The following is a 243,793-nucleotide window of genomic DNA, read 5'->3' as shown; positions in this document are numbered from 1 at the left end:
ATCCGGTTATCCTTGAACTGGGATGGATGGGCAGGATGAGTCCTGAGTCATTTACATTTATTAGGCCTGACTCCTGAAAGCAAAGTCTATGACATGTCCTGCAAGAATGCTCTCTGGCAGGCTGGTAAAATGGAGGAATATTGGAGCGGGGGGCCGAGGGATGTGCTTTGTGATTCTGGCTGCCCTGGCTGTAACAGGTGTCAGAACTTGTACACAAGTGAGGCAAGAGGGTGAGGGGGCTGAGGTGGTGAGGGGTGAGATGGTTAGGAGTTGAACGGGTGAAGGCGTAAGCGGTTGAGGTGGCGAGGGGGTAAAGGTTGAGGTGCTGAGGGGGTAAAGGTTTGAGGTTGATAATGGGTAAGGGGCTGAGGTGGTGAGGGGTTGAGGTGGTGAGGGGTTAATGTGGGGAAGGGGTGAGGGGTTGATGTAGGGAGGGGGTGAGCTGGTGAAGGGTTGTGGTGCTGAGGGGCCTATTGAGGGGGTGAGATTTTGAGGTGATGAGGGGCTGAGTGGGTGAGAGGGTAAGGGATTGTGTGGTTCAGGGGTGAAGTTTGAGTTGGTGAAGGGTTGAGGTGGCGTGGGGATGAGGGATTTAGCTGGTGAAAGGGTGAGGGATTGATGCGGTAAGGGGGTTGAGGTGGTGAAGTGGTGAGGGATTGAGGTGGTAAGGGGCTGTGGGTTGTGGTGACCGGTTGAGGTGCTGAGGGGTTGAGGTGGTGAGAAGGGTGAGAGGCTGAGGGAGTGATGGATTGAGATGGCGAGAGGTTGAGATGGTGAGTTGTTGAGGGGGTGAGGGTCATGATTGGTTGATTTGGTGAGGGAGTAAGGGTTGAGATGCTGAGGGAGTGAGGGGTTCAGCTGTTGAGCTGGTGAGGTCATAGGATCATAGGGCAATACAGCACAGAAACAGGCCCTTCGGCCCAACCAGTCCATGCTGACCATGGTAGCCTCCCAGCAAGTCTCAATATCCCTCTAATCCTTTCCCATCCATGTACTGTCTGTGTGGAGTTTGCACATTCTCCTCGTGTCTGCGTGGCTTTCCTCCGGGTGCTCCGGTTTCCTCCCACAGTCCAAAGATGTGTGGGTTAGGTTGATTGGCTATGCTAAAAATTGCCCCTTAGTGTCCTGGGATGTGTAGATTAGAGGGATTAGCGGGTAAAATATGTAGGGATATGGGGGTAGGGCCTGGGTGGGATTGTGGTCGGTGCAGACTCGATGGGCCGAATGGCCTCTTTCTGTACTGTAGGGAATCTGTGATACTTCTCCAAATGCTTTTGAAATGTTGCTATTATACCTTCCTCAACCACTTTCTCTGGCAACTCATTCCATATTCCATATCGGGGTATTGAGTTTAAAAATTGGCAAGTCATGTTGCAGCTTTATAGAACTTTAGTTAAGGCAGCACTTGGAATATAGTGTTCAATTCTGGTCACCACACTAACAGAAGAATGTGGAGGCTTTGGAGAGGGTACAGAAAAGATTTACCAGGATGTTGCCTGGTATGGAGGGCATTAGCTATGAGGAGAGGTTGGAGAAACTTGGTTTGTTCTCACTGGAGGTTGAGGGGACTCCTGATAGAAGTCTACAAGATTATGAGGGTCATGGACAGAGTGGATAGTCAGAAGCTTTTTCCCAGGGTGGAAGAGTCAATCACTAGGGGGCACAGGTTTAAGATGCGAGGTGCAAGGTTTAAAGGAGATGTACGAGGCAGAATTTTTACATAGAGAGGAGTGGGTGCCTGGAACTCGTTGCCGGGGGAGGTAGTGGAAGCGGATACGCTAGTGACTTTTAAGGGGCGTCTTGACAAGTACATGAATAGAATGGGATAGAGGGATATGGTTCCCGGAAGGGTAGGGGGTTTTAGTTAAGTCGGGCAGCATGGTTGGTGCAGTCTTGGAGGGTTGAAGGGCCTGTTCCTGTGTTGTAATTTTCTTTGTTCTTTGTTCTTTATATGCACCACTCTCTATGAAGAAGTTGCTCCTCAGGTCCTTTTAAATCTTTCCCCTCTACCTTAAACCTATGCGCTCTGGTAGACTGTGTATGGAACCAAAAGAGATGGGGGAGATACTAAATGGGTTTTTTTTGCATCCGTATTTACTGAGGAAACAGGCATGGAGTCTACGGAAATAGGGCAAACTGGTAGGGAGGTCATGGAACCTTTACAGATTAAAGGGGAGGAGGTGCTCGCTGTCTTGAGGCAAATCAGAGTGGATAAATCCCCAGGACCGGACAGGGTATTCCCACAGACCTTGAGGGAAGCTAGTGTTGAACTTGCAGGGGCCCTGGCAGACATATTTAAAATGTCAGTATTCACGGGGGAGGTGCCGGATGATTGGAGGGTGGCTCATGTTGTTCCGTTGTTTAAAAAAGGTTCCAAAAGAAATCCGGGAAATTATAGGCCAGTAAGTTTGACGTCGGTGGTGGGCAAGTTATTGGAAGGTGTGATAAGGGATAGGATCTACAAATATTTGTATAGACAGGGACTTATTAGGGAGAGTCAACATGGCTTTGTGCGTGGTAGGTCATGTTTGACCAATCTATTAGAGTTTTTCGAGGAGGTTACCAGGAAAGTGGATGAAGGGAAGGCGGTGGATGTTGTCTACCTGGATTTCAGCAAGGCCTTTGACAAGGTCCCTCATGGGAGGTTAGTTAGGAAGGTTCAGTCGCTAGGTATACATGGGGAGGTAGTAAATTGGATTAGACACTGGCTCAATGGAAGAACGATGTGGAGATGCCGGCGTTGGACTGGGGTAAACACAGTAAGAAGTTTAACAACACCAGGTTAAAGTCCAACAGGTTTATTTGGTAGCAAAACCCACACAAGCTTGATAAGGCAATGGAAGAAGCCAGAGAGTGGTTGTGGAGGATTGCTTCTGAGTGGAGGCCTGTGACTAGTGGTGTGCCGCAGGGATCAGTGTTGGGTCCATTGTTGTTTGTCATCTATATCAATGATCTGGATGATAATGTGGTAAATTGGATCAGCAAGTTTGCTGATGATACAAAGATTGGAGGTATAGTGGACAGTGAGGAAGGTTTTCAAAGCTTGCAGAGGGATTTGGACCAACGAGAAAAATGGGCTAAAAAATGGCAAATGGAATTTAACGCAGACAAATGTGAGATATTGCACATTGGAAGGACAAACCAAAGTAGAACGTACAGGGTAAATGGTAGGACTCTGAAGAGTGCAGTTGAACAGAGGGATCTAGGGGGCGGCACGGTAGCACAGTGGTTAGCACTGCTGCTTCACAGCTCCAGGGTCCCGGGTTCGATTCCCGGCTCGGGTCACTGTCTGTGAGGAGTTTGCACATTCTCCTCGTGTCTGCGTGGGTTTCCTCCGGGTGCTCCGGTTTCCTCCCACAGTCCAAAGATGTGCGGGTTAGGTTGATTGGCCAGGTTAAAAATTGCCCCTTAGAGTCCTGAGATGCATAGGTTAGAGGGATTAGCGGGTAAAATATGTGGGGGTAGGGCCTGGGTGGGATTGTGGTCGGTGCAGACTCGATGGGCCGAATGGCCTCCTTCTGCACTGTAGGGTTTCTATGATTTCTATGATCTGGGAATATAGGTACAGAATTCCCTAAAAGTGACGTCACAGGTGGATAGGGTCGTAAAGAGTGCCTTTGGTACATTGGCCTTTATAAATCGGAGTATCGAGTATAAAAGTTGGAGTGTTATGGTAAGGTTATATAAGGCATTGGTGAGGCCGAATTTGGAGCATTGTGTACAGTTTTGGTCACCTAGTTACAGGAAGGATGTAAATAAGGTTGAAAGAGTGCAGAGAAGGTTCACAAGGATGTTGCCGGGACTTGAGAAGCTGAGTTACAGAGAGAGATTGAATAGGTTGGGACTTTATTCCCTGCAGCGTAGAAGATTGAGGGGAGATTTGATAGAGGTATATAAGATTTTGATGGGTATAGATAGAGTGAATGCAAGCAGGCTTTTTCCGCTGAGGCCAGGGGAGAAAAAACCAGAGGGCATGGGTTAAGGGTGAAAGGAGAAAAGTTTAAAGGGAATATTAGGGGGGGGCTTCTTCACGCAGAGCGTGGTGGGAGTGTGGAATGAGCTGCCGGATAAAGTGGTAAATGCGGGGTCACTTTTAACATTTAAGAAAAACTTGGACGGGTTCATGGATGAGAGGGGTGTGGAGGGATATGGTCCAAGTGCAAGTCAGTGGGACGAGGCAAAAAATGATTCAGCACAGACAAGAAGGGCCAAAAGGCCTGTTTCTGAGCTGTAGTTTTCTATGGTTTCTATGGGCGACACGGTAGCACAGTGGTTAGCACTGCTGCTTCACAGCTCCAGGGACCTGGGTTCGATTCCCGGCTTGGGTCACTGTCTGTGTGGAGTTTGCACATTCTCCTCGTGTCTGCGTGGGTTTCCTCCGGGTGCTCCAGTTTCCTCCCACAGTCCAAAGATGTGCGGGTTAGGTTGATTGGCCAAGCTAAAATTGCCCTTAGTGTCCTGGGATGCGCAGGTTAGAGGGATTAGGGGGTAAATATGTAGGGATATTGGGGTAGGGCCTGGGTGGGATTGTGGTCGGTGCAGACTCGATGGGCCGAATGGCCTCTTTCTGCACTGTAGGGTTTCTAAGATTCTAAGGTTTCTCTAGTTTTCAATTCCCCTTCGCTGGTAAAAAGACAATGTGCATTCATCCTATCTATGCTCCTCATGATTTTATACACCTCAATAAGGTCACCCCCTCATTCTCCTACGTTCCAAGGAATAAAGCCCTAACCTGGCCAACCGCTCCCTATAACTCAGGCCCACTAATCGAACAATGAATCATACCTACCCCTGAGGCACACCACTATTTACAGGCCTCCAGACCAAGAAACAAACATCGACCATCATCCTCTGTTGCCTACCATAGAGCCAATTTTGAATCCAATTTGCTAGGTCTCCCAGAATCCCATGCGAATTAGCCTTCTAGACTAGCCTGCCATGCAGGACCTTGTCAAAGGCCTTGCTAAAGTCCATATAAACAACATCTACTGCCCACCGTCATCCATCCTGGATCCCTAAGTTGCCAGCCTTTCCCATCACCCTAAGAGGAACATACTGCCCCTGGACTCTTGATATCACACTTTTAAAAGCCTCCCATTTGCCAGTCGTTCCTTTCCCTTCAAACTGACTCACCCAATCAACCTCTGCTGGATGTGTGGGTTAGATTGATTGGCCGTGCTAAATTGCCCTTTAGTGTCAAGGAGATTAGCAGGGTTAAAGCAAATTACTGCGGATGCTGGAATCTGAAACCAAAAAAGAAAATGCTGGGAAATCTCGGCACGTCTGACAGCATTTGCAAGGAGAGAAAAGAGCTGACGTTTCGAGTCCAGTTGACCCTTTGTCAAAGCTTTGTCAAAGATTACCAGGGTAAATATGCGTGGGTTACAGGGATAGGGCCTGGGGGTGGGATTGTTATCGGTGCAGGCTCAATGGGCCAAAATGGCCTCTTTCTACACTGTGGGGATTCTATGAGATCCTGCCTAATTCCCCCAAAATTGGCCTTGCTCCAGTTTAGGACCTTAACCTGTGGACACATCCTATCTTTATCCATAACTATTTTAAAACTAATAGTGTTATGGTCACTGGACCCAAAGTGCTCCCCGACTGATACTTCAGTCACTTGTCCTATCTTGTTTCCTAAGAGGAAGTCCAGTATTGCACCCTCCCGAATAGGGCCCTCTACATATTGATTCAGGAAACTTTCTTGGATACATTTAATAAATTCCATCCCATACAGGCCCTTTGCACTCTGGGTGGCCCAGTTAATACTTGGGAAATTAAAATCTCCCACTAATACTACCCTATTATACTTACAAATATCCTCAATCTCCCCACACATCTGCTCCTGGTAAGGGTTGAGATGGTGAGGGGATGAGTTTTGAGGTAGTAAGGAGTTGAGAGGTTGAGGGGGTAAGATAGTGAGGTGGGGACTGTCCCCTGTGCTGTGCCCATCCTGTGACATGTCATAAACTACTTCACTCTGGATGGCACAGTGGCACAGTGGTTAGCACTGCTGCCTCACAGCGCCAGGGACCCAGGTTCAATTCCGGCCTTGGTCACTATTTGCGTAGAGATTGCACATTCTCCCTGCGTCTGCGTGGGTTTCCTCCAGGTGCTCCAGTTTCTTCCCACAGTCCAAAGACATGAGGGTTAGGTTAATTGGCCATATTAAATTGACCCCCGTGCCAGGGGGATTAACAGTGTAAATATGTGGGGTTACGGGAATAGGGCCTGGGTGGGATTGTGGTCGGTATAGATACAATGGGCCAAATGGCCTCCTTCTGTATCTAGGGATTCTATTCTATGATTCAGAGTGTCCACTGGGCTAAGGAGGAGTTAAAATCAAACGGTTTCTATAATGGGTGGTTGGAGCACAACAGGAAGTAAAATTTTTTTTAAAGTTTATTTATTAGTTACAAGTAGGCTTACATTAACACTGCAATGAAGTTACTGTGAAAATCCCCTAGTCGCCACACTCTGGCACCTGTTCAGGTACACTGAGGGAGAATTTAGCATGACTAATTCACCTAACCAGCACGTCTTTCCAACTGTGAGAGGAAATGGAGTACCCGGAGGAAACCCATGCAGACACATTGAGAACGTATAGACTCTGCACAGACAGTGACCCAAGCTGGGAATTGAACCCGGGTCCCTGGCACTGTGAGGCAGCCGTGCTAACCACTGTGTCACCATGCTGCCTCAGGAGGGTCAAACTGTGGGTGAGGAAACTCTGAAAGCATTTTCCACCTCTCCCACTCCCATCTTGTTGCTGTACCTTAGTCACTGAGTAATCCCCTTCATCTTTCATTGCTCCTTCCACTGAAGATTTGAAACCTTCATTCATCCCCATAAAGCAACCCACATTGTGGAGATTGTCCATTCCTGCTGCGCCATAAACAACTGAGTGTGCCTATCACCCTCACAGTGGCAGTGGTATCAGGAGACCATGCAGGAAGTGGGATATCTGCCTCTGGGACAATTCGGAAAAAATTTATTTTTTGATGGACATCCTCTAATGAAGCTCCTCTTATGATTGGAGCAGCCAGTACATTCTTGTGGGTGGGTGCAATGTGATGTGATCCATGCTCTTTACATGCTGGTCCACGTGGCCATAGAAAGTGTCCAGAAGAGGTTTACTAGGATATTGCCTAATCATCCTGGTCCAGAAGCTCTCACTGCTGGGAGTCAATCCAGAAGCATGTCAAAGGTTCAAAACATTGTTTCAGGAAATCTATCCCCTTGCATAAGTCACCATTAAAACACTCCAGAACCTGATGGCTCACAGACCGATATCTAGTGTCGGAAGCTTTGGTCTAATTGATCCCAGAATTCGGACAACAGAGCCGTGAACATTCATCCTAATATATGGAAATGATTCCCAAAGTGATGAAGGTGTCATTGATAACGCTATCAACTGGTACTTACGCAGCAAAAATATGCTTACCCATGCTCAGTTTGGATTTCTCCATGACTACCTAACTCCTAACCTCATTACAGCCTTGGGTTCAAACATGGACAAAACATCTAAATTCCAGAGGTGAAGTGAGAGTGACTGCTCTTGACATCAAGGCAGCATTTGACCGCGTGTGGCATCAAGGAGCCTCAGCAAAATTGAAGTCAGTGAGAATCAGAAAAACTCTGTTGGTTGGATACGTGGCACAAAGGAAGATCATTGTGGTTGTTGGGGATCAGTTTCAGGACCTCACTGCAGGAGTTCTTTAGGGTAGTGTGCTAGACCTAACCATCTTTAGCTGTTTCACCAATAACTATCAAAGAACATAGAACAGTACAGCACAGGAACAGGCCCTTCGGCCCATGATGTTGTGCCAAACATGACGCCAAATTAAACTAATCCTTTCTGCCTGGCCTTGGTCCATATCCCTCCATTCCTTGCATATTCATGTAATTATCTAAACGCCCCTTAAACACCCCTTTCGTATTTGCCTCCACCCCTACCCCTGACAGCACGTTCCAGACACCTACCACTCTCTTTGTAAAAAAATTTGCCCCTCACATCTCCTTTGAACTTTCCCCCTCTCATTATTAGACATTTCAACTCTTGGAAAAAGCTTCTGACTGTCAATCCTATCTATGCCTCTCATAATTTTGTAAACTTTTATCAGGTCTCCCCTCAGCCTCCGCCGCTCTAGAGAAAATAACCCGTTTGTCCAGCCTCCTCTTATAGCTCATACCCTCTAATCCAGGTAACATCCTAGTAAACCTCTTCTGCACCCTCTCTAAATCCTCCACACCCTTCCTGTAATGTTGCAACCAGAATTGAACACAATACTTTAACTGAGGCCTAACCAAAGTTTTACAAAGCTGCAATGTCAGGAAGGTATACAGTAAATGGTAGAGCGCTTAAAAATATTAGCATACAGAGGGATCTAGGTGTGCAGATCCACAATTTCCTGAAGGTGGCAACTCAGGTGGTCAAGAAGGCGGAAGGCATGCTGGCCTTCATTGGTTGGGGCACTGAGAATAGGAATTGGAAAATTATGTTGCAGTTGTATAATACTTTGGTTAGGCCGCATTTGTAGTATTGTGTACAATTCTGGTTGCCACATTACCAGAAGGATATTGATGCATTGGAAAAGGTGCACAAGAGATTTACCAGGATGTTGCCTAGTTTGGAGGATATGGACTATGAAAAAAGGTTGAACTAACTTGGATTGTTTTCATAGGAGCGTTGGAGCTTAAGGGCAGGCCTGATAGAGGTTTACAAGATTATGACAGGCTCGGATAGAGTGGATAGTCAGAGTCTTTTCGCCAGGGTAGAAGAGTCAATTAAGAACAAAGAACAAACAAAATTACAGCACAGGAACAGGCTCTTCGACCCTCCAAGCCTCCATCAACCATGCTGCCTGACTTAACTAAAACCCCCTACCCTTCCGGGGACCATATCCCTCTATTCTCATCCTATTCATGTACTTGTCAAAATGCCCCTTAAAAGTCACTACCGTATCCGCTTCCACTACCTCCCCCGGCAACGAGTTCCAGGCACCCACTACTTTCTGTGTAAAAAATCTGCCTCGTACATCTCCTTTAAACCTTGCCCCTCGCACCTTAAACCTGTGCCCCCTAGTAATTGACCCTTCCACCCTGGGAAAAAGCTTCTGACTAGCCACTCTGTCCATGCGTCTCATAATCTTGTAGACTTCTATCAGGTTGCCCCTCAACCTCCATCGTTCCAGTGAGAACAAACCAAGTTTCTCCAACCTCCCCTCAAAGCTAATGCCCTCCATGCCAGGCAACATCCTGGTAAATCTTTTCTGTACCCTCTCCAAAGCCTCCACATCCTTCTGGTAGTGTGGTGACCAGAATTGAACACTATATTCCAAGTGCGGCCTAACTAAGGTTCCATAAAGCTGCAACATGACTTGCCAATTTTTAAACTCAATACCCCCGGCCGATGAAGGCAAGCATGCCGTATGCCTTCTTGACTACCTTCTCCACCTGCAATGCCACTTTCAGTGACCTGTGCACCTGTACACCCAGATCCCTTTGCCTATCAATACTCTTAAGGGTTCTGCCATTTACTGTATATTTCTTATCTGTATTAGACCTTCCTCACATTACCTCACATTTGTCCAGATTAAACTCCATCTGCCATCTCTCTGCCCAAGTCTCCAACTGATCTATATCCTGCTGTATCCTCTGGTGGTCCTCATCGCTATCTGCAAATTCACCAACCTTTGTGTCGTCCGCAAACGTACTCATCAATCCAGTTACATTTTCCTCCAAATCGTTTATATATATTATAAACAGCAAAGGTCCCAGCACTGATCCCTGAGGAACACCACTTGTCACAGAAATGCACCCTTCCACTGCTACCCTCTGTCTTCTTGAACAGTAAAGGAATTAAGGGTTATGGGTTAAGGGTTGCTCCTAATTACTCGGGGGCATAGGTAGTGAGAGGGGGAAAGTTTAAAAGAGATGTAAGGGGCAGGTTTTCCCACAGACAGTGGTGAAGGCCGGGAACACGCTGCCAGAGGAGGTGGTGGAAGCAGATTCTATAACAATGTTCAAGAGGCATCTAGATAGATACATGAATAGACAGGGAATAGAGGGATATGGACCATGCAGAGGCAAGAAAATATTAGATTAGAGAGGCATCTGTGGGCTTGGTGGGCCGAAGGGCCCGTTCCTGTGCTGTACTGTTCTTTGTGACATTCTGACTCTTGTACTCAAAGCTCTGACGAATAAAGGCACCATAGACCTTCTTTACCTTCCCATCCACTTGTTCCATCATAAAGTAATAAGAACATAAGAACTTGGAGCAGGAGTAGGCCATCTGGCCCCTCGAGCCTGCTCCGCCATTCAATAAGATCATGGCTGATCTTTTTGTGGACTCAGCTCCACTTACCCACCCGCTCACCATAACCCTTAATTCCTTTACTGTTCAAAAATTTATCTATCCTTGCCTTAAAAACATTCAAGGAGGCAGCCTCAACTGCTTCACTGGGCAGGGAATTCCACAGATTCACAACCCTTTGTGTGAAGAAGTTCCTCCTCAACCCAGTCCTAAATCTGCTTCCCTTTATTTTGAGGCTATGCCCCCTAGTTCTAGTTCACCCGCCAGTGGAAACAACTTCCCTGCTTCTATCTTATCTATTCCCTTCATAATCTTATATGTTTCTATAAGATCTCCCCCTCATTCTTCTGAATTCCAATGAGTATAGCCCCAGTCTACTCAGTCTCTCCTCATAAGCCAACCCTCTCAACTCCAGAATCAACCTAATGAATCTCCTCTGCACTCCCTCCAGTGCCAGTATATCCTTTCTCAAGTAAGGAGACCAAAACTGTACACAGTACTCCAGGTGTGGCCTCACCAGCACCTTGTACAGCTGCAACATAACCTTGCCAGGGCCAAGACAGTTCTGTATCCATCTTGCCAGTTCTCCTCTGATGCCTTATGACTTTCGACACCATCCAGGCCAAAACAGCCTGTTTGATTATCACCCCATTCATTTCTTTAAATTTTCGTCTCTCCTGTACCAATGCACAGTGGCAGCCATGTGTACCATCTACAAGATGCACTGCAAGAACTCAGCAAGGTTCCTTAGGTAGCATCTTTCAAACCCACGACCTTTATAACCTGCATGGACAAGGACAGACTCATGGGAACACTGCAGCCTGAAATCGTATCTCCAATCCATCCTAATTGGAAATATATCGCTGTTCCTTCCTGGAACTCCCTCACTAACAGTGCATGGACTGCAGCGGTTCAAGAAGGCAGCCCACCACCACCTTCTCGAGGGCAAATAGGGATGGGCAATAAATGCTGGTCTAGCCATAAATGAATAAATAATAAGCTCACTATCTTAACTGCAACAAGGATTTGTTATGTTATGACACGGTAGCACGGTAGCACAGTGGTTAGCACTGCTGCTTCACAGCTCCAGGGTCCCGGGTTCGATTCCCGGCTCGGGTCACTGTCTGTGTGGAGTTTGCACATTCTCCTCGTGTCTGCGTGGGTTTCCTCCGGGTGCTCCGGTTTCCTCCCACAGGCCAAAAGATGTGCGGGTTAGGTTGATTGGCCAGGTTAAAAATTGCCCCTTAGAGTCCTGGGATGCGTAGGTTAGAGGGATTAGCGGGTGAATGTGTGGGGATAGGGCCTGGGTGGGATTGTGGTCGGTGCAGACTCGATGGGCCGAATGGCCTCCTTCTGCACTGTAGGGTTTCTATTCTATGAAACAGGAAATCGATTCCAGAAAACCAACCCCAGCCCCAAAACAAAGTCACATTCCAATTTCACACAGACAGTTATGGGGGGCGGGGTGTGTGCAAGGGGGTGTGGAGGGTGGGGAGCGGGGTGTGTGCAAGGGGGTGTGGAGGGTGGGGGGGGAGGGTGCGTGTGAAGGGAGTGCGGAGGTGGGTGCAAGTTGGGGGTTTGGAGGGTGGGTGCGAGTGGGTGCAGAGGCAGTGGGTGGTGGTGGATGTGAGGAGAGTGTGGAGGATGGGTGGGGGTGATGGAAAAAGGGGTGCAGAGGCGGGAGTGGGGTGCCAGGGGCTGCAGAGGAGAGTGCGGAGGGGGGTGATAGGTTGGGTGGGTGGGTGGGAGGGGGCTGTGGAGAGTGGGTGCAAGGGGGCTGTGGAGGGTGGGTGCAAGGGGGTGCAGAGGGTGGGTGCAAGGGGGAGAGTGGGTAGGGGTGTGAGGAGGGTGTGGAGGGTGGGTAGGGGTGTGAGTGGAGTGCGGTGAGTGGGTAGGGGTGCGGAGAGTGGGTAGGAGTGTGGAGGGTGGGTGTGGCGGGCGGGTGGGTGGGGTGCAAGGGGGCTATGGGAGGGGTGTGCAAGGAAGGAGATGTTGGACTTGTGCACTGGACAGTTTTGTTCACAATCTCAGGAAACAGCGAATTCTGATTGCAACACACAGGATATCAGAGATGAGGCTCGACAGGAACCTGAGTGTTTTTTCAAACTGGTTGTTGATCTTTGAACTTTTGTTTATTCAGCCTGTTCACTAAAATTCAGATGCAAGAGGTTTAGCAGAAACAAACCATGGCGAGTCTTTTCTGGGTCATATATCTTTTCTTGTTTTATAATCCTACAGGAGCTGAAAATTCAGGTACCGTCTTTCTGTCAACTGCTTTGTGTTGAAAGATTCTCAAATTCAAAACTATGCTTACCGAAGGTGCAAAGATTCAAAGTTTGTTATCTTAATAAGGCGAGGCGGTTCATCCCCTCAGTAAGGTTGCAGTCAATTGACACGTAAAACAATAATTATTTTGATGACTGAATTAAATAGGGTACAGCTGCCAAATACCCACTAACTGTTCTTTTAGTGTTTCGTTCAAGCTGAGGTTTCTGATTTAGGAAATCAGCCCCCAGAACAAAGCAGCTCAGTTTCATTCAATGTCATAGTCATAGCATTGAGGTCATTTCTGTTGCAATAATTGGTATCGGTTCATCATTTTACAAAGCTTCATTCTCCTAAATCCTGCCCCGTTTGCCCGTTAGTCACCCATTTCATATAATCCGATTGCCCATTTATTTCTCTTCCCATCATATAAACAGTCCCCTCACACCCCCAGTCATGACTGTTTTCTCTCCCACTCCCTCTGCTTTCTCTTCAATCAGTAAATGAATCTGTGCTAAGCATCTGAGCAGCAAATCCAATGTAGGATTTTGCTGAGGTTTTACTGAAGGGTCCATCAACCCCAAATGGGAGTTAGAAGTTCACATCACTGAATGTGATTTTCACCAAATTGGCCAGTTCATGGCTGGGTGATAGGCTCGCAGTCAAGGTCAGGAAGGCTGGGATGGGGGGTGGGGGAGGATAGGCCCATGCTTCAATTGGCCATAGATATGCCCATCATTCTGCAGGTCAGAGGCCCATGATTCTATAGGTCGGAGATAGGCCCATGATTCTATAGGTCAAGGATAGATAAAGTCATAGAGGTTTACAGCATGGAAACAGGTCCTTCGGCCCAACTTGTCCATGCCGCCCTTTCTTTTTTAAACCCCTAAGCTAATCCCAATTGCCTGCATTTGGCCCATATCCCCCTCTACCCACTGTACCCATGTAACTATCTAAATGCTTTTTAAAAGACAATATTGTACCCGCCTCCACTACTACCTCTGGCAGCTTGTTCCAGATACTCACCACCCTCTATGTGAAAAAATTGCCCCTTTGGACACTTTTGTATCTCTCCCCTCTCACCTTAAACCTATGCCCTCTAGTTTTAGACTCCCCTACCTTTGGGATTCTATGATTCTAAAGGTCAGCGATAGGCTTATGATTCTATAGGTCAGGGATGGGCTTGCGATTCTATAGGTCAGGGATAGGCCCATCATTTTATATGTCAGAGATAGGCCCATGATTCTATAGGTCAGGGATAGGCCCATGATTCTATAGGTCAGGGATAGGCCTCTGATTCTACAGGTCACTAATAGGCCCATGGTTCTATAGGTCAGGGATAGGCCTACCATTCTATAAGTCAAGGATGAGCTCGTTATTCGATAGGTCAGGGATAGGTCCGTGATTATATAGGTCGGGTAGGCCCAGGATTCTATAGGTCAGGGATAAGCTAAAGATTCCAAAGGTCAGGGACAGAGCCGTGATTCTATAGGTCAGCGATAGGCTCATGAATCTATAGGTCAGGGAAGGACTCATGATTCCATAGAATCATAGAATCCCTACAGTACAGAAAGAGACCATTCGGCCCATCGTGTCTGTACCAACAACTATCCTACCCAGGCCCTATTCCCGCAACCCCATGCATTTACCCTGCTAATCCCCCTGACACTAGGATCAATTTAGCATGGCCAATCAACCTAACCCACACACCTTTGGATAGGTCAGTGATAAGTCCATGATTCTATAAGGCAAGGATAGGCCTGTGAGATAGGCCCATGATTCTATAGGTCAGGGATAAGCCTGTGATTCTATAGGTCAGGGATAGACCCGTGATTCTATAGGTCAGGGATACACCTGTGATTCTATAGGTCGGGGATATGCCCATGATTCTATAGCACAGTAAGAAATCTCACAACACCAGGTTGAAGTCCAACAGGTTTATTTGGTAGCAAATACCATAAGCTTTCGGAGCGCTGCCCCTTCGTCAGATGGAGTGAAAATCTGTTCTCCAACAGTGCACAGAGACACAACATCAAGTTACAGAATACTAATTAGAATGCAAATCTCTACAGCCAGCCAGGTCTTAAAGGTACAGATAATGTGGGTGGAGGGAAGATTAAACACAGGTTAAAGAGATGTGTATTGTCTCCAGACAGAACAGCTAGTAAGATTCTGCAAGATCAGGAGGCAAGCTGTGGGGGTTACTGATAATGTGACAAAAATCCAACATCCCGGTTTAGGCCGTCCTCATGTGTGCGGAACTTGGCTATCAGTTTCTGCTCAGCGACTCTGCGCTGTCGTGTGTCGTGAAGGCCGCCTTGGAGAACGCTTACCTGAAGATCCAAGGCTGAATGCCCGTGACTGCTGAAGTGCTCCCCCACAGGAAGAGAACAGTCTTGCCTGGTGATTGTCGAGCGGTGTTCATTCATCCGTTGTCGTAGCGTCTGCATGGTTTCCCCAATGGAATTCCATTGTATTCTGTAACTTGATGTTGTGTCTCTGTGCACTAGGAGAACAGATTTTCACTCCATCTGACGAAGGGGCAGCACTCCGAAAGCTTATGGTATTTGCTACCAAATAAACCTGTTGGACTTTAACCTGGTGTTGTGAGACTTCTTACTGTGCTTACCCCAGTCCAACGCCGGCATCTCCACATCATGATTCTATAGGTCAGGGATATGCACATGGTTCTACAGGTCAGAGATAGGCCCATGCTTCTGTAGATCACTGATAGCCCATGCTTCTGTAGGTCACTGATGGGCCTATCAGTGACCTATAGAATCATGGGCCTATAGTAACCTATAGAAGCATGGGCCTATGATTCTATAGGTCAGGGATGTCCAAAGATGTGCGGGTTAGGTTGATTGGCCAGGTTAAAAAAAAATTGCCCCTTAGAGTCCTGTGATGCGTAGGTTAGTGGGATTAGTGGGTAAATATGTGGGGGTAGGGCCTGGGTGGGATTGTGGTCGGTGCAGACTCGATGGGCCGAATGGCCTCCTTCTGCACTGTCGGGTTTCTATGATTTCTATGTTCCCATTATCCTATAGGTCAAGGATAAGCATATAATTTTATAGGTCAGGGATACACTGATGATTCTGTAGGTTAGGGATAGGCCTTTGATTCTATTGGGTGGGGATAGGCCCATGATTCCATAGGTCACTGATAGGCCCATGATTCTATTGGTCAGGGATAGGCCCATGATTCTATAGGTCAGGGATAGGCCCATGATTCTATACAACATAGAACATAGAACAGTACAGCACAGTACAGGCCGTTCGGCCCTCGATGTTGTGCCGAGCTTTGTCCGAAACCAAGATCAAGCTATCCCACTCCCTATCATTCTGGTGTGCTCCATGTGCCTATGTAATAACTGCTTGAAAGTTCCTAAAGTGTCCGACTCCACTATCACAGCAGGCAGTCCATTCCATACCCCAACCACTCTCTGAGTAAAGAACCTACCTCGGACATCCCTCCTATTTCTCCCACCATGAATCTTATAGTTATGCGCTCTAGTAACAGCTACATCCACCTGAGGAAATAGTCTCTGAACGTCCACTCTATCTATCCCCCTCATCATCTTATAAACCTCTATTAAGTCACCTCTCATCCTCCTCGGCTCTAAAGAGAAAAGCCCTAGCTCCCTCAACCTTTCCTCATAAGACCTACCCTCCAAACCAGGCAGCATCCTGGTAAATCTCCTCTGCACTCTCTCCAACGCTTCCACATCCTTTTTATAGTGAGGTGACCAGAACTGCACACAATATTCCAAATGTGGTCTCACCAAGGTCCTGTACAGTTGCAGCATAACCCCACGGCTCTTAAACTCAAACCCCCTGTTAATAAACGATAACACACTTCTTCACGGCTCTATCCACTTGAGTGGCAACCTTCAGAGATCTGTGGATATGAACCCCAAGATCTCTCTGTTCCTCCACATTCCTCAGAACCCTGCCGTTGACCCTGTAATCCGCATTCAAATTTGTCCTACCAAAATGAATCACCTCGCACTTATCAGGGTTAAACTCCATCTGCCATTTTTCGGCCCAGCTCTGCATCCTATCAATGTCTCTTTGCAGCCTACAACAGCCCTCCACCTCATCCACTACTCCACCAATCTTGGTGTCATCAGCAAATTTACTGACCCACTCTTCAGCCCCCTCCTCCAAGTCATTGATAAAAATCACAAATAGCAGAGGACCTAGCACTGATCCCTGTGGTACACCGCTGGTAACTGGTCTCCAGTCTGAAAATTTTCCATCCACCACCCTCTGTCTTCTATGAGATAGCCAGTTACTTATCCAATCGGCCAAATTTCCCTCTATCCCACACCTCCTTACTTTCTTCATGAGCCTACCATGGGGAACCTTATCAAACACCTTACTAAAATCCATGTACATGACATCAACTGCTCTACCTTCATCTACACACTTAGAACCATAGGACCATAGAAAATTACAGCTCAGAAACAGGCCTTTTGGCCCTTCTTGTCTGTGCCGAACCATTTTATGCCTAGTCCCACTGACCTGCACTTGGACCATATCCCTCCACACCCCTCTCATCCATGAACCCGTCCAAGTTTTTCTTAAATGTTAAAAGTGACCCCGCATTTACCACTTTATCCGGCAGCTCATTCCACACTCCCACCACTCTCTGCGTGAAGAAGCCCCCCCTAATATTCCCTCTAAACTTTTCTCCTTTCACCCTTAACCCATGCCCTCTGGTTTTTTTCTCCCCTAGCCTCAGCGGAAAAAGCCTGCTTGCATTCACTCTATCTATACCCATCAAAATCTTATACACCTCTATCAAATCTCCCCTCATTCTTCTACGCTCCAGGGAATAAAGTCCCAACCTATTCAATCTCTCTCTGTAACTCAGCTTCTCAAGTCCCGGCAACATCCTTGTGAACTTTCTCTGCACTCTTTCAATCTTATTTACATCCTTCCTGTAACTAGGTGACCAAAACTGTACACAATACTCCAAATTCAGCCTCACCAATGCCTTATATAACCTTACCATAACACTCCAACTTTTATACTCGATACTCCGATTTATAAAGGCCAATGTACCAAAGGCACTCTTTACGACCCTATCCACCTGTGACGTCACTTTTAGGGAACTCTGTACCTGTATTCCCAGATCCCTCTGTTCAACTGCACTCTTCAGAGTCCTACCATTTACCCTGTATGTTCTTCTTTGTTTTGTCCTTCCAAAGTGCAATATCTCACATATCTCAATATCCGCGGCACACCACTAGTCACAGGCCTCCACTCAGAGAAGCAATCCTCCACAACCACTCTCTGGCTTCTTCCATTGAGCCAATGTCTTATCCAATTTACTACCTCCCCATGTATACCTAGCGACTGAACCTTCTTAACTAACCTCCCATGAGGGACCTTGTCAAAGGCCTTGCTGAAATCCAGGTAGACAACATCCACCGCCTTCCCTTCATCCACTTTCCTGGTAACCTCCTCGAAAAACTCTAATAGATTGGTCAAACATGACCTACCACGCACAAAGCCATGTTGACTCTCCCTAATAAGTCCCTGTCTGTACAAATATTTGTAGATCCTATCCCTTATCACACCTTCCAATAACTTGCCCACCACCGACGTCAAACTTACTGGCCTATAATTTCCCGGATTTCTTTTGGAACCTTCTTTAAACAACAGAACAACGTGAGCCACCCTCCAATCATCCGGCACCTCCCCCGTGAATACTGACATTTTAAATATGTCTGCCAGGGCCCCTGCAAGTTCAACACTAGCTTGCCTCAAGGTCTGTGGGAATATCCTGTCCGGTCCAGGGGCTTTATCCACTCTGATTTGCCTCAAGACAGCGAGCACCTCCTCCCCTTTAATCTGTAAAGGTTCCATGGCCTCCCTACCAGTTTGCCCTATTTCCGTAAACTCCATGCCCGTTTCCTCAGTAAATACGGATGCAAAAAAACCATTTAGTATCTCCCCCATTTCTTTTGGTTCCATACACAGTGTACCACTCTGGTCTTCAAGAGGACCAATTTTATCCCTCGCTATCCTTTTGCTCCTAACATACCTATAGAAGCTCTTTGGATTTTCCTTCACTCTGTCTGCCAAAGCAACCTCATGTCTTCTTTTAGCCCTCCTGATTTCCCTCTTAAGTTACCTCTTAAGTTACCTCTTCAAAGAATTCAATCATATTTGTGAGGCAAGACTTACCCTTCACGAATCCGTGTTGACTATCCCGGATTAAGCTGCATCTTTCCAAATGGTCATAAATCCTATCCCTCAGGACCTTTTCCATTAACTTACTGACCACCGAAGTAAGACTAACCGGCCTATAATTACCAGGGTCATTCCTATTTCCTTTTTTGAACAGAGGAACAACATTTGCCACTCTCCAGTCCTCTGGCACCATCCCTGTGGACAGTGAGGACCCAAAGATCAAAGCCAAAAGCTCTGCAATCACATCCCTTGCCTCCCAAAGAATCCTAGGATATATCCCATCTGGCCCAGGGGACTTATCGACCCTCAGGTTTTTCAAAATTGCGAATACATCTTCCCTCAGAACATCCACCTTCTCCAGCCTATCAGCTTGTATCACACTCTCATCCTCAAAAACATGGCCCCACTCCTTGGTGAACACTGAAGAAAAGGTCAGAGATAGGTCAGAGATAAGCCCATGAGTCAGCCCGGGTAGGTTTCAGATAGCCCTTTTGTTTATCATTGATTTCTTCCAATTTAGTGTTTCTGACCAATGAAAATGCTAACAGCATCTTAACACGCCAGAGACGTGCCAACAGCTTCTGGGAAGAAGTGAAAGAAGGTAATGTGGAGAGGGAATGCATTGAAGAAAGGTGTTCATATGAAGAAGTCAGAGAAATCTATGAAAATGATCAGGCAACTGTAAGTACAAAGCTTTGTTTTAGTTTTGATATGTTGCTCCATTTCTGAGCACTGTCACATTTTTCTATTGCATCCTTTGAATGGAACAAGATGAGAAATATTAACTGTCATAGATTGAGGGTGACTCGATGTGGCTTGAATCAGCAATAGGCTTTATTGCAAATAAATGTATTATCTCAAAATTTGCAAATGATACAAAATTGGGTGGGAAGGTGAGCTGTGAGGAGGATGCACAGATGCTTCAGCGTGATTTGGACAGGCTGTGAGTGGGCATATGCATGGCGGATGCAGTATAATGTGGATAAAACTGTGTGCAGTTTTAGTGTCCTTATCTGAGGAAGTATATCCTTGCTATAGAGGGAGTACAGCGAAGGCTTACTAGGCTGATTCCTGGGATAGCATCTCTGTCATATGAGGAGAGACTAGGTTGGTTCGGAGTGTATTCACTGGAGTTTAGAAGAGTGAGAGAGGATCTCATAGAAACTTATAAAATTCCAACAGGGTTAGACAGGGTAGATTCAGAAAGTGTCCCCAATGGTGGGGGAGTCCAGGACTAGGGATCATAGTTTGAGGATAAGGGGTAAACCTTTTAGAACTGAGGTGAGGAGAAATGTCTTCACCCAGAGGCTGGTGAATGTGTGGAATTCACTACCACAGAATGTAGTTGAGGCCAAAACATTGTCTGATTTCAAGAAAAAATTAGATCATAGAAAGAATCATAGAAACCCTCCAGTACAGAAAGAGGCCATTCGGCCCATCGAGTCTGCACCAACCACAATCCCACCCAGGCCCTACCCCCATATATTTACCTGCTAATCCCTCTAACCTACGCATCTCAGGACACTAAGGGCAATTTTTAGCATGGCCAATCAACCTAACCCACACATCTTTGGACTGTGGGAGGAAACCGACGCAGACACAAGGAGAATGTGCAAACTCCACACAGACAGTAACCCAAGCCGGGAATCGAACCCAGGTCCCTGGAGCTGTGAAGCAGCAGTGCTAACCACTGTGCCACCGTGCCGCCGTAGCTCTTGGACCTAAAGGGATCAAGGGATAGGGGGGGGGAAGGAGGAATCAGGTTCTGATTTTGATGATCAGCCATGATCAAAATGAATGGTGGAGCAGGCTTGAAATGCTGAATGACCTACTCCTGCTTCTATTTTCTATGTTTCTATGAGGAATAATATAGAGTCATGGAGTCATAGAAGTTTACAGCATGGAAACAGGCCCTTCAGCCCAACTTGTCCATGCCACCCTTTTTTAAAAACTTTTCATTTGCCTTCTTAATTACCGGCTGCACCTGCAAACCAACTCTTTGAGATTCCTGCACAAGGACACCCAGGTCCCTCTGCACAGCAGCATGCTGCGATTTTTTACCATTTAAATAATAGTCCATTTTGCTGTTATTCCTACCAAAATGGATGACCTCACATTTACCAACATTGCACCCCACCTGCCAGACCCTCGCCCACTCACTTACACTATCTATATCTCTTTCCAGACTTTCAGTGTCCTCTGCACACTTTGCTCTGCCACTATTCTTAGTGACATCTGCGAATTTTGACACACTGCACTTAGTCCCCAACTCCAAATCATCTATGTAAATCGTAAACAATTGTGGTCCCAACACTGATCCCTGAGGCACACCGCTAGTCACTGATCGTCAACCAGATCAGTGTGTATTTACCCCCACTCTTTGCTTTCTGTTAGTTAACCAATCCTCTATCCATGCTGATACATTACCCATAACACCGTGCACCTTTATCTTATGTAGCAGTCTTTGGTGCAGCACCTTGTCAACTGCCTTCTGAAAATCCAGATACACCACATCCACAGGTTCCTCCATTGTCCATTGCACATGTAAGATAAGATCACCCCTCAGCCTTCTACGCTCCAGAGAAAAAGGTCCCAGTCTATCCAACCTCTCCTTATAACTCAAATCATCAAATCATCAAGTCCCAGTAGCAAAGATGTGCGGGTTAGGTTGATTGGCCATGCTAAAAATTGCCCCTTAGTGTCCTGGGATGCGTAGGTTAGAGGGATTAGTGAGTAAATATGTAGGGATATGGGGGTAGGGCCCGGGTGGGATTGTGGTCGGTGCAGACTCGATGGGCCGAATGGCCTCTCTCTGCACTGTAGGGTTTCTATGATTTCTATGATCCCAGTAAATCTTTTCTGTACTCTTTCTAGGTTAATAATATCCTTTCTATAATAGGGTGACCAGAACTGTACACAGTATTCCAAGTGTGGCCTTACCAATGTCTTGTACAACTTCAATAAGACGTCTCAATGTATTAAATGTTCTGACCAATGAAACCAAGCACGTTGAATGCCTTCTTCACCACTCTGTCCACTTGTGACTCCACTTTCAAGGAGCTATGAACATGACCCCTAGATCTCTTTGTTCTGTAACTCTCCCCAGCGCCCTACCATTAACTGAGTAAGTCCTGCCCTTGGTTCAACCTACCAAATGCATCACCTCGCATTTATCTAAATTAAATTCCATCTGCCATTCGTCAGCCCACTGTCCCAATTGATCAAGATCCCGTTGCAATCGGAGATAACTTTCTTCACTGTCCACTATGCCAGCAATCTTGGTGTCATCTGCAAACTTACTAACCATGCCTCCTATATTCTCATCCAAATCATTAATAGAAATGACAAATAACAGTGGACCCAACACTGATCCCTGAGGCACACCACTGGTCACAGGCCCCCAGTTTGAAAAACAACCCTCTACAACCACCCTTTGTCTTCTGTCATCAAGATGTGGACATGCTGGTGTTGGACTGGGGTAAGCACAGTAAGAAGTCTCACAACACCAGGTTAAAGTCCAACTTTAACCTGGACTGGTTGGGCTTTAACCCGGTGTTGTGAGACTTCTTTCTGTCATCAAGCCAATTTTGTATCCATTTAGCTACCTCACGCTGGATCCCGTGAGATTGAACCTTATGCAACAACTTACCATGTGGTACCTTGTCAAAGACCTTGCTAAAGTCCATGTAGGCAACATCAACTGCACTGCCCTCATCTCCCTTCTTGGTCTTCTAGGGAGGATGGGACCTGTACAAGAAAGACCTGAACTGGAGGGGCACCAACATCCTGGCTGGGAGGTTTGCTAGTGTGGTTTGGGTGGGTTTAAACTAATGTGGCGGGGAGTGGGGATCAGAACAATAGGTCAGCAAGCGTAGAGACTGGGGACAAGCATGGGGCCAAGACAAGGCTACCTAAGAGGATGAGCAATCTGGGGGAGGATGAACTCAGTGGGCCTGGAGGTCTGGAGTGCATCTGCTTCAATGCAAGGAGCGTAACGGGCAAGACAGATGAACTTAATGCATGTGCGGAACTTGGATGTGGTTGCAGTGACAGAGACTTGGTTAAAAGAAGGACCGGACTGGCAGCTGAATATTCCGGGGTATAAGTGTTTTAGGTGAGACAGAGGAGGGGCTAGAAGAGGTGGGAGACTAGCAATACTGGTTAGGGAGCATATTGCAGCGGTACAGAGGGTGGACAATTTGGAAGGATCATGTAACGAGACACTGTGGGTAGAGCTCAGTAACAGGAAGGGCGCAGTCACTATGCTTGGGGGTATACTACAGGCCTCCCAACAGCCCACAGGAAGTTGAGGAACGGATATGTAAGGAGATTCTGGACAGGTGTAGAAAAAATAGGGTTGTTGTAGTGGGAGACTTTAATTTCCCTCATATAGACTGGAAATCCCTTAGGGCTGGGGGTCCGGACGGGGAGGAATTTGTAAAATGTGTCCAGGAAGGTTCTTTGGAACAATATGTTGATAGTCCAACTAGAGAGGGGGCTATACTGGACCTAGTACTGGGGAATGAGCCCGGTCAGGTCATCAAAGTTTCAGTGGGGGAACATGTGGCGAACAGTGACCACAATTCTGTAAACTTTCTGATAGTCATGGAAAAAGATGAGTGTTGTCCTATGGGTAAGGTGCTGAATTACGGGAAGGCTAACTACAGCCGGATTAGGCAGGATTTGGTGGCTGATGATTGGGAGAGGCTGTTCGAGGGTAAATCCACATCTGGCATCTGGAAGTCTCTTAAGGAGTAGTTGATAGGAGTGAAGGACAGGCATGTGCCTGTAAAAAGGAAGGGCAGGAACAGTAGGATTCGAGAGCCATGGATAATCAGAGAAATTGTGGGTCTAATCAAAAAGAAAAAAGAGGCATACATAAGGTCCGGGCAGCTGAAAACAGATGGAGCACTGGAGGAATACAGAGAAAGTAGAAAAGAGCTCAAACAGGGAGTCAGAAGGGCAATGATGCGCTATTCAGACACGAGGCTTGAAGCTCAGTAAATGAAAGGCTTTTATTTACTGTTAACGAATCTACCAGAACTTATATACACTATCCCAGACTGAAGAGGTCCCGGCCAGAGCAGGGACTCTTATACCTCTCCCAGGAGGCGGAGCTTGACTGGGATGTGCCACAACACTACAGTACAAAGGTGTAACAACCCCACCCTAACCCAACAGCAACAATAGCACAACCCAACAGTAACATATGTACATCCTTGTAGTCCTGGCCAGCCCTGGCTCAGTACTATCCAGTGGGAACCAACGATGGTTCACCACATTCACCCCTCCTTTGAGAACAAAGGCCGGCGGGGTACAAAAAAACAGAATAAAGTGTCAGCAGTCTATAAGTTCAGACGGTCAGGGGGACCGCACCGTCGTTGTGACCTCCTCAATACCGGCGGTGACACCGGAGTAGGCACTTGCGGTGGCGTTCTCCCCAAAGCGGCGTCCAGCTGTTCTTCCACGGACTCACAGGCCGGTTGACCCTGAGGTGATGGTAGTCCAGGGGATCCTGACACGCCCTGCGGTGGCGACCATCTTCTGGGCTCAGCCAAGCTGTACATGGGAGTAAAATGGTTAAGCAATGGTCCCGATGCTGCCCGCGCCGTGTCCGGGGAAGAAACAAGAGATAAAGGGTTTGTTACAGGGGGTATGGGAGCGACAGGGGTTGCTACGTCCCCTGCTGGCGCCAGGTCTCGGATCGAGATCGTGTCCTCTCGCCCGTCAGGGTATGCCACATAGGCATACTGAGGGTTGACGTGGAGGAGATGGACCTGTTCAACCAACGGGTCGGACTTGCGGGCCCTTACATGTCGCCGCAGGAGGACGGGTCCTGAGTACGTCAACCAAGACGGTAATGAGGTCCCAGAGGAAGACTTCCGAGGGAATGAGAACATCCTCTCGTGGGGAGTAGCATTGGTTGCCGTACAGGAGGGAGCGAATAGAATGGAGCGCATCAGGGAGCACCTCTTGCCAACGGGAGACTGGAAGACCTTTTGACTTCAACGCCAGTAAGACAGCCTTCCAGACTGTAGCATTCTCGCGTTCCACCTGTCCATTACCCCTAGGGTTGTAGCTCGTGGTCCTACTAGAGGCAATCCCGTATGAGAGCAGGAATTGCCTCAAGTCATCGCTCATGAACGACGAGCCCCTGTCGCTATGGATGTAGCTGGGGTACCCGAACAGGGTAAAGAGATCACGGAATGCCTTGATAACCGTGGCAGCGGATGTATCAGAGCAGGGAATAACAAAAGGGAACCGAGAGTACTCGTCAATGATGTTGAGGAAGTACACATTCCGATCTGTTGAGGGAAGGGGGCCCTTAAAATCGACACTCAGTCTCTCGAAGGGACGAGTGGCCTTGACTAAATGTGCCCGGTCAGGTCGGTAAAAGTGCGGTTTGCATTCTGCGCAAACCCGACAGCTCCTTATTACTGACCTGACGTCCTCCACCGAGTAAGGCAGGTTGCGGGCTTTTATAAAGTGGTAGAGCCGAGTGACCCCAGGATGGCACAGGTCATTATGGAGGGCGTGCAAACGGTCCTCCTGTATATTAGCGCATGTTCCACGCGAGAGGGCATCCGAGGGCTCATTGAGTTTCCCTGGACGATACATGATGTCGTAGTTATAGGTGGAGAGTTCAATTCTCCACCGCAAGATCTTGTCATTCTTGATCTTGCCCCTCTGCGTGTTGTTAAACATGAACGCCACGGACCGCTGGTCCGTGATCAGAGTGAACCGTTTTCCTGCCACGTAATGGCGCCAGTGCCTGACGGCCTCCACAATGGCCTGGGCCTCCTTTTCCACCGCTGAATGCCGAATTTCGGGGCCTTGGTGGGTGCGGGAAATAAATGCGACGGGCCTGCCCGCCTGGTTAAGTGTGGCAGCCAGGGCGAAATCAGATGCATCGTTCTCCACCTGAAAGGGGATGGACTCGTCGACAGCGTGCATCGTAGCTTTCGCGATGTCGGCTTTCAATTTATCGAAGGCCAATCTGGCCTCTGGCGTTAAGGGAAAAGTCGTGGACTTAATGAGCGGACGGGCTTTATCTGCATAGTTGGGAACCCACTGCGCATAATAAGAGAAGAAGCCTAAGCATCTTCTCAGTGCTTTTGCACTAGCAGGTAAGGGAAGTTCAGAAAGGGGGCGCATACGGTCTGGATCAGGGCCAATGACCCCGTTTTCCACCACGTATCCTAGGATGGCTAATCGGCGCGTACGAAACACACACTTCTCCCTGTTGTAGGTCAAGTTCAGGCGAGATGCAGTGTGTGAGAAGTTCAGGAGGTTTGTGTCGTGGTCCTGCTGGTCATGGCCGCAGATGGTGACATTATCCAGGTACGGGAAGGTAGCCCGCAGCCCGTTCTGGTCCACCATTCGGTCCATAGCACGCTGGAAGACCGAGACCCCATTGGTGACACCAAAGAGAACCCTGAGAAAGTGATACAAGCGACCATCCGCCTCAAAAGCCGTGTATTGTCGGTCCTCTGGGCGAATGGGGAGTTGGTGGTAGGCAGAGTTGAGGTCTATGGTGGAGAACACCCGGTACTGCGCAATCTGATTGACCATATCAGATATGCGCGGGAGGGGATACGCGCAATCTGATTGACCATATCAGATATGCGCGGGAGGGGATACGCATCCAGCTGCGTATATCGGTTAATGGTCTGACTAGTCAATGACCATCCGGGGTTTGTTCCCGCTCTTGACCACCACGACCTGCGCTCTCCACGGACTAGCACTGGGTTGTATGATCCTTTCTTTGAGGAGCCGCTGAACCTCAGATCTAATGAAGATCCGATCCTCAGTGCTGTAACGCCTACTTTTAGTGATGATGGGCTTGCAGCCTGGCACAAGATTCTGGAACAAGGAGGGTGTGGTGATCTTCAGCGTCGAGAGGCTGCAGGCTGTTTACCCACTGCGTTGGGCAATTTGGAGGCTGCTGCTGTTTACCCACTGCCAGTGAAGGGAGTGGCCCACCGTACTGTAGGATTACACTCCTCAAGTGGACCCTGAAGTTTAGTCCGAGAAATATTGGCGCGCAAAGATACGGCAACACAAGGAGCTTGAAACGCTCGTAAACTGTGCCTTGCACCTTCAAGGTTACCACGCAATTCCCTAGCACGGCAACAGACCGGGACCTTGATGCCATAGAGATTGTCTGTTTGGCAGGTTGAATCTGGAGTCCACACCGCTTCACAGTGTCTGGGTGGATAAAGCTCTCAGTGCTCCCGCTGTCAAACAGACAATAAATCACGTGGTTATTTACCTGGATATTCATCATAGATTTGTCAAGTCTATGAGGCTTGGCCTGGTCCAGGATGATCGACGCCACCGTTGGTTCATGAGCGCCACTGCAGGCAGCTGAAGTCGATGAGGAGGACCCCTGCTGGTCGTTCGTGGTCAGTGTCGACCAACATGGCTGCCCCCATGAATCGCACGTGGGTGAGGGCGCCAAACTCAGCGACCCCTGGTGGTCATACTCCTCCGACTCCGTCGACCGTAATGGCGTCGTCCTGGTCTCGCACGTGGACGAACCTCGCGACGACTTCGACGACGACGACCCGAGTTCTGAAGAATCGCAGGCCGTTCCTGGGTTTAGATCGGCACACTTTTGAATAATGCCCTTTTTTACCGCATGCGGTGCACAACACAGCTTCAGCGGGACACTTTTGCCGAGTATGCTTCGCTCCTCCACAGAAATAGCACCGCGGGCCGCCCGGGGCTGCTGCCGTTGTCTGGCCCGAGTGTGAGCACGCCATTACACAGCATTTCGAACCCGAGGGACTAGGAGGGATTTGCGACTGCTCCTGCCACGTTGTCTCCACATGATCCTCCGGATATAATACCAAGCTTTTGGAGGCCGACTCGAGCATCTCTGCTAACTCGATGGCCTGGATAAGATTAAGGTTACCCTTCTCCAACAGTTTAAGTCGAATGTACGACGATCCGACCCCGGCCACAAACGCATCTCGGGCAAGGTCGTTCATGCTCTGCTCAGCCGACACAGCTTTGCAGTCACAGCCCCTGGCTAGCTGTAGGAGCTCGTTCGCATATTCCTCCATCGTTTCGCCAGACTGCAGTCGTCGAGTGGCTAGGAGGTAACGAGCGTGTATCTCATTCGGTGGTTTGGTATAACGCTTCTTTAGAAGCTCGAGGGCCTTAGGATAATCAGTGGCTGCACGGATCGCGAGGTAGACAGTGTCGCTTACCCTCGCATGGAGGACCCGGAGTCTGTCATCATCTGTGGTGACCGCTGTGGAGGCTGCCAGGTAGTCTTCGAAACACTTCAGCCAGTGGTCGAAGGTGTTAGAAGCGCCCACCGCACGTGGATCTAGCGTAAGGCGTTCCAGCTTCAGAATTTGCTCCATACTCTCTCTTTTTTTTCTCGACGAGAGTTTAACGACAGTAAATAAAATTGATGCGCTATTCAGACACGAGGCTTGAAGCTCAGTAAATGAAAGGCTTTTATTTACTGTTAACGAAGCTACCAGAACTTATATACACTATCCCAGACTGAAGGGGTCCCGGCCAGAGCAGGGACTCTTATACCTCTCCCAGGAGGCGGAGCCCGACTGGGATGTGCCACAACACTACAGTACAAGGTGTAACAACCCCACCCTAACCCAACAGCAACAATAGCACAACCCAACAGTAACATATGTACATCCTTGTAGTACTGGCCAGCCCCTGGCTCAGCACTATCCAGTGGGAACCAACAATGGTTCACCACAGGCAAAAAGGGGTCACAAAATGTCCTTGGCAGACAGGATTAAGGAGAATCCCAAGGCATTTTATACATACATTAGGAACAAGAGGGTTGTCAGAGAAAGAGTCGGACCTCTCAAGAACAAAGGAGGGGAATTATGCTTAGAACCCAAGGAAGTAGGTAAGATCCTAAATGAATACTTTGCATCAGTATTCACAAAGGAGAGGGGCATGTTGATTGGTAGTGTCTCAGAGGGATGTGTGGACCCGTTAGAACAAATCGCAATTACAAGGGAGGAAGTGTTAGGTGTTTTAGGCAGCATTAAGGTAGACAAATCCCCAGGGCCAGATGGCATCTGTCCAAGATTACTGAGAGAGACAAGAGGTGAAATTGCTGGGCCTCTAACAGAAATCTTTGTTTCTTCATTGGACACAGGTGAGGTCCCAGAGGATTGGAGGATAGCAAATGTGGTCCTGTTATTTAAGAAGGGTAGCAAGGATAACCCGGGTAATTATAGGCCAGTGAGCTTGACGTCTGTGGTAGGGAAATTGTTGGAGAAGATTCTTAGAGATTCTATACACATTTAGAACTGAATAGTCTCATTAGCGATAGACAACATGGTTTTGTACGAGGGAGGTCATGCCTCACAAATTTGGTTGAGTTTTTTGAGGAGGTAACAAAAATGATTGACGAGGGAAGGGCCGTGGATGTCGTCTATATGGATTTTAGTAAAGCATTTGACAAGGTCCCTCATGGCAGGCTGGTGCAAAAGGTTAAATCTCACGGGATCAAAGGTGAACTAGCTCGATGGGTACAGAACTGGCTTGGCCATAGAAGACAGAGGGTAGCAATGGAGGGATCTTTTTCTGATTGGAGGTCTGTGACTAGTGGTGTTCATGATGTGGAGATGCCGGCGTTGGACTGGGGTAAACACAGTAAGAAGTTTGGACTTTAACCTGGTGTTGTTAAACTTCTTACTAGTGGTGTTCCGCAGGGCTCTGTCCTGGGACCTCTGCTGTTTGTGATCGATATAAATGATTTGGAAGAAGATGTAGCTGGTCTGATTAGTAAGTTTGCGGATGACACAAAGATTGCTGGAGTTGCGGATAGTGATGAACATTGTCAGAGAATACAGCAGGATATAGATAGGCTGGAAAATTGGGCGGAGAAATGGCAGATGGAATTTAATCCAGATAAATGCGAAGTGATGCATTTTGGTAGATCTAATGCAGGGGGGAGCTATACAATAAATGGCAGAACCATCAGGAGTATAGACACACAGAGGGATCTGGGTGTGCAAGTCCACAGATCCTTAAAGGTGGCAGCACAGGTGGAAAAGGTGGTGAAGAAGGCATATGGCACGCTTGCCTTTATTGGACGGGGCATAGAGTATAAAAATTGGCATATGATGTTGCAGTTATATAGAACGTTGGTTAGGCCACATTGGGAGTACTGCGTCCAGTTCTGGTCGCCCCACTATCAGAAGGACGTGGCGGCTTTGGAGAGAGTGCAGAAAAGGTTTACCAGGATTTGCCTGGTATGGAGGGTATTAGCTATGAGGTGAGATCAAGTAAACGAGGGTTATTCTCCCTGGAAAGACGGAATTTATAAAATTATGAAGGGCATAGATAGGGTGAACAGTTCGAAGCTTTTTCCCAGGTCAGAAATGACAAACACGAGGGGTCACAAGTTCAAGGTAAGGGGGGCAAGGTTCAATACAGATCTGCGGGGGACGAATTTTACACAGAGGGTGGTGGAGGCCTGGAATGCACTAACAAGCAAGGTGGTTGAGGCAGACACGCTAGGATCATTTAAGACTTATTTAGATAGCCACATGAACAGACCGGGAATAGAGGGATAGAACAAAGAACAAAGAACAGTACCGGAAACAGGCCCTTTGGCCCTCCAAGCCTGTGCCGCTCCTTGGTCCAACTAGACCAATCGTTTGTATCCCTCCATTCCCAGGCTGCTCATGTGACTATCCAGGTAAGTCTGAAACGATGTCAGCGTGTCTGCCTCCACCACCCTACTTGGCAACACATTCCAGGCCCCCACCACCCTCTGTGTAAAAAACATCCCTCTAATATCTGAGTTCTACTTCGCCCCTCTCACCTTGAGCCCGTGACCCCTCGTGATCGTCAATTCTGATCTGGGAAAAAGCTTCCCACCGTTCACCCTATCTATCCCCTTCATAATCTTGTACACCTCTATTAGATCTCCCCTCATTCTCCGTCTTTCCAGGGAGAACAAGCCCAGTTTACCCAATCTCTCCTCATAGCTAAGAAAATTATCCTGGTAAACCTTCTCTGCACTCTCTCTAACGCCTCCACGTCCTTCTGGTAGTGCGGCAACCAGAACTGGACGCAGTACTCCAAATGTGGCCTAACCAGCGTTCTATACAGCTGCATCATCAGACTCCAGCTTTTATACTCTATACCCCGTCCTATAAAGGCAAGCATACCATATGCCTTCTTCACCACCTTCTCCACCTGTGTTGCCACCTTCAAGGATTTGTGGACTTGCACACCTCGGTCCCTCTGTGTTTCTATACTGTTGGTGGCTCTGCCATTTATTGTAACACTCCTCCCTACATTATTTCTTCTAAAATGCATCACTTCGCATTTATCCCGATTAAATTCCATCTGCCACCTCTCCGCCCAATTTTCCAGCCTGCTGTATTGTCCGACAATGTTCATTGCTATCCACAAGTCCAGCCATCGTCGTGTCATCCCCAAACTTGCTGATAACACCAGTTACACCTTCTTCCAAATCATTTATATATATCACAAATAGCAGAGGTCCCGATACAGAGCCCTGCGGAACACCACTGGTCACAGACAAGACAATGTCACAAACAAATGGATGGTCTCGTTAGGAACACATGATCGGTGTCGGCTTGGAGGGCCAAAAGGCCTGTTCCTGTGCTGTATTGTTCTTTGTTCTTTGTTACCCCTTCAAAAAACTCAATCAAATTTGTGAGACATGATTTTCCACTCACAAAGCCATGCTGGCTGTCTCTAATCAGTCCTTGCGTCTCTAAATGCCTGTAGATCCTGTCCCTCAAAATACCTTCCAACAACTTACCCACCACAGAATTGAGGCTCACTGGCCTGTACATAGAACATAGAACAGTACAGCACAGTACAGGCTCTTCGGCCCTCGATGTTGTGCCGAGCTTTGTCCGAAACCAAGATCAAGCTATCCCACTCCCTATCATCCTGGTGTGCTCCATGTGCCTATCCAACAACCGCTTGAAAGTTCCTAAAGTGTCCGACTCCACTATCACTGCAGGCAGTCCATTCCACACCCCAACCACTCTCTGAGTAAAGAACCTACCTCTGACATCCCTCCTATATCTCCCACCATGAACCTTATAGTTATGCCCTCTCGTAACAGCTACATTCACCCGAGGAAATAATCTCTGAATGTCCACTCTATCTATCCCCCTCATCATCTTATAAACCTCTATTAAGTCGCCTCTCATCCTCCTCTGCTCTGAAGAGAAAAGCCCTAGCTCCCTCAACCTTTCCTCAAAAGACCTACCCCCCAAACCAGGCAGCATCCCGATAAATCGCCTCTGCACTCTCTCCAATGCTTCCACATCCTTCTTATAGTGAGGTGACCAGAACTGCACACAATATTCCAAATGTGGTCTCACCAAGGTCCTGTACAGAAGCAGCATAACCCCACGGCTCTTAAACTCAAACCCCCTGTTAATAAACGCTAACACACTATAGTCCTTCTTCACGGCTCTATCCACTTGAGTGGCAACCTTCAGAGATCTGTGGATATGAACCCCAAGATCTCTCTGTTCCTCCACATTCCTCAGAACCCTACCTTTGACCCTGTAATCCGCATTCAAATTTGTTCTACCAAAATGAATCACCTCGCACTTAACATAGAAACATAGAAATATAGAAAACTACAGCACAGAACAGGCCCTTCGGCCCACAAGTTGTGCCGAACATATCCCTACCTTCTAGGCCTACCTATAACCCTCCATCCTATTAAGTCCCATGTACTCATCCAGGAGTCTCTTAAAAGACCCTATTGAGTTTGCCTCCACCACCACTGACGGCAGCCGATTCCACTCGCCCACCACCCTTTGTGTGAAAAACTTCCCCCTAACATTTCCCCTGTACCTACACCCCAGCACCTTAAACCTGTGTCCTCTCATAGCAGACATTTCCACCCTGGGAAAAAGCCTCTGAGAGTCCACCCGATCTATGCCTCTCAACATCTTATATACCTCTATTAGGTCTCCTCTCATCCTACGTCTCTCCAAGGAGAAAAGCCCGAGCTCCCTCAGCCTATCCTCATAAGCCATGCCACTCAATCCAGGCAACATCCTTGTAAATCTCCTCTGCACCCTTTCAATCTTTTCCACATCCTTCCTGTAATGAGACGACCAGAACTGAGCACAGTACTCCAAGTGGGGTCTGACGAGGGTCTTATATAGCTGCATCATTATTCCCAGACTCCTAAACTCAATCCCTTGATTGATAAAGGCCAGCACACCATGCGCCTTCTTAACCACCTCCTCCACCTGCGGGGCTGATTTTAGAGTCCTATGGACCCAGACCCCAAGGTCCTTCTGATCCTCTACAGTACTAAGAGTCTTTCCCTTTATATTGTACTCCTTCATCCCATTTGACCTGCCAAAATGGACCACTTATCAGTGTTAAACTCCATCTGTCATTTTTCGGCCCAGCTCTGCATCCTATCAATGTCTCTTTGCAGCCTACAACAGCCCTCCACCTCATCCACTATTCCACCAATCTTGGTGTCATCAGCAAATTTACTGACACACCCTTCAGCCCTCTCCTCCAAGTCATTGATAAAAATCACAAATCGCAGAGGACCCAGCACTGATCCCTGTGGTACACCGCTGGTAACTGGTCTCCAGTCTGAAAATTTTCCATCCACCACCACCCTCTGCCTTCTATGAGATAGCCAGTTACTTATCCAATCGGCCAAATTTCCCTCTATCCCACACCTCCTTACTTTCTTCATGAGCCTACCATGGGGAACCTGATCAAACGCCTCATCAAACGTCCATGTATACGACATCAACTGATTTACCTTCATCGACACACTTAGTTACCTCCTCAAAGAATTCAATCAAATTTGTGAGGCAAGACTTACCCTTCACGAATCCGTGCTGACTATCACAGATTAAGCTGCATCTTTCCAAATGGTCATAAATCCTATCCCTCAGGACCTTTTCCATTAACTTACCGACCACCGAAGTAAGACTAACCGGCCTATAATTACCAGGGTCATTCCTATTTCCTTTCTTGAACAGGGGATCAACATTCGCCACTCTCCAGTCCTCTGGCACAATCCCTGTGGAAAGTGAGGACCCATAGATCAAAGCCAAAAGCTCTACAATCTCATCCCTTGCCTCCCAAAGAATCCTAGGATATATCCCATCTGGCCCAGGGAACTTATCAACCCTCAGGTTTTTCAAAATTGCTAATACACCTTCCCTCAGAACATCTCCCTCCTCCAGCCTATCAGCCTGTATCCCACTCTCATCCTCAAAAACATGGTCCCTCTCCTTGGTGAACACTGAAGAAAAGTATTCACTCATCACCTCTCCTATCTCTTCTGACTTCATGCACAAGTTCCCACAACAATCCTTGACCGGCCCTAACCTCACCCTGGTCATTCTTTTATTTCTCACATAAGAGTAAAAAGCCTTGGGGTTTTCCTTGATCCGACCCGCCAAGGACTTCTCATGCCCCCTCCTAGGTCTCCTAAGCCCTTTTTTTAGCTCATTCCTTGCTACCTTGTAACCCTGAAGCGACCCAACTGAACCTTGTTTTCTCATCCTTAGATATGCTTCCTTTTTCCTCTTGACAAGACATTCAACCTCTTTTGTGAACCATGGTTCCCTCACTCGGCCATTTCCTCCCTGCCTGACAGGGACATGCCTATCAAGGACACGCAGTATTTGTTCCTTGAACAAGCTCCACTTTTCATTTGTGCCTTTCCCTGACAGTTTCTGTTCCCATCTTATGCTCCCTAATTCTTGCCTAATCGCATCATAATTACCCCTCCCCCAATTATAAACCTTGCCCTGCTGTAAGGCCCTATCCCTCTCCATTGCAATAATGAAAGACACCGAATTGTGGTCACTATCTCCAAAGTGCTCTCCCACAACCAAATCTGACACTTGGCCCAGTCCATTACCCAGTACCAAGTCCAATGTGGCCCCACCTCTTGTCGGCCTATCCACATATTGTGTCAGGAAACTCTCCTGCACACACTGCACAAAAACTGCCCCATCCGAACTATTCGACCTATAAAGGTTCCAATCAATATTTGGAAAGTTAATGTCACCCATGACAACTACCCTGTGACCTCCACACCTATCCATAATCTGCTTTGCAATTTCTTCCTCCACATCTCTATTACTATTTGGGGGCCAAGAGAAAACCCCCAACAACGTGACCGCTCCTTTCCTATTTCTAACTTCAGCCCATATTACCTCAGTTGGCAGATCCCCCTCGAACTGCCTTTCGGCAGCCGTTAAACTATCCTTGATTAACAATGCTACTCCTCCACCTCTTTTACCACCTTCCCTACTCTTACTGAAACATCTATACCCCGGGACTTCCAACAACCATTCCTGTCCCTGGTCTAACCATGTCTCCGTAATGGCCACAACATCGTAGTCCCAAGTACCAATCCACACTCCAAGTTCACCTACCTTATTCCGGATGCTCCTTACATTGAAGTAGACACACTTCAACCCACCTTCCTGTCTGCCGGTACGCTCCTGCGACCTTGATACCCTCCTCAGTACCTCACTACACTCAACACTGGCTTCTGGACTACAGCTCATTTTCCCATCCCCCTGACAAATTAGTTTAAACTCCCCCGAAGAGCCGTAGCAAATTTCCCTCCCAGGATATTGGTGACCCTCTGGTTCAGGTGCAAACCGTCCTGTTTGTACAGGTCCCACCTTTCCCAGAATGTGCTCCAATTATCCATGAAACTGAAACCCTCCCTCCTACACCATCCCTGCAGCCACGTGTTTATCTGCACTCTCTCCCTGTTCCTCAACTCGCTATCACGTGGCACCGGCAACAAACCAGAGATAACAACACGGTTTGTCCTGGCTCTCAGCTTCCACCCTAGCTCCCTAAATTCCTGTTTTAAATCCCCGTCCCTTCTCTTACCTATTTCGTTGGTACCGATGTGTACCACGACTTGTGACTGTTCCCCTCCCCCTTAAGGATCCTGAAAACACAGTCCGAGACGTCACGGACCCTGGCACCCGGGAGGCAACATACCATCCGTGAGTCTCTTTCGGTGCCACAGAACCTCCTATCTATCCCTCTAACTATCTAGTCCCCAATAACTATTGCTCTCCTGTTCTCCCCCCTTCCCTTCTGAGCCACAGGGACGGACTCAGTGCTGGAGATCTGGTCACCGTGGCTACTACTGGTAGGTCGTCCCCCTCAACAGTATCCAAAGCGGTATATTTGTTGCTGAGGGGAACGACCACAGGGGATCCCTGCACTGACTGCTTCCTCCCAGTCCCTCTCACCGTCACCCATCTATCTTCATTCTTCGGAGTAACTACATCCCTGAAGCTTCTATGACCACCTCTGCCTCCCGAATGATCCAAAGTTCATCCAGCTCCAGCTCCAGATCCCTAACACGGTCTTCAAGGAGCTGGAATTGGGTGCACTTCCTGCAGGTGTACTCAGCTGGGACACTACTGGTGTCCCTCACCTCAAACATCCTACAGGAGGAACATTGCACTGCCTGCACTGACATCCCTGCTAACTTCCCTTAATAACAAACGAAAGAGAGAGAAAAAAAGCTTACCTGCTCTCACTCTGAGTCCTTTTTTTTTAGGTTAGGGGAGGGGGGAGGGTGGGAGACTCTAAACTGAGATTAAACCCAATCAATCTGAGATTAAACCCAAACAACTGAGATTAAACCCAAACAAACTGAGATTAAACCCAAACTGAGATTAAATCCAAATAACTGAGATTAAATCCGAACAAACTGAGATTAAACCCAAACAACTGAGATTAAACCCAAACAAACTGAGATTAAATCCAAACAACTGAGATTAAACCCAAACAAACTGAGATTAAATCCAAACAACTGCGATTAAACCCAAACAAACTGAGATTAAACCCAAACAAACTGAGATTAAATCCAAACAACTGAGATTAAACCCAAACAAACTGTGAGTAAATCCAAACAACTAATTAGTTTGTAGCTCCCAGGCTCTTCCCTGCAGCCCTTTTTAAACAAAGGCACCACATTTGCCACCCTTCAATCTTCAGGCACCTCACCTGTGACTATCGATGATTCAAAATATCTCTGCTGGAGGACCCGCAATTTCCTCCTTAGCTTCCCACAATGTCCTGGGATACACTTCATCAGGTCCCGGGGATTTATCTACCTTGATGCGCTTTAAGACTTCCAGCACCTCCTCTGTAATATGTACACTCTTCAAGATATCACTATTTATTTCCCCAAGTTCCCTAACATCCATGCTTTTCTCAACAATAAATACTGATGAGAAATATTCACTTAGGATCTCACCCATCTCTTCTGGATCCGCACATAGATGACCTTGTTGATCCTTAAGAGGCCCTACTCTCTCCGTATGTACAACAAGGTCAGACTAAAATACAATGTGACTGCTCTACTCAATTCCCTGGTTCTAGCTGCCAGTCCCTCCTCGTCCTGTGGTCTGGGCCCTCCTGCTGATTGGCTCAGCCTTGCTCTGGGATGATCCATAGAGTCCTCGCCAATCACGTGACCTTCAGGAAACGCATCCCACTACCCCCCTATTAAACGGCCACACTACTACACTCCTTCCCCTAAAATCCAAATTACACCTCTAGAGGAATGAAGAACAGGATTAGTAAGGTGAACAGTAGGCTCTAGAATCATAGAATCATAGAACCATACAGTGCAGAAGAGGCCCTTTGGTCCATCGATTCTGCACCGACACATTAGAAACACCTGAACTCCCACTTAATCCCATCTGCCAGCACTTAGCCCATCGCCCTGAATGTTATGATGTGCCAAGTGCTCATCCAGATACATTTTAAATGATGCGAGGCAACCCACCTCTACCACCCTCCCAGACAGCACATTACAGACCGTCACCACTCTCTGGGTAAAAAGGTTTTTCCTCACATCCCCCCAAAGCTCCTACCCCTCACCTTGAACCTATGTCCCCTCATGACTGATCCTTCAACTAAGGGGAACAGCCATTCCCTATCCACCCTTTCCATGTCTCTTCTAATTGTGTTTACCTCAATCAGGTCGCCCCTCAGTCTTCTCTGCTCAAACGAAAACAACACAAGCTTATGCAACCTTTCTTCGTAACTTAAATGTTCCACCCCAGGCAGCATCCTGGTGAATCTCCTCTGCACCCCCTCCAGTGTAATCACATCCATCCAATAATGTGGTGACCAGAACTGCACACAGTACTCCAGCTGTGGCCTCACCAAAGTTCTATACAACTCAAAAATGACTTTGTTGCTTTTGTAATCTATGCCTCAATCGGTAAAGGCATGTATCTCATATGCCTTTTTCACCACCCTACTAAAATGCTCTTCCACCTTCAGAGATCTGTGGACAAACACGCCAAGGTCCTTTGTTACACAGAATTTCTTGTCAAATTACACCTTCCAAAGTGTATCACCTCACACTTTTCAGGGTTAAATTCCGTCTGCCACTTATCTGCCCATTTGACCATTCTGTCCATATCTTCTTGTAACGCAAGACACACAGCCTCATTGTTAACCACCCGTCCAATCTTCGTGTAATCCGCAAACCTACTAATCCTACCCCCCAATGTCGTTTATATAAATGAAAAATAATAGGGGGCCCAACACAGATCCCTGTGGTACGCCATTGGACACTGGCTTCCGGTCACGAAAGCAGCCTTCTGTCATCACCCTCTGTCTCCTATAACTGAGTCAATTTTGAATCCACTTTATCAAATTGTCCTGTATCCCATTTGAATTTACCTTCTTTACAAGTCTCCCGTGTGGGACCTTGTCAAAGGCTTTGCTGAAATCCGTATAAACTACATCGACTGCACTTGTCTACACACCTGGTCAACGCCTCAAAAATTCAATCAAACTTGTTAGGCATGACCTCCCTCTGATGACACCATGCTGACTATAGAACATAGAACATAGAACAGTACAGCACAGAACAGGCCCTTCGGCCCACGATGTTGTGCCGAACTTTGTCAGAAACCCAAATCAAGCTATTTCCTCCCTATCATCCCAAAGTACTCCATGTGCCTATCCAATAGCTTCTTAAATGTTCCTAAAGTTTCTGACTCCACTATCACTGCAGGCAGTCCATTCCACACCCCAACCACTCTCTGAGTAAAAAACCTACCCCGGACATCCTTCCTATATCTCCCACCATGAACCCTATAGTTATGCCCCCTAGTTACCACTCCATTCACCCGAGGAAGTAGTCTTTGAACATTCACTCTATCTATCCCCCTCATCATCTTATAAACCTCTATCAAGTCTCCTCTCAACCTCCTCCGCTCCAAAGAGAAAAGCCCAAGTTCCCTCAACCTTTCCTCATAAGACTACCCTCCAAACCAGGCAGCATCCTGGTAAATCTCCTTTGCACTCTTTCCAGTGTCTCCACATCCTTCTTATAGTGAGGTGACCAATATTCCAAATGTGGTCTCACCAAGGTCCTGTACAGTTGCAGCATAACCCCACGGCTCTTAAACTCAAACCCCCTGTTAATGAACGCCAACACACTATAGGCCTTCTTCACGGCTCTATCCATTTGAGTGGCAACCTTCAGAGATCTATGGATATGAACCCCAAGATCTCTCTGTACCTCCACATTCTTCAGAACCCTACCTTTGACCCTGTAATCCACATTTAAATCTGTCCTACCAAAATGAATCACCTCGCATTTGTCAGGGTTAAACTCCATTTGCCATTTTTCAGCCCAGCTCTGCATCCTATCTATATCTCTTTGCAGCCTACATAAGCCCTCCACCTCATCCACTACTCCACCAATCTTGGTGTCATCAGCAAATTTACTGATCCACCCTTCAGCCCCCTCCTCCAAGTCATTTATAAAAATGACAAATAGCAGAGGACCAAGCACTGATCCCTGTGGCACTCCGCTGGTAACCGGTTTCCAGTTCGAAAATTTTCCATCCACCTCCACCCTCTGTCTTCTGTTAGGTAGCCAGTTACCTATCCAATCGGCCAAACTTCCCTCTATCCCACACATCCTTACTTTCTTCATAAGCCGACCATGGGGGACTTTATCAAACGCCTTACTAAAATCCATGTATATGACATCAACTGCACTACCTTCACCTACGTACTTAGTTACCTCCTCAAAAAATTCTATCAAATTTGTGAGGCAAGACTTGCCCTTCACAAATCCGTGCTGACTATCACAGATTAAGCTGCATCTTTCTAAATGGTCGTAAATCCTATCCCTGAGGACCTTTTCCATCAACTTACCGACCACCGAAGTAAGACTAACCGGCCTATAATTACCAGGGTCATTTCTATTCCCTTTCTTAAACAGAGGAACCACATTCGCCACTCTCCAGTCCTCTGGCACCACCCCCGTGGACAGTGAGGACGCAAAGATCAATGCCAAAGGCTCTGCTATCTCATCCCTTGCCTCTCAAAGACTCCTAGGATATATTTCATCAGGCCCAGGGGACTTATCAACTTTCAGTTTCTTCAAAATTGCTAGTACATCTTCCCTCCGAACATCTACTTCCTCCAGCCTATCAGCCTGTGACACCCTCTCTTCCTCAAAAACATGGCCCCTCTCCTTGGTGGACACTGAAGAAAAGTATTTATTCATCACCTCTCCTATCTCTTCTGACTCCATGCACAAATTTCCACTGCCGTCCTTGACCGGCCCCAACCTCACCCTGGTCATTCTTTTATTCCTCACATAAGAGTAAAAAGCCTTGGGGTTTTCCTTGATCCGACCCGCCAAGGACTTTTCATGCCCCCTCCTAGCTCTCCTAAGCCCCTTTTTCAGCCCATTTCTTGCTAACTTGTAACCCTCCATCGAGCCAACTGAACCTTGTTTTCTCAACCTTACATACGCTTCCTTCTTCCTCTTGACATGACATTCCACCTCTTTTGTGAACCATGGTTCCCTCACTCGGCCTTTTTGTCTCTGCCTGGCAGGGACATACCTATCAGGGACATGCAGTATTTGTTCCTTGAAAAAGTTCCACTTTTCATTAGTGCCTTTCCCTGACAATTTTTGTTCCCATCTTATGCTTCCTAATTCCCGCCTGATTGCATCATAATTACCTCTCCCCCAATTGTAAACTATGCCCTGCCGCATGGCCCTCTCCCTCTCCATTGCAATAACAAAAGACACCGAATTGTGGTCACTATCTCCAAAGTGCTCTCCCACAACCAAATCCAACACTTGGCCCGGTTCTTGTCGGCTTATCCACATATTGTGTCAGGAACCCCTCCTGCACACACTGCACAAAAACTGCCCCATCCGAACTATCCGAACTATCTCTTACCAGCAGTGCTGGTAAGAGATTAATTGGATTAATTGAATTGTTTATTTATTTAATTAGTCAGCTAGTGTGTGTATTTTTTTTGGCCTTTACTTTAACAGCAGTTTTTCAAGTTTAAAGTGAAAACTAGAAGTGGGCAGCAAAGGAGTCTGGGAAGGGTTTTTATTTTAACTTTAAAAGTCAGTTACCTGGGTGGTTCCCCCTCAGTAGTAGTTTTTTTTTTTCTCTCGGGCCCCTAGCCCTATAAATTGGTGCAGAGGAGATACCCGATCCTCTACACTGGTAGAGGATCCCACCCTTCCATCCTCCTCTAACCTAATTATAAGTGTGGGGAAGTTTTTTGTTTTCTTTTTTTCTTGCTGGTAATGGCTTCAGGGATGGCAGTTCAGGCAGTATGCTGCATCTCCTGTGGGATGTATGTGGTGAGGAAATCCAGTAGTGTTTCAGGAGATTTTAGTTGTAAGAAGTGCATTAGATTGCAGCTTCTGGAGGAGCGTGTAAAGGAGCTGGAGGGGGAGGTAGAGGAACTCCGCATAATTCGGGAGGCGGAGGTGGAAGTTGATAGGAGTTATAGAGAAATAGTAACTCCTAGAAATGAGGCTTGGGTCAATGCCAGGAGGAGGGGTAAGAAGCAATCGGGAAGACAATCCCCTGGGGCGGTTCCCCTCCATAATAGGTTTTCGGTGCTGGAGGCTACAGTTGAGGAGGAATCAACTGAGCATAGAGAGCAGATCTCTGGGGGTGAGCCGAGTGAGAAAGCTCAGGTGGTTAGGGGCTGTAAAAGACTGGGCCTTGTGATTGGGGACTCCACAATTAAGGGGACAGATAGGAGGGTCGGAACTAAAGGTAGGGACTCAGGGTTGGTGTGTTGCCTACCAGGGGCTGGGGTCCGGGATGTGTCTGACAGGGTATTCAGGACTCTTAGGGGGGAGGGAGATAAACCACAAGTTATTGTACATGTGGGGACACACGACATAGGGAGGATAGGGGAAGGGGATATTAGGCAGGGATTTATGGAGTTGGGGTGGAAACTAAAGGCCAAGACTGACAGAGTGGTTATCTCTGGACTCTTGCCTGTACCACGGGATAGTTTAGAGAGGAATAGGGAGAGGGAAGGTTTGAATTCATGGCTGAGGGGATGGTGCAGGAGGGAGGGGTTCAGGTACTTAAGCAATTGGGGCTCGTACTGGGGAAGGTGTGACCTCTATGAGAAGGATGGTCTACACCTTAATCAGAAGGGGACCAATATCCTGGGGGGTAAATTTGCTAAGGCCATGCAGGGAGGTTTAAACTGATTCGGGGGGGGGAGGGATCCTGAGTAGTGGGGCTGAAAGTGAGGGATGCATGGATGGGGACTGCAATGCACGGCATTGCAGAGGTGGGGTGGAGCAGGGTTTGAAATGTGTATACTTCAATGCCAGGAGTATTCGCAATAAAGTGGGTGAACTTGCAGCGTGGATCAGTACCTGGGACTTCGATGTTGTGGCTATTTCAGAGACATGGATAGAGCAGGGGCAGGAATGGATGCTGCAGGTCCCGGGGTTCAAATGTTTTAGTCGAAGTAGGGAAGGAGGTAGAAGAGGGGGAGGGGTAGCATTATTGGTCAGAGATTGTATCACAGTGTCAGAGAGGAGGTTTGATGAGGACTTATCTGTTGAGGTAGTATGGGCGGAGATTAGAAATAGGAGAGGAGAGGTCACCCTGTTGGGAGTCTTTTATAGACCTCCTAAAAGTTCTAGAGAGGTTGAGGAAAGGATTGCGGAGTCAATCCTGCTTAGGAGTGAAAGTAATAGGGCAATTGTTATGGGGGATTTTAACTTGACTAATATTGACTGGAATTGTTATAGCTCTAGCTCGTTAGAGGGGTCAGTTTTTGTTCAAAGCGTGCAGGAAGGTTTTTTGACTCAGTATGTAGACAGGCCAACTAGAGGTGAGGCTATATTGGATCTGGTGCTGGGAAATGAGCCAGACCAGGTGCTAGACTTGGAAGTTGGTGTGCATTTTGGTGATAGTGACCACAATTCGGTTACGTTCACCTTAGTGATGGAAAGGGATAGGCATGAACCTCGGGCCAGTGGTTTTAGCTGGGGGAAGGGTAATTATGAGGCTATTAGGAGAGAATTAGGAAACATAGGTTGGACTAGGAGATTACAGGGACTGGGAACGTCCGACATGTGGAGTTTTTTCAAGGAGCAGCTACTGCGAGTCTGTGATAGGTATGTCCCTGTCAGGCAAGGAGGAATTGGTAGGGCTAGGGAACCGTGGTGCACCAAAAAAGTTTCTTTGTTGGTTAAAAAGAAAAAGGAGGCTTATGTTCGGATGAGACGTGAGCACTCGGGTAGTGCACTAGAAAGCTTTAGATTGGCTAAGAGGGAGTTGAAGAGCGAGCTTAGAAGGGCTAAAAGGGGACATGAGAAGACTTTGGCGGATAGGGTTAAAGTGAATCCTAAGGCGTTCTATAGGTATGTCAAGAACAGAAGGTTGGTTAGGGCAAGTTTAGGGCCAGTTATAGATGGCAGAGGGAAGTTATGTGTGGAACCGGAGGAGATTGGTGAAGCATTGAACCAATATTTCTCTTCGGTGTTCACGCAAGGGGACATGAATATAGCTGAGGAGGACACTGGGTTGCAAGGGAGTAGAATAGACAGTATTACAGTTGATAAGGAGGATGTGCAGGATATTCTGGAGGGTCTGAAAATAGATAAATCCCCATGTCCGGATGGGATTTATCCAAGGATTCTCTGGGAGGCAAGAGAAGTGATTGCAGAGCCTCTGGCTCTGATCTTCAGGTCGTCGTTGGCCTCTGGTATAGTACCAGAAGATTGGAGGTTAGCGAATGTTGTCCCATTGTTTAAGAAGGGGAACAGAGACTTCCCCGGGAATTATAGACCGGTGAGTCTCACTTCTGTTGTCGGCAAGATGTTGGAAAAAATTATAAGGGATAGGATTTATAGTTATTTGGAGAGTAATGAATTGATAGGTGATAGTCAGCATGGTTTTGTGGCAGGTAGGTCGTGCCTTACTAACCTTATTGAGTTTTTTGAGAAAGTGACCAAGGAGGTGGATGGGGGCAAGGCAGTGGACGTGGTATATATGGATTTTAGTAAGGCGTTTGATAAGGTTCACCATGGTAGGCTTCTGCAGAAAATGCAGATGTATGGGATTGGGGGTGATCTAGGAAATTGGATCAGGAATTGGCTAGCGGATAGGAAACAGAGGGTGGTGGTTGATAGTAAATATTCATCATGGAGTGCGGTTACAAGTGGTGTACCTCAGGGATCTGTTTTGGGGCCACTGCTGTTTGTAATATTTATTAATGATCTGGATGAGGGTATAGTTGGGTGGATTAGCAAATTTGCTGATGACACCAAAGTCGGTGGTGTGGTAGACAGTGAGGAAGGGTGTCGTAGTTTGCAGGAAGACTTAGACAGGTTGCAAAGTTGGGCCGAGAGGTGGCGGATGGAGTTTAATGCGGAGAAGTGTGAGGTAATTCACTTTGGTAGGAATAACAGATGTGTTGAGTATAGGGCTAACGGGAGGACTTTGAATAGTGTGGAGGAGCAGAGGGATCTAGGTGTATGTGTGCATAGATCCCTGAAAGTTGGGAATCAAGTAGATAAGGTTGTTAAGAAGGCATATGGTGTCTTGGCGTTTATTGGTAGGGGGATTGAATTTAGGAGTCGTAGCGTTATGTTGCAACTGTACACAACTCTGGTGCGGCCGCACTTGGAGTACTGTGTGCAGTTCTGGTCCCCACATTACAGGAAGGATGTGGAGGCTTTGGAGAGGGTGCAGAGGAGGTTTACCAGGATGTTGCCTGGTATGGAGGGGAGATCCTATGAGGAGAGGCTGAGGGATTTGGGATTGTTTTCGCTGGAAAGGCGGCGGCTAAGAGGGGATCTTATTGAAACATATAAGATGATTAGAGGTTTAGATAGGGTGGATAGTGATAGCCTTTTTCCTCTGATGGAGAAATCCAGCACGAGGGGGCATGGCTTTAAATTGAGGGGGGGTAGTTATAGAACCGATGTCAGGGGTAGGTTCTTTACCCAGAGGGTGGTGAGGGATTGGAATGCCCTGCCAGCATCAGTAGTAAATGCGCCTAGTTTGGGGGCGTTTAAGAGATCCGTAGATAGGTTCATGGACGAAAAGAAATTGGTTTAGGTTGGAGGGTCACAGTTTTTTTTTTTAACTGGTCGGTGCAACATCGTGGGCCGAAGGGCCTGTTCTGCGCTGTAATGTTCTATGTTCTATGTTCTATGTTCTATAAAGGCTCCAATCAATATTTGGAAAGTTAAAGTCCCCCATGACAACTACCCTGTCACCTCCACACCTATCCATAATCTGCTTAGCAATTTCTTGCTCCACATCTCTATTACTATTTGGGGGCCTATAGTGAACTCCTAACAACGTGACCGCTCCTTTCCTATTCCTAACCTCAGCCCATATTACCTCTGTAGGCAGATCCCCTTCGAAATGCCTTTCTGCAGCCGTTACACTCTCCTTGATTAACAGTGCCACTCCTCCACCTCTTTTACCAGATACCCTACACTTACTGAAACATCTATAGCCCGGAACTTCCAACAACCATTCCTGTCCTTGTTCTACCCATGTCTCCGTAATGGCCACAACATCGTAGTCCCAAGTGCCAATCCACACCCCAAGTTCACCTACCTTATTTCGGATGCTCCTTGCCTTGAAGTAGACACACTTCAACCCACCTTCTTGTCTACTGGTACCCACCTTTGACCATGATACCCTTCCCAGTACCTCACTACACTCACTGACCTCCAGACTACAACTCCTTTTCCCATCCCCCTGACAAATTAGTTTAAACCCCCCCGAAGAGCTGTAGCAAATTTCCCTCCCAGGATATTGGTGCCCCTCTGGTTCAGGTGCACCCCGTCCTGTTGGTACAGGTCCCACTTTCCCCAGAAAGTGTTCCAATTATCCACATAGCTGAAACCCTCCCTCCTACACCATCCCTGCATCCATGTGCTTAACTGCACTCTCTCCCTGATCCTCAACTCGCTATCTCGTGGCACCGGCAACATACCATACTATCTCTGATCAAGCTTTGCCTCTCCAGGTGGAGATAGATGCTCTCCTTCAGAAGTTTCTCCAATAGTTTCCTTACCACTGATGTGAGACTCACTGATCTATAGTTCTCTGGTTTATTTCTGGAACCCCTCTTAAATAGTGGAACCATATTAGCTGTTCTCCAGTTGTCTGGCACCTCCTCCGTGGCCAGAGAGAAATTGAAAATTTGGGTCAGAGCCCCTGCAATCTCCTCCCTTGCCTCCCACAGCAGCCTAGGGCACAATTCATCTGGACCTGGAGATTTATCCGCTTTTAAGGCTGCCAACACCTCCAATACCTCATCCTTCCCTAAGTCAATTTGCTTAAGAATCTCGCAGTCTGCCTGAATTCCATACCATCGTCCTCATTCTCTTGGATGAAGACTGATGTGAAGTATTCATTCAACACTCTACCAATGTGATGCGCGATTAATTCGCTCGGGAGGCTGGATCGTACCCGGGAAATAAAGGCTTTTATTAGCAATAAGAATGGAGCATACTGCTTAACAATACAATCCCAGACTAAAGGGTCACTAGGAAGTGCAGTGACCTTTATACTCCTATAGGAAGGCGGAGCCAACCGGAGTGTACCACAGAACAATACCAACAGGTGGAACACCCCAACCCTAACCCCAACAGTAACAAGAGTAACATATGTACAAGTACTCATAGAGATAACCATCTATGGTTCAGTACCCATAGTGGTAACCATCTATGGTTCACCACATTCAGCCCTCCTTTAAAAACAAAGGCCGGTGGGGCAAAAAAACAATACGAACTGTCCATATATTCACAAGTTCAGTCGTATCGGAGGGCCGCACCGTCTCTGCGACCTCCTCAACACTGGCGGTAGCGCCGGTTCTGGTAACCGTGATGACCCTCTCTCCAAGGCGGTGTCCAGTGACTCCTCCAGTTCCTCACGGACGGGTGGACCTCGAGGTGGCGACAATCTCCTGGACTCAGGCAAGCTGTACACGGGAGTAAGAGGATTAAGTGGTGGTCCCGATACTGCCCGCGCCGTGTCAGGAGGGGAGATAAAGGACAAGGGGTCCCTAACCAGGGGTGCGGGAGCGACGGGGGTTTCCAGGTCCCCTACAGGCGCCAGATCTCGGATAGAGACCGTGTCCTCTCGCCCGTCAGGATATGCTACATCGGCATATTGAGGGTTGGCGTGGAGGAGATGGACCTGTTCAACCAAAGGGTCGGACTTGCGGGTCCTAACATGCCGCCGCAGGAGGACAGGTCCTGAGTACGTCAACCAAGACGGCAGTGAGGTCCCAGAGGAAGACTTCCAAGGGAAGGTAAACATCCGCTCATGTGGGGTAGCGTTGGTTGCTGTACACAGGAGGGACCGGATTGAATGGAGCGCATCAGAAAGTACCTCTTGCCAACGGGAGACTGGAAGACCCCTAGACCTCAACGCCAGTAAGACAGCCTTCCAGACTGTAGCATTTTCTCTTTCGACCTGCCCGTTACCCCTGGGGTTGTAACTCGTAGTCCTACTTGAGGCAATCCTTAGAGAGCAGGTATTGCCTCAAGTCGTCGCTCATAAACAACGAACCCCTATCACTGTGGATATAGCTGGGGGAACCGAACAGGGTGAAAAGATCCCGCAAGGCTTTGATAACCGTGGCAGCGGTCATGTCTGAACAGGGAATGGCAAAAGGGAATCGGGAGTACTCGTCAACCATGTTGAGGAAGTACACATTCCGATCTGTCGAAGGAAGGGGCCCTTGAAATCAACACTCAGTCTTTCAAAAGGGCGAGTGGCCTTAATGAGGTGTGCCCTGTCAGGTCGGTAGAAGTGCGGCTTGCATTCAGCACATACCTGGCAGCTTCAAGTTATCGACCTGACATCCTCTACGGAGTAGGGCAGATTCCGGGCCTTTACAAAATGGAAGAGCCGAGTGATCCCCGGATGGCAGAGATCATTGTGGAGGGCCTGTAGCCGGTCCTCCTGCACACTGGCACATGTTCCATGTGACAGGGCATCTGAGGGCTCATTGAGCTTCCCCAGACGGTACATGATATCACAGTTGTAGGTGGAGAGTTCGATTCTCCACCTCAAGATTTCATAATTTTTGATCTTACCCCTTAACGTGTTGTTGAACATGAATGCCACGGACCGCTGGTCCGTGAGCAGGGTAAATCGTTTTCCAGCCAAGTAATGGCGCCAATACCGGATGGCCTCCACAATGGCCTGAGCCTCTTTTTCCACAGCGGCGTGCCGAATTTCAGGGCCTTGGAGGGTGCGAGAGAAAAAGGCGACGGGCCTGCCCGCCTGGTTAAGTGTGGCGGCCAGGGCGAAATCAGAATGCATCACTTTCCACCTGGAAGGGGATGGACTCATCGACAGCGTGCATCGTGGCTTTCGCGATGTCAGCTTTTATCCCTTCAAAGGCTAAGCGAGCCTCTGCTGCCAGGGGAAAAGAGGTAGACTTTATGAGCGGACGGGCTTTGTCCGCATAATTGGGAACCCACTGTGCGTAATACAAAAAGAAGCCTAAGCATCTTCTCAGTGCTTTGACGCTAGTGGGTAGGGGAAGTTCAAGGAGGGGACGCATACAATCTGGATCAGGGCCGAGGACCCCGTTTTCCACCACGAATCCGAGAATAGCTAGGCGGCGCTTGCTGAATACACACTTCTCCCTGTTATAGGTCAGATTCAGGCGAGACGCAGTGCGTAAAAACTTTAGGAGGTTGGCATCATGGTCCTGCTGGTCATGGCCGCAGATAGTGACGTTGTCCAGGTACGGGAAGGTAGCCCGTTTTGGTCCACCATTCGGTCCATTGCACGCTGGAAGACCGAGACCCCATTAGTGACGCCAAAAGGGACCCTTAAGAAGTGGTAGAGACGACCATCCGCCTCAAAGGCCATATATTTTCGGTCCTCTGGGCGAATGGGGAGTCTGATCTCCATGATTGGCCATCTGATTGACCATGTCAGATATGCGCGGGAGAGGGTACGCGTCCAGCTGCGTGTACCTATTAATGGTCTGGCTATAGTCTATGACCATCCGGGGCTTGTCTCCAGTCTTAACCACCACGACTTGTGCTCTCCATGGGCTAGTGCTAGGTTGAATGATCCCTTCCCTGAGGAGCCGCTGAACCTCAGATCGAATAAAGATCCGATCCTCAGCGCTGTAACGCCTGCTCTTAGTCGCGATGGGCTTGCAGCCTGGCACGAGATTTTCAAATAAAGACGGCGGGGTGATTCTGAGTGTCGAGAGACTGCACGTGGAGCGCGCTGGGCAATTTGGAGGCTGCTGTTCTCCCACTGAAAGTGGAGGGAGTGGCCCACCATACTGCAGGGTCACACTCCTCAGGTGGACCATAAAGTCTAGTCCCAGGAGTACCGGAGCGCAAAGGTGCGGTAACACGAGGAGCCTGAAGTTCTCATAAACTGTGCCCCGCACCGTTAGGTTTACCACGCAGCTCCCAAGAATGGTAACAGACCGGGACCTCGCGCCATAGAAATTGTCTGTCTGACAGTCTGTACTCGGAGACCGCACCGTTTCACGGTGTCTGGATGAATGAAACTCTCCGTGCTCCCGCTGTCAAACAGACAATGTATCAGGTGTCCGTTTACCTCTATGTCCATCATGGACTTGTCGAGTCTGTGAGGCTTGGCCTGGTCCAGGATGATTAACGCCACCGTTGAATCTTGAGTGCAACTGCAGGTAGCTGAGATGGTCGATGATTATGACCCCTGCTGGTCGTCTGCGGTCGGTGTCGACCAAAATGGCTGCGCCCATGGATCGCACGTGGTCGATGGCGTTGAAAGTGGCGGCACTCGCAGGTCGCATGTGTCTTGCATCGTCGTCCTCAGGAATGGCGGCGCTCATGAATCGCACGTGGTTGAAGACCTCGACGAAGCTGGAGACGAGGAGACAGATCCTGGAGAGTCACACGCAGCACTGCTTGGCTTCGAAGGTGGTTTCGCTCGGCACACTTTAGCATAGTGCCCTTTCTTCCCACACATGGAGCAAAATACCATTCTGGCCGGACATCGCTGACGAGGGTGCTTTGCCAATCCACAGAAATAGCACCATGGGCCACCCGGAGCTGCCGCCGCTGTCAGGTCCGAGGTTGAAAGCACGATCGTGCAGTTCCTAGGAGCCGCTGGGTAGAGTTGAGTCGGTGGCTGTACTTGCCACGATGTTCCCACGTGGTCGGTGGGGTAAGTTTCAAGACTTCTGGAGGCCGTTTCCATCGCATCAGCCAATTCCACCGTCTTAGCTCGGTCCAAGTTACCTTGCTCTCGCAGCCGCAGGCGAATATAGGATGAGCCGATTCCCGCCACAAACGCATCTCGGATCAGATCGTTAGTATATTGAGTAGCCGACACTGGCTTGCAATTGCAGGCTCTGGCTAGCTGCTGAAGTTCACGCAGGTACTGTGCTGTCGTTTCGCCGGGCTGCCGCAGTCGAGTGGCTAGTAGGTGCCGAGCATGAATCTCATTTGGCGGTTTATTGTACAGCTTCTTAAGTAGTTCGATGGCCCCTTTGTAGTCTTGGGCATCACGGATTGTTGCATACACAGTGTCGCTTACCCTTGCGTGGGGGACCCGCAATCTATCGGCGTCGTTTTGGACTGCTGTTGAGGCGTCGATATAATCCTGGAAACACTTCAACCAATGGTCGAAAGTGTTCGACGCTCCAGCGGCACGCGGATCTAAGGTAAGCCGATCGGGTTTTAACATTTGCTCCATTCTTGTTGCTAATAAAATTGATGCACGATTAATGCACTCGGGAGGCTGGATCGTACCCGGGAAATAAAGGCTTTTATTAGCAACAAGAATGGAGCTTACTGCTTAACAATACAATCCCAGACTAAAGGGTCACTAGGAAGTGCAGTGACCTTTATACTCCTATAGGAAGGCGGAGCCAACCAGAGTGTACCACAGAACAAACCAACAGGTGGAACACCCCAACCCTAACCCCAACAGTAACAAGAGTAACCTATGTCCAAGTACCCATAGAGATAACCATCTATGGTTCAGTACCCATAGTGGTAACCATCTATGGTTCACCACACAATGTCCTCTGGCTCCACCCACAGATTGCCCTATTGGTCCCTAATGGGCCTTACTCTTTCTCTGGTTATCCTCTTCCCATTGTGCCGCCGTGGGGCGGCACGGTAGCACAGTGGTTAGCACTGCTGTTTCACAGCTCCAGAGACCTGGGTTCGATTCCCGGCTTGGGTCACTGTCTGTGTGGAGTTTGCACATTCTCCTCGTGTCTGCGTGGGTTTCCTTCGGGTGCTCCAGTTTCCTCCTACAGTCTAAAGATGTGCGGGTTAGGTTGATTGGCCATGCTAAAATTGCCCCTTAGTGTCCTGAGATGCGTAGGTTAGAGGGATTAGTGGGTAAATGTGTAGGGATATGGGGGTAGGGCCTGGGTGGGATTGTGGTCGGTGCAGACCCGATGGGCCAGATGGCCTCTTTCTGCACTGTAGGGTTTCTATGATTGATATACTTGTAGGATATCTTGGAATATCTCCAGATAAAAAGGATAACAGGAAAAATCACTGGAAAACACATTAAAGGTTTAATCAGTCCAGAGACTTCCGGGCTCTGGTAGAGCACTTCAGTTCAGTGGTAGGCTCTTCCAAATTTAAAGGGCCAGATGAAAAGGGCAGATTCATTAATTCAGGATCAAGGGGTTCTTCAGCAGCTTCTACCTTTTCAGTCTCAATTGCTCTGGTCCCAGATTCTCCACTGAAATCCCAGTAACCAGACCTGGTATCCTTGAACTATCTGCTGGGGTCACCTGTGGATCTGCTGTGTTCATCACTGATCTCCTCTTTAGGTGGTCCACATTTTTCCTGATGTGGCAGCCTTGTACCTCTATGAAGTGGGAGACCAGTCCTGTTCTCTTCACTATTTCACCAGCCACTCATGCCAGCCCTGCTGCGAAATTTCTAACCAAGACTGCATCCTCCACTTTAAACACATTGATTTTCCTTCCTATATCATGATTTTCCTTCTGGGAGGTTTGCCTAGCCTCCACCCTCCCCACCAAATTTGGGAATATTACGTCCAATTGTGATAACACCTAATTGATCTCCCTGTGGGGCTTGTTGGATATGAGTTCCCTTGGTATGCCTGCCCTCCTGGAACTCATTACCTAAGCCCTTTATAAGCAGACACCGAGAACAGTCTGCAGAGCAATTGTCCAAGCTGGGACTTGTGTATATACAGCATTGATCAGTGACTTAATTTTGTATTTAACAATAAATACCATTTCTTTCCAGTCAGGCTTCCCGAGTTATTGCACCAATCTTGTTTGTAACCGAAGTCCCATCACTAACATGGCTGGCATAACTCCTGTGATCACATTTGGGTTGGTGTTATATGATAATAAGAAACTGGCAATGTGTAAAGGAAGAGGCTTGTTTAGCTGTTTTTTTTATTGAAAATTTAAATGTTTGTACTGCATTCTCCGCCAGCCTATTTGATGCTGGGTGGTAAGATGCTGACCTCACATGGCGAATGGATTTGAGAAATGTTTGGAATTCTTCCACCATGAATGATGTGCCATTGTCCAGCACAACCTCTCCTGGAATGTGAATAGCAAATATCTTCCTTAACTTGTCAATGGTGGCTGTGGCTGTCATGAACTTGACATCAACTGTACATCTACCACTTGTAACCACTTGGAGTGTGTATCTACTAGTATGAGAAACATATGATGCATAAACAGCCCAGCAAAATATATATGTAGCTTCGCCCAAGGTCGGCCTGGCCACTTCTATGAATGCAGATTTGCTAGTGGTGGTAAAGCCTGTAGAAGCTCGCAACCTGGGCATTCCAACCTTTCCATTTCCTTGTCAATGCCCAGCCACCACACAACTCCTGGCTAGGACCTTCATTCTATTTTGACCTGGATGAAAGAAATGCAATTCTTATAACAGAAGTTGTCTCCCCTGGGGTGAGACTATAACTGTCGCTCTTCCCCCACAGTAACATCCCATCTTCACAGGTTAGTTCCGAAATTCTGCTCGGGTAGGGTTTTAAGAAATCTGACTTACCATACTGCCTGCCACCCTTGCGTGACCATCTTTTTTACTTTCAACAATCCCTTTCTGTTCACAATTTTGTGTGTTTTGCTGAGACTGGCAAGGTGTCTACCAAATGCAAAGTTCGTAAAATCTCTTGAGGAACCAGCAGTAATGTTACTGTTTGTGGCAAAGGTAACTGGCTAAGTACACGTGATTTCTATATTCCAGGGTCTTGCTGTGAACAAAAGAGCCCATCTCTGCACACTTGCAGAGACAATTGGTGGCACCGGCTTATCTTCTCTGAATAGCCCTAACAATGGCTTGTGGTCTGAGACTATTGTAAAATGTCAGTCATAAATATACAAACAAGAACGAGCAAAGAACAGTACAGCACAGGAACAGGCCCTTCGGCCACTAAGCCTGCGCCGATACATGACGCCTTTCTAAATTAAAGACCTTCTGCCTCCATGTGGTCCATATCCCTCTATTTCCTGCCCATTTATGTATCTGTCAAGATGCCTCTTAAATGTTGCTATTGTATCTGCTTCTACCACTGCATTCCAGGCACTTACCACCCACTGTGTAAAAAAACTCGCCTGTCACATCTCCTTTAAATTTTTCCCCTTTTACCTTAAATCTATGCCCCCTCGTAATTGACATTTCTACCCTGGGAAAAAGACTCCGAATATCCATTCTTTCCATACCTCTCATAATTGTGTAAATTTCTATCAGATAGCCCCTCAGCTTCTGATGTTCAAATGAAAACAAACAAATGTTGTTCAATCTCTCCTCATAAAAAATACCCTCCAAACCAGGCAACATCCTGGTAAAACTTTTCTGTACCCTGTCTAAAGCCTCCACATCCTTATGTAGTGTGATACACAATATTCCAAATGTGGCCTAACTAAAGGAGTTTGACTGGGGCGGTACACCTTTCACACCGTAAAGCAGGTGTGCTAAAGCGAGCTCATGTATGACAAAAACCTCCTGTGGAGCAGAAGGGCAAAAGCTCGCTTGAACTTGGTTTTCAGTATGAATACAGACCAATACAGAGGGTCTCAAGATCCTTCTGACCTTTTGTCCAACATGACTTGCCAATTTTTATACTCTATGCCCCGACCAATGAAGGCGAGCATACCATACGCCTTCTTTATCCACTTGTGTTGCCACTTTCAGGGAATTGTGTACTTGTAGGCCTAGATCCCTCTGTATGTTAATGCTTCCAAGGGTTCTGCCATTTACTGTACACTTCCCCCCCCCTGCATTAGACCTTCCAAAATGCATTATCTCTGTGGTGAACCATCGTTGGTTACCACTGGGGGTTGTTATTATGTTACTGTTGGGCTAGGGTGTTGTTACTGTGGGGGTTGTACAATGTTGTTGGGTTAGGGTGTTTACCTGTTATAAGTGTTATCATGGCACATCCCGGTGGGGCCCCGCCTCCGGTGGCGAGGTATAAGACCCTCTGCTCCGGCAGGACCCCTTCAGTCTGAACTGGTGTATTCGTGTTAGCAGTTCCATTGTTACACAATAAAAGCCTTCAATATCGAAGCCTTGGTTCCACGTGCTTGATTGTCGCGCATCAATTTTATTGTGTAACAGAAAACTCTCAGCTGTACAAAAAAGAGTATGGAACAGATCTTAAAACCAGATCGTCTGGCGCTGGACCCACGTGCGGTCGGTGCCGCTAACACCTTCGACCACTGGTGGAAGTGTTTCGAAGACTACCTGGCTGCCTCTGTAGCTATCACTACAGACAGTGACAAACTCCAAGTCCTCCACGCAAGGGTAAGCGACACGATTTATCTCGCGATTCGTGCGGCTCCCACTTACCCGAGGGCAGTCGAGCTCCTGAAGAAACGATACACGAAACCACCCAACGAGATACACGCTCGTTACCTCCTCGCTACACGACGTCGGCAGTCGGGCGAAACCATGGAGGACTACGCCAACGAGCTCCTGCAGCTTGCCAGGGGTTGCGATTGTAAAGACGTATCAGCCGAACAATATATGTACGACCTCGCCCGAGACGCGTTCGTAGCAGGGGTAGGGTCCTCGTACATCAGGCTTAAATTGCTGGAAAAGGGGAACCTCGACTTGACCCAAGCAATGGAGATGGCTGAGATGCTGGAAGCGGCGTCGAAAAGCTTGGCGCTGTACCCCGAGGACCACGTGGAGTCAACGTGGCAGGAGCAAGCTCAGCTCCCTCCTCGCCCCGCTAACCCGCGCTCCCAGATCGATCCGACGACGGCGGCAGCTCCAGGTGGCCAGTGATGCTATTTTTGTGGTGGGGCCAAGCATCCACGGCAACAGTGTCCGGCAAGAACGGCAACCTGCAGCCAGTGCGGTAAAAAAGGCCACTACGGTAAAGTCTGCAGGTCGAAGTCTAAAAACGGCAGTGCAGCTTGTAACCCTCCTGAACGGAGACAATCTCCTTCGGCGTTGCAGTACCCACGAGGTCCGACCACGTGCGAACCCAGGACGGCGCCATCGTGGCTGACGGAGGAGGAGGAAGACCACCAGGAGTCGCTGCGTTTGGCGCCCTCGCCCACGTGCGATTCATGGGGGCGGCCATCATGGTCCACGACGACTAGGAGCGACCAGCAGGGGTCCTCAGCATCAACATCGGCGGCATGCAGTGACGCCCAGGGGCCAACGGTGGCGTCGATCTCCCTGGACCAGACTAAGCACCACAGGCTTGAGAATTCCATGATGGATATAAAGGTAAATGGTCGAACTGTGAATTGTCTGTTTGACAGTGGGAGCACCGAAAGTTTCATACACCCTGAAACTGCTAAAAGGTGTGGACTCCGGGTTCTCCCTGCCAAGCAGACAATTTCCATGGCATCACGGTCCCGGTCTGTACCGATCCAAGGACGATGTATGGTAACTCTTGAGGTACAGGGCACAATTTACGAGCAATACAGGCTCCTTGTGTTACCTCACCTTTGTGCGCCAATTCTCCTCGGACTAAATTTTATGGTCCACATGAAGAGTGTGATCCTACAGTACGGTGGGCCACTCCCTTCACTGGCAGTAGGGAATCAGCCGCAGCCTCCAAATTGCCCAAAGCGCCCCGCATGCAATCTTTCCACTCTGAAAATCACTACACCATCCCTCTTTAAGAATCTGGTACCAGGCTGCAAGCCCATCGCTACTAAAAGTAGGCGTTACAGCGCTGAGGACCGGATCTTTATTAGATCTGAGGTTCAGCGGCTCCTCAAGGAAGGGATCATACAGGCCAGTGCTAGTCCGTGGAGAGCGCAGGTCGTGGTAGTCAAAAGCGGGAACAAACCTCGGATGGTCATCGACTACAGTCAGACCATTAATCGTTATACGCAGCTGGATGCGTATCCTCTCCCGCGCATTTCTGATATGGTCAATCAGATTGCGCAGTACCGAGTGTTCTCTACCATAGACCTTAAGTCCGCCTACCATCAACTCCCCATCCGCCCAGAGGACCGACAATACACGGCTTTTGAGGCGGATGGTCGTCTATACCAATTCCTCAGGGTTCCATTTGGTGTCACCAATGGGGTCTCGGTCTTCCAGCGTGCTATGGACCGAATGGTGGACCAGAACGGGTTGCGGGCTACCTTCCCGTACCTGGATAACGTCACCATCTGTGGCCATGACCAGCAGGACCACGACACGAATCTCCAACACTTTCTGCGCACCGCATCTCGCCTGAACCTGACCTATAACAGGGAGAAGTGCGTATTCCGTACGCGCAGGTTAGCCATCCTCGGATACGTGGTGGAAAACGGGGTCATTGGCCCTGATCCAGACCGTATGCGCCCCCTTACTGAACTTCCCTTGCCCGCTAGCACGAAAGCACTGAGGAGATGCCTCGGGTTCTTTTCGTACTATGCGCAGTGGGTCCCCAACTACGCGGACAAAGCTCGTCCGCTCATCAAGTCCACGACCTTCCCACTTACGCCGGAGGCCCAATTGGCCTTCAAGGCTTTGAAAAGCGACATCTCGAAAGCCACGATGCACGCGGTGGATGAATCCATCCCTTTCCAGGTGGAGAGTGATGCATCTGATTTCGCCCTAGCCGCCACACTAAACCAGGCAGGCAGGCCCGTCGCGTTCTTTTCCCGCACCCTTCAAGGCCCAGAAATTCGGCACTCAGCGGTGGAGAAGGAGGCTCAGGCCATTGTGGAGGCAGTCAGACACTGGCGCCATTACCTGGCGGGGAAGCGGTTCACCCTGATCACGGATCAACGATCCGTGGCGTTTATGTTCAGCAACACGCAGAGGGGCAAGATCAAGAACGATAAGATCTTGCGGTGGAGAATTGAGCTCTCCACCTATAATTACGATATTATGTATCGTCCAGGGAAGCTCAATGAGCCCTCGGATGCCCTCTCGCGCGGAACATGCGCAATCATGCAGGAGGACCGCTTGAGGGCCCTCCACAATGATCTGTGTCATCCTGGAGTCACCAGACTCTACCATTTCGTCAAAGCCCGCAACCTGCCCTACTCGGTGGAGGATGTCAGGTCAGTGACGAGAAGCTGTCGGATTTGCGCAGAATGCAAACCACACTTTTATCGACCAGACCGGGCACAATTGGTCAAGGCCACTCGCCCTTTTGAGAGGCTGAGTGTGGATTTTAAGGGCCCCCTTCCCTCAACGGACCGGAACGTCTATTTCCTCAACATAATAGACGAATACTCCCGGTTCCCGTTTGTTGTCCCCTGTGCGGACACGTCGACTGCCACCGTCATCAAGGCATTCGGTGAGCTTTTTACCCTGTTCGGGTACCCCTGCTACATTCATAGCGACAGGGGCTCGTCGTTCATGAGCAACGACTTGAGGCAATTCCTGCTCTCATTCGGGATTGCCTCTAGTAGAACCACGAGCTACAACCCTAGGGGTAACGGACAGGTGGAAAGGGAGAATGCTACAGTCTGGAAGGCTGTCCTACTGGCACTGAAATCCAGGGGCCTTCCAGTCTCCTGTTGGCAGGAGGTCCTTCCAAATGCGCTCCATTCTATCCGCTCCCTCCTGTGTACGGCAACCAATGCTACTCCCCACGAGAGGATGTTCTCATTCCCTCGGAAGTCGTCCTCGGGGATCTCATTGCCAGCCTGGTTGACGTACCCAGGACCCGTCCTTCTGCGGCGACATGTGAGGGCTCGCAGGTCCGACCCCTTGGTCGAACCGGTCCAACTCCTCCACGCCAACCCTCAGTATGCCTATGTGGCATATCCTGACGGGCGAGAGGACACTGTCTCCATTAGAGACCTGGTGCCCGCAGGGGACGTAGCAACTCCTGTCGCTCCTATTCCCCCAGTCACGAATCCACTACTCCTCATTGCTTCCCCAGACGTGGCGCGGTCAGCACCGGGACCAGGGCATAACAGTTTTACTCCCATGTACAGCTTGCCTGAGACTCGGAGATCGGCGCCACCACCGAAGGTTCCAGGATCCCCTGCACCATCGCCTCACCAGGGCCAACCGGCCCGGGAGTCCTTGAGGGGACAGCCGGACGTTGTTTTGGAGAGAACGCCACCGCAAGCACCTGCTCCGGTTTCGCAACCGGTGTTGAGGAGATCACAGCGTCGGTGCGGTCCTCCAGACCGTCTGGACTTGTGAATTCTGTATATATGACCTGTTTTTCTTGCACCCCGCCGCCTTTTGTTTTTAAAGGAGGGGTGAATGTGGTGAACCATCGTTGGTTACCACTGGGGGTTGTTATTATGTTACTGTTGGGCTAGGGTGTTGTTACTGTGGGGGTTGTACAATGTTGTTGGGTTAGGGTGTTTACCTGTTATAAGTGTTATCATGGCACATCCCGGTGGGGCCCCGCCTCCGGTGGCGAGGTATAAGACCCTCTGCTCCGGCAGGACCCCTTCAGTCTGAACTGGTGTATTCGTGTTAGTAGTTCCATTGTTACACAATAAAAGCCTTCAATATCGAAGCCTTGGTTCCACGTGCTTGATTGTCGCGCATCAATCTCATATTTGTCCAGATTAAATTCCATCTGCCATTTCCCCGCCCAAGTCTCCAGCTTATCTATATCCTGCTGTATCCTCTGGCAATCCTCCTCACTATCTGCAGCTTCCCCAATTTTTGTGTCATCCACAAACTTACTAATCAGACCACCTGCATTCTCCTCCAAGTCATTTATATATATTACAAGCAACGGATGTTTGATTCCTATGGAACAACACTGGTCACAGATCTCCAGTTAGAAAAACAACCTTCCACCGCGACTCTATCTTCTATGACCAAGCCAGCTCTGTATCCATCTTACCAGCTCACCGCAGATCCCATGTGACTTCACATTCTGTATCATGTTCTGCCATGAGGGACCTTGTGTAAGTCCTTGCTAAAGTCCATGTAGACAACATCCACCACCCTGCCCTCATAATCATCTTTGTCACTTCCTCAAAAAACTCAATCAAGTTTGTGAGACTCAACCTCCCCACACAAAGTCATGCTGTCTATCACTAATTATCCATATTTTCCCAAATGTGAGTAATCCTGTCCCTAAGAATCTTCTCCAATAATTTCCCTACCACTGATGCAAGGCTCACTGGTCTGTAATTTCCCAGATCATCCCTGTTGCTATTCTTAAACAAAGAAACAACATTGGCTATTCTACAGTCCTCTGGGACCTCTCCTGTGACTAAAGAGGATACAGAAATTTCATACAAGGCCCCAGAAATTTCCCCCCTTGTCTCCCTCAGTATTCTGGAATCGATCCCATCAGGTCCAAAGGGCTTGTCTACCTTAATGCTTTTCAAAACACCCAACACCTTTTTAACATCGTGATCCGCGTTATCACACACGAGGCTTGATGCTCAGGAAATAAAGGCTTTTATTTGCTGTAACAAGGCAGCTACTAATTATATACACGATCCCAGACTGAGGGGTCCCAGACAGAGCAGAGACCTTTATACCTCTCCCAGGAGGCGGAGCCCGACTGGGATGTACCACAATAACTATAATACAAGGTGTAACAGCCCAACCCTAACCCCAACAGCAACAAGTAGAACAACCCATCCCTAACCCCAACAGCAACATATATACATACTTGTAGTACTGGCCAGACCCTGGCTCAGTACTATCTAGTGGGAACCAACGATGGTTCACCACACATCGACATGTCTTAGAATATCAACATACTTCTCTCTAGGCTCAACTTCCACCATGTCCTTCTCCTTTCTGAATACTGATACAAAGTATTCATTAAAGGACCTCACCCACTTCCTTCAGCCCCATGCATAAATTCCCTCTTTTGTCCTTAAGTGAACCTACCCTTTCCTTAGCTACCCACTTGCTCCTTATATAGAATCATAGAGGTTTACAGCATGGAAACAGGCCCTTCGGCCCAACTTATACATGCCGCCCTTTTTTTTAAAACCCCTAAACTAATCTCAATTGCCTGCATTTGGCCCATATCCCTCTATACCCACCGTACCCATGTAACTATCTAAATGCTTTTTAAAAGACAAAATTGTACCCGCTTCTACTACCACCTCTGGCAGCTTGTTCCAGACTCTCACCACCCTCTGTGTGAAATAATTTCCCCTCTGGACACTTTTGTATCTCTCCCCTCTCACCTTAAACCTATGCCCTCTAGTTTTAGACTCCCCTACCTTTTGGGAAAAATTCTATATACGTATAGAATGCCTTAGGATTTTCCATAATCCTGTTTGCTCTCTTAACTCCTGATGGAACTGACAGAATGTTTTGACCACATCTATGGCAGCCAAGCTTTGCTAGTCCATTTGGGTGTATTTTCTCTCTGTGTCAGGCAATGTTCTTAAAGCGAAAGCCTTTCTCTCTTTCTCACTTCCTCACTATCAGGCATCTGGTGGGACAAAACAGCTCCCACTCCATATGGTGAAACATTGCAGTTTACTATCAAGGGTTTATTTGGGTCAAAAGGCACCAACAAGGCAGATGACTGCAGAGCCTGTTTAACTTTTGTGAAAGCTTCCTTTTGTTCTTCTCTCTATTTGCATCTTTGGTTTTTTTATAAACAGTTGGTGAAGTGGGACTAAATTGGTAGAAACATTGTTTTAAAATCTGCCATCCCCAGGCGTAAATTCAGCTCAGATACATCTTTTGGCTGTGGGAGCTCCTTGATGGCATTTACCTTTTCTTCCAAGGCATGTAGCCCTTTTCAATTGACCCTGAATCCTAAGTAGGAAACTTCTAATTGAAGCAGAAAGTTCTCCCGTTTCAGCCTAGCACCTGCTTTACTAGCCCACAGCCCACGCTTGGGACTTATCTAGACAGCTATATGACCGGAGTGGGAATGGAGGGATACAAAAGAGTGGTCTAGTTTGGACCAGGGAGCGGCGCGGGCTAATTGTTCCTTGTTTCTCGTTTCAAGGCTTCATTCTATGATCATCTTGCTGGTGCCAGTACAGAGCGAGACTGCGGATAGTTGGGAACCTGTCTCGGGGGCAGGGAATTCATATGGTGTTCATGGAAGTGGAAATGACTAGGGTTGGGAAGCATTTTCCGATCAGGGCCATTGTGATCTCCTGGACTCGTTTCGATCGCCTCAGGGGGTCGGAGAGGAATTTCCCAGATTTTTTTTTTTCCCCATATTGGCCCTGGGGTTTTTCACTCTGGGTTTTCGCCTCTCCCTGGGGATCACATGGTCTGGAATAGGGGGGTGGGGGTGAGTTAATAGGTTGTAATGAACAAAGCATCGTAGCTGTGAGGGACAGCTCGGTGGATAGGATATTGGTATGTAGATAGGCTGGAAAATTGGGCGGGGATCCTGGATTCAGGATTCAATCCTGGACCGGGGAGCGGCGCGGGCTTGGAGGGCCGAAGGGCCTGTTCCTGTGCTGTATTGTTCTTTGTTCTTTGTTCTTTGGCCCACAGCCTTGAAAGTCATGAAAGTGCCAAGTGCTCATCCAGGTACAACCCACCTCCCAGGCACTGCATTCCAAACCATCACCCTTTGGATAAAAAGTTTTTCCTCGCCCCCCCCTTTAACCTTCTGCCCCTCACTTTGAACCTATGATCTTCGTGACTCATGATCTTGTACCCCTCAATCAGGTCACCCCTCCAGTCTTCTCTGCTCCAACAAAAACAACCCAATCTCTCTTCATAACTTAAATGTTCCATCCCGGTGTATCTCCTCTGCACCCCATCCAGTGATGACTGGATTCTTCAATAATGATATGTTCAATTTCTGAACCACCAAATCAAACTATACATAATTCTTTGGCTTTGTTCTTATTGTCGAATAATGTCATAGAAAATCAGTCTAAAGGCTTCATTTAGAACACACTTTACAGTTTAGAGCTTCACACTATAGGATGGATTTTGAGACAACAGAAAGGGTACAACACAGATGAGATAATATGATTAGAAATGAATTGTTCTAATGTTTTCATTATAATAGAGGGAATTGCAGAATGATTACATAAGAGATATAACCATAGAGCTGTAGAATCCCGACAGTGCAGAAGGAGACCAATAAGCCCATTGAGTTTGCACTGACTCTCCGAAAGAGCATCTTATCCAGGCCCACTCCTCCGCCGTATCCCCATAGCCCCGTACATTTCCCTATGCATCTTTGGACACTAAAGGGCAATTTAGCATGGTCAATCCACCTAACCTGTATATCTTTGGACTGTGAGATGAAACCAGGTCACCCGGAGAAAACCCATGCAGACAAAGAGAACATGCAGGAATTGAACCTGGTGCTGTGGGGCAGCAGTGCTAACCAATGTGCCAGCATGTCACACTTACTGATATACAAAACAAGGGTGGCATGGGACACAGTAGATAGAAACATAGGGTCGAATTTTAGAGTTGAGTCAGGGCATAACACACAGCCGCCAATGCTCAAACTCCCATTGCCATTTAACGCTCACTGAGTGTGATTGGTACTGGGCAGGACTTCCATCCGCCCTTGGAAGAAAGTCGCGTCAGTGTAAGCTGTCAGCCAATCAGCTTGGCGAACAGCTCACCAACCCTGCCAGGCACAGCGCTGCAGTGGCCAGAAGCACTTGGCCTAGGGAGTCACGGACAGCGTAAAAGCAAAAGAAAAATCATACGAAGTGGTGAGGATTAGTGGGAAGCCAGAGGATTCGGAAGCCTTTGAAAGCGAGCAGAGGACAACTAAAAAAAGTAATAAGGGGAGAGAAGATGAAATATGAGTATAAGCTAGCTAGTAATATAAAAGAAGATAGGAAAAGTTTTTTTCAATATATAAAAGGTAAGGGAGAGACAAAATAAGACATTGGATCACTAGAAAACGAGGCAGGAAAAGTAATAATAGGAAACAAAAAAATGGCAGAGGAACTGAATAGTTACTTTGCGTTAGTCTTCACAGTGGAAGACACCAGTGGGATGCCAGAGCTCCAGGAGAATCAGGGGGCACAGGTGAGTGTAGTGGCCATCACTAAGGAGAAGGTTCTGGGGAAATTGAAAGGTCTGAAGGTGGATAAGTCACCTGGACCGGATGGAATACACCCCAGGATTCTAAAAGAGGGCGGCACGGTAGCACAGTGGTTAGCACTGCTGCTTCACAGCTCCAGGGACCTGGGTTCGATTCCCGGCTTGGGTCACTGTCTGTGTGGAGTTTGCACATTCTCCCTGTGTCTGCGTGGGTTTCCTCCGGGTGCTCCGGTTTCCTCCCACAGTCCAAAGATGTGCGGGTTAGGTTGATTGGCCATGCTAAAATTGCCCTTAGTGTCCTGAGATGCGTAGGTTAGAGAGATTAGTGGGTAAATATGTAGGGATATGGGGGTAGGGCCTGGGTGGGATTGTAATCGGTGCAGACTCGATGGGCCGAATGGCCTCTTTCTGAACTGTAGAGTTTCTATGATTTCTATGAGATAGCTGAGGAAATTGTGGAGGCAGTGGTGGTGATCCTTCAGCAATCACTGGAGGCATGGAGGGTCCCAGAGGACTGGAAAGTAGCTCATGTAACATCGCTGTTTAAGAAGGGAGAGAGGCAGCAGATGGGGAATTATAGACTGGTTAGCCTGACTTCATTCATTGGCAAGAATTTAGAGTCCATTATTAAAGGTGAGCTCGCGGATTACTTGGAAGTGCGTGATAAAATAGGACTGAGTCAGCACAGCTTCGTCAAGGGGAGGTCATGTCTGACAAATCTGTTAGAGTTTCTGGGCGGCACGGTTAGCACTGCTGCTTCACAGCTCCAGGGACCTGGGTTCGATTCCCGGCTTGGGTCACTGTCTGTGTGGAGTTTGCACATTCTTCCTGTGTCTGCGTGGGTTTCCTCCGGATGCTCTGGTTTCCTCCCACAGTCCAAAGATGTGCATGTTAGGTTAATTGGCCATGCTAAATTGCCCCTTAGTGTCCCAGGATGCATAGGTTAGAAGGATTAGTGGATAAGGATATGGGGATTAGGGCCTGGGTGAGACTGTGGTCAGTGCAGACTCGATGGGCTGAATGGCCTCTTTCTGCACTGTAGGGTTTCTATGATTCTATGATTCTTTGAGGAGGTAATAAGGAAGTTAGATAAAGGAGAACCAGTGGACGTGATTTATTTAGATTTCCAAAAGGCCTTTGACAAGGTGCCACATAGGAGACTGTTAAATATGTTAAGAACCCATGGTCTGAATGGTATGATCCTGGCATGGATAGAGAATTGGCTTACTGGCAGAAGGCAGAGAGTGGGGATGGCAGCCGGTGACTAGTGGTGTGCCTCAGGGATCGGTGCTGGGACCACAACTTTTCACAATATACATTAACGATTTGAAAGAAGGAACTGGAGGCACTGGTACTAAGTTTGCAGTTGATACAAAGATATGTAAAGGGACAGGTAGTATTGAGGAAGCAGGGGGGCTGCAGAACGACTTGGACAGGCTAGGAGAGTGGGCAAAGAAGTGGCAGATGGAATATAATGTGGAAAAGTAGGAGGTTATGCACTTTGGAAGGAGGAATGGAGGCATAGACTATTTTCTAAATGGGGAAGTCAGAAACACAAAAGGACTTGGGAGTCCTTTTCAAGATTCTCTAAAGGTTCAGTCAGCAGTTCGGAAGGAAAATGCAATGTTCATGTTGAGAGGGCTAAAATACAAGAGCAGGGATGTGCTTCTGAGGCTGTATAAGGCTCTGGTCAGACCCCATTTGGAGTATTGTGAGCAGTGTCCCTGCTGATTACATCTGTGGGAAGTGCACCCATCTGCAGCTCCTCCAAAACCGTGTTAGGGAACTGGAGCTGGAGTTGGATGAACTTAGGATCATTAGGGACGCAGAGGTGGCCATAGACAGAAGCTTTAGGGATACAGTTACTCCGAGGAATGAAAACAGATGGGTGACGGTGAGAGGGGCTGGGAGGAAGCAGTCGGTGTGGGGATCCCCTGTGGTCGTTCCCCTTAGCAACAAGTATTCCGCTTTGGATACGGTTGAGGGGGATGACATACCAGTGGTGAGCCGCAGTGAGAGGATCTCCAGCACTGTGTCCGTCTCTGTGGCTCGGGAGGGTAAGGGGCAGAGCGGGAGGGCAATAGTTATTGGGGACTTGTTAGTTAGAGGGTTAGATAGGAGGTTCTGTGGCAGCAAAAGAGACTCACGGATGGTATGTTGCCTACCGGATGCCAGGGTCCGTGACATCTCAGACTGTGTTTTCCGGATTCTTAAGGGGGAGGGGAAACAGTCACAAGTCGTGGTACACATTGGTACCAACGACATAGGTAAGAGAAGGGACGGGGATTTAAAACAGGAATTTCGGGAGCTGGGCTGGAAGCTGAGAGCCAAGACAAAACATGTGGTCATCTCTGGTACGTTGCCGGTGCCACGTGATAGCGAGTTGAGGAACAGGGAGAGAGTGCAGTTAAACATGTGGTTGCAGGGATGGTGTAGGAGGGAGGGTTTCAGATACGTGGATAATTGGAACACATTCTGGGGAAGGTGGGACCTGTACAAACAGGACGGGGTGCACCTGAACCAGAGGGGCACCAATATCCTGGGAGGGAAATTTGATACGGCTCTTCAGGGGGGTTTAAACTAATTTGTCAGGGGAGTGGGAAAAGGAGTTGTAATCCAGAAGTCAGTGTTGAAAGTGGTGAGGTATTGGGGAAGGTATCAGGGTCAAGGGTGGGTACTGGTAGACAGGAAGGTGGGTTGAAGTGTGTCTATTTCAATGCAAGGAGCATCCGGAACAAGGTAGTTGAACTTGGGGTGTGGATTGCTACTTGGGACTACGATGTTGTGGCCATTACGGAGACGTGGGTAGAACAAGGACAGGAATGGTTGTTGGACGTTCCGGGGTATAGATGTGTCAGTAAGTGTAGGGAAGCTGGTAAAAGAGGTGGAGGAGTAGCATTGTTAATCAAGGATAGTTTAAGGCCTGCGGAAAGGCACTTCGAGGGGGATCTGCACACTGAGGTTAGAAATAGGAAAGGAGCAGTCATGTTGTTAGGAGTTTACTATAGGCCCCCAAATAGTAATAGAGATGTGGAGGAAGAAATTGCTAAGCAGATTAAGGATATGTGTGGGGGTCACAGGGTAGTTGTCATGGTGGACTTTAACTTTTCAAATATTGATTGGAACCTTTGTAGGTCAAATAGTTCGGATGGGGCAGTTTTTGTGCAGTGTGTGCAGGAAGGTTTCCTGACACAATATGTGGATAGGCCGACAAGAGGTGAGGCCACATTGGATTTGGTACTGGGAAATGAACCGGGCCAAGTGTTAGATTTGGTTGTGGGAGAGCACTTTGGAGATAGTGACCACAATTCGGTGTCTTTTGTTATTGCAATGGAGAGGGATAGGGCCGTACGGCAGGGCAAGGTTTACAATTGGGGGAGAGGTAATTATGATGCGATTAGGCAAGAATTAGGGGGCATAAGTTGGGAACAGAAACTGTCAGGGAAAGGCACTAATGAAAAGTGGAACTTTTTCAAGGAACAAATACTGGATGTCCTTGATAGGTATGTCCCTGTCAGGCAGGGAGGAAATGGCCGAGTGAGGGAACCATGGTTCACGAAAGAGGTGGAATATCTTGTGAAAAGGAAGAGGGAAGCTTATGTAGGGATGAGAAAACAAGGTTCAGATGGCTCGATTGAGGGTTACAAGTTAGCAAGGAACGAGCTGAAAAAGGGGCTTAGGAGAGCTAGGAGGGGACATGAGAAGTCCTTGGCGGGTCGGATCAAGGAGATCCCCAAGGCTTTTTGCTCTTATGTGAAGAATAAAAGAATGACCAGGGTGAGGTTAGGGCCGGTCAAGGACAGTAGTGGGAACTTGTGTATGGAGTCAGTAGAGACAGGCGAGGTGATGAATGAATACTTTTCTTCCGTGTTCACCGAGGAGAGGGGCCATGTTTTTGAGGAAGAGAAGGTGTTACAGGCTAATAGGCTGGAGGAAATAGATGTTCGGAGGGAGGATGTACTGGCAGTTTTGAATAAACTGAAGGTCGATAAGTCCCCTGGGCCTGATGAAATATATCCTAGGATTCTTTGGGAGGCAAGGGATGAGATTGCAGAGCCTTTGGCTTTGATCTTTGGGTCCTCGCTGTCCACGGGGATGGTGCCAGAGGACTGGAGAATGGCGAATGTTGTTCCTCTGTTTAAGAAAGGGAATAGAAATGACCCTGGTAATTATAGACCGGTTAGTCTTACTTCGGTGGTTGGTAAATTGATGGAAAAGGTCCTTAGGGATGGAATTTACGACCATTTAGAAAGATGCGGATTAATCCGGGATAGTCAGCACGGATTCGTGAAGGGCAAGTCGTGCCTCACAAATTTGATAGAATTTTTTGAGGAGGTAACTAAGTGTGTTGATGAAGGTAGGGCAGTTGATGTCATATACATGGATTTTAGTAAGGCGTTTGATAAGGTCCCCCATGGTTGGCTTATGATGAAAGTGAGGAGGTGTGGGATAGAGGGAAAGTTGGCAGATTGGATAGGCAACTGGCTGTCTGATCGAAGACAGAGGGTGGTGGTGGATGGAAAATTTTCGGATTGGAGGCAGGTTGCTAGCGGAGTGCCACAGGGATCAGTGCTTGGTCCTCTGCTCTTTGTGATTTTTATTAATGACTTAGAGGAGGGGGCTGAAGGGTGGATCAGTAAATTTGCTGATGACACCAAGATTGGTGGAGTAGTGGATGAGGTGGAGGGCTGTTGTAGGCTGCAAAGAGACATAGATAGGATGCAAAGCTGGGCTGAAAAATGGCAAATGGAGTTTAACCCTGATAAATGTGAGGTGATTCATTTTGGTAGGACTAATTTAAATGTGGATTACAGGGTCAAAGCCTGTGGAGGAACAGAGAGATCTTGGGGTCCATATCCACAGATCTCTAAAGGTTGCCAGTCAAGTGGATAGAGCTGTGAAGAAGGCCTATAGTGTGTTAGATGATGCAATCTCATAGGGAGTTTAAGAGCCGTGGGGTTATGCTGCAACTGTACAGGACCTTGGTGAGACCACATTTGGAATATTGTGTGCGGTTCTGGTCACCTCACTATAAGAAGGATGTGGAAGCGCTGGAAAGAGTGCAGAGGAGATTTACCAGGATGCTGCCTGGTTTGGAGGGTAGGTCTTGTGAGGAAAGGTTGAGGGAGCTCGGGCTGTTCTCTCTGGAGCGGAGGAGGCTGAGGGGAGACTTAATAGAGGTTTATAAAATGATGAAGGGGATAAATAGAGTGAACGATCAAAGACTATTTCCTCGGGTGGATGGAGCTATTACAAGGGGGCATAACTATAGGGTTCATGGTGGGAGATATAGGAAGGATATCAGAGGTAGGTTCTTTACGCAGAGAGTGGTTGGGGTGTGGAATGGACTGCCTGCAGTGATAGTGGAGTCAGACACTTTAGGAACATTTAAGCGGTTATTGGATAGGCACATGGAGCACACCAGGATGATAGGGAGTGGGATAGCTTGATCTTGGTTTCAGATAAAGCTCGGCACAACATCGTGGGCCGAAGGGCCTGTTCTGTGCTGTACTGTTCTATGTTCTATGATATCTCAGGAAGAATGTACAGGCCTTGGAAAGTACAGAGAAGGTTCACAAGAATAATCCCTGGAATGATGAGCTTGTCGTATGAGGAATGGTTGAGGACTCTGGGTCTGTACTCGTTGAAGTTTAGCAGGCTGAGAGGGGAATCTTATTGAAACTTACAGGATACTGCAAGGCCTGGATAGAGTAGACGTGGAGAAAATGTTTCCACTAGTAGGGAAAACTGGAACCAGAGGGCACAACCTCAGGCTAAAAAGACCATCCTTTAAAACAGTGATGAGGAATTTCTTCAGCCAGAGGGCTGGCTCGATGGGCTGAGTGGCCTAATTTTGCTCCTATGTCTTATGGTCTGATGGGACTGAAGGCCCGGGACATTTGAAAAGTTAAGTCCAGGAAGTCTGGGGGCAGGAAGATAAGGGTGTAAGCCGGGGGGTGGGGGGGGCCGGGGGGGGGGGGGGGGGGGGGGGGTGGGGGGGGGGCGTGGTGGTGGTTGGGGGGGTGTGTGTGAGAGGGTGTCCAGGAGCTTCAATGTCCCAAGGGGAGGGCGCCCCAAGTCTGAAGAGTCCTTCAGAATGAGGTGTCGCCACCACTCCAGGGAAACGTGTAAATGTCACTTTCTTGCTCAGCCCGCACCTTCCCCTGGCAGCCTCAAAAATGAGGCTGGGGGTAAGGCCATTGTGGTGAACCATCGTTGGTTCCCACTGGATAGTACTGAGCCAGGGTCTGGCCAGTACTACAAGGATGTACATATGTTACTGTTGGGTTGTGCTACTTGTTGCTGTTGGGGTTAGGGTGGGGTTGTTACACCTTTGTACTGTACTGTTGTGGTACAAAGGACAAAGAACAAAGAACAATACAGCACAGGAACAGGCCCTTCGGCCCTCCAAGCCCGCGCCGCTCCCTGGTCCAAACTAGACCATTCTTTTGTATCCCTCCATTCCCACTCCGTTCATATAGCTGTCTAGATAAGTCTTAAACGTTCCCAGTGTCCGCCTCCACCACCTTGCCTGGCAGCGCATTCCAGGCCCCCACCACCCTCTGTATAAAATATGCCCGTCTGATATCTGTGTTAAACCTCCCCCCCTTCACCTTGAACCTATGACCCCTCGTGAACGTCACCACCGACCTGGGGAAAAGCTTCCCACCGTTCACCCTATCTGTGCCTTTCATAATTTTATACACCTCTATTAAGTCTCCCCTCATCCTCCGTCTTTCCAGGGAGAACAACCCCAGTTTACCCAATCTCTCCTCATAACTAAGCCCCTCCATACCAGGTAACATCCTGATAAACCTCCTCTGTACTCTCTCCAAAGCCTCCACGTCCTTCTGGTAGTGTGGCACAGTATTCCAGATGCGGCCGAACCAACGTTCTATACATCTGCAACATCAGACCCCAACTTTTATACTCTATGCCCCGTCCTATAAAGGCAAGCATGCCATATGCCTTCTTCACCACCTTCTCCACCTGTGACGTCACCTTCAAGGATCTGTGGACTTGCACACCCAGGTCCCTCTGCGTATCTACACCCTTTATGGTTCTGCCATTTATCGTATAGCTCCTCCCTACATTATTTCTACCAAAATGCATCACTTCGCATTTATCAGGATTGAACTCCATCTGCCATTTCTTTGCCCAAATTTCCAGCCTATCTATATCCTTCTGTAGCTTCTGACAATGCTCCTCACTATCTGCAAGTCCTGCCAATTTTGTGTCGTCCGCAAACTTACTGATCCCAGTCGGGCTCCGCCTCCTGGGAGAGGTATAAAAGTCCCTGCTCTGGCTGGGACCCCTCAGTCTGGGATTGTGTATATAATTATTGGCTGCTTCATTACAGTAAATAAAAGCCTTTATTTCCCGAGCATCTAGCCTCGTGTTTGATAACGCGCATCAGCCATTAAGTAACCACTTAAGGACTTTAGCAAATGAATGGATGAGTTTCCCGTCTGAGGCCCTGCCCACCCAAGTGTGAATTGGTTTCTGGGTTTTGGCAGGTGGGTTCCCAGGGAGAATCTCGCTGATTCAATTTTATGCTCCCCCCGCCCCACCTCAGAACCCACCTTTGTGTGTTTTGTGTGTGTGTGTGTTGGGGGAGGGGGGGTGTGTAAAGTTCTGCCCAGAGGGGAAAGGTTCTACGTTCAACATTATTGTTCCAATTTTAAGATTGTTTAAGGCTCATAAAACTGAATGAGGAGGACAGAGACCCACATCAGAACTGCACAAGTATTTGGGACACTGCTCAGCTGATGGTGGTTTTTGGCTGGCCTTGCCTCAGAACTCATTTTTGACTTGGTTAGTAAAGTAATTGGTTAAATTTGAGGCCTGTGCACATGAGTGAGATTTTCCAGGCAGCAGGAGCTTGTGTTCTATTTTGTGTTCTATCTTGGCTGCCCAAAGTAGCTGCATCCCACTGTTAATTTCCATCTTGCAACCACACCCCAACCCCACCCCTATCTATTGATCGAATCTTCTGAACCCTTCCCTACCCTCAGCTCTTCCAGGACTGTCAGCAGCTCAGGGTGACATTGGAAAGGCCCCGGCAGTCATGCTATAGCTCACCTGATTTTTGGGATCCTGTCCAAAAATTGAGTTTGTTTTATGATCCACTCCCTGCGCTCTGGGCAAGGAGCAAATCGTGCTGGTTATGAATGATGCCGGGAAGCATGGGAAACTGTCAAATTTGACAAGGAATGGAATGGACAAAGGGAGGATGCCACACATCGTTTTTGATGTCATGGTCTTAGCATGGGATTACTCCTGACAAAGTCACAGTGCTATTTCTTAACCGAGCACACAACCTTTGAATGGTAATGCTTGCCCTGATGCATTCCTCTGAGGAGGTCTTGTGGCGCAGTGGGTAGCGTTCCTGCCTCTGAGCCAGTAGCTCCGGGCTCAAGTCCCACTCCAGGACTTGATGGCCAAGAAATTTGTGTTCACAGTGTGACCAAAACAGACTGAGTGTCCTTCCAACACATACCAATAGCAGCTGGTAAGAATAAGAGAGATTTCTGTTAGTCACGTGATGGAATGAAAATTGGAAGCACTATTCATAGCTCCAGGCTACAAATGAATGGAAAAGTGTGTGTTGCCACAGAAACTCAGACTCTGGGGGATGGCTGGACTGGATCAGTTTGGAGCCAGTAGCATGGGGTTCAATTCCTGCTGCTGCTCGGGTGGATTCAGGAGCTGCCTCCTTGGCCTACCTGTGATGGCGCTTGTGGCACTGTGGCTCACAAGAGGTCTCCCACTTCCTACCCATCCCACCAGACTCACTCCTATTTGATTCCCATTCCACTTCCCACCAATCTCATTCCTAATTCCCATTTCCCACAAATCTCTCAGCCATTCCCCGCCAACCTTATTCTCACCACTTCCACCTTTTACTGAACTCTCTCCAACTGCCAACTGGACTTGGAAAGACAAGTCAGAGAATCATAGATTCCCTACATTGCAGGAGGCCATTCAGCTAATCAAGTCTCACCAACTTTCCAACACAACATCCCACCCAGGCACTATTCCTGTAGCCCCATGTATCTACACCACTAATTCCCCTAATCTAGACCTCTTGGGACATTAAGGGGTAATTTAGCATGGCCAATTCACTTAACCAGCATATCTTTGTAGTGTGGGAGGAAACCGGAGCACCCGGAGGAAACGCACACATACACGGGGAGAAAGTGCAAACTCCACACAGTCACCCAAGGCCGGAATTGAACCCTGGCACTGTGAAGCAGCAGTGCTAACCACTGGAGAAAATCAGGCTGGTTTGGTAAATGATGCCAATCATATTACCATCCAGCTGGTGATTTAATGCCTTGTATACACTCACAATTTGCTGCCATCTTACACTTATCTGCCCAGTGTCCCACTGTGGTGAACTATCGTTGGTTCCCACTAGATAGTACTGAGCCAGGGTCTGGCCAGTACTACAAGTATGTATATATGTTGCTGTTGGGGTTAGGGATGGGTTGTTCTACTTGTTGCTGTTGGGGTTAGGGTTGGGCTGTTACACCTTGTATTATAGTTATTGTGGTACATCCCAGTCGGGCTCCGCCTCCTGGGAGAGGTATAAAGGTCACTGCTCTGGCTGGGACCCCTCAGTCTGGGATCATGTATATAATTAGTAGCTTCGTTGTAACAGCAAATAAAAGCCTTTATTTCCTGAGCATCTCAAGCCTCGTGTGTGATAACGCGCATCAATTTTATTTGCTGTTAAGTAAACTCTCGTCGGAAGAAAAAAAAACGATACAGAGAGTATGGAGCAGATACTGAAACCTGAACGTGTTACACTGGATCCACGTGCGGCGGGCGCCTCTAACACCTTCGACCACTGGTTGAAATGTTTTGAGGACTACCTGGCAGCCTCCGCAGCGGTCACCACAGATGATGACAGACTCCGGGTCCTCCATGCGAGGGTAAGCGACACCGTCTACCTCACGATCCGTGCAGCCACTGACTACACAAGGGCCCTCGAGCTTCTTAAGAAGCGTTACATTAAACCGCCCAACGAAATGCATGCTCGATACCTCTTAGCCACTCGACGACGGCAGCCCGGCGAAATGACGGAAGAATACGCGAACGAGCTCCTACAGCTAGCCAGGGGCTGTAACTGCAAAGCAGTGTCGGCAGATCAGAATATGAACGACCTCGCTCGAGATGCGTTTGTGGCGGGAATCGGATCATCTTACATCCGACTCAGACTACTGGAGAAAGGTCATCTTGACCTCACTAAGGCAATAGAACTAGCGGATATGTTGGAGACGGCCTCCAAAAGCCTAGTATTGTATTCTGAAGACCACGTGGAGACAACGTGGCAGGAGCAGTCGCTGATCCCTCCTCGTCCCTCGGGTTCGAAAAGCTGCGTAATGGCGTGCTCACACTCGGGCCAGACGACGGCAGCAGCTCCGGGCGGCCCGCGGTGTTACTTCTGTGGGGGAACGAAGCATACTCGGCAACGGTGTCCCGCTAAAGCTGTGTTGTGCTCCGCCTGCGGTAAGAAGGGGCACTATTCGAAAGTGTGCCGATCTAAACCTGCTTCTCGGAACAGCAGTGCGGCCTGCGATTCTTCGGAGCCCGATTCTTCGTCGTCGGCATCGTTGAGGGTTTCGTCCACGTGCGAGGCCAGGACGACGCCATTACGGTCGACGGAGTCGGAGAGGTGTGACCACCAGGGGTCGCTGAGTTTGGCGCCATCACCCACGTGCGACCTATGGGAGCGGCCATGTTGGTCGGCACTGACCGCGAACGACCAGCAGGGGTCATCCTCGTCAATCTCAGCTGCCTGCAGTGGCGCTCATGAACCAACGGTGGTGTCGATCATCCTGGACCAGGCCAAGCCTCATAGACTTGACAAGTCTATGATGGACATTCAGGTAAACGACCACTTGATTTATTGTCTGTTTGACAGCGGGAGCACTGAGAGTTTTATCCACCCAGACGCTGTGAAGCGGTGTGGACTCCGGATTCAACCTGTCAATCAGACAATTTCTATGGCATCAAGGTCCCGGTCTGTCACCGTGCTAGGGAGTTGTGTGGTAACTTTAACGGTGCAAGGCACAGTTTACGAGCGTTTCAAGCTCCTGGTGTTGCCGTATCTTTGCGCGCCAATACTTCTCGGACTAAACTTCATGGTCCACTTGAGGAGTGTAACCCTACAGTACGGTGGGCCACTCCCTTCGCTTTCAGTGGGAGAACAGCAGCCTCCAAATTGCCTGTAGCCTCTCGACGCTGAAGATTACCACACCCTCCCTGTTCCAGAATCTTGTGCCAGGCTGCAAGCCCATCGCGACTAAAAGTAGGCGTTACAGCACTGAGGATCGGATCTTCATTAGATCTGAAGTTCAGCGGCTCCTCAAGGAAAGGATCATACAACCCAGTGCTAGTCCGTGGAGAGCGCAGGTCGTGGTGGTCAAGAGCGGGAACAAACCCCGGATGGCCATTGACTACAGTCAGACCATTAACCGATATACGCAGCTGGATGCGTATCCCCTCCCGCGCATATCTGATATGGTCAATCAGATTGCGCAGTACCGGGTGTTCTCCACCATAGACCTCAAGTCTGCCTACCACCAACTCCCCATTCGCCCAGAGGACCGACAATACACGGCTTTTGAGGCGGATGGTCGCTTGTATCACTTTCTCAGGGTTCCCTTTGGTGTCACCAATGGGGTCTTCCAGCGTGCTATGGACCGAATGGTGGACCAGAACGGGCTGCGGGCTACCTTCCCGTACCTGGATAACGTCACCATCTGCGGCCATGACCAGCAGGACCACGACACAAATCTCCTGAATTTCCTACGCACTGCATCTCGCCTGAACCTGACCTACAACAGGGAGAAGTGTGTGTTTCGTACGCGCCGTTTAGCCATCCTCGGATACGTGTTGGAAAATGGGGTCATTGGCCCTGATCCAGACCGTATGCGTCCCCTCTTTGAACTTCCCCTGCCCACTAGTGCAAAAGCACTGAGAAGATGCTTAGGCTTCTTCTCTTATTATGCACAGCGGGTTCCCAATTATGCGGACAAAGCCCGTCCGCTCATCAAGTCCACTTCTTTTCCCCTAACACCAGAGGCCCGATTGGCCTTTGATAAACTAAAAGCCGACATCGCGAAAGCTACGATGCACGCTGTTGATGAGTCCATCCCCTTTCAGGTGGAGAGCGATGCATCTGATTTCGCCCTGGCCGCCACACTTAACCAGGCGGGCAGGCCCGTCGCCTTTTTTTCCTGCACCCTCCAAGGCCCCGAAATTCGGCATTCAGCGGTGGAAAAGGAGGCCCAGGCCATTGTGGAGGCCGTCAGGCACTGGCGCCATTACTTGGCGGGAAAATGGTTCACCCTGATCACGGACCAGCGGTCCGTGGCGTTCATGTTTAACAACACGCTGAGGGGCAAGATCAAGAACGACAAGATCTTGCGGTGGAGAATTGAACTCTCCACCTATAATTATGACATCGTGTATCGTCCAGGGAAACTCAATGAGCCCTCGGATGCCCTCTCGCGTGGAACATGCGCCAGTACACAGGAGGACCGTTTGCAGGCTCTCCATAATGACCTATGCCATCCTGGGGTCAATCGGCTCTACCACTTTATAAAAGCCCGCAATCTGCCCTGCTCGGTGGAGGATGTCAGGTCCATAACAAGAAGCTGTCGGGTATGCGCGGAATGCAAACCGCACTTTTACCGACCTGACCGGGCACATTTAGTCAAGGCCACTCGTCCCTTCGAGAGACTGAGTGTCGACTTTAAGGGCCCCCTTCCCTCAACTGATCGGAATGTGTACTTCCTCAACATCGTTGATGAGTACTCGAGATTCCCTTTTGTTATTCCCTGCTCTGACATCCGCTGCCACGGTTATCAAGGCATTCCGTGATCTTTTCACCCTGTTCGGGTACCCCAGCTACATTCACAGCGACAGGGGCTCGTCGTTCATGAGCGATGACTTGAGGCAATACCTGCTCTCATACGGGATTGCCTCTAGTAGAACCACGAGCTACAACCCTAGGGGTAACGGACAGGTGGAACGTGAGAATGCTAGTCTGGAAGGCTGTCTTACTGGCGTTGAAGTCAAAAAGCCTTCCAGTCTCCCGTTGGCAAGAGGTGCTCCCTGATGCACTCCATTCCATATGCTCACTCCTGTGTATGGAAACCAACGCTCCTCCCCATGAGAGGCTGTTTTCATTCCCTCGGAAGTCTTCCTCTGGGACCTCATTACCATCTTGGTTGACGTACTCAGGACCTGTCCTCCTGCGGCGACATGTTAGGGCCCGCAAGTCCGACCCGTTGGTAGAACAGGTCCATCTCCTCCACGCCAACCCTCAGTATGCCTATGTGGCATACCCTGACGGGCGAGAGGACACGGTCTCGATCCGAGACCTGGCGCCAGCAGGGGACGTCGAAACCCCTGTCGCTCCCATACCCCCTGTTACAACCCCATAACTCTTGTTTCCCCTCCGGACACGGCGCGGGCAGCATCGGGACCATTACTTAACCCTTTCACTCCCGTGTACAGCTTGCCTGAGTCCAGAGGATGGTCGCCACTTCAGGGCGTGTCGGAACTACTCAATGGATTACCATCACCTCGGGGTCAACCGGCCCGTGAGACTGTGGAGGAACAGTTGGACATCGCCTTGGGGAGAACGCCACCGCGAGTGCCTACTCCGGTGTCATCGCCGGTATAGAGGAGGTCACATCGACGGTGCGGTCCCCCTGACCGTCTGAACTTATAGACTGATGACAAATTATTCTGTTTTTTTTGTACCCCGCCGGCCTTTGTCTTCAAAGGAGGGGTGAATGTGGTGAACCATCGTTGGTTCCCACTAGATAGTACTGAGCCAGGTTCTGGCCAGTGCTACAAGTATGTATATATGTTGCTGTTGGGGTTAGGGATGGGTTGTTCTACTTGTTGCTGTTGGGGTTAGGGTTGGGCTGTTACACCTTGTATTATAGTTATTGTGGTACATCCCAGTCAGGCTCCGCCTCCTGGGAGAGCAGACATGGCGAGAACGTGCTCTGGCTGGGACCCCTCAGTCTGGGATCGTGTATATAATTAGTAGCTTCGTTGTAACAGCAAATAAAAGCCTTTATTTCCTGAGCATCTCAAGCCTCGTGTGTGATAACGCGCATCACCCACCCACAGAGCTCAGAGTCTCAACATTATTATCAATGTCATGTTTCATTGGTTTTTGATTTATCTTTCCTCCAGTAACACTGACAATGGATGGTATACCTGCTCACTTTGATGGAGCTGCGCAATCCTGTGGCACGATGATGCTGCTGTGACAGAACTGGTTTTTGTAAAATTACCGATTATGGCATTGGTGAATTTTCTGTTTCACTCTGTTTTCAATAACCCTTACATAGTCCGATGTGTGCTGATGTGGTCTTACCTTCTTGTTTCAGGATGAATACTGGAGTAAATATGTAGGTAAGTGATCATTTTGTTACATTCCTTTTGGTTTTAATTCCTCTGCATGAGTTACTACTTAGTTGCCGAGTCTCTTTGGGAATGATTGGCCATGAACATAGGAACTGGGATACATCATTCAGCCCATCGAACCTGTTCCACCATTCAATTAGACCATGGCCACTTTCCTGCACAATCTCCATATCCCTTGATGTAAGTAGTCTCCAGAAATCTACCAATTTCTGTCTTCAAAAGATTCACCATCCTCAAAGTGAAGAAATTCTTCCTCATAGAATAGAAAGAATAGAATAGAAACCCTACAGTGGAGAAAGAGGCCATTTGGCCCATCGAGTCTGCACCAACCACAATCCCACCCAGGCCCTACCCCCATATCCCTACGTATTTACCCGCTAACCCCTCTAACCTACACATCTCAGGACACTAAGGGCAATTTTAGCATGGCCAATCAACCTAACCTGCACATCTTTGGACTGTGGGAGGAAACCGGAGCACCCGGAGGAAACCCACGCAGACACGGGGAGAATGTGCAAACTCCACACAGTCAGTGACCCAAGCCGGGAATCGAACCCAGGTCCCTGGAGCTGTGAAGCAGCAGTGCTAATCATCTCAGTCTTAAATGGGTCCAGGGTCTACACTCACCAGCCTGGGGAAACGTCTGATCTACATCCTCCATTTCACACTCTGGAAGAAATTTGAAAGTTCCAATGAGATCATCACTCATTCATAGGATCATAGAATCCCTACAGTACAGAAGGCCATTTGGCCCATTGAGTCTGCACCGACTCTCTGACAGAGCATCCCACCCAGGCCCTATCCTCATAACCCAATGTATTTTCCCCGCTAGTCCACCGAATTTATACAGCTTTGGATACAAAGGGGAAATTTTGCATGGCCAATCCACCTAACCTGCACATCTTTGGACTGTGGGAAGAAACCAGAACACCCGAAGGAAACCCAAGCAGACATGGCGAGAACGTGCAAACTTCACACAATCACCCGAGGCTGGAATCGAATCCGGGTCCCTGATGCTGTGAGGCAACAGTGTTAATCACTGTGCTACTGTGCACCCTCCACTGTGCAGTCATAGAACAATAGTAAAGTTACAGCGCAGAATGAAGCCATTCGGCCAATCTTGTCCATGCCAGCCCGAGGACACCCAGGTGCACTTTCTAATCCCACCTTCCTGCACCCGGCCCATAGCGCTGTAGCTTACAGCATTTAAGGTGCAGATCCAGGTACTTTTAAAAAGAATTTAGGGTCTCTGCCTCCACCATCAACTCAGGTAGTGAATTCCAAACACCCATTACCCTCAGCATTAAAAAAATGTTTTCTTCATGTTCCCTCTACACCTTCTGCCACTTATCTTGAATCATGTCCCCTGGTTCTAGAATTTTTCATCAGGGGAAACAATTTTATCCTGCCCACTCTATCTCTTCCCCTCATAATTTTGTACCCCTCAATCAAATCACCCTTCAGCCTTCTTTGTTCCAAATGTTGTGAAATTAGTGTTTGTAAAATTATTTTAAAAATGCTAAGAGGTGTAAAATTACATGGTCTGTTAAAAAAGGTAATTGTTTTTGCTATGCTTAGAGAGTTAAAAGATGCAGGTGTATGCTGTACACAGACTGAAACATTGAATCGCGAGCCTAGGCAGTAGTGCTGCCAAGACAACAGGTTGTTTTCGAAGTTTGCCCAATCAGTTTAAACTAGGCATTTGAATAGTAGCAGCCTATCAGATTTGAATTTGATGTTTTGATAACCTGTAAACCAATCCTATTGTGGGGATTTTGGTATGTCATCGGGGATATAAGGACCAGCTCCAAGCTCCAGAGAGCCAGGCAGCCACTGACTCACCCAGAAACTGCATCTGCCACAGTTCATAGCTTGAGAGAGAGAGAGACATAGCCAACAACTGTCTCTAACAGTGTAACAGCCACATTTATGTCTTAAAAGAAAGCCTCATCTAAATCGTAAAGGTACCAACAGAAAATAGTGAAAACAGAAGATAAAAAGGCAAGATTTCGGAAGATAAAACCTGGTTATATTTTGAGAGTGACCAGAAATTCTATTTTGTTAATAAGTGGGAATTGTATTTATCTATAAAGCATTCCATTAGAATAGTGTTTTGTTTGGGTTGTTAATAGTTTAGTTAACCTGTTCATTGTTAGTTTGATGAATAAAGTGTTACTTATTGTCTTTACAGAGAATGTGTCAGGTAGTTATTTTGATTTAATCACTAAAAGTTACTGAAGTGCAGATTTTACCCCTTCTCACACACTCTTTAACAGATTATGAAAGGAGGTACTTCTCTTTGAGTGGTTGAGTGTTAGTTCTCAGAGAGGAGATCAACTTCCCCCTTCATAACACAAGGAAAATAACCCCAACCTATTCAATCTCTCCTCATAGCTACACATTTCTTGCCCTGGCAACATTCTTGTAAACCTCGTCTGCGCTCTCTCCAAAGCAATTGCGTCCTTCCTGTAATGTGGTGGCCAGAACTGCACAAAACACTCCAGTTGTGACCTCACCAGTGTTCTATACAATTCCAACATTATATCCTTACTTTTATGTTCTATACCTCTGCCAATGAAGGCCAGCATTCCATGTGCCTCCTTTACAACTTTGACTATTTGAATTGCTGCCTTTAGGGACCTGTGTACTTGTGTGCCCTTCAAAATTCTAGAGATTACAGGTCCATTGTCCTCAATGTCTCCTCATTAAACAATGCTGCCCTCCTGGGAATTAATCTAGTGAACATCCATTGGACTCCCTCAATGACAAGTATACTCTTCCTACCAACATCTCATCATTTAAGAAATACCCTGCCTTTCTGTTTTTATACCAAAGTGGATAACTTCACATTATATTCCATCTGCCCTGTTCTTATCCATTCACTTAGTCTGTCCATGCTTCCTTACATCCTCCTCACAACTCACATTCCCACCTAGTTTTGTTTCATCACTAAATTTGGAATTATTACATTTGGTCTCCACATCCACATCATTTATACAGATTGCGACCAGCTATGGGTGCAGGACTGATCCTTGTGAAACTCCACTAGTCACAGCCTGCTGTCCCGAGAATTACTCGTTTATCCCTGTTCTCTGTTTTCTGCCTGTTAACTAATTCTCAATCAATACCAATATATTCCTCCCAATGCTCTAATTTTGATAACAAACTTCCTGTGTGAGACCTTATCAAAAGCCTTCTGAAAATCTAAATGCACCACATCTACTGATTCTCCTTTATCTGCAAAATAATACAGCTGGAAAGTTCCAGCCTTTCTGTTTGTCTTCCTGGGGGGCGTCCTAAAAACTTCCCAGACTAGGCACTAGTTTGAACAAGGAACTGCAAGATGTTAATATTAGTTTTTTTTTAAAAAATGGTACTAGACAGATTAATGGGATTGAAAGTATAGAATCATAGAATCTCTACAGTGTAGAAGGAAGCCATTTGGCCCATCGAGTCTGCACAAACCACAACCCCACCCAGTCCCTATTCCCGTAACCCCACTTATTTACCCTGCTAATCCCCTGACACTGTGGTCAATTTAGCATGGCCAATCAACCAAACCCAAGCATCTTTGGACTGTGGGAGGAAACCGGAGCACCCGGAGGAAACCACGCAGACACGGGGAGAATGTGCAAACTCCACACTGACAGTGACCTGAGGCCAGAATTGAACCTGGGTCCCTGGCGCTGTGAGGCAGCAGTACTAACCACTGTGCCACCTCGCCTTTCAAAATTCTATAGACTCTGAAATGGTTCCTGCAGATTGAAAGGTGACAAATGTAACCCCCCTATTTAAAGAAAGGAAGAATAGAAAAAATGAGGAACATCAGTAGTAGGGAACATGCTAGAATCTATTATAAAGGATGAGATAACCGCATTTAGAAAATAATGCTAACATTGGGCAAAGTCAATAAATGTTTAAAAACATGAAGATTTCTTTGCTAATATCGACTCTGTGATTAATTCTCCTTTGAGTTTCTCATTTTATTTGATTGTTTTTTTTGATTTATTCAAAAATAGAAATTATCCATAGACAATCAGCATTAGTCCTCCAATTTCACCATTGTTAGTCATTCTGACGACTGCATGTAGTTTTAATGTAAGGAAGACAAAACCTACATTTCTACAGCACATTTCACAATGCCCAAATCACTTTACAGTCAATTAAATATTTCTGATTTTTAGTCACTGGTGTAATGTAGGAAATGCTATCAAATGGCAGACAGACTCAAGCGGCCAAATGGTTTACTCTTGCTCCTAATATGTATGTTTCTATGCCATTGGATGGAAGAGATGAGCTCGACTAGATGGCATTTGTCATCCATAATTATCTTGTGATTATCTTGTGGAATCGTATCTGCAGTTAAACATAGAAACATAGAAAACTACAGCATAAAAACAGGCCCTTCGGCCCCACAAGTTGTGCAGAACATATCCCTACCTTTTAGGCCTACCTATAACCCTCCATCCTATTAAGTCCCATGTACTCATCCAGGAGTCTCTTAAAAGACCCTATTGAGTTTGCCTCCACCACCACTGACGGCAGCCGATTCCACTCGCCCACCACCCTCTGTGTGAAAAACTTCCCCCTAACATTTCCCCTGTACCTACACCCCAGCACCTCAAACCTGTGTCCTCTCATAGCAGCCATTTCCACCCTGGGAAAAAGCCTCTGAGAGTCCACCCGATCTATGCCTCTCAACATCTTATATACCTCTATTAGGTATCCTCTCATCCTACGTCTCTCCAAGGAGAAAAGACCGAGCTCCCTCAGCCTATCCTCATAAGGCATGCCACTCAATCCAGGCAACATCCTTGTAAATCTCCTCTGCACCCTTTCAATCTTTTCCATATCCTTCCTGTAATGAGGCGACCAGAACTGAGCACCGTACTCCAAGTGGGGTCTGATGAGGGTCTTATATAGCTGCATCATTATCCCCGGACTCCGAAACTCAATCCCTCGATTGATAAAGGCCAGCACACCATACGCCTTCTTCACCACCTCCTCCACCTGCGGGGCCGATTTTAGACTCCTATGGACCCGGACCCCAAGGTCCTTCTGATCCTCTACCGTACTAAGAGTCTTTCCCTTTATATTGTACTCCTTCATGTTGTTTGCATGAAGGGCGGCACGGTAGCACAGAGGGCGGCACGGTAGCACAGTGGTTAGCACTGCTGCTTCACAGCTCCAGGGACCTGGGTTCGATTCCCGGCTTGGGTCACTGTCTGTGTGGAGTTTGCACATTCTCCTCGTGTCTGCGTGGGTTTCCTCCGGGTGCTCCGGTTTCCTCCCACAGTCCAAAGATGTGCGGGTTAGGTTGATTGGCCATGCTAAAAATTGCCCTTAGTGTCCTGAGATGTGTAGGTTAGAGGGATTAGTTGGTAAATATGGGGGTAGGGCCTGGGTGGGATTGTGGTCGGTGCAGACTCGATGGGCCGAATGGCCTCTTTCTGTACTGTAGGGTTTCTATGATTCTATGATTCATCCCATTTGACCTGCCAAATGGACCACTACGCATTTATCTGGGTTGAAGTCCATCTGCCACTTCTCCGCCCAGTCTTGCATCCTATCTATGTCCCTCTGTAACTTCTGACATCCCTCTAGACTATCCACAACCCCACCAACCTTCGTGTCGTCGGCAAACTTACCAACCCATCCCTCCACTTCCTCATCCAGGTCATTTATGAAAAAAACAAACAGCAAGGGTCCCAGAACAGATCCCTGGGGCACACCACTGGTGACCAACCTCCAATTAGAAAAAGACCCATCTATACACACTCTCTGCCTCCTTTGGGCAAACCAGTTCTGGATCCACAGGGCAGCAGCCCCTTGGATCCCATGCCCTCTCACTTTTTCGAGAAGCCTTGCATGGGGGACCTTATCGAATGCCTTGCTAAAATCCATATAAACCACATCTACCGCTTTCCCTTCATCAATGTGTTTAGTCACATTTTCGAAGAACTCCACCAGGCTCGTAAGGCATGATCTGCCTTTGACAAAACCATGCTGAGTATTCTTGAGCATACTAAACCTCTCCAAATGCTCATAAATCTTATCCCTCAGGATCTTCTCCATCAGCTTACCAACCACTGAGGTTAGACTCACCGGTGGGTAATTTCCTGGGCTATCCCTATTCCCCTTCTTGAAAATAGGAACGACATCCGCAATCCTCCAATCCTCCGGCACCTCTCCCTTCTCCATCGACAACACAAAGATCATCGCCAGAGGCTCTGCAATCTCTTCCCTCGTCTCCCACAGTAACCTGGGGTACATCCCATCCGGACCCGGCGACTTATCTATCTTGATGCCATTCAAAGATTCCAGCACAACCTCTTTGTAAAAGTCCACATACTCAATCTTTTCAGTCCATCGCAAGCCCACAGTACATCCACCCATGTCCTTCTCCTCTGTGAAAACCGAGGCAAAATACTCATTAAGCACCTCTGCCATTTCTACTGGTTCTGTACAGATTTTCCCGCCTTCACCTTTTATAGGCCCTATTCCTTCACGTCTCATCCTTTTGCTCTTCACATATTTATAGAACGCCTTAGGGTTTTCCTTAATTCTACCTGCCAAGGCCTTCTCGTGACCCCTTCTGGCTCTCCTAATTTCCTTCTTTAGTCCCTTCCTACAAGCCGTATACTCATCTAGATCCCTATCTTTGCTAAGCTCTCTAAACCTTTTGTACGCTTTCCTTTTCTTCTCGACTAGGTCCCGCACAGCTTTCGTGCACCACGGTTCCTTTAACCTACCAACTCCTTCCTGTCTGCTTGGAATCTGTTTATTTTGTTGCTAATGAAGTTTAACAGGTTTTGTGTGATGAAATTACCAGGTCAGGAGTTTGTGATGTGCTCACAGTGAATCACTAATCTGTTTTACACTACTCAGGGTTCTCAAGAGTATTTTCCATTGACTTAAATCTTGCTTTTTTGTCAAACTACCTATTATCCCACTCTATCTAGGCACTTTTATGAGTCATTTGAGGTGTTGAAATGTTGTAATAAAGTTGTGTTGAGAGTAGATATTGAGAATATTTGTAGTAAGAAGCAGCAATCATCAGAGTCTTCATATTTTCCAATTGAGAAAACACAGGTACCATTATGAATCATTCAGTCTTTGTGCTCTGGCCTCTTAAAGATTGTGTTTCACAGAGAAACATAAGGGTTCCAATGCTTCTCATTGATAGTGAAGCCCCATGTCATTCAATCATTCCACTTTGTTGCTCAGAAGTCATTTTATCTTTCTATCCTGTGAGATTACTGATAAAACAGAATCCAATTACACCCCCTGGCAGGCAGTGCCAAGGTGCCCCCTGGGCATGGGCACATTGCCCCTTAAGCAGTGCCAGGAGGCACAGGCTGGCACTGCCAGGGTATCCATGCTAAGGGGGGTAGTTACCCACACCGCCCGACCCCCTGGGGGACACCGATTGCCCCCCCTTTATTCCGGCAGGGTCTCTCACTAGTTCCCCGAAAGTGGGGAGCTACTCTAAACCCCGCCGAAATGAAGCACTCTTGGCGGGGTGGAAGATTCTATTGGGACCGGCAAGTTCCCGATAATGAAATGCAAAACACATTTAAACTACATTAAAAAAAGATTCAAATCACTTACCTGTCTTCCCGCCAGTTCCAACATGATCTGGACTCCGACTGGTCTGTGGCTCTGAGGGATGCGCATATGTTCCCGGCGCATGCACAAATCCGGAAAAATGCCGAAATGTGCATCTCAGCCCAACCCGCCAGAAAAGTTGGGGGTCGTGATGGGCGAATCGTCCCTGATATTTGTAACCAGATGCCAACAATATGTGCCACTGTATTTCGAGGACCTTTCTGAGATTGTTAAATTGCTTATTGAATCCTGAAAGGGGAAACAATATCATACACAATTGAGAGAAGGGTCAAAGTGGGGAATAATGGGCCTAGAGCCAGGAGAAACACTCGGGCCAGTGATTTCTCTCCTTGGCCTTGGCAACTATATAGAGTCACCAGAGATCTACAGCACAGAACAAGGCTCTTCCGACCATCGAGTCTCTGCCAGTCAAAGGCACACCATCCAACTATTCTACTCCCATTTTCAGCACTTGGCCCATAGCCTTGTATGCTTTGGTATCACAAGTGCTCATCTAAATACTGGTTTAATGTTCTGAGGCTCTTTGCCTCCACCATCCTTTCGGACAGTGAGTGTCGTGGTTCCCCAGGACGACAATTTATTCACATCAATTAAAACAGAGAGTCTGAGCAGCGATCTTCCAAGCAATAGACTTTATTTCTCAACACAAGAGATAAAGTCGGGAACGTCCGGAACACTCCAAAGAGCCCTTGGGCTTACAATCTTTTATGTACATTTCAGCCTCCTATCTCAAGATCCTTATCTCCCTTTTACAGCCTGTCCTTGGTTGTAATCTTACCCTACAGCCCTATCTTTCTTTGGCCACCATTAATTTTAGTTGACCCTTTATCTGTTTTCTTTGCATTTGGTCGTTCCCTGTTATATCTCTTCGTTTCTTAAACCATGGTGGTTATAACTCTTGCTCTTATCTGAACTTTTCTGTTTGTACAATAATCGTGGTTTTGTAAGCTAAGGCGAATGTGTTTAGAAGAAAAGACATCCCCCTGCTGATTTATGGTCCACTAATGTGTTTAGCAGAAAAGACATTCTCTCTGCTGGTTTATGGTCCACTATTAAGTTGAACCACCGAGCAGTCTTCCTTGTTTTCTTAAGTGACTATTGTCTGCTTTCCTTAATTAGTGATTGCTATATTACTTCTCTAGTTCCTCCACTTTGATCATATCAATTTCTGTCTTGAAGACGCTCAACGTCTCGGCCTCCACAGCCCTCTGTGGCAATGAATTCCACAGACCCACCACTCTCTGGCTGAAGAAATTTCTCCTCATCTCTGTTCTAAAGTGACTCCCTTTTATTCTAAGGCTGTGCCCCCGCGTCCTAGTCTCCCCTGTTAATGGAAACAACTTCCCTACGTCCATCCTATCTAAGCCGTTCATTATCTTGTAAGTTTCTATCAGATCTCCCCTCAACCTCCTAAACTCCAATGAATATAATCCCACGATCCTCAGACGTTCATCGTATGTCAGGCCTACCATTCCTGGGATCATCCGTGTGAATCTCCGCTGGACCCGCTCCAGTGCCAGTATGTCCTTCCTGAGGTGTGGGGCCCAAAATTGCTCACAGTACTCCAAATGGGGCCTAACCAGTGCTTTATAAAGCCTCAGAAGTACATCCCTGCTTTTGTATTCCAAGCCTCTTGAGATAAATGACAACATTACATTTGCTTTCTTAATTACGGACTCAACCTGCAAGTTTACCTTTAGAGAATCCTGGACTAGGACTCCCAAGTCCCTTTGCACTTTAGCATTATGAATTTTGTCACCGTTTAGAAAATAGTCCATGCCTCTATTCTTTTTTCCAAAGTGTACGACCTCGCACTTGCCCACGTTGAATTTCATCAGCCACTTCTTGGACCACTCTCCTAAACTGTCTAAATCTTTCTGCAGCCTCCCCACCTCCTCAATACTACCTGCCCCTCCACCTATCTTTGTATCATCGGCAAACTTGGCCAGAATGCTCCCAGTCCCGTCATCTAGATCGTTAATATATAAAGAGAACAGCTGTGGCCCCAACACTGAACCCTGCGGGACACCACTTGTCACCGGTTGCCATTCTGAGAAAGAACCTTTTATCCCAACTCTCTGCCTTCTGTCTGACAGCCAATCGTCAATCCATGTTAGTACCTTGCCTCGAATACCATGGGCCCTTATTTTACTCAGCAGTCTCCCGTGAGGCACCTTGTCAAAGGCCTTTTGGAAGTCAAGATAGATAACATCCATTGGCTCTCCTTGGTCTAACCTATTTGTTATCTCTTCAAAGAACTCTAACAGGTTTGTCAGGCACGACCTCCCCTTACTAAATCCATGCTGACTTGTCTTAATCCGACCCTGCACTTCCAAGAATTTAGAAATCTCATCCTTAACGACTACACTTGATTATATTAGGTCACACGAAGTTACTTTAGGTTACATATCCATTTTCACTACTTATCTAAATCTGCTTTATTATTTCACTAAAACCTATGAATCTGAATTCCATACTAAACTCATACAATATCCAGTACAATTTCCCTTACAAGTGAATCTGAATTTCATACTAAACTCATACAATATCCAGTACAATTTCCCTTACATGAGTTCCAAATTCCCAATTCCTTCTGGGTGAAACTATTTTCCTTGGTGAGACTACGCCTGGAGAGGATTGTGTGCAGTTTTTATCTCCTTACCTGAGGAAAGGTATATTCTCCAGAGAGAGTGTGAAAAAAGGTTTGCCAAACTAATTCCAGGGATGGAGGAATCGACCAATGAGGAAAGATTAAATAGACTGGGTCTTTATTCTCTGGGTTTAGAAGAATAAGAGTTGATCTTATTTAAATATAGACAATTCTTACAGGGCTCTACAGGGATGATGCAGGAAGGATGTTTCCCCTAGTTGGGGTGTCTAGAATCAGTGCACACAGTCTCAGAATAAGGGGCAGGTTGTTCAGGACTGTGAGAGGAATCATAGAGTCATAGAGGTTTACAGCATGGAAACAGGCCCTTCGGCCCAACTTATCCACGCCGCCCTTATTTTTTTTTTAAAACCCCGAAGCTAATCCCAATTGCCCGCATTTGGCCCATATCCCTCTTACCCATGTAACTGTTTAAATGCTTTTTAAAAAGAGGAAATTGCGGGTCCCCTAGCCGTGATATTTGAATCATCGATAGTCACGCGTGAGGTGCCTGAAGATTGGAGGATGGCAAATGTTGTGCCTTTATTTACAAAGGGCTGCAGGGAAATGCCTGGGAACTACAGGCCAGTGAGCCTCACATCTGTGATGGATAAGTTGTTGGAAGGCATTTTGAGAAACAGGATCTACAGATATTTAGAGACGCAAGGACTGATTAGGGAAAGTCAGCATGGCTTTGTGAGTGGAAAATCACGTGTCACAAATTTGATCGAGTTTTTTGAAGGGGTAACCAAGAAGATAAGATGAGGGCAGTGCAGTTGATGTTGTCTACATGGACTTTAGCAAGGCCTTTGACAAGGTACCGCATGGTAGGTTGTTGCATAAGGTTAAATCACACGGGATCCAGAGTGAGGTATCTAAATGGATACAAAATTGGCTTCTTGACAGAAGCGTGGTTGTGGAGAGTTGTTTTTCAAACTGGAGGCCTGTGACTAGTGGTGTGCCTCAGGGATCAGTGCTGGGTCCACTGTTATTTGTCATTTATATTAATGATTTGGATAAGAATATAGAAGGCATGGTTAGTAAGTTTGCAGATGACACCAAGATTGGTGGCATAATGGACAGTGAAGAAGGTTATCTCCAATTGCTTCGGGATCTTGATCAATTGGGCCAGTGGGCTGATGAATGGCAGATGGAGTTTAATTTAGACAAATGCGAGGTGATGCATTTTGGTAGATTGAACCAGGGCAGGACTTACTCAGTTAATGGTAGGGCACTGGGGAGAGTTACAGAACAAAGAGATCAAGGAGTACATGTTCATAGCTCCTTGAAAGTGAAGTCACAAGTGGACAGAGTGGTGAAGAAGGCATTCGGCATGCTTGGTTTAATCGGTCAGAACATTGAATGCAGGAGTTGGAACGTCTTGTTGAAGTTGTACAAGACATTGGTAAGGCCACACTTGGAATACTGTGTACAGTTCTGGACACCCTATAATAGAAAGGATATTATTAAACTAGAAAGAGTGCAGAAAAGATTTACTAGGATGCTAAACTTGATGGATTGAGTTATAAGGAGAGGCTGGATAGACTGGGACTTTTTTCTCTGGAACGTAGAAGGCTGAGGGGTGATCTTATAGAGGTCTATAAAATAATGAGGGGCACAGATCAACCAGATAGTCAATATCTTTTCCCAAACGTAGGGGAGTCTAAAACTAGAGGGCATAGGTTTAAGGTGAGAGGGGAGAGATACAAAAGTGTCCAGAGGGGCACTTTTTTCACACAGGGTGGTGAGTATCTGGAACAAGCTGCCAGAGGTAGTAGTAGAGGCGGATACAATTTTGTCTTTTAAAAAGCATTTAGATAGTTACATGGGTACGATGAGTATAGAGGGATATGGGCCAAATGCGGGCAATTGGGATTAGCTTAGGGGTTTTTTTTAAAAAAAGGGCGGCATGGACATGTTGGGCCGAAGGGCCTGTTTCCATGCTGCAAACCTCTATGACTCTTTGAAAAGACAAAATTGTACCCGCCTCTACTGCTACCTTTGACAGCTTGTTCCAGACACTCACCAGCCTCTGTGTGAAAAAATTGCCCTCTGGCCACTTTTGTATCTCTCCCCTCTCACCTTAAACCTATGCCCTCTAGTTTTAGACTCCCCTACCTTTGGGAAAAGATATTGACTATCTAGCTCGCCTGTGCCCCTCATTATTTGATAGACCTCTATAAGATCACCCCTCAGCCTTCTACGCTCCAGGGAAAAAAGTCCCAGTCTATCCAGCCTCTCCTTATAACTCAAACCATCAAGTCCCAGTAGCATCCTAGTAAATCTCTTCTGCACTCTTTCCAGTTTAATAATATCCTTTCTATAATAGAGTGACCAGGAGTGGGTGATAAGTCTTTGGAATTCTCTGCCCAGAGGCTGTGGGGACTCAGTCACTGAGTACGTTTGAGACTGAGATTGATAGATTTCTATATATTAAATTCATCAAGGGATAGTACAGGAAAATAGTGAAGTAGAAGCCATGATCACATTGAATGGCAGATTGGGCGCAAAGAGCTGAATGGCCTCCTCTGGCTCCAATTTGTTATGTTCTTATGTCTATGCTACAGGGAACGGGTAAGATTCTCTGGCCTCCCAGCTGCGTGTTTCCCACCAGTGGGACGTGGGCATGTTGTTTGCTAGTGGTGGGATTCTCTGGTCCCACCGCTGCCAATGGGAATTCCCATTGATGTCTCCCCACGCTGCGGGCGGGGGTGTGCAGCGAGCTGGAGAATTCTGGCCAACATCTTCACAAAACTCCAGGCAGTTTGTCAAACATGATTTCTCTTTCATGAAGCCATGGTGACTCTGCCCAATCATATCATTATTTTCCAAATGTTCAGTTATCACATCCTTTATAATAAAAACAGAAAATGCTGGAGAAACTCTGCAGGTCTGACATCAGCTGTGGAGAGAGAAGTAGAATTAATGGGGGTGATTCTCCCAAAAGTGCTGAATTGGTAAGAAAACTGGTGTAAATCACGACTGTTTTTTCAGTTCAACTTCAGACCTGAACTCCCACACTCTGTGCAGTGCAAAAGTCACAATTATGAATCTCAGTAAAAACCCGGGGTGAGGGGCCTATTCACACCAGAGTCTGACAGCTCCAGAACTCTGTGCATGCGCAGTGGTCCCGATCTGTCAGTTTCCCCGAACACTGGCCAACCCGGAACCCTCGCAGTGCTGTTCCTCCAGCCCCGACCGAGTTGCACAAGCATTCCCGGGCCAGTCCCGACCCCCCCCCCACGTCCAACTATTTCCCCCCACCCCTCCCTCCCCCCTAGTAGTGGAAATCCCCCCCACCCTGGTAGACCCCCCCATTGACTCCCCAGCAGACCATCCCCCCCCCCCCCACCTCTGGGAGGCAGACTCCCCCACCGGCAGACCCCCACCCCCCCCACCGGCAGACCACCTCCCCCAGCCTGTCCCGATCGCTGGTCTCCCTCCAGCTCCAACCATCCCAATGCAGAGTGGCAGAGGGACAGCCCACCCCTACTAGGCCCTGCGCACAATAGGCCCCACCCCTCAACAACACCCACAATAGGCCCCACCCCTCAACAACACCCACAATAGGCCTCACCCCATGCCCCACCCCTTGCCCCCTCGGGCAATGCCCCCTTGGCCCCACCCCCTTGGCACTGCCCAATGCCCGGTGCCCTCTTGGGCAGTGCCAGGGGGCACAGACTGGCACTGCCAGAATGCCCATGCCCAGGGGCACCACCCCCCTGCCGCCCAATCCCCTGGGGGGGGGCCCCGATTGCCCACCCCTTCACTCTGGCAGTGTCTCCTGCTAGTTCCCCGCAAGTGGGGAGCTACTCTAAACCCTGCCGGAGTTAAATACTCCTGGCGGGGTGGGAGATGCTATCGGCCTGGAGAATTCCATGCCGGGCCCAATAATGAGATTTTAAAATACATTTTAAAAACTATTTAAATGACTTCCCTCTCTTCCTGCCGGTTTCCAGTGCGGGCTGACTGCACCTGTTCTCTGGGTCTGGGAGACGTGGATGCATTCCCAACGCATGCAATCCCGATGTGCCAAAAAACGTGCTCGCCGGGATGGGAGAATCGCCCCAATGTTTCTCGTCCATGTGACTCTTCTGAAGAAAAGTTCCGGCACCCGTAGTATTTTGCTTTTATCACATCCTTTATAATACAGTTTACTATTCTTCCTACCACTGCCATCAAACTAAAGGTCTGTAGTTCTCCATTTTCTCTCTTCTGGGTAATATTTGCTACTTTCCAGTCTGTAGGAACCTTTCCAGAATCTATAGAATTTTGAAAGATAACCAACACATTCTTTATCTCAAACTCAAGGATGTAGCTCAGCTGCTTGAGGAATTTATCAGTATTCAATTTAATTATATTTTTGAGCACTAGCTCTTCATTAGTGCTACTTTCTTTCAATTCCTCATTCTCACAAGCCCATTGGTTCCCCAGTTATTCTGGGCCGTTCTCTGTATCTTCCTCCATGAAGACAGACACAAAGTAATTGTTTAGTTGCTCCACCATTTCTCTATTCACCATATAAATTCTCTGATCTCTGCCTGTAATGGACCCACATTTGGCCTTGCTAATCTTTTCTTTTTCACATCCTTAAAGAAGCTGTTACAGTTTGCCTTTATCTTACCTGTTAGTTTGCATTCATATTCTCTCTTTCTTTATCAGTTTCTTTGCCCTCCTTTTCTGGATTCTAAATTGTTCCCAATTCTCAGGCTTAACATTTTTTCTCACATTCTTATAAGTCAATTCCTTTGATTTAATGCAATAGTTAATTTCTTTTGTTTTGTTGACTCAGCTTTCTATTGGTTTTGGGGAATATTTATTTGTTGTAGACCATGTTCTATTTCTTTAAAAAACAGCCATTTCCTGTCTATCTCAATTATTGTAATGTATTTTCCCAAAACACTCCTACCCTGAGGGAATGTGAGAATCACTGAGGTGAATTTCACAAATGTTTTTCAGGTGAATGTTATATTGTTCTCTCTCACAGATGGGGATCAGTGTGAATCTAGTCCTTGCAGGCATGGTGGCTCCTGTCGTGATGGTGTTGGGCGGTATGAGTGCCTCTGCCAACAGGGCTACAAAGGCATCAACTGTGAAGTTGGTAAGCTCCATGAGAGAACTGTTCATAACCAATCATTGAAAGTGGATTTATTTGCATCAGGTAGATGTTAAGATTCGGAGGTGGAGAGGAGGGGTTTCTGGAGGAGAGAGCAGTGAGAGTGGGGTGGAATTTTGCAGCCTCACTCATCCTGAAACCGTAAAATCCCACCCGAGGTCAACAGACTTTCCCATTGTCCACCCTCACCTGCTCCAATTCCTCCGGTGGGTGGGGCGGTAAAATTTCTGTTGGGAGAGTGTGGGGTGGGGGGTGGGGGGGCGGGGTGCAGGTCTGCGAGGAAGGTGTCCTTGTCAAATCCAGAGGAACACTCTTCCTGCTCCTTCTGAACCCACACTGAAACTTAATGTCCCATTTAAAACTCACCTGGTCAGGCATCTCCTGAACCTTCGCAGGTTTGGCAGAGTGGAAAACGTTTCACAGCAACCAATATTAAGAGGATTCATCTTTACATATGATAGAATCCCTTCATTGCAGAAGGAGGCCATTCAGCCCATCGAGTCTGCACCTTACCCATGCCCTATCCCCATAACCTCACATATTTACCCCATTAATCCCCCTAAATTACACATCTTTAGACACTAAGGGACAATTTAGTATGGCCAATGTACCTAACCTACACTTCTTTGGACTGTGGACAAAGGGAGAATGTGCAAACTCCACACAGTCACTCAAGGCTGGAATTGAACCCGGGTCCATGACGCTGTGAGGCAGCAATGCTAACTACTGTGCCACTCTGCCGCTAGGATATGCCTGCAATTTTAACAGGTCACTTGATGAGATAAGGCTCCACGCAAGGAACTTATGGCAAGTAATGAATATATGGGAAAGCCATAGCGAAATGGGGCCTTGGTGTCGCTTCCTGCTGGGACTGGCTGGAAGTGAGCAGATCTGCAACAAAGTGAAAGCTCCAAAGTTAATGTGGGTGGGAGACCTGATTTTTGGATTAGTGAGTGAGTTTCCACCAGGATTTCACTCCCTCCCACCCTGCCCACAACCACCAACCCCAAAAATTAACCCAACCTGGAGTTAAATCTGTCTCGCTATATCTGCTTCATGATTCATGTTTGGTGCCTTTCAGAAATCCCAAAACTATGTAGTCTGGAAAACGGAGGCTGCCAGCATTATTGTCGGGTCCAGCGAGACCGTATCAAGTGTACCTGTGTAGACGGCTATGCACTTGGAATTGATGAAAAGTCATGTATTCCACAAGGTAGAAATGTAATATTTTATATGCAACCTTTTCTTAAACTTTGCCTAGTTACAACGTCCCTCATCGTGTTGGGGGAAGGGGATATGTCCCACCAGAACCAATCATGGAGCAATGATAGGAGGAGGACTAATCTACACAAAACTGAACAAGCTTGTGTTCTTCACAGTGACCCTGTGGAAACATATGATACTGAGGAGGTTATACAGGGTGAATACTCAGAGGATGTTTCCCCCTGCGAGGGAATCTAGATCCTGGGGACATGGTATGAGAATAAGAGGTCTCCGATTTGTGACTCGGATGAGGATCTCTCAAAAGGATCTTTAATGTTTGAATTCTCTCTCCCAGAGAGCAGTGGAGGCTGGGTCATTGACATTAGTCAAGGCTAAGTTAGACAGATACATGATCAACAGGGAAATCAAGAGTTATGGGAGGAGGAGAGCACAGCTGTACAGTCTACTCCTGCTCCTATTTGTTACGTTCCTATGTTCTTTACATGTTAACTTGACGCCTTAACTTATGAGGAAAGGTTAAACAGACAGGGCTTGTTTCCTCTGGAGTTTAGAAGACCGAGGGGTGACTTGATTGAAGTATATAAGATCCTGAATGGTTTTGACAAGGTGGATGTTGAAAGAATGCTTCCTCCTGTGGTGAGTCCGGAACCAGGAAGCACAGTTTTAAAATTAGGGATGATAGGACAGATGAGGAGAATTTTTTTTTTGTTGGAACTCAGAAGGCAAGGAAGATGGGGGTCATTGAATATTTTTAAGGCAGAGGTAGATAGTTTGTTGTTAGGTAAAGATATCAAAGGTTAACAGGGGTAGATGGTGTTCAGGTCAGAAACTTCAAAGTGTTTTATGGAGCCCGCCTGGATCATAGGTTTTGCCTCTTGAATTTGGCTAGGATAAGCATGATATGTTTCACTTCAGGTATGATTCAAATGACTCACTAGGGAGCTTTCATCAAACAAAGTTTATTTAAGAATGTAGTTAATATGTATAGCAAGAACCCTTATCAATTACAAACAAAACAACCACTATAATGTATAATCGATAACAAATATATCTAATGTCTATCAAACCAATCCTGTTGACAAAAGACCATTTTCACAGGTTTAACATAACAAAGACTAATGCTCATTTGATACTGGACTTGAGACCTTTGGATGAAGTCTGCAGTTTTCTGGATAGGCTCAGAACAGTTTGAAGTCAGAACAGCTTCCCAAAACACCAGGGACTCTAGGCAAGTCACCAACAATGACGAATGGCAGATGGAGTTTAATTCAGACGAATGCGAGGTAATGCATTTTGGTAGATTGAACCAGGGCAGGACTTACTCAGTTAATGGTAGGGCGTTGGGGAGAGCTACAGAACAAAGAGATCATAGGAATCATAGAAATCATAGAAACCCTACAGTACAGAAAGAGGCCATTCGGCCCATCGAGTCTGCACCGACCACAATCCCACCCAGGCCCTACCCCCATATCCCTACATATTTTACCCACTAATCCCTCTAATCTACACATCCCAGGACACTAAGGGGTAATTTTAGCATGGCCAATCAACCTAACCCGCACATCTTTGGACTGTGGGAGGAAACCGGAGCTCCCGGAGGAAACCCACGCAGACACGAGGAGAATGTGCAATCTCCACACAGATCTAGAGGTAAATGTTCATAGCTCCTTGAAAATAGAGTCACAGGTGGACAGAGTGGTGAAGAAGGCATTCGGCATGCTTGGTTTCATCGGTCAAGATGTGGAGTAAGGAATCAAGTTGTAACTTGGTTTCTGTGTCTCTGTGACCTGTTTGAGAGCACATTTTCACTCCATCTGACGAAGGAGCAGCGCTCCAAAAGCTAATGGTGTTTGCTACCAAATAAACCTGTTCGACTTTAACCTGGTGTTGTTAAAACTCTGACTGTGTTCATCGGACAGAACATTGAATACAGGAGTTGGGATGTCTTGTTAAAGTTGTACAAGACATTGGTAAGGCCACACTTGGAATATTGTGTGCAATTCTGGGCACCCTATTATAGAAAGGATATTATTAAACTAGGATGCTACCGGGACTTGACGGATTGAGTTATAAGGAGAGGCTGGATAGATTGGGACTTTTTTCTCTGGAGCATAGGAGGCTGAGGGGTGACCTTATAGAGGTCTATAAAATAATGAGGGGCACAGACAGGTTGGATAGTCAATACCTTTTCCCAAAGGTAGGGGAGTCTAAAACTAGAGGACATAGGTTTAAGCAGAGAGGGGAGAGATGCAAAAGTGTCCAGAGGGGCAATTGTTTCACACACAGGGTGGTGAGTGTCTGGAACAAGCTGCCAGAGGTAATAGTAGAGGCGGGTACAATTTTATCTTTTAAAAAGCCATTAGATAGTTCCATGGGTATGATGGGTATAGAGGGATATGGGCTAAATGCGGGCAATTGGGATTACCTTAGGGGTTTTTTTTAAAAAAAGGGCAGCATGGACAATTTGGGCCGAAGGGCCTGTTTCCATGCTGTAAACCTCTATGACTCTATGACTCTAACAGCTGATTCCTTCCTTCAGAAAGACAAGACCTTGGTTTCAGATGACTAGCAGAATTTCCAAAAGCAGGGAAGAGACTTCTTTTCAGTTTAATGCCCCTTCTAAAAGTAAAACTTAAACTGCAGCTCCAAACTGAAAATGAAAAAAAACTCATATCACCCAACATGCCAACCAGTTTTTTTTCCTAACAATGCAGAGACTTAAACATCCAATAAAAATAAACTAACCCCCGCTAAAACAGCAATAAAAGGACATCTCCAGTCAAATAATAACAGCAGCTAAGGCTGTGAGCTGAGAAACACTGACTATGAGGACTGCAGAGATCATGATTTATTTTTAAAAACTTCAAGGTACACTAACATCACAATGGGAATGTGGAATTCAACACAAACAGATCATTCAGCTCAAGGGGCCGAGTGGCCTACATTTGTTCCTACTCCATGTGTTCATATTAGCTCTCAATTTGCCTGTGAATTGGCAAAAAACAATCCTTTTTGTCATTCTCTGGCTCTGCTTTCAACAGGCTAACACAGCCTGTGAGTGTCTCTCACATGGAGAGACCATAATGTTAGACTCCAGTCATGCCATGGCCAAGCTCCAAGTTTGTCATCCGCTCCCTGATACAAGTATTTTACTGTGCTGTTACAAAGTTGGAGAAGTGTTACATCTGTTATTGTCTTCACCAAGGTTGATCTTTCCAAGCAAGATGTAAACTAATCTTCATACAATAAGATGGTTACTGTTGATCAATAACACAGGGACTTAACCTGTGCGCAAGCATCCCTGTGTGCCAGTGGACATAGCTCTGACCACAATTCCAAAAATCCTTCAAAATTATCATACTTCTGTTTTAATCCCTTCACGGGGCTCTATTTTACCATTGCTGGGCAGACTTGAATCTGGGAGTGTTTCAGATCCGACATTTAGACCCGTTCTCCGGCTCCTCCATACGCACTCTGCCTGCAAAAATATCAGTGATTTCGAATCGAGCTGCACAAGCCTGTGGGCGGGGCTTATCGTGCCTGAAACCCTGCAGCTCCGATCAGCGCCTCCAACTGCGCATGCGCAGAAACAAAATGATCGAATAACGCGCTCCTACCACTTTGCTCCTGGGCCGGATAATGCTTCCCCCTGGCCCCACAGACATTGCCCCACCCCGCACAACATTACTGAACCCCTTATCCTCTCACTTATCCGCCACCCAGAACAATCCCGGGCTCCTCCCCCCCCCCACTGATCTCAGGCAGAGTGTCAGCGGACCCCCCCTTCCCCACCCCCCACTGATCTCAGGCAGAGTGGCAGTGGGTCCCCCCCTTCCCCACCCCCCACTGATCTCAGGCAGAGTGGCAGCGGACCCCCCCTTCCCCGCCAATGATCTCAGGCAGAGAGATCCACACTCCCCCCCCCCACCCCCCCGCCCCCGCCCCCCCCATATAGACATCAGGCAGGGTGATCCCTCTCATCCCCACCCTGGACCCTCCTGCACAAGGCCTCCATCTCCCCCAGACTCTGATGGTTGTGTGACACCTCCCTCTCTCTCCCCTGTCCCCAGTATTGAGGCACTGATCCACCACCCCCATCCCCCCTCCCCATCAGCACACCTGCAAGTGCTCACTTGCCTTCCCCTCAATGCTAACAAGCAAACTGCATGTAACTTGCTGGAATGTTCTGCCAAACTGCCTGCAGCTGTTCTGCCCTAATGAGGGGCAGCTCCATTAAAAACACAAGAATGGACAGGCAGGAAGGCATTCCTGCACAAAATGTGTGCACGACCAGCCCCCTGATTTTCTGAGGGTGACCTGGGGAAGCTACTGGATGAAGCAGAGGTGAGGCGGGACACCCTCTTCCCCCCAGGACGACGCAGACCCAGAGGGGCTGATGGAAATGCGGCCTGGAAGGAAGTCACCGCTTCGGTCAGTGCCAGGGTATTGGCCCCCCTCAAACCAGGAAGCAGGGCCAGAAAAAAGTCAATGACCTTATCCGTGCAGCAAGGGTGAGTGCTGAATCTGATCTTGCATCTTCCCCCAGATCCTCCCATCCCCAGCACCCTGCATGCTTCCAGCTCCTGACCCTCAAGCACTTCCTTCCTATCCCCCCAAGAGCCCCACTGCGCTTGCCCTTTAAGGGCCACCACGTGATACTCTGCAGGAGTCACGCCATCATTTCTTTCATGGCTCCTTCAGTCTCCACAGGAGAAGACCGACCATAACAACTGTGAGAGGGTGAAGACAGGGGATGGTGGGCCAGACCTCCGGGTCCTCACCCTCTTTGAGGAGCGGGTGCTGGAGTTGCCAAGGGAAGGGGAGACACGGGCTGTCAGCGACAGCATGGTCGGGCTGCCATCAAGACATGAGCACCTGTCATTCCTCCACTCACTTTGAGGCAACTTCTTGGGGCCACAAGTTTCAGGTGCAAGGGGCAAGGTGTAAAGGAGATGTACGAGGCATGTTTATTTGCACAGAGAGAGTAGTAGGTGCCTGGAATTCGCTGCCAGGGGGATTCATGGATGCAGATATGATAGTGACCTTTAAGGGATATCTCTACAGCTATGAGAATGGGATGGGAATAGAGGCACATGGTCCCTGGAAGGGTAGGGGGTAACAGATCAGATGGGCAGCCTGGTCGCTACAGGCTTGGAGGGCCGAAGGGCCTGTTCCTGTGATATAATCTTTTTGGTGGTTTGTTCTATGTTCAATGGAGAAATACGAATCACGTGTTTGGCAGCCCGGATTCCTCTCCCTCCCTTGCACTTAACCTTGTGTCCTGTGTTGCAGGGACACATCTGGACACTCCGGGACTTTCTGGACCTCTGGCCCCTACTGCAGCTCCTGCCCATCCTGGTCAAGACAGCTCAAATGAGTCCTCGGAGGATATGGGTGAAGGACCTCAGAAGGTGACACAGTTTTGGTGTCGGCTTCCAACTCACAACTCACCATCCCAGATATTGACACGTCGGTGTGTCTAATTAGTGGTGAGGCTTCTGGGTCACTCTCTGGTGAGCATATCTGTTGGAGAAGGGAACGTCTGAGGCCTCTGGCATGCAGGGGCCTGCCAGAGGCGAGGACTCAGCTGGCCCCAGGCTACATGTTGGGCCTCTGAGATCACTTCTCCCTCAGCTGCTGGAGATGCAGCAACAGAGCCAGGGAATGCAGGAGGGGCTGTCGCCCACACTGGACCAACTGCGAGGCTGTTGGGAGGAGTTCCAAAGCTTTCAGGCGGACCAGCTTTCAGGTGGACCAGCCTGTCTTGCGTGCTTCCCAGGCCAACACTGCAAGGGTGGCGTCTGCAGTGGAAAGCTTGGGGCAGGGGATCCTCACCATGAGCGACAGGCTCCAAGTGATGGCTGAGTCACAGTAGGCCGCAGTTGAGGGACTGAACAGGCTTCTCAAGATTCTGCACCCCATGACTGAGAGGCTCAAGAACTTGCAGGAGACCCAGCGGGACAGTGCTGAGACACAGCAGGCTATGGCAGCAACCCTTGAGAACATGGCCCAGTCTCAGAGAGCCACAGCCAAGGGCTTGCAGAGCGCAGCCCAGTCTCAGAGGGCCACAGCTGTGAGGTTGCAAAGCGTGGCCCAGTCTCAGAGGGCACTTGCTGCGGTCATTGAGAGATGACTCAAGTGGCCATCGCAGAGGGCTCGACCACCATGGGTAGGACACAGGTGGTCTTCCAGGACTGGCAATGCCAGGTGATGCTGGAGCTTCTGGAGTTCAGGCGGTGGTAAAGGGGGAAGTGCAGCCCATTAATTCAATTTAAATGCATTCAAATGTATTTAAATGGCCGTCACACCCGTTTTGGGCACGGTCCTGATCACGGCCATTTTCGGGCCTTGGTAAAGGGCGAACCGGCACGGAGGCAAGCGCGGATCGCATTACTTGCCTCGCGCCCAAATTGACCAAGTTTCCGCGCCCAAAAACGGGCGCAACTTGATGGTAAAATTGGGCCCACGGTGTCACTCTTTCCCATTTCTATAACTTCCTCCTTTGCTTAGTTTCTCTGACTTTGGTCTCTTCCCCTCGCCCATCATCCTGATGCCTTCAGCCACTTATGCACACCATAGGAATAGACCACTCAGTTCATCAAGGCTGCCTCCCCCCGCCCCACCCACCACCTGCACCCCCGCTCCCCACTCAGCCCCCCGAGCCAGCAGGGGGAAGCTTGGTATGCTTGGGAGCTTGATTTGGTTGGAAGCCAAAATTCAGTTTCCAGATGGCAGAATGAGCTTTTTGAATTTTGTTCTTGGGTCCCTTGGTGAGTTCAAGGCAGGTCAAGCAGGGAGGCCCCTTCGTGTACATTATCATATCACACATGCTCATTAAAAAGCCACCCCACCGGAATTCAACTCCCCTCGAGTCAGACATTAGAATGTTTACAATGACGATTCTATAGAAGTGGGATACAACTCATGAGCTTGACTTCTTCCATGACATTGAAGGAAACAAATGCTGCTTTAGCTTTCTTAGGGACTGCTTACAAATCTTAGCCTCTTGCCTAAGATTGGGTGAAAAGACTCAAAATGAGAGGCAGTCGCAGGGTGGAGGGGGTAGAACAAAGAAGAAAGAACGGTACAGCACAGGAACAGGCCCTTCGGCCCTCCAAGCCTGCGCTGATCACATTTACCTATCTAAACCAACTGCTTATATCCCTCTATTCCTCATTTGTTTAAATGCCTATCAAGATAAGTCTTAAATGTGGCTAATGTAACTGCCTCAACCACCTCACTTGGCAGTGCATTCCAGGCCCCCACCAACTTCTGTGTAAAAAAAACTTCCCCCGCACATCTCCACTGAACCTTTCCCTCCTTCTCTTGAGCTTGTGCCCCCTTGTCATTGTCATTTCTGCCCTGGGAAAAAGCTTCCAACTGTTCACCATAACTATACCTTTCAATTTTATACGGTCGCCCCTCAGCTTCTGTCTTTCTTGGGAGAACAATCCCAGTTTATTCAATCTCTCCTCATAGCTAATACCCTCCATACCAGGCAACATCCTGGTAAACCTTTTCTGCACTCTCTCCAAAGCCTCCACGTCCTTCTGGTAGTGTAGTGACCAGAATTGGACACAGTATTCCAAATGAAATGAATATTTCTCATCAGTATTCACTATTGAGAAAAGTATGGATGTTAGGGAACTTGGGGAAATAAATAGTGATGTCTTGAGGTGTATACATATAACAGAGGAGATGGTGCTGGAAGTCATACAGCGGATCATGGTAGATAAATCCCCGGGACCTGATGAAGTGTACCCCAGGACATTGTGGGAGGCTAGGGAGGAAATTACAGGTCGCCTAGCAGAGATATTTGAATCATCAATAGTCACAGGTGAGGTGCCTGAAGATTGAGGGGTGGCAAATGTTGTGCCTTGGTTTAAGAAGGGCTGCAGAAAAAAACTGGGGAACGACAGGCCAGTGAGCCTCACATCTGTAGTAGGTACGTTGTTGGAAGGTATTTTGAGAGACAGGATCTACAGGCATTTAGAGATCCAAGGACTGATTAGGGACAGTCAGCATGACTTTGTGAGTGGAAAATCATGTCTCACAAATTTGATTGAGTTTTTTGAAGGGGTAACCAAGAAGGTAGATGAGGGCAGTGCAGTTGATGTTGTCTACATGGACTTGAGCAAGGCCTTTGGCAAGATACCACATGGTAGATTGTTGCATAAGGTTAAATCTCACGGGATCCAGGGTGAGGTAGCCAAATAGATACAAAATTGGCTTGATGACAGAAGACAGAGGGTGGTTGTAGAGGGTTGTTTTCAAACTGGAGGCCTGTGAGCAGTGGTGTGCCTCAGGGATTGGTGCTGGGTCCACTGTTATTTGTCATTTATATTAATGATTTGGATGAGAATGTAGTAGGCATGGTTAGTAAGATGACACCAAGATTGGTGGCATATCGGACAGTGAAGAAGGTTATCTAGGATTGCAATGGGATCTTGATCAATTGGGCCAGTGGGCTGATGAATGGCAGATGGAGTTTAATTTAGATAAATGTGAGGTGATGCATTTTGGTAGATCAAACCAGGGCAGGACTTATTCAGTTGATGGTAGGGCATTGGGAGAGTTATAGAACAAAGATCTTGGGGTACAGGTTCATAGTTCCTTGAAAGTGGAGTCACATGTGTACAGAGTGGTGAAGAAGGCATTCGGCATGTTTGGTTTCATTGGTCAGAACATTGAATACAGGCCTTGTTGAAGTTGCCCAAGACATTGGTAAGGCCACACTTGGAATACTGTGTACAGTTCTGGTCACCCTATTATAGAAAGGATATTATTAAACTAGAATGAGTGCAGAAAAGATTTACTAGGATGCTACTGGGATTTGATGGTTTGAGGTGTAAGGAGAGGCTGGATAGACTGGCACTTTTTTCTCTGGAGCGTAGGAGGCTGAGGGGCGATCTTATAGAGGTCTATAAAATAATGAGAGGCATAGATCAGCGAGATAGTCAATATATTTTCCCAAAGGTAGGGGAGTCTATAACTAGGTAGGTAGGACAGCTGAGGAACAGTGGAGGATTTTTAAGGAGATCCTTTTCAGTACTCAGCAACAATATATTCCGGTGATAAAGAAGGGTTGTAAGAAAAGGGATAACCAGCCGTGGATAACGAAGGAAATTAAGGAGAGTATTATATTAAAGACCGATGCGTACAGAGTGGCCAAAAATAGTGGAGAATCGGAAGATTGGGAAAACTTTAAGAGACAACAAAGAACGACTAAGAAAGTGATAAAGATAGGTTATGAAGCTAGGCTAGCTCTAAATATAAAAAATGATAGTAAAAGCTTTTACAAATATATAAAAAGGAATAGAGCGGCAAGAGTGAACGTTGGACCCTTGGAGGACGAGAGGGGGGATTTAATAGTGGGAAATGAGGAAATGGCTGAAACTTTAAATAAGTTTTTTGTGTCGGTCTTCACGGTGGAAGACACAAATAGTTTACCGAATATTAACGATAGAGGGTTGGTAGGAGGAGAGGTACTCAATACAATTAATGTTACCAGGGAGGCAGTGCTTGGTAGACTAACGGGACTGAAGGTGGACAAGTCCCCGGGCCCGGATGGAATGCATCCCAGGGTACTGAAAGAAATGTCAGAGGTAATAGCGGATGCGTTAGTGGTTATTTATCAAAATTCATTGGATTCTGGGGTCGTGCCGGCGGATTGGAAAATGGCTAATGTTACGCCGCTGTTTAAAAAAGGAAATAGAAAAAAGGCGGGTAACTACAGGCCGGTTAGCTTAACGTCTGTAGTTGGGAAAATGCTGGAATCCATCATTAAAGAAGAAATAGCAGGCCATCTGGATAAGAATGGTTCGATTAAGCAGACGCAGCATGGATTCATGAGGGGAAAGTCGTGCTTGATGAATTTGTTGGATTTTTATGAAGATGTGACTAGTGCGGTTGACGGAGGGGAACTGGTGGATGCGGTGTTTTTGGATTTCCAAAAGGCGTTTGATAAGGTGCCTCACAAAAGGTTGCTGAAGAAGATTGGGTCACACGGAGTTGGGGGTAGGGTGTTAGCGTGGATTGGCTATCCGACAGGAAGCAGAGAGTCGGAATAAATGGGTGCTTTTCTGGTTGGCAGATCGTAACTAGTGGCGTGCCGCAGGGATCGGTACTGGGGCCTCAACTATTTACCATTTATATAGACGATCTGGAGGAGGGGACTGAGTGTAGGGTAACATAGTTTGCAGACGACACAAAGATAAGTGGAAAAGTGAATTGTGTGGAGGGCATAGAAGGTCTGCAGAGAGATTTGGACAGGCTGAATGAGTGGGCGAGGATCTGGCAGATGGAGTATAACGTTAACAAATGCGAGGTTATTCACTTTGGAAGAAATAATAGCAAATTGGATTATTATCTAAATGGAAAGAAATTACAACATGCTGCTGTGCAGAGGGACCTGGGGGTCCTTGTGCATGAGACACAAAAACCCAGTCTGCAGGTGCAACAGGTGATCAAGAAGGCAAATGGGATGGTGGCCTATATCGCAAGGGGGATAGAATATAAAAGCAGAGATGTCTTGCTGCATCTGTACAGGGCATTAGTGAGGCCGCAGCTGGAATACTGTGTGCAGTATTGGTCCCCTTATTTGCGGAAGGATATATTGGCCTTGGAGGGAGTGCAGAGAAGGTTCACCAGGTTGATACCAGAGATGAGGGGTGTTGATTATGAGGAGAGACTGAGCAGATTGGGTTTGTACTCGTTGGAATTTAGAAGGCTGAGGGGGGATCTTATAGAGACCTATAAGATAATGAAGGGGCTGGATAGGGTAGAGGTGGAGAGATTCTTTCCACTTAGAAAGGAAACTAGAACTAGAGGGCACAGCCTCAAAATAAAGGGGGGTCGGTTTAGGACAGAGTTGAGGAGGAACTTCTTCTCTCAGAGGGTGGTGAATCTCTGGAATTCTCTGCCCACCGAAGTGGTGGAGGCTACCTTGTTGAATATGTTTAAATGACGGATAGATGGATTCCTGATTGGTAAGGGAATTAGGGGTTATAGGGATCAGGTGGGTAAGTGGAACTGATCCACTTCAGATCAGCCATGATCTTATTGAATGGCGGGGCAGGCTCGAGGGGCTAGATGGCCTATTCCTGCTCCTATTTCTTATGTTCTTATGTTCTTATTTCTTATGTTCTTACTAGAGGGCATAGATTTAAGGTGAGAGGGGAGAGATACAAAAGGGTCCAGAGGGGCAATTTTTTCCACACACAGGGCGGCGAGTGTCTGGAACAAGCTACCAGAGGTGGTAGTATAGGCGCGTACTTTAAAAAGCATTTAGACAGTTACATGGGTAGGATGTGTATAGAGGGATATGAGCCAAACGTGGGCAATCGGGGCTAGCTTAGGGGTTAAAAAAGGGGCAGCATGGACAAATTGGGCTGAAGGGCCTGTTTCCATGCTGTAAAAAACTCAACCACCTCACTTGGCAGTGCATTCCAGGCCCCCATCACCCCCTGTGTGAAAAAACCTCCCTCCTATATCTCCACTGAACCTTTCCCTCCTAATCTTGAGTTTGTGCTCCCTTGTAATTGTCATTTCTGCCCTGGGAAAAAGCTTCCAACCGTTCCAACTCTAATGTGGCCTAACCAACATTTTATACAACTGTAACATCATTTGCCAACTTTTATATTCGATGTCCTGTCCAATAAAGGCAAGCATGTGATATGCTTTCTTCGCCACCTTTTCCACCTGTGTTGCCACTTTTAAGGATCTGTGGACCTGTACTCCCAGATCTCTGTCTGTGGCTATGCTCCTGATTGTTCTGCCGCTTATTTTATAGCTCCCACCTGAATTGGATCTACCAAAATGCATCACCTCACATTTGTCCGGATTAAATTGCCATTTCTCTACCCAATTTTCCAGTCTATCTATATCCTGCTGTATTCTCTGACAATCTTCATCAGTACCCGCAACTCCGCCAATCTTAGTATCATCCGCAAACACGCTAATTAGACCAGCTACATTTTCTTCCAAGTCATGTATATATATTACAAACAGCAGAGGTCCCAGCACTGACCCCTGCAGAACACCACTAGTTACAGACCTCCATTCAGAAAAACACCCTTCCACCGCTACCCTCTCTCTTCTATGGTCAAGCCACTTCTGAATCCATCTAGTTAGTTCATCCCTGATCCCATGAGATTTAATTTTTTGCACCAGCCTCCCATGAGGGACCTTGTCGAATGCCTTACTAAAGTCCATGTAAACAACATCCACAGCCCTTCCCTCGTCAATCGTTTTTGTCACCTCCTCAAAAAACTCAATTAAATTCATGAGACGTGACCTCCCACATACAAAACCATGCTGTCTGTCGCGAACAATGAGTCCCAATCAGTCCCAATGAGTTCAGTTCCAAATGAATCTATTGCTAAGAATCTTCTCCAACAATTTCACTGTCACTCTATTGCTAAGAATCTTCTCCAACAATTTCACTGTCACTCACTGTCACTGTCAAGCTCATAGGCCTATAGTAATCCCAGTTATCCTTGCTACCTTTCTTAAATAACAGGTCAACATTGGCTATCCTCTAATCCTCTGGTACCTCAGCAGTGGCTAATAAAGAAACAAAGATTTCAGTTAGAGGCCCAGGAATTTCATCTCTTGTCTCCCTCAGATACTTGGGATAGATGCCACCTGGCCCTGGGGATTTGTCGACCTTAATGCTTTTTAATTAGATCGGGTGGAAGGAAGAGTGAGGCTGGACATGGGAGGTTAGCTGAGGAAGGAGGGGGGTAGGGTGGACAGAGGAGGCAGTTGCAGGGTGGAGGGGGAAGGATAGAAGAAGGAGTGAGGCTGGACGTGGGAGGTATACTGAGGGAAGAGGGAGTAGGGTGGACGGAGGAGTGAAGACTGGACATGGGAGATATACTGAGGGTGGAGGGGGGTAGGGTATCTGGGGAAGGAATACTGACAATCCAGGAGAGAGAGAGGGAGAGGGCCGGGGGGGGGGGGGGGGAGGGGGGGCGGTGGAGGTGAGAGGGCAGAGGTCCTGTGGCTGGGTGGGGGAGGAGGATTTCCAGGTTCTCGAGGGATCAGTGCTGTCAATGGTGTAGCTCTAGGGATTGAACGGAGGATACTGGGGAGCAGAGGGAACAGTCAGAATGGCTGGGGAAGGGGGGGGGCGGGGTGCAGGAAGTGGGATGTAGTCGGCTGTCAGGTCCAGGTTGGTGAGGGTTTTGAGGAGGGTCATGGAAGTTGGTGAAACAGATGGTGCAAACAACAGGAGTGGGCATTGGGGTAGCAATGGGGCTAGGCTCAAAGGGAGGGAAGGCATGTGAATGGTTTATATGCAAGGGTGAAGGGGAAGGTGCAAGAATGACAGAGGGGGAGAAATGGTGTTATTGGGTTGGTTAAGAGTGATGGGGGAAGTTGGTAAATGGTGGGGGTTGGTAAAAGGCTGTGGAGGAGTTTCAAATGTTATGAGCACCATTGAGAGTCTCACAAAGCAGTGACTGTAAAACTATGATCCTCCAAGTGGATGGAGGGTCTTTTCAGGTGGGTGTAGTTGAAAATCAGCATAATTGACTGACTAAAGGGATACCCTACTGATTATACAGAGAACAAAGAAAATAAGAGCACAGGAACAGGCCCCTCGACCTTCCAAGCCTGCACCGATCATGATGCCCGATCATGAACTAAAACCCCCCTCCCCATCTGGGGAACATACCCCTCTATTCCCATACCCATCCCATTCATGTATTTGTCAAGACGCCCCTTAAAAGTCACTATCGTATCTGCTTCCACTACCTCCCCCGGCAACGAGTTCCAGGCACCCATCACCCTCTGTGTAAAAAAAAAACCTGCCTCATATATCTCCTTTAAACCTTGCTCCTCGCACCTTAAACCTATGTCCCCTAGTAACTGACTGTTCCACCATGGAAAAAGCTTCTGACTATCCACTCTGTCCATGCCCCTCATAATCTTGTAGACTTCTATCAGGTCGCCTCTCAACCTCCATCATTCCAGTGAGAACAAACGAAGTTTCATAGCTAATGCCTTCCACACCAGGCAGCACCTGGTAAATCTTTTCTATATTCTCTCCAAAGCTTCCACATCCTTCTGGTAGTGTAGCAAATTGAACACTATATTCCAAGTGCAGCTTAACTAAGGTTCTATAGAGCTGCAACATGACATTATGAGTCAACTAGATGTCAAAGATGCTCAGGTGTGTTCTCTGGTCTATGGTGAAAGCCACATTGCACCAGGTTTGTTCCTGACTCGTGGGTTTCTTAACATTGAGATCCCAACAAGGTGAGAAGCTGCCATTCACCCTGTAGCTTTGCCATCGGCTGCAGTCAGAGAAAGAGCTGAATGGAGGGAGGTAGAACATAGAACAGTACAGCACAATACAGGCCGTTCGGCCCTCGATGTTGTGCCGAGCTTTGTTCGAAACCAAGATCAAGCCATCCCACTCCCTGTCATTCTGGTGTGCTCCGTGTGCCTATCCAATAACCACTTGAAAGTTCCGAAAGTGTCCGACTCCACTATCACAGCAGGCAGTCCATTCCACACCCCAACCACTCTCTGAGTAAAGAACCTACCTCGGACAGGTAGGTAGGTGGATGCCTTCAAGGAGCACGGCTGGTGCATGGCAGCCAAGTCCCAACTCCAAACCTCCATCCTCCCAGGTGAATGGTCATTGCTGACAAAGGCTCATGCGGTTAGTCTTTTGATGCTGCCAAGGCAATGGTCTCTCTATGGAGTATCCAGTGTCAGACAGATGGTTGTAGCACATGGTTCTCATCACCCAGGTCAAAGAGCAATGTATCCATGCGCAGTCATGTATGAACAGGAGCAACACCCAACACCGGTCTTCCAGAATGTCCGTCACCTGGAAGGGGTGTGAAGTGGATGCCATGTAAAGACAGAAGCCAGGAACTGGGTTTGCACAGGCTTGGTGGCTCTGGAATGGAGACAAACGTGTACAGAAAATGCTCACTACATTGATCACTTCAACTCGTTTACAGATCCACTAGGCCTAGATGATGCAAGGCTCTAGGAAATCCTACCTTTCTATTCCTCTCACCCAGATGTGGAAGAGGGCCTGGCACTCATTGGCACAGAGCCTGGAGGAGCAAGAAAAAAGATGATGATGACCAGGGACCGGTGTGACAGCATTGGTCAGAATCATAGAATCCCTGCGATGCAAAAGAGGCCATTCAGCCCATCAATTCTGCACCAACTCTCTGACAGAGTATCTTACCCAGATCCTCTTCCCACATTTCCCATGGGTAATCTATCTAACCTATGCATCTTGGGACACTAAGGGGCAATTTAGCATGGCCAATCCGCCTAACCAGCACACCTTTGGACTGTGGGAGGAAACCCATGCAGACATGGAGAGAACATATAAACTCCACACAGTCACCCGACGCCGGAATTGAACCCGGGTCCCACTGCGACCACAGGTTTCTTGCAGGCACTCCAGCTATCTACAGATGAGTGAAAGGTAATGCTGTAGGTGTGCCAGAATATTCTGGAATGTGGTTGCTCACATCCGCCAATTTCTCCAAGATGATCTGTGGCCATAAGGACTTGGAGACAATCTCATGTCCAGTGGTATTAAAACATCACCGCTGCATTAAATTTCTTTAGTAAGAGTTTTAACAACACCAGGTTAAAGTCCAACAGGTTTATTTGGTAGCAAATGCCATTAGATTTCGGAGCACTGCTCTTTCGTCAGATGGAGTGGAAATCTGCTCTGAGCTCTGCTCCATTCTGCCCCATCTGACGAAGGAGCAGCACTCCGAAAGCTAATGGCATTTGCTACCAAATAAACCTGTTGGACTTTAACCTAGTGTTGTTAAAACTCTTACTGTGTTTACCCCAGTCCAACGCCGGCATCTCCACATCATTAAATTGCTTTGTCAGGGGCTACATCCAGGCCATGAGCCCCGGGGATCTCAGCTCTGCAGCAACCTCCATCCAGGCCACCATGGCTATCTGGGGAAAACAGCACCTCTCAGCTTCCCTGGATGGCCTTGAGGGAATCTCCAAGAAGGTGTCACTGATCAGTGGGGCTGCACATTGTTTTTCTTTCCCCTTATGGTTGAAAACATCTTAAGTGCTTTGTAAACATTACATTTAGAAAAGTTAAACCTCAAAATATCCAACCTAACTGCAATGTTTATAAACATTGATTGACAGGTTGGATATTTTACCAGGTTTAACTCCCTCTTTTCTAACTGTAATGTTGACAAAGCACTTTGTATTCAATCGTGAAGGGAAAGTGAAACAAACAAGGTTCTTGCTAGTGCGTAAGCAACCCATGCCTGTCAATCAAACCACTTCAAAGGATGCAGACACCAAATCATAGAAACCCTACAGTACAGAAAGAGGCCATTCGGCCCATCGAGTCTGCACCGACCACAATCCCACCCAGGCCCCACCCCCATATCCCGACATATTTTACTCACTAATCCCTCTAACCTACGCATCTCAGGACACTAAGGGGCAATTTTTTAGCATGGCCAATCAACCTAACCTGCACATCTTTGGACTGTGGGAGGAAACAGAGATGTGCGGGTGAGGTTGATTGGCCATGCTAAAAAAAATTGCCCTTAGTGTTCTGAGATGCATAGGTTAGAGGGATTAGTGGGTAAATATGTTGGGATATAGGGGTAAGGCCTGGGTGGGTTTGTGGTCGGTGCAGACTCGATGGGCTGAATGGCCTCTTTCTGTACTGTAGGGTTTCTATGATTTCTATGAAACCAGAACACCTGGAGGAAACCCACGCAGACACGAGGAGAATGTGCAAACTCCACACAGACAGTGACCCAAGCCGGGAATCGAACCCAGGTCCCTGGAGCTGTGAAGCAGCAGTGCTACCACTGTGCTACCGTGCCATCCCAAATATTGACCTTCCAATGTTAAACGGGTACTCCCTAGTCAAACTGATCATCAATGCACTTCAAAAGGATTTCACAGCAGCTGTGGGGTGAGAGAGAAAGCAAGGGGATCTCCCAGGTAATCCTGAATAAGAGCACTTTAAAGAGGATGTTTAATACCTGGACCAATTCCTATTGTGAAATGGAGTGCTGCAGTGATTTTGAAGGCTTCCAGATGACATCCATGTCAAAGTGGATGTCAAAGTGACCAGGATACTTCAAAGGTTTTAGAGGAGAGAGGCAATAATGACTCTCTTACCCCAGAATGGCCTCAGAATTCACCATCCTGAAACTGAAACAACACGTTCTCCAGGGCAACGAGGACAAGTGCAGCCACTAGACCCCCATCCTGGGGAAGAGTCTTGAGGTCAAGACCTTTCCCCACCCAACCCCCAGGTCCCTGCCTTTGTAGCCTGGCAGCAGTACAGGGGCACATGGGCAAAGCACTTACCTTCCTGCTCCCCCTCAGAGTACAAGGACACCTGGTCAGACATGCCAGGGGACATTGCAAAGTTGACACAGGGGGCCCTGAGGGAGTGCCTGATGGAACCCCATCTGGAAATGTTTCTCTTGTGGGGAGAAGAGGGGATTTTGAGGCCTCTCGTTGGCAGGAGAGGGTTTTGGGTCACTGGTGTGGTTGGGGGTCGGGGATGTGATCCGTTCCTTCAGTGATGGGCAGAGCTTGCCCCTCTGTGCTGAGAGGTTACGAAACACTGCAATTTCCCACTGGCCAGAGCACTTAAGAGGCAAATGGGAGAATTGCACCCACTGTGTTTTTGGATGATGTCGCCGAGAGTCAGGATGCAGGTGAGAAATAGGAAGGGACCAAGGACAGATCCTTGGGGTCATCAGAGATAAGGGCATGGGAAGAGAAACCATTGTGAGTGATGCTCTGGGTAAGCTTAGACGGATAAAAATAGAGCCAAGTGCTCATAACAACTCAAGGCGTCTTTTTCTTTTTCTGCTTGTCCTTTTATCAATTTCCTTAAATTAATGTCTTAGTTACTGACCTTTCCACCCTTGGGAACAAGTTCTCTAGATCATTTCATCATTTTAAACTTCTGTATTAAAAAACCCTTTAACATTCTTTGCTCGAAGGAGAGCAATTAAAGTTTCTCTACTCTCTCCACAGAACTGAATTCCCTCGCCCCAAGAACCATTCAGGTCAATCTCTAGTGCATTTCTCTATACAAAACTTAAAGACTTTCCTAAAGTATATGCTGAAAACCTCCTACCTCGCCTGTGGCTGTGATTACCCAGTCCCGCTGCACTGAATGGAGTTTTGGTTGAGCGCCAAATTCTCCATTTTCGCTGGCAGCAGGGTAGGAATGAACGAGATTGGAGAATCCCTTCCGGTAGTGTCTAGAAAAGGAGTCAATGCTGTAACTCCGGCTAAAGAATGAGTGTATGATTGCCATAACTTCCTTGATTTTGATCTCTCTGGCCATTATCTTCTGCACTGTAAAAATGTTCAGGCATTGTGGGTGGCACGGTAGCACAGTGGTTAGCACTGCTGCTTCACAGCTCCAGGGACCTGGGTTCGATTCCCGGCTTGGGTCACTGTCTGTGTGGAGTTTGCACATTCTCTTCGTGTCTGTGTGGGTTTCCTCCGGGTGCTCCGGTTTCCTCCCACAGTCCCAAGATGTGCAGGTTAGGTTGATTGGCCATGCTAAAATTGCCCATAAGTGTCCTGAGATGTGTAGGTTAGAGGGATGAGTGGGTAGAATATGTAGGAATAGGGCCTGGGTGGAATTGTGGTCAGTGCAGACTCGATGGGCCTCTTTCTGCACTGTAGGGTATCTATCTATCTATCCATTGTGCTCATTTGAAGGTCTCGATTCCACTCACCTCTCAGTGTCACATTACAGGTGACAACCAAATAATAGGCCATTTCCAATCACGATCCAATTAAGGACAGCAAATGAGTGAAGGTGGGTCAAAGGGTGGTACGGGTGGTAGCCCCATTGGGGAAGGTGAAACGGTGCCACAAGATGGAGATCAGCTTCCAGTGGTCCAGAACAGTCAAGGGCATTAGTCTGCAGGAGAAACATGTCAAGGTGAAGATTTTCTGGAGGTGACAAGACATTGTGGAAGCAACCCAACAGGATCCTGCAGCATCAAAGTTGCCTCACATTGCTGGGAAGATTCCAGCCTATACTCCATTTATGTAGTCAAGGATCCCTTATGTTTTCTTGCCTTCTTTATTAACTCCTCCTGTCATCTTTAAAGATCTGTTCATGTGAACCCATGAATGTGTCAATGCTGAGAATACTGTGAGAGGCAAGGGAGGAAATTGCTGGGGCCTTGAGAGAAATCTCTATATCCTCACTGGTTGCAGGGGAGGTCATGATGTGGAGATGCCGACGTTGGACTGGGGTAAACACAGGAAGAAGTTTAACAACACCAGGTTAAAGTCCAACAGGTTTATTTGGTAGCAAAAGCCACACAAGCTTTCGGAGCCCCAAGCCCCTTTTTCAGGTGAGTGGGAATTCTGTTCAAAAACAGGGCATATAAAGACACAAACTCAATTTACATGAATAATAGTTGGAATGCGAATACTTACAGCTAATCAAGTCTTTAAGATACAAACAATGTGAGTGGAGAGAGCATCAAGACAGGCTAAAGAGATGTGTATTGTCTCCAGACAGAACAGCTAGTGAGATTCTACAAGCCCAGGAGGCAAGCTGTCGGGGTTACTGATAATGTGACATAAATCCAACATCCCGGTTTAGGCCATCCTCATGTGTGCGGAACTTGGCTATCAGTTTCTGCTCAGCGACTCTGCGCTGTCGTGTGTCGTGAAGGCCGCCTTGGAGAACGCTTACCCAAATATCAGAGGCCGAATGCCCGTGACCGCTGAAGTGCTCCCCAACAGGAAGAGAACAGTCTTGCCTGGTGATTGTCGAGTGGTGTTCATTCATCCGTTGTCGCAGCGTCTGCATGGTTTCCCCAATGTACCATGCCTCGGGACATCCTTTCCTGCAGCGTATCAGGTAGACAACATTGGCCGAGTTGCAAGAGTATGTACCGTGTACCTGGTGGATAGTGTTCTCATGTGAGATGATGGCATCTGTGTCGATGATCCGACACGTCTTGCAGAGGTTGCTGTGGCAGGGTTGTGTGGTGTCGTGGTCACTGTTCTCCTGAAGGCTGGGTAGTTTGCTGCAGACAATGGTCTGTTTGAGGTTGTGCGGTTGTTTGAAGGCAAGAAGTGGGGGTGTGGGGATGGCCTTGGCGAGATGTTCGTCTTCATCAATGACATGTTGAAGGCTCCGGAGGAGATGCCGTAGCTTCTCCGCTCCGGGGAAGTACTGGACGACGAAGGGTCATGGGCATTCGGCCTCTGATATTCGGGTAAGCGTTCTCCAAGGCGGCCTTCACGACACACGACGGCACAGAGTCGCTGAGCAGAAACTGATAGCCAAGTTCCGCACACATGAGGATGGCCTCAACCGGGATATTGGGTTCATGTCACACTATCTGTAATCCCCACAGCCTGCCTGGACCTGCAGAGTTTCACTGGCTGTCCTGTCTGGAGACAATACACATCTCTTTAGCCTGTCTTGATGCTCTCTCCACTCACATTGTTTACATAGAACAGTACAGTACAGAACAGGCCCTTCGGCCCACGATGTTTGTGTCTTAAAGACTTGATTAGCTGTAAGTATTCGCATTCCAACTATTATTCATGTAAATTGAGTTTGTGTCTTTATATGCCCTGTTTGTAAACAGAATTCCCATTCACCTGAAGAAGGGGCTTGGGGCTCCGAAAGCTTGTGTGGCTTTTGCTACCAAATAAACCTGTTGGACTTTAACCTGGTGTTGTTAAACTTCTTCCTATGCAGGGGAGGTCCCAGAGGATTGGAGAATAGCCAACGTTGTTCCTTTGTTTAAGAAGGGTAGCAAGGATAATCCAGGTAATTACAGGCCGGTGAGCCTTACATCAGTGGTAGGGAAATTATTGGAGAGGATTCTTCGAGACAGGGTTTACCCCCACTTGGAAATAAGTGGACGTATTAGTGAGAGGCAACATGGTTTTGCGAAGGGGAGGTCATGTCTCACTAACTTGATCGAGTTTTTCGAGGAAGTGACGAAGATGATTGATGAGGGTAGGGCAGTGGATGTTGTCTACATGGACTTCAGTGAGGCCTTTGACAAGGTCCCAAAGTGGTACAGAAGGTGAAGTTGCACGGGATCAGAGGTGAGCTGGCAAGATAGATACAGAACTGGCTCAATCATAGAAGACAGAGGGTAGCAGTGGAAGGGTGTGTTTCTGAATGGAGAACTTTGACAAGTGGTGTTCCTCAGGAATCAGTGCTGGAACCTTTGCTGTTTGTAATATATCTAAATGATTTGGAGGAAAATGTAACTGGTTTGATTCGTAAGTTTCCGGACGACACAAGGGTTGATGGATTTGCGATAGTGATGAGGACCGTCAGAGGATACAGATCAATTGGAGAAATGGCAGATGGAGTTTAATCCAGACAAATGTGAGGTAATGCATTTTGCAAGGTCAAATAAAGATAGGAAATATACAATAAATGGCAGAACCCTTGAGAGTATTGATAGGTAGAGGGATCTGGGTGTACAGATACACAGATCACTGAAAGTGGCAACGCAGGTGGAGAAGGTGGTCAAGAAGACATGCTTGTCTTCATCAGCCAGGGGATTGAGTTTAAAAATTGGCAAGTCATGTTGCAGCTTTATAGAACTTTAGTTAGGCCACACTTGGAATATAGTGTTCAATTCTGGTCGCCACACTACCAGAAGGATGTGGAGGCTTTGGAGAGGATATAGAAAAGATTTACCAGGATGTTGCCTGGTATGGAGGGCATTAGCTATGAGGAGAGATTGGAGAAACTTGGTTTGTTCTCACTGGAACGACGGAGGTTGAGGGGAGACCTGATAGAAGTCCACAAGATTATGAGAGGCATGGACAGAGTGGATAGTCAGAAGCTTTTTCCCAGGGTGGAAGAGTCAATTACTAGGGAGCACAGGTTTAAGGTGCGAGGGGCAAGGTTTAAAGGAAACGTACGTGGCAATTCGTTTTTCTTTACACAGAGGGTGGTGACCCTCGCTGGGAACTCGCTGCCAGGGGAGGTAGTGGATGCAAATACAAATTGTGACTTCTAACGGTCATCTGGACATGAATAGGATGGGAATAGAGGGATATGGTTCCCGGAAGGGCAGGAGGTTTTAGTTCAGTCGGGCAGCATGGTCGGTGCAGGCTTGGAGGACCGAAGGACCTGTTTCTGTGCTGTAATTTTCTTTGTCCTTTTTTCCTTTCAAGGGGAATTCTGTTTCTGAAGGCAATGGAGAATCTGACATTATTCCCCTTAAGAACACAGCAGATTTAATCAAGGTGTCCAAAATCATGGAAGGTTACCATAGATGTTTCATAGATAGAGAGAAAGTATTTACACTGGCAGGAGGCTCAATAACCAAAGCACGCTGATTTAATAAATTCAGGGAGCTTTGAGGAGAATGTTATCTTTATTCAGCGAGTTGACATAATGGAATGATTTGACTGATGATAAAATCAAATTCAGGAATAGATTGCAAAGTGGCATTGGATAAAAACAGAAAGATATGCAGGGCTTTCAAAGAGGCACAATAGACATGATGGGTCGGATTGATTGCTTCTTCACTATATAGCTCCCTAATGCCACACCTCCGGCTATAGTTCTCCTGTTAGTTAATCATTGTAAATTTAATATAGGTGAGAAGTAATGTCTCTGGGTCCAACTGCTCCAAGTGAATACACCAGATTATTTATAAATTGCTTGTGTTTGAATAGCCTGACAGCATTTTAATGAACATAGATACATTGTGTGTGTTTCTTTGAACAGTTCCTCATCCTTGTGGGATCGTTGTTAAGCGCCGAGTTCAAAGATCAGCTGATGAGCTTGATTTTGTGTCAATGAACAGCACGAAGACCACAGACCCAACCAACAGCACAACGCCAACCAACAGCATTGCACCAAACGATACCAACGCTCAAACTCGTGACTCTGAAGGTGGCACATCTGTGCCCAGAGAATCAGTTGTGAGGATCCTGGGTGGAAAAGATTGTCCCTTGGGCGAGTGTCCATGGCAGGTAGTCCCATTTGGAATACTACGTACAGGTTTTGTATCCTAATATTGGGAAAAAAAGTATAATTGCATTGATAGCAGTTCAGAGGAGATTCATTTGACTTATTCCTGGAACAAGGGGCTTACCTTATGAGGAAAGCGATGAACGGCACGGGAGATGGGCGGCACAGTAGCACAGTGGTTAGCACTGCTGCTTCACAGCTCCAGGGACCTGTATTCGATTCCCGGCTCGGGTCACTGTCTGTGTGGAGTTTGCACATTCTCCTCGTGTCTGCGTGGGTTTTTTTTTTTTTGTAAGAGGGAGGTCGTGCCTTACAAATTTGGTGGAGTTTTTTGAGGAAGTGACAAAAACGGTTGATGAAGGAAGGGCCGTGGATGTCGTCTATATGGATTTCAGTAAGGCATTTGACAAAGTCCCACATGGCAGGTTGGTTAAGAAGGTTAAGGCTCATGGGATACAAGGAGAAGTGGCTCGATGGGTGGAGAACTGGCTTGGCCATAGGAGACAGAGGGTAGTGGTCGAAGGGTCTTTTTCCGGCTGGAGGTCTGTGACCAGTGGTGTTCCGCAGGGCTCTGTACTGGGACCTCTGCTATTTGTGATATATATAAATGATTTGGAAGAAGGTGTAACTGGTGTAATCAGCAAGTTTGCGGATGACACAAAGATGGCTGGAATTGCGGATAGCGAAGAGCATTGTCGGGCAATACAGCAGGATATAGATAGGCTGGAAAATTGGGCGGAGAGGTGGCAGATGGAATTTAATCCGGATAAATGCGAAGTGATGCATTTTGGAAGAAATAATGTAGGGAGGAGTTATGCAATAAATGGCAGAGTCATCAGGAGTATAGAAACACAGAGGGACCTAGGTGTGCAAGTCCACAAATCCTTGAAGGTGGCAACACAGGTGGAGAAGGTGGTGAAGAAGGCATATGGTATGCTTGCCTTTATAGGACGGGGTATAGAGTATAAAAGCTGGAGTCTGATGATGCAGCTGTATAGAACGCTGGTTAGGCCGCATTTGGAGTACTGCGTCCAGTTCTGGTCGCCGCACTACCAGAAGGACGTGGAGGCATTGGAGAGAGTGCAGAGAAGGTTTACCAGGATGTTGCCTGGTATGGAGGGTCTTAGCTATGAGGAGAGATTGGGTAGACTGGGGTTGTTCTCCTTGGAAAGACGGAGAATGAGGGGAGATCTAATAGAGGTATACAAGATTATGAAGGGTATAGATAGGGTGAACAGTGGGAAGCTTTTTCCCAGGTCGGAGGTGACGATCACGAGGGGTCACGGGCTCAAGCTGAGAGGGGCGAAGTATAACTCAGACATCAGAGGGACGTTTTTTACACAGAGGGTGGTGGGGGCCTGGAATGCGCTGCCAAGTAGGGTGGTGGAGGCAGGCACGCTGACATTGTTTAAGACTTACCTGGATAGTCACATGAGCAGCCTGGGAATGGAGGGATACAAACGATTGGTCTAGTTGGACCAAGGAGCGGCACAGGCTTGGAGGGCCGAAGGCCTGTTTCCTGTGCTGTACTGTTCTTTGTTCTTTGTTCTTTGAAGGGGGGGAGGTTTAACACAGATATCAGAAGGACATATTTCACACAGAGGGTCGTGGGGGCCTGCCGGGCAAGGTGGTGGAGGCGGACACACTGGGAACGTTTAAGACTTATCTAGACAGCTATATGACCGGAGTGGGAATGGAGGGATACAAAAGAGTGGCCTAGTTTGGACCAGGGAGCGGCGCGGGCTAATTGTTCCTTGTTTCTCGTTTCAAGGCTTCATTCTATGATCATCTTGCTGGTGCCAGTACAGAGCGAGACTGCGGATAGTTGGGAACCTGTCTCGGGGGCAGGGAATTCATATGGTGTTCATGGAAGTGGAAATGACTAGGGTTGGGAAGCATTTTCCGATCAGGGCCATTGTGATCCCCTGGACTCGTTTCGATCGCCTCAGGGGGTCGGAGAGGAATTTCCCAGATTTTTTTTTTCCCCATATTGGCCCTGGGGTTTTTCACTCTGGGTTTTCGCCTCTCCCTGGGGATCACATGGTCTGGAATAGGGGGGTGGGGGTGAGTTAATAGGTTGTAATGAACAAAGCATCGTAGCTGTGAGGGACAGCTCAGTGGATAGGATATTGGTATGTAGATAGGCTGGAAAATTGGGCGGGGATCCTGGATTCAGGATTCAATCCTGGACCGGGGAGCGGCGCGGGCTTGGAGGGCCGAAGGGCCTGTTCCTGTGCTGTATTGTTCTTTGTTCTTTGTTCTTTGTTTCCTCCGGGTGCTCCGGTTTCCTCCCACAGTCCAAAGATGTGCGGGTTAGGTTGATTGGCCATGCTAAAACAAATTCTCCTTAGTGTCCTGAGATGCGTAGGTTAGAGGGATTAGTGGGTAAAATATGTAGGGATATGGGGGTAGGGCCTGGGTGGGATTGTGGTTGGTGCAGACTCGATGGGCCGAATGGCCTTTCTGTACAGTAGGGTTTCTATGAAAGGTTGAACAGGTTGGACCTATACCCATTAGAGTTTCAAAGAATGAGAGGTGACTTTATTTAAACATAAGATAGTGTGGGGATTTGATAGGGTGGATTCTGGAAGGATGCTTCCTCTTGTGAGACACACTAGAACCAGGGGACATATTTTAAAATTAAGATGTCCACTGTTTAAGATCTAGATGGGGAGAAATTTTTCACTCGTTAGTCTGTAGAATTTTCTTTCCCAGAAAGCAGTGGAGACGGCCTCATTGATTTATTTAAGACTGAGTTAGGACAGATTTCTGATTGATAAGGGAGTTATACAGCAAAGTGTACTCATGACACCAGACATAATCTTATTGAATGGCAAAGCAGACTCAAAGAGCTGAATCGTCAAAACCTGCTCCTAAATACATTGTTCCCATGTTCATCGGAAAACGTGATATTACTAGAAATTAGTTCCGAATGTGTTTTTCGTCCAACTACCACACTGAATTGTACATTCAAATCTTCAGCACAGAAACCTGCCCCCCAGGCTGCCCAGTCTTATTTCCACATCAGATCCTGAGTCTAATCCCATACTGCCACTCACCCTGCTCTCTTCAATATCCCACCCAGCTTAATCTAACTCTCCAAGACCCTTCTATATCCCACCTTGTCTAATCCCACTCAGTTACCCCATCACTCGCCACACCCTTTAATATCCCACCCAGTCTAATCCCACTCAGTTACCCCTCTTTCTCCACACCCTTTAATATTCCACTCAGTCTAATCTCACTCTCCCCCTCCTCCCCATACCCGTTAATATCCCACCCAACCTAATCCCACTATCCCTCACTCCCCATACCCTTCAATATTCTACCCAGTCTAATTTCACTTCATCCTTACCCTTCCACGGGCTTTAATATGTCTCAACTTCTCATCAACTCTCCCGCTCATTCCCCATAGCCTCTTGGATCTCCCACTCAATTAAATTCCACTCTCCCATTGCTGCCGAGCATCTTTAATATTCCTTTTTATTCAAGAACCAGTGAATTTCTTTTCAAATGATTGCCTTCAATAATGGTTTGAAACACCTAAATATTTCATCCTTGATGTGAGGACATTCTTTCAATGGGGCGACACGGTGGCACAGTGGTTAGCACTGTTGCCTCACAGCTCCAGGGACCTGGGTTCAATTCCCAGCTTGGGTCACTGTGTGTGGAGTTTGCACATTCTCCCGTGTCTGCGTGGGTTTCCTCCGGGTGCTCCGGTTTCCTCCCACAGTCCAAAGATGTGCAGATTAGGTGATTGGTTATGCTAAATTGCCCCTTAGAGACCTGGGATGTGTAGGTTAGAGGGATTAGTGGGGTAAATATGTGGAGTTACAGGGATAGGGCCTGGGTGGGATTGTAGTCGGTGCAGGCTCGATGGGCCGAATGGTCTCCTTCTGCACTGTAGGGATTCTATGACTTCTATGATGTGGGTGGGTCCTGTCAATTTTTTTCCTCATTATCTCATACTTGTTCCCTCTCATTCTGCTCATCGCAATGAGTAAAAGTAAACTATCACAGAAACATTACTCTTCATAATTTTACACACATTTCAGAAAATTCCTCACCATCTTGTGGGAAAAGTCCCAAATTCTGACAAACTTCTCAATGTCCAGTCCCTCATGTGGTTTTATCCAAGTGAATGTACTGTATTTTTTTTTGATTGATTTTATATCCTTCCTATAATATGATCAAAATTGTACACAATGTTTTCAACTGAGGCATCCATAATTTCTGTAGAATTTCTTAATTCTACCCATAAAGTCACCACTGCCTGTTTACCTCTCATTTTATCCTCTTTTCACAGAAATAATTTCATCCTTAATCTCTGAGGCAATTCATTGCAATTCATAATTTTCCCTCTTTCCCATACACTTTAGAAATTGATAGATTTTGTTGCCATTCCTATAGCCATGTCTCTGTAATAGCTGCCACGTCACACTCTCCAAGTTAAACTTGAACGTGCAATCCATTCACCTTGTTCCTTATATTCTACGTGTCTGCATAAAGAAAGCTTGTTAGTGCCAAACACCCCAATCTATTGTTCAGGTCCATTGCCTCACTCATGTTTCTTATTGATCTCGTTGGGATTAACTTTTAGATTCCCATGCTTCTGTAGAGTTCAAAGCATAATTCTAACTCTTATTCTACTTTCTTGCTTTTAATTTGTTTTATAAGTGTTATTAATATGACATTTTCCATCTGAGGACTATCACTGGCACCAAAGCCTCACCCACCCCCCTCCCCAAAGCCTCACCCCCCCCCCCCACCCCCCAAGCCTCACCCCCCAAACCCCTTTTCAAAATAAAATGTATTTATGAATAAAATTTAACTCATTTCTCATATCAACATTCACTGTCATGTCTATCTCTCTGATAAGTATCCCACCCAGTTCATTCCCACTCCATAGAACCATAGAACCATAGAAAATTACAGCTCAGAAACAGGCCTTTTGGCCCTTCTTGTCTGTGCCGAACCATTTTTTGCCTAGTCCCACTGACCTGCACTTGGACCATATCCCTCCACACCCCTCTCATCCATGAACCCGTCCAAGTTTTTCTTAAATGTTAAAAGCATTTACCACTTTATCCGGCAGCGCATTCCACACTCCCACCACTCTCTGCGTGAAGAAGCCCCCCCTAATATTCCCTTTAAACTTTTCTCCTTTCACCCTTAACCCATGCCCTCTGGTTTTTTTCTCCCCTAGCCTCAGCGGAAAAAGCCTGCTTGCATTCACTCTATCTATACCCATCACTCTCCCCCTCACTCCCTACATTCCTTAATATCCCACTCAGTAATTATTTAATATTTCTGTCATCACTTTGTGGTGTTATTCTGTCTATTCCTGAATGGTACAATTCCCATCACAGATTTCCCTCCCAGTAGTTTTCAGCCTCTGAATAAGAACCCCAGAGGTCAGCTAGTCCACAGGCAATGCCACCAGTTTCATACATTTTTATTTTAATTAATGAACGACGCCATCAGAGTTAGGGCAATTTCTAGCCATGAACAATACCACAGAAGGTTAGTTTTTTTGTGTGAACATTTCTATTGGGTTCAGCGAGTTTTCTGTCCATAAACAATGCCAGTGGTGATCATATTTACCAGGGGTAAGCCATGGGGTACAGGTCTCTGGTACAGAGTCTGTCCCTGTTTGACAAAGTCCCTCATGGCAGGTTGGTTAAGAAGGTTAAGGCGCATGGGATACAAGGAGAGGTGGCTAGATGGGTAGAACACTGGCTTGGCCACAGGAGACAGAGGGTAGCAGTCGAAGGGTCTTTTTCCGGCTGGAGGTCTGTGACCAGTGGTGTTCCGCAGGGCTCTGTACTGGGACCTCTGCTATTTGTGATATATATAAATGATTTGGAAGAAGGTGTAACTGGTGTTATCAGCAAGTTTGCGGATGACACGAAGATGGCTGGACTTGCGGATAGCAATGAACATTGTCGGACAATACAGCAGGCTATAGATAGGCTGGAAAATTGGGCGGAGAGGTGGCAGATGGAATTTAATCCAGATAAATGCAAAGTGATGCATTTTGGAAGAACTAATGTAGGGGGGAGTTATACAATAAATGGCAGAGCCATCAAGAGTATAGAAACACAGAGGGACCTAGTCCACAAATCCACAAATCCTTGAAGGTGGCAGCACAGGTGGAGAAGGTGGTGAAGAAGGCATATGGTATGCTTGCCTTTATAGGACGGGGTATAGAGTATAAAAGCTGGAGTCTGATGTTGCAGTTACATAGAACGCTGGTTAGGCCACATTTGGAGTACTGCGTCCAGTTCTGGTCGCTGCATTACCAGAAGGACGTGGAGGCTTTAGAGAGAGTGCAGAGAAGGTTTACCAGGATGTTGCCTCGTATGGAGGGTCTTAGCTATGAGGAGAGATTGGGTAAACTGGGCTTGTTCTCCCTGGAAAGACGGAGAATGAGGGGAAACCTAATAGAGGTGTACAAAATTATGAAGGGTATAGATAGGGTGAATAGTGGGAAGCTTTTTCACAGGTCAGAGGTGACGATCACGAGGGGTCACGGGCTCAAGGTGAGAGGGGCGAGGTATAACTCCGATATCAGAGGGACGTTTTTTACAGAGAGTGGTGGGGGCCTGGAATGCGCTGCCAAGTAGGGTGGTGGAGCCAGACACACTGGCATCGTTTAAGACTTACCTGGATAGTCACATGAGCAGCCTGGGAATGGAGGGATACAAACGAATGGTCTAGTTGGACCAAGGAGTGGCACAGGCTTGGAGGGCCGAACAGCCTGTTTCCTGTGCTGTACTGTTCTTTGTTCTTTTGCTCTTTGTTGCTCAGAAGGGAAGGGGGGGAGGAGTAGAGCATTAGTTATTGGGGACTCCATAGTTAGGGGACAGATAGGAGATTCTGTGGGAGCGAGAGAGACTCACGGTTGGTGAGTTGCCTCCCAGGTGCCAGAGTCCGTGATGTCTCGGATCGTGTTTTCGGGATCCTTAAAGGGGAAGGGGACCAGCCCCAAGTTGTGGTCCACATAGGTACCAATGACATAGGTAGGAAAAGAGATGGGGATGTAAGGCAGAAATTCAGGGAGTTAGGGTGGAAGCTTAGAGCTAGAACAAATAGAGTTGTTATCTCTGGTTTGTTACGCGCGCCACGTGCGAGCGAGGAGAGGAATAGGGAGAGAGAGCAGTTGAACACATGGCTACAGGAATGGTGCAAACTCAATTTACAAGATAATGGTTGGAATGCGAGTCTTTACAGGTAATCAAGCCTTAAAGGTACAAATAATGTGAATGTAAAGACTCACATTCCAACCATTATCTTGTAAATTGCGTTTGTGTCTGTATATGTCCTGTTTGTGAACACAACTCCTCACTCACCTGAAGAAGGAGCGACACTCCGAAAGCTTGTGCTACCAAATAAAGCTGTTGGACTTTAACCTGGTGTTGTGAGACTTCTTACTGTGCTTACCCAAGTCCAACACCTGCATCTCCACATCATTCCTCCCACAGTCCAAAGATGCGTAGGTTAGGGTTACCATGGTAAATTTGTGGGTTTATGGGGATTGGATGGAGGGGAGGGTCTGAGTGGGATGCTCTTTCAGAAAGTCGGTGCAGACTCGATGAGGCAAATTGTCTCTTCCTAAACTATAGGGATTCTATGGTTCTCACTCTATGAACATAGAACATAGAACATTACAGCGCAGTACAGGCCCTTCGGCCCTCGATGTTGCGCCGACCAGTGGTACCAATCTAAAGCCCCTCTAATCTACACTATTCCAATATCATCCATATGTTTATCCAATAACCACTTGAACGCTCTCAACGTTGACGAGTCCACCACTGCTGCAGGCAGGGCATTCCACGCCCTTACTACTCTCTGAGTAAACAACCTACCTCTGACATCTGTCCTATATCTATCACCCCTCAATTTAAAGCTATGTCCCCTCATGCTAGCCATCACCATCCAAGGAAAAAGGCTCTCACTGTCCACCCTATCTAATCCTATGATCATCTTGTATGCCTCTATTAAGTCACCTCTTAACCTTCTTCTCTCTAACGAAAACAACCTCAAGCCCCTCAGCCTTTCCTCATACGATTTTCCCACCATACCAGGCAACATCCTGGTAAATCTCCTCTGCACCCTTTCCAACACTTCCACATCTTTCCTATAATACGGCGACTAGAACTGTACGCAATACTCCAAATGCGGCCGCACCAGAGTTTTGTACAGTTGCAGCATGACCTCCTGGCTCTGAAACTCAATCCCTCTACCAATAAAAGCTAACACACTGTACGCCTTCTTAACAACCCTATCAACCTGGGTGCCAACGTTCAGGGATCTATGCACATGGACACCCAGATCCCTCTGTTCATCCACACTACCAAGTATCTTACCATTAGCCCAGTACTCTGTATTCCTGTTACTCCTTCCAAAGTGAATCACCTCACACTTTTCCGCATTAAACTCCATTTGCCACCTCTCAGCCCAGCTCTGCAGCTTATCTATGTCCCTCTGTAACCTGCCACTTCCCTCCGCACTGTCTACAACTCCACCGACTTTAGTGTCATCCGCAAATTTACTAATCCATCCTTCCACGCCCTCATCCAAGTCATTAATAAAAATGACAAACAGTAGTGTCCCCAAAACAGATCCTTGCGGTACACCACTAGTAACTGAACTCCAGGATGAATATTTCCCATCAACCACCACCCTTTGTTTTCTTACAGCTAGCCAATTCCTGATCCAAACCACTAAATCACTCTCAATCCCATGTGTCCGTATTTTCTGCAAAAGCTTACCATGGGGAACCTTATCAAATGTTTTGCTGAAATCCATATACACCACATCAACCGCTTTACCCTCATCCACCTCTTTGGTCACCTTCTCAAAGAACTCAATAAGGTTTGTGAGGCACGACCTACCCTTCAAAAACCGTGCTGACTATCCCTAATCAAATTATTCCTTTCTAGGTGATTATAAATCCTATATCTTATAATCCTTTCCAATACTTTGCCCACAACAGAAGTAAGGCTCACCGGTCTATAATTACCAGGATTGTCCCTACTCCATTCTTGAACAAGGGGACAACATTTGCTAACCTCCAGTCTTCTGGCACTGTTCCTGTAGACAATGACGACACAAAGATCAAAGCCAAAGGCTCTGCAATCTCCTCTCTAGCCTCCCAGGTAATCCTGGAATAAATCCCATCCGGCCATGGGGACTTATCTATATTTACCCTTTCCAGAATTGCTAACACCTTCTCCTTATGAACATCAATCCCATCCAGTCCAACAGCCTGCATCTCAGTACTCCCCTCAACAACACTGTCCCTGTCCAGTGTGAATACCGACAAAAAATATTCATTTAGTGCCTCTCCTATCTCTTCAGACTCCACGCACAACTTCCCACTACTGTCCTTGACTGGCCCTAATCTTACCCTAGTCATTCTTTTACTCCTGACATACCTATAGAAAGCTATATGAAGGTGATGAATTTAAAATTAATTACAGTATTATAGAATCCCTACAGTGCAGAAAAAGGCCATTCAGTCTGCACTGACTCTCTCTGAAAGAGTATCTTATGCAGGCCCATTCCCCCACCCTATTCCTATAACCCCACTCATTTACCGTAGCTAATCCATCTGAACTATACATCTTTGGACACAGAGGGGCAATTTAGCACAGTCAATCCACCTAACCTGCATGTTTTTGGATTGTGGGAGGAAACCGGAGCACCCGGAGGAAACCCACCAGACATGGAAAATGTGCAAACTCCACACAGATATTCACCCAAGGATGGAATCGAACCCGGGTTCCTGATGCTGTGAAGCGGCAATGCTAACCACTGTGACACCCACTTAGCTTTGTATGGAGGTTTTGTCGCCGAGTCAGAAGCTGTGGATTTGATTCCCACTCCAGAAGTTGATGACCATGAAAGGTGGAGTTATAACATGAGCAAACATGTTGATTATCAACTGGTAAGTATTTGCAATATGCCTACCACAGAATTGTTACAGTGCAGGAGGAGGTCATTTCGCCCATGTCTGAACTGGCTCTCCAAATGAGCACCATGACTTAGTGCCATTCCCCTGTACTCATACACATTGCTTCTATTCAAATAATCATCCAATGTCCTCTTAAATGCCTCAATTGAACCTGCCTCCAGAGTACTTGCAGACAGTGCATTCCAGACCCCAACCAGTCATTGTGTAGTGGGAAGAATGGCAGAGTCTCCTGGTCAGCCTTGCTTGATGTTGAATGGTTCCCTTCAAGTTACAGCTTCTGGTGACAGACTAGTGACCCATTTCAGGAAGAACTAGCCATGGAAACAGACAAATTTTAAAAAAAAGTTTATTTTATTAGTGTCACAAGTAAGGCTTACATTAACACTGCAATGAAGTTACTGTGAAAATCCCCCAGTCGCCACACTCTGGCGCCTGTTCGGGTACACTGAGGGAGAATTTAGTATGGTCAATGCACCCAACCAGCATGTCTTAGGACTGTGGGAGGAAACCAGAGCACCCAGGGGAAACCCAAGCAAACACAGGGAGAGCATGCAGACTCCGCACAGTCACCCAAGCGAGGAATTGAACCCAGGTCCTTGGTGCTGTGTGGCAGCAATGCTAACCACTGTGCCACCCAACTGAGGTTTGAAATCGAACCCACTTCAAACTTAATATGATCACCACTGGCATTGCTTATGGACAGAAAACTAGCTGAACCCAATGGAAATGTGCGACCATGCCACACAATGTGTATGCTGTGACCACTCCTTGCATCAATCGATGCAGGAAAGCTTTGTGGGCCTTAATTGTTCTTAACTTGCCTGTGCTCAGTTTACTGAAGATCTGCTAATGATGATTCTGATGCCTTATGTAAATTGTCCAACAGGTTCTTCTAATCGACGAAACTGGCAAACGGTTTTGTGGAGGCACAATTCTGAGTGAGACTTTAGTAGTGACTGCAGCCCATTGCCTAAACCAGACGCTTACCATCAGTGCTGTTGTTGGTAAGGAATCTACTCTTTAAATTAGCCTCTTGATGAATAGTGAATCCCACTGAAAATAAGACCAATACTGTGTGCAGTATTGGTCCCCTTATATGAGGAAGGATATATTGGCATTGGAGGGAGTGCAGAGAAGGTTCACCAGGTTGATACCGGAGATGAGGGGTATGGATTATGAGGAGAGGCTGAGGAGATTGGGTTTGTACTCGTTGGAGTTTAGAAGGATGAGGGGGGATCTTATGGAGACTTATAAGATAATGCGGGGGCTGGATAGGGTGGAGGCGGAGAGATTCTTTCCACTTAGTAAGGAAGCTAAAACTAGAGGACACAGTCTCAAAATAAAGGGGGGTCGGTTTAAGACAGAGTTGAGGAGGAACTTCTTCTCCCAGAGGGTGGTGAATCTCTGGAATTCTCTGCCCACTGAGGTGGTGGAGGCTACCTCGCTGAATATGTTTAAAGCGCGGATGGATGGATTCCTGATCGGTAAGGGAATTAAGGGTTATGGGGATCAGGCGGGTAAGTGGTACTGATCCACGTCAGATCAGCCATGATCTTATTGAATGGCGGGGCAGGCTCGAGGGGCTAGATGGCCTACTCCTGCTCCTATTTCTGATGTTCTTATGTTCAATGTCACCAGGAAACAAAAGTGATTCTCGGATCATGATCATAGAACATAGAAACATAGAAAAACTACAGCACAAACAGGCCCTTCGGCCCACAAGTTGTGCCGAACACATCCCTACCTTCTAGACCTACCTATAACCCTCCATCCTATTAAGCTCCATGTACTCATCCAGGAGTCTCTTAAAAGACCCTATTGAGTTCGCCTCCACCACCACTGACGGCAGCCGATTCCACTCGCCCACCACCCTCTGTGTGAAAAACCTACCCCTAACATCTCCCCTGTACCTACCCCCCAGCACCTTAAACCTGTGTCCTCTCGTAGCAGACATTTCCACCCTGGGAAAAAGCCTCTGAGAGTCCACCCGATCTATGCCTCTCAACATTTTATACACCTCTATTAGGTCTCCTCTCATCCTTCGTCTCTCCAAGGAGAAAAGACCGACTTCCCTCAGCCTATCCTCATAAGGCATGCCACTCAATCCAGGCAACATCCTTGTAAATCTCCTCTGCACCCTTTCAAACTTTTCCACATCCTTCCGATAGTGAGGCAACCTTATGGGCAGAATTATGGGCAGAATTTGCCCCAAAAATGGCAAAGTGTCATTTTTGGCGAGGAAACCGGTGCAATTCCTGGCGGCAACAGCAACGCAATCGGAATGCAATCTTAAGGCACTCCTGTGGCACTTCCCCATGTGAAAAGTGCCACATCTGAGGGGCAAAACATCTGATCCACCTGACGTGGGGGATCATCTGGGTTCTTCAATCAATGTGTTGAATCATAGAAACCCTACATTGCAGAAAGAGGCCATTTGGCCCATCGAGTCTGCACCGACCACAATCCCACCCAGGCCCCACCCCATATCCCTACATATTTACCCGCTAATCCCTCTAACCTACACATCTCAGGACAATAAGGGGCAATTTTTATCATGGCCAATCAACCTAACCTGCACATCTTTGGACTGTGGGAGGAAACCCACGCACACACGAGGAGAATGTGCAAACTCCACACAGACCCAAGCCGGGAATCGAACCCAGGTCCCTGGAGCTGTGAAGCAGTAATGCTAACCATTGTGCTACCGTGCCACCCATTGAAATAATTTCACAGCACTCAGTATCATTCAAGCCAGGAAGATGGCAGCTTAAAGATCAGCTTCCAGGTTCTTGAGCGGACCCGAACAATACTTTTGGATGCAGGTAGGAGAGGCAGACAACGATCTACCCACAGGTTAGGACATAGAGCATAGAAGAGTACAGCACAGGAACAGGTCCTTCAGCCCATGATGTTGTGCCGAACATAACGCCAAATTAAACTAATGCCTTCTGCCTGCCCTTGGTCTGTATCCCTCTGTTCATTACATATTCATGTGTTTATCTAAAAGCTCCTTAAACGCCCCTATTGTATCCACCTCCACCAGCACCCGTGGCAGCGCGTTCCAGACACCTACCACTCTCTGTGTGAAAAACTGGCCCATCACATCTCCATTGAACTTTCCCCGTCTCACTGTAATACCAGGCTTGACCCCTGGCATTAGACATTGCATGGGCAATAAACTTGCAAAAAATGGTTTATATTGACAACCTCATTATTTGCCATGGGGCCTTTTAAATTAGAGTCCCCACCCAGGCTCTATCCCCCTAACCCCATGTATTTACCCTGCTAGTCCCCCTCAGACTAAGGGGCAATTTAGCATGGCCAATCAACCTAAACTTCGCATCTTTGGAGTGTGGGAGGAAACCAGAGCACCCGGAGGAAACCCACACAGACATGGGGAGAACGTGCAAACTCCACACAGACAGTGACCCAAGCCGGGAATCGAACCCAGGTCCTTGGTACTGTGAAGCAGCAGTGCTAACCACTGTGCCACCGTGCCCCCATAATCCAGGGTCCTGAGGCCAATTGTAGTGTCCTATCACCAATCTGGTTGAGGCAGGCCTTCTCAGCATAGACCAGGGACCTCATGATGCCACCTCGCTCCATCCCAAGGGGGGGATGGTTGCTTTCTCAAGGTTGTCATTATTTGTTGCATTTTTTAAATTGCATGTGAGACTGGGGAGCTTTCTCCACAGCAACACCTCAGCCAATCAGAGTCCACTTGCTAACCAATCAGCACTCTTTTCTCCTGTGATAAAAGTTATGGCGATCATTTTGAAATTCGGTGTTCTTGTGTTTGTCCTGCTGAGTGCAAGATGAAAAGCTTCAACAGCATATCTCCCTTTCAGCAATCTTCATATTCTCGATAAAAGCAAAATACTGCAGATGCTGGAATGTGAAACAAAAACAGAAAATGCTGGAAAATCTCAGCAAGTCTGACAGCATCTGTGGAGCGAGAACAGAGCCAACGTTTCGAGTCAGAGTTGGGATCATCCAGATTTGAAACATTGGGGGTGATCTTACCAAAAAAGTCAGAGTCCAGAAGGGGCTGGAAAACGGGAGAGTTTCAGATCCATTTTTTCGGATCTTATGCGCTCTGTGCAAAAAAACGTCCTCAATCTCATTTCCGTCACTAGGGGGAGTGGGCAAGGCCCAGCTCACCCGAAAGCTGGCTGATAACCGCAGAGGGCGCAATTGGACACGTGCAGGTCTCTGTGCTGAGATCAGCTGAGACCTGTAATGTTGGCAGGAGGCACCCCAACAATGTGACGAATCCTGCTGGGAGGGAGCGTTGGCAGTGGTCATTGCGAACAATATGACCAAGAAAAAGGGGATTCAATGTCAGAAAAGAATGAATGACCTCCTACAATCTACAAAGGTAAGTCACCCCTGAGCATCCGACCATTCCCTTACCCCCAGAATGTCACCTCGATCCACTTGCTGCCATCTCGCAGCTTCCCCTCAGCAAACCTCCCAGCATCATCCTCAATCCATCAATCCTCATCACCCTCAAAGCGGAGTGCCACAGGGATCAGTGCTTGGTCCTCTGCTATTTGTCATTTTTATAAATGACTTGGAGGAGGCGGCTGAAGGATGGATCAGTAAATTTGCTGATGACACCAAGATTGGTGGAGTAGTGGATGAGGTGGAGGGCTGTTGTAGGCTGCAAAGAGACATAGATAGGATGCAGAGCTGGGCTGAAAAATGGCAAATGGAGTTTAACCCTGACAAATGCGAGGTGATTCATTTTGGTAGGACAAATTTAAATGTGGATTACAGGGTCAAAGGTAGGGTTCTGAAGAATGTGGAGGAACAGAGAGATCTTGGGGTTCATATCCATAGATCTCTGAAGGTTGCCACTCAAGTGGATAGAGCCGTGAAGAAGGCCTATAGTGTGTTGGTGTTCATTGACAGGGGGTTGGAGTTTAAGAGCCGTCGGGTTATGTTGCAACTGTACAGGACCTTGGTGAGACCACATTTGGAATATTGTGTGCAGTTCTGGTCACCTCACTACAAGAAGGATGTGGAGACACTGGAAAGAGTGCAAAGGAGATTTACCAGGATGCTGCCTGGTTTGGAGGGTAGGTCTTATGAGGAAAGGTTGAGGGAACTTGGGCTTTTCTCTTTGGAGCGGAGGAGGTTGAGAGGAGACTTGATAGAGGTTTATAAGATGATGAGGGGGATAGATAGAGTGAATGTTCAAAGACTATTTCCTCAGGTGAATGGAGTGGTAACTAGGGGGCATAACTATAGGGTTCATGGTGGGAGATATAGGAAGGATGTCCGAGGTAGGTTTTTTACTCAGAGAGTGGTTGGGGTGTGGAATGGACTGCCTGCAGGGATAGTGGAGTCAGAAACTTTAGGAACATTTAAGAAGCTATTGGATAGGCACATGGAGTACTTCGGGATGATAGGGAGGAAATAGCTTGATCTGGGTTTCAGACAAAGCTCGGCTCAACAACGTGGGCCAAAGGGCCTGTTCTGTGCTGTACTGTTCTATGTTCTATGTTCTATAATGTTCACCCTCAGCACACCTCAACAGAGGCCCTCCCTGCTTAGACATGGTGCCCACACATGTCAGTTGTCCTCGTCAAGCTCATTCCCTTTTACATCTCTGCAGGAGAAGATAGCCCACAACCAGAGAGAGAGAGAAGATGGACGGGGAATACCTGAGTTAAGGATCCTGACACCCTTGGAGGAGAGGGCTTTGGGGCTCACGGGGAGGGACAGGATGGGCCTACATGGACAGCGAGGTTGGCCTGTGACAGAAGTGAGGAACCACTGCACCTTCATCCAGATGACCAGTCTCAAGAGAGTTTTTAAGTGCCCAAACCCTTGACCTTGCTATGGACTAAAACTATGTCTCTTACCTTGCAAGAACATCAACCAATGAGCCTCAGCGATCAACCAGCAGAACATCCCCTTTCCACTCTCGACAGAATCTCAGAGGAGATCTTTGAGGAGGATTCCGAAAGTACATTACAGCTACCACCCTCACCATCGCAGAGACAATCATCTTGGTGGGAGGAATTAGCAGACAGACTTCTGGGTCACTATCTGGTGAGCACAGTCTTGGATCCAAGGCTGACACTGCACATCAGGTGGAGACAGGAACACCCCAGGGATCAGGCAGTCGGAGGTCTGCTGGATCTCAGGACAAAGCTGTGCCCCAGCCAGGTGCCGAGACTCTGTACACATTCGTTCCACAGCTGCTGGGAGATGCAAAGGAAAAACCGGGAATCCAGGCTGGGTTGTCAGCGACATTCCTGCGACTGAAAGGCAATTTGGAGGAGTCCCCGAGCGTTCAGTCACAGGAGATGTTGCTGGCAATGCGTGGCACCCAGGCAAGAGCTGGAGACCATCCCAGAATCTTCCACCCAGGAGACTTTCTCAGTGACCAGCCCTTCTGAATCACCCTTTCCTGATACCAATGCTTCTCAGGGGTAGCAGGCAGAACTGGGTGAGGCGGCAACATCAGAGCCAACCGAAAGTTGGCCAGGTCCCTACATGTCCAGACACTCCAGAGGACGCCCGTCAAGAGCATCTCAGGCAGCAGGCCATGGAAGGGAGCAGGCTGCCTCCACCTCCTGGGAACGTACATAGATGTGGTGGGAGGGCTCAGAAGATGGGTGGGATTGTTGTTGGTTCAAACTCGGTGGGCCGAATGGCCTCCTTCTGCACTGTAGGGATTCTACGATTCTCAATCTCCCATGTGGGACCTTGTCAAAAGCTTTGCTAAAATCCATATAAACTACATGAACTGAACATCACTCATCCACACACTCGATCACAGTTTCAAAAAATTCTAACAAATTTGTTAGACATGACCTTCATCTGACAAAGTCATGCTGACAGTCCCTAATTAACCCATGTCTTTCCAAGTGGAGATTAATTCTCTCCTTCAGAATCTTTTCCAATAGTTTCCCTTTCACTGGTGTGAGACTCATTGGTCTGTAATTTCCTGGTTCATCTCTAACACCCTTCTTGAAAAGTGGAACCAAATTAGCCATCCTCTAATCCTCTGGCACTTCCTTCATGATGTGGAGATGCCAGCGTTGGACTGGGGTAAACACAGTAAGAAGTTTAACAACACCAGGTTAAAGTCCAACAGGTTTATTTGGTAGCAAAAGCCACAAGCTTTCGGAGCCCCAAGCCCCTTCTTCAGGTGTAGCCCCTGTTTGTGAACAGAATTCCCACTCACCTGAAGAAGGGGCTTGGGGCTCCGAAAGCTTGTGTGGCTTTTGCTACCAAATAAACCTGTTGGACTTTAACCTGGTGTTGTTAAACTTCTTACTTCCTTCATGGCCAGAAAGGAGTTAAAAATGTGGGTCAGAGCACTGGCAATTTCCTGCCTCACTGCCCTCACTGCCTGAGACACAATTCATCCGGGCCAGGGATTTGTCCACTTTTAAGCCTGTCAGAGCCTCCAATATCTCCTCATTTCCTACGTCAAATTGTGCAAGTTCCTCACAGTCCCTTTTCCTGTATTCTGTACCTACATTCTCCTTTTCCTGAGCCAGGAGTTAGACATAAACAAAACCTGAGGGGCATCAGATCTTTCCTTACTGTGAGTCGTTATCACGCTCCTGAATTGACAGGCTGAACATGCACAAGGACAACCCAGAGCCAGCACCCTGAGATGTTTCTGTAGTGGTCACCGTCCCATGGGGGGGAGGGAGGGTGGTCAAGAAGGTCTTGTGGAACTCCTGGACAATGTGATGATCCAAGTGTGCAAACTGGGAAGCGATGAGGGAATCCCTGGTCCTCCTGCCCAAGTGAACCCTCGCTGCTGCCTGGCCTCCAATCTCCAACTCCTCTTCTGGCTCTCCCTTCACTCCCTATTGAACATCCTCCTCAGAGGAAACATTCCGCTCCTGGTCTTCATTGAGTTTGTTGTCCAGCTGCTGCGCTAAGTTGTGGAAGGCACAGCGACCATGTTGATGACTCTCTGTTGCAATGGTGCAGGAATAGCCACGAGTGCCATTGATGATGCCCTGGACCTCGGTAATCCCATCATGGGAGCCCTGGATCTGTGGCAGTCCAGTGATGGCACTGGTGGAAGCTGCTGACTGTCTGGCTGAGCTGGTTTTTCTCCTCTGTGAAGTATGCTCTCTTGCTCCAAATGCTGATTTCAGACATTGAGAGATTTCAACCACATTTTTTCTCTGCTGAACTTCCTCAATTTTCAGCCTGCTGTCATTGTGAAGAGCTTCCTTCTCAAACTGCGGCTGCCGAAAGATCTCCTGCTGTTTTTCAGCTTACTTTGTTTCGAGGTCTCCAATCTGCTTCTTCAAATGTCTTTATTCCCTTCACATTTCACCTCCCCTCTGGCAAGTGTAGCCTATAGCTCCTCTTCTCTTTTTGTCAGTTTAGTTCTGCAATTGGCTGCTGCAGCTCAGCAATTTGATCTTGCAGATCTCAAGTTTCATCTTCCAACTTCCACTTTGATTTTTCCACCTCTTGTCTGTTTTATCTTCCTTCTTTGAACGTTCTTCAAAATCTGTAATCACCAACTGTGAGATTAATTCGAAAACCAGGGATGGAATGTTCCCATCCTGCCCACTCTGGACTAGTAGCAGGTGGGACAGGAAATTTGGACGACCATGTAAATAAAGGTCCATTGACCTTGGGCGGAAATTTCCGGTCTTGTGGTATGTGCGGCCAGAAAATCTCGCCCCAGGTCTTCAACATTTTCTTCTCTTTGGCCAACTTTGAATTCTTCTAGCAGCAAGACATCTTCCATTTTGGTTCAACCATTACTTTCTTAAGCTGAAGCTTCTGTTGAGTTCCTTCCTTCTTCTTCACCAAGCTGCATTTCTAGATCCCGAATGTATTGCTGCATTTTCTTTTTATTCTGCAGATGCTGGAACTCTTCCTGGAGAGAGCTTGCACCATCTTTTTCACTCCTGGTTCTGCTGTCAATGTCTGTTGTTTCCTTCCGCTGCTACTCTAACAGCATTCAGTTACTTTCAGCCTGTTGTCGGTTTGCTGTGTGAGATTTGCCTGCTGTAGTAGATTTTCTTTTAATTCAGCAATAAGATTCTCTTTCAACTCAATTTTTTTATCTTCAAATTTCTTCAGTGCTGCATGTGTGGGGCTTTTTCTTCTTTTGCACACAGCCTCTGCCCACATTCTCCACATCACATTCTCCAACACAGCAATACAGCTGAGGGAGTTCCGTTACGCTGGGGTCTTTGTAGGGAGGGAACTTAAACAAACTTTAACATGAGTTTCAGATAAACAGTGCAGTGCAGTGACCCTATAAGAAAACCACTTCAGAACCTAGCTTTTTGTTGAGTGCGATGTTTACATTGATTATCTTCCCTATATATTTAACCAGATAGCTAAGCTATACACCGGTGCAATCAAACCAAGATAGATAGAAAGTCTGTTAGTCAGTGATCAAAAAGTTAAGGCCCTAACAGGCTCAGGTTCTCAGCCTATCCCAGTTCCAATTTGAGGTCACACACCAAACAAAGTTCAAAGCCAGGTAGTCAGATTCTCAGGTTGCTCACCAGGTAGTCAAACACATTTCCTCTCAGGTTGTTCCCTCAATTTATAGTACTTTGCAAGGTGCTCAGCTGGGACAATGGTGTTTAAGCCTCTTCTTTTTATACCTGCTCCTGCTTCCTGTTCCAGAAGTGTGATGCTATGTGGCTCTGGCCAAGAGTAAATGCAGTAAGAAGTCTCACAACACGAGGTTAAGGTCCAACGGGTTTATTTGGTAGCACAAGCTTTCGGAGTGTTACTCCTTCTTCAGGAGAAGAAGAGTAAATGTTCAGAGAGATACCGTCCTTCTCAATTCAGCCCATGGCTGTGTTCCAGTGCAAAAACACAAAAACAACGGCCCGACCATGGCTAGCAAAATAAATTAAATATAATATTAGATACAAAGAGGAGTTATTCAAAGTAGCAAGCCTGAAGATTGGGAACAGTTTAGAATTCAGCAAAGGAGGATCATGAAACTTGCAAAATCTTCTATAAGAAAAGAAAAAGATTAATGAAGACAAATGTAGGTCCCTTACAGTTCAAAACAGAAGTATTCATAACAGACAACATGTCTGTTATGTGTGAATTCTAAACTGTTCCCAATCTTCAGGCTTGCTACTTTGAATAACTCCTCTTTGTATCTAATATTATATTTAATTTATTTTGCTAGCCATGGTCGGGCCGTTGTTTTTGTGTTTTTTTCACTGGAACACAGCCATGGGCTGAATTGAGAAGGACGGTATCTCTCAACTACTTCAGCTTTGTCTTCATGGAGACAGACACAAATAACCGTCCAGAAATGCGAAGGAATCAGAGTCAGAGAAGGAGAAATTGAAGGAAATTAGTATTACTAAAAAAAGTGTTGAAGAAATTAATGGGATTGAAAGCTAATAAATCCCCAAGGCCTGATAATAGAACCATAGAACCATCTACAGCTCAGAAACAGGCTTTTTGGCCCTTCTTGTCTGTGCCGGACCATTTTTTTCCTAGTCCCACTGACTTGCACTTGGACCATATCCCTCCACACCCCTCTCATCCATGAACCCGTCCAAGTTTTTCTTAAATGTTAAAAGCATTTACCACTTTATCCGGCAGCGCATTCCACACTCCCACCACTCTCTGCGTGAAGAAGCCCCCCCTAATATTCCCTTTAAACTTTTCTCCTTTCACCCTTAACCCATGCCCTCTGGTTTTTTTCTCCCCTAGCCTCAGCGGAAAAAGCCTGCTTGCATTCACTCTATCTATACCCATCAAAATCTTATACACCTCTATCAAATCTCCCCTTAATCTTCTACGCTCCAGGGAATAAAGTCCCAACCTATTCAATCTCTCTCTAATCTACATCCCAGGCCACTAAAGGTGGCGGCCATGGAAATAGTGATGTGTTGGTTGTCATCTTCCAGAATTCTCCAGGACTATGAATATAATCGCGGTAGAGGGGCAGTCGGGCTGGACGACACCCTTGGTTGCCCTCTGCCTGGATCTGTCAATGGCAAATTTGGCCAGGCCTAGGAGCAGGTCCTCCTCCTTCCCTGCCCCCCTCCACACCAAGTGCCCGGAGATCAGAAGCGTGGAACTGAAGTGCAAACAAAATATCAATAAAAGGTACTTTGAGAAACTAAAAAAGGGTGTGCAATCTAAAACAACTTTACATAGACATGGTCCACGGACTCACAAGACCGCAAAAAGGGAGTATGTGAGTTGAAGCATCCCATGGTTGTATGGAATTGCTGCGTGCAACACCCTCCACTCCAGGTCCTCAATGTTAAGGGAGAGAGCCACAAAGGGTGAATGGGACTTGGTGATAATGCAGGCAGTAGAAGAACTTATGTTCACAGTGTGTGTAAGGAGAGGGGTCAGCCAGACCACATTGGAACAGTCAAGTCTAGAGGTAACAAGAACATGGCTGCGAGTTCCTGCAACAAGCTGGGTTAAAACAAAGACAGGTGATGTTACTGAGCTGGAAGTAGGCAGTCAGGTTGACTGTGAGGATACTGATTGGAAAGCTCAGTCTAAGGTCAAATCGGATGCCAAACTTGTCTGCTTCAGCCTCAGACCATGAGAAGGTAGAAGATAGAGCTGGTGAGTTGTTATATTGTGGCAATATAGACAAGGTGTTATTTTCTGAATGTGTAGTCATTGAACCTGTGAACTTTGCAACTCCTGTAGTCAGATTGAGCTTTAGCAACATAGTGCATGCCCAAACAGATGTGCTGCCATGGGATCCCCTCTAGGTCAAGCACTCATGAACATTTTCATGTTTCCACAAGAAATGTGTTTTTGATGGAATGAGCCTAAACTGTCTATATTTCCGACATGTAGATGATATGCTCACAATCTTTCTATCTGTAGTCACAGGCAAGGGTTTCCTGACACATCTTAAAGCATTCCATACCATACACAAATTAATTTCTCAGATGGAGCATTCAGACAGGCTCCCTTTCCACAACATGTTCGTTGAGAAATGGATCTACTAATCCACAATTGTTTACTGAAAGCGAACTTTCACTGATCAGAATAAACATTGGGATTCGCATAACTCCATTCTATAAAATTGGCCTTATTAGCAATTTTGTGAACAGGGGCTTAGCTATTTGCTCACTTTGCGAGCTTGATAAAGAAATAGAATGCACCAAAGCTATCATGTCAGAAAATAGCTATCATCGTTCACTGTGTATTGTATAAACTTTCAGATGTGGGAAGTGCCAGGACTACCTCCTTATTTTGTAAGGACAAAATATTACAAAAAAATTTGAACAAGTTAAACAACTCATTCCCCACTGCTATTGTGAAGTAGCTATGCAAGTGGTATTTTCCACAAACAGGGTTCTGCTGTAAGTCCAAACTGAAGTTCCATCTGCCACACTATTCAGCGGTGTCTGGATTCCAATGCCTATGTGATGCCTGGTACATAGGCTGTATGTGCCAGCAATTGGCTGTTTGAATCAACCAGCATATTCCTTCAGTTCTTCATTATAGGCAGACTTTTCAAACATTTTCAAGACATTTCAGACATTTTCAAAACCCAAAACAAAATGTCTACTGTCAGATGTGATTCCATGCTTGAGTGCATGAATAGCTACAATAACAACCAATTTAAGAGAATCAATTGAGCTCATAACATGACTTACTTATAGAACGTAGAACATAGAACATTACAGCGCAGTACAGGTCCTTCGGCCCTCGATGTTGCGCCGACCTGTGAAACGAATCTAAAGCCCATCTAACCTACACTATTCCAATATCATCCATATGTTTATCCAATGACCTTTTAAATGCCCTTAATGTTGACGAGTCCACTACTGTTGCAGGCAGGGCATTCCACGCCCTTACTACTCTCTGAGTAAACAACCTACCTCTGACATCTGTCCTATATCTATCACCCCTCAATTTAAAGCTATGTCCCCTCGTGCTAGCCATCACCATCCAAGGAAAAAGGCTCTCACTGTCCACCCTATCTAATCCTATGATCATCTTGTATGCCTCTATTAAGTCACCTCTTAACCTTCTTCTCTCTAACAAAAACAGCCTCAAGTCACTCAGCCTTTCCTCATAAGACCTTCCCACCATACCAGGCAACATCCTGGTAAATCTCCTCTGCACCCTTTCCAATGCTTCCACATCCTTCCTGTAATGCGGCGACCAGAACTGTACGCAATACTCCAAGTGTGGCCGCACTAGAGTTTTGTACAGCTGCAGCATAACATCATGGCTCCGAAACTCAATCCCTCTACCAGTAAAAGCTAACACACTGTACGCCTTCTTAACAACCCTATCAACCTGGGTGCCAACTTTCAAGGATCTATGCACATGGACACCGAGATCTCTCTGCTCATCCACACTACCAAGTATCTTACCATTAGCCCAGTACTCTGTATTCTTGTTACTCCTTCCAAAGTGAATCACCTCACACTTTTCCGCATTAAACTCCATTTGCCACCTCTCAGCCCAGCTCTGCAGCTTATCTATGTCCCTCTGTAACCTGCAACATCCTTCTGCACTGTCCACAACTCCACCGACTTTAGTGTCATCCGCAAATGTACTAACCCATCCTTCTACGCCCTCATCCATGTTATTTATAAAAATGACAAACAGCAGTGGCCCCAAAACAGATCCTTGCGGTACACCACTAGTAACTGAACTCCAGGATGAATATTTCCCATCAACCACCACCCTCTGTCTTCTTACAGCTAGCCAATTTCTGATCCAAAGCGCTAAATCACCCTCAATCGAATGCCTCTGGATTTTCTGCAATAGCCTACCATGGGGAACTTTATCAAACGCTTTACTGAAATCCGTATACACCACATCAACTGCTTTACCCTCGTCCACCTCTTTGGTCACCTTCTCAAAGAAATCAATAAGGTTTGTGAGGCACGACCTACCTTTCACAAAACCGTACTGACTATCCCTAATCAAATTGTTCCTTTCTAGATGATTATAAATCCTATCTCTTATAATCCTTTCCAAAACTTTGCCAACAACAGAAGTAAGGCTCACTGGTCTATAATTACCAGGGTTGTCTCCACTCCCCTACTTGTACAAGGGGACAACATTTGCTATCCTCCAGTCTTCTGGTACTATTCCTGTAGACAATGACGACATAAAGATCAAAGCCAAAGGCTCTGCAATCTCCTCCCCAGCTTCCCAGAGCATCCTAGGATAAATCCCATCCGGCCATGGGGACTTATCTATTTTCACACATTCCAGAATTGCTAACACCTCCTCCTTATGAACCTCAATCCCGTCCAGTCTAATAGCCTGTATCTCAGTATTCTCTTTGACAAAATTGTCTTTTTCCTGTGTGAATACTGACGAAAAATATATATTTAGTGCCTCTCCTATCTCTTCAAAGATAGGAATACAAAAGCAGGGATGTACTTCTGAGGCTTTATAAAGCACTGGTTAGGCCCCATTTGGAGTACTGTGAGCAATTTTGGGCCCCACACCTCAGGAAGGACATACTGGCACTGGAGCGGGTCCAGCGGAGATTCACACGGATGATCCCAGGAATGGTAGGCCTGACATACGATGAACGTCTGAGGATCGTGGGATTATATTCATTGGAGTTTAGGAGGTTGAGGGGAGATCTGATAGAAACTTACAAGATAATGAACGGCTTAGATAGGATGGACGTAGGGAAGTTGTTTCCATTAACAGGGGAGACTAGGACGCGGGGGCACAGCCTTAGAATAAAAGGGAGTCACTTTAGAACAGAGATGAGGAGAAATTTCTTCAGCCAGAGAGTGGTGGGTCTGTGGAATTCATTGCCACAGAGGGCTGTGGAGGCCGAGACGTTGAGCGTCTTCAAGACAGAAATTGATAAATTCTTGATTTCTCGAGGAATTAAGGGCTATGGGGAGAGAGCAGGTAAATGGAGTTGAAATCAACCATGATTGAATGGTGGAGTGGACTCGATGGGCCGAATGGCCTTACTTCCGCTCCTATGTCTTATGGTCTTATGGTCTTCGGACTCCATGCACAACTTCCCACTACTGTCCTTGACTGGCCCTAATCTTACCCTAGTCATTCTTTTATTCCTGACATACCTATAGAAAGCTTTAGGGTTTTCCTTGATCCTGCCAAAGACTTCTCATGTCCCCTCCTGACTCTTCTTAACTCTCTCTTCAGGTCCTTCCTGGCTAACTTGTAACTCTCAAGCGCCCTAACTGTGCCTTCATGTCTCATCTTTACACAAGTCTCCTTCGTCCTCTTCACAAGAGATTCAACTTCTTTAGTAAACCACAGTTCCCTCACTCGACCACTTCCTCCCTGCCTGACAGGTACATACTTATCAAGGACACGCAGTAGCTGTTCCTTGAACAAGCTCCACATTTCAATTGTGCCCATCCCCTGCAGATTTCTTCCCCATCCTATGCATCCTAAATCTCACCTAATCGCATCATAATTTCCTTTCCCCCAGCTATAACTCTTGCCCTTTGGTATATACCTATCCCTTTCCATCACTAAAGTAAACGTAACCGAATTGTGGTCACTATCACCAAAGTGCTCACCTACCTCCAGATCTAACCCCTGGCCTGGTTCATTACCCAGTACCAAATCCAATGTGGCCTCACCTCTTGTTGGTCTATCTACATACTGTGTCAGGAAATGCTCTTGCACACATTGGACAAAAACTGACCCATCTAAAGTACTCAAACTATAGCGTTTCCAGTCAATATTTGTAAAGTTAAAGTCTTCCATAACAACTACCCTGTTACTTTCGCTCCTATCCAGAATCATCTTTGCAATCCTTTCCTCTACATCTCTGGAACTTTTCGGAGACCTATAGAAAACTCCCAACAGGGTGACCTCTCCTTTCCTGTTTCTAACCTCAGCCCATACTACCTCAGCAGACGAGTCCTCATCAAACGTCCTTTCTGCCACCGTAATACTGTCTTTGACTAACAATGCCACACCTCCCCCTCTTTTACCACCTTCCCTGATTTTACTGAAACATCTAAACCCCGGAACCTGCAACAACCATTCCTGTCCCTGCTCTATCCATGTCTCCGAAATGGCCACAACATCGAAGTCCCAGGTACCAACCCATGCTGCAAGCTCACCCACCTTATTCCGGATGCTCCTGGCGTTGAAGTAGACACACTTCAAACCACCTTCCTGCCTGCCGGTACACTCCTGCGACCTTGAAACCTTATTCATGACCTCACCACTCACATCCTCCTGTACACTGGAGCTACAATTCAGGTTCCCATTCCCCTGCCGAATTAGTTTAAACCCTCCTGAAGAGCATTTGCAAATTTCCCCCCCAGAATATTGGTACCCCTCTGGTCCAGGTGAAGACCATCCCGATCGTAGAGGTCCCACCTACCCCAGAATGAGCCCCAATTATCCAGGTATCTGAATCCTTCCCTCCTGCACCATCCCTGTAGCCACGTGTTCAACTGCTCTCTCTCCCTATTCCTCTCCTCGCTCGCACGTGGCACGGGTAACAAACCAGAGATAACAACTCTATTTGTTCTAGCTCTAAGCTTCCACCCTAACTCCCTGAATTTCTGCCTTACATCCCCATCTCTTTTCCTACCTATGTCATTAGTACCTATGTGGACCACAACTTGGGGCTGGTCCCCTTCCCCTTTAAGGGTCTTGAAAACACGATCTGAGACATCACGGACTCTGGGCGGCAACTCACCAACTGCAAGTCTCTCTCGCTCCCACAGAATCTCCTATCTGTCCCCCTAACTATGGAGTCCCCAATAACTAATGCTCTACTCCTCCCCCCCTTTCCCTTCTGAGCAACAAGGACAGACTCCGTGCCAGAGACCTGTACCCCATGGCTTACCCCTGGTAAGTCATCCTCCCCAACAGTATCCAAAACGGTATACTTGTTATACAGAGGAACGGCCACAGGGGATCGCTGCACTGACTGCTTCTTATCCCTTCTCACAGTCACCCAAGTATCCTCATTCCTAGGAGTATGAACCTCCCTGTAGCTTTTATCTATAACTGTCTCTGCCTCCCGAATGATCCTGAGTTCATCCAGTTCCAGCTCCAGATCCCGAACACGGTCTTCAAGGAGCTGGAATTGGGTGCACTTCCTACAGGTGTACTCAGCTGGGGTACTAATGGTGTCCCTCACTTCAAACATCCCACAGGAGGAACATTGCACTATCTGCACTGACGTCCTTGCTAACTTCCCTTACTAAGAAACGAAAAAGAAAAGAAAAAGAAAAAAACAAGCTCACCTGCTCTCACACTGAGTCTTTTTGTTTACGTTAGAGGAGGGGGAAGGGTGGGAGACTCTACACGTGTAGAGTCCTGGGTTACCTCCCCGTTCAAACTTATTGGGCAAAAAACCGTCCCAGGTCTCCCTGCGACCTATTTCCGGTCTCCTGTTTCCTGTTGCTCAGGAAAAAAACCCAAAAAAAACAACTCCGAAAAAAGTAAGTAAAAAAAAATTCAGCTTATTTTATCTTCCAGTTCTGCCCTCCAAAAATCACTTATGCTTACTAGAAGTGACATACATCTATCCACAGAAACCTGTTTTCTGCAAACGAAAGGAATATGTTCAGGCCTTGCACCTTTTTTAAACTATCCGGGAACTTGGGGAACCTGCTTTCCCTGTGGTAAACTGTAGGCCAATCAGAGTTGACATGCTAATCAATCAGCACCCCTTTTTCTTGTACTTAAATTGTTGTGATCAAGTTGGCATTGTGTCTATCTTGAGAACATAGAAACTAGAAGCAGGAGTAGGCCATTTGGCCCTTTGAGCCTGCTCCATCAATCATTTTGATCATGGCTGATCCTCAAATTCAATATCCTGATTCCACCCCCATGCCCCCCCGCCCCTGCATATACCTTGATCCCTTTAGCTGTATCTAATTTCTTCTTGAAATCAGACAACATTTTGGCCTCAACTACTTTCTTTGGTAGTGAATTCCACACATTCACCACCCTCTCGGTGGAGAAATTTATCCTCACCTCAGTTCTAAAAAGTTTACCCCTTATCCTCAAACTATGGCCCCATAGTTCTGGACTCCCCCACCATTAGAACATAAGAACATAAGAACATAAGAAATAGGAGCAGGAGTAGGCCATCTAGCCCCTCGAGCCTGCCCCGCCATTCAATAAGATCATGGCTGATCTGACGTGGATCAGTACCACTTACCCGCCTGATCCCCATAACCCTTAATTCCCTTACCGATCAGGAATCCATCCATCCGCGCTTTAAACATATTCAGCGAGGTAGCCTCCACCACCTCAGTGGGCAGAGAATTCCAGAGATTCACCACCCTCTGGGAGAAGAAGTTCCTCCTCAACTCTGTCTTAAACCGACCCCCCTTTATTTTGAGGCTGTGTCCTCTAGTTTTAACTTCCTTACTAAGTGGAAAGAATCTCTCCGCCTCCACCCTATCCAGCCCCCGCATTATCTTATAAGTCTCCATAAGATCCCCCCTCATCCTTCTAAACTCCAACGAGTACAAACCCAATCTCCTCAGCCTCTCCTCATAATCCAAACCCCTCATCTCCGGTATCAACCTGGTGAACCTTCTCTGCACTCCCTCCAATGCCAATATATCCTTCCTCATATAAGGGGACCAATACTGCACACAGTATTCCAGCTGCGGCCTCACCAATGCCCTGTACAGGTGCATCAAGACATCCCTGCTTTTATATTCTATCCCCCTCGCAATATAGGCGATTGGGAACATTCTTTCTGAATCTACCCTGTCTAACCATGTTAGAATTTTATAAGTTTCTATGAGATCCCCTCTCACCCTTTTAAACTCCAGTGAACATAATCCTAATTGATTTAGTCTCTCCTCATATGGCAGTCCAGTCAACCCAGGAATCAGCCGAGTAAACCTTTGCTATTCTCCCTCTATAGCAAGGACATCCTTCCTCCAATAAGGACACCAAAACTGCACACAATACTGCAGGTGTGGCCTCACCAACGCCCTATACAATTGCAGCAAAACATTCCTGTTCCTATACTCAAATCCTCTCGCTATGTAGGCCAACATACCATTTGCCTTCTTTACTGCCTACTGTACCTGCGCACTTGCTTTTAGCGACTGATGCATGAAGACTCCAAGGTCCTGCTGAATATCCACCTCCCTCAATTTACACCCATTCAAGTAATAATCTGTCTTCCTATTATTGCTACCAAAGTGGATAACCTCACATTTATCCACATTATACTGCATCTGCCATGCAGATGCCCACACACCCAGCTTGTCCAAATCATGCTGAAGCATCTCTGCATCCTTCTCACAGTTCACCCTCCGATCCAACTTTGTAGCATCTGCAAATTTGGAGATAATCCATTCAGTTCCCTCTTCCAAATCATTAATATATTGTGAACAATGGGGTCCTAGCACAGATCCCTAGAGAACCCCACTAGTCACTGACTGCCAATCAGAAAAAGACCCATTTATGCCAACTCTTTGCTTCCTATCTGCTAACCAGCTTTCTATCCATCTCAAGTCCATTACCTGCAATCCCATGTGCTTTAACTTTGCACAGTAGACTGTTACGTGAGACCTCGTCGAAAGCCTTCTGAAAGTCGAAATAAACTTTGGTTCTATGGAAATGGGGCGGCACGGTAGCACAGTGGTTAGCACTGCTGCTTCACAGCTCCAGGGATCTGGGTTCGATTCCTGGCTTGGGTCACTGTTTGTGTGGAGTTTGCACATTCTCCTCATGTTTGTGTGGGTTTCCTCCGGGTGCTCTGGTTTCCTCCCACAGTCCAAAGATGTGTGGGTTAGGTTGCTTGGCCATGTTAAAATTGCCCCTTCGTGTCCTGAGATGTGTAGGTTAGAGGGGATTAGCGGGTAAATATGTAAGGATAGGTAGGGCCGGGGTAGGATTGTGGTCGGTGCAGACTCTATGGGCCAAATGGCCTCTTTCTGCACTGTAGGGCTTCTATGATTCTATGCAACCACATCTACTGGTTCTCCTCGGTCAACTCTACCAGTGACAGCCTCAAAAAATTCCAGTAGATTTGTCAAGTATGATTTCCCTTTTGTAAATCCATGCTGACTTTGTCTGATTATACCACTGCCTTCCAAATGCTGAGTTATGAAATCCTTGATAATAGACTCTAGCAAAATCCCCAGTTCCGATTTTAGGCTCACTGGTTCTCTGTTTTCTCTCTATCTCCCATTTTGAATAATGGGCTTACGTTAGCTACCCTCCAATCTGTAGGAACTATTTCAGAGGCCAAAGAATTTTGGAAAATGACCAATGGATCTACTATTTCCATAGAACCATAGAACATTACAGCACAGAAACAGGCCTTTTGGCCCTTCTTGGCTGAGCCGAACCATTTTTATGCATAGTCCCACTGACCTGCACCTGACCATATCCCTCCACACCCCTCTCATCCATGTACCTGTCCAAGTTTTTCTTAAATGTTAAAAGTGAGCCCACATTCACCACTTCATCTGGCAGCTCATTCCACACTCCCACCACTCTCTGTGTGAAGAAGCCCCCACTAATATTCCCTTTAAACTTTTTCCCCTTCACCCTTAACCCATGTTCCCTAGTTTTTTTCTCCCCGAGCCTCAGTGGAAAAAGCCTGCTTGCATTCACTCTATCTATACCCATCATAATTTTATACACCTCTATCAAATCTCCCCTCATTCTTCTACACTCCAGGGAATAAAGTCCTAACCTATTCAACCTTTCTCTGTAACTCAGTTTCTCAAGTCCTGGCAACATCCTTGTAAACCTTCTCTGCACTCTTTCAACCTTATTAATATCCTTCCTGTAATTAGGTGACCAAAACTGTACACAATACTCTAAATTCGGCCTCACCAATGCCTTATATAACCTCACCATAACATTCCAACTCTTATACTCAATACTTTGATTTATAAAGGCCAATGGACCAAAAGCACTCTTTATGACCCTATCTACCTGTGACGCCACTTTTAGGGAATTATGTATCTGTATTCCCAGATCCCTCTGTTCTACTGCACTCTTCAGTGTCCTACCATTTACCTTGTATGTTCTACCTTGGTTTGTCCTTCCAATGTGCAATATCTCACACTTGTCTGCATTAAACTCCATCTGCCATTTTTCAGCCCATTTTTCTAGCTGGTCCAAATCCCTCTGCAAGCTTTGAAAACCTTCCTCACTGTCCACTACACCTCCAATCTTTGTATCATCAGCAAATTTGCTGATCCAATTAACCACATTATCATCCAGATCATTGATATAGATGACAAAATAACAATGGACCCAGCACTGATCCCTGTGGCACACCACTAGTCACAGGCCTCCACTCAGAGAAGCAATCCTCCACTACCACTCTTCTTCCATTGAGCCAATGTCTAATCCAATTTACTACCTCTCCATGTATACCTAGTGACTGAACTTTCCTAACTAACCTCCTATGCGAGACCTTGTCAAAGGCCTTACTGAAGTCCATGTAGACAACATCCACTGCCTTCCCTTCATCCACTTTCCTGGTAACCTCCTCAAAAAACTCTAATAGATTGGTTAAACATGACCTACCGTGCACAAAGCCATTTTGACTCTCCCTAATACGTCCCTGTCTATCCAAATATTTGTAGATCCTATCTCTTAGTACTCCTTCCAATAATTTACCTACTACTGACGTCAAACTTACCGGCCTATAATTTCCCGCATTACTTTTTCAGCCTTTTTTAAAATAACGGAACAAAATGAGCTATCCTCCTATCATCCGGCACCTCACCCGTGGATACCGACATTTTAAATATATCTGCCAGGGCCCCCTGAAATTTCAACACTAGTCTCCTTCAAGGTCCGAAGGAATACCCTGTCCGGTCCTTCCTCCCCTTCAATCTGTATAGGTTCCATGACCTCTCTACTTGTTTGCCTTATTTCCATAGACTCCATGCCAGTTTCCTTAGTAAATACGGATGCAAAAAACCCATTTAATATCTCCCCCATTTCTTTTGGTTCCATACATAGCCGACCACTCTGATCTTCAGGAGGACCAATTTTATCCCTTACTATCCTTTTGTTCTTAACGTACCTGTAGAAGCTCTTAGGATTATCCTCCACCTTGTCTGCCAAAGCAACCTCATGTCTTCTTTTAGCCCTCCTGATTTCTTTCTTAAGTACTTTCTTGCACTTTGTATACTCCTCAAGCATCTTATTTGCTCCCTGTTGCCTATACATGTCATACATCTCTCTCTTCTTCTTTATCAGAGTTCCAATATCCCTCGAGAACCAAGGTTCCTTATTCTTATTCACTTTGCCTTTAATCCTGACAGGAACATACAAACTCTGCACTCTCAAACTTTCTCCTTTGAAGGCCTCCCACTTACCAATCACATCCTTGCCAGAGAACAGCCTGTCCCAATCCACGCTTTTTAGATCCTTTCTCATTTCTTCAAATTTGGCCTTTTTCTAGTTTAGAACCTCAACCCGAGGACCAGATCTATCTTTATCCATGATCAAGTTGAAACTAATGGCGTTATGATCACTGGAACCAAAGTGTTCCCCTACACACACTTCCGTCACTTGTCCTAACTCGTTTCCTAATAGGAGATCTAATATTGCATCCTCTCTAGTTGGTACCTCCATATATTGATTTAGAAAATTTTCCTGAACACATTTTACAAACTCTAACCTGTCTAGACCTTTAACAGTATGCCAGTCCCAATCTATATGTGGAAAATTAAAATCCCCTACTATCACAACTTTATGTTTCCTGCAGTTGTCTGCTATCTCTCTGCAGATTTGCTCCTCCAATTCTCGCTGACTATTGGGTGGTCTATAATACACCCCCATTAAGTGGTCATACCTTTCCTGTTTCTCAGCTCCACCCATATGGCCTCGGTAGACAAGCCCTCTAATCTGTCCTGCCTGAGCACTGCTGTAACATTTTCCCTGACTAGCAATGCCACCCCCCCCCCCCCCCCCACCCTTCATCCTTCTGCCTCTATCACGTCTGAAACATCGGAACCCTGGAACATTGAGCTGCCAGTCCTGCCCCTCCTGTAGCCAAGTTTCACTAATGGCTATAATGTCATAATTCCATGTGTCAATCCACGCCCTCAGCTCGTCTGCCTTCCCCACAATACTCCTGGCATTGAAATAGACACACCTCAGGAGATTATTACCACCACACACAACCCTTCTATTTGTGATTTTGCATAAACTATAAACATCATTTATTTTCACCCCCACTCCACTATCTGCTCTGGCACTCTGGTTCTCAGCCCCCTGCAAATCTAGTTCAAACCCTCCCCAATAACACTTGCAAACCTCCCTGCAAGTATATTGGTCCTCTTGTAGTTCAGGTGTAACCCGTCTCTCTTGTACAGGTCCCACCTGCCCCAGAAGGGGTCCCAATGATCTAGAAATCTGAAACCCTGCCCCCTACCCCAGTTCCTCAGCCACGTGTTCATCCGCCTGAGCATCCTACTCTTACCCTCACTGGCATGTGGCACAGGTAGCAATCCTGAGATTACTACCCTCGGGGTCCTGCTTTTTAACTTCCTACCAAACTCTCTATACTCACTCTTCAGGACCTCCTCACTCTTCCTTCCTACGTCATTGGTACCGATGTGTACCATGACATCTGGCTGATCACCCTCCCACTTCAGAATGCTGTGCACACGATCAGAGACATCCCTGACCCTGGCACCCGGGAGGCAACAAACCATCCGGGAGTCTCTGTCACAACCACAGAACCTCCTGTCTGTACCTCTGACTATCGAGTCCCCTCTCACTACCGCTCTCCTCTTCTTCCACCCTCCCTTCTGTGCTGCAGAACCAGACTCAGTGCCAGAGATCCGGCTGCCGCAGCTTGCCCCAGGTAAGGCTTCCCCCACAACAGTATGCAAATCGGTATACCTGTTGTGGAGGGGAATGGCCACAGGGGAACCCTGCTCTGCCTGTCCTTTCCCTTTCCCTCGCTTGACAGTAACCCAATTACCTGTGCTCTGTGCCTTTGGCGTAACTGCCTCCCTGAAGCTACTATCTATAAACTCCTCATTCTCCCGAATGATCTGGAGGTCATCCAGCTCCTGCTCCAGTTCCCTAACGCGGTTTGTTAGGAGCTGCATGAACTGGATGAGCTGGATGAATCTCCTGCAGGTGTCGTAGTCAGGGACACCAGAGGTCTCCCTGACTTCCCACATCCCACATCCTGCATTCCAACATCCTGCCTGGCATTCTTTCTACTCTGAAGAAACAAAAACAACTTACCGGAACCTACCCTCGCCTCTGCCTGTTCACGCCGAAGCCTGTTTGAGCCAAAGCCGTCCCACTCTGCTCCCTCTCACTCCGCCGCCCTCTCACAACGCTGCCCGCTGGATAGAGTGGCCTGCTTTTTAAACCTTCCGCGCGCTACTGGCTGACGTCAGGCGCCCGCGCAGTCTCGCGTTCCACTCGCTGCCTCCCCTGCTCCGACTCAAAAAATTCACTGGGGCCTACTTCCGGTTTTACACCCCCGGCTGCCTTAGTGAAAAAAAAAACTCAGAAAAAAAAGAGTAAGTTAAAAATACCTCTTACCTACTAGCTCTCCTCACTTGAAACACCACTCTAGCTGCTCCTCTGGAACAATGAGGGCCACTTCCTTAAGTACTCTGGGATGAAGATTATCAGGACATGGAGATTTATCCACCTTCAATCCCATCAATTTCCCCAAACCATTTCTCTACTAATGCGGATTTCCTTCAGCTCCTCACTAAAACATGTTTCTCTCAGCAATTCTGGTATATTATTCATGTCTTCCTTTGTGAAGGTACAAATTTAATTCCTCAGCCATTTCTTTATTCCCCTTTATGAATTCGCCCGTTTCTGATTGTAAGGGGCCTACATTCTTTTTTTGTCAATCTTTTTCACTTTACCTATCTATAGAAACTTTTATAGTAAGCTGGGATCAAGTGAATCTCTTGAAGAGTATAGGGGGTGTAGGAGTAGAGTTAAGAGAGAAATCAAGAGGGCAAAAAGGGGACACGAAATTGTTTTGGCAGATAAGGCAAAGGAGAATCCAAGGAGCTTCTACAAATACATAAAGGGCAAAAAGGTAACAAGGGAGAGAGTAGGGCCTCTTAAGGATCCACAAAAGATGGGTGAGATCCTAAATGAATATTTCTCATCAGTATTTACGGTTGAGGAAAGCATGGATGTTGGGGAACTTGGGGAAATAAATATTGATGTCTTGAGGAGTGTACATATTACAGAGAAGGAGATGCTGGAAGTCTTAAAGCGCATCAAGGTAGATAAATCTGTGGGACCTGATGAGGTATATCCCAGGACGTTGTGGGAGGCTAGGAAGGAAATTGCGGGTCCCCTAGCCGAGATATTTGAATCATCGATAGTCACGGGTGAGGTGCCTGAAGATTGGAGAGTGGCAAATGTTGTGCCTTTGTTTAAAAAGGGCTGCAGGGAAAAGCCTGGGAACTACAGGCCAGTGAGCCTCACATCTGTGGTGGGTAAATTGTTGGAAGGTATTTTGAGAGACAGGATCTACAGGCATTTAGAGATGCAAGGACTGCTTAGGGACAGTCAGCATGGCTTTGTGAGGGGAAAATCATGTCTCACAAATTTAATTGAGTTTTTTGAAGGGGTAACCAAGAAGGTAGATGAGGGCAGTGCAGTTGATGTTGTCTACATGGACTTTAGCAAGGCCTTTGACAAGGTACCACATGGTAGGTTGTTGCATAAAGTTAAATCTCACGGGATCCAGGGTGAAGTATCTAAATGGATACAAAATTGGCTTCTTGACACGAGCCAGAGGGTGGTTGTAGAGAGCTGTTTTTCAAACTGGAGGCCTGTGACCAGCGAACTGCTGATGTGGAGATGCCGGCGTTGGACTGGGGTGGTAAACACAGTAAGCGTTTTCGATATGCACCATCTTGTTGGAGATCCTCTCCACTTGGAGCCGGCAGTTAGAGCCAGTTGGAGCCAGTCAGAAACTCTTACCAGCGAAGTGCCTCAGGGATCAGTGCTGGGCCCACTGTTATTTGTCATTTATATTAATGATTTGGATGAGAATATAGGGGGCATGGTTAGTAAGTTTGCAGATGACACCAAGATTGGTGGCATAGTGGACAGTGGGGAAGGTTATCTCCAATTGCAACGGGATCTTGATCAATTGGGCCAGTGGGCTGACGAATGGCAGATGGAGTTTAATTTAGACAAATGCGAGGTAATGCATTTTGGTAGATTGAACCAGGGCAGGACTTACTCAGTTAATGGTAGGGCGTTGGGGAGAGTTACAGAACAAAGGGATCTAGGGGTACATGTCCATAGCTCCTTGAAAGTGGAGTCACAGGTGGACAGAGTGGTGAAGAAGGCATTTGGCATACTTGGTTTCATCGGTCAGAACATTGACTACAGGAGTTGGGACGTCTTGTTAAAGTTGTACAAGACATTGGTAAGGCCACACTTGGAATACTGTGTGCAATTCTGGTCACCCTATTATAGAAAGGATATTATTAAACTAGAAAGAGTGCAGATAAGATTTACTGGGATGCTACCGGGACTTGATGGTTTGAGTTATAAGGAGAGGCTGGATAGACTGGGACTTTTTTCTCTGGAGTGCAGAAGGCTGAGGGGTGATCTTATAGAGGTCTATAAAATAATGAGGGGCACAGATCAGCTAGATAGTCAATATCTTTTCCCAAGATAGGGGAGTCTAAAACTAGAGGGCATAGATTTAAGGTGAGAGGGGAGAGATACAAAAGTGTCCAGAGGGACAATTCTTTCACACAGAGGGTGGTGAGTGTCTGGAACAAGCTGCCAGGGGTAGTAGTAGAGGCGGGTACAATTGTATCTTTTAAAAAGCATTTAGATAGTTACATTAGTACAATGGGTATAGAGGGATATGGGCCAAATGCGAGCAATTGGGATTAATTTAAGGGTTTTTTAAAAAAAGGGCGGCATGGACAAGTTGGGCCGAAGGGCCTGTTTCCATGCTGTAAACCTCTGTGACTCTGAGTTTCTATGTTCCCTGCTAGCTTACTTTCATACTTCATTTTTCCCTTCTTAAACCAATCCATTGGTCTTCTTTTGCTGAATTTTAAACTGCTCCCAATCTTCAGGTCTACTGCTTGACAAAAAAGTCTCCCATATTATGGCCACTCATCCCCAAGGGTTCTCTCAACTCGATTGGCAACTAATCCTTTCTCATTGCACAACACCCAGTCCAAGATGGCCTGCACCCTTCCTTGTTGGTTCCTCAATGTATTGCTCAGAAAACCATCCTGTATACACTCCAGAAATTCCTCCTCCATTGTACTGTGACTAATTTGACTCTCCCAATCTATATGCAGACTAAAATCACCCATAATCATAGATAGAACAAAGAACAAAGAAAATTACAGCACAGGAACAGGCCCTTCGGCCCTCCAAGCCTGCACCGACCATGCTGCCCGACTGAACTAAAACCCCCTACCCTTCCGGGGACCATATCCCTCTATTCCCATCCTATTCATGTATTTGTCAAGACACCCCTTAAAAGTCACTACTGTATCTGCTCCACTACCTCCCCCGGCAACAAGTTCCAGGCACCCTATTCCTTTAACACATGCATCTCTGATTTCCTGTCTAATGCTTTTTCCAACATTACCACTATAGTTTGGTGGTCTGTATACCATCCCCACCAATGTTTTTTGCCCCTTGTTGTTTCTTAACTTGACCCATACAGATCTGCATCTATGCTAATATCTTTGCTCAATATCGTATCAATATCATCTTTAAGCAACAATGCAACTCCACCACATTTTCATTTCCGTCTGCCCTTCCTAAACACTGAATAGCCCTCAATGTTTAGTTCCCATCCTTGCTCACCTTGGAGCCACGTCTCCGTAATGCCAATTATATCATACCTGTGCAAATAATTCATCCATTTTGTTTCAAATGCTCTGAGCATTCGGGTACAAAACCTTAAGGTGGACACTTTTAATGTTTCTTTTTCCTTTCCTACTACTTTTTACTTGGTCCTTTTCTGACTCTGGCCCTTGATTTCTCTGCCTATCACTTTCCTTATTCTCCTTATTCTTGTTCTTAATTCCCCCTGCTCTGAATCTTTGCAAAGGTTCGCATCCCCCTGCCATATTAGTTTAAACCCTCCCCAACCATTCTAGCAATTACCTGCTCCCCAAGGATATTAGTCCCGATCCTGCCCAGGTGTAATCTGTCCAGCTTGTGCAGGTCCCAGCTCCCCCAGAACCGGTCTCAATGCCCTAGGAATCTGAAACCCTCCCCCTTACACCATCTTTTCAGTCACATATTCATCCAATGTATCCTGCTGTTCTACTCTGACTAGCACGTGGTACAGGTAGTAATCCTGAGATCACTACCTTTGAGGTCCTACTTTTCAACTTGCTTCCTAGCTCCCTGTATTCTGCTTTTAGGATCACATCCCTTTTTTTTAAACTTATGTTGTTTGTACCAATGTGTACTACGACCACTAGCTGTTTGCCTTCCCCCTTCAGACCGACCATTACAGAGGCAACATACCATCCTGGAGTCTCATTTGCGGCCACAGAAATGCCTATCTATTCCCCTTACAATTGAGTCCCCTATAACTATTGCATTCCCATACTTTTTACTCCTCCTTTCTGCAGCAGATCCAACCGTGGTGCAACGGATTTGGCTGTTGCTGTTTTCCCCTGTAAGGTCATTCCCCTCAACAGTATCCAAAATGTATATCTGTTTTGCAGGGGAATAGTCACAGGAGATTCCTGCACTGCCTGCCTAGCTCTCTTGCTTTGCCTGGTGGTCACCCATCCTCTTCCTGCCTGTGGAGTCTGAGCCTGCGGTGTGACCATCTCTCTATATGTGCTATCCACGATACTCTCCACCTCACAGATGCTCCACAGTATTCCCAGCCAATGCTCCCAAAACACTTCCAGGAGCTGCAGCTGGAGACATTTTCTGCACACATGCCTACCCCGGGCACTGGAAATGATCCCAGCCTCCTACACGGAGCAGAAAGAGCAGCTCCCTTGTCATGTCTTACCCTTTTAAATTAAACTTTTGAAAGATCTTTTGTTTTAGATTACATCCAATTCTCCAGAGCCCTTCTTTTCTGCACCTCGTTACTACTAAATATAGCCTTTACAAACTATAAAGCACAGAAATTACCTCTGAGACTACAAGTGATAAAATGATTAAATATTTATCCAACCTTTGCACTTACCAATCAGCTCTTTCCCTTGACACCAGATCTTCCACTTTCCATTTCTCAGTAGATGTTGCTTTGAAAACCCAAGGGTGTCTTGTTCAGGTCCCCTTTCTGGAAAAGGTGGGCCCGATTTTACCAACAATTTGCGCCCATTTTCGGGTGTGAAATCGCGGTAAATTCGGGTGTCGGGCCTTTAACGCGATCTGCACCCGAATCCGAGCAAATTGCGACTTTACCGACACCCGATTCAGGTGCGGATCCGGTCCGCGCCTGAACCGGGCGGCCCGGCGATTTAAATGCATTAGCATGCATTTAAATCGATTTAATGAACCGCGCGTCCAACTTTACCACCAAATCCCACTTTACCACTGCGCAGCCCGATTCGGATCCGCGCTTTTAGTGACCTGCAAAATAAAAGTCCGAAACAGATTCCTATTCTGCAGGGGAACCTCCGAAGCTCTCTCTGCCCTTGTGAAGTCAGTCTGCGGCCACCATCCTTCTCGACCATCCTTCTCAGAGCGCCCCGATATCCAGCCCATACCCCCCAGCAGTGGCAATCCCTCCACCCCCCTCACCCTGGCACCCGGCTAACCATCCGACAGACCAACTCCCCTCCCCTGGAGGCAGATCCCCCCGACAGGAGGCAGACCCCCCCGGCAGAGCACCCCACCCCCTGCTGACCCCGCCCCCCTGGGATCAGACCCCCCTGGGAGGCAGGCCCCCCTCGGCAGACCACACCCCCAACCTGCCTCAATCGCTGGTCTCCCTCCACCATCCTTCTCGACCATCTTCAGTCCTTCGAGAGCCTGCAGCGCCTTCCTGGCCACAGACTTGGAGCCACGGCTAAAGTGAATGGGCTTCACACCGTTCCACAGGCGGTCCGCAGGAGGAGCGGGGTGGGCTCAGATGGATCTCTGGTTTGGGGGGGAGGAGGGGGCTCAGATGGATCTCTGGTTGGGGGGGAGGAGGGGGGTGGGCTCAGATGGATCTCTGGTTGGGGGGGGTCTGCTCAGGGGGGTCTGTATTATTAAACTGGGTCATGTGACCTTGCTTCTCCACAAAAACTTCAGAAGGGATGTTTATCTAATGTCTGGAATCGGGGGCATAACTCAAAAGACTGAACGCACATATATCACAGCGTGAAAAGCCAGCATTCTTTTAGATGAAATATACAGTCACCATAGACTTTTCTTCAACTACAGTAATGACTGAAGTGGCCAACATAGGACCAGTTGGAAGAGAGCCTCCAGTGTAAAGTGCAGCAAGACATTTCAGAGTCCGGTGAATGGTGAGATTTTTATCTCAGCATCAAAGGCAAAAAAGATAATTTATTGACCAAATTCAGTTGTTCCAGATGAGACTCGACGATTTCCAGGCAGCTGGACAGAGGTATTGGTACAGGATGGATCAGTGGGAGCACTGACTGACAGACTAGTCCATGGAAATCTTTCGGCACCCACTCATTATCTGTGTTTAACAACACAGATTTGTGGCATCATGGAAATATTACAAGTTATTTCTGATCAGCAAGAATGATGCAAATTGCAAATTAATACATGCAGCTGTGGTTATTGCTTTTGAGTGGCTTGCACAGGAACAGGTTATATTTTTAAACTAACAAATAATTGTCATTCTGAGTAAGGAATTTACTCGCAGGTATGATTTTAAGTCAAGGCATCATTTCTACTCCTCAGATCTGCGATCTGACAAGGGCGCGCTATTTTTTGAACTGCGCATGTGCAGTTCAGAGATCCGATCGTCCCGGCAGCGCTAAGCCCCGCCCACTGCACGGATCGGACTGGAGCCGGCAAAATGCGTATGGGCGTGCTGGAAAGAGGATTCCAGGCTCGGATCTATTTGATGCCCAGATTCGGCACTTAGACTCAAAATGGTAAAATCAGGCCCGGTGACTTGGCCAAAGATGCAAATTTTCACACCAATAGTCAATCAGCTTCAACGCTCTGATGAGTGTCAGATTGATGGATTCAGTAACACGTCTCTCTAGCTGATTAGTAGTAAATGGTATGAGCCAAAGACAACAGTTCAGTTTCCAAAACCAACGGAGAAAAATTTGGCTCACGTTAGACAAACAGCATGAAAAAGTAATGATAGTGTGGAACTGATGTGCTTTTGTATGATGATGGGCAGCATTTAGAACAAAGAACAATACAGCACAGGAACAGGCCCTTCGGCCCTCCAAGCCTGCACCGATCATGTGTTCCTAACTAGACCATCCGTTTGTATCCCTCTATTCCCAGTCTGTTCATGTGGCTATCTAAATGATCCTAGCGTGTCTGCCTCAACCACCTTGCTTGGTAGTGCATTCCAGGCCCCCACCACCCTCTGTGTAAAATACGTCCCCCGCATATCTGTATTGAACCTTGCCCCCCTTACCTTGAACTTGTGACCCCTTGTGTTTGTCATTTCTGACCTGGGAAAAAGCTTCCAACTGTTCACCCTATCTATGCCCTTCATAATTCTATAAACTTCTATTAGGTCGCCCCTCAAAAAAAGATGTGAAATGGGAGGAGGAACACCAGTCTGAGCGTGGAGTGGGAAGGGAAGCAATTTCAGGAAATTCCCTGGCTTTGACTGGATAGAAAATGGAAGATGTAAGAGAAGGATAATATGATTGATTATGTCAAAGGTTGCAGACAGATTAAGAAGGTTAAGGAGGGATAGTTTACCTTTTTACAAAACACAGAAGATGTCATTGGTGAAATTGATAAAAGTGTTGTGAAAATAGAGGTAATTAATGAGACGAAACCAAAAATGGATTGTATGATAAATGGACACAGGTTGGAAAGTGGCAATGCATTCCAGAGGTTTTGGTGGGAAAGCGAGCCTAGAGATGGGGATGTAATTTGTAAAGATAATGACATAAAGGATAGTTTTTGCTGAAAGATATAGAATTGAAGGGGCAGGGATGTGGAACCAAGGATGTGAGTCCAACAGTCATGGTTCAGAATTTAGTTGTAATAAATTTCAGAGTACAAAGTTGATCTTTCTCTATACCCTCGCTATGAATGTAACACAACATTCTGTATTCTCTCCTTTCCTTCTCTATGTACGGTATACTTTAACTGTATAGCGCAGAAGAAACAACACTTTTCACTGTATACTAATACATGTGACAATAATAAATCAAATAAAATCAGCAAGCAAAGGCAATAACCCCGGCAAGTTGTAGCTTGTTGTAAACTATAAGATGACACATGACAGCATTCACAGTGGGGCCAATAATAAACAGCTGACAACACGGGTCAGGAATAAAACATTAAATTGTTGAGTACATAGTCTGTGTACTGATTTTTTTAAATGTACACATTATGGTGAAGTTGTTGCAATCATTTAGCCAGCTTAAGATGGAGATTACACTGAGGGACGCCCCACAGGAAGATTTGTACTGTTTGTCTAACGTGAGCAGAATGTTTCTCCATTTGTTTTGGAAACTGAACTGTTGTCTTTGGCTCGCACCATTTACTACTAATCAGCTAGAGAGACGTGTTACTGAATCCATTAATCTGACACTCATCAGAGCGATGAAGCTGATTGACTATTGGTGTGAAAATTTGCATCTTTGGCCAAGTCACCGGGCCTGATTTTGCCATTTTGAGATTTGGGCGGCACGGTAGCACAGTGGTTAGCACTGCTACAGGGACCTGGGTTCGATTCCCGGCTTAGGTCACTGTCTGTGTGGAGTTTGCACATTCTCCTCGTGTCTGCGTGGGTTTCCTCCAGGTGCTCTGGTTTCCTCCCACAGCCCAAAGATGTGCGGGTCAGGTTGATTGGCCATGCTAAAATTGCTCCTCAGTGTCCTGAGATGCGTAGGTTAGAGGGATTAGCGGGTAAATATGTAGGGATATGGCTGTAGGGCCTGGGTGGGATTGTGGTCGGTGCAGACTCGATGGGCCAAATGGCCTCTTTCTGCACTGTAGGGTTTCTATGATTTCTAATGAGGAATGGTAGTAAATATTGGATTGCCACTCCTCTCCTACCTTCCTACGTTATATCAGAGCTCCACGTCTCCACACCAGATTTCCAAACTGGACCTCTCAAGAAACATGGAGCATAGCTTCTCCTGGTATGTTAGCCTCATAGCGTAGGAGTGTTGGGGGATCCTAGCCCCTCCCCATTTGTACGGCACGAGTCATATGTTTAAAAGTCCCTTTGTTTAAATGTGACATTAACAAGCCAGGGGAGAAGGTAAGCATGTAACATAAGTGGGTGGGTCAGTGAGTGGGAGGGGTAAGGGATGTAATGAGGTAGTCAGTGATGGGATAGTCAGGGGTGGGGGAAGGTGTTGCAGGGATGGGGAGAAATGGAAGGATGGGAGTAGTGAGGCAGTGAATCGGTAAATTGCCGAAAGGAAGTGGAAACGTCCTGAGCAATTATTGTGCAGTCGGTACCTGGGGATTTCCAGGGGGTCTCCAGGTGCATCTTCGAGGATACCCTTGGGGCATGATCATCTGGAAACTGCCCTTGTGTAGAAGTATCAAAGTATGGCTTCAATCAAAGCTCCTCCACTCCGGGATTAATGCGAGCCTCCTATTTTTGAATATCATTTGAGTTGCTACTGCATGGTAGCAATGTCAAGCCAGAAAGTCATTTTGCCTCGCACACAAATGAGTAATGTGGTCTCTGAATTTCAGTGTCAGTGTGATCCAGGTATGTAGGCAGTATATCCCAAAGATTGGTGGACTGTGTCAAACTGCAGGGCCCTTCCATTGTTGGATTTGCAGATAGTGAAGAGGATTGTCAGAGGATACAGCAAGATATAGACCGGTTGGAGACTTGGGCGAAGAAATGGCAGATGGAGTTTAATCTGGACAAGTGTGAGATAAGGCATTTTGGAAGTCCAATGAATGTAGGAATTATACATTAAATGGTAGAACCCTCAGGAGTATTGACAGGCAGAGAGATCTGGACATACAGGTCCACCGACCATTGAAAGTGGCAACTCGGGTGGATAAGGTAGTCAAGAGATTATATTGCATGCTTGCCTTCATCGGTTGCAGCATTGACTATAAAAATTGGCAGGTCATGCTGCAGCTGTACAGAACCTTAGTTCAGATCTTAGGCCTCATTTGACACACTACCAGAAGGTAGATGCTTGAAGAGAGTACAGAAGGGGTTTACCAGGATGTTGCTTGGTCTGGAGAGTATTAGCTATGAGGAGAGGTTGGATAAACTCAGTTTGTTCTCACTGGAACAACAGAGGTTGAGGGGTGAACAAGATTGAGAGTGGCATGGACAGAGTGGATAGTCAGATGCTCTTTCCTAGGGTAGAAAAGTCAAGTGCTAGGGCTCATAGGTTTAAGGTGCGTGAGGAAAAGTTTAGAGGAGATGTGCGAGGCAACTTTTTACACAGATGGTGGTGAATGTCTGGAACGCGCTGCCTGGGAAAGTGGTGGGAGAGATACAATAGCGGCATTTAAGGGACACCTAGGCGAATACGCGAATAGGATGGGAATGAAAGGATACGGACTTCGTAAGTGCATACAGTTTTAGTTCAGGCAGGCATCATGATCGGCGCAGGCTTGAAGAGCCGAAGGGCTTGTTCCAGTGCTGTACTTTTCTTTGTTCTTTTGTTCTTTCTTTGTTCAACGGCAAGGTACAGACCATACACAACAAGCCCATCCTTGCAAAACTCAAAAGACTGTATCTAACATTGGATACGATTCCATGATTGGACAACATTTGTGAAATAATCCTCAGTGCACTAAGAATTATGCTGACAACCAATTTAAAATTGTCTGTTGAGTTCACAGTGTGATGCATGTGTGTATACTGGAAGCGAGATATATTAATACCCAGGGCCCTGTTCATTGTAGACAGAAAGAACAAGTACAGACATTACTCCTGTTTCAGCTAAGTGACAGCTATTTGCTGGTTCATTCTTCAGGAAAATGCCGAAACCAATCAGGGTTAAATTGCCTGGTTTAAATTTCAAACAATGCTTGGCAGTTAACTGTCAGTCACCTGGTACATGATAACACTCCGAGCAATAAGAGTCTACTCGTCAACCAATCAACACTTTCTTCTCATAGTGACAGTATAAATTGTTACTTTCCTCTTATAATGATATTCTTGAAGTGTCCTAATGAGTGCAAGACAAAAAGCTTTGACATATCTTGTTTTTCAGCAACTTTCAAGTTCTGTACTGTCAAACAATTATTTCTTTCATTTCATTGTGAACAAATTGATGGAAATTTGAATGTTGAGTTATTGCTTCATTGGCACATATCTGTTCTTACCTCCCCCCTCCCCCCCCAGGTGAGTTTAATATTAAGAAAAACGAAACTACAGAACAGCGACTGGAGGTTATGGCAGCAGTTCCCCACCATAGGTTCCAGGCCAAAACATATGACAACGATATTGCAGTTCTGGTATTGAAGAATCCTATGGAATTCAATGAAAATGTCATCCCAATCTGCCTGCCCCAGAGAGAATTTGCAGAAATGGTCTTGATGAAAATGCCGGATGCTTTAATCAGTGGTTGGGGCCGTGTCCTTGACCATGGAATGACAGCCGACACGCTCCAACGCCTGACGGTGCCGTATGTCGATCGGACAAAGTGCATTGAGTCCAGCAAGTATCCTGTGTCTCAGAACATGTTCTGTGCCGGATACAAGGATGAGAGCAAAGACGCCTGCCAAGGGGATAGTGGCGGGCCCCATGTCACCAAACACAAGAACACCTGGTTCTTGACTGGCATTGTGAGCTGGGGAGAAGGATGCGGACAGAAGGGAAAATATGGCATCTACACAAAGGTGTCCCGGTACATCAAATGGCTCAAAATGGTTATGAGAGAGATGTCTCAGAAGAGTGACAGGAACACAACCTCAACTATAGTTCAGAAATGAATATCATAAGCTTAAAAAACAAAGAGCACACACCTTACAAGAATGCAAATGAGTGACACAATTAGACCCACTCCCCATATAATCCAACAACATATCACTGTTGAAATAATCCTCACATTAATAGAACATAAAGACCAAATTCAGGCTACATTGATTCCACATGATCTTAGTTACACCAATTGATCTCAGAATTACCCATAGGTTATCTGCCTTAGCCCAGTATTTGTGCTTGTAATAATAGTGAAAATGTCAGTGTTCATCAGTACTGTGCAAAAGTCACAGCAACTTCCACTCTTAGAAACATAGAAACATCAAAAAACTACAGCACAAACAGGCCCTTCGGCCCACAAGTTGTGCCGAACACATCCCTACCTTCTAGACCTACCTATAACCCTCCATCCTATTAAGCTCCATGTACTCATCCAGGAGTCTCTTAAAAGACCCTATTGAGTTCGCCTCCACCACCACTGACGGCAGCCGATTCCACTCGCCCACCACCCTCTGTGTGAAAAACTTACCCCTAACATCTACCCTGTACCTACCCCCCAGCACCCTAAACCTGTGTCCTCTCGTAGCAGACATTTCCACCCTGGGAATAAGCCTCTGAGAGTCTACCCGATCTATGCCTCTCAACATCTTATACACCTCTATTAGGTCTCCTCTCATCCTTCGTCTCTCCAAGGAGAAAAGACCGAGCTCCCTCAGCCTATCCTCATAAGGCATGCCACTCAATCCAGGCAACATCGTTGTAAATCTCCTCTGCACCCTTTCAATCTTTTCCACATCCTTCCTATAGTGAGGCGACCAGAACTGAGCACAGTATGCTCAGTATGCTCTTTGTGCATGTGTAATTAAAAATGGGTATTGGAAAGTTGCTGCCGGCAATATGTTGATCTTTCACAGAGTGTGCTATTGCAGTTTTTACAGAGTTGCTGATGAGGCATGATCTTGCACTTAAGAAAAAAATATTTTAACTGTTAAACCTTACAAAATAAAACATAACAGAGTTCTTGCAGTACGCAATATCGGACTTACTGGCATTAACTTTATGACCGGAAATATTAATTTTACAAGTGTGGGGTTCCATTCTTTCCATTCCGTGATAAAGGATGCATGATTTCAAAAATAATAAAAATTAATTTTTTAAAGATTGTTTGCGATATTTCATTTTCCAACTTGATCCTATTGGTATTGGAACAGAGATGGAAGATAAAAGAGCGAGATGAATGAGACTGAGAGTGGAGGGGGCAGGATAAAAGAGCGAGAAAGGGCAGACTGAGAGAAAAGCAGGGATAACAAAACAATGAGAAGGAGCACGACTGAGAGTGGAGCCGGGAGAACAAAAGAGCAAGACTGAGAGGAGCCTGGAGGAGAATAGAGCGAGAAAGAGCGAGACTGAGAGCGGAGCCAGGAGGATAAAAGAGTGAGAAAGAGCGAGACTGAGAGCAGAGCTGTAAGGATAACATTCCAGGATGCAGATGTTTCAAGCGGGATAGAGGGGGGTGTAAAAGTGGTGGGGGAGTTGCACTACTGGATAAGGAGAATATCACAGCTATACTGCGAGAGGACATCTGGGAGGGCTCATACAGCGAGGCAATATGGGCAGAGCTCAGGAATAGGAAGGATGTAGTCACAAAGTTGGGGGTTTACCATAGGCTACACAACTGCCAGTGAGAGATAGAGAAACAGATATGTAGGCAGATTTTGGCCAGATGTAAAAGTAACAGGGCTGTTGTGGCAGGAGATTTTAACTTCCCCTATATTGACTGGGACTCACAGTGCTCGGGGCGTGGATGGGGCAGAGTTTGTAAGGAGCATCCATGAGGGCTTCTTGAAACACAATGTAGATAGTCCAACTAGGGAAGGGGCTGTACTGGACCTGGTATTGGGGAATGAGCCTGGCCAGGTGGTCGATGTTTCAGTAGGGGAGCAGTTCGGGAACAGTGACCACAATTCAGTAAGTTTTAAGGTACTGATGGATAAAGAAAACTGTAGTCCTCAAGTTCACGTGCTAAATTGGGGGAAGGCTAATTACAACAATATTAGGCAGGGACTGAAGAATGTAGATTGGGGGCAGATGTTTGAGGGCAAATCAACATCTGGCATGTGGGAGGATTTCAAGTGTAAGTTGATAGGGATTCAGGACCGGCACATACCTGTAAGGATGAAAGGTAAGTATGGCAAGCTTTGGGAACCTTGGATAACGAGAGATATTGTGAGCCCAGTCAAAGAGAAAAAGGAAGCATTTGTCAAAGCTAGGAGGCTGGGAACACACAAAGCAAGTATGGTATACAAGGAAAGTAGAAAGAAACTTAAGCAAGGAGTAAGGAGACCCAAAAGCGGTCACGATAAAGCATTGGCCAGCAGGATTAAGGAAAATCCCAAGGCTTTTTATACTTATATAAAGAGCAAGAGGGTAGCCAGGGAGAGGGTTGGCCCACTCAAGGACAAGGGAGGGAATCTATGCGTGGAGCCAGAGGAAATGGGCGAGGTATTAAATGAGGACTCTGCGTCAGTATTCACCAAAGAGAAGGACTTAGAATCATAGAATCATAGAATCCCTACAGTGCAGAAGGAGGCCATTCGGCCCATCGAGTCTGCACCGACCACAATCCCACCCAGGCCCTACCCCCACTTGGTGGATGATGAGTCTGGGAAAGGGCGTGTAGATAGTTTGAGTCATGTTGAGATTAAAAAGGAGGAGGTATTGCGGTTCTTGAGAAACATTAAGGTAGACAACTCCCCAGGGCCTGATGGGATATTCAGCGGTCACGGGCATTCGGCCTCTGATATTCGGGTAAGCGTTCTCCAAGGCGGCCTTCGCGACACACGACAGCGCAGAGTCGCGGAGCAGAAACTGATAGCCAGGTTCCGCACACACAAGGACGGCCTCAACCGGGATATTGGGTTTATGTCACACTATTTCACATAAATATTTCTGCTTTTTTCCTCCTGAGTCTTTATCATGCGATCCTAGAATCAGAATTTATGTCACACTATTTGTAACTCCCACAGTTGCGTGGACCTGCAGAGTTTCACTGGCTGTCTTGTCTGGAGACAATACACATCTTTTTAGCCTGTCTTGATGCTCTCTCCACTCCCATTGTTTTGTTTCTTAAAGACTGGATTAGTTGTAAGTATTCGCATTCCAACCATTATTCATGTAAATTGAGTCTGTGTCTTATAAGTTCTGTTTGTGAACAGAATTCCCACTCACCTGAAGAAGGGGCTCAGAGCCTCGAAAGCTTGTGTGGCTTTTGCTACCAAATAAACCTGTTGGACTTTAACCTGGTGTTGTTAAACTTCTTACCGGGATATACCTCAGCATACTGACAGAGGCAAAGAAGGAAATTGCTGGGGCCTTGAGAGAAATCTTTGTATCCTCACTGGATACAGGGGAGGTACACACAGTAAGAAGTCTCACAACACCAGGTTAAAGTCCAGGACTTTAACCTGATGTTGTGAGACTTCTTGCTGTGTTTACCCCAGTCCAACGCCGGCATCTCCACATACAGGGGAGGTCCCAGACGATTGGAGAATAGCCAATGTTGTTCCTTTGTTTAAGAATAATCCAGGTAATTACAGGCTGGTGAGCCTTACGTCAGTGGTGGGGAAATTATTGGAGAGGATTCTTCGAGATAGGATTTATTCCCAATTGGAAATAAGTGGACGTCGTAGTGAGAGGCAACATGGTTTTGTGAAGGGGAGGTCGTGTCTCACTAACTTGATCAAGTTTTTTGAGGAAGTGACAAAGATGATTGATGAGGGTCGGGCAGTGGATGTTGTCTACATGGACTTCATTAAGGCCTTTGACAAGGTCCCTCATGGCAGACTGGTACAGAAGGTGAAATCGCGTGGGATCAGAGGTGAACTGGAAAGGTGGATACAAAACTGGCTCGGTCAAAGAAGACAGAGGGTAGCAGTGGAAGGGTGTGTTTCTGAATGGAGGGCTGTGACAAGTGGCGTTCCTCAGGGATCAGTGCTGGGACCTTTGCTGTTTGTAATATATATATATATAAATGATTTGGAGGAAAATGTAACTGGTTTGATAAGTAAGTTTGCGGACGACACAAAGGTTGGTGGATTTGCGGATAGCGATGAGGACCATCAGAGGATACAGTAGGATATAGATCGGTTGGAGTCTTGGGCAGAGAGATGGCAGATGGAGTTTAATCCGGACAAATGTGAGGTAATGCATTTTGGAAGGTCTAAGACAGATAGGAAATATACAGTAAATGGCAGAACCCTCAAGAGTATTGATAGGCAAAGGGATCTGGGTGTACAGGTACACAGGTCACTGAAAGTGGCAACGCAGGTGGAGAAGGTAGTCAAGAAGGCATACAGCATGCTTGCCTACATCGGCCGGGGGATTGAGTTTAAAAATTGACAAGTCATGTTGCAGCTTTGTAGAACTTTAGTTAGGCTACACTTGGAATATCGTGTTCAATTCTGTTTGCCACACATCCAGAAGGATGTGGAGACTTTGGAGAGGTACATAAAAGATTTACCAGGATGTTGCCTGATATGGAGGGCATTAGCTATGAGGAGAGGTTGGAGAAACTTGGTTTATTGTCACTGGAACGACAGAGGTTGAGGGACAACCTGATAGAAGTCTACAAGATTATGAGGACAGTGGTTGGGACGGCACAGTGGTTAGCACTGCTGCTTCACAGCTCCAGGGACCTGGGTTCGATTCCCGGCTTGGGTCAGGTTTGCACATTCTCCTCGTGTCTGCGTGGGTTTACTCCGGGTGCTCCGGTTTCCTCCCACAGTCCAAAGATGTGCGGGTTAGGTTGATTGGCCATGCTAAAATTGCCCCTTAGTGTCCTGAGATGCGTAGATTAGTGGGTAAGATATGTAGGGGTATGGGGGTAGGGCCTGGGTGGGATTGTGGTCGGTGCAGACTCGATGGGCCAAATGGCCTCTTTCTGCACTGTAGGGTTTCTATGCTTCTATAATTCTATGACAGAATGGATAGTCAGACACTTTTTGCCAGGGTGGAAAAGTCAATTACTAGGGATCATAAGTTTAAGGTGCAAGGGGCAAGATTTAAAGGAGATGTATTACACAGAGGGTGGTGGGTGCCTGGAACTCATTGCCGGGGGAGGTAGTGGAAGCAGATACGATGGTGACTTTTAAGGGGCGTCTGGACAAATATATGAATAGGGATGGGAATAGAGGTATATAATCCCCGGAAGAGTGTGGTCGGTGCAGGCTTGGAAGGCCGAAGGGCCTGTTCCTGTGCTGTAATTTTCTTTGTTCTTTGTTCTCTTTTTTTTGTTCTTTGATAAAAGCAAGACTGAGAGTGGAGCCGGGTGAATATAAAAGTGAGACTGATGGCAGGGTCAGCAGGATAAAAGAGTGAGAAAGAGCGAGACTGAGAGCTGAGCTGAGAGGATAAAAGAATGAGAAGGAGCGTGACTGAGAGTGGACCCAGGAGGATAAACAGTGAGAACAGAGCGGGGAGGATAATAGAGCGAGAAAGAGTGAGACTGAGAGCGGAGCCGGGAGGACAAAAGAGGGAGAAAGAGTGAGACTAAGAGTGGATCCGGCAGGATAAAAGAGTGAGAAAGAGCGAGACTGAGAGCGGAGCTTGCAGGGTGAAAGAGTGAGAAACAGTGAGACTGAGAGCAGAGCCGGGAGGACAAAAGAGTGAGAAAGAGCAAGACTGAGAACAGTTCTGAAGGATAAAAGAATGAGAAAGAACAAGACTGAGAGCAGAGCCGGCAGGACAAAAGAATGAGAATGAGTGAGACTGAGGGTGGAACTGGGAGGATAGTACAGTGAGACTGCGCGCGGAACCAGCAGGATAAAACAGTGAGAGAGAGCGAGACTGAGAGCAGAGCTGGAATGATGAAAGAGTGAGAAAGCACAAAACTGTGGGCGGAGCCAGGAGGACAAAAAGCGAGACTGAGTGCGGAGCCGGGAGGGTGAAAGAGTGACAAAGAGTGAGACTGAGAGCAGAGCTGGCAGGATAAAAGAGTGAGAAAGAACAGACTGAGAGCGGAGTGGGGGGGATAATAGAGCGAGAAAGAGCGAGACTGGAAGTGGAGCCAGTACGGTAAAAGAACTACAAAGAGCAAGACTGAGAGCAGAGCCGGGAGAATAATAGAGCGAAAAAGAGCGAGACTGAGAGCTGAGCTGGGAGGATAAAAGTGCAGGAAATAGCGAAACTGAGAGCAGTCCGGAAGGATAAAAGAGTGAGAATGAGCGAGACTGAGCGTGGGGCCGGTAGGACAAAAGAGTGAGAATGAGCGAGACTGAGCGTGGGGCCGGTAGGACAAAAGAGTGAGAAAGAGCGTGACTGAGTACGGATCCAGGAGGATAAAAGAGTGCGAAAGAGCAAGACAGAGTGCAGCTGGCAGGATAAAAGAGTGACACAGAGTGGAGCCAGGAGGGTAAAACAATAAGAAAGAGCAAGCCTGAGACCGGAGCCGGCAGGATAAAAGATTGAGAAAGAGCAGACTGAGAGGAGAGTAGGGAGTACAAAACAATGAGAAAGACGAGACTGAGAGCAGAGCTGGGAGAACAAAAAGAGCAAGACTGAGAGAGGAGCCGGCAGAATAGAGCGAGAAAGAGTGAGACTGAGAGCGGAGCTGGGAGGGTAATAGAGTGAGAAATAGCGAGAAAGAGAAAGACTGAAAGTGGAGCTGGGAGGATAATAGAGCGAGATGGAGAGTCGAGCCGCCAGAATAAAAGAATGAGAAAGAATGAGACTGAGAATGGAGCTGGGAGGATCGAAGAGTGAGAAAGAGAAAGACTGAGAGCAGAGCTGGAGGATAAAAGAGCGAGAAAGAGCAAGACTGAGAGCGGAGCCGGCAAGTAATACACATGTGAATAAAGTTTATTTTTTTATTATTCGCAAGGAAGGCTTACATTAACACTGCAGTGAAGTTACTGTGAAATTCCCCGATTCGCCATACTCTGGTGCTTGTTCGGGTCAATGCACCTAACCAGTTTTCAGACTCTGGGAGGAAACTGGGGCACCCGGAGGAAACCCACACAGACACGGGGAGAATGTGCAAACTCCACACATACAGTGACCCAAGCAGGGAATCAAACCCTAGTCCCTGGTGCTGTGAGGCAGCAGTGCTAACCACTGTGCCACCATGCTGCCCAATAATCAAGAGAAATAAAGCACACTATTTTAATATAAATCAGTGAACCTCTGCTGTTCAGTAAAATACTTCAAATATAGAACAGCACAGTGAAGTACCAGAGCTGATTGAGTTAATTCAGGACAACACTTGAAAGTCAAATCATCAAGAAGATAATACTTCATTCCCTCAATATCCATTGAAAGTATTCAGAAAATCAAATTAAGTTCCAATTTTTGCAGCCTAACATACAGATCACATGAAGCAAATTATGAATACCTATTCTGAATGAGATGAGGACTAATTAAAGTTGATAGCTTCAGGGAGCGGAGCAGGGAGGACAAAAAAGCAAGACTGAGAGCGGAGCTGGGAGGATAATAGAGCAAGAAAGAGCGAGTCTGAGAGCAAAGCCGGGAGGGTGAAAGAGTGAGAAAGAGTGAGACTGAGAGCAGAGCCGGGATGATAAAAGAGCGAGTCTGAGAGCGGAATGGGCAGAATAAAAGAGTGAGAAAGAACAAAGAACAATACAGCACAGGAACAGGCCCTTCGGCCCTCGAAGCCTGCACCGATCATGTGTTCCTAACTAGACCGTCCGTTTGTATCCCTCTATTCCCAGTCTGTTCATGTGGTTATCGAGATAAGTCTTAAATGATCCTAGCGTGTCTGCCTCAACCACCTTGCTTGGTAGTGCATTCCAGGCCCCCACCACCCTCTGTGTAAAATACATCCCCCGCATGTCCGGATTGAACTTTGCCCCCCTTACCTTGAACTTGTGACCCCTTGTGTTTGTCATTTCTGACCTGGGAAAAAGCTTCCAACTGTTCACCCTATCTATGCCCTTCATAATTTTATAAACTTCTATTAGATCGCCCCTCAACCTCCGTCTTTCCAGGGAGAACAACTCTAGTTTACTCAATCTCACCTCATAGCTAATACCCTCCATACCAGGCAACATCCTGGTAAACCTTTTCTGCACTCTCTTCAAAGCCTCCACGTGCTTCTGGTAGTGTGGCGACCAGAACTGGATGCAGTATTCCAGATGTGGCCTAACCAATGTTCTATATAACTGCAACATCATAAGCCAACTTTTATACTCTATGCCCCGTCCAATAAAGGCAAGGATGCCATATGCCTTCTTCACCACCTTTTCCACCTGTGCTGCCACCTTTAAGGATCTGCGGACTGGCACACCCAGATCCCTCTGTGTGTCTATACTCCCGATGGTTCCGCCATTTACTGTATAGCTCCACCCTGCATTAGATCTACCGAAATGCATCACATCGCATTTATCTGGATTAAATTCCATCTGCCATTTCTCTGCCCAATTTTCCAGCCTATCTATATCCTGCGATATTCTCTGACAATGTTCATCACTATCCCCAACTCCAGCAATCTTTGTGTCGTCCGCAAACTTACTAATCAGAGATAGAGAAACAGTGAGAGAAAAACAGCGAAAGAGAGAAACAGCGAGTGAGAGAAACAGCGAGAGAAACAGTGAGTGAGAAAAACAGCGATAGAGCAAGAAATAGCGAGTGAGAAACGAGTGAGAGAAACAGTGAGAAAGAGAAACACTGAGTGAGAAACAGCGAAAGAGAGAAACAGTGAGAGAGAGAGAAGAAGCGAGAGTGAGAAGCAGCGAGAAAGAGAAACAGCGAGACAGGGAAACAACAAGACAGAGTAACAGCGAGAGAGAAAAAAACGACAGAGAGAAACAGCAAGAGGAAAACAGCGAGAGAGAGAGAGAGAAACAGCGAGAGACAGAAACAGCGAGAGAGAGAGAGAGAGAAACAGCGAGAGACAGAAACAGCGAGAGAGAAACAGCGAGAGAGAGAAACAGCGAGAGAGAGAAACAGCGAGATAGAGAAACAGCGAGAGAGAAACAGCGAGAGAGAGAAACAGCGAGAGAGAGAAACAGCGAGAGAGAGAAACAGCGAGAGAGAGAAACAGCGAGAGAGAAACAGTGAGAGAGAGAAACAGCGAGAGAGAGAAACAGTGAGAGAGAGAAACAGCGAGAGAGAGAAACAGCGAGAGAGAGAAACAGTGAGAGAGAGAAACAGCGAGAGAGAGAAACAGCGAGAGAGAGAAACAGCGAGAGAGAGAAACCGCGAGAGAGAGAAACAGCGAGAGAGAGAAACAGCGAGAGAGAGAAACAGCGAGAGAGAGAGAAACAGCGAGAGAGAAACAGCGAGAGAGAGAAACAGCGAGAGAGAGAAACAGCGAGAGAGAGAGAAACAGCGAGAGAGTAACAGCGAGAGAGAGAAACAGCGAGAGAGAAACAGCGAGAGAGAAACAGCGAGAGAGAGAAACAGCGAGAGAGAGAAACAGTGAGAGAGAGAAACAGCGAGAGAGAGAAACAGCGAGAGAGAGAGAAACAGCGAGAGAGAGAGAGAGAGAAACAGCGAGAGACAGAAACAGCGAGAGAGAAACAGCGAGAGAGAGAAACAGCGAGAGAGAGAAACAGCGAGAGAGAGAAACAGCGAGAGAGAGAAACAGCGAGAGAGAAACAGCGAGAGAGAGAAACAGCGAGAGAGAGAAACAGCGAGAGAGAGAAACAGCGAGAGAGAGAAACAGCGAGAGAGAAACAGTGAGAGAGAGAAACAGCGAGAGAGAGAAACAGTGAGAGAGGGAAACAGCGAGAGAGAGAATCGGCGAGAGAGAGAAACAGTGAGAGAGAGAAACAGCGAGAGAGAGAAACAGCGAGAGAGAGAAACAGCGAGAGAGAGAAACCGCGAGAGAGAGAAACAGCGAGAGAGAGAAACAGCGAGAGAGAGAAACAGCGAGAGAGAGAGAAACAGCGAGAGAGAAACAGCGAGAGAGAGAAACAGCGAGAGAGAGAAACAGCGAGAGAGAGAGAAACAGCGAGAGAGAAACAGCGAGAGAGAGAAACAGCGAGAGAGAAACAGCGAGAGAGAAACAGCGAGAGAGAGAAACAGCGAGAGAGAGAAACAGTGAGAGAGAGAAACAGCGAGAGAGAGAAACAGCGAGAGAGAGAGAAACAGCGAGAGAGAAACAGCGAGAGAGAGAAACAGTGAGAGAGAGAAACAGCGAGAGAGAGAAACAGCGAGAGAGAGAAACAGCGAGAGAAACAGCGAGAGAGAGAAACACTGAGAGAGAAACAGCGAGAGAGAAACAGCGAGAGAGAGAAACAGCGAGAGACAGAAACAGCGAGAGAGAAACAGTGAGAGAGAGAAACAGCGAGAGAGAGAAACAGTGAGAGAGAGAAACAGCGAGAGAGAGAAACACTGAGAGAGAAACAGCGAGAGAGAGAGAAACAGCGAGAGAGAGAAACAGCGAGAGAGAGAAACAGCGAGAGAGACAGAGAGAAACAGCGAGAGAGAGAAACAGTGAGAGAGAAACAGTGAGAGAGAGAAACACTGAGAGAGAAACAGCGAGAGAGAGAGAGAGAGAAAAACAGCGAGAGAGAGAAATAGCGAGAGAGAGAAACAGTGAGAGAGAGAAACAGCGAGGGAGAGAAACAGCGAGAGAGAGACAGAGAGAAACAGCGAGAGAGAGAAACAGTGAGAGAGAGAAACACAGAGAGAAACAGCGAGAGAGAGAGAGAGAGAAACAGCGAGAGAGAGAAAAAGCGAGAGAGAGAAACAGTGAGCGAGAGAAACAGCGAGAGAGAGAGAGAGAGAAACAGTGAGCCAGTGAAACAGCGAGAGAGAGAGAGAAACAGCGAGAGAGAGAAACAGCGAGAGAGAGAAACAGCGAGAGAGAAACAGTGAGAGGGAGAAACAGCGAGAGAGAGAAATAGCGAGAGAGAGAAACAGCGAGAGAGAGAAACAGTGAGAGAGAGAAACAGTGAGAGAAACAGCGAGAGAGAGAAACAGTGAGAGAGAGAAACAGTGAGAGAAACAGTGAGAGAGAGAAACAGCGAGAGAGAGAAACAGCAAGAGAGAGAGAAACAGCGAGAGAGAAACTGCGAGAGAGAGAAACAGCGAGAGAGAGAAACAATGACAGAAACAGCGAGAGAGAGAGAAACAGCGAGAGAGAGAAACAGTGAGAGAGAGAGAGAGAGAAACAGCGAGAGACAGAAACAGCGAGAGAGAAACAGCGAGAGAGAAACAGCGAGAGAGAGAAACAGTGAGAGAGAGAAACAGCGAGAGAGAGAAACAGCGAGAGAGAGAGAAACACTGAGAGAGAAACAGCGAGAGAGAGAGAGAGAGAGAAACAGCGAGAGAGAGAAACAGCGAGAGAGAGAAACAGTAAGAGAAACAGTGAGAGAGAGAAACAGCGAGAGAGACAGAGAGAAACAGCGAGAGAGAGAAACAGCGAGAGAGAGAAACAGTGAGAGAGAGAAACAGCGAGAGAGAGAAACAGCGAGAGAGAGAGAGAGAGAGAGAAACAGCGAGAGAGACAAAAAGCGAGAGAGAGAAACAGTGAGCGAGAGAAACAGCGAGAAAGAGAAACAGTGAGCCAGTGAAACAGCGAGAGAGAGAGAGAGAGAGAAACAGCGAGAGAGAGAAACAGCGAGAGAGAGCAACAGCGAGAGAGAAACAGTGAGAGGGAGTAACAGCGAGAGAGAGAAATAGCGAGAGAGAGAAACAGCGAGAGAGAGAAACAGTGAGAGAGAGAAACAGTGAGAGAAACAGCGAGAGAGAGAAACAGTGAGAGAGAGAAACAGTGAGAGAAACAGTGAGAGAGAGAAACAGCGAGAGAGAGAAACAGCAAGAGAGAGAGAAACAGCGAGAGAGAAACTGCGAGAGAGAGAACCAGCGAGAGAGAGAAACAATGACAGAAACAGCGAGAGAGAGAGAAACAGCGAGAGAGAGAAACAGTGAGAGAGAGAAACAGGGAGGGAGAGAAACAGCGAGAGAGAGAAACAGTGAGAGAGAGAAACAGTGAGAGAAACAGTGAGAGAAACAGTGAGAGAGAGAAACAGCAAGAGAGAGAAACAGTGAGAGAGAGAAACAGTGAGAGAAACAGCGAGAGAGAGAAACAGTGAGAGAGAGAAACAGTGAGAGAGAGAAACAGCGAGAAAGAGAAACAGCGAGAGAGAGAAACAGGGAGAGAGAGAAACAGCGAGAGAGAGAAACAGCGAGAGAGAGAGAAACAGCGAGAGAGAGAAACAGCGAGAGAGAGAGAAACAATGAGAGAAACAGCGAGAGAGAGAAACAGCGAGAGAGAGAAACAGTAAGAGAAACAGTGAGAGAGAGAAACAGCGAGAGAGACAGAGAGAAACAGCGAGAGAGAGAAACAGCGAGAGAGAGAAACAGTGAGAGAGAGAAACAGCGAGAGAGAGAAACAGCGAGAGAGAGAGAGAGAGAGAGAAACAGCGAGAGAGACAAAAAGCGAGAGAGAGAAACAGTGAGCGAGAGAAACAGCGAGAGAGAGAAATAGCGAGAGAGAGAAACAGCGAGAGAGAGAAACAGTGAGAGAGAGAAACAGTGAGAGAAACAGCGAGAGAGAGAAACAGTGAGAGAGAGAAACAGTGAGAGAAACAGTGAGAGAGAGAAACAGCGAGAGAGAGAAACAGCAAGAGAGAGAGAAACAGCGAGAGAGAAACTGCGAGAGAGAGAAACAGCGAGAGAGAGAAACAATGACAGAAACAGCGAGAGAGAGAGAAACAGCGAGAGAGAGAAACAGTGAGAGAGAGAAACAGTGAGAGAGAGAAACAGGGAGGGAGAGAAACAGCGAGAGAGAGAAACAGTGAGAGAGAGAAACAGTGAGAGAAACAGTGAGAGAGAGAAACAGCAAGAGAGAGAAACAGTGAGAGAGAGAAACAGTGAGAGAAACAGCGAGAGAGAGAAACAGTGAGAGAGAGAAACAGTGAGAGAGAGAAACAGCGAGAAAGAGATACAGCGAGAGAGAGAAACAGCGAGAGAGAGAAACAGCGAGAGAGAGAAACAGCGAGAGAGAGAGAAACAGCGAGAGAGAGAAACAGCGAGAGAGAGAAACAGCGAGAGAGAGAGAAACAATGAGAGAAACAGCGAGAGAGAGAAAGAGTGAGAGAGAGAAAGAGTGAGAGAGAGAAACAGCGAGAGAGAGAAACAGCGAGAGAGAGAAACAGCGAGAGAGAGAAAGAGTGAGAGAGAGAAACAGCGAGAGAGAGAAAGAGTGAGAGAGAAAAACAGCGAGAGAGAGAAACAGCGAGAGAGAGAAAGAGTGAGAGAGAGAAACAGGGAGAGAGAGAAACAGCGAGAGATAGAAACAGCGAGAGAGAGAAACAGGGAGAGAGAGAAACAGTGAGAGAGAGAAACAGCGAGAGAGAAACAGTGAGAGAGAGAAACAGGGAGAGAGAGAAACAGCGAGAGATAGAAGCAGCGAGAGAGAGAAACAGGGAGAGAGAGAAACAGCGAGAGAGAAACAGTGAGAGAGAGAAACAGGGAGAGAGAGAAACAGCGAGAGAGAGAAACAGCGAGAAGAGAAACAGCGAGAGAGAGAAACAGCGAGAGAGAAACAGTGAGAGAGAGAAACAGTGAGAGAGAGAAACAGCGAGAGAGAGAAAGAGGGAGAGAGAGAAACAGCGAGAGGGAGAAACAGCGAGAGAGAGAAACAGCGAGAGAGAGAAACAGGGAGAGAGAGAAACAGCGAGAGAGAAACAGTGAGAGAGAGAAACAGGGAGGGAGAGAAACAGCGAGAGAGAGAAACAGCGAGAAGAGAAACAGCGAGAGAGAGAAACAGCGAGAGAGAAACAGTGAGAGAGGGAAACAGTGAGAGAGAGAAACAGCGAGAGAGAAACAGTGAGAGAGAGAAACAGTGAGAGAGAGAAACAGCGAGAGTGAAACAGCGAGAGAGAGAAACAGGGAGAGAGAGAAACAGCGAGAAAGAGAAACAGGGAGAGAGAGAAACAGCGAGAGATAGAAACAGCGAGAGAGAAACAGCGAGAGAGAGAAACAGCAAGAGATAGAAACAGCGAGAGAGAGAAACAGCGAGAGAGAGAAACAGCGAGAGATAGAAACAGCGAGAGAGAGAAACAGTGAGAGATAGAAACAGCGAGGGAGAGAAACAGCGAGAAGAGAAACAGCGAGAGAGAGGAACAGCGAGAGAGAAACAGTGAGAGAGAGAAACAGTGAGAGAGTGAAACAGCGAGAGAGAAACAGCGAGAGAGAGAAACAGGGAGAGAGAGAGACAGCGAGAAAGAGAAACAGGGAGAGAGAGAAACAGCGAGAGAAAGAAACAGCGAGAGAGAAACAGCGAGAGAGAGAAACAGCGAGTGATAGAAACAGCGAGAGAGAGAAACAGCGAGAGAGAGAAACAGCGAGAGATAGAAACAGCAAGAGAGAGAAACAGCGAGAGATAGAAACAGCGAGAGAGAGAAACAGTGAGAGATAGAAACAGCGAGAGAGAGAAACAGCGAGAGAGAGAAACAGCGAGAGAGAAACAGCGAGAGAGAGAAACAGGGAGAGAGAGAAACAGCGAGAGAGAGAAACAGCGAGAGAGAAACAGCGAGCGAGAGAAACAGGGAGAGAGAGAAACAGCGAGAGGGAGAAACAGCGAGAGATAGAAACAGCGAGAGAGAGAAACAGCGAGAGATAGAAACAGCGAGAGAGAGAAACAGCGAGAGAGAGAAACAGCGAGAGAGAGAAACAGGGAGAGAGAGAAACAGCGAGAGAGGGAAACAGGGAGAGAGAGAAACAGCGAGAGAGAGAAACAGCGAGAGAGAGAAACAGCGAGAGAGAGAAACAGGGAGAGAGAGAAACAGCGAGAGAGAGAAACAGCGAGAGATAGAAACAGCGAGAGAGAGAAACAGTCAGAGATAGAAACAGCGAGAGAAACAGCGAGAAGAGAAACAGCGAGAGAGAGAAACAGCGAGAGAGAAACAGTGAGAGAGAGAAACAGCGAGAGAGAGAAACAGTGAGAGAGAAACAGTGAGAGATAGAAACAGCGAGAGAGAGAAACAGTGAGAGATAGAAACAGCGAGAGAGAGAAACAGCGAGAGAGAGGAACAGTGAGAGAGAGAAACAGCGAGAGAGAGAAACAGCGAGAGAGAGAAACACTGAGAGAGAAACAGCGAGAGAGAGAGAGAGAGAAACAGCGAGAGAGAGAAACAGCGAGAGAGAGAAACAGTAAGAGAAACAGTGAGCGAGAGAAACAGCGAGAGAGAGAAACAGTGAGAGTGAGAAACAGTGGGAGAGAGAAACACTGAGAGAGAAACAGCGAGAGAGAGAAACAGTGAGAGAGAGAAACAGTGAGAGAGAGAAACACTGAGAGAGAAACAGCGAGAGAGAGAGAGAGAGAAAAACAGCGAGAGAGAGAAATAGCGAGAGAGAGAAACAGTGAGAGAGAGAAACAGCGAGGGAGAGAAACAGCGAGAGAGAGAAACAGCGAGAGAGGGAAACAGGGAGAGAGAGAGAAACAGCGAGAGAGAGAAACAGCGAGAGAGAGAAACAGTGAGAGATAGAAACAGCGAGAGAAACAGCGAGAAGAGAAACAGCGAGAGAGAGAAACAGCGAGAGAGAGAAACAGCGAGAGATAGAAACAGCGAGAGAGAGAAACAGTGAGAGATAGAAACAGCGAGAGAAACAGCGAGAAGAGAAACAGCGAGAGAGAGAAACAGCGAGAGAGAAACAGTGAGAGAGAGAAACAGCGAGAGAGGGAAACAGTGAGAGAGAAACAGTGAGAGATAGAAACAGCAAGAGAGAGAAATAGCGAGAGAGAGAAACAGTGAGAGAGAGAAACAGCGAGGGAGAGAAACAGCGAGAGAGAGACAGAGAGAAACAGCGAGAGAGAGAAACAGTGAGAGGGAGAAACACAGAGAGAAACAGCGAGAGAGAGAGAGAGAGAAACAGCGAGAGAGAGAAAAAGCGAGAGAGAGAAACAGTGAGCGAGAGAAACAGCGAGAGAGAGAGAGAGAGAGAAACAGTGAGCCAGTGAAACAGCGAGAGAGAGAGAGAGAGCAACAGCGAGAGAGAGAAACAGCAAGAGAGAGAAACAGCGAGAGAGAAACAGCGAGAGGGAGAAACAGCGAGAGAGAGAAATAGCGAGAGAGAGAAACAGCGAGAGAGAGAAACAGCGAGAGAGAGAGAAACAGCGAGAGCGAGAAACAGCGAGAGAGAGAGAAACAATGAGAGAAACAGCGAGAGAGAGAAAGAGTGAGAGAGAGAAAGAGTGAGAGAGAGAAACAGCGAGAGAGAGAAACAGCGAGAGAGAGAAACAGCGAGAGAGAGAAAGAGTGAGAGAGAGAAACAGCGAGAGAGAGAAAGAGTGAGAGAGAAAAACAGCGAGAGAGAGAAACAGCGAGAGAGAGAAAGAGTGAGAGAGAGAAACAGGGAGAGAGAGAAACAGCGAGAGATAGAAACAGCGAGAGAGAGAAACAGCGAGAGAGAGAAACAGTGAGAGAGAGAAACAGCGAGAGAGAAACAGTGAGAGAGAGAAACAGTGAGAGAAACAGTGAGAGAGAGAAACAGCGAGAGAGAGAAACAGCAAGAGAGAGAGAAACAGCGAGAGAGAGAGAAACAGCGAGAGAGAGAAACAGTGAGAAAGAGAAACAGGGAGGGAGAGAAACAGCGAGAGAGAGAAACAGTGAGAGAGAGAAACAGTGAGAGAAACAGTGAGAGAGAGAAACAGCAAGAGAGAGAAACAGTGAGAGAGAGAAACAGTGAGAGAAACAGCGAGAGAGAGAAACAGTGAGAGAGAGAAACAGTGAGAGAGAGAAACAGCGAGAAAGAGAAACAGCGAGAAAGAGAAACAGCGAGAGAGAGAAACAGCGAGAGAGAGAAACAGCGAGAGAGAGAATCAGCGAGAGAGAGAGAAACAGCGAGAGAGAGAAACAGCGAGAGAGAGAAAGAGTGAGAGAGAGAAAGAGTGAGAGAGAGAAACAGCGAGAGAGAGAAACAGCGAGAGAGAGAAACAGCGAAAGAGAGAAAGAGTGAGGGAGAGAAACAGCGAGAGAGAGAAAGAGTGAGAGAGAAGAACAGCGAGAGAGAGAAACAGCGAGAGAGAGAAAGAGTGAGAGAGAGAAACAGAGAGAGAGAGAAACAGCGAGAGATAGAAACAGCGAGAGAGAGAAACAGCGAGAGAGAGAAACAGTGAGAGAGAGAAACAGCGAGAGAGAAACAGTGAGAGAGAGAAACAGGGAGAGAGAGAAACAGCGAGAGATAGAAGCAGCGAGAGAGAGAAACAGGGAGAGAGAGAAACAGCGAGAAAGAAACAGTGAGAGAGAGAAACAGGGAGAGAGAGAAACAGCGAGAGAGAGAAACAGCGAGAGGAGAAACAGCGAGAGAGAGAAACAGCGAGAGAGAAACAGTGAGAGAGAGAAACAGTGAGAGAGAGAAACAGCGAGAGAGAGAAACAGGGAGAGAGAGAAACAGCGAGAGGGAGAAACAGCAAGAGAGAGAAACAGCGAGAGAGAAACAGTGAGAGAGAGAAACAGGGAGAGAGAGAAACAGCGAGAGAGAGAAACAGCGAGAAGAGAAACAGCGAGAGAGAGAAACAGCGAGAGAGAAACAGTGAGAGAGAGAAACAGTGAGAGAGAGAAGCAGCGAGAGAGAAACAGCGAGAGAGAGAAACAGGGAGAGAGAGAAACAGCGAGAAAGAGAAACAGGGAGAGAGAGAAACAGCGAGAGAGAGAAACAGCAAGAGATAGAAACAGCGAGAGAGAGAAACAGCGAGAGAGAGGAACAGCGAGAGATAGAAACAGCGAGAGAGAGAAACAGTGAGAGATAGAAACAGCGAGGGAGAGAAACAGCGAGAAGAGAAACAGCGAGAGAGAGAAACAGCGAGAGAGAAACAGTGAGAGAGAGAAACAGTGAGAGAGAGAAACAGCGAGAGAGAAACAGCGAGAGAGAGAAACAGGGAGAGAGACAGCGAGAAAGAGAAACAGGGAGAGAGAGAAACAGCGAGAGATAGAAACAGCGAGAGAGAAACAGCGAGAGAGAGAAACAGCGAGTGATAGAAACAGCGAGAGAGAGAAACAGCGAGAGAGAGAAACAGCGAGAGATAGAAACAGCAAGAGAGAGAAACAGCGAGAGATAGAAACAGCGAGAGAGAGAAACAGCGAGAGATAGAAACAGCGAGAGAGAGAAACAGCGAGAGAGAGAAACAGCGAGAGAGAAACAGCGAGAGAGAGAAACAGGGAGAGAGAGAAACAGCGAGAGAGAGAAACAGCGAGAGAGAAACAGCGAGCGAGAGAAACAGGGAGAGAGAGAAACAGCGAGAGGGAGAAACAGCAAGAGATAGAAACAGCGAGAGAGAGAAACAGCGAGAGATAGAAACAGCGAGAGAGAGAAACAGCGAGAGAGAGAAACAGCGAGAGAGAGAAACAGGGAGAGAGAGAAACAGCGAGAGAGGGAAACAGGGAGAGAGAGAAACAGCGAGAGAGAGAAACAGCGAGAGAGAGAAACAGCGAGAGAGAGAAACAGGGAGAGAGAGAAACAGCGAGAGAGAGAAACAGCGAGAGATAGAAACAGCGAGAGAGAGAAACAGTGAGAGATAGAAACAGCGAGAGAAACAGCGAGAAGAGAAACAGCGAGAGAGAGAAACAGCGAGAGAGAAACAGTGAGAGAGAGAAACAGCGAGAGAGAGAAACAGTGAGAGAGAAACAGTGAGAGATAGAAACAGCGAGAGAGAGAAACAGTGAGAGATAGAAACAGCGAGAGAGTGAAACAGCGAGAGAGAGAAACAGTGAGAGAGAGAAACAGCGAGAGAGAGAAACAGCGAGAGAGAGAAACACTGAGAGAGAAACAGCGAGAGAGAGAGAGAGAGAGAAACAGCGAGAGAGAGAAACAGTAAGAGAAACAGTGAGCGAGAGAAACAGCGAGAGAGAGAAACAGTGAGAGAGAGAAACAGTGGGAGAGAGAAACATTGAGAGAGAAACAGCGAGAGAGAGAAACAGTGAGAGAGAGAAACAGTGAGAGAGAGAAACACTGAGAGAGAAACAGCGAGAGAGAGAGAGAGAGAAAAACAGCGAGAGAGAGAAATAGCGACAGAGAGAAACAGTGAGACAGAGAAACAGCGAGGGAGAGAAACAGCGAGAGAGAGAAACAGCGAGAGAGGGAAACAGGGAGAGAGAGAGAAACAGCGAGAGAGAGAAACAGCGAGAGAGAAACAGTGAGAGAGAGAAACAGTGAGAGAGAGAAACAGCGAGAGAGAAACAGCGAGAGAGAGAAACAGGGAGAGAGAGAAACAGCGAGAAAGAGAAATAGGGAGAGAGAGAAACAGCGAGAGAGAGAAACAGCAAGAGATAGAAACAGCGAGAGAGAGAAACAGCGAGAGAGAGAAACAGCGAGAGATAGAAACAGCGAGAGAGAGAAACAGTGAGAGATAGAAACAGCGAGGGAGAGAAACAGCGAGAAGAGAAACAGCGAGAGAGAGAAACAGCGAGAGAGAAACAGTGAGAGAGAGAAACAGTGAGAGAGAGAAACAGCGAGAGAGAAACAGCGAGAGAGAGAAACAGGGAGAGAGAGAGACAGCGAGAAAGAGAAACAGGGAGAGAGAGAAACAGCGAGAGATAGAAACAGCGAGAGAGAAACAGCGAGAGAGAGAAACAGCGAGTGATAGAAACAGCGAGAGAGAGAAACAGCGAGAGAGAGAAAAAGCGAGAGATAGAAACAGCAAGGGAGAGAAACAGCGAGAGATAGAAACAGCGAGAGAGAGAAACAGTGAGAGATAGAAACAGCGAGAGAGAGAAACAGCGAGAGAGAGAAACAGCGAGAGAGAAACAGCGAGAGAGAGAAACAGGGAGAGAGAGAAACAGCGAGAGAGAGAAACAGCGAGAGAGAAACAGCGAGCGAGAGAAACAGGGAGAGAGAGAAACAGCGAGAGGGAGAAACAGCGAGAGATAGAAACAGCGAGAGAGAGAAACAGCGAGAGATAGAAACAGCAAGAGAGAGAAACAGCGAGAGAGAGAAACAGCGAGAGAGAGAAACAGGGAGAGAGAGAAACAGCGAGAGAGGGAAACAGGGAGAGAGAGAAACAGCGAGAGAGAGAAACAGCGAGAGAGAGAAACAGCGAGAGAGAGAAACAGGGAGAGAGAGAAACAGCGAGAGAGAGAAACAGCGAGAGATAGAAACAGCGAGAGAGAGAAACAGTGAGAGATAGAAACAGCGAGAGAAACAGCGAGAAGAGAAACAGCGAGAGAGAGAAACAGCGAGAGAGAAACAGTGAGAGAGAGAAACAGCGAGAGAGAGAAACAGTGAGAGAGAAACAGTGAGAGATAGAAACAGCGAGAGAGAGAAACAGTGAGAGATAGAAACAGCGAGAGAGAGAAACAGCGAGAGAGAGAAACAGTGAGAGAGAGAAACAGCGAGAGAGAGAAACAGCGAGAGAGAGAAACACTGAGAGAGAAACAGCGAGAGAGAGAGAGAGAGAAACAGCGAGAGAGAGAAACAGCGAGAGAGAGAAACAGTAAGAGAAACAGTGAGCGAGAGAAACAGCGAGAGAGAGAAACAGTGAGAGAGAGAAACAGTGGGAGAGAGAAACACTGAGAGAGAAACAGCGAGAGAGAGAAAGAGTGAGAGAGAGAAACAGTGAGAGAGAGAAACACTGAGAGAGACACAGCGAGAGAGAGAGAGAGAGAAAAACAGCGAGAGAGAGAAACAGCGAGAGAGAGAAACAGCGAGAGAGGGAAACAGGGAGAGAGAGAGAAACAGCGAGAGAGAGAAACAGCGAGAGAGAGAAACAGTGAGAGATAGAAACAGCGAGAGAAACAGCGAGAAGAGAAACAGCGAGAGAGAGAAACAGCGAGAGAGAGAAACAGCGAGAGATAGAAACAGCGAGAGAGAGAAACAGTGAGAGATAGAAACAGCGAGAGAAACAGCGAGAAGAGAAACAGCGAGAGAGAGAAACAGCGAGAGAGAAACAGTGAGAGAGAGAAACAGCGAGAGAGAGAAACAGTGAGAGAGAAACAGTGAGAGATAGAAACAGCAAGAAAGAGAAATAGCGAGAGAGAGAAACAGTGAGAGAGAGAAACAGCGAGGGAGAGAAACAGCGAGAGAGAGACAGAGAGAAACAGCGAGAGAGAGAAACAGTGAGAGAGAGAAACACAGAGAGAAACAGCGAGAGAGAGAGAGAGAGAAACAGCGAGAGAGAGAAAAAGCGAGAGAGAGAAACAGTGAGCGAGAGAAACAGCGAGAGAGAGAGAGAGAAACAGTGAGCCAGTGAAACAGCGAGAGAGAGAGCGAGAGCAACAGCGAGAGAGAGAAACAGCAAGAGAGAGAAACAGCGAGAGAGAAACAGTGAGAGGGAGAAACAGCGAGAGAGAGAAATAGCGAGAGAGAGAAACAGCGAGAGAGGAAACAGCGAGAGAGAGAGAAACAGCGAGAGCGAGAAACAGCGAGAGAGAGAGAAACAATGAGAGAAACAGCGAGAGAGAGAAAGAGTGAGAGAGAGAAAGAGTGAGAGAGAGAAACAGCGAGAGAGAGAAACAGCGAGAGAGAGAAACAGCGAGAGAGAGAAAGAGTGAGAGAGAGAAACAGCGAGAGAGAGAAAGAGTGAGAGAGAAAAACAGCGAGAGAGAGAATCAGCGAGAGAGAGAAAGAGTGAGAGAGAGAAACAGGGAGAGAGAGAAACAGCGAGAGATAGAAACAGCGAGAGAGAGAAACAGCGAGAGAGAGAAACAGTGAGAGAGAGAAACAGCGAGAGAGAAACAGTGAGAGAGAGAAACAGTGAGAGAAACAGTGAGAGAGAGAAACAGCGAGAGAGAAACAGTGAGAGAGAGAAACAGTGAGAGAGAGAAACAGCGAGAGAGAAACAGCGAGAGAGAGAAACAGGGAGAGAGAGAGACAGCGAGAAAGAGAAACAGGGAGAGAGAGAAACAGCGAGAGATAGAAACAGCGAGAGAGAAACAGCGAGAGAGAGAAACAGCGAGTGATAGAAACAGCGAGAGAGAGAAACAGCGAGAGAGAGAAAAAGCGAGAGATAGAAACAGCAAGGGAGAGAAACAGCGAGAGATAGAAACAGCGAGAGAGAGAAACAGTGAGAGATAGAAACAGCGAGAGAGAGAAACAGCGAGAGAGAGAAACAGCGAGAGAGAAACAGCGAGAGAGAGAAACAGGGAGAGAGAGAAACAGCGAGAGAGAGAAACAGCGAGAGAGAAACAGCGAGCGAGAGAAACAGGGAGAGAGAGAAACAGCGAGAGGGAGAAACAGCGAGAGATAGAAACAGCGAGAGAGAGAAACAGCGAGAGATAGAAACAGCAAGAGAGAGAAACAGCGAGAGAGAGAAACAGCGAGAGAGAGAAACAGGGAGAGAGAGAAACAGCGAGAGAGGGAAACAGGGAGAGAGAGAAACAGCGAGAGAGAGAAACAGCGAGAGAGAGAAACAGCGAGAGAGAGAAACAGGGAGAGAGAGAAACAGCGAGAGAGAGAAACAGCGAGAGATAGAAACAGCGAGAGAGAGAAACAGTGAGAGATAGAAACAGCGAGAGAAACAGCGAGAAGAGAAACAGCGAGAGAGAGAAACAGCGAGAGAGAAACAGTGAGAGAGAGAAACAGCGAGAGAGAGAAACAGTGAGAGAGAAACAGTGAGAGATAGAAACAGCGAGAGAGAGAAACAGTGAGAGATAGAAACAGCGAGAGAGAGAAACAGCGAGAGAGAGAAACAGTGAGAGAGAGAAACAGCGAGAGAGAGAAACAGCGAGAGAGAGAAACACTGAGAGAGAAACAGCGAGAGAGAGAGAGAGAGAAACAGCGAGAGAGAGAAACAGCGAGAGAGAGAAACAGTAAGAGAAACAGTGAGCGAGAGAAACAGCGAGAGAGAGAAACAGTGAGAGAGAGAAACAGTGGGAGAGAGAAACACTGAGAGAGAAACAGCGAGAGAGAGAAAGAGTGAGAGAGAGAAACAGTGAGAGAGAGAAACACTGAGAGAGACACAGCGAGAGAGAGAGAGAGAGAAAAACAGCGAGAGAGAGAAATAGCGAGAGAGAGAAACAGTGAGACAGAGAAACAGCGAGAGAGAGAAACAGCGAGAGAGGGAAACAGGGAGAGAGAGAGAAACAGCGAGAGAGAGAAACAGCGAGAGAGAGAAACAGTGAGAGATAGAAACAGCGAGAGAAACAGCGAGAAGAGAAACAGCGAGAGAGAGAAACAGCGAGAGAGAGAAACAGCGAGAGATAGAAACAGCGAGAGAGAGAAACAGTGAGAGATAGAAACAGCGAGAGAAACAGCGAGAAGAGAAACAGCGAGAGAGAGAAACAGCGAGAGAGAAACAGTGAGAGAGAGAAACAGCGAGAGAGAGAAACAGTGAGAGAGAAACAGTGAGAGATAGAAACAGCAAGAAAGAGGAATAGCGAGAGAGAGAAACAGTGAGAGAGAGAAACAGCGAGGGAGAGAAACAGCGAGAGAGAGACAGAGAGAAACAGCGAGAGAGAGAAACAGTGAGAGAGAGAAACACAGAGAGAAACAGCGAGAGAGAGAGAGAGAGAAACAGCGAGAGAGAGAAAAAGCGAGAGAGAGAAACAGTGAGCGAGAGAAACAGCGAGAGAGAGAGAGAGAAACAGTGAGCCAGTGAAACAGCGAGAGAGAGAGCGAGAGCAACAGCGAGAGAGAGAAACAGCAAGAGAGAGAAACAGCGAGAGAGAAACAGTGAGAGGGAGAAACAGCGAGAGAGAGAAATAGCGAGAGAGAGAAACAGCGAGAGAGGAAACAGCGAGAGAGAGAGAAACAGCGAGAGCGAGAAACAGCGAGAGAGAGAGAAACAATGAGAGAAACAGCGAGAGAGAGAAAGAGTGAGAGAGAGAAAGAGTGAGAGAGAGAAACAGCGAGAGAGAGAAACAGCGAGAGAGAGAAACAGCGAGAGAGAGAAAGAGTGAGAGAGAGAAACAGCGAGAGAGAGAAAGAGTGAGAGAGAAAAACAGCGAGAGAGAGAATCAGCGAGAGAGAGAAAGAGTGAGAGAGAGAAACAGGGAGAGAGAGAAACAGCGAGAGATAGAAACAGCGAGAGAGAGAAACAGCGAGAGAGAGAAACAGTGAGAGAGAGAAACAGCGAGAGAGAAACAGTAAGAGAGAGAAACAGTGAGAGAAACAGTGAGAGAGAGAAACAGCGAGAGAGAGAAACAGCAAGAGAGAGAGAAACAGCGAGAGAGAGAGAAACAGCGAGAGAGAGAAACAGTGAGAAAGAGAAACAGGGAGGGAGAGAAACAGCGAGAGAGAGAAACAGTGAGAGAGAGAAACAGTGAGAGAAACAGTGAGAGAGAGAAACAGCAAGAGAGAGAAACAGTGAGAGAGAGAAACAGTGAGAGAAACAGCGAGAGAGAGAAACAGTGAGAGAGAGAAACAGTGAGAGAGAGAAACAGCGAGAAAGAGAAACAGCGAGAGAGAGAAACAGCGAGAGAGAGAGAAACAGCGAGAGAGAGAAACAGCGAGAGAGAGAAACAGCGAGAGAGAGAAACAGCGAGAGAGAGAGAAACAGCGAGAGAGAGAAACAGCGAGAGAGAGAGAAACAATGAGAGACACAGCGAGAGAGAGAAAGAGTGAGAGAGAGAAAGAGTGAGAGAGAGAAATAGCGAGAGAGAGAAACAGCGAGAGAGAGAAACAGCGAAAGAGAGAAAGAGTGAGAGAGAGAAACAGCGAGAGAGAGAAAGAGTGAGAGAGAAAAACAGCGAGAGAGAGAAACAGCGAGAGAGAGAAAGAGTGAGAGAGAGAAACAGGGAGAGAGAGAAACAGCGAGAGATAGAAACAGCGAGAGAGAGAAACAGCGAGAGAGAGAAACAGTGAGAGAGAGAAACAGAGAGAGAGAAACAGTGAGAGAGAGAAACAGGGAGAGAGAGAAACAGCGAGAGATAGAAGCAGCGAGAGAGAGAAACAGGGAGAGAGAGAAACAGCGAGAAAGAAACAGTGAGAGAGAGAAACAGGGAGAGAGAGAAACAGCGAGAGAGAGAAACAGCGAGAGGAGAAACAGCGAGAGAGAGAAACAGCGAGAGAGAAACAGTGAGAGAGAGAAACAGTGAGAGAGAGAAACAGCGAGAGAGAGAAACAGGGAGAGAGAGAAACAGCGAGAGGGAGAAACAGCAAGAGAGAGAAACAGCGAGAGAGAGAAACAGCGAGAGAGAGAGAGAGAGAAACAGCGAGAGAGAGAAACAGCGAGAGAGAGAAACAGTAAGAGAAACAGTGAGAGAGAGAAACAGCGAGAGAGACAGAGAGAAACAGCGAGAGAGAGAAACAGCGAGAGAGAGAAACAGTGAGAGAGAGAAACAGCGAGAGAGAGAAACAGCGAGAGAGAGAGAGAGAGAGAGAAACAGCGAGAGAGACAAAAAGCGAGAGAGAGAAACAGTGAGCGAGAGAAACAGCGAGAGAGAGAAACAGTGAGCCAGTGAAACAGCGAGAGAGAGAGAGAGAGAGAAACAGCGAGAGAGAGAAACAGCGAGAGAGAGCAACAGCGAGAGAGAAACAGTGAGAGGGAGAAATAGCGAGAGAGAGAAATAGCGAGAGAGAGAAACAGCGAGAGAGAGAAACAGTGAGAGAGAGAAACAGTGAGAGAAACAGCGAGAGAGAGAAACAGTGAGAGAGAGAAACAGTGAGAGAAACAGTGAGAGAGAGAAACAGCGAGAGAGAGAAACAGCAAGAGAGAGAGAAACAGCGAGAGAGAAACTGCGAGAGAGAGAAACAGCGAGAGAGAGAAACAGCGAGAGAGAGAAACAGCGAGAGAGAGAAACAATGACAGAAACAGCGAGAGAGAGAGAAACAGCGAGAGAGAGAAACAGTGAGAGAGAGAAACAGGGAGGGAGAGAAACAGCGAGAGAGAGAAACAGTGAGAGAGAGAAACAGTGAGAGAAACAGTGAGAGAGAGAAACAGCAAGAGAGAGAAACAGTGAGAGAGAGAAACAGTGAGAGAAACAGCGAGAGAGAGAAACAGTGAGGGAGAGAAACAGTGAGAGAGAGAAACAGCGAGAAAGAGAAACAGCGAGAGAGAGAAACAGCGAGAGAGAGAAACAGCGAGAGAGAGAAACAGCGAGAGAGAGAAAGAGTGAGAGAGAGAAACAGCGAGAGAGAGAAAGAGTGAGAGAGAAAAACAGCGAGAGAGAGAAACAGCGAGAGAGAGAAAGAGTGAGAGAGAGAAACAGGGAGAGAGAGAAACAGCGAGAGATAGAAACAGCGAGAGAGAGAAACAGGGAGAGAGAGAAACAGTGAGAGAGAGAAACAGCGAGAGAGAAACAGTGAGAGAGAGGAACAGGGAGAGAGAGAAACAGCGAGAGATAGAAGCAGCGAGAGAGAGAAACAGGGAGAGAGAGAAACAGCGAGAGAGAAACAGTGAGAGAGAGAAACAGGGAGAGAGAGAAACAGCGAGAGAGAGAAACAGCGAGAAGAGAAACAGCGAGAGAGAGAAACAGCGAGAGAGAAACAGTGAGAGAGAGAAACAGTGAGAGAGAGAAACAGCGAGAGAGAGAAAGAGGGAGAGAGAGAAACAGCGAGAGGGAGAAACAGCGAGAGAGAGAAACAGCGAGAGAGAGAAACAGGGAGAGAGAGAAACAGCGAGAGAGAAACAGCGAGAGAGAGAAACAGCGAGAAGAGAAACAGCGAGAGAGAGAAACAGCGAGAGAGAAACAGTGAGAGAGGGAAACAGTGAGAGAGAGAAACAGCGAGAGAGAAACAGCGAGAGAGAGAAACAGGGAGAGAGAGAAGCAGCGAGAAAGAGACAGGGAGAGAGAGAAACAGCGAGAGGGAGAAACAGCGAGAGATAGAAACAGCGAGAGAGAGAAACAGCGAGAGATAGAAACAGCGAGAGAGAAACAGCGAGAGAGAGAAACAGCAAGAGATAGAAACAGCGAGAGAGAGAAACAGCGAGAGAGAGAAACAGCGAGAGATAGAAACAGCGAGAGAGAGAAACAGTGAGAGATAGAAACAGCGAGGGAGAGAAACAGCGAGAAGAGAAACAGCGAGAGAGAGGAACAGCGAGAGAGAAACAGTGAGAGAGAGAAACAGTGAGAGAGAGAAACAGCGAGAGAGAAACAGCGAGAGAGAGAAACAGGGAGAGAGAGAGACAGCGAGAAAGAGAAACAGGGAGAGAGAGAAACAGCGAGAGATAGAAACAGCGAGAGAGAAAGAGCGAGAGAGAGAAACAGCGAGTGATAGAAACAGCGAGAGAGAGAAACAGCGAGAGAGAGAAACAGCGAGAGATAGAAACAGCAAGAGAGAGAAACAGCGAGAGAGAAACAGTGAGAGGGAGAAACAGCGAGAGGGAGAAATAGCGAGAGAGAGAAACAGCGAGAGAGAGAAACAGCGAGAGAGAGAGAAACAGCGAGAGAGAGAAACAGCGAGAGAGAGAGAAACAATGAGAGAAACAGCGAGAGAGAGAAAGAGTGAGAGAGAGAAAGAGTGAGAGAGAGAAACAGCGAGAGAGAAACAGGGAGAGAGAGAAACAGGGAGAGAGAGAGACAGCGAGAAAGAGAAACAGGGAGAGAGAGAAACAGCGAGAGATAGAAACAGCGAGAGAGAAAGAGCGAGAGAGAGAAACAGCGAGTGATAGAAACAGCGAGAGAGAGAAACAGCGAGAGAGAGAAACAGCGAGAGATAGAAACAGCAAGAGAGAGAAACAGCGAGAGAGAAACAGTGAGAGGGAGAAACAGCGAGAGAGAGAAATAGCGAGAGAGAGAAACAGCGAGAGAGAGAAACAGCGAGAGAGAGAGAAACAGCGAGAGAGAGAAACAGCGAGAGAGAGAGAAACAATGAGAGAAACAGCGAGAGAGAGAAAGAGTGAGAGAGAGAAAGAGTGAGAGAGAGAAACAGCGAGAGAGAGAAACAGCGAGAGAGAGAAACAGGGAGAGAGAGAGACAGCGAGAAAGAGAAACAGGGAGAGAGAGAAACAGCGAGAGATAGAAACAGCGAGAGAGAAAGAGCGAGAGATAGAAACAGCGAGTGATAGAAACAGCGAGAGAGAGAAACAGCGAGAGAGAGAAACAGCGAGAGATAGAAACAGCAAGAGAGAGAAACAGCGAGAGAGAAACAGTGAGAGGGAGAAACAGCGAGAGAGAGAAATAGCGAGAGAGAGAAACAGCGAGAGAGAGAAACAGCGAGAGAGAGAGAAACAGCGAGAGAGAGAAACAGCGAGAGAGAGAGAAACAATGAGAGAAACAGCGAGAGAGAGAAAGAGTGAGAGAGAGAAAGAGTGAGAGAGAGAAACAGCGAGAGAGAGAAACAGCGAGAGAGAGAAACAGCGAGAGAGAGAAAGAGTGAGAGAGAGAAACAGCGAGAGAGAGAAAGAGTGAGAGAGAAAAACAGCGAGAGAGAGAAACAGCGAGAGAGAGAAAGAGTGAGAGAGAGAAACAGGGAGAGAGAGAAACAGCGAGAGATAGAAACAGCGAGAGAGAGAAACAGCGAGAGAGAGAAACAGCGAGAGATAGAAACAGCGAGAGAGAGAAACAGTGAGAGATAGAAACAGCGAGAGAAACAGCGAGAAGAGAAACAGCGAGAGAGAGAAAGAGCGAGAGAGAAACAGTGAGAGAGAGAAACAGCGAGAGAGAGAAACAGTGAGAGAGAAACAGTGAGAGATAGAAACAGCGAGAGAGAGAAACAGTGAGAGATAGAAACAGCGAGAGAGAGAAACAGCGAGAGAGAGAAACAGTGAGAGAGAGAAACAGCGAGAGAGAGAAACAGCGAGAGAGAGAAACACTGAGAGAGAAACAGCGAGAGAGAGAGAGAGAGAAACAGCGAGAGAGAGAAACAGCGAGAGAGAGAAACAGTAAGAGAAACAGTGAGCGAGAGAAACAGCGAGAGAGAGAAACAGTGAGAGAGAGAAACAGTGGGAGAGAGAAACACTGAGAGAGAAACAGCGAGAGAGAGAAACAGTGAGAGAGAGAAACAGTGAGAGAGAGAAACACTGAGACAGAAACAGCGAGAGTGAGAGAGAGAGAAAAACAGCGAGAGAGAGAAATAGCGAGAGAGAGAAACAGTGAGAGAGAGAAACAGCGATGGAGAGAAACAGCGAGAGAGAGAAACAGCGAGAGAGGGAAACAGGGAGAGAGAGAGAAACAGCGAGAGAGAGAAACAGCGAGAGAGAGAAACAGTGAGAGATAGAATCAGCGAGAGAAACAGCGAGAAGAGAAACAGCGAGAGAGAGAAACAGCGAGAGAGAGAAACAGCGAGAGAGAGAAACAGCGAGAGAGAGAAACAGTGAGAGATAGAAACAGCGAGAGAAACAGCGAGAAGAGAAACAGCGAGAGAGAGAAACAGCGAGAGAGAAACAGTGAGAGAGAGAAACAGCAAGAGAGAGAAATAGCGAGAGAGAGAAACAGTGAGAGAGAGAAACAGCGAGGGAGAGAAACAGCGAGAGAGAGACAGAGAGAAACAGCGAGAGAGAGAAACAGTGAGAGAGAGAAACACAGAGAGAAACAGCGAGAGAGAGAGAGAGAGAAACAGCGAGAGAGAGAAAAAGCGAGAGAGAGAAACAGTGAGCGAGAGAAACAGCGAGAGAGAGAGAGAGAGAAACAGTGAGCCAGTGAAACAGCGAGAGAGAGAGCGAGAGCAACAGCGAGAGAGAGAAACAGCAAGAGAGAGAAACAGCGAGAGAGAAACAGTGAGAGGGAGAAACAACGAGAGAGAGAAATAGCGAGAGAGAGAAACAGCGAGAGAGAGAAACAGCGAGAGAGAGAGAAACAGCGAGAGCGAGAAACAGCGAGAGAGAGAGAAACAATGAGAGAAACAGCGAGAGAGAGAAAGAGTGAGAGAGAGAAAGAGTGAGAGAGAGAAACAGCGAGAGAGAGAAACAGCGAGAGAGAGAAACAGCGAGAGAGAGAAAGAGTGAGAGAGAGAAACAGCGAGAGAGAGAAAGAGTGAGAGAGAGAAACAGGGAGAGAGAGAAACAGCGAGAGATAGAAACAGCGAGAGAGAGAAACAGCGAGAGAGAGATACAGTGAGAGAGAGAAACAGCGAGAGAGAAACAGTGAGAGAGAGAAACAGTGAGAGAAACAGTGAGAGAGAGAAACAGCGAGAGAGAGAAACAGCAAGAGAGAGAGAAACAGCGAGAGAGAGAGAAACAGCGAGAGAGAGAAACAGTGAGAAAGAGAAACAGGGAGGGAGAGAAACAGCGAGAGAGAGAAACAGTGAGAGAGAGAAACAGTGAGAGAAACAGTGAGAGAGAGAAACAGCAAGAGAGAGAAACAGTGAGAGAGAGAAACAGTGAGAGAAACAGCGAGAGAGAGAAACAGTGAGAGAGAGAAACAGTGAGAGAGAGAAACAGCGAGAAAGAGAAACAGCGAGAAAGAGAAACAGCGAGAGAGAGAAACAGCGAGAGAGAGAAACAGCGAGAGAGAGAAACAGCGAGAGAGAGAGAAAGAGTGAGAGAGAGAAACAGCGAGAGAGAGAAACAGCGAGAGAGAGAAACAGCGAAAGAGAGAAAGAGTGAGGGAGAGAAACAGCGAGAGAGAGAAAGAGTGAGAGAGAAAAACAGCGAGAGAGAGAAACAGCGAGAGAGAGAACGAGTGAGAGAGAGAAACAGGGAGAGAGAGAAACAGCGAGAGATAGAAACAGCGAGAGAGAGAAACAGCGAGAGAGAGAAACGGTGAGAGAGAGAAACAGCGAGAGAGAAACAGTGAGAGAGAGAAACAGGGAGAGAGAGAAACAGCGAGAGATAGAAGCAGCGAGAGAGAGAAACAGGGAGAGAGAGAAACAGCGAGAAAGAAACAGTGAGAGAGAGAAACAGGGAGAGAGAGAAACAGCGAGAGAGAGAAACAGCGAGAGGAGAAACAGCGAGAGAGAGAAACAGCGAGAGAGAAACAGTGAGAGAGAGAAACAGTGAGAGAGAGAAACAGCGAGAGAGAGAAACAGGGAGAGAGAGAAACAGCGAGAGGGAGAAACAGCAAGAGAGAGAAACAGCGAGAGAGAGAAACAGGGAGAGAGAGAAACAGCGAGAGAGAAACAGTGAGAGAGAGAAACAGGGAGAGAGAGAAACAGCGAGAGAGAGAAACAGCGAGAAGAGAAACAGCGAGAGAGAGAAACAGCGAGAGAGAAACAGTGGGAGAGAGAAACAGTGAGAGAGAGAAACAGCGAGAGAGAAACAGCGAGAGAGAGAAACAGGGAGAGAGAGAAACAGCGAGAAAGAGAAACAGGGAGAGAGAGAAACAGCGAGAGATAGAAACAGCGAGAGAGAAACAGCGAGAGAGAGAAACAGCGAGAGATAGAAACAGCGAGAGAGAGACACAGCGAGAGAGAGAAACAGCGAGAGATAGAAACAGCAAGAGAGAGAAACAGCGTGAGATAGAAACAGCGAGAGAGAGAAACAGTGAGAGATAGAAACAGCGAGAGAGAGAAACAGCGAGAGAGAGAAACAGCGAGAGAGAAACAGCGAGAGAGAGAAACAGGGAGAGAGAGAAACAGCGAGAGAGAGAAACAGGGAGAGAGAGAAACAGCGAGAGATAGAAACAGCGAGAGAGAGAAACAGCGAGAGAGAGAAACAGCGAGAGAGAAACAGTGAGAGAGAGAAACAGCGAGAGAGAGAAACAGCGAGAGACAGAAACAGCGAGAGATAGAAACAGCGAGAGAGAGAAAAAGAGAGAGAGAGAAACAGTGAGAGAGAAACAGTGAGAGAGAGAAACAGCGAGAGAGAGAAACAGCGAGAGAGAGAAACAGCGAGAGAGGGAAACAGGGAGAGAGAGAAACAGCGAGAGAGAGAAACAGCGAGAGAGAGAAACAGCGAGAGAGAGAAACAGGGAGAGAGAGAAACAGCGAGAGAGAGAAACAGCGAGAGATAGAAACAGCGAGAGAGAGAAACAGTGAGAGATAGAAACAGCGAGAGAAACAGCGAGAAGAGAAACAGCGAGAGAGAGAAACAGCGAGAGAGAAACAGTGAGAGAGAGAAACAGCGAGAGAGAGAAACAGTGAGAGAGAAACAGTGAGAGATAGAAACAGCGAGAGAGAGAAACAGTGAGAGATAGAAACAGCGAGAGAGAGAAACAGCGAGAGAGAGAAACTGCGAGAGATAGAAACAGCGAGAGAGAGAAACAGTGAGAGATCGAAACAGCGAGAGAGAGAAACAGCGAGAAGAGAAACAGCGAGAGAGAGAAACAGCGAGAGAGAAACAGTGAGAGAGAGAAACAGTGAGAGAGAGAAACAGCGAGAGAGAATCAGCGAGAGAGATACAGGGAGAGAGAGAAACAGCGAGAAAGAGAAACAGGGAGAGAGAGAAACAGCGAGAGGGAGAAACAGCGAGAGATAGCAACAGCGAGAGATAGAAACAGCGAGAGAGAGAAACAGCGAGGGAGAGAAACAGCGAGAGAGATACAGTGAGAGAGAGAAACAGCGAGAGAGAAACAGTGAGACAGGGAAAGAGCGAGAGAGAGAAACAGCGAGAGAGAAACAGCAAGAGAGAGAAACAGCGAGAGAGAAACAGTGAGAGAGAGAAACAGCGAGAGAGAGAAACAGCGAGAGAGAGAAACAGCGAGAGAGAAACAGTTAGAGAGAGAAACAGCGAGAGAGAGAAACAGCGAGAGAGAGAAACAGTGAGCGAGAGACAGCGAGAGAGAGAAACAGCGAGAGAGAAACACCGAGAGAGAGAAACAGTGAGAGAGAAACAGCGAGAGAGAAACAGCGAGAGAGAGAAACAGCGAGAGAGAGAAACAACGAGAGAGAGAAACAGCGAGAGAGAGAAACAGCGAGAGAAAGAAACAGCGAGCGAGAAACAGCGAGAGAGAGAAACAGCGAGAGAGAGAAACAGCGAGAGAGAGAAACAGTGAGCGCGAAACAGCGAGAGAGAGAAACAGCGAGAGAGAGAAACAGCGAGAGATAGAAACAGCAAGAGAGAGAAACAGCGTGAGATAGAAACAGCGAGAGAGAGAAACAGTGAGAGATAGAAACAGCGAGAGAGAGAAACAGCGAGAGAGAGAAACAGCGAGAGAGAAACAGCGAGAGAGAGAAACAGGGAGAGAGAGAAACAGCGAGAGAGAGAAACAGGGAGAGAGAGAAACAGCGAGAGATAGAAACAGCGAGGGAGAGAAACAGCGAGAGAGAGAAACAGCGAGAGAGAAACAGTGAGAGAGAGAAACAGCGAGAGAGAGAAACAGCGAGAGAGAGAAACAGCGAGAGATAGAAACAGCGAGAGAGAGAAAAAGAGAGAGAGAGAAACAGTGAGAGAGAAACAGTGAGAGAGAGAAACAGGAAGAGAGAGAAACAGCGAGAGAGAGAAACAGCGAGAGAGAGAAACAGCGAGAGAGGGAAACAGGGAGAGAGAGAAACAGCGAGAGAGAGAAACAGCGAGAGAGAGAAACAGCGAGAGAGAGAAACAGGGAGAGAGAGAAACAGCGAGAGAGAGAAACAGCGAGAGATAGAAACAGCGAGAGAGAGAAACAGTGAGAGATAGAAACAGCGAGAGAAACAGCGAGAAGAGAAACAGCGAGAGAGAGAAACAGCGAGAGAGAAACAGTGAGAGAGAGAAACAGCGAGAGAGAGAAACAGTGAGAGAGAAACAGTGAGAGATAGAAACAGCGAGAGAGAGAAACAGCGAGAGATAGAAACAGCGAGAGAGAGAAACAGCGAGAGAGAGAAACAGCGAGAGAGAAACAGTGAGAGAGAGAAACAGCGAGAGAGAGAAACAGCGAGAGACAGAAACAGCGAGAGATAGAAACAGCGAGAGAGAGAAAAAGAGAGAGAGAGAAACAGTGAGAGAGAAACAGTGAGAGAGAGAAACAGCGAGAGAGAGAAACAGCGAGAGAGAGAAACAGCGAGAGAGGGAAACAGGGAGAGAGAGAAACAGCGAGAGAGAGAAACAGGGAGAGAGAGAAACAGCGAGAGAGAGAAACAGCGAGAGATAGAAACAGCGAGAGAGAGAAACAGTGAGAGATAGAAACAGCGAGAGAAACAGCGAGAAGAGAAACAGCGAGAGAGAGAAACAGCGAGAGAGAAACAGTGAGAGAGAGAAACAGCGAGAGAGAGAAACAGTGAGAGAGAAACAGTGAGAGATAGAAACAGCGAGAGAGAGAAACAGTGAGAGATAGAAACAGCGAGAGAGAGAAACAGCGAGAGAGAGAAACTGCGAGAGATAGAAACAGCGAGAGAGAGAAACAGTGAGAGATAGAAACAGCGAGAGAGAGAAACAGCGAGAAGAGAAACAGCGAGAGAGAGAAACAGCGAGAGAGAAACAGTGAGAGAGAGAAACAGTGAGAGAGAGAAACAGCGAGAGAGAATCAGCGAGAGAGATACAGGGAGAGAGAGAAACAGCGAGAAAGAGAAACAGGGAGAGAGAGAAACAGCGAGAGGGAGAAACAGCGAGAGATAGCAACAGCGAGAGATAGAAACAGCGAGAGAGAGAAACAGCGAGGGAGAGAAACAGCGAGAGAGATACAGTGAGAGAGAGAAACAGCGAGAGAGAAACAGTGAGACAGGGAAAGAGCGAGAGAGAGAAACAGCGAGAGAGAAACAGCAAGAGAGAGAAACAGCGAGAGAGAAACAGTGAGAGAGAGAAACAGCGAGAGAGAGAAACAGCGAGAGAGAGAAACAGCGAGAGAGAAACAGTTAGAGAGAGAAACAGCGAGAGAGAGAAACAGCGAGAGAGAGAAACAGTGAGCGAGAGACAGCGAGAGAGAGAAACAGCGAGAGAGAAACACCGAGAGAGAGAAACAGTGAGAGAGAAACAGCGAGAGAGAAACAGCGAGAGAGAGAAACAGCGAGAGAGAGAAACAACGAGAGAGAGAAACAGCGAGAGAGAGAAACAGCGAGAGAAAGAAACAGCGAGCGAGAAACAGCGAGAGAGAGAAACAGCGAGAGAGAGAAACAGCGAGAGAGAGAAACAGTGAGCGCGAAACAGCGAGAGAGAGAAACAGCGAGAGAGAGAAACAGCGAGAGATAGAAACAGCAAGAGAGAGAAACAGCGTGAGATAGAAACAGCGAGAGAGAGAAACAGTGAGAGATAGAAACAGCGAGAGAGAGAAACAGCGAGAGAGAGAAACAGCGAGAGAGAGAAACAGCGAGAGAGAGAAACAGCGAGAGAGAAACAGCGAGAGAGAGAAACAGGGAGAGAGAGAAACAGCGAGAGAGAGAAACAGGGAGAGAGAGAAACAGCGAGAGATAGAAACAGCGAGGGAGAGAAACAGCGAGAGAGAGAAACAGCGAGAGAGAAACAGTGAGAGAGAGAAACAGCGAGAGAGAGAAACAGCGAGAGAGAGAAACAGCGAGAGATAGAAACAGCGAGAGAGAGAAAAAGAGAGAGAGAGAAACAGTGAGAGAGAAACAGTGAGAGAGAGAAACAGGAAGAGAGAGAAACAGCGAGAGAGAGAAACAGCGAGAGAGAGAAACAGCGAGAGAGGGAAACAGGGAGAGAGAGAAACAGCGAGAGAGAGAAACAGCGAGAGAGAGAAACAGCGAGAGAGAGAAACAGGGAGAGAGAGAAACAGCGAGAGAGAGAAACAGCGAGAGATAGAAACAGCGAGAGAGAGAAACAGTGAGAGATAGAAACAGCGAGAGAAACAGCGAGAAGAGAAACAGCGAGAGAGAGAAACAGCGAGAGAGAAACAGTGAGAGAGAGAAACAGCGAGAGAGAGAAACAGTGAGAGAGAAACAGTGAGAGATAGAAACAGCGAGAGAGAGAAACAGTGAGAGATAGAAACAGCGAGAGAGAGAAACAGCGAGAGAGAGAAACTGCGAGAGATAGAAACAGCGAGAGAGAGAAACAGTGAGAGATAGAAACAGCGAGAGAGAGAAACAGCGAGAAGAGAAACAGCGAGAGAGAGAAACAGCGAGAGAGAGAAACAGTGAGCGAGAGACAGCGAGAGAGAGAAACAGCGAGAGCGAGAAACAGCGAGAGAGAGAAACAGCGAGAGAGAGAAACAGTGAGAGAGAAACAGAGAGAGGGAGAAACAGCGAGAGAGAATCAGTGAGAGGGAGAAACAGCGAGAGAGAAACAGTGAGACAGAGAAACAGCGAGAGAGAGAAACAGCAAGAGAGAAACAGCGAGAGAGAGAAACAGCGAGAGAGAGAAACAGCGAGAGAGAAACAGTGAGAGAGAGAAACAGCGAGAGAGAGAAACAGCGAGAGAGAGAAACAGCGAGAGAGAAACAGCGAGAGAGAGAAACAGCGAGAGAAACAGCGAGAGAGAGAAACAACGAGAGAGAGAAACAGTGACAGAGAGAAACAGCGAGAGAGAGAAACAGCGAGAGAGGAACAGCGAGAGAGAGAAACAGCGAGAGAGGGAAACAGCGAGAGAGAGAAACAATGAGAGAGAAGCAGCGAGAGAGAGAAACAGCGAGAGAGAGAAACAGCGAGAGTGAGAAACAGCGAGAGAGAGAAACAGCGAGAGAGGAACAGCGAGAGAGAGAAACAGCGAGAGAGAGAAACAGCGAGAGAGAGAAACGATGAGAGAGAAACAGCGAGAGAGAGAAACAGCAAGAGATAGAAACAGCGAGAGAGAGAAACAGCGAGAGAGAGAAACAGCGAGAGATAGAAACAGCGAGAGAGAGAAACAGTGAGAGATAGAAACAGCGAGGGAGAGAAACAGCGAGAAGAGAAACAGCGAGAGAGAGAAACAGCGAGAGATAGAAACAGCGAGAGAGAGAAACAGCGAGAGAGAGAAACAGCGAGAGATAGAAACAGCAAGAGAGAGAAACAGCGAGAGATAGAAACAGCGAGAGAGAGAAACAGTGAGAGATAGAAACAGCGAGAGAGAGAAACAGCGAGAGAGAGAAACAGCGAGAGAGAAACAGTGAGAGATAGAAACAGCGAGAGAGAGAAACAGCGAGAGAGAGAAACAGCGAGAGAGAAACAGCGAGCGAGAGAAACAGGGAGAGAGAGAAACAGCGAGAGGGAGAAACAGCGAGAGAGAGAAACAGGGAGAGAGAGAAACAGCAAGAGAGAGAAACAGCGAGAGAGAGAAACAGGGAGAGAGAGAAACAGCGAGAGATATAAACAGCGAGAGAGAGAAACAGCAAGAGAGAGAAACAGCAAGAGAGAGAAACAGCGAGAGATAGAAACAGCGAGAGAGAGAAAAAGAGAGAGAGAGAAACAGTGAGAGAGAATCAGTGAGAGAGAGAAACAGGAAGAGAGAGAAACAGCGAGAGAGAGAAACAGCGAGAGAGAGAAACAGCGAGAGAGGGAAACAGGGAGAGAGAGAAACAGCGAGAGAGAGAAACAGCGAGAGAGAGAAGCAACGAAAGAGAGAAACAGGGAGAGAGAGAAACAGCGAGAGAGAGAAACAGCGAGCGATAGAAACAGCGAGAGAGAGAAACAGTGAGAGATAGAAACAGCGAGAGAGAGAAACAGCGAGAAGAGAAACAGCGAGAGAGAGAAACAGCGAGAGAGAAACAGTGAGAGAGAGAAACAGCGAGAGAGAGAAACAGTGAGAGAGAAACAGTGAGAGATAGAAACAGCGAGAGAGAGAAACAGTGAGAGATAGAAACAGCGAGACAGAGAAACAGCGAGAGAGAGAAACTGCGAGAGATAGAAACAGCGAGAGAGAGAAACAGTGAGAGATAGAAACAGCGAGAGAGAGAAACAGCGAGAAGAGAAACAGCGAGAGAGAGAAACAGCGAGAGAGAAACAGTGAGAGAGAGAAACAGTGAGAGAGAGAAACAGCGAGAGAGAAACAGCGAGAGAGAGAAACAGGGAGAGAGAGAAACAGCGAGAAAGAGAAACAGGGAGAGAGAGAAACAGCGAGAGGGAGAAACAGCGAGAGATAGAAACAGCGAGAGAGAGAAACAGCGAGAGATAGAAACAGCGAGAGGGAAACAGCGAGAGAGAGAAACAGCGAGAGATAGAAACAGCGAGAGAGAGAAACAGCGAGAGAGAGAAACAGCGAGAGATAGAAACAGCGAGAGAGAGAAACAGCGAGAGTTAGAAACAGCGAGAGAGAGAAACAGTGAGAGATATAAACAGCGAGAGAGAGAAACAGCGAGAGAGAGAAACAGCGAGAGCGAAACAGCGAGAGAGAGAAACAGGGAGAGAGAGAAACAGCGAGAGAGAGAAACAGCGAGAGAGAAACAGCGAGAGAGTGAAACAGGGAGAGAGAGAAACAGCGAGAGGGAGAAACAGCGAGAGATAGAAACAGCGAGAGAGAGAAACAGCGAGGGGTAGAAACAGCGAGAGAGAGAAACAGCGAGAGAGAGAAACAGCGAGAGAGAGAAACAGGGGGAGAGAGAAAGAGCGAGAGATAGAAACAGCGAGAGAGAGGAACAGCGAGAGAGAAACAGTGAGAGAGAGAAACAGCGAGAGAGAGAAACAGCGAGAGAGAGAAACAGTGAGAGAGAAACAGTGAGAGAGAGAAAGAGGAAGAGAGAGAAACAGCGAGAGAGAGAAACAGCGAGAGAGAGAAACAGCGAGAGAGAGAAACAGGGAGAGAGAGAAACAGCGAGAGAGAGAAACAGCGAAAGAGAGAAACAGCGAGAGAGAGAAACAGGGAGAGAGAGAAACAGCAAGAGAGAAACAGTGAGAGAGAGAAACAATGAGAGAAACAGCGAGAGAGAGAAAGAGCGAGAGAGAGAAACAGCGAGAGAGAGAAAGAGCGAGAGAGAGAAACAGAGAGAGAGAGAAACAGCGAGAGAGAGAAAAAGCGAGAGAGAGAAACAGAGAGAGGAAGAAACAGCGAGAGAGAGAAACAGCGAGAGACAGAAACAGCAAGAGAGAGAAACAGCGAGAGAGAGAAACAGCGAGAGAGAGAAACAGCGAGAGAGAAACAGCGAGAGAGAGAAACAGGGAGAGAGAGAAACAGCGAGAAAGAGAAACAGGGAGAGAGAGAAACAGCGAGAGGGAGAAACAGCGAGAGATAGAAACAGCGAGAGAGAGAAACAGCGAGAGATAGAAACAGCGAGAGGGAAACAGCGAGAGAGAGAAACAGCGAGAGATAGAAACAGTGAGAGAGAGAAACAGCGAGAGAGAGAAACAGCGAGAGATAGAAACAGCGAGAGAGAGAAACAGTGAGAGATGGAAACAGCGAGAGAGAGAAACAGCGAGAGAGAGAAACAGCGAGAGAGAAACAGCGAGAGAGAGAAACAGGGAGAGAGAGAAACAGCGAGAGAGAGAAACAGGGAGAGAGAGAAACAGCGAGAGGGAGAAACAGCGAGAGATAGAAACAGCGAGAGAGAGAAACAGCGAGAGATAGAAACAGCGAGAGAGAGAAACAGCGAGAGAGAGAAACAGCGAGAGAGAGAAACAGGGAGAGAGAGAAATAGCGAGAGATAGAAACAGCGAGAGAGAGAAACAGCGAGAGAGAAACAGTGAGAGAGAGAAACAGCGAAAGAGAGAAACAGCGAGAGAGAGAAACAGCGAGAGATAGAAACAGCGAGAGAAAGAAACAGCGAGAGAGAGAAACAGTGAGAGAGAAACAGCGAGAGAGAGAAACAGCGAGAGCGAGAAACAGCGAGAGAGAGAAACAGGGAGAGAGAGAAACAGCGAGAGAGAGAGAAACAGCGAGAGAGAGAAACAGCGAGACAGAGAAACAGGGAGAGAGAGAAATAGCGAGAGAGAAACAGCGAGAGAGAGAAACAGCGAGAGAGAGAAAGAGCGAGAGAGAGAAACAGAGAGAGAGAGAAACAGTGAGAGAGAGAAACAATGAGAGAAACAGCGAGAGAGAGAAACAGCGAGAGAGAGAAACAGCGAGAGAGAGAAAGAGCGAGAGAGAGAAACAGAGAGAGAGAGAAACAGCGAGAGAGAGAAAAAGCGAGAGAGAGAAACAGAGAGAGGAAGAAACAGCGAGAGAGAGAAACAGCGAGAGTGAGAAACAGCAAGAGAGAGAAACAGCGAGAGAGAGAAACAGCGAGAGAGAGAAACAGCGAGAGAGAGAAACAGCGAGAGGGAGAAATAGCGAGAGAGAAACAGCGAGAGAGAGAAACAGCGAGAGTGAGAAACAGCGAGAGAGAGAAACAGCGAGAGAGGAACAGCGAGAGAGAGAAACAGCGAGAGAGAGAAACAGCGAGAGAGAGAAACGATGAGAGAGAAACAGCGAGAGAGAGAAACAGCAAGAGATAGAAACAGCGAGAGAGAGAAACAGCGAGAGAGAGAAACAGCGAGAGATAGAAACAGCGAGAGAGAGAAACAGTGAGAGATAGAAACAGCGAGGGAGAGAAACAGCGAGAAGAGAAACAGCGAGAGAGAGAAACTGCGAGAGAGAAACAGTGACAGAGAGAAACAGTGAGAGAGAGAAACAGCGAGAGAGAAACTGCGAGAGAGAGAAACAGTGAGAGAGAGAAACAGCGAGAAAGAGAAACAGGGAGAGAGAGAAACAGCGAGAGAGAGAAACAGCGAGAGATAGAAACAGCGAGAGAGAGAAACAGCGAGAGAGAGAAACAGCGAGAGATAGAAACAGCAAGAGAGAGAAACAGCGAGAGAGAAACAGTGACAGAGAGAAACAGTGAGAGAGAGAAACAGCGAGAGAGAAACTGCGAGAGAGAGAAACAGTGAGAGAGAGAAACAGCGAGAAAGAGAAACAGGGAGAGAGAGAAACAGCGAGAGAGAGAAACAGCGAGAGATAGAAACAGCGAGAGAGAGAAACAGCGAGAGAGAGAAACAGCGAGAGATAGAAACAGCAAGAGAGAGAAACAGCGAGAGATAGAAACAGCGAGAGAGAGAAACAGTGAGAGATAGAAACAGCGAGAGAGAGAAACAGCGAGAGAGAGAAACAGCGAGAGAGAAACAGTGAGAGATAGAAACAGCGAGAGAGAGAAACAGCGAGAGAGAGAAACAGCGAGAGAGAAACAGCGAGCGAGAGAAACAGGGAGAGAGAGAAACAGCGAGAGGGAGAAACAGCGAGAGAGAGAAACAGGGAGAGAGAGAAACAGCAAGAGAGAGAAACAGCGAGAGAGAGAAACAGGGAGAGAGAGAAACAGCGAGAGATATAAACAGCGAGAGAGAGAAACAGCAAGAGAGAGAAACAGCAAGAGAGAGAAACAGCGAGAGATAGAAACAGCGAGAGAGAGAAAAAGAGAGAGAGAGAAACAGTGAGAGAGAATCAGTGAGAGAGAGAAACAGGAAGAGAGAGAAACAGCGAGAGAGAGAAACAGCGAGAGAGAGAAACAGCGAGAGAGGGAAACAGGGAGAGAGAGAAACAGCGAGAGAGAGAAACAGCGAGAGAGAGAAGCAACGAAAGAGAGAAACAGGGAGAGAGAGAAACAGCGAGAGAGAGAAACAGCGAGCGATAGAAACAGCGAGAGAGAGAAACAGTGAGAGATAGAAACAGCGAGAGAGAGAAACAGCGAGAAGAGAAACAGCGAGAGAGAGAAACAGCGAGAGAGAAACAGTGAGAGAGAGAAACAGCGAGAGAGAGAAACAGTGAGAGAGAAACAGTGAGAGATAGAAACAGCGAGAGAGAGAAACAGTGAGAGATAGAAACAGCGAGACAGAGAAACAGCGAGAGAGAGAAACTGCGAGAGATAGAAACAGCGAGAGAGAGAAACAGTGAGAGATAGAAACAGCGAGAGAGAGAAACAGCGAGAAGAGAAACAGCGAGAGAGAGAAACAGCGAGAGAGAAACAGTGAGAGAGAGAAACAGTGAGAGAGAGAAACAGCGAGAGAGAAACAGCGAGAGAGAGAAACAGGGAGAGAGAGAAACAGCGAGAAAGAGAAACAGGGAGAGAGAGAAACAGCGAGAGGGAGAAACAGCGAGAGATAGAAACAGCGAGAGAGAGAAACAGCGAGAGATAGAAACAGCGAGAGGGAAACAGCGAGAGAGAGAAACAGCGAGAGATAGAAACAGCGAGAGAGAGAAACAGCGAGAGAGAGAAACAGCGAGAGATAGAAACAGCGAGAGAGAGAAACAGCGAGAGTTAGAAACAGCGAGAGAGAGAAACAGTGAGAGATATAAACAGCGAGAGAGAGAAACAGCGAGAGAGAGAAACAGCGAGAGCGAAACAGCGAGAGAGAGAAACAGGGAGAGAGAGAAACAGCGAGAGAGAGAAACAGCGAGAGAGAAACAGCGAGAGAGCGAAACAGGGAGAGAGAGAAACAGCGAGAGGGAGAAACAGCGAGAGATAGAAACAGCGAGAGAGAGAAACAGCGAGAGGTAGAAACAGCGAGAGAGAGAAACAGCGAGAGAGAGAAACAGCGAGAGAGAGAAACAGGGGGAGAGAGAAAGAGCGAGAGATAGAAACAGCGAGAGAGAGGAACAGCGAGAGAGAGAAACAGCGAGAGAGAAACAGTGAGAGAGAGAAACAGCGAGAGAGAGAAACAGCGAGAGAGAGAAACAGTGAGAGAGAAACAGTGAGAGAGAGAAAGAGGAAGAGAGAGAAACAGCGAGAGAGAGAAACAGCGAGAGAGAGAAACAGCGAGAGAGAGAAACAGGGAGAGAGAGAAACAGCGAGAGAGAGAAACAGCGAAAGAGAGAAACAGCGAGAGAGAGAAACAGGGAGAGAGAGAAACAGCAAGAGAGAAACAGTGAGAGAGAGAAACAATGAGAGAAACAGCGAGAGAGAGAAAGAGCGAGAGAGAGAAACAGCGAGAGAGAGAAAGAGCGAGAGAGAGAAACAGAGAGAGAGAGAAACAGCGAGAGAGAGAAAAAGCGAGAGAGAGAAACAGAGAGAGGAAGAAACAGCGAGAGAGAGAAACAGCGAGAGACAGAAACAGCAAGAGAGAGAAACAGCGAGAGAGAGAAACAGCGAGAGAGAGAAACAGCGAGAGAGAAACAGCGAGAGAGAGAAACAGGGAGAGAGAGAAACAGCGAGAAAGAGAAACAGGGAGAGAGAGAAACAGCGAGAGGGAGAAACAGCGAGAGATAGAAACAGCGAGAGAGAGAAACAGCGAGAGATAGAAACAGCGAGAGGGAAACAGCGAGAGAGAGAAACAGCGAGAGATAGAAACAGTGAGAGAGAGAAACAGCGAGAGAGAGAAACAGCGAGAGATAGAAACAGCGAGAGAGAGAAACAGTGAGAGATGGAAACAGCGAGAGAGAGAAACAGCGAGAGAGAGAAACAGCGAGAGAGAAACAGCGAGAGAGAGAAACAGGGAGAGAGAGAAACAGCGAGAGAGAGAAACAGCGAGAGATAAACAGCGAGAGAGAGAAACAGGGAGAGAGAGAAACAGCGAGAGGGAGAAACAGCGAGAGATAGAAACAGCGAGAGAGAGAAACAGCGAGAGATAGAAACAGCGAGAGAGAGAAACAGCGAGAGAGAGAAACAGCGAGAGAGAGAAACAGGGAGAGAGAGAAATAGCGAGAGATAGAAACAGCGAGAGAGAGAAACAGCGAGAGAGAAACAGTGAGAGAGAGAAACAGCGAAAGAGAGAAACAGCGAGAGAGAGAAACAGCGAGAGATAGAAACAGCGAGAGAAAGAAACAGCGAGAGAGAGAAACAGTGAGAGAGAAACAGCGAGAGAGAGAAACAGCGAGAGCGAGAAACAGCGAGAGAGAGAAACAGGGAGAGAGAGAAACAGCGAGAGAGAGAAACAGCGAGAGAGAGAAACAGCGAGACAGAGAAACAGGGAGAGAGAGAAATAGCGAGAGAGAAACAGCGAGAGAGAGAAACAGCGAGAGAGAGAAAGAGCGAGAGAGAGAAACAGAGAGAGAGAGAAACAGTGAGAGAGAGAAACAATGAGAGAAACAGCGAGAGAGAGAAACAGCGAGAGAGAGAAACAGCGAGAGAGAGAAAGAGCGAGAGAGAGAAACAGAGAGAGAGAGAAACAGTGAGAGAGAGAAAAAGCGAGAGAGAGAAACAGAGAGAGGAAGAAACAGCGAGAGAGAGAAACAGCGAGAGTGAGAAACAGCAAGAGAGAGAAACAGCGAGAGAGAGAAACAGCGAGAGAGAGAAACAGCGAGAGAGAGAAACAGCGAGAGGGAGAAATAGCGAGAGAGAAACAGCGAGAGAGAGAAACAGCCAGAGAGAGAAACAGCGAGAGAGAGAAACAGCGAGAGAGAGAAACAGCGAGAGAGTGAAACAGCGACAGAGAAACAGCGAGAGAGAGAAACAGCGAGAGAGTGAAACAGCGAGAGAGGGAAACAGCGAGAGAGGGAAACAGCGAGACAGAGAAACAGCGAGAGAGTGAAACAGCGAGAGAGGGAAACAGTGAGAGAGAGAAACAGCGAGAGAGAGAAACAGCGAGAGGGAGAAACAGCGAGAGAGAGAAACAGCGAGAGAGAAACACCGAGAGAGAGAAACAGTGAGAGAGAAACAGCGAGAGAGAAACAGCGAGAGAGAGAAACAGTGAGAGAGAGAAACAACGAGAGAGAGAAACAGCGAGAGAGAGAAACAGCGAGAGAAAGAAACAGCGAGCGAGAAACAGCGAGAGAGAGAAACAGCGAGAGAGAGAAACAGCGAGAGAGAGAAACAGTGAGCGAGAAACAGCGAGAGAGTGAAACAGCGAGAGAGAGAAACAGCGAGAGAGAGAAACAGCGAGAGAGATAAACAGCGAGAGAGAAACAGCGAGAGAGAGAAACAGCGAGAGAGATACAGTGAGAGAGAGAAACAGCGAGAGAGAAACAGTGAGACAGGGAAACAGCGAGAGAGAGAAACAGCGAGAGAGAAACAGCAAGAGAGAGAAACAGCGAGAGAGAAACAGTGAGAGAGAGAAACAGCGAGAGAGAGAAACAGCGAGAGAGAGAAACAGCGAGAGAGAAACAGCGAGAGAGAGAAACAGCGAGAGAGAGAAACAGCGAGAGAGAGAAACAGTGAGCGAGAGACAGCGAGAGAGAGAAACAGCGAGAGCGAGAAACAGCGAGAGAGAGAAACAGCGAGAGAGAGAAACAGTGAGAGAGAAACAGAGAGAGGGAGAAACAGCGAGAGAGAAACAGTGAGAGGGAGAAACAGCGAGAGAGAAACAGTGAGACAGAGAAACAGCGAGAGAGAGAAACCGCAAGGGAGAGATACAGCGAGAGAGGAACAGCGAGAGAGAGAAACAGCGAGAGAGGGAAACAACGAGAGAGAGAAACAATGAGAGAGAAACAGCGAGAGAGAGAAACAGCGAGAGAGAGAAACAGCGAGAGAGAGAAATAGCGAGAGATGAACAGCGAGAGAGAGAAACAGCGAGAGAGAGAAACAGCGAGAGAGAGAAACGATGAGAGAGAAACAGCGAGAGAGAGAAACAGCGAGAGAGAGAAACAGCGAGAGAAACAGCGAGAGAGAGAAACAGCGAGAGAGAGAAACAGCGAGAGAGAGAAACAGCGAGAGAAACAGCGAGAGAGAGAAACAACGAGAGAGAGAAACAGCGAGAGAGAGAAACAGCGAGAGAGAGAAACAGCGAGAGAGGAACAGCGAGAGAGAGAAACAGCGAGAGAGAGAAACAGCGAGAGAGAGAAACAATGAGAGAGAAACAGCGAGAGAGAGAAACAGCGAGAGAGAGAAACAGCGAGAGAGAGAAACAGGGAGAGAGAAACAGCGAGAGAGAGAAACAGCGAGAGACAAACAGCGAGAGAGAGAAACAGTGAGAGAGAAACAGCGAGAGAGAGAAACACCGAGAGAGAGAAACAGCGAGAGAGAAACAGCGAGAGAGAGAAACAGCGAGAAAGAGAAACACCGAGAGAGAGAAACAGCGAGAGAGAAACAGCGAGAGAGAGAAACAGTGAGAGAGAGAAACAGCGAGAGAGAGAAACAGCGAGAGTGAGAAACAGCGAGAGAGAGAAACAGCGAGAGAGAGAAACAGTGAGCGAGAAACAGCGAGAGAGAGAAACAGCGAGAGAGAGAAACAGCGAGAGAGAGAAACAGTGAGCGAGAAACAGCGAGAGAGAGAAACAGCGAGAGATAGAAACAGCGAGAGAGAGAAACAGCGAGAGAGAGAAACAGTGAGACAGGGAAACAGCGAGAGAGAGAAACAGCGAGAGAGAAACAGCAAGAGAGAGAAACAGCGAGAGAGAAACAGTGAGAGAGAGAAACAGCGAGAGAGAGAAACAGCGAGAGAGAGAAACAGCGAGAGAGAAACAGTGAGAGAGAGAAACAGCGAGAGAGAGAAACAGCGAGAGAGAGAAACAGTGAGCGAGAGACAGCGAGAGAGAGAAACAGCGAGAGAGAGAAACAGCGAGAGAGAGAAACAGCGATAGAGAGAAACAGCGAGAGAGAAACAGCGAGAGTGAGAAACAGCGAGAGAGAAACAGTGAGAGAGAGAAACAGCGAGAGAGAAACAGTGAGACAGAGAAACAGCGAGAGAGAGAAACAGCAAGAGAGAAACAGTGAGAGTGAGAAACAGCGAGAGAGAAACAGCGAGAGAGAGAAACAGCGAGAGAGAGAAACGATGAGAGAGAAACAGCGAGAGAGAGAAACAGCAAGAGATAGAAACAGCGAGAGAGAGAAACAGCGAGAGAGAGAAACAGCGAGAGATAGAAACAGCGAGAGAGAGAAACAGTGAGAGATAGAAACAGCGAGGGAGAGAAACAGCGAGAAGAGAAACAGCGAGAGAGAGAAACAGCGAGAGAGAAACAGTGAGAGAGAGAAACAGTGAGAGAGAGAAACAGCGAGAGAGAGAAACAGTGAGAGAGAGAAACAGCGAGAAAGAGAAACAGGGAGAGAGAGAAACAGCGAGAGATAGAAACAGCGAGAGAGAAACAGCGAGAGAGAGAAACAGCGCGAGATAGAAACAGCGAGAGAGAGAAACAGCGAGAGAGAGAAACAGCGAGAGATAGAAACAGCAAGAGAGAGAAACAGCGAGAGATAGAAACAGCGAGAGAGAGAAACAGTGAGTGATAGAAACGGCGAGAGAGAGAAACAGCGAGAGAGAGAAACAGCGAGAGAAAAACAGTGAGAGATAGAAACAGCGAGAGAGAGAAACAGCGAGAGAGAGAAACAGCGAGAGAGAAACAGCGAGCGAGAGAAACAGGGAGAGAGAGAAACAGCGAGAGGGAGAAACAGCGAGAGAGAGAAACAGCGAGAGAGTGAAACAGCGAGAGAGGGAAACAGCGAGAGAGGGAAACAGCGAGACAGAGAAACAGCGAGAGAGTGAAACAGCGAGAGAGGGAAACAGTGAGAGAGAGAAACAGCGAGAGAGAGAAAAAGCGAGAGGGAGAAACAGCGAGAGAGAGAAACAGCGAGAGAGAAACACCGAGAGAGAGAAACAGTGAGAGAGAGAAACAGCGAGAGAGAGAAACAGAGAGAGAGAAACAGCGAGAGAGAGAAACAGTGAGAGAGAATCAGCGAGAGAGAGAAACAGTGAGAGAGAGAAACAGTGAGAGTGAAACAGCGAGAGAGAGAAACAGTGAGAGAGAGAAACAGCGAGAGTGAGAAACAGTGAGAGAGAAACAGCGACAGAAAGAAACAGCGAGAGAGAGAAACAGTGTGAGTGAAACAGCGAGAGAGAGAAACAGTGAGAGAAACAGCGAGAGAGAGAAACAGCGAGAGACAAACAGCGAGAGAGAGAAACAGTGAGAGAGAAACAGCGAGAGAGAGAAACACCGAGGGAAAGAAACAGCGAGAGAGAAACAGCGAGAGAGAGAAACAGCGAGAATGAGAAACACGGAGAGAGAGAAACAGCGAGAGAGAAACAGCGAGAGAGAAACAGCGAGAGAGAGAAACAGTGAGAGAGAGAAACAACGAGAGAGAGAAACAGCGAGAGAGAGAAACAGCGAGAGAAAGAAACAGTGAGCGAGAAACAGCGAGAGAGAGAAACAGCGAGAGAGAGAAACAGCGAGAGAGAGAAACAGTGAGCGAGAAACAGCGAGAGCGTGAAACAGCGAGAGCGAGAAACAGCGAGAGAGAGAAACAGCGAGAGAGAGAAACAGCGAGAGAGAAACAGCGAGAAAGAGAAACAGCGAGAGAGATACAGTGAGAGAGAGAAACAGCGAGAGAGAAACAGTGAGACAGGGAAACAGCGAGAGAGAGAAACAGCGAGAGAGAAACAGCAAGCGAGAGAAACAGTGAGAGAGAAAAACAGGGAGAGAGAGAAACAGTGAGAGAGAAACAGTGAGAGAGAGAAACAATGAGAGAAACAGCGAGAGAGAGAAAGAGCGAGAGAGAGAAACAGCGAGAGAAAGAAACAGTGAGCGAGAAACAGCGAGAGAGAGAAACAGCGAGAGAGAGAAACAGCGAGAGAGAGAAACAGTGAGCGAGAAACAGCGAGAGAGTGAAACAGCGAGAGAGAGAAACAGCGAGAGAGAGAAACAGCGAGAGAGAGAAACAGCGAGAGAGAAACAGCGAGAGAGAGAAACAGCGAGAGAGATACAGTGAGAGAGAGAAACAGCGAGAGAGAAACAGTGAGACAGGGAAACAGCGAGAGAGAGAAACAGCGAGAGAGAAACAGCAAGCGAGAGAAACAGCGAGAGAGAAAAACAGGGAGAGAGAGAAACAGCGAGAGAGAAACAGTGAGAGAGAGAAACAATGAGAGAAACAGCGAGAGAGAGAAAGAGCGAGAGAGAGAAACAGCGAGAGAGAGAAACAGCGAGAGAGAGAAAGAGCGAGAGAGAGAAACAGAGAGAGAGAGAAACAGCGAGAGAGAGAAAAAGCGAGAGAGAGAAACAGAGAGAGGAAGAAACAGCGAGAGAGAGAAACAGCGAGAGAGAGAAACAGCAAGAGAGAGAAACAGCGAGAGAGAGAAACAGCGAGAGAGAGAAACAGCGAGAGAGAGAAACAGCGAGAGGGAGAAATAGCGAGAGAGAAACAGCGAGAGAGAGAAACAGCCAGAGAGAGAAACAGCGAGAGAGAGAAACAGCGAGAGAGAGAAACAGCGAGAGAGTGAAACAGCGACAGAGAAACAGCGAGAGAGAGAAACAGCGAGAGAGTGAAACAGCGAGAGAGGGAAACAGCGAGAGAGGGAAACAGCGAGACAGAGTAACAGCGAGAGAGTGAAACAGCGAGAGAGGGAAACAGTGAGAGAGAGAAACAGCGAGAGAGAGAAACAGCGAGAGGGAGAAACAGCGAGAGAGAGAAACAGCGAGAGAGAAACACCGAGAGAGAGAAACAGTGAGAGAGAAACAGCGAGAGAGAAACAGTGAGAGAGAGAAACAGTGAGAGAGAGAAACAGCGAGAGAGAGAAACAGTGAGAGAGAGAAACAGCGAGAAAGAGAAACAGGGAGAGAGAGAAACAGCGAGAGATAGAAACAGCGAGAGAGAAACAGCGAGAGAGAGAAACAGCGACAGAAAGAAACAGCGAGAGAGAGAAACAGTGTGAGTGAAACAGCGAGAGAGAGAAACAGTGAGAGAAACAGCGAGAGAGAGAAACAGCGAGAGACAAACAGCGAGAGAGAGAAACAGTGAGAGAGAAACAGCGAGAGAGAGAAACACCGAGGGAAAGAAACAGCGAGAGAGAAACAGCGAGAGAGAGAAACAGCGAGAATGAGAAACACGGAGAGAGAGAAACAGCGAGAGAGAAACAGCGAGAGAGAAACAGCGAGAGAGAGAAACAGTGAGAGAGAGAAACAACGAGAGAGAGAAACAGCGAGAGAGAGAAACAGCGAGAGAAAGAAACAGTGAGCGAGAAACAGCGAGAGAGAGAAACAGCGAGAGAGAGAAACAGCGAGAGAGAGAAACAGTGAGCGAGAAACAGCGAGAGCGTGAAACAGCGAGAGCGAGAAACAGCGAGAGAGAGAAACAGCGAGAGAGAGAAACAGCGAGAGAGAAACAGCGAGAGAGAGAAACAGCGAGAGAGATACAGTGAGAGAGAGAAACAGCGAGAGAGAAACAGTGAGACAGGGAAACAGCGAGAGAGAGAAACAGCGAGAGAGAAACAGCAAGCGAGAGAAACAGTGAGAGAGAAAAACAGGGAGAGAGAGAAACAGTGAGAGAGAAACAGTGAGAGAGAGAAACAATGAGAGAAACAGCGAGAGAGAGAAAGAGCGAGAGAGAGAAACAGCGAGAGAAAGAAACAGTGAGCGAGAAACAGCGAGAGAGAGAAACAGCGAGAGAGAGAAACAGCGAGAGAGAGAAACAGTGAGCGAGAAACAGCGAGAGAGTGAAACAGCGAGAGAGAGAAACAGCGAGAGAGAGAAACAGCGAGAGAGAGAAACAGCGAGAGAGAAACAGCGAGAGAGAGAAACAGCGAGAGAGATACAGTGAGAGAGAGAAACAGCGAGAGAGAAACAGTGAGACAGGGAAACAGCGAGAGAGAGAAACAGCGAGAGAGAAACAGCAAGCGAGAGAAACAGCGAGAGAGAAAAACAGGGAGAGAGAGAAACAGCGAGAGAGAAACAGTGAGAGAGAGAAACAATGAGAGAAACAGCGAGAGAGAGAAAGAGCGAGAGAGAGAAACAGCGAGAGAGAGAAACAGCGAGAGAGAGAAAGAGCGAGAGAGAGAAACAGAGAGAGAGAGAAACAGCGAGAGAGAGAAAAAGCGAGAGAGAGAAACAGAGAGAGGAAGAAACAGCGAGAGAGAGAAACAGCGAGAGAGAGAAACAGCAAGAGAGAGAAACAGCGAGAGAGAGAAACAGCGAGAGAGAGAAACAGCGAGAGAGAGAAACAGCGAGAGGGAGAAATAGCGAGAGAGAAACAGCGAGAGAGAGAAACAGCCAGAGAGAGAAACAGCGAGAGAGAGAAACAGCGAGAGAGAGAAACAGCGAGAGAGTGAAACAGCGACAGAGAAACAGCGAGAGAGAGAAACAGCGAGAGAGTGAAACAGCGAGAGAGGGAAACAGCGAGAGAGGGAAACAGCGAGACAGAGTAACAGCGAGAGAGTGAAACAGCGAGAGAGGGAAACAGTGAGAGAGAGAAACAGCGAGAGAGAGAAACAGCGAGAGGGAGAAACAGCGAGAGAGAGAAACAGCGAGAGAGAAACACCGAGAGAGAGAAACAGTGAGAGAGAAACAGCGAGAGAGAAACAGCGAGAGAGAGAAACAGTGAGAGAGAGAAACAATGAGAGAGAGAAACAGCGAGAGAGAGAAACAGCGAGAGAAAGAAACAGCGAGCGAGAAACAGCGAGAGAGAGAAACAGCGAGAGAGAGAAACAGCGAGAGAGAGAAACAGTGAGCGAGAAACAGCGAGAGAGTGAAACAGCGAGAGAGAGAAACAGCGAGAGAGAGAAACAGCGAGAGAGATAAACAGCGAGAGAGAAACAGCGAGAGAGAGAAACAGCGAGAGAGATACAGTGAGAGAGAGAAACAGCGAGAGAGAAACAGTGAGACAGGGAAACAGCGAGAGAGAGAAACAGCGAGAGAGAAACAGCAAGAGAGAGAAACAGCGAGAGAGAAACAGTGAGAGAGAGAAACAGCGAGAGAGAGAAACAGCGAGAGAGAGAAACAGCGAGAGAGAGAAACAGCGAGAGAGAAACAGCGAGAGAGAGAAACAGCGAGAGAGATACAGTGAGAGAGAGAAACAGCGAGAGAGAAACAGTGAGACAGGGAAACAGCGAGAGAGAGAAACAGCGAGAGAGAAACAGCAAGCGAGAGAAACAGTGAGAGAGAAAAACAGGGAGAGAGAGAAACAGTGAGAGAGAAACAGTGAGAGAGAGAAACAATGAGAGAAACAGCGAGAGAGAGAAAGAGCGAGAGAGAGAAACAGCGAGAGAAAGAAACAGTGAGCGAGAAACAGCGAGAGAGAGAAACAGCGAGAGAGAGAAACAGCGAGAGAGAGAAACAGTGAGCGAGAAACAGCGAGAGAGTGAAACAGCGAGAGAGAGAAACAGCGAGAGAGAGAAACAGCGAGAGAGAGAAACAGCGAGAGAGAAACAGCGAGAGAGAGAAACAGCGAGAGAGATACAGTGAGAGAGAGAAACAGCGAGAGAGAAACAGTGAGACAGGGAAACAGCGAGAGAGAGAAACAGCGAGAGAGAAACAGCAAGCGAGAGAAACAGCGAGAGAGAAAAACAGGGAGAGAGAGAAACAGCGAGAGAGAAACAGTGAGAGAGAGAAACAATGAGAGAAACAGCGAGAGAGAGAAAGAGCGAGAGAGAGAAACAGCGAGAGAGAGAAACAGCGAGAGAGAGAAAGAGCGAGAGAGAGAAACAGAGAGAGAGAGAAACAGCGAGAGAGAGAAAAAGCGAGAGAGAGAAACAGAGAGAGGAAGAAACAGCGAGAGAGAGAAACAGCGAGAGAGAGAAACAGCAAGAGAGAGAAACAGCGAGAGAGAGAAACAGCGAGAGAGAGAAACAGCGAGAGAGAGAAACAGCGAGAGGGAGAAATAGCGAGAGAGAAACAGCGAGAGAGAGAAACAGCCAGAGAGAGAAACAGCGAGAGAGAGAAACAGCGAGAGAGAGAAACAGCGAGAGAGTGAAACAGCGACAGAGAAACAGCGAGAGAGAGAAACAGCGAGAGAGTGAAACAGCGAGAGAGGGAAACAGCGAGAGAGGGAAACAGCGAGACAGAGTAACAGCGAGAGAGTGAAACAGCGAGAGAGGGAAACAGTGAGAGAGAGAAACAGCGAGAGAGAGAAACAGCGAGAGGGAGAAACAGCGAGAGAGAGAAACAGCGAGAGAGAAACACCGAGAGAGAGAAACAGTGAGAGAGAAACAGCGAGAGAGAAACAGCGAGAGAGAGAAACAGTGAGAGAGAGAAACAACGAGAGAGAGAAACAGCGAGAGAGAGAAACAGCGAGAGAAAGAAACAGCGAGCGAGAAACAGCGAGAGAGAGAAACAGCGAGAGAGAGAAACAGCGAGAGAGAGAAACAGTGAGCGAGAAACAGCGAGAGAGTGAAACAGCGAGAGAGAGAAACAGCGAGAGAGAGAAACAGCGAGAGAGATAAACAGCGAGAGAGAAACAGCGAGAGAGAGAAACAGCGAGAGAGATACAGTGAGAGAGAGAAACAGCGAGAGAGAAACAGTGAGACAGGGAAACAGCGAGAGAGAGAAACAGCGAGAGAGAAACAGCAAGAGAGAGAAACAGCGAGAGAGAAACAGTGAGAGAGAGAAACAGCGAGAGAGAGAAACAGCGAGAGAGAGAAACAGCGAGAGAGAAACAGCGAGAGAGAGAAACAGCGAGAGAGAGAAACAGCGAGAGAGAGAAACAGTGAGTGAGAGACAGCGAGAGAGAGAAACAGCGAGAGCGAGAAACAGCGAGAGAGAGAAACAGCGAGAGAGAGAAACAGTGAGAGAGAAACAGAGAGAGGGAGAAACAGCGAGAGAGAAACAGTGAGAGGGAGAAACAGCGAGAGAGAAACAGTGAGACAGAGAAACAGCGAGAGAGAGAAACCGCAAGGGAGAGATACAGCGAGAGAGGAACAGCGAGAGAGAGAAACAGCGAGAGAGGGAAACAACGAGAGAGAGAAACAATGAGAGAGAAACAGCGAGAGAGAGAAACAGCGAGAGAGAGAAACAGCGAGAGAGAGAAATAGCGAGAGATGAACAGCGAGAGAGAGAAACAGCGAGAGAGAGAAACAGCGAGAGAGAGAAACGATGAGAGAGAAACAGCGAGAGAGAGAAACAGCGAGAGAGAGAAACAGCGAGAGAAACAGCGAGAGAGAGAAACAGCGAGAGAGAGAAACAGCGAGAGAGAGAAACAGCGAGAGAAACAGCGAGAGAGAGAAACAACGAGAGAGAGAAACAGCGAGAGAGAGAAACAGCGAGAGAGAGAAACAGCGAGAGAGGAACAGCGAGAGAGAGAAACAGCGAGAGAGAGAAACAGCGAGAGAGAGAAACAATGAGAGAGAAACAGCGAGAGAGAGAAACAGCGAGAGAGAGAAACAGCGAGAGAGAGAAACAGGGAGAGAGAAACAGCGAGAGAGAGAAACAGCGAGAGACAAACAGCGAGAGAGAGAAACAGTGAGAGAGAAACAGCGAGAGAGAGAAACACCGAGAGAGAGAAACAGCGAGAGAGAGAAACAGCGAGAAAGAGAAACACCGAGAGAGAGAAACAGCGAGAGAGAAACAGCGAGAGAGAGAAACAGTGAGAGAGAGAAACAGCGAGAGAGAGAAACAGCGAGAGTGAGAAACAGCGAGAGAGAGAAACAGCGAGAGAGAGAAACAGTGAGCGAGAAACAGCGAGAGAGAGAAACAGCGAGAGAGAGAAACAGCGAGAGAGAGAAACAGTGAGCGAGAAACAGCGAGAGAGAGAAACAGCGAGAGATAGAAACAGCGAGAGAGAGAAACAGCGAGAGAGAGAAACAGTGAGACAGGGAAACAGCGAGAGAGAGAAACAGCGAGACGGAAACAGCAAGAGAGAGAAACAGCGAGAGAGAAACAGTGAGAGAGAGAAACAGCGAGAGAGAGAAACAGCGAGAGAGAGAAACAGCGAGAGAGAAACAGTGAGAGAGAGAAACAGCGAGAGAGAGAAACAGCGAGAGAGAGAAACAGTGAGCGAGAGACAGCGAGAGAGAGAAACAGCGAGAGAGAGAAACAGCGAGAGAGAGAAACAGCGATAGAGAGAAACAGCGAGAGAGAAACAGCGAGAGTGAGAAACAGCGAGAGAGAAACAGTGAGAGAGAGAAACAGCGAGAGAGAAACAGTGAGACAGAGAAACAGCGAGAGAGAGAAACAGCAAGAGAGAAACAGTGAGAGTGAGAAACAGCGAGAGAGAAACAGCGAGAGAGAGAAACAGCGAGAGAGAGAAACGATGAGAGAGAAACAGCGAGAGAGAGAAACAGCAAGAGATAGAAACAGCGAGAGAGAGAAACAGTGAGAGAGAGAAACAGCGAGAGATAGAAACAGCGAGAGAGAGAAACAGTGAGAGATAGAAACAGCGAGGGAGAGAAACAGCGAGAAGAGAAACAGCGAGAGAGAGAAACAGCGAGAGAGAAACAGTGAGAGAGAGAAACAGTGAGAGAGAGAAACAGCGAGAGAGAGAAACAGTGAGAGAGAGAAACAGCGAGAAAGAGAAACAGGGAGAGAGAGAAACAGCGAGAGATAGAAACAGCGAGAGAGAAACAGCGAGAGAGAGAAACAGCGAGAGATAGAAACAGCGAGAGAGAGAAACAGCGAGAGAGAGAAACAGCGAGAGATAGAAACAGCAAGAGAGAGAAACAGCGAGAGATAGAAACAGCGAGAGAGAGAAACAGTGAGTGATAGAAACAGCGAGAGAGAGAAACAGCGAGAGAGAGAAACAGCGAGAGAAAAACAGTGAGAGATAGAAACAGCGAGAGAGAGAAACAGCGAGAGAGAGAAACAGCGAGAGAGAAACAGCGAGCGAGAGAAACAGGGAGAGAGAGAAACAGCGAGAGGGAGAAACAGCGAGAGAGAGAAACAGCGAGAGAGTGAAACAGCGAGAGAGGGAAACAGCGAGAGAGGGAAACAGCGAGACAGAGAAACAGCGAGAGAGTGAAACAGCGAGAGAGGGAAACAGTGAGAGAGAGAAACAGCGAGAGAGAGAAACAGCGAGAGGGAGAAACAGCGAGAGAGAGAAACAGCGAGAGAGAAACACCGAGAGAGAGAAACAGTGAGAGAGAGAAACAGCGAGAGAGAGAAACAGAGAGAGAGAAACAGCGAGAGAGAGAAACAGTGAGAGAGAATCAGCGAGAGAGAGAAACAGTGAGAGAGAGAAACAGTGAGAGTGAAACAGCGAGAGAGAGAAACAGTGAGAGAGAGAAACAGCGAGAGTGAGAAACAGTGAGAGAGAAACAGCGACAGAAAGAAACAGCGAGAGAGAGAAACAGTGAGAGTGAAACAGCGAGAGAGAGAAACAGTGAGAGAAACAGCGAGAGAGAGAAACAGCGAGAGACAAACAGCGAGAGAGAGAAACAGTGAGAGAGAAACAGCGAGAGAGAGAAACACCGAGGGAGAGAAACAGCGAGAGAGAAACAGCGAGAGAGAGAAACAGCGAGAATGAGAAACACGGAGAGAGAGAAACAGCGAGAGAGAAACAGCGAGAGAGAAACAGCGAGAGAGAGAAACAGTGAGAGAGAGAAACAACGAGAGAGAGAAACAGCGAGAGAGAGAAACAGCGAGAGAAAGAAACAGTGAGCGAGAAACAGCGAGAGAGAGAAACAGCGAGAGAGAGAAACAGCGAGAGAGAGAAACAGTGAGCGAGAAACAGCGAGAGCGTGAAACAGCGAGAGAGAGAAACAGCGAGAGAGAGAAACAGCGAGAGAGAGAAACAGCGAGAGAGAAACAGCGAGAGAGAGAAACAGCGAGAGAGATACAGTGAGAGAGAGAAACAGCGAGAGAGAAACAGTGAGACAGGGAAACAGCGAGAGAGAGAAACAGCGAGAGAGAAACAGCAAGCGAGAGAAACAGTGAGAGAGAAAAACAGGGAGAGAGAGAAACAGTGAGAGAGAAACAGTGAGAGAGAGAAACAATGAGAGAAACAGCGAGAGAGAGAAAGAGCGAGAGAGAGAAACAGCGAGAGAAAGAAACAGTGAGCGAGAAACAGCGAGAGAGAGAAACAGCGAGAGAGAGAAACAGCGAGAGAGAGAAACAGTGAGCGAGAAACAGCGAGAGAGTGAAACAGCGAGAGAGAGAAACAGCGAGAGAGAGAAACAGCGAGAGAGAGAAACAGCGAGAGAGAAACAGCGAGAGAGAGAAACAGCGAGAGAGATACAGTGAGAGAGAGAAACAGCGAGAGAGAAACAGTGAGACAGGGAAACAGCGAGAGAGAGAAACAGCGAGAGAGAAACAGCAAGCGAGAGAAACAGCGAGAGAGAAAAACAGGGAGAGAGAGAAACAGCGAGAGAGAAACAGTGAGAGAGAGAAACAATGAGAGAAACAGCGAGAGAGAGAAAGAGCGAGAGAGAGAAACAGCGAGAGAGAGAAAGAGCGAGAGAGAGAAACAGAGAGAGAGAGAAACAGCGAGAGAGAGAAAAAGCGAGAGAGAGAAACAGAGAGAGGAAGAAACAGCGAGAGAGAGAAACAGCGAGAGAGAGAAACAGCAAGAGAGAGAAACAGCGAGAGAGAGAAACAGCGAGAGAGAGAAACAGCGAGAGAGAGAAACAGCGAGTGGGAGAAATAGCGAGAGAGAAACAGCGAGAGAGAGAAACAGGGAGAGAGAGAAACAGCGAGAGAGAAACAGTGAGAGAGAGAAACAATGAGAGAAACAGCGAGAGAGAGAAAGAGCGAGAGAGAGAAACAGCGAGAGAGAGAAAGAGCGAGAGAGAGAAACAGAGAGAGAGAGAAACAGCGAGAGAGAGAAACAGAGAGAGGAAGAAACAGCGAGAGAGAGAAACAGCGAGAGAGAGAAACAGCAAGAGAGAGAAACAGCGAGAGAGAGAAACAGCGAGAGAGAGAAACAGCGAGAGAGAGAAACAGCGAGAGGGAGAAATAGCGAGAGAGAAACAGCGAGAGAGAGAAACAGCCAGAGAGAGAAACAGCCAGAGAGAGAAACAGCCAGAGAGAGAAACAGCGAGAGAGAGAAACAGCGAGAGAGAGAAACAGCGAGAGAGAGAAACAGCGAGAGAGAGAAACAGTGAGAGAGAGAAACAGCGAGAGGGAGAAACAGTGAGAGAGAGAAACAGCGAGAGAGAAACAGCGAGAGAGAGAAACAGCGAGACAGAGAAACAGCGAGAGAGGGAAACAGTGAGACAGAGAAACAGCGAGAGAGTGAAACAGCGAGAGAGGGAAACAGTGAGACAGAGAAACAGCGAGAGAGAGAAACAGCGAGAGAGAAACAGCGAGAGAGAGAAACAGCGAGAGAGAGAAACAGCGAGAGAGTGAAACAGCGAGAGAGGGAAACAGCGAGACAGAGAAACAGCGAGAGAGAGAAACAGCGAGAGGGACAAACAGCGAGAGAGAGAAACAGCGAGAGAGAGAAACAGTGAGAGAGGGAAACAGCGAGAGAGAGAAACAGCGAGAGAGAAACAGCGAGAGAGAGAAACAGTGAGAGAGGGAAACAGCGAGAGAGAGAAACAGCGAGAGAGAAACAGCGAGAGAGAGAAACAGTGAGAGAGAGAAACAGCGTGAGAGAGAAACAGCGAGAGAGAGAAACAGCGAGAGAGGAACAGCGAGAGAGAGAAACAGTGAGAGAGAGAAACAGCGAGAGAGAGAAACAGTGAGAGAGAAACAGCGACAGAAAGAAACAGCAAGAGAGAGAAACAGTGAGAGTGAAACAGCGAGAGAGAGAAACAGTGAGAGAAACAGCGAGAGAGAGAAACAGCGAGAGACAAACAGCGAGAGAGAGAAACAGTGAGAGAGAAACAGCGAAAGAGAGAAACACCGAGGGAGAGAAACAGCGAGAGAGAAACAGCGAGAGAGAGAAACACGGAGAGAGAGAAACAGCGAGAGAGAAACAGCGAGAGAGAAACAGCGAGAGAGAGAAACAGTGAGAGAGAGAAACAGCGAGAGAGAGAAACAGCGAGAGAGAGAAACAGTGAGCGAGAAACAGCGAGAGAGAGAAACAGCGAGAGAGAGAAACAGCGAGAGAGAGAAACAGTGAGCGAGAAACAGCGAGAGAGAGAAACAGCGAGAGAGAGAAACAGCGAGAGAGAGAAACAGCGAGAGAGAGAAACAGCGAGAGAGAAACAGCGAGAGAGAGAAACAGCGAGAGAGATACAGTGAGAGAGAGAAACAGCGAGAGAGAGAAACAGTGAGAGAGAGAAACAGCGAGAGAGAGAAATAGCGACAGAGAAACAGCGAGAGAGAGAAACAGCGAGAGAAACAGCGAGAGAGAGAAACAGCGAGAGAGAGAAACAGCGAGAGAAACAGCGAGAGAAACAACGAGAGAGAGAAACAGCGAGAGAGAGAAACAGCGAGAGAGAGAAACAGCGAGAGAGGAACAGCGAGAGAGAGAAACAGCGAGAGAGAGAAACAGCGAGAGAGAGAAACGGCGAGAGAGGAACAGCGAGAGAGAGAAACAGCGAGAGAGAGAAACAGAGAGAGAGAGAAACGATGAGAGAGAAACAGCGAGAGAGAGAAACAGCGAGAGAGAGAAAGAGCGAGAGAAACAGCGAGAGAGAGAAACAGCGAGAGAGAGAAACAGCGAGAGAGAGAAACAGCGAGAGAAACAGCGAGAGAGAGAAACAACGAGAGAGAGAAACAGCGAGAGAGAGAAACAGCGAGAGAGACAAACAGCGAGAGAGGAACAGCGAGAGAGAGAAACAGCGAGAGAGAGAAACAGCGAGAGAGAGAAACAATGAGAGAGAAACAGCGAGAGAGAGAATCAGCGAAAGAGAGAAACAGCGAGAGAGAGAAACACCAAGAGAGAGAAACAGCGAGAGAGGAACAGCGAGAGAGGGAAACAGCGAGAGAGAGAAACAGCGAGAGAGAGAAACGATGAGAGAGAAACAGCGAGAGAGAGAAACAGCGAGAGAGAGAAACAGCGAGAGAGAGAATCAACGAGAGAAACAGCGAGAGAGAGAAACAGCGAGAGAGAGAAACAGCGAGAGAGAGAGAAACAGCGAGAGAGAGAAACAGCAAGAGAGGAACAGCGAGAGAGAGAAACAGTGAGAGAGAGAAACAGTGAGAGAGAGAAACAATGAAAGAGAAACAGCGAGAGAGAGAAACAGCGAGAGAGAGAAACAGCGAGAGAGAGAGAAACAGCGAGAGAGAAAAACAGCAAGAGAGGAACAGCGAGAGAGAGAAACAGCGAGAGAGAGAAACAGTGAGAGAGAGAAACAATGAAAGAGAAACAGCGAGAGAGAGAAACAGCGAGAGAAACAGCGAGAGAGAGAAACAGCGAGAGAGAGAAACAGCGAGAGAGAGAAACAGCGAGAGAGAGAAACAGCGAGAGAGAGAAACAGCGAGAGAGAGAAACAGTGAGAGAGAGAAACAGCGAGAGGGAGAAACAGTGAGAGAGAGAAACAGCGAGAGAGAAACAGCGAGAGAGAGAAACAGCGAGACAGAGAAACAGCGAGAGAGGGAAACAGTGAGACAGAGAAACAGCGAGAGAGTGAAACAGCGAGAGAGGGAAACAGTGAGACAGAGAAACAGCGAGAGAGAGAAACAGCGAGAGAGAGAAACAGCGAGAGAGTGAAACAGCGAGAGAGGGAAACAGCGAGACAGAGAAACAGCGAGAGAGAGAAACAGCGAGAGGGACAAACAGCGAGAGAGAGAAACAGCGAGAGAGAGAAACAGCGAGAGAGAGAAACAGTGAGAGAGGGAAACAGCGAGAGAGAGAAACAGCGAGAGAGAAACAGCGAGAGAGAGAAACAGTGAGAGAGGGAAACAGCGAGAGAGAGAAACAGCGAGAGAGAAACAGCGAGAGAGAGAAACAGTGAGAGAGAGAAACAGCGTGAGAGAGAAACAGCGAGAGAGAGAAACAGCGAGAGAGGAACAGCGAGAGAGAGAAACAGTGAGAGAGAGAAACAGCGAGAGAGAGAAACAGTGAGAGAGAAACAGCGACAGAAAGAAACAGCGAGAGAGAGAAACAGCGAGAGAGTGAAACAGCGACAGAGAAACAGCGAGAGAGAGAAACAGCGAGAGAGTGAAACAGCGAGAGAGGGAAACAGCGAGAGAGGGAAACAGCGAGACAGAGTAACAGCGAGAGAGTGAAACAGCGAGAGAGGGAAACAGTGAGAGAGAGAAACAGCGAGAGAGAGAAACAGCGAGAGGGAGAAACAGCGAGAGAGAGAAACAGCGAGAGAGAAACACCGAGAGAGAGAAACAGTGAGAGAGAAACAGCGAGAGAGAAACAGCGAGAGAGAGAAACAGTGAGAGAGAGAAACAACGAGAGAGAGAAACAGCGAGAGAGAGAAACAGCGAGAGAAAGAAACAGCGAGCGAGAAACAGCGAGAGAGAGAAACAGCGAGAGAGAGAAACAGCGAGAGAGAGAAACAGTGAGCGAGAAACAGCGAGAGAGTGAAACAGCGAGAGAGAGAAACAGCGAGAGAGAGAAACAGCGAGAGAGATAAACAGCGAGAGAGAAACAGCGAGAGAGAGAAACAGCGAGAGAGATACAGTGAGAGAGAGAAACAGCGAGAGAGAAACAGTGAGACAGGGAAACAGCGAGAGAGAGAAACAGCGAGAGAGAAACAGCAAGAGAGAGAAACAGCGAGAGAGAAACAGTGAGAGAGAGAAACAGCGAGAGAGAGAAACAGCGAGAGAGAGAAACAGCGAGAGAGAAACAGCGAGAGAGAGAAACAGCGAGAGAGAGAAACAGCGAGAGAGAGAAACAGTGAGTGAGAGACAGCGAGAGAGAGAAACAGCGAGAGCGAGAAACAGCGAGAGAGAGAAACAGCGAGAGAGAGAAACAGTGAGAGAGAAACAGAGAGAGGGAGAAACAGCGAGAGAGAAACAGTGAGAGGGAGAAACAGCGAGAGAGAAACAGTGAGACAGAGAAACAGCGAGAGAGAGAAACCGCAAGGGAGAGATACAGCGAGAGAGGAACAGCGAGAGAGAGAAACAGCGAGAGAGGGAAACAACGAGAGAGAGAAACAATGAGAGAGAAACAGCGAGAGAGAGAAACAGCGAGAGAGAGAAACAGCGAGAGAGAGAAATAGCGAGAGATGAACAGCGAGAGAGAGAAACAGCGAGAGAGAGAAACAGCGAGAGAGAGAAACGATGAGAGAGAAACAGCGAGAGAGAGAAACAGCGAGAGAGAGAAACAGCGAGAGAAACAGCGAGAGAGAGAAACAGCGAGAGAGAGAAACAGCGAGAGAGAGAAACAGCGAGAGAAACAGCGAGAGAGAGAAACAACGAGAGAGAGAAACAGCGAGAGAGAGAAACAGCGAGAGAGAGAAACAGCGAGAGAGGAACAGCGAGAGAGAGAAACAGCGAGAGAGAGAAACAGCGAGAGAGAGAAACAATGAGAGAGAAACAGCGAGAGAGAGAAACAGCGAGAGAGAGAAACAGCGAGAGAGAGAAACAGGGAGAGAGAAACAGCGAGAGAGAGAAACAGCGAGAGACAAACAGCGAGAGAGAGAAACAGTGAGAGAGAAACAGCGAGAGAGAGAAACACCGAGAGAGAGAAACAGCGAGAGAGAGAAACAGCGAGAAAGAGAAACACCGAGAGAGAGAAACAGCGAGAGAGAAACAGCGAGAGAGAGAAACAGTGAGAGAGAGAAACAGCGAGAGAGAGAAACAGCGAGAGTGAGAAACAGCGAGAGAGAGAAACAGCGAGAGAGAGAAACAGTGAGCGAGAAACAGCGAGAGAGAGAAACAGCGAGAGAGAGAAACAGCGAGAGAGAGAAACAGTGAGCGAGAAACAGCGAGAGAGAGAAACAGCGAGAGATAGAAACAGCGAGAGAGAGAAACAGCGAGAGAGAGAAACAGTGAGACAGGGAAACAGCGAGAGAGAGAAACAGCGAGACGGAAACAGCAAGAGAGAGAAACAGCGAGAGAGAAACAGTGAGAGAGAGAAACAGCGAGAGAGAGAAACAGCGAGAGAGAGAAACAGCGAGAGAGAAACAGTGAGAGAGAGAAACAGCGAGAGAGAGAAACAGCGAGAGAGAGAAACAGTGAGCGAGAGACAGCGAGAGAGAGAAACAGCGAGAGAGAGAAACAGCGAGAGAGAGAAACAGCGATAGAGAGAAACAGCGAGAGAGAAACAGCGAGAGTGAGAAACAGCGAGAGAGAAACAGTGAGAGAGAGAAACAGCGAGAGAGAAACAGTGAGACAGAGAAACAGCGAGAGAGAGAAACAGCAAGAGAGAAACAGTGAGAGTGAGAAACAGCGAGAGAGAAACAGCGAGAGAGAGAAACAGCGAGAGAGAGAAACGATGAGAGAGAAACAGCGAGAGAGAGAAACAGCAAGAGATAGAAACAGCGAGAGAGAGAAACAGTGAGAGAGAGAAACAGCGAGAGATAGAAACAGCGAGAGAGAGAAACAGTGAGAGATAGAAACAGCGAGGGAGAGAAACAGCGAGAAGAGAAACAGCGAGAGAGAGAAACAGCGAGAGAGAAACAGTGAGAGAGAGAAACAGTGAGAGAGAGAAACAGCGAGAGAGAGAAACAGTGAGAGAGAGAAACAGCGAGAAAGAGAAACAGGGAGAGAGAGAAACAGCGAGAGATAGAAACAGCGAGAGAGAAACAGCGAGAGAGAGAAACAGCGAGAGATAGAAACAGCGAGAGAGAGAAACAGCGAGAGAGAGAAACAGCGAGAGATAGAAACAGCAAGAGAGAGAAACAGCGAGAGATAGAAACAGCGAGAGAGAGAAACAGTGAGTGATAGAAACAGCGAGAGAGAGAAACAGCGAGAGAGAGAAACAGCGAGAGAAAAACAGTGAGAGATAGAAACAGCGAGAGAGAGAAACAGCGAGAGAGAGAAACAGCGAGAGAGAAACAGCGAGCGAGAGAAACAGGGAGAGAGAGAAACAGCGAGAGGGAGAAACAGCGAGAGAGAGAAACAGCGAGAGAGTGAAACAGCGAGAGAGGGAAACAGCGAGAGAGGGAAACAGCGAGACAGAGAAACAGCGAGAGAGTGAAACAGCGAGAGAGGGAAACAGTGAGAGAGAGAAACAGCGAGAGAGAGAAACAGCGAGAGGGAGAAACAGCGAGAGAGAGAAACAGCGAGAGAGAAACACCGAGAGAGAGAAACAGTGAGAGAGAGAAACAGCGAGAGAGAGAAACAGAGAGAGAGAAACAGCGAGAGAGAGAAACAGTGAGAGAGAATCAGCGAGAGAGAGAAACAGTGAGAGAGAGAAACAGTGAGAGTGAAACAGCGAGAGAGAGAAACAGTGAGAGAGAGAAACAGCGAGAGTGAGAAACAGTGAGAGAGAAACAGCGACAGAAAGAAACAGCGAGAGAGAGAAACAGTGAGAGTGAAACAGCGAGAGAGAGAAACAGTGAGAGAAACAGCGAGAGAGAGAAACAGCGAGAGACAAACAGCGAGAGAGAGAAACAGTGAGAGAGAAACAGCGAGAGAGAGAAACACCGAGGGAGAGAAACAGCGAGAGAGAAACAGCGAGAGAGAGAAACAGCGAGAATGAGAAACACGGAGAGAGAGAAACAGCGAGAGAGAAACAGCGAGAGAGAAACAGCGAGAGAGAGAAACAGTGAGAGAGAGAAACAACGAGAGAGAGAAACAGCGAGAGAGAGAAACAGCGAGAGAAAGAAACAGTGAGCGAGAAACAGCGAGAGAGAGAAACAGCGAGAGAGAGAAACAGCGAGAGAGAGAAACAGTGAGCGAGAAACAGCGAGAGCGTGAAACAGCGAGAGAGAGAAACAGCGAGAGAGAGAAACAGCGAGAGAGAGAAACAGCGAGAGAGAAACAGCGAGAGAGAGAAACAGCGAGAGAGATACAGTGAGAGAGAGAAACAGCGAGAGAGAAACAGTGAGACAGGGAAACAGCGAGAGAGAGAAACAGCGAGAGAGAAACAGCAAGCGAGAGAAACAGTGAGAGAGAAAAACAGGGAGAGAGAGAAACAGTGAGAGAGAAACAGTGAGAGAGAGAAACAATGAGAGAAACAGCGAGAGAGAGAAAGAGCGAGAGAGAGAAACAGCGAGAGAAAGAAACAGTGAGCGAGAAACAGCGAGAGAGAGAAACAGCGAGAGAGAGAAACAGCGAGAGAGAGAAACAGTGAGCGAGAAACAGCGAGAGAGTGAAACAGCGAGAGAGAGAAACAGCGAGAGAGAGAAACAGCGAGAGAGAGAAACAGCGAGAGAGAAACAGCGAGAGAGAGAAACAGCGAGAGAGATACAGTGAGAGAGAGAAACAGCGAGAGAGAAACAGTGAGACAGGGAAACAGCGAGAGAGAGAAACAGCGAGAGAGAAACAGCAAGCGAGAGAAACAGCGAGAGAGAAAAACAGGGAGAGAGAGAAACAGCGAGAGAGAAACAGTGAGAGAGAGAAACAATGAGAGAAACAGCGAGAGAGAGAAAGAGCGAGAGAGAGAAACAGCGAGAGAGAGAAAGAGCGAGAGAGAGAAACAGAGAGAGAGAGAAACAGCGAGAGAGAGAAAAAGCGAGAGAGAGAAACAGAGAGAGGAAGAAACAGCGAGAGAGAGAAACAGCGAGAGAGAGAAACAGCAAGAGAGAGAAACAGCGAGAGAGAGAAACAGCGAGAGAGAGAAACAGCGAGAGAGAGAAACAGCGAGTGGGAGAAATAGCGAGAGAGAAACAGCGAGAGAGAGAAACAGGGAGAGAGAGAAACAGCGAGAGAGAAACAGTGAGAGAGAGAAACAATGAGAGAAACAGCGAGAGAGAGAAAGAGCGAGAGAGAGAAACAGCGAGAGAGAGAAAGAGCGAGAGAGAGAAACAGAGAGAGAGAGAAACAGCGAGAGAGAGAAACAGAGAGAGGAAGAAACAGCGAGAGAGAGAAACAGCGAGAGAGAGAAACAGCAAGAGAGAGAAACAGCGAGAGAGAGAAACAGCGAGAGAGAGAAACAGCGAGAGAGAGAAACAGCGAGAGGGAGAAATAGCGAGAGAGAAACAGCGAGAGAGAGAAACAGCCAGAGAGAGAAACAGCCAGAGAGAGAAACAGCCAGAGAGAGAAACAGCGAGAGAGAGAAACAGCGAGAGAGAGAAACAGCGAGAGAGAGAAACAGCGAGAGAGAGAAACAGTGAGAGAGAGAAACAGCGAGAGGGAGAAACAGTGAGAGAGAGAAACAGCGAGAGAGAAACAGCGAGAGAGAGAAACAGCGAGACAGAGAAACAGCGAGAGAGGGAAACAGTGAGACAGAGAAACAGCGAGAGAGTGAAACAGCGAGAGAGGGAAACAGTGAGACAGAGAAACAGCGAGAGAGAGAAACAGCGAGAGAGAAACAGCGAGAGAGAGAAACAGCGAGAGAGAGAAACAGCGAGAGAGTGAAACAGCGAGAGAGGGAAACAGCGAGACAGAGAAACAGCGAGAGAGAGAAACAGCGAGAGGGACAAACAGCGAGAGAGAGAAACAGCGAGAGAGAGAAACAGTGAGAGAGGGAAACAGCGAGAGAGAGAAACAGCGAGAGAGAAACAGCGAGAGAGAGAAACAGTGAGAGAGGGAAACAGCGAGAGAGAGAAACAGCGAGAGAGAAACAGCGAGAGAGAGAAACAGTGAGAGAGAGAAACAGCGTGAGAGAGAAACAGCGAGAGAGAGAAACAGCGAGAGAGGAACAGCGAGAGAGAGAAACAGTGAGAGAGAGAAACAGCGAGAGAGAGAAACAGTGAGAGAGAAACAGCGACAGAAAGAAACAGCAAGAGAGAGAAACAGTGAGAGTGAAACAGCGAGAGAGAGAAACAGTGAGAGAAACAGCGAGAGAGAGAAACAGCGAGAGACAAACAGCGAGAGAGAGAAACAGTGAGAGAGAAACAGCGAAAGAGAGAAACACCGAGGGAGAGAAACAGCGAGAGAGAAACAGCGAGAGAGAGAAACACGGAGAGAGAGAAACAGCGAGAGAGAAACAGCGAGAGAGAAACAGCGAGAGAGAGAAACAGTGAGAGAGAGAAACAGCGAGAGAGAGAAACAGCGAGAGAGAGAAACAGTGAGCGAGAAACAGCGAGAGAGAGAAACAGCGAGAGAGAGAAACAGCGAGAGAGAGAAACAGTGAGCGAGAAACAGCGAGAGAGAGAAACAGCGAGAGAGAGAAACAGCGAGAGAGAGAAACAGCGAGAGAGAGAAACAGCGAGAGAGAAACAGCGAGAGAGAGAAACAGCGAGAGAGATACAGTGAGAGAGAGAAACAGCGAGAGAGAGAAACAGTGAGAGAGAGAAACAGCGAGAGAGAGAAATAGCGACAGAGAAACAGCGAGAGAGAGAAACAGCGAGAGAAACAGCGAGAGAGAGAAACAGCGAGAGAGAGAAACAGCGAGAGAAACAGCGAGAGAAACAACGAGAGAGAGAAACAGCGAGAGAGAGAAACAGCGAGAGAGAGAAACAGCGAGAGAGGAACAGCGAGAGAGAGAAACAGCGAGAGAGAGAAACAGCGAGAGAGAGAAACGGCGAGAGAGGAACAGCGAGAGAGAGAAACAGCGAGAGAGAGAAACAGAGAGAGAGAGAAACGATGAGAGAGAAACAGCGAGAGAGAGAAACAGCGAGAGAGAGAAAGAGCGAGAGAAACAGCGAGAGAGAGAAACAGCGAGAGAGAGAAACAGCGAGAGAGAGAAACAGCGAGAGAAACAGCGAGAGAGAGAAACAACGAGAGAGAGAAACAGCGAGAGAGAGAAACAGCGAGAGAGACAAACAGCGAGAGAGGAACAGCGAGAGAGAGAAACAGCGAGAGAGAGAAACAGCGAGAGAGAGAAACAATGAGAGAGAAACAGCGAGAGAGAGAATCAGCGAAAGAGAGAAACAGCGAGAGAGAGAAACACCAAGAGAGAGAAACAGCGAGAGAGGAACAGCGAGAGAGGGAAACAGCGAGAGAGAGAAACAGCGAGAGAGAGAAACGATGAGAGAGAAACAGCGAGAGAGAGAAACAGCGAGAGAGAGAAACAGCGAGAGAGAGAATCAACGAGAGAAACAGCGAGAGAGAGAAACAGCGAGAGAGAGAAACAGCGAGAGAGAGAGAAACAGCGAGAGAGAGAAACAGCAAGAGAGGAACAGCGAGAGAGAGAAACAGTGAGAGAGAGAAACAGTGAGAGAGAGAAACAATGAAAGAGAAACAGCGAGAGAGAGAAACAGCGAGAGAGAGAAACAGCGAGAGAGAGAGAAACAGCGAGAGAGAAAAACAGCAAGAGAGGAACAGCGAGAGAGAGAAACAGCGAGAGAGAGAAACAGTGAGAGAGAGAAACAATGAAAGAGAAACAGCGAGAGAGAGAAACAGCGAGAGAAACAGCGAGAGAGAGAAACAGCGAGAGAGAGAAACAGCGAGAGAGAGAAACAGCGAGAGAGAGAAACAGCGAGAGAGAGAAACAGCGAGAGAGAGAAACAGTGAGAGAGAGAAACAGCGAGAGGGAGAAACAGTGAGAGAGAGAAACAGCGAGAGAGAAACAGCGAGAGAGAGAAACAGCGAGACAGAGAAACAGCGAGAGAGGGAAACAGTGAGACAGAGAAACAGCGAGAGAGTGAAACAGCGAGAGAGGGAAACAGTGAGACAGAGAAACAGCGAGAGAGAGAAACAGCGAGAGAGAGAAACAGCGAGAGAGTGAAACAGCGAGAGAGGGAAACAGCGAGACAGAGAAACAGCGAGAGAGAGAAACAGCGAGAGGGACAAACAGCGAGAGAGAGAAACAGCGAGAGAGAGAAACAGCGAGAGAGAGAAACAGTGAGAGAGGGAAACAGCGAGAGAGAGAAACAGCGAGAGAGAAACAGCGAGAGAGAGAAACAGTGAGAGAGGGAAACAGCGAGAGAGAGAAACAGCGAGAGAGAAACAGCGAGAGAGAGAAACAGTGAGAGAGAGAAACAGCGTGAGAGAGAAACAGCGAGAGAGAGAAACAGCGAGAGAGGAACAGCGAGAGAGAGAAACAGTGAGAGAGAGAAACAGCGAGAGAGAGAAACAGTGAGAGAGAAACAGCGACAGAAAGAAACAGCAAGAGAGAGAAACAGTGAGAGTGAAACAGCGAGAGAGAGAAACAGTGAGAGAAACAGCGAGAGAGAGAAACAGCGAGAGACAAACAGCGAGAGAGAGAAACAGTGAGAGAGAAACAGCGAAAGAGAGAAACACCGAGGGAGAGAAACAGCGAGAGAGAAACAGCGAGAGAGAGAAACACGGAGAGAGAGAAACAGCGAGAGAGAAACAGCGAGAGAGAAACAGCGAGAGAGAGAAACAGTGAGAGAGAGAAACAGCGAGAGAGAGAAACAGCGAGAGAGAGAAACAGTGAGCGAGAAACAGCGAGAGAGAGAAACAGCGAGAGAGAGAAACAGCGAGAGAGAGAAACAGCGAGAGAGAGAAACAGCGAGAGAGAGAAACAGCGAGAGAGAGAAACAGCGAGAGAGAGAAACAGCGAGAGAGAAACAGCGAGAGAGAGAAACAGCGAGAGAGATACAGTGAGAGAGAGAAACAGCGAGAGAGAGAAACAGTGAGAGAGAGAAACAGCGAGAGAGAGAAATAGCGACAGAGAAACAGCGAGAGAGAGAAACAGCGAGAGAAACAGCGAGAGAGAGAAACAGCGAGAGAGAGAAACAGCGAGAGAAACAGCGAGAGAAACAACGAGAGAGAGAAACAGCGAGAGAGAGAAACAGCGAGAGAGAGAAACAGCGAGAGAGGAACAGCGAGAGAGAGAAACAGCGAGAGAGAGAAACAGCGAGAGAGAGAAACGGCGAGAGAGGAACAGCGAGAGAGAGAAACAGCGAGAGAGAGAAACAGAGAGAGAGAGAAACGATGAGAGAGAAACAGCGAGAGAGAGAAACAGCGAGAGAGAGAAAGAGCGAGAGAAACAGCGAGAGAGAGAAACAGCGAGAGAGAGAAACAGCGAGAGAGAGAAACAGCGAGAGAAACAGCGAGAGAGAGAAACAACGAGAGAGAGAAACAGCGAGAGAGAGAAACAGCGAGAGAGACAAACAGCGAGAGAGGAACAGCGAGAGAGAGAAACAGCGAGAGAGAGAAACAGCGAGAGAGAGAAACAATGAGAGAGAAACAGCGAGAGAGAGAATCAGCGAAAGAGAGAAACAGCGAGAGAGAGAAACACCAAGAGAGAGAAACAGCGAGAGAGGAACAGCGAGAGAGGGAAACAGCGAGAGAGAGAAACAGCGAGAGAGAGAAACGATGAGAGAGAAACAGCGAGAGAGAGAAACAGCGAGAGAGAGAAACAGCGAGAGAGAGAATCAACGAGAGAAACAGCGAGAGAGAGAAACAGCGAGAGAGAGAAACAGCGAGAGAGAGAGAAACAGCGAGAGAGAGAAACAGCAAGAGAGGAACAGCGAGAGAGAGAAACAGTGAGAGAGAGAAACAGTGAGAGAGAGAAACAATGAAAGAGAAACAGCGAGAGAGAGAAACAGCGAGAGAGAGAAACAGCGAGAGAGAGAGAAACAGCGAGAGAGAAAAACAGCAAGAGAGGAACAGCGAGAGAGAGAAACAGCGAGAGAGAGAAACAGTGAGAGAGAGAAACAATGAAAGAGAAACAGCGAGAGAGAGAAACAGCGAGAGAAACAGCGAGAGAGAGAAACAGCGAGAGAGAGAAACAGCGAGAGAAACAGCGAGAGAGAGAAACAACGAGAGAGAGAAACAGCGAGAGAAAGAAACAGCGAGAGAGAGAAACAGCGAGAGAGAGAAACAGCGAGAGAGAGAAACAGCAAGGGAGAGAAACAGCGAGAGAAACAGTGAGAGAGAGAAACAGCGAGAAAGCGTAACAGCGAGTGAGAGAAACAGCGAGAGAAACAGCGAGAGAGAGAAACAGCGAGAGAGAGAAAGAGCGAGAGAGAGAAACAGCGAGAGAGAGAAACAGCGAGAGAAACAGCGAGAGAGAGAAACAGCGAGAGAGAGAAACAGCGAGAGAGAAAGAGTGAGAGAGAGAAACAGCGAGAGAAACAGCGAGAGTGAGAAACAGCGAGAGAGAAACAGTGAGAGAGAGAAACAGCGAGAGAGAAACAGTGAGACAGAGAAACAGCGAGAGAGAGAAACAGCAAGAGAGAAACAGTGAGAGTGAGAAACAGCGAGAGAGAAACAGCGAGAGAGAGAAACAGCGAGAGAGAGAAACAGCGAGAGAGAGAAACGATGAGAGAGAAACAGCGAGAGAGAGAAACAGGAAGAGATAGAAACAGCGAGAGAGAGAAACAGCGAGAGAGAGAAACAGCGAGAGATAGAAACAGCGAGAGAGAGAAACAGTGAGAGATAGAAACAGCGAGGGAGAGAAACAGCGAGAAGAGAAACAGCGAGAGAGAGAAACAGCGAGAGAGAAACAGTGAGAGAGAGAAACAGTGAGAGAGAGAAACAGCGAGAGAGAAACTGCGAGAGAGAGAAACAGTGAGAGAGAGAAACAGCGAGAAAGAGAAACAGGGAGAGAGAGAAACAGCGAGAGATAGAAACAGCGAGAGAGAAACAGCGAGAGAGAGAAACAGCGAGAGATAGAAACAGCGAGAGAGAGAAACAGCGAGAGAGAGAAACAGCGAGAGATAGAAACAGCAAGAGAGAGAAACAGCGAGAGATAGAAACAGCGAGAGAGAGAAACAGTGAGTGATAGAAACAGCGAGAGAGAGAAACAGCGAGAGAGAGAAACAGCGAGAGAAAAACAGTGAGAAATAGAAACAGCGAGAGAGAGAAACAGCGAGAGAGAGAAACAGCGAGAGAGAAACAGCGAGCGAGAGAAACAGGGAGAGAGAGAAACAGCGAGAGGGAGAAACAGCGAGAGAGAGAAACAGCGAGAGAGTGAAACAGCGAGAGAGGGAAACAGCGAGAGAGGGAAACAGCGAGACAGAGAAACAGCGAGAGAGTGAAACAGCGAGAGAGGGAAACAGTGAGAGAGAGAAACAGCGAGAGAGAGAAACAGCGAGAGGGAGAAACAGCGAGAGAAAGAAACACCGAGCGAGAAACAGCGAGAGAGAGAAACAGCGAGAGAGAGAAACAGCGAGAGAGAGAAACAGTGAGCGAGAAACAGCGAGAGAGTGAAACAGCGAGAGAGAGAATCAGCGAGAGAGAGAAACAGCGAGAGAGAGAAACAGCGAGAGAGAAACAGCGAGAGAGAGAAACAGCGAGAGAGATACAGTGAGAGAGAGAAACAGCGAGAGAGAAACAGTGAGACAGGGAAACAGCGAGAGAGAGAAACAGCGAGAGAGAAACAGCAAGAGAGAGAAACAGCGAGAGAGAAACAGTGAGAGAGAGAAACAGCGAGAGAGCGAAACAGCGAGAGAGAGAAACAGCGAGAGAGAAACAGCGAGAGAGAGAAACAGCGAGAGAGAGAAACAGCGAGAGAGAGAAACAGTGAGCGAGAGACAGCGAGAGAGAGAAACAGCGAGAGCGAGAAACAGCGAGAGAGAGAAACAGCGAGAGAGAGAAACAGCGAGAGAGAAACAGCGAGAGAGAGAAACAGCGAGAGAGAAACAGTGAGAGAGAGAAACAGCGAGAGAGAAACAGTGAGACAGAGAAACAGCGAGAGAGAGAAACAGCGAGAGAGAGAAACAGCGAGAGAGAAACAGTGAGAGAGAGAAACAGCGAGAGAGAGAAACAGCGAGAGAGAGAAACAGCGAGAGAGAAACAGCGAGAGAGAGAAACAGCGAGAGAAACAGCGAGAGAGAGAAACAACGAGAGAGAGAAACAGCGAGAGAGAGAAACCGCAAGGGAGAGATACAGCGAGAGATGAACAGCGAGAGAGAGAAACAGCGAGAGAGGGAAACAACGAGAGAGAGAAACAATGAGAGAGAAACAGCGAGAGAGAGAAACAGCGAGAGAGAGAAACAGCGAGAGAGAGAAATAGCGAGAGATGAACAGCGAGAGAGAGAAACAGCGAGAGAGAGAAACAGCGAGAGAGAGAAACGATGAGAGAGAAACAGCGAGAGAGAGAAACAGCGAGAGAGAGAAACAGCGAGAGAGAGAAACAGCGAGAGAGAGAAACAGCGAGAGAGAGAAACAGCGAGAGAGAGAAACAGCGAGAGAAACAGCGAGAGAGAGAAACAACGAGAGAGAGAAACAGCGAGAGAGAGAAACAGCGAGAGAGAGAAACAGCGAGAGAGGAACAGCGAGAGAGAGAAACAGCGAGAGAGAGAAACAGCGAGAGAGAGAAACAATGAGAGAGAAACAGCGAGAGAGAGAAACAGCGAGAGAGAGAAACAGCGAGAGAGAGAAACAGGGAGAGAGAAACAGCGAGAGAGAGAAACAGCGAGAGACAAACAGCGAGAGAGAGAAACAGTGAGAGAGAAACAGCGAGAGAGAGAAACACCGAAAGAGAGAAACAGCGAGAGAGAAACAGCGAGAGAGAGAAACAGCGAGAAAGAGAAACACCGAGAGAGAGAAACAGCGAGAGAGAAACAGCGAGAGAGAAACAGCGAGAGAGAGAAACAGTGAGAGAGAGAAACAGCGAGAGAGAGAAACAGCGAGAGTGAGAAACAGCGAGAGAGAGAAACAGCGAGAGAGAGAAACAGTGAGCGAGAAACAGCGAGAGAGAGAAACAGCGAGAGAGAGAAACAGCGAGAGAGAGAAACAGTGAGCGAGAAACAGCGAGAGAGAGAAACAGCGAGAGATAGAAACAGCGAGAGAGAGAAACAGCGAGAGAGAGAAACAGTGAGACAGGGAAACAGCGAGAGAGAGAAACAGCGAGAGAGAAACAGCAAGAGAGAGAAACAGCGAGAGAGAAACAGTGAGAGAGAGAAACAGCGAGAGAGAGAAACAGCGAGAGAGAGAAACAGCGAGAGAGAAACAGTGAGAGAGAGAAACAGCGAGAGAGAGAAACAGCGAGAGAGAGAAACAGTGAGCGAGAGACAGCGAGAGAGAGAAACAGCGAGAGAGAGAAACAGCGAGAGAGAGAAACAGCGATAGAGAGAAACAGCGAGAGAGAAACAGCGAGAGAGAAACAGTGAGAGAGAGAAACAGCGAGAGAGAAACAGCGAGAGAGAAACAGTGAGACAGAGAAACAGCGAGAGAGAGAAACAGCAAGAGAGAAACAGTGAGAGTGAGAAACAGCGAGAGAGAAACAGCGAGAGAGAGAAACAGCGAGAGAGAGAAACAGCGAGAGAGAGAAACGATGAGAGAGAAACAGCGAGAGAGAGAAACAGCAAGAGATAGAAACAGCGAGAGAGAGAAACAGCGAGAGAGAGAAACAGCGAGAGAGAGAATCAGTGAGAGATAGAAACAGCGAGGGAGAGAAACAGCGAGGGAGAGAAAAAGCGAGAAGAGAAACAGCGAGAGAGAGAAACAGCGAGAGAGAAACAGTGAGAGAGAGAAACAGTGAGAGAGAGAAACAGCGAGAGAGAAACTGCGAGAGAGAGAAACAGTGAGAGAGAGAAACAGCGAGAAAGAGAAACAGGGAGAGAGAGAAACAGCGAGAGATAGAAACAGCGAGAGAGAAACAGCGAGAGAGAGAAACAGCGAGAGATAGAAACAGCGAGAGAGAGAAACAGCGAGAGAGAGAAACAGCGAGAGATAGAAACAGCAAGAGAGAGAAACAGCGAGAGATAGAAACAGCGAGAGAGAGAAACAGTGAGTGATAGAAACAGCGAGAGAGAGAAACAGCGAGAGAAAAACAGTGAGAGATAGAAACAGCGAGAGAGAGAAACAGCGAGAGAGAAACAGCAAGAGAGAGAAACAGCGAGAGAGAAACAGTGAGAGAGAGAAACAGCGAGAGAGCGAAACAGCGAGAGAGAGAAACAGCGAGAGAGAAACAGCGAGAGAGAGAAACAGCGAGAGAGAGAAACAGCGAGAGAGAGAAACAGTGAGCGAGAGACAGCGAGAGAGAGAAACAGCGAGAGCGAGAAACAGCGAGAGAGAGAAACAGCGAGAGAGAGAAACAGCGAGAGAGAAACAGCGAGAGAGAGAAACAGCGAGAGAGAAACAGTGAGAGAGAGAAACAGCGAGAGAGAAACAGTGAGACAGAGAAACAGCGAGAGAGAGAAACAGCGAGAGAGAGAAACAGCGAGAGAGAAACAGTGAGAGAGAGAAACAGCGAGAGAGAGAAACAGCGAGAGAGAGAAACAGCGAGAGAGAAACAGCGAGAGAGAGAAACAGCGAGAGAAACAGCGAGAGAGAGAAACAACGAGAGAGAGAAACAGCGAGAGAGAGAAACCGCAAGGGAGAGATACAGCGAGAGATGAACAGCGAGAGAGAGAAACAGCGAGAGAGGGAAACAACGAGAGAGAGAAACAATGAGAGAGAAACAGCGAGAGAGAGAAACAGCGAGAGAGAGAAACAGCGAGAGAGAGAAATAGCGAGAGATGAACAGCGAGAGAGAGAAACAGCGAGAGAGAGAAACAGCGAGAGAGAGAAACGATGAGAGAGAAACAGCGAGAGAGAGAAACAGCGAGAGAGAGAAACAGCGAGAGAGAGAAACAGCGAGAGAGAGAAACAGCGAGAGAGAGAAACAGCGAGAGAGAGAAACAGCGAGAGAAACAGCGAGAGAGAGAAACAACGAGAGAGAGAAACAGCGAGAGAGAGAAACAGCGAGAGAGAGAAACAGCGAGAGAGGAACAGCGAGAGAGAGAAACAGCGAGAGAGAGAAACAGCGAGAGAGAGAAACAATGAGAGAGAAACAGCGAGAGAGAGAAACAGCGAGAGAGAGAAACAGCGAGAGAGAGAAACAGGGAGAGAGAAACAGCGAGAGAGAGAAACAGCGAGAGACAAACAGCGAGAGAGAGAAACAGTGAGAGAGAAACAGCGAGAGAGAGAAACACCGAAAGAGAGAAACAGCGAGAGAGAAACAGCGAGAGAGAGAAACAGCGAGAAAGAGAAACACCGAGAGAGAGAAACAGCGAGAGAGAAACAGCGAGAGAGAAACAGCGAGAGAGAGAAACAGTGAGAGAGAGAAACAGCGAGAGAGAGAAACAGCGAGAGTGAGAAACAGCGAGAGAGAGAAACAGCGAGAGAGAGAAACAGTGAGCGAGAAACAGCGAGAGAGAGAAACAGCGAGAGAGAGAAACAGCGAGAGAGAGAAACAGTGAGCGAGAAACAGCGAGAGAGAGAAACAGCGAGAGATAGAAACAGCGAGAGAGAGAAACAGCGAGAGAGAGAAACAGTGAGACAGGGAAACAGCGAGAGAGAGAAACAGCGAGAGAGAAACAGCAAGTGAGAGAAACAGCGAGAGAGAAACAGTGAGAGAGAGAAACAGCGAGAGAGAGAAACAGCGAGAGAGAGAAACAGCGAGAGAGAAACAGTGAGAGAGAGAAACAGCGAGAGAGAGAAACAGCGAGAGAGAGAAACAGTGAGCGAGAGACAGCGAGAGAGAGAAACAGCGAGAGAGAGAAACAGCGAGAGAGAGAAACAGCGATAGAGAGAAACAGCGAGAGAGAAACAGCGAGAGAGAAACAGTGAGAGAGAGAAACAGCGAGAGAGAAACAGCGAGAGAGAAACAGTGAGACAGAGAAACAGCGAGAGAGAGAAACAGCAAGAGAGAAACAGTGAGAGTGAGAAACAGCGAGAGAGAAACAGCGAGAGAGAGAAACAGCGAGAGAGAGAAACAGCGAGAGAGAGAAACGATGAGAGAGAAACAGCGAGAGAGAGAAACAGCAAGAGATAGAAACAGCGAGAGAGAGAAACAGCGAGAGAGAGAAACAGCGAGAGAGAGAATCAGTGAGAGATAGAAACAGCGAGGGAGAGAAACAGCGAGGGAGAGAAAAAGCGAGAAGAGAAACAGCGAGAGAGAGAAACAGCGAGAGAGAAACAGTGAGAGAGAGAAACAGTGAGAGAGAGAAACAGCGAGAGAGAAACTGCGAGAGAGAGAAACAGTGAGAGAGAGAAACAGCGAGAAAGAGAAACAGGGAGAGAGAGAAACAGCGAGAGATAGAAACAGCGAGAGAGAAACAGCGAGAGAGAGAAACAGCGAGAGATAGAAACAGCGAGAGAGAGAAACAGCGAGAGAGAGAAACAGCGAGAGATAGAAACAGCAAGAGAGAGAAACAGCGAGAGATAGAAACAGCGAGAGAGAGAAACAGTGAGTGATAGAAACAGCGAGAGAGAGAAACAGCGAGAGAAAAACAGTGAGAGATAGAAACAGCGAGAGAGAGAAACAGCGAGAGACAGAAACAGCGAGAGAGAAACAGCGAGCGAGAGAAACAGGGAGAGAGAGAAACAGCGAGAGGGAGAAACAGCGAGAGAGAGAAACAGCGAGAGAGTGAAACAGCGACAGAGGGAAACAGCGAGAGAGGGAAACAGCGAGACAGAGAAACAGCGAGAGAGTGAAACAGCGAGAGAGGGAAACAGTGAGAGAGAGAAACAGCGAGAGAGAGAAACAGCGAGAGGGAGAAACAGCGAGAGAGAGAAACAGCGAGAGAGAAACACCGAGAGAGAGAAACAGTGAGAGAGAGAAACAGCGAGAGAGAGAAACAGAGAGAGAGAAACAGCGAGAGAGAGAAACAGTGAGAGAGAATCAGCGAGAGAGAGAAACAGTGAGAGAGAGAAACAGTGAGAGTGAAACAGCGAGAGAGAGAAACAGTGAGAGAGAGAAACAGCGAGAGTGAGAAACAGTGAGTGAGAAACAGCGACAGAAAGAAACAGCGAGAGAGAGAAACAGTGAGAGTGAAACAGCGAGAGAGAGAAACAGTGAGAGAAACAGCGAGAGAGAGAAACAGCGAGAGACAAACAGCGAGAGAGAGAAACAGTGAGAGAGAAACAGCGAGAGAGAGAAACACCGAGGGAGAGAAACAGCGAGAGAGAAACAGCGAGAGAGAGAAACAGCGAGAAAGAGAAACACGGAGAGAGAGAAACAGCGAGAGAGAAACAGCGAGAGAGAAACAGCGAGAGAGAGAAACAGTGAGAGAGAGAAACAACGAGAGAGAGAAACAGCGAGAGAGAGAAACAGCGAGAGAAAGAAACAGTGAGCGAGAAACAGCGAGAGAGAGAAACAGCGAGAGAGAGAAACAGCGAGAGAGAGAAACAGTGAGCGAGAAACAGCGAGAGAGTGAAACAGCGAGAGAGAGAAACAGCGAGAGAGAGAAACAGCGAGAGAGAGAAACAGCGAGAGAGAAACAGCGAGAGAGAGAAACAGCGAGAGAGATACAGTGAGAGAGAGAAACAGCGAGAGAGAAACAGTGAGACAGGGAAACAGCGAGAGAGAGAAACAGCGAGAGAGAAACAGCAAGCGAGAGAAACAGTGAGAGAGAAAAACAGGGAGAGAGAGAAACAGTGAGAGAGAAACAGTGAGAGAGAGAAACAATGAGAGAAACAGCGAGAGAGAGAAAGAGCGAGAGAGAGAAACAGCGAGAGAAAGAAACAGTGAGCGAGAAACAGCGAGAGAGAGAAACAGCGAGAGAGAGAAACAGCGAGAGAGAGAAACAGTGAGCGAGAAACAGCGAGAGAGTGAAACAGCGAGAGAGAGAAACAGCGAGAGAGAGAAACAGCGAGAGAGAGAAACAGCGAGAGAGAAACAGCGAGAGAGAGAAACAGCGAGAGAGATACAGTGAGAGAGAGAAACAGCGAGAGAGAAACAGTGAGACAGGGAAACAGCGAGAGAGAGAAACAGCGAGAGAGAAACAGCAAGCGAGAGAAACAGCGAGAGAGAAAAACAGGGAGAGAGAGAAACAGCGAGAGAGAAACAGTGAGAGAGAGAAACAATGAGAGAAACAGCGAGAGAGAGAAAGAGCGAGAGAGAGAAACAGCGAGAGAGAGAAAGAGCGAGAGAGAGAAACAGAGAGAGAGAGAAACAGCGAGAGAGAGAAAAAGCGAGAGAGAGAAACAGAGAGAGGAAGAAACAGCGAGAGAGAGAAACAGCGAGAGAGAGAAACAGCAAGAGAGAGAAACAGCGAGAGAGAGAAACAGTGAGAGAGAGAAACAGCGAGAGAGAGAAACAGCGAGAGGGAGAAATAGCGAGAGAGAAACAGCGAGAGAGAGAAACAGGGAGAGAGAGAAACAGCGAGAGAGAAACAGTGAGAGAGAGAAACAATGAGAGAAACAGCGAGAGAGAGAAAGAGCGAGAGAGAGAAACAGCGAGAGAGAGAAAGAGCGAGAGAGAGAAACAGAGAGAGAGAGAAACAGCGAGAGAGAGAAAAAGCGAGAGAGAGAAACAGAGAGAGGAAGAAACAGCGAGAGAGAGAAACAGCGAGAGAGAGAAACAGCAAGAGAGAGAAACAGCGAGAGAGAGAAACAGCGAGAGAGAGAAACAGCGAGAGAGAGAAACAGCGAGAGGGAGAAATAGCGAGAGAGAAACAGCGAGAGAGAGAAACAGCCAGAGAGAGAAACAGCCAGAGAGAGAAACAGCCAGAGAGAGAAACAGCGAGAGAGAGAAACAGCGAGAGAGAGAAACAGCGAGAGAGAGAAACAGCGAGAGAGAGAAACAGTGAGAGAGAGAAACAGCGAGAGGGAGAAACAGTGAGAGAGAGAAACAGCGAGAGAGAAACAGCGAGAGAGTGAAACAGCGAGAGAGGGAAACAGCGAGACAGAGAAACAGCGAGAGAGTGAAACAGCGAGAGAGGGAAACAGTGAGAGAGAGAAACAGCGAGAGAGAGAAACAGCGAGAGGGACAAACAGCGAGAGAGAGAAACAGCGAGAATGAAACACCGAGAGAGAGAAACAGTGAGAGAGAGAAACAGCGAGAGAGAGAAACAGCGAGAGAGAAACAGCGAGAGAGAGAAACAGTGAGAGAGAGAAACAGCGTGAGAGAGAAACAGCGAGAGAGAGAAACAGCGAGAGAGGAACAGCGAGAGAGAGAAACAGTGAGAGAGAGAAACAGCGAGAGTGAAACAGCGAGAGAGAGAAACAGTGAGAGAGAGAAACAGCGAGAGAGAGAAACAGTGAGAGAGAAACAGCGACTGAAAGAAACAGCGAGAGAGAGAAACAGTGAGAGTGAAACAGCGAGAGAGAGAAACAGTGAGAGAAACAGCGAGAGAGAGAAACAGCGAGAGACAAACAGCGAGAGAGAGAAACAGTGAGAGAGAAACAGCGAAAGAGAGAAACACCGAGGGAGAGAAACAGCGAGAGAGATACAGCGAGAGAGAGAAACACGGAGAGAGAGAAACAGCGAGAGAGAAACAGCGAGAGAGAAACAGCGAGAGAGAGAAACAGTGAGAGAGAGAAACAGCGAGAGAGAGAAACAGCGAGAGAGAGAAACAGTGAGCGAGAAACAGCGAGAGAGAGAAACAGCGAGAGAGAGAAACAGCGAGAGAGAGAAACAGTGAGCGAGAAACAGCGAGAGAGAGAAACAGCGAGAGAGAGAAACAGCGAGAGAGAGAAACAGCGAGAGAGAGAAACAGCGAGAGAGAAACAGCGAGAGAGAGAAACAGCGAGAGAGATACAGTGAGAGAGAGAAACAGCGAGAGAGAGAAACAGTGAGAGAGAGAAACAGCGAGAGAGAGAAATAGCGACAGAGAAACAGCGAGAGAGAGAAACAGCGAGAGAAACAGCGAGAGAGAGAAACAGCGAGAGAGAGAAACAGCGAGAGAAACAGCGAGAGAAACAACGAGAGAGAGAAACAGCGAGAGAGAGAAACAGCGAGAGAGAGAAACAGCGAGAGAGGAACAGCGAGAGAGAGAAACAGCGAGAGAGAGAAACGGCGAGTGAGGAACAGCGAGAGAGAGAAACAGCGAGAGAGAGAAACAGAGAGAGAGAGAAACGATGAGAGAGAAACAGCGAGAGAGAGAAACAGCGAGAGAGAGAAAGAGTGAGAGAAACAGCGAGAGAGAGAAACAGCGAGAGAGAGAAACAGCGAGAGAGAGAAACAGCGAGAGAAACAGCGAGAGAGAGAAACAACGAGAGAGAGAAACAGCGAGAGAGAGAAACAGCGAGAGAGACAAACAGCGAGAGAGGAACAGCGAGAGAGAGAAACAGCGAGAGAGAGAAACAGCGAGAGAGAGAAACAATGAGAGAGAAACAGCGAGAGAGAGAATCAGCGAAAGAGAGAAACAGCGAGAGAGAGAAACACCAAGAGAGAGAAACAGCGAGAGAGGAACAGCGAGAGAGGGAAACAGCGAGAGAGAGAAACAGCGAGAGAGAGAAACGATGAGAGAGAAACAGCGAGAGAGAGAAACAGCGAGAGAGAGAAACAGCGAGAGAGAGAATCAACCAGAGAAACAGCGAGAGAGAGAAACAGCGAGAGAGAGAAACAGCGAGAGAGAGAGAAACAGCGAGAGAGAGAAACAGCAAGAGAGGAACAGCGAGAGAGAGAAACAGTGAGAGAGAGAAACAGTGAGAGAGAGAAACAATGAAAGAGAAACAGCGAGAGAGAGAAACAGCGAGAGAGAGAAACAGCGAGAGAGAGAGAAACAGCGAGAGAGAGAAACAGCAAGAGAGGAACAGCGAGAGAGAGAAACAGCGAGAGAGAGAAACAGTGAGAGAGAGAAACAATGAAAGAGAAACAGCGAGAGAGAGAAACAGCGAGAGAAACAGCGAGAGAGAGAAACAGCGAGAGAGAGAAACAGCGAGAGAAACAGCGAGAGAGAGAAACAACGAGAGAGAGAAACAGCGAGAGAA

At 47.5% G+C, this 243,793-nt stretch overlaps 1 protein-coding gene across 1 annotated transcript; it reads left to right on the top strand.

Annotated features, from left to right (window-relative positions):
• The first annotated feature begins 12,436 nt into the window (after window positions 1-12,436).
• LOC144506354 (coagulation factor X-like) lies at window positions 12,437-163,613 on the top strand. The gene is made up of 8 exons (XM_078232348.1): window positions 12,437-12,568; window positions 19,301-19,461; window positions 77,929-77,953; window positions 93,229-93,342; window positions 94,439-94,570; window positions 117,329-117,576; window positions 128,440-128,557; window positions 162,919-163,613. Exons 1-8 carry the CDS (start codon window positions 12,502-12,504, stop codon window positions 163,506-163,508), a joined length of 1,455 nt encoding a protein of 484 aa, XP_078088474.1. The 5' UTR covers window positions 12,437-12,501; the 3' UTR covers window positions 163,509-163,613.
• Window positions 163,614-243,793: the final 80,180 nt, after the last annotated feature.

This window comes from Mustelus asterias, chromosome 17 (assembly GCF_964213995.1).
Source record: "Mustelus asterias chromosome 17, sMusAst1.hap1.1, whole genome shotgun sequence".
In the NCBI taxonomy this organism is placed as follows: domain Eukaryota; kingdom Metazoa; phylum Chordata; class Chondrichthyes; order Carcharhiniformes; family Triakidae; genus Mustelus; species Mustelus asterias.
This window is presented reverse-complemented; position numbering and strand designations above follow the sequence as displayed.

Excerpts from the sequence above, each read along its gene's own strand:
- LOC144506354 (XM_078232348.1), top strand. The coding sequence starts at position 12,502 with ATGGCGAGTCTTTTCTGGGTCATATATCTTTTCTTGTTTTATAATCCT. Across the intron at positions 19,462-77,928 it reads ATGAAAATGATCAGGCAACT|GATGAATACTGGAGTAAATA; the intron begins GTAAGTACAAAG and ends TTCTTGTTTCAG. Across the intron at positions 93,343-94,438 it reads AGGCATCAACTGTGAAGTTG|AAATCCCAAAACTATGTAGT; the intron begins GTAAGCTCCATG and ends GGTGCCTTTCAG.